We start from the raw sequence: 288,358 nt of genomic DNA on the forward strand, positions 1-288,358 counted from the left end.
GAGCAATAATCCTCTTCCAATGGCATTTTCTAAAGTCCACCACTGGAAGCAAAAGCATCACATATGCATTCACAATTGAGTTTACAATAGCAACTACCTTGACTCCTTCCCATTTCTTTATTTTGTCCAGAATCCTATCTATTGCCTAGTTAGCCAAATCCTTATCAATCACCCCAACCCCAAAGGGAGCCCCTAGGTGCCTGACAATCTGCCCCTTCCTTATAACCTCACACCCCCACCTTTCCATATCAAAGTCATCCTCTTCAGTCAAGCTAATAGATCTAGATTTGCGTATGTTACATCCAAAAGCATCAATAAACACTTGTACTATTTGCAAATCTTGTCTTACATTGTCATTATCAGCTTGTAGGAATAGCAATGAGTCGTCTGCAAAACACTGCACCACCAATTGCTCCCCATTTTTCATTTTTCAAATCTATCACCAATCCTTTCCCACATGCAACCTCTAGAGCCACTATCAATGGATGAGATACAATGGCAAATAACAATGGAGCTAAAGGGCACCCTTGTCTTGGACCTATTTATCTCAAATCCCCTACTAGTCTTCCATTCATCAACTTAGACTAAGCCCCTGCTCTACAGTTGGAGTATAGATGACTATGGTCATTTTTCTTCCAAATCCCAACTTCTCCATAGTTCTGGCTAGGAAGGACCAATGCACCCTATCCCACAGGCCTTTTCCAAATCCAGTTGTATTAACAAACACTTCTGTCCTGACCTCTGAGCCACTTCTTTGCCCATCATAGCAGCATAGATGTTATCATAAATAGATCTCCCTTTTATAAACCCATATTACCTTTTGGATATCACCAAATAGGGCTAATCCTCAAAGCTATGATCTTTGCTGCCAAGATTTTATTAATAATTGTGAGCAAAGTAATAGGTCTCCAGTGACTAAACCTATGGCAAGTTGCTTGTTTGGGTATTAGCTTCACAATCCCCTATTTCAAATCTTTGTCCATTATCCTTGTGGCAAATGCCTCCTTGCATGTAATTCTTTTAATGATGGCCAAAAAGCAATGAAAAACTCCACAAACAATCCATCCCACCCTGGGGATTTCTCCTTGCCCAAATTTTGTAAGGCTATCCAACATTCCTCCAACTCCAAGTCTCTCTCCATCCAATTAGCCCTATCAGGTTCCACCCCCTTATTAATCATTCTCATCATGGTCCCCTCTACCTAGAATCTTCTCTAAGAATTGTCTTCTTTCATACTCAAAGTAGCCTCAAGAAAACTCACCCACTTTTGAGCTATTTCTTTAATATCTCTAATTTGCCCCATTACCTCCTTGCCCCCTTTCTCCTTAGTCAATCTGAAGAGGTATTTAGTAGGTTTTCTCTTGTAATTGAAAGCTCTCCATCTATCCCCCCTTTCCCCTTCCCTAGCCATCCCATCATCTTCTTTCCCCAATTGAGCTTGGCACCAAGCATATTGATTAACTTCAGCATCAGACTAACCCCCCCCTCTGCCTCTTCCATTGCAACCACTCCATCAATTCTCCCAGATCCCTCCTTGCCTGCCTCTTCCCCTCCACTCTCAATTTCCCTACCCTCCAAATAATTGCTTGCATTTCATTAACAAACAATCTCCAAGATCAATTCTCCCTTCCCTTGCATCTCAACCTTTCAATTGCCTCCTCATTGAGAGTTACAAACAAATCATCCTTCAGTAACAGTGAATCCTTGCTCAACACTGTCTGATAAATATGCTAATTCTTATATGGACAACTATATCTGCCTTAATGACGATAGCATCCATACCTCTGAAATGGCATATTTAGATGGACTTTACTCCATAACACCCTTTGTGGGGTGGCCCAAATGGCATCCATATTATTTTAAATGATCTTGAAAGTTGAAGCTCTACCACGATAGTCATATATTAACCTAGTTAGATGTGCAAGATGCAAAGGGTGCTAAACTCACACTACAATGTCGTCATTGTGGAGGAAATGGCTGCCTCATAGTCAGCGCACTATAACCACCCCCCATGTATATGCCGGGTATATCTAGGAGACTACTTTGTCAAAACTAATCATTTGAGGTGGTAGAATGTGTAGACATGCCTCCTCCATGTTGATGAGGAGGACCAATAGGAGGTGGCAAGTATCTCAACAATAAATTCATGCTAGGCTACAACATAGATTTGGTCATACAGAGAGCTTGCCTTTGCTCCTTTATTTGTAATTTTGTAAGGGGAAGAGAAAGAGCCTTGGGTGGGTAATGATACTATAGGATCTCCAATCAACTTAAGGAGGAGTATAAGGTATGTGCATAGCATACCTATGCATAGCCTATCCGTAGTTAGGTAACCTATGCATAGGCCACTACACATAGCTATCCATTGTGACCCACTATATATATGGCCTATGCATAACCTATATATAGCCCATTTGTATGGCCACTAAGTATAGCCTAAGCATAACGCTATAGTGACCTTATGCATAGGTAGGCTATACATGGTGGTCTTATGCATAGAATATGCATAGCATCCTCATACATATGCACAACAATCTTTATACATTGGTTATGCATGGAACTTGTAAGAAACCCTATGTTAGCCTTACAAAATATATATAGCTAATGCTATCTATAACCTCTATGTATCCCATTCGTATGCCCACTAGGCATAGCCTATGGTGGCCATGCAAAGCATAACCTATATATATCCCATTTGCATGGCCATTATGATAGCCTAAGCATAACGCTATAGCAACTTTATGCATAGGTAGGCTATACATGGTGGTGTTATGCATAGGTAGGCTATACATGGTGGTGTTATGCATAGAATATGCATGGTGTCCTCACATATATGTATATAAATGTTTATGCATTGGCTATGCATAGTGTCCTCATGCATATGCATAGAAATCTTTATGTATTGGCTATGGAACTCACAAGCAACTCTCTCTCTCTCTCTCTCTCTCTCTCTCTCTCTCTCTCTCTCTCTCTCTCATGTTTAAAACGGTTATACAAAAACCTGCAACTATTCTTTGTTACACCAAAAATGAAGAGGAACCCCTTATTTATCTCACAAGCAACTCTCTCTCTCTCTCTCTCTCTCTCTCTCTCTCTCTCTCTCTCTCTCTCTCATGTTTAAAACGGTTATACAAAAACCTGCAACTATTCTTTGTTACACCAAAAATGAAGAGGAACCCCTTATTTATCTTAACCATCACATACCATAACTTGAAAGGGCGCTAGGTGCTATTATATTGGACATCAAAGGGAGATCACAACATTTAATAGGACAACTTATATGAGTTCTCAACATATGTAGCTCAAGTTACTTTTTTATAGATAAAGAAGGAAGGCAAGTAAGAAAACAAGGATTCCAAAAAGCGAGCAAACAAGAAAGAAAGGAAGGAAGGTACGCCAAAACGCAAGCAAGAAAGAAAGGAACAAAGGAAGGAAGCAAAGTAAGCAAACAAGGATGCCAAAATGCAACCAAGCAAGAAAGAAACGAAGGAAGCAAGGTACGTATAAACAAATTAGAGCAAACAGGATGCCAAAATGCAACCAAGCAAGAAAGAAATGAAGGAAGCAAGGTACGTATAAACAAATTAGAGCTCACCTTTTTGGCTCTTACTTATTTGTTTTCCTTATCCCCTTTATTAGTATAACAAGCATTTAAATTATTCTTCTTTCATTTTACTCTTCATTCATTTTTTAAGTTGGGTTTAAAATACTATTTTTTAGTTTTATGTGCAATAAAAATGAGAATAAGAAGTATAATAGTGCTTCTTCTTCTTCTTTTCTTTTGTGGAAGAAGAAGATAAAGTTAAAGATGAAGAAAAGGAAGAATAGCTCCTTACTCTTCTTCTTCCAAGATTTCTTCTTATGCTCTCTTGTTTTGATTATATTGTGTTGCTTCTATTGCTTATAGGTGATTCTCCAGTACAGCTTGCCAAAGACATCCACCATTGCTACTTGAGCGACTTGTGTAGCTTGGTTGTGTGCTAATGTATGCCATCATCTCTTCATCAATACAACCTTAATTTAAAATTTCGAAAAAATCTTCACCCCTAGGATAATGCCTCTTGAACAGATTATACTTAATTTCTAATGCACCTTCTGAAAATCTTTTTGAACTTTTGTTTCAGGGGAACTTATTATAATAAAAATGTAATAGATTTTGCAAGGCTTAGGCTAATAAGCATAGGTTGCATAACATCATTTTGCACCAATAATAAAATCACAGAAAGTGTCTTTCAGGCGACAAGTTTCTAGTGGGCGATTTTTAGATATCCCTCCCACTCTATCTGCACATACATGAATGCACACATAGATATATACATGACATGCATGCATACATATATACATACAAACATGCATTTATATATGCATACATATGCATGCATATATACATAAGAGCATGCATTTATACATGCATACACATGATACATATATACATATAAACATGATGCATATATACATACAAACATGCATATGTGTATATATACATACATATGCATGCATATATATAAATACAAACATGCATATATGTATATATACATACACATGCATGCATATATACATATAAACATGCATATGTGCATACATACATACACATGCATGCATGCATATATAAATACAAACATGCATATATGTATATATACATACACATGCATGCATATATATAAATACAAACATGCATATATGTATATATACATACACATGCATGCATATATACATATAAACATGCATATGTGCATACATACATACACATGCATGCATATATACATACAAACATGCATATATGTATGCTTGTATGAATACATATATATACACACATACATACATACATACAAACATGCATATGTGTGTGCATGCATACCTCTCTCTCTCTCTCTCTCTCTCTCTCTCTCTCTCTCGCACACATGCATGTGTGCACTCTCTCTCTCTCTCTCTCTCTCTCACACACACACACACACACATGTGCGTGCACACATGTGTGTGTGTGTGTGTGAGAGAGAGAGAGAGAGAGAGCACACACACACATATGTACCTCTCTCTCCCTCTCGCACACACGCATGTGTGTGCACACATGCAAGCGTGCATGAGAGAGAGAGAGAGAGCGCACACACACACACACACGTGTGTGTGTGTGTGTGTGCGTGAGAGAGAGAGAGAGAGAGAGAGAGAGACATTCTCTCTCTATCCCTATCTCTCTCTAGGGAGAGACACATTCTCTTTATCCCCTCTCTCTTAAACTCTCTCTCTCTCTCTCTACACATTCTCTCTCTTTATCCCCCCTCTCTTAAACTCTCTCTCTCTTTATCCCCCCTCTCTTAAACTCTCTCTCTCTCTCTCTCTCTCTCTCTCTCTCTCTCTCTCTCTCTCTCTCTCTCTCTCTCTGAATTCCTCTTTCTTTTCTCTCTCTCTTTGTAATAGAAGATATATTACCAAAAATTACTTTACAAATGGCCATGTGATGTACTTGCTTTCCCTCACTAATTACTTCGAACCACAGGGGTATCTCGAAGTATCCTCATCCAATATATAGCCATGTCATTCTCCACCAAATGAGTTGAACCACAAGGAAGAGACTTGCCACAATAGTATCCCTTCTATATGACATATGTGAGCTATAATATCCACTTTTGCATCAAATATTAAGGCAGTTAACCAGATATGCCCACCTGAAAAAATGAAAGAAAACTAAATGTTCTAGGTTATCCGGCCAATTTGGAATCTTGCCAAAAATCTAGTCTTTAACCTTTACGAGCCTATCTATCAATGGAATCCATACACGAGAAAGGGAATTCCACACCTTCTTTGCTACCCAACAAGAAATAAAAAAGATGTGGGCATGTTTCGAAGAATGTAGTACAAAACACATAATTACTAGAAGCAATCCGCCACTTTCGTAAAACTGGCCCCCTAATGGTAGTCCTCTAACTAGCATGCACCATAGCAACACCTTCCCTTGATATGGAATCTTAGACGACCATCCCTGTAAGATTAATTCCTTCCACCAGGCCCTACTTTTCTTGATTTTCCATATCCTATAATGCCTTCTCAGTGATCCAGCACTTATCTTCCACCATCATATGGTACACTTGATTTGTTGTACACTAAACAATGTCCTGAGGCTTTCTAAATGCCCAATCTAACCAAGGTTGCTAATCCTCCAACTGAGGAATATCACCAAACGGTGTAAGGCCTTTCCTCACCTTCTCCCATAACTGTGCATATCCACTAGAACCCGAAAATATTGATGGATTTTCTGAAAAGATAATAAGCGGCCTCCACGTGGCAACAAAGCATCCAAAATTCTCATTAGTCCCAATCAAGTCATTTTATTGAATTTTGGCCGCTCAACAAGTTTGTTAGGCCACTCCAGAAGTCGTGAAGTAGCCAACACCTCACCTGCCATAGAATTCAATTGCAATTGCTGATCTGAAGGCTTCCATTTAGTGTGTGCCAACACCTCCTTCAATGAGTTCATCAAATGAGAAAGGAGGGGTGAAGCCACCACTCAAACTTATTGGGAACCATTCACTACATCCCATCATCATGCACCATCAATCCTGGTATTACCATGCACATGTGCAACCTCCTCTATGAGGGCCTTAACTATTACCACCCATGGCTCTTGAGATACACACATCTCCTAGAGCGACCATAAGTTATCTGACATCTAATAGGGCTGCCCCTGCCTTGGCTTATTTCTCGCTCTTTTCCATAGCAAATCTAATTGGCTATTATATCTGATGCGCAAAGCTTTGCCCGTCCATGGCAATAAAGGCAAGAAAAAAGATATTATGTTAATCATAATGGATTGTGCCACTTTGAGCCGAACATGTATAGGCCAACCCTGAGATTTCCAATGCACAAACTTATTATTTATCCTTGTAGAAATCCATGCTAGCAAAGCCTGTGAATCAACATCAACTCCAAACGGATAACCCAAGTGGCATGTCATGCATCCCCTTTGTGTATGACTTGCCCATTCCATCCCAAACCAAGCAAATCACTCTCGGTACAGTTTATCAACGTAGATTTCTACATATTAATGTATAACCCTAAAGCAAGACCAAAAGTATCCCAAACAGCCATAGCCTTCTGAACATTATAACTTTGAGCCTTAAAGAACATGAAAGAATCATCCGCCAATGCCTAACCAACTATCTACTCTCTGCTTGGTTCACCGTCCTCCACTAGCTTATCTAATCGAGATAAGATTGGATGTGTAACAATTGCAAATAAGAGAGGGCTTAGTGGGCATCCCTGCCTAACCGATCTCGTCAAATGAATGGGCTCAGTCACCCATAAGCCTAGCCCTGCATGTTGGCTAATAGTATAAATCAAAGAAGACATGCGAGGGCCAAATCCCATAGCTTGCATAAGCTGTGAAAGAAAAGACCAACTAATGTGATCATAAGCCTTTTCAATATCCAGTTGAATCATAACCACCTCTTGCCTCGAAGCCCTTACATAATCAATTCCAATTTGTACATTCAGTATGTTATGCAAAATATTTTGACCTTTAATAAATCCATATTGCCTTGGATGAATCAAAGTAGGAAAAAATCATTGCAACTTGTTGGCCAAGACCTTTGCAAATATCTTATAAATGGCCCCCATTAATGTGATTGGTCTCCATTGACATAGATTAATTGGGGATGGAACTTTAGGCAATAAACGTACAAGCCTAATCTTCCAACTCGCAGGCATGATAAATGTATTTCACACCTCCTGAAAAATAGAAGTGAGAGGGACCTTCAACGCATCAACATACTTCGTGAAAAGCTCATTGGGGAGCCCATCCCATCCTAGACTTTTCCCTTTAGGAAAATGCTTCAACACATCTTCCACCTCATCCGTCTCGTCGGAGAAATATCTTTTTTCAATTCATTTGCAGAAACGTCTAATACCTGGTGACAAACCAAGTGAAACAAAGACTCCATAGCTGCAATGACATCAAGAGATATGACCTCATGTGGACCCAACAAATGGCTATAAAAGTCCATACACACATCTAGAACACAAGTAGGATCAGTAATCAATACTCCTTGCCTATCTTGCATCTTGACAATATTCTTCTGTGCATGCTTTTGTTGCAAACAAGCAAAGAATATATGTGACTGATAATTAGAATCCATTAGGGCATCCGTTCAAGCCATAAGCTTATATCTCACATATTGATTCTCATGCAATGCTGCAACCTGATGGGACAACCAATCAATAGTTATCTCAATGTTAGGGCAAGAACCATCCTCTTGAACCACCTGGTTTGAATCAACCAACAATGATTCTAGGTTCCGCAACTTCTCCCTAAAATATAATATATTATGAATCCCATACTGGTGAGAAAACTTTTGAATATTGAACATACAACACTCCCAAGTTGACACCCCAACAGAGACTACATGGCCTCAAAAGTTTTGTAACACCTGCAATATAAACTGATGGAAAATAGTATGCTCCAAGAAAGTCTGGTTAACCTTAAGAGGAGCCTTTCCCAATAATGGCCTATAAGCATCCACAGAATGGCTATGTATCTCCAATACCTAAGGGAAATGATCTGAAAAAATATGATTATATTCCACCTGCATGGATAATATCTCTGGCAGAAACAAATCATGCTGGCAAATATACATTCGGTCCAGACAAGATCTTGTACCCACATACTATTGAAAGGCATATGTAAATCCTCTCTCAATGCGGGTGTAGCCATGACCACATAACTTGATTGGCAAACACATTCCAACTGAGCCTCTCCGGCCCATCCATAATAGAGTGAGGTGTAGAAGCATGCTCCGAAAATTCGCATACATTAAAATTGCCCAACCCAAAGCCAGGCTTAGCGTTGCATAAACACAATAAATGGTCCCATAACTAACGATGTGGTGCAACACCATTAGAGGTGCATACAACCCCACAAGCCATAATGTTTCGTCCACTTCCACAACAATGAACCACACCTGGACATCTTGCATAACCAATGATAGCTTAAACTTAGATTTCACTGCAATCATGACCCTTGATTGTGTAGTGGGGTGCCCACTATAACACACACAAAATTCCTTGTAATCATACACTTGTCTAGCCATGGAATGTTGTTTATGCTCCACTACACAAAACATATCCCATTGACCTTGAAACACAGTATGCCACATGTGATAATTCTTGGACAATGAACACACATCTTTTACATTCCAAAGAGAAATCTTCATAATCCATTAAAGCAGAAAGCCAATCAATGAGAGGTACCACCATTGGCCTCTCTTTCCTTAAAATATTTCCTAGGATCCTCAATGTCTTCTCTCTCCATCTGTTCCCATACTCTTTGCAGCAAAACATCCACATGTTCCTTCTCACCTAAAGTACGGCTCGGGCATCATTAGGTGATGTATCCTGTCTCCACTTGACATCAGAATACTTCTTGTCCCAGGCTGAGACCATAGCCTCTTTTTTTAATCAAATAGAAGAGGAAAATTTACATGATTTTCTTTTGTAACTTGAGGTCTCATATTATACCGAGAGTGTGATACTCTCTCTCTCTCTCTCTCTCTCTCTCTCTCTCTCTCTCTCTCTCTCTCTCTCTCTCTCTCTCTCTCTCTCTCTCTACACACACACACACACAAATTCTACTTATTTACTTGATTATAGTCCCTACCTAAGGTTGTAAACCTTAGCATATGTTACATCCAATAAAAAATCACTTTTTTATCTACATATCAACTACACCTACTCTCTCTCTCTCTCTCTCTCTCTCTCTCTCTCTCTCTCTCTCTCTCTTTCTCAACCTACTACACCTATTTGACTCCTTTAAGTACCCTAATTAAAGCATTTTTTCATACATTCTCATTAAGTTGTTGAACCAAACCCGAACCAGATTGGCTTTTGGCTAAAACTATACAGATGGTCTAGGAGAGAAGTAGGGCATAGTCCACCCTCAGCAAGAAAGTGCTTCGAAAAATGATGCCAAGTCCATAGCACCATTCAATGCACTAAGACCTATTGGAGGAAAAATTTATGAGCATATGGCCATAAAAATTGATAACATGAGTGATAGCAAGGTTACTAGCTCAGGAGAAGCTCTTATGGTCAGGGAGAAAAAAGTGCAAGTCAACCTTACATGAAAAATGAGCCTTTGGAGGCCCACATATCAGAATCCCTTACAACCTCCTAAAAGAGGGTCTTGTTGTAAGGCTCATAGATTTCATTTTACAAGAGTTCCTCCCCTACAACCTTTCCCTTTCTAGTTAGTGGTGTGACTCTACTTACAGAATAGAGAAGATGGCTCAAAGAGGAGCTAGAAGAGAACCCATCTCGTGCTAGACCCTAGTGTATTAGGACTAAAGGGTGGGAGTGAAAACCCTCCAAGGGGGAAGATTTACTTTCTAAAACCATAATTAACCAATCCACTTTTGTGACTCTACAATGTAAGAAGCCTTTGGCTTGCCTAGCTGGGATGCCCTAGCCCTAGCCCCAAAACTGTCGACATAAGCCCATGAAGCCATAGTGCAGGAACCCTGGATTATTTGGGTGGGGAGATGAAGGAAATGCAGGAGCCTCATGCTTCACGCTCCATTCTTTTTGGTACAAGTACTTTTAGGAATGTCAAGGCAAAAGTCTCCACCAGTGTATTTGGATTTATGCCAATGCATCCCAAGGGGACCATACTATCCACCATAATATGACCCTAATATGTAGGGATAACCACCTCAATATTATAGCTAGCTCATTGGACATACGTTGTACCCACGACCACCATAGGGATAACTATCTCAATATTATAGCCAGCTCATTGGACATACGTTGTACCCACGACCACCATAGGTATACCCCTACTCCAATGCTTACCCACCTTAGCCACCATAGTTATACCCCTACCCCCATGCTTACCCACCTTAGCCACCATAGTTATACCCCTACCCCCATGCTTACCCACCTTAGTTGCAACCCATCCTCGCACCCCAAGTAGTAGGCTTAACCCCAGACATACTTAGGATAGCATTGGAAATAGGGAGGGGGGTTGCAAAAAAAGAGTCCCACCACTAGTTGCACCTATTGCATCACTAAGATAGCCCGACAAGGTCCTAGACATACATAGGATAGCATTGGAAATTGGGAGAGGGGTCGGTAGGAATCCCTTCTCCAACTCAAACCCTTCCATATTGCTAACCTTATGTCTATAATGATACCTTTTTTCGCATGTTCTCTCATGAGATGCTGATGGGGAGATTTTTGTAAGGGCCGCAAGACTCAACATCATTGCACCATGCCTCGTACTCGGAGAACCATGATGTCAAAGTGCAATCAACTTTGATGGACAACTTCTTATGAATTCTCTTTTGGGAACTCCTTGAAGGGAATCCATCAGAGGCCTACTTCATTCATAGGCTTCCTTTACTCTCAAATGCAAAGGAGCCATAGATCACACCACCAATCAAAGACCTCACCATAGTAACAGTGGAGAGTTGGGTTAAGAAGAGATTACACATGCCAACCACATCTTTACTCAAGATGCGAGTTGGTCTAGTGTTCAATTTACCATGCTAATCACACCAACACGTGCACATCTGCAATAGTCAGAAACCATGACATGACTCATTGCTATAAGAACTAGCCCCAAAGGTAGAAATTGCTAGCCTTATACCTGCATAGGTAGGACAACCCTTGTCCTTGCCAGGTCCAGCCAGGGCTACGATTGCTAATACTCCTCACCTAGGGCAACATGTGCCTCTAAAAGGAGGGTTCCTGACATGCCCATAGCACAATGACATGAGAGACTCCTGCTCAAAAGGGCCAATGCATATACTGTACATGCCCACATAGCTATAAAAGCGAGAGCTTCTATCCCCCCCTCTCCCCCTGCGAGACATTGCTGGTCTCTTCACCTTCCTCTCATCTCAAGTTAATCTCTTGATTTTCTCCTTGCTTCCAGATAGCCCAAGCTTATGGTGGAAATACTTGAAGGATTGGATGGACATAAGACTAAAAGAGAGCATGGAAAAGCAACCTCCATGGATGAGAAACCTCCTATGGACTCCTCAGATGATTCCAAGAATGAAGAACATGTAGGGGAACTGTGAGATTACTAGACTCTCCCCAAGGTGTTAGTGAACAACTAGGTGACTATTTTGAAAGTGATGACATGAATGTGACACTCTCCACGTGAAGATAGTTCACAACAATGTTGGATGCTGGGGTGGAAGTTAGCATCCTCATCAAGAAATCCTAGGAAAAATGGAGATAGCCAATGTTAGATCATACCAATATCTAATGGTGAAGCTAGCTAATGGAGCCACAACTAAGCCCATGGGCCTTTTGTGTAATGTTAAAATTAAGACTTTTGGCCTAAGTTTTAGCAGCCACTCATTTGTGGGTACAAATTTCACTTAGCAACCTAACTTGTACGATTGCCATACCCTATATGCAAGAAGTAAGACTTGATTGACACGGATCATACCTACATCCAAAAAAGTACCAGATGTTTAAGATGGAAAATTCATCCCATGACCAAAGACTCTTTTACCGACACGGCTAGAAGAACCACAAAAGTAAACACGTGCCTCACATGTCAGACATTAGAAGAAGAATATGAGAGCTTGGAGTTTTCTCCACTTCTTGAGCCCAAGAACTTTGACAATTGTGCCTGCTTATGCTTCCATCACTGTTATGTTTTACTTTGTACACCCACTTGCATCCAATGGCTTTCTTGCCTTCAGGCAATTGCACTAAATCCCAAGTCTCATTTCCATATAGTGCATCCATCTCCTCATCCATAGCTTTCTCCCAACACACATTTTCAACAGCCTCATCAATGCATGTGGGCTCTACAACCTGTACAACTTTTGCCATGTATGCATAGTGATGTGCCACATAACCATCATAGGTAGACCTCTGCACATGATTCTTCACTCTCCCAGATCTTCGTAGCTTTGCATTCATGGCTTCCATAGCCTTCTTTACACCAGGTGTTCTCATAGCTGGTATCCCAAGTTCCTCATCAAGGCTCATCTCCTTTGAGCCACTAGACTCTCCATCAACATGAGAATGCCCTGCAGAAATGCCAGGCATACTAAGGGGCTCAACCATTCTCTTTGCCTTTATGTGATGTACTAATCACATTTGCAGGATTGGTATTTTGACGTAGCCTGCCACTCCATGGTCTATCAACTGAACCACTAGATGAGGACTCTCCTGGTCCACTCAAAGACTGTGATTACTGACTTGCATTTTGTGCAACCACATTTCCACTCACATCAGCCCCAACAATAGCTTCTTTTTCAACAGCATACTAGCTGCTCATCTCATCAAAAACAACATCCCTGCTTACCCTCAACTCACGTGTAACAGGGTTATAACACCTGTATCCCTTTTGCTCAAGGGAATACCCAATAAACACACATTTTTTAGCTTTTGGATCCAGCTTAGTTCTCAGATAATCTGGCACATGCACATATGCAATGCATCATTCAATGTAAACATTCTACCCACTCTGTTGCCTTTTGCAACCAACTAGCACTTGTCTCTTTAAAGTCTTCAACATAACAACCACCATCAGGGTTAAACCGAACCTGCAAACCCTGCTCAATCATCTGGCCAACTGAAACCAGATTCTTTGTTATGTTCGGAACATGAAGTACATCTGCAAGGTACTTCACTTTGCCATCCTGCATAGACAATGGCACATCTCCAACATGGGCAATTGGATGAGCAGTGTCATCCCCTGTTTCCATAAAACCTGGTCTTTCAAGGTTTTTCATCTCCTTGATCACTCCCCCCACCATGACTTGTCATGTGGTTCGAAGCACCTGAATCAACATACCATACATCATCTTTATGTGCTGCTTCAACATTTTTAGACATGGCATTCACACGACATGCTCCATAACAAACAACCTTTCATTATCCTCATTGTTTCTGCTCGAGGATGCATAGTTGTTTTGCTGCAATTTCCCATTTTGCATGTCAGCCTGCTTCTTATAACAATCTGCCTGCACACACATGTCCAGGCTTACCATAATAAAAGCATCCACGTGTATCATTATGTTGCCTTTGCCAATTTCACGACCTCTTTGACTCCCCCTGCCTCTGAATTGGCCTCTTCCACCTGCGTGTTGTTGTTGTTGTGAATTCTGGGACTGTTGTTGCTGCTGCTACTGGCCATAATTCTGATTACCTGTTCGGCCACCTCCTTGGCCGCGTCCATGGCTTCCTCTACCTCCTCCTCTTCCTGAACTTGTGTAGAAGGCCTGTTGCTCTGAACTATTTTTTTTTTTGTGAAGGCTGTTGGTCTTCACCCAAGCTCTTCTCTTCTATAATCAACATAGACATTAAATCTGTGAAGTTGGGAATGTTTTCCCGAGTCTGAATAGACGTCTTAAATGCCTTGTATTGTGGCCCGAGACCATGTAGACAGACTTCCACCTTATCATCATCATCTATTGAAATGCCAATAGATGCAAGGGATTCCACAATACCCTTGATCTTCAATGCATAGTCATTCACAAGTATACTCTTTTTCTCCACAGTATGAAGTTCATTCTTCAACTATATCTTTCGTGCCTTGGTATTCGTTTCATAGAGTTTTACCAAGGTGTCCCACGCCTCCTTGGGGGACTTGGCATCCTGTATGTGCCCAATCATAGTGTCCTGTATACTGATAGAGAGCCAATACATAACTTTTGTGGCTCCTTGGTTCCAATCCTTGAACTCTTTCATATCTGCAGCAGTCGGCTCGGTATCTCCGGTGCCTCTTCATGCTCACCTTCTATGTAGTCCCAGTAACCCTTTCCCATCACGAAATTCGTCAACATGAACCTCCAAGCATGGAAGTTGTTCTTATCAAGCCTCTCAGCAACAATCTGGTTTATGCCATCATTTGACATCTTGCCAGACACACAGATTTACCAGAAACAGCACTCTGGTTTGTCCTACACAAACTGCTGTATTTTCTGCAACGGTACTGTAGTACACTCAAATGTCACAACCAGTGACCTTAATGTGCGTACATACACCCAATGGCAACTGTTGACCTCCTTGCAGCACACACAATGTTTGCACAACCAATCTGTCTTCCTGCAGTTCTTGAAACAGAGTTATGCAGAGAAAGCAGTGCTTGAAATCGCCTGCTTTCTGAAAAACGGAGATCGTAACGCGCTCGAAACGCGTTTTTGGCCGAAAAATTATAGTCTGATGGGACGGTATAATTGCCCTATAGCTTCACTCCCGCAAAGAAAGCTCCTCAATCAGAGATCGTTTGCCGGTGCCTCCTGTAGAGCTCCCGACAAGGGTGTAGTCGCCACAAAGAGAAGAGTAGTTGAAGCTCTTACCCTCGTACCGCTTCCTGTGCTTCTCTTGCTTGCAGCTCAGCCCTTAGCATGAACCAGGCTCTAATACCATGAAAAGATGCAGGGGAGAAGAGAGCTTGAGCTCTTGCAAGCACACACACACACTCACAAAACCCTAAAAGAGAACACACAAGGTGAGAGGCTGAAAATCTTCTTCTTTTTCATACAACACAACACACCATATACAAGGATAAGAGTACACACCATATGAAAAGATACTCAACCAAATACATACTAGGGTTCTCTATAGTGTGAACCCAACTAAATGAGCTGGCACTATAACTATGCCAGTCTCTAGAATGGTTGTCACCACACACAGCCTGTCATCCCACTGGCCGCATATCACCCATGATCTCACCAACCATGCCAGTGGTGTAAGTGTGGGGCCTATCCCCCAGGCGGGTCATCAGTGTCCACCGCCTCACTAGATGAGCTCGATATCTCAACAGCTTTGTGCATTGACATCTTGTGTGGACTCTCCTCATTACATTAGTGTGGGTGGCACACATTGGTTTAAGGGAGGGAAGATTCATAACTTGTGAGGCTATACTATGTGAAGAAATTTTGTGTGAAGTTGAGTTCTAGGTCTATGTGAGCTGCATTCCAAGAAGTAACAATCATGGTAGTTATAGAGCAAGCTTGAAATAGAGCCTGAAGGTGGACAAGAGAGCTCAAATACTCGATGGTTGAGCTCTCTCTACTGTGTGAAGGGAGGAGGTCAAAAAGCTCTCTGTATTTAGCTCAAAAAGGAGGTACTTAAGAGCAAGCAAAAAGAAGAGAAGAGAGAAGTTTATCTACTCAAGGTTTACATGAAGAGATTTGTGCACTCTTTTCTACTAATTTTTGATGAGTTCTCTGTGTGAGAAGAGGTCCTTATTATTGTCGAGGAAAGCTTAATCCTAAGCTAGCGAGTAGCGCAACTCTCTATGGGTGCTACATTTAGTCTGCAGAGTCTAGCTCTCCTGCAAACGGCAACATGTTTTTTTGGTTCTGATTATGTGAGTTAGCTCTGACTACTGCCACCCTACTGTGTGTAGCCCACACTAAGGAGCTGAGTGTTGAGCTCACATCACAACCTTTCCAGAACATCTCGAAACCTCTATACTGTAGCAACCCGAAGTGCCCTTTGTAGATCAGAGCTCTAGTGCAGTAGACGAGGTCTTCACAAACAAGTAGATGTAGCTTTTCGGGTTGTATCACAAGGCCTAAGTGAGCCGTGGCTCTCATCTTGGGGAGGAACTCTCTCTACAGTACCAAGGAGGAGACTATGTGTAGTTTCCCTATAGTAGCAACACCCCGCCGTGCTTGTCTCCAAACGGTGCATACGGACGAGTCCAAGCGTAGAAGGAGCCATTGATAGTAGGCGCACAATTTAAGAGTATTGTTTTCCATTTTTCCTCTCCTTGGAGAGAGGGATAATATCTCTTTTACATCCCTTTGAAAAACTCATTCCTTTTGTGTGTGTGTGTGTGTGTGTGTGTGTGTGTTTTGTTCCTTTGTGAGCACTAGAATTAAAACAACAAAATACAAAAAATATGTGTGGTGTGAGTCATCTAATGCCTTAGTGTTCATCCAACTTGAGGTGAAAATAACCTTTTGTAATGCCCTAGTGATATAAAGGGCTTTCCATTTCTTTGTGATTGGTATAAGGGCTTGTGTGAGTTTTATCCTTGTGAGCTTATATGACCTCATCTATGTGGCCATACATCTATGTGATGATCTCTTAGTGGTGGTTCTACTTTGTAAGTATCATGGTGGCTCTAGGCACTTCATGTGTGAGAGGGAAGTGGTTTTGTCATCACCATGTGAATACTTTGAACAATTTTGTAATGTCCTCATGTTATAAAGGACTTGGATCAAAATTTGTGATGATGCGTGTGATATTCTCCATGTGTGAGATGGAGATCACTTGCATACCTTGTGAGTTCTACTTGGTGGTTATCTTTGTGTTACCTTTGTGGTTCATTCTCTATATGAACACGTGTTATGCACATCTCCTTGGTTATGATCCTTGATGAAAATCCCTTATGGTCTCTATGTGAGATCATGGTCCTTTGTGATGGTGAACTTCATCTATTGCTTGATGGAGATCAAATCTTGATGGTGGTTCCATTCTTATATACTATATGGGACTTAGTTCATGATGACTACCTTGGTGGTACCTATATCGACTTGGTGACTTCTTTATGATGATTTTTTCTTGAATATGTCATGGGTGGCAACAAGATCATATTCTTAGTTCATGATGACTACCTTGGTGGTACCTATATCGACTTGGTGACTTCTTTATGATGATTTTTTCTTGAATATGTCATGGGTGGCAACAAGATCATATTCAAGACCTTTGTGGACTTCTTCATGAAATAAGGATGAGTGGCAGTGTTGGTAACATTACATTTGTATGACATTTATAGCCAGTGGGGCATTTTTTATCTTAGTGATCTTTATCTTACAGTGGTAAATTTAATCTAAGCACACCTTGCGTGGTATGGATTCTTGACCAAGGGAGGGTGTTACAAAATATGTGATCTAGCATTCATTCTTAGTGCAATATCCTTATTAGTGATACCTTAGAGTATCTTATATTCTAGAAAACAACCAATGTTTATTATAGGTATTTAGTCAAGTATAAAGGACACCCCACTAAAGATTCTCAATGGTTATCTGATTATACCCTTGTCGCCTATCCATCCTTGATTACATCTTACAGGGATACTAGCCTATGATTATTATTGATGATTTTGTGACAACTAAAGGACAGTTGCTTATCACCCCCGAGGCATGTTATGAGGATGAATTCATGTAATATTTTATATATTCCCATGTTGTGTAATTTATGGATTCTTAAAAGAATTCATGGAATATTTTTATTCCCAAGTTAATTAACTTATTAACTAATCAATTAATTTATTAATTGATTGGCTTAGTTGATGCAAGTGTAGATCATTGGACCAGATAATGGAGGCGAGCTGGTGCTGCTAAGGAAATATCTTGAGATGTCCAATTTTGAATATCGACAAATAATATTTGATTTTGTGAGTGATGACAAGTGCCATTAATTTATTTGGACACTTATCAACAATGTGTATATGTTAATTGGAACCTATGAAAGCTCCCTTTTGCATATTGTATTTTTCAAGACATTGTCACTTTTATACGGTTCAAGGCTCACACCTATTTTTAAAAGAAGCCTAACTTGCACGCTCTTAAATTTTTGATGCAACTAATTCCTAGTTGATGAGAGGACTCCTCTTAGGGCCCCGCATGCCCTTTTCCTAGCTTGTATGCTCAAGAAAGCTATTTTGAAGCAAGTTACTTTCGAAGAATACCATTCTTGAAGAAGTCGACATTTTTGTGAAGCGATACAAAGCATAATCATGATGGCCACTATAACGGTTTGATTATAATATAATATCATTGTAATTAAAAGACCAAAATGGTAGGCACATGCGCATCATCATTACCAACAAGATAGAAAGTTAGTAGTAGGTGCCTAACAGGTCTATGTTTGAGAGAGAAAATAGAAATCGAGATGGACTTTTTGAAAGCTTGTGAATCTGTATAGTCCACACAATCAAATGCATAAAAGTTGATAGAAGTTAAAACTCGACTTTAGTGGAAATGACGTTAGAATTATTAACGTACAATTGTAGATGACAAACGAGAAGCACCACCTTTGGATCACTGAGAGAGAAAAACCGTCTTTTAGTGTAATTTTCATGGCTCAAATTGAATAAAACCGGTGGTAATTTTTCATAGCCTTGAAATTTAAAGATACAAAATTTTAAAATTTTAGTTGTGGGCAAACCGCAGAATATTTTTCTTCTCGAATCAAAGAAAAACTTGCAATGTTAACATTTACAAGTTTTTCTTCAACATTTACAAGTTTTTTCATCAAAATATAACTAAAATGTTCGAAATTTTATCGATTTTTAGAATTGCAAAGTTATTTTAAACCTGGTGAATTTTGTAAGGGTTTCTGTGCGGTAGCTGCCTTTATCTCAACAAAGTGGTGGAAGGAGAAGGGCTTGGCGAACTTGAGGTGCCATGGCGTCTGTTAGCACCTGCAACCCTACGCGTGCGTCGTCTCTTCTCTCGTATGAATCTCCTTCTCTCTCTCTCTCTCTCTCTCTCTCAAGCTCTCCCAGGTCCTAATTCTCTGTCTCAAATTGTTTTTTTTTTTGTTTTTGTGGAGGACGGAGATCCCGCTGTGCATCCGAGCAGCCCCTCTTGCATGCTAAACGGTAGGAGATGCTGCAATCTCTGAGCAGGTAGAGGCTCCCATGGAAGCTTCGCAGCGCTCTCTGTGGGGGGGAACGCTGAGAGATGAAACCTCGCCCTTGTGTGTGCGCGTGTGGGCGCGCAGCAGGTTCTCTTCACTTGCTAACTTATGATGTGATGAGCCTTTGCTAAAGGAGCAAGCCTTATAATTCGATTTAGTGTGATGACTCCATTATAGATGTGTACCTACCTTTTTGTAAACAAGGAATTCATGTGTGTAAAGGAAAGGGGGGGGGGGGGGGTGCATAAAACCTCTCAATGTCGGCATGATAACACCATATAGATCACGGCTTGGCTTTGTTCGATCTGCTATAGGAGGTGAAAGGCATTTATGCTCAGGAACACAAAGATTGTTAGGCTAGACATGTGAATGAATAGTGTCAAATGCAACTTGGGAATAATTCAAGGCGAATTACACATGTAGAGCATTCATGTTATTTGTGGAAGAATAAATACAAAAAATGAACACAATAACCCCAAAGCAAAAACTTTGAAACATAGTTTTAAATTACAGAAACCTTGTGATTGTCACTGGATCTTTAAATACTTGATGTGAAGAATAACACAAAACTTAAATAACACAGAGAATATAACCATAGAATTAAATTCAAATAGACTAGATTGTGCATAAAATAAAATAGCAACAAGGGATAGAGTAGAAACCTTGCTACCCCCACGAGACCAATACTGGGTGCAATCTCCCTCGCAAGCGTGTAGCTCCCACTTCCACGACATGAGTATTTTTTAGAGTTGTATTCAATAAATCGCCCTAGAGGCTAATAATAGTGGTGCGTAAAATTTTGGACTTGCTTTACATATTAATAATCATATCAAAGTTTTTAAGGTTTATACATATCAAAACCTTTGCCCAAATATAAATACTAATTTGTCTTTACACATAAAATAACCTTGTGTACACTTACACATAAAATAACCTTGTGTACACTTACACATAAAATAACGTAGCCACATGAAAGGTTATAAATAACATAAAATATTCTAACCACATGAATGACTATAAATTCAATTGCGTAAATCTATGATGAGAGGATGGCTTCATGAGATTGGTGTGGAAAACTAGATCAACACATAATGCAAATATGTAATGAACCAATCAAATAAAGATATGTGAAATGAGTCTAAGTATCCCATACCACAAATGTGCATTCCACATCCACATATAACATGGTAAAAGATAGAACACATAAACATGTTTGGTGTAAGTACATGAAATGAATCTGATGTCGCATACCACCAGATTAATTCCACATATCACTCCTTCTCAGAATAGAAGTTTGAAATGGAGTGGCCAGCTCCCCTTGAAACTTAAATTCCAATACAAATTTTCTTTATCTTAAAAATTTACGTAAGTTATGGAATTTGAACTAATCTTAATGTTTAATCTATGGTTTACTAATAAAGTTCTTAGGTTGTAAAACTTAAATTCCAATACAAATTTTCTTTATCTTAAAAATTTACGTAAGTTACGGAATTTGAACTAATCGTAATGTTTAATCTATGGTTTACTAATAAGGTTCTTAGGTTGTAAAAATATTAGAGAAATGCTTAAAGAAATATATAACAAATGTGAAAAGTTTACAAAAAGAAGTGAATATACATACCTTCATCGTTTGATAGAATTTTGATGGTGATACCCTCTTGCTTGTTGAGATGTTTGTCGTCAGTTGTGTGTAGCTAAAAGCTTGTTCTTGTTTTTCGTCAGATAGTCTTTAGCATAATGTTCTTTTTTATGATATCTGTAACATATAAAGGCAGACTTCTTGCACTTTTTGTTATTAATGGAGCTATAGGTGTCTATTTTCTTGATTTTGTTAATTTTTGTGGTTTTTTTTTTCTTGTTCCTGCTTAGTCGTCTCTCAAAAATTTTTTCCGAAATTTCTCTCAAAGTTCCCATTCTTCATATAAGAATGCACGAAGAGAGTCAATCTGTTCTTGAATTATGGGACATTACGTTAAATCTGCCATAGTTGAAACTAAAGAAATAAAAAATATTTTTTTAAGAGAAAATTTGGTAGAGAATACATATCTTATTGTTGTAAGGTTATTGAAATTATCTGGCAAAAATAAATTTAACACTCCAAAGACATGTGAGTCTTTATGCTTTTCTATACATAGGAAATATAAACTTCTTAATTCAAAATGAATTTTTGAAAAATGAGTAAAAATAATAATTAAAGTTAGAACTAAAAACTTGCTATTGCACCAATACTCGAAACAACAATTGTAATAATACTTGACATCATAAAAGTAAACTATAAACTGGCATTATAAGTACAAATAAGAAAGCTTATGATAGAGAGAGATTAGACTTACATGATCGTATGGAATGTAAGCTTGACGTGTTTTCCTTCGTAAGACTCAAAAACATGTTGATTGTATATACTTCCAAAACGCAATAGACCTACATGTGAGCCTATGGAGAATTGAACCCCAAACTAACCATAATGGCTAGACTACCAAGAGGGTCCCCTACCCACGCCCCCAAGTTAGTCATATTTGAAGCAAAATTAAAGCATGAAAAGAAAAGCACATAAACTATAAAAGAATAGATCAAATCTATTACAAAATCAATGAGCAAATTCCTTGTGCAGAAAACAAATGGTGATGTGCCATTTTGGTCTAGAGCTCCATGCTATCGATGTACTCTGATTCACCCAATTTTTGAGGACCTTCTATAAACAATTTCATTAGTGCATCCAAGCTTTTGATTTCCAGACGATTGCATAAGTTACTCTTTATAACCGTTCGAGCACTAAATCCTCTCTCACATGTAGCTATACTACAACATTGGACAAGTGCAATCTGACATATGGTAAGCACATTTGGATAAGCATCCCTCCACATGTCATTACTAGCAAGTGCAGAAGTTACCTCAGGCAATGTGTAGCGCACTCAATCACGTGAAGCTTGATGCTTGAAATTTTTGAACTCCCTCTTAAACTCATCACCATCTATCAATGCATCAATGTCCTGGAAATTCAACTTCTTAGAGCAACCATAAAAAGATGTAAGTTGATCCACTTCAGATGCACCATAAGTGTTTAAAACCCGGTCTAAAGTTGGATGTTGCGCTGGTACGAGAATCTTCATGCAACTCAAAACGAAAGTATCTGCAAATCTAGATTTCAAATTAGAAATGATAGAATTAGAAAAAGCAACTTGGAATTGTATAGCTCTATTCAAATCTTCATCTATTTAAGAGAATGCTCATATAGCATGTTTCCATGTAAAGAACTTCTCAAACCATGCAAGTATCCCTTCTCGGGACCATAATCAAGAAGAATATCAAAACCATCCATAGTTTGAGCTAATGCATTCATGTCAGGACAGTCAACATAAAATTGCTTAATTAATTCTATCTCATTTCTATTTGTTGTCACATCCACAACTTTCTTTGGAACATCTGACTTAAGGTGGTTAGACCTCTTAATATGTCTGCCCTAAAATGAAGGCAATAAACACACTCAAAGATAGATATTTCATCTCATAAATGTGCAATGCATCTCACTTAGTAATAGAAAGTATTACATCTATTGACTTACAAACTCTACTTATAGCCCTATATCGACTAAACCATCTAATATCAAAAGTATGCTCCAAATGTAGAATAGGACAAGCTAAATCTTCTTGCATGGCTTGAAGACCTTTAAGCCTCTTTGCACTTCCATTGAAGTATGAAGCTATGACATTAACAAGCTATGACACCACCTTTGGATCACTGAGAGAAAAAAACTGTCCTTTAGTGTAATTTTCACGGCTCAAATTGAATAAAATCGATTGTAATTTTCCTAGCCTTTAATTTAAAGATGCAAAATTTTAAAATTTTAGTTGTAAGTAGGAGTCCAGTGTTCATGGAGAATATTTTTCTTCTCAAATAAAAAAACTTGTAATTTTAAAATTTACAAGTTTTTCTTCAACATTTACATGTTTTTTATTAAAAAAATAACTAAAATGTTTAAAATTTATCGATTTTTAAAATTGTAAATTTATTTTTTACAAGTGAGATCGTGAATTTTGTAAGGGTTTGTAGGTTTTCTATGCAGGACATGTTGTAGCTGCCTTATCTCAACAAATGAGAGCTTGGCGAACTTGAGGTGCCATGGCGTCTCTTAGCACTTGCAACCCTACGCTTCTTCTCGACATCCCTGCTTGTGCGTCATCTCTTCTCTCGTATGAGTCTCCCCTACCCCATAGAGTAAGGGGAAAAAAGGATCTAAAAGGGTAGACAGAATCATGGGCAAAACTTGCATATCAACATATGAAACTAACATGGGCGAACAAACAAGAAAGCATTGGCCCTTGTGTGCATATGAAGCAAAGATCTCAACAGACAAGACTAACATGGGCAAGCAAAACTCTAACATGGGCAAGCAAAACTCTAACACGGGCAAGAAAGTATTGGGCCTTGTTTGCCCTTGTGTGCATATGAAGCAAAGCTCTAAGCATTGGAGAAATTTACAAACTCTACAAGAAAAATAGCCTTAAATGTGAGGGAAAAATGAGCTTTGCATGAAAAGGGACCCAACAAAGGCTTTAACATGCCACAAATATTTTTTAGGTCTTTGGATAAATAGTTACCCTACACATTGAAAGCCAAACTTTGCAATTGGAAAAATGATAATCAAGCATTGTGGAAAAAATAACTTAAGATGATCTTTGCATGATCACTCCATGAACTATAAAAAACAATGCAATTTCTAATTTACATTACTTAAAGAGAGAGAAGGAGAAATATATTGAGGTATATTCAACAAGATATAGCATTTACGTAATACATAAAATGATGTGTGTGCGTGTGCTTAATAGAAGGTCCTAATGTAGTTTTCAATATTTAAAATCAAGTTTAAAGAAGAAGCTTTGATTAAAATTTGAAAGAAAATTGATAATATAAATGTTTGTGGTTTATATTGTTGTTATATTGTTTTCTTAATAACTAAGTAAAATTTAATGTTAATTGTTTAAATCATTCAGTACACAAGTAGTTATGTTGATATATGTTTTTATTTTATTTTTAAGTTGTGCAATTTTATTACATGAGGGTCTTGCATACCCTTTACACACACACACACACACACACACACCCCTACGGGTTCAAGAGTTACAAGGTAGCACCATGCAATGTAGGCAGCCATGGATCAAACCCATGATCTCGGGTTACAAGCCATCCACTTTAACCAACTAACCTACTGATTGCTGGTAATATATGTTTTTATTGAATTTTCTAATTAAAGATATAGTTAATATGAAATTTGATATACTTTTTATTTTTAGAATACACACACACACATTCATATATGCATGTATATATTTATATGAGTATTTAATTATTAGATCGAAAAGCTTGTATGTTATATTTTTTATTACTATATCGAATACATTATTTTTTATATTAATTGTAAAGAATTTTTTAATCTATCACACACATATAACATAACTTATGAACCACATAAATATAAGTATAATTTAAAAAAAAATCTTCATACTATGGGCATTCAGATGATATTTCATTTTTAAAAGAGGCCCAATTTTTTATATATATGAAGAATCAATTACATAGCCACTTACATTTTCGAATTGAGTTATAATTTTAAAGGGATCTTTAGGGGATATCAATTTTTTCAAAGGACATAAGAGTTCATATCTACTAATATTATATTAAAATTTTAGGTGTTATTGAATTAAATTATTTAAAAATTAAATTTTAAATAATTTATATTTTTATAATATATGTAAATTAAATTTTATTAATCTACTAATGCTTAATAATTCATCAACATGTGCAAGATATTATGATCATAAACTAAAAGCTTTCCTCAATCTTTTAAATATGACTATAATATTCTTGGCAATGTTACATAGTACTTTCAAAGTAGAGGTAGCCAAAATGACCATGGGTTAATATGGATAGCTAAATCACCTATACATCAAAAATCAAATATAGATGGCGTATTAAAATTTGTTAACAAAAGAATTAGTTGTGATGGATCTAAACACATGCATATATAAAAACATGCAAAAATATAAAAAAGAGATGTATAAGTTTCCCAATGTAAGAATCAATTATATTATAACCACTAATAACATCAATTGTTATAATTACTAATTAATTATAAAATAATATTTATACTACTATCACTGAAAGCTTTAAATGTAGATCAAACTACATCATGAGAAGAGTAGTGATCCTCCTTTAAATATTTCACAAGAAATCTATATTCAATTAGATCATTACTTGAGAAACCTACTTTATTTCTCAAAAGAGCTTTGAAAGATATTTATACAAATAAAATAAGTTATTTATGGGAAGCATACAACACGTATCAGACCCTTATGCTCCAACGTGCTATTATAAACCCTATTTTACCAAAATGGAACTATAAATGTTTTAAAGAAAGTTATAAATGATACTATGTTAAAAAAGCTATATTTGATAAATTTAGGACAATGAGTAATTACTTAGCACCATAAGGAATGAGCACTTTGTTAGCATCTTTTTTATTTTTAAGTGTACCATTATATATAAGAACCACATGTCCAAGACCATTTAATGCTTCGTAAATGAAAATATATTTTACAGAAGTTTCAATAAACATTACATGTAAATCTATAATAGAAAAATATTTAGAAAGATTGCACATTTTAAAGAAACTTAAGCTTAATGGAATGTGTAGCAAACTATACAATAGATACTTCTACTATAAAGAAAAAAAAGGAAAAATAGTATATAAGGTTTGTTAAATATAATAAATATAAATACCCAACAAGTTACTATAGAGAATATATACTATTGTATGTGACATTCAATTCAAATGTGCTAGAGCAACTTAACATTCAGTTTAAATGAGCTATAGCTACTTAAAATTAAGTTTAAATGACCTATACTTAACATTCATAATTCTTGGGAAGTAGCATATAAGTCAAATAAACATTCAATATCAGAGTCGTATAATAAATATAATGCAAATGATTCTATTAAAAAATTCATAGAAATCCAAGCCCATGGAATCATTACTATACAACAACTCAAACAATTACAGCTATTATGACATTTTAAATGATTTATAAAAAATAAAAAATCCACAAACAAAAGTACATGTCTAACACTATAGAAAAATACCTCTTTTAATGGAAGTACATTTATAACACTACCTCCTTAATGGAAGTACATTTCTAACATTACAATACAATATCTCCTTGATCAAATTACATTTCTAACACTACAATAAAATATCTCCTTCATGGAAGACAAGAAATATTACGAGCTTCTTCAACAATTGGACTACAAGAAAAGACTTCTTTTGTTCGATATGATGGATTAAAAACAAAAAATCCACACGAAAAAATTCATTTAGTTCTTATTGGAGGAGCAAGAACGTGAAAAACTTTTTTACTAATGCTTCTTACAAAAGGATTGGGAAGAGTTTACCAATATAACTTAAAACAAAACTTTGATACTTATTGACCCTTATTACTAAAAGTAGCATATACAAGCCGCTTTTAATATAGATGGAAGTGCAATTCATTCAACTTCAAATACTTCAATATAATAATAAATATTTAATTTATTTATCATGAATCTCTAGCAACACTATCATAGAAAGATTAATTGTATTTTTGATGAAATATCTTTGCTAGGAAAAAGAATCCTATATTTTGCAAACAAGCGTATGCAATCCTATATTTTGCAAACAAGCGTATGCAATCCTATATTTTATAAACAAGCGCATGCAATAAATAAAACATAATCACCAAGAATATTTTAGAGATATGTAATTATATGTGGAGATTTGTGTCAAGTAGACCCAGTTAAAGATTCTTAGGTTTTCAACCAAACAAGTGATGAAGAGATTACTTTAATCACTTCATATTGGATAAAAAACCATTTTGTTGCAAACTAACTTAGCCTATGAGGCAAACCAATTCAATTTTTTTACATCTTAAATAAATTAAGAGTTAGAAAACACACTTAATTAGACTTAATTAGATATAGCTATTTAAATTCCTAAAAAATAATATTTTTAAAACTCCTTATTTATACTACACTAATGATGACACCACAAGGAACCACACAATGACTATGTTTTTGACAGTATAGAATCTCCAAAAATATCTCTTAAAGCTATAGACAATGTGCCACTTGATTTTCCAAAATATTTTAACATCCCTAAAGATAGCAAAAAAAATGCAAGACTATTAAAAAGTATAAAAATAAAGAAATATATGATAGCAAAACTTTGTGCAGCCAACATAGATATTAGTGATGGATTAATGAATGGTGCTAATGGAGTATTTGAACATTAAACAAATGACAATAGTATTCCTATAGTATGGCTTGACTTTCACATTAAGAAAGTTGGAAATATAGCTCGATTTAAGAATAAATATGAGCAAGCTATGCCTTGATAGCATAGATGTTTTGATGGGCAAGGAGTGTTCTTTCCATATAAGAGCCCTTATATTGACAATATACATGAGAATAAGTTCTCTTTATATGGTCTAAGAGTAAGACTTCTTCTTATTTAGATTGTTCAATGCGTCTCATGATTATAGTCATGTTTGTTCTACTTTGGAAACAATGGAAATGTTTTGCAATGATGAATGTGATGCTTTGGAAACTATGGAAACGCGTTGTAATGATGAACATAATGTTTGACATGCAATTTTAATGATAGTGTTTGTTAATATTCGCTTAATGATAGTATTTGTGAATATTCACTTAAGAGTAAGCATTTCTAGATTCAAAAAGTTCATTCTTTGTTTTTCCATAACACGGAATTGATGCTATGCACATAGCACTAGCTACTACTAGGGTTATGATTTAGCTCTAAAAAAGGGGAGAAATGAGTGATTAGTTCTTCCTGAGATATTGGTTCTAAATAATTAGCAAAATGACAATGAGTAAATAATTAATAAAAGGACACAATGTGAGCATGGATCAAAAAGCAAATTTTTCATTAAATTAAGATACACCATTATTAACACACACTTATTAGTGACTAATCCTTCACCTAATCAAGCCCATAACTTGCTTCTACTAATGCTCCACCTTTTCCATGATTTTATAGTGGACTAGATGAGCTATTCTCTCCTTGATTCTTGCCTAGAGGTGGGCACCTTCTTTTGTAGGTTTCTACACATGTGAATGCACCTACTTGATGCCTTCATTGCATTTTCCAACCTTCTATTGCTTGGTGATTACCATAGCCTTTTCTTCATTGTTTTTCCTAAAGTTCTCAACCTTAGCACCCATCATCACTTGATTTTTAACAAACAATTGATGGGACTTGAGATCACATTACTTACATGGAAATGTTTGACCAAATGTGCAAAACTTATGGTTAGCTAGATGACCAAGTAAAGGGGGGTGCCTTTGGCCTCACTATGGAAGGAAAAGGAGAGTAGTGGTTTTGATCACTCATCACTGAAGCACCCAAGGATAAGGTGGAATCCAATGCCTTGAAGAATGCTTTCATAGTCAGATACTTGTAAATAAGAAACTCATTGGAATCCTTTGGATTAGCTATATCACATACAATAGCTAGAGAAAGAATCAATCCGTGATTACATTAATTGGGTGTGATACCTACACTCCCATTGTGCTAATGGAGCTAAGTTCTCTGATGACACAGATCGGAAGATTCATGGTGGAGAGACTCCAAGATGCATTGTTACACAATGTCTTGTACTCAGAAAGGTATAAGTCCTTTGAGTCATATGTCAAAACACAACTAACTTTGATGATAACTTTATGGGAACCCTCTCATGAGAGCTTCCCAAAAGAAACCCCCATCAAAGGCATCTTTTGGCACATTATACCATCAAAGGTGAGCTACCCCTTAAAGGAACCCCATTAGAGGCATATTTAGGCATAGTATACCATTAAAGGTGAGCACCAAAAGGAAAAGCCACTCACACCATCACTAATAAAAGAGATCACTTATGTAGCAAATGACCCACAATAGTTAGATTGCACCATCACTAATAGATAGATCACTTATGTAGCAAATGACCCACAATAGTTAGATTGGGAAGAGACAATTGCACCTATACCTTAGATGTGAGTTACTTTGGTGTCCAATCCATCTTAATCACCACACTAACACAACAGAATGCCCAATCTTGAGACCAAGGCTGTGGTACACTCATGTATGGAGAGTCGAGAGAAGCATGATATAACTATGTGCTATAAAAATCGACTAGCTACTTACCTTGCATGCCAATATGGGGTAGCCTTTGGCTTTGCCAATAGGCAAGGTCATTGATTACTTGTACACCTCTCAGTAGGGCTAGGGAGTGCCCCTAAGTTAATTACTTATACACCTCTCACTAGGGGCAAGGAGTGCCCCTAAGGGGAATTTTAAGGGGCCTTTGCGTTGGGGGAATTTGTCACATCCCCTCACAAATTTGGGTGCATTGCCAAACAATGTTGGCCACCCACCACCACAAAGCTGAGATGTCAAGCTCAACATGAGCTGACACTCACGAGGCGCCTGCAGCATGACTGTTCGACATTTACATCACTGGCGGGTTTGGTAGCTGGCACCGACATATCTTTGTCAAAGATTCTACAACTGGATAGTCCATATCTACCCACTCCTCTTAGCGTGTTCACATTATGGACCGCTTGTATATTTCTATTATGTGTGTTAGTCACTTTATCTTCTTTGTAGACCTCTTTTGTTGTGAGAAGAAGAAGAAGAATTTTCAGCCTCTCACCTTGTGTGTTCTCTTCTAGGGTTTGTGTGTGTGTGTGTGTGTGTGTGCTTGCAAGAGCTCAAGCTCTCTTCTGCCCTACATCTTTTCATGGTATCAGAGCCTGGTTTATGCTAAGGGTTGAGCAGCAAGCAAGAGAAGCATAGGAAGCAGTACGTGGGTAAGAGCTTCATCTACTCTTCCCCCTTTGTGTGGGCTACTACACCCTTGCTGGGAGCTCTTCAGGAGGCACCGGTAAACAAACTCCAATTGAGGAGCTTTCTTCGCGGGAGAAAAGCTACAGGGCAACTATATTGTCCTATTAGATAGTTTTTTCAGGCTGAAAATGCATTTTGGGCACGTCTGGACCTCCGGTTTTCAATTCGCATGGGCGTTCACCAGCACTGGCACGGGTAAGTTTTGATTCTCTGCATAACTCTATTTTTGGAACTGCAGGAAGGGTGATTGGTTATGCAAACACTGTGTGTGCTGCAAAGAGGTCTCAAAGTTGCCATTGGATGTATGTATGCAAAGTAAGGTCAGTGGTTGTGACATTTTGGGTGTAGTATAGTACCGCTGCAGAGAATACAACAGTTTGTGCAAGTCAAGCAAGAGTGCTGTTGTTGGTAAATTTGTGTTGCAAAGAAAAGATATCGAATGATGGAATAAACCAGATTATTGCAGAGAAGCCTAACAAGAACAACTTCCATGCTTGGAGGTTTAGATTGACAAATTTCCTAATGGGAAAAGGTTATTGGGACTACATTGAAGGTGAACATGAGGAGGCACTAGAGATATCGAAGACTAATCCAACTGCTGCACATATAAAAGAGTTAAAAGATTGGAATCAAGGAGCAAGGAAAGTCATGTATTGGCTTTCTATCAGCATACAGGACACTATGATTGGGCATATACAGGATGCCAAGTCACCTAAGGAGGCATGGGACACCTTGGTGAAGCTGTATGAAACCAACACCAAGATACGAAAAATTCAGTTCAAGAATGAGCTTCATACTGTGGAAAAGAAGAATATGTATGTGAATGATTATACTTTGAAGATCAAGGGCATTATGGAATCCCTTGCAGCAATTGGTGTTTTTGTTATGATGATGATAAGGTGGAAGTGTGTCTACATGGTCTCGGGCCACAATACAAGGCATTCAAGATGTCTATTCACACTCGGGAGAACATTCCCAACTTCACAGATTGGTGTCAATGCTGATCATTAAAGAGAAGAACTTGGGTGAAGATCAACAGTCTTCACAAAACATAAATAGTTCAAAGCAGCACAACAGGTAAAGGACGAGGTAGAGGTCGTGGATGTGGCCAAGGTGGTGGCCAAACAGGTAATCAAAATTATGGTTAGCAAAGCAGCAACAGTCCCAGGATTCACAACAACAACATACAAGTAAAGGACAAGGTACAGGTCGTGGATGTGGCCAAGGTGGTGGCCAAACAGGTAATCAGCAAAGCAGCAACAGTCCCAGGATTCACAACAACAACATACAGGTGGAAGAGGCCAGTTTAGAGGCAAGGGGAGCCAAAGAGGTCGTGGTAATTGGCAAAGGCAGCATAATGATACACGAGGCTATTTTTACTGTGGTAAGCTTGGGCATGTTCAGGCAGATTGCTATAAGAAGCAGAGTGATGCGAAATGGAAAAGTGCAGTAACAACTATGCATCCTCTAGCAAAAATAATGAGAATAATGAGAGGTTGTTTGTAATGTAACACGTGGTTAATGCTGTGTCTGAAAATAATGTAGTAGCATGTAAGGATGATGTATGATATGTTGATAGGACGATGTATGGTATGTTGATTTAGGTGCTTCAAACCACATAACAAGTCATGGTGGTGAGTGGTTCAAGGAAATGAAGTCTTGAAAGACCAGGTTTTGTTGAAACAGGGGATGACACTACTCATCTGATTTCCCATGTTTGGGGATGTGCCATTGTCTATGCAGGATGGTAAGGTGAAGTATCTTGCAGATGTACTTCATGTTCCAAACATTATAAAGAATTTGGTTTCTGTTGGCGAGATGATTGAGCAAGGTTTGCAGGTTTGGTTTAACCTTGATGGTTGTTATGTAAAAAACTTCAAAGATAAGTGTAGGTTGGTTACAAAAGGCAACAGAGTGGGCAGAATGTTTACATTGAATGTGAATATGCCTGAAGTGAGTGCTGCAATGTTTGCAAATGGTTCAGGAGTTGTTGTAGATATACAGACATTTGGCATAAGAGAATTGGGCATGTCAATGTGCAAAGAATGAAGTCTATGCAAAGTAAACAAATTGTGACAGGGTTGCTTAAGTTTAAAGTTGAAGGTATGCAAAAAAGTCTGTGAAGCATGTCAATTTGGAAAGCAAACAAAACATGTATTTCCACATGACAAAAATGTGAGCAGGAATGTACTAGATGTTGTGCATTCAGATGTATGGGGTCCTGCAAAGACTATGTCTATGGGTGGTTGCAGGTACTACGTAACATTCATTGATGACCACACGAGGAAAGTGTGGGTGTACTTCATGAAGGAGAAGAGTGAAGTGTTCACTCATTTTCAGAATTTCAGAGTTAGGGCTGAAAAACAGACATGAAAGCATGTGAAGTGCCTAAGGTAAGATGGAGGGGGAGAATACTTCTCCAATGAGTTCTTTGAATTCTTGCAAAAGAATGGCATTCAGAGACAATTTACATGTAGATACACTTTGCAGCAAAATGGAGTTGCTGAGCTGAAAAACAGGCACATTGCAGAGATAGCACAAGCATTGATGGGCTAAGAAGAATGTGCCACATAGCTATTGGGTTGAGGCTATGTCTACAATAGTTTATATTATGAACAGGACTCCTATTTGCAGCCATACATGATGTAACGCCAGAGGAGAAGTTTATATTATGAATAGGACTCCTATTGCATCCATACATGATGTAACGCCAGAGGAGAAGTTTACTGGCAAGAAACCTGATTTGTCTCACTTGAAAGTTTTTGGATGTATTGCATATGTGCATGTGCCAGATGAGTTACGTACCAATCTAGATCCAAAAGTAGAAAAATGTGTGTTTATTGGGTATTCCCTTGAGCAAAAGGGATATAGATGTTATAATCTTGCTACACGTGAATTGAGGGTAAGCAGGGATGTTGTATTTGATGAGATGAGTAGCTGCTGGTATGCTGTTGAAAAGGATGCTGGTATGCTGTTGAAAAGGATGCTGTTGGGGCTGATGCAAGTGGAAATGTGGTTGCACAAAATGCAAGTCAGCAATCACAGTCATTGAGTGGACCAGGAGAGTCCTCATCCAGTGGTTCTGTTGATAGACCATGGAGTGGTAGGTTGCATCATAATACCAGTCCATGAAAATGTAGTTGGTACATCACATAAAGGCAAAGAGAAAGTGGCTGAGTCCCTTGGTATGCCTGATATTTCTACAGGGCATTCTCTTGTTGATGGAGATTCTAGTGTCTCGGAGATGAGCCTTGATGAGGAGCTTGGGATTCTAGCAATGAGGACACCTGGTGTGAAGAAGGCTATGGAAGCCATGAATGCAAAGTTATGAACATCTGGAAGAGTCAAAAATCATGTGCAGAGGTTGACTTATGATGGTTATGTGGAACATCAAAATGCGTATATGGCAAAAATTATGCAGGTTATAGAATCCACATGCTTTGATGAGGCTATTGGAAATGTGTGTTGGGAGAAAGCTATGGATGAGGAGATGGATGCATTGTATGGAAATGAGACTTGGGATATTTGGTGCCATTGCCTAAAGGCAAGAAAGCTATTGGCTGTAAGTGGGCATAGCAATGATGGTAGCATAAGCAGGTACAAGGCTAGATTGGTAGCATAAGCAGGTACAAGGCTAGATTGGTAGCCAAAGGATGTGCGCAGACACATGGGATTGATTATGAGGAGACATTTGCCCTAGTTGCAAAGATGGCAAAACTGTGAGAGTTGTGATTGTAGTGGATGCAACTAAAGGCTGGTTTTTACATCAGATGGATGTCAAAAATGCGTTCTTGCATGGTGACTTGTTGCAAGAAGAGGTGTATATGGATCAGACACCAGGTTTTGAGGATACACGTCACCCAGAGTATGTATGTAAGCTTCGAAAGGCCTTGTATGGGCTGAAGCAAGCTCCACGAGCATGGCATGACAAGATTGCTGAGTATCTTGTCACTATTGGTTTTTATATGGCAGATGCAGATCACTCCTTGTATGTGCACAAGAGTGATAAGGGTATTGTGATCATCACTATATATGTAGATGATCTTATTGTTGGGAGTGAAAACTTGGATGAGATTGAGCATGTGAAAAGTCCTCAAACGGAAGTTTGAGATGAAGGATTTGGGAGATCTACACTATTTTTGGGGAATTGAGGTCATTCGCACACCTGAGGATATTTGGCTGTCACATGGAGATAGTATGCATTGAACATGTTGTCCAAGTATGGGATGGTTGATTGTAAGCCAATCTCGGTGCCATTAGATCAAAATGGAAAGCTTAGTGTGGATGCAGGTTATGTGTTGGAGGATCCCACTATGTACTGGAAGATTATGCGGAGTTTGAGCTATGTCACAATCAGTAGGCTAAATTTGAGCTACACTGTTGGCTTAGAGAGCCAGTTTATGCAGGTTCCACGCAAACCACATCTTGACAGTGTGCAACGCACACTTCGGTATTTGAGGGCCACTGTTGATTATGCATTGTTTTATGCAGCAAGTGTACCAATGGAGCTATATGGGTACATAGATACAAATTGGGTAGGTGGCAGGTAGCATCTCAGATAGGAGATCTACTAGTAGATTTATGTTTTCATTGGGGAGTGCTACTGTGACATGGAGCTATAAGAAGCAACCCACAGTTGCCTTATTGACTACAGAGGCAGAGTACAAAGGAGCTGTGGTGGCAGCATGTGAGGTAGCTTGGTTACGAAAGCTACTTATTGATTTGGGGTTACATGTGGAGAGAAAGATTGTCATATATTGTGACAATCTTAGTAGTATACAATTAGCCAAGAACCAAGTTTTTCATGCGCGGAGGACAAAACACATTGAGGTGCATTACCACTTCATGAGAGAGAAAGTCTTGGTAGAGGCGACATCAACTTGGCCTACGTCAGCACACAGGATCAGGTCGTTTGACATCTTCACGAAGGCCTTGGAAGCTTCGCCAATTACTCAGAGCTCAATGGTTCTTCCCTTCTAGTGGGGCCACTAATTTGATTAAAATGTGGGTAGTGTTAAGATCTATGTGCCATTGATGGTAGAAATATATATGGGAATTAATAGCTTCAACATAAATGAAGACAATATTCCTCATTCCCTCCATTCTTGAAGAGATATAAATTATTGTCGTTCTAATGTATTTTTATGCCCATGATGCCACTTGTTGATATCATAAATGTTTCCTTCGAACTCGGGTGCACCCTACATTGTTTCTCCATTGAGCATTTAAATAGAGGTGATCTCTTGGCCATTTAAAGTGCAATAACATGTTCACTAGTGGGAAGGATTTCCATGGTTGCAAGGATCCGATTGGTAGCCAAAGGATATGCACAGACATATGGCATTGATTATGAGAAAACTTTCAGCCCAGTTGCCAAGATGGCAACAATGAGAGTTGTGATAGCAGTGGCGGCGTCAAAGCAATGGTCTTTACATCAGATGGATGTAAAGAATGCATTCTTGCATGGGGATTTGCAGGAAGAGGTGTATATGTTCCAGCCACCTGGTTATGTGAGTCACCCCCGAGCATGTTTGCAGGTTGAAGAAAGCCTTGTATGGCTTAAAACAAGCACCAAGAGCATGGTATAACAAGATTCCTGAATATCTTGTCACTATTGGCTTTCATGTAGCCAATGCAGATTTCTCGCTGTATGTGACACAATGATAGAGGGGTTGTGCTTGTTGTCATCTATGTAGATGACCTGATCATTACGGGGGACCATGATGTAGAGATCTTTGATGTAAAGATCTTGCTTAGACAGAAGTTTAAGATGAAGGATCTAGGGGAGATCAGATATTTCTTGGGCATTGAGGTGATTAGGTCACCACATGGTATTGGATTACTGCAGAGACAGTATGGCTTGGACATGTTGTCCAAGTATGGTATGACAGGCTGTAAGCCTATCTCAGTGCCATTGGATCAAAATGGCAAGTTGAGTGTAGATTCAGGAGAGATTTTGGAGGATCCTAGTATGTATAGGTGCATAGTAGGAAGCTTGATCTACATGATGATCACTAGGCCAGATTTGAGCTATGCTGTTGGGTTGGTGAGTCAGTTTATGCAGGTTCCTTAGAAGCCGCATTTGGATGCATTGAGACGCATATTGAGGTATGTGAGGTCTACTTTGCATTGTGGACTATTTTATGAATCTTGGACATGTGTACATGGGTACAAAGATGCTGATTGGGCTGGTAGTATCTCAGATATAGAAGATCTACTAGTGGCTTCATGTTTTCTTTGGGCAGTGCTACTGTGACTTGGAGCAGCAAGAAGCAGCCGCCGACGGTTGCTCTATCCAGTACACAGAGGCCGAGTACAGAGGTGCTGCTATGGCAGCATGTGAGGTAGCTCGGTTGAGAAAGCTACGTTATAGATTTGGGTCTATCAGTGGATAGACAAGTTGTCATTTTCTGTGACAACATTAGCAGTATACAGTTGGCCAGGAATCCAGTTTTTCATGCTCGCACGAAGCATATAGAGGTCCACTATCATTTTGTCAGAGAGAAGGTTTTGGCAGGAGACATTGATCTTGTTTATGTCAGCACACAGGATCGGGTCGCTGACATCTTCACCAAAGCATCGGCGGGTACAGAGAAGCTACGTAGATTCAGGGCTTTGCTTGGTGTACATGAGATGGAGTTGAGATATCGAGCTCATCTAGTGAGGCAGTGGACATTGATGACCCGCCTGGGGGATAGGCCCCACACTTACACTACTGGCATGGTTGGTGAGATCATGGGTGATATGTGGCCAGTGGGATGACAGGCTGTGTGACAGCCATTCTAGAGAGACTGGCAAAGTTATAGCGCCAGCTCATTTAGTTGGGTTTACACTATAGAGAACCCTAGTATGTATTTGGTTGAGTACCTTTTCATATGGTGTGTACTCTTATCTTTGTATATGGTGTGTTGAGTGTTGTGTGAAAAAGAAGAAGATTTTCAGCCTCTCACCTTGTGTGTTCTCTTTTAGGGTTTTGCGAGTGTGTGTGTGCTTACAAGAGCTCAAGCTCTCTTCTCCCCTGCATCTTTTCAAAAGCAATGCTCACCAAGAAGCTGAGATTGATGAATTTTCTCCTAGTTCCAAATGCTACTTAATGAAGCAAGTCTACTCAATCAACCAAAGGATACAATGAACTCTACACAAGTATGATGCTAGTGAACTAATCACTCAAACACCCACTCAAACACCCACACACTCCTCACATAAAGGGAGCTCCCAAGAAGGGTAGCTATGATACCATGTTAAAAGACATGGTGTGAGCTTAATGATTGAGGGAATCAAACAAGGAAAATAATCATCACATAAGCAAACTCAAACCACTAGAGCAACACATGCCACCACTTAGATAATAATGAGGTAATCGATGTGAGCAATAGAGTGTACTCAAGGTCACCACAAGCATCACATATAAACACAAGCTAATGGAAAATGCAAAGAGTATTTCCACAAAGGACCACTTAGTATATTGATCACTAAGACATTTCACAAAGAATGGGCATTACACTCTCCACTTAGCTCTCTACTTAGCTCTTGATTGTGTAGTATAGCCTGTTTATATAAGCTCAGATAAAGGAGACACCTAGGGCCCATGAATCCCTCCACCTCCCTTAGATTTCTCACCACACTCACCTAAAAGGTGATGCCTCAATCATAGGAACGTATTTACTAGACCTACACGCACTTACTCTAGTAAATGAGCCTTCTAACCCTAGAACAAGATACTCTAAGGTATTACTAAAAAGATATCGCACTAAGAATGGATGCTAGATCACATATTTCCTAACACCCTCCCTTGATCAAGCATCCATACCACACGCAGGGTGTGCTTGGATCATATTTACCACTAAGATAAAAAATGCCCCATGGGCTATAAATGTCATACAAATGTAATGTCACCAACAAATGTAACATGCTAAACGTCTTGAATATGAGCTTGTTTCCACCCAGGCCATCTTCAAGAAAAAGTCATCACAAAGAAGTCACAAGGTCGATGTAGGCACCACCAAGGTAGTCATCATGAATTAAGTCCCATCTAGTATATAAGAATGAACCACCATCAAGATAAGCAGTCGATGAAGTTGACCATCACAAAGGACCATGATCTCACATAGAGACCATAAGGAAATATCACCAAGGATCATAACCAAAGAGATGTGCACAACACATGTGCTCACATAGAGAATGTCCCACAAAGGTAACACAAAGATAACCACCAAGTAGAACTCACAAGGTATGCACATGATCTCCATCTCACACATGGAGAATATCACACGCATCATCTCGAAGATTGATCCAAGTCCTTTATAACATGAGGGCATTACAAAATGTTGTTCAAAGAGTTCACATGGTGATGACAAAACCACCTCCCTCTCACACATGAAGTGCCTAGAGCCACCATGATACTCACAAAGTAGAACCACCACTAAGATATCGTCACATAGATGCATGGCCACATAGATGAGGTCGTATAAGCTCACATGGATAAAACTCACTCAAGCCCTTATACCAATCACAAAGAAATGGACATCCCTTTATATCACTAGGGCATTACAAAGGGTATTTTCACCTCAAGCTGGATGACCACTAAGGCAATAGATGACTTACACCACACATATTTTTGGTATCTTGTTGTTTTAATTCTAGTGCTCACACACACACACAAGGAATGAGTTTTTCGAAGGGCTGTGAATGAGATATTATCTCTCTTTTCAAGGAGAGAAAAAAATGGAAAAAGAATACCCTTGAATTGTGTGCCTCCTATCAATGGCTTCTTCTACGCCTCGAATCGTACACATGCACCGTTTGGAGGCAAGCACGATGACATGTTGCTACTGTAGGGGAACTACACAGAGCCTCCTCCTTGGTACTGTAGAGAGAGCTCCTCCAGGATAAGAGCCAAGGCTCACTTAGGCCTTGTGATACAACCCGAGAAGCTACGTCTACTTGTTTGTGGAGACCCCAGCTGCTGCACCAGAGCTATGAGTTACAAAGAGCGCATCTGGTTGCTACTGTAGAAGCACCGAGATGTTGCGAAAAGTCTGTGATGTGAGCTCAACACGCGTAAGGCCAAGATGCCTAGTTGTATGTTAGGTCAAGATGCCTATGATGTGTATCTCACATCTAGATGTGTCCTAGACCAAGGGGGGGTGTTGGAAATGTAATGCCTAGATGCACAAGGAGTATGTATCAAGGGAGGGGGTGTGAATGTGTGTGAGCAACCTCTAGTAGAGAGGAGATATTTGAGATATTGTGGAGTTGAGGTGGCATCACTAGTGTCCACTTGATTTGTAACCCTTTGGATATATTAGAGCCACTTTGGAATGAAGAAGATATCTCTTTTTTGGTTCACCAAGTCGTGATCACCTCATTACATACTTGTAGTATCATTAGTGTACTAATCACCTCTTCCTCATGCCCTAAACCATGGCTATCCTCATATTCCATCCACCATAGCCTCTTCTTTGCACATGCATTCATCTCCAAAGTCCTAATCTCAAGTATGCCATCTTCAAGAAAAAATCATCACAAAGAAGTCACCAAGTCGATGTAGTCATCATGAATTAAGTCCCATCTAGTATATAAGAATGGAATCACCATCAAGATTTGATCTCCATCAAGCAGTCGATGAAGTTCACCATCACAAAGGACCATGATTTCACATAGAGACCATAAGGAATTATCACTAAGGATCATAACCAAGGAGATGTGCACAACACATGTGCTCACATAGAGAATGTCCCACAAAGGTAACACAAAGGTAACCACCAAGTAGAACTCACAAGGTATGCACGTGATCTCCATCTCACACATGGAGAATATCACACGCATCATCACAAAGATTGATCCAAGTCCTTTATAACATGATGACATTACAAAATGTTGTTCAAAGATTTCACATGGTGATGACAAAACCACTTACCTCTCACACATGAAGTGCCTAGAGCCACCATGATACTCATAAAGTAGAACCACCACTAAGACATCGTCACATAGATCCATGGCAACAAAGATCAGGTCATATAAGCTCACACGGATAAAACTCACACAAGCCCTTATACCAATCACAAAGAAATGGAAAGCCCTTTATATCAATAGGGCATTACAAAGAGTATTTTCACCTCAAGCTGGATGAACACTAAAGTAATAGATGACTCACACCACATATTTTTGGTATTTTGTTGTTTTAATTCTAGTGCTCACAAAGGAATGAAACACACACACACACACACACACACAGAGGGGGATTTTTTTTACGAGTTTTTTTTGCCGAGCTTTTTGGAGTAATGAACAAGGAGTTCGAGCTTTGCAAAGGACCATGAACTTACTATGAGCTTTGTAAAGAACCAAGAACTTACTTACATATAAATAACAAGCTTTGAAAGATCAACAATATAAATTTCAGTCTTTTAAAGATCTAGTCCATAAAAATATTAATTACAAAGTCTTTTGATCCACATCATACTTATTGATATAATTACATATATTCATATACCTATCTAAATTCATGCACCTCATACATATACACATACAAAATATACATATACATACATATATACATGCAAGAGCTACCTACATACTAACATATATACATACATACATACATACATACTTTCTTACTTAAATATAAAAAACAATCCTTTAAAAATAAAAAATGTATATATCAATCTTTAAAGTTCCAAACCATGAAAATCTGGATTATAAAGTCTTTTGATCCACATCATACTTATTGATATAATTATATATATACATATATCTACCTAATTCATACACCTCGTACATATACATATACATACATACATACAAGAGCTACCTACACAGTACTAACATATATATATACATTACATACATACTTTCTTACTTACTTAAATATATAACACAATCTTTTAAAGATAAAAAATGTATATATCGATCTTTAAACTTCCAAACCATGACAATCTCGATTACAAAGTCTTTTGATCTACAAATTATAGCATTTTTCTATGTGTCATCCCGACCTAATGAGAAATCTCCCACACATGCTTTGGCTACCTCCATGTCATTCTCTATCCCCATATAGTGCCTTTTTAACTCTTGGCATATGCACGTCCCAAGCCTCCACATCCCGCAACAAAAACGTCCAAGACACCATCTCCTTCACTTGAGAAGGTCTCCACTAGCCACCTACACAATGAAATGCAATCATAAACGTGCATCTAAGTATTTTGAAAAAGTAGCTATGAAAATGAACAGAATGAAAATTGTCTCACCTAAAGAACATAGGAGATCTTTCTGCACCACCTCGAATGTAGTGCTCCAAGACCATCGTGCGTTGGAATGGATGCTTCTTATTCTTCTCAAAAATGAAATTTCGTTGAGCATTGAATAACTTCTTTGAAACATTTTGCCCAGCTTCACGATCAATACCATAACGAGAAAATATTATGTTTGGATATCCATATCACATAACATGTATACATAAAGGAAAATATTTGAGAGATTATGACTTATTCGTTCTCCATTCTCATACAAATAACTTGATTCCACATGAACAGACATTGTTCGATGCATGACCAATCCAACTTTCTTTCCCATGGAATATATTTTAATAAGTTGATCCATTAGACTCAAACACACAAACCAACCCTTATCAGCCCCACAAACAAACCAACAAAACTGAGTGTGGCACGTATCAATGATGAAGAGACTTGATTCCATGAGGGACACCCATCTGTATCTACATCAACAACCTGTAAACCTGTAGGAAAGTCAGCCCATACGAGGTGAACCACTGTATTTGAGGGAGCACCTCTATGAGATAGAGCCTTGGGAATCTTCATCAAGAATTCTTCCACACTACATAAAAGATTTATGATGTTTGGTTTTGGTAAAAATAACTTGGAAAACTAATTATATGGTGAAATTATTCTTTTTACCTATCTGCGCCCTCCAAAAGAGTGTGGACGTCTACCAACAATATGTGTGAAGAACATCTCTCACCTGCAAGTAAACAAGACAAAAAATGAGATGCATTTCGAAAGCACACACTTCTCAAAATAAATTTGTGATGGAAAGTACTCTTACTAGTCATGTCCATGATGTCACGTTTTCCTGACACCTCCCCCTCTTGAAGATGCTCTGGAGGGTCTCTCTCTTGATCTTCATTTGTGGGGTCTCCCTCTTGAACATCATGCATAATGTCAAGACATCTCTTTGTTCGCCTCTCACGTTGATGTATTCTCTTGGTGTGATTGTGGCACTTGTGTGACAGTGGTGTGGATGGTTTTGGGGCCACGCGCGAGGATCCAACTACTACTGGAGACTGGGTCAAGTTTGTTGGCTGCGGGGAATGTATTCTAGAGTCTTCTTGAGTTGGGGGCTCTCTTTCAAGCTCAGATTGGCAATTCTTAAATTCTTCAAGAAATAGATCAAGATAATTTAGTAAAAAGGTAGAAATCCCCAGACCTTTTTGTATATGTATATGTATGTAGATGTATATGTATATATACATGTATATGTATGTGTATATGCATATGTATATGTATATGTATGTAGGTATGTATCTATGTATATGTATGTAGGTATATGTATCTATTTATATGTATATGTATGTAGGTATGTATATATCAAAACTTAACAACGTTTCTTTAAAATCTGATATGCCAAACCTTAAATGTAACATGAACTATGTATGTACGTTGTGTGTAGTTTTTTGGGAACCTCAGACTCAACTTGTACATGTGTACATGAGTGCTGTTCGTGTTGTGGTAAAGTCATGGGAGCACCCATTGACTCGGTGTGGGTGTCGTGGATGCGGCAATCAAGCTAGGGGCCTTGATGGAAGTGTAGATGAAGGAAAATGTTGAGATTCTGGAAGCACAGCTTGTTTAGAGGGTTGGCTGGTGATGATAGTAGTTGCTTGGTCGTCTTGAAGTATGTGCACATCCAAGAAATAGGATGGGCATCGAAGCTGTGCTTGAAGGTGTATGGAGGCTTGGGCCATAAAATATTGGTATGGATAAGTGAGCATTGGTGTAAAAGGAAATAATATAGTGGCCATTTTTCAAAATTAAATAAAATAGAAAAATGAACGTGGCTGGTATACGTGGAGGTTTGAGAGGGCTGCCAGCGTGCGAATTCTCGAAGGCTGGCGAAGCATGGATGGCGGGCTTGTTGTTTTTGGGAGGGCGCAAGACAGAAGAGAAGGCCCCGCGTGTGTTTGTGAGGGCTAGCTGGGGAGCGCCGCCTGGGTGATAACAGGTGTAGAGCGGGGAGGGCTCTTGGGGTGCTACAGCAGGTGTTTCAGAGAAGAGCGCAGCTGCAAGTAAGAGCCACGGGGGGCTCTCTAGCACAGGTGAGGAGCGCAGTGTGGCAGCTGCAGAGAGGTGTGTTGCTGCGAAGGCTGCTGGGGAGCGCTGCCTGTGTGGATACGGCTGGGAGCAGACGGGGAGAGAGGGCCGCAGGTGTGCGAAGGTCACTGGGGTGCTGCAGCAGACAGACGAGCCAAGGGGGGGCCTCTTGGACGTGTGTAACCATAGGCGCAGAGTGTGGGAGACCTTGTGAAGTGAAGCAAAGCTGGTGAGTCAGCGCAACTGGAAGAAGAGACGACCTCTGTTTTTGCAGGGACAGTGGATTCGGCTGGGAGCCAACGGGGAAGAGAAGTCCCGTGTGTTTTTGTGTGATGTGTGCAGCCACCCACAGGCGTGAGAAGGCGCAGCTGTATGGGAGCCGCCTAGGAGTTGCTGGTAAAGACTGAGACGTCGCCCAGGTGCAGAGAAGGCTCCGTGTGAAGGTGAGTGGGGCCTCCAGTGTGAAGAGGCGAGTGCAGCTGGCGGGAAGCTGAGGAGCGCAGAGTTGAGCGCCTTGAGGGGTGGACAGGTTGCATGGGTTGGCGTATAGAGGCCACCTTGTAAAAGCTAGGCGGACAGAGCCGCTTTGGTTGCAGCAGAGAGAGGAGCCAAGAGAGTGAGCCGCCTAAGTGCACGTGTAAGGAGGGGTTTGCAGAGAAGCTGGAAGTCGTTATGGGCTGGCGTGTGGAGGTGCTGGCGGTTAAGGCAACGTGGTGAGTGGCCACCAAGGAGATGCTGGGCTGGTTGTGAGACAGGTGGGTAGCATAGAAGACGTCAAAACAACGAGTAGAAGCTGGTGAGCGTGGAGGGCATGTGTAAGAAAGAAGCAGAGGGCTGGTGACTATACAGGAGAGGCACAGCCGGAGAGGTGAAAGTAGTGTAGCAAAGAGATCTTCAGCTGAGGTGCAGTACAGAGAAGGGAAGAGGTCGGCTGGCTGCAGAGGAGCAAGGAGCGAAGGGATTTGGAGCGACCAGGAGCTGGAGAGGGCTGATTTGGAGTGGGTGCTGATAAAGCTGGTGTCTGGGATATTTTGGAATATCCACCTCTGTAAAGGTCAAGGTCCTTTCTGAAATATGAGTCTTGTTCATGCTCTTTGGTCTGGTGTTCTGGTGTGTTTGCATGCGTGTGTGGAAGTGTGGCATGCTATAAGGGCGTAGACAGCTCTACCGCTTCCGTGCCATCACTTTTTGGTGCCTCCACAGAGGAGCAGATTTCCTCTAGTTTGTGAAAGAGAACAGGGACTGTGTGAAGAAAGATTTGGAAAGATGGCTCAGGATTTTCCGGAGTATTGGGGATTGCCACAGGAGAATGCAACCAGGTTTGTGGAGAAGATGGAGTTTACAGCCTTGATGAAAGACAGGGCAACCCCGGAGATCCTTTCTCGGATTTTGGCTTATTGCTTGCAGGGTGATGCAAAAGTATGGCTACAGATGTTTGTGACTACACACAGGAACATTCATCAACAGGATCCTGAGTACCGTGTAGTCAGAGCTGCATTTTTGGCACAGTTTGTCCATGTGAAGAGTCCGAATGAAGTGTGGAAGGAGTTGTGTAACATTCAGCAGAAGGACGGTAAGGATGTGGATCAGTATCTGATAGAGTTTGGTAGACTGTGGAGTCTATGGTGTGAGGCTTTGATTCCTGAAGTACCCCCGCAGATGATAAAGAGGGAGCGGTTTGTGGCTGGTCTAGAGCCAACAATCCGTCTGAAGGTGGAGCTGAAGAACCTGGATAGCTTTGAGGAGGCTGTCAGAGTTGCTCGTGAGAAGGAGTGGAAGGTGAAGCGTCTGAGGCAGATGGGAATGCAGGAAGAGCCAAAGAGGTTTGTGAAGATGCCACAGATTGAGAGTATGCATCCTGGAAGAAAAGCTGCTGTTGTTCCTAAACAGGAGGATTCTTTGAAGAGGGAGGTTCATGAAGCAGTGGAGCTCATGAAGTCTTTAAGCGTGAATTGGATAGAGTCTGCAGGAAGAGGACGAGGCATAGGTGATATGGGAAGGAAGACTGATGCATCATCTGGTTCTGAAAGAAATTCAGCAGATATTGGAAGAGGGAGAGGGTATCCGTGTGATGTGCAATGCCGGAATTGTGGTGAGTGGGGTCATATTAGTCCGCAATGTGAGAGACCAGCCAAAGCTAATGGTGGTATATATCAATTGTCTTTGGGAATGAGTGATAGGGTGATTGGCCCTAATATGCAGGTGAAGGAAGCAATTCAGCCCAGTGTTTGTGAAGCCCATAAGGTCACATTTGGAGAGCAGGATATGGGACAGATTAGCCTGTTGGAAATGAAGAAAGATGAGGTTTCTGGAATCACCCCTGAAGAGCTTCCAGAAGGTGAAGAGGAGGAGGATGGGAGTGTTAATGACGCTGTGGATTGTGAAAGTGGTGTTAAAGCTGTGGAGCCTAATGAATTTGAGTATGGATATGACTTGAATGACCTCTTTAATTCAGAAAAGAGTAACGACTTGTAGGTGCCAATACTTCAGCCAGTCAAGGTAGAGAGTGATGATCAAGATATTACTAATGAAGATGCTGTGGATGGAGTATGTGTGGATGATCTGGGTGATGAGTTGGATATTGCAGCCTGTGGTGAGAGTGTGGATGATGAGCTGGACAGTGTACTTGATAGTGCACTGGATGATCTGTTGGAGTTGGCTTCCTTGGAGAAGACTATTTGCATGCCAGTTGTGCAGCAGGAAAGGAGTGGTGGTGTGACTGATGATGAGCTGGATGCTACTTTGGATGATGATGTGATGGATTCTGGATGTGCGGTTGCTGATCATAAGGTGTGTGTTCCTTGTCATGCCCAAGAGAATGAGTTGGTTGTGAGTGGTGAGGATGCATGTGAGACTATTGTTGTTGGTCAGGGGGACCAAGATGCTTTGCCTGGGAGTTTGGGGAGCTTGGACTTGGTAGGGATGCCTTTGCAAGATGTGGAGAATCTTGAAGGATCGCCAATGGTCTTGAAGCTGGAGAAACTGCAGGAAAGCGACAATGATGAGTCTACAGTGCATGAGGTTGCTATGTGTGATGTTGATGGGCTGAAAGGAAATGGGTGTATGGTGAACACACCACATGTGGATGCTCAGCATATGGATGAGCGGTTTGGTTATAGCTTGAGTCTGGCAGTTAGTCCAGAGGGAGAGTTGGAAGCCAATGATGTGGGTGGCAGATTGGATGACCGTGAAGTGGGAGTTGATCAGATGTGTGTTTTATCGGTACATGACTATGAGTGGGACTCAGATGTGTCAAAGGGGAGTAGAGGTGAGGAATGGTTGTTTCCCTCACAAGGTTATGTAAGCTGGTCTGGAGGAGGAAGTGCAACAGTAGATGGTGAGGATGCCGTATGTGCAGAAAAAAGGGGGTTGTTGAGAGTGGAAAGCCATGACAGGGTGTATCAACAGTCGTTTGATAGAAAATGCTGGAGGAATTGGAAGGTAGATACACCGAGGTTTCTGTTTGCTCCAGGAGGATAAATGGTTTCTGGTTGTACAGCTGCTGGACATAAATGTCTCAGCAGAAGTAAGGGGGTTGCTAAATATGTGTGTAGTTTTTTGGGAACCTCAGACTCAACTTGTACATGTATACATGAGTGCTGTTCGTGTTGTGGTAAAGTCATGGGAGCACCCATTGACTCGGTGTGGGTATCGTGGATGCGGCAATCAAGCTAGGGGCCTTGATGGAAGTGTAGATGAAGGAAAATGTTGAGATTCTGGAAGCACAGCTTGTTCAGAGGGTTAGCTGGTGATGATAGTAGTTGCTTGGTCATCTTGAAGTGTGTGCACATCCAAGAAATAGGATGGGCATCGAAGCTGTGCTTGAAGGTGTATGGAGGCTTGGGCCATAAAATATTGGTATGGATAAGTGAGCATTGGTGTAAAAGGAAATAATATAGTGGCCATTTTTTAAAATTAAATAAAATAGAAAAATGAATGTGGCTGGTATACGTGGAGGTTTGAGAGGGCTGCCAGCGTGCGAATTCTCGAAGGCTGGCGAAGCATGGATGGCGGGCTTGTTGTTTTTGGGAGGGCGCAAGACAAAAGAGAAGGCCCCGCGTGTGTTTGTGAGGGCTAGCTGGGGAGCGCCGCCTGGGTGATAACAGGTGTAGAGCGGGGAGGGCTCTTGGGGCGCTACAGCAGGTGTTTCAGAGAAGAGTGCAGCTGCAAGTAAGAGCCACGGGGAGCTCTCTAGCGCAGGTGAGGAGCGCAGTGTGGCAGCTGCAGAGAGGTGTGTTGCTGCGAAGGTTGCTGGGGAGCGCTGCCTGTGTGGATACGGTTGGGAGCAGACGGGGAGAGAGGGCCGCAGGTGTGCGAAGGTCACTGGGGTGCTGCAGCAGACAGACGAGCCAAGGGGGGGGCCTCTTGGACGTGTGTAACCACAGGCGCAGAGTGTGGGAGACCTTGTGAAGTGAAGCGAAGCTGGTGAGTCGGCGCAACTGGAAGAAGAGACGGTCTCTGTTGCAAGGACAGTGGATTCGGCTGGGAGCCAACGGGGAAGAGAAGTCCCGTGTGTTTTTGTGTGACGTGTGCAGCCACAGGCATGAGAAGGCGTAGCTGTATGGGAGCCGCCTAGGAGTTGCTGGTAAAGACTGAGACGTCGCCCAGGTGCAGAGAAGGCTCCGTGTGAAGGTGAGTGGGGCCTCCAGTGTGAAGAGGCGAGTGCAGCTGGCGGGAAGCTGAGGAGCGCAGAGTTGAGCGCCTTGAGGGGTGGACAGGTTGCATGGGTTGGCGTATAGAGGCCACCTTGTAAAAGCTAGGCGAACAGAGCCGCTTTGGTTGCAGCAGAGAGAGGAGCCAAGAGAGTGAGCCGCCTAAGTGCACGTGTAAGGAGGGGTTTGCAGAGAAGCTGGAAGTCGTTATGGGCTGGCGTGTGGAGGTGCTGGCGGTTAAGGCAACGTGGTGAGTGGCCACCAAGGAGATGCTGGGCTGACAAGTGGGTAGCATAGAAGACGTCAAAACAACGAGTAGAAGCTGGTGAACGTGGAGGGCATGTGTAAGAAAGAAGCAAAGGGCTGGTGACTATACAGGAGAGGCACAGTCGGAGAGGTGAAAGTAGTGTAGCAAAGAGATCTTCAGCTGAGGTGCAGTACAGAGAAGGGAAGAGGTCGGCTGCAGAGGAGCAAGGAGCGAAGGGATTTGGAGCGACCAGGAGCTGGAGAGGGCTGATTTGGAGTGGGTGCTGATAAAGCTGGTGTCTGGGATATTTTGGAATATCCACCTCTGTAAAGGTCAAGGTCCTTTCTGAAATATGAGTCTTGTTCATGCTCTTTGGTCTGGTGTTCTGGTGTGTTTGCATGCGTGTGTGGAAGTGTGGCATGCTATAAGGGCGTAGACAGCTCTACCGCTTCCGTGCCATCAACGTATGTACGTATGTAACATGAACTATGTATGTATGTATGTACAAATTTGTAAAAAATTTGGATAGCATCTCCTTTGTATTTTCTAAAAAATCCTAAAATAAACTTCAAAACTTAACAATGTTTCTTTAAAATCTAACATGCCAAATCTTAAATGTAACATGAACTTTGTATGTATGTAGAAATTTAGTATATAATTTAGTGTATGTATGTAGGTATGTATTTATGTATGCATATGTATATGTACATATATGTTTACATATGTATTTGTATATGTATATATCTGTATGTATATGTATCTAATATGTATATACATATGGATTGTTTATATATATTTATATGTATGTATAGGTATATATTTGTATAGGTAGGAAGGTTTACATATACATATACATATACATTTACATGCATATAATTCAGTAGAAAGCAAAAAAGTACCTTTTTCTAGGAGCTCCTCACTTGGAGGCACATGATTTAGAGGATAGTCCAACCACCAAGGACATCTCTTATATTCCCAATCAGAAACCCCTCTCTCAACCCATTCCTTCGGGTACATTGTTTTTGAGGAATTTGGATCTACCCATTCTTTGATTGCTTCCGTCTCTTCGTCCATTAGACCTTGGCCAATGAGTAGCTGCACCCACCTACATATCCAAAATAAAACAAACAGCACTAAAATATTTTTTTTAATGCGTATATGTATTTTCTGCAAAAATAGAATTGCATTAGAAGATATATACCTGTAGACAACCCTCTTTGCGGCATTCTCCACCTCAGGTTGCTTTTGGTCTTCCTTCACTTTTCCAATCTTTGCCCACACCTCATGAAAGACCCATGGTATGTGTTTCGATCGCTCCTCTTGCACCCATTGCATAAATGGTGGGACGTAGATAACATCATCATATACCAATAAACCCTCCAAAATAGAGTCCGCCTCCCCTATTAGCTCTTCCCAATACAGCTCTTTCTTCATATGTAGCAACATCTTTTTGTTATCCCCAAACATCTCCGAAATTACCTTGTCCTTTTTGCCCTCCCGGTCATAAGCATTTGAAGCAATTCCGTCTTCTTATTTCAGCATCATACCAAAGCCATAAGAGATTAGATGTTAAGGTTAGTTTATGTTAAGGGAGGTTTATTGACATGTGACATACCTTTGAGTTGAAATCTGAGATATGACGACTGTGTAGAGCTTTTCTTTGGTCAGAGCAACCAATCCCTTCTTAGACCAATCATAGTTATATACGAGTTGAAAGAATGCATCACCATTGGATGGGTTTACAATTATGAGCATCTTGTATGCTCTATCTCGAAATGTTTGCTCTATACCACGTATGGCTTTCTCACATTTTGTCTCATATTCTTGCAACCCCATGGCATGTCTATCAATGCATGATATAGCTTGCTTCACCGCAATTTCAAATGGTCTACGTATAATGAAAAGGACTCATTATCACTCACACGATTAAAAAACATTGATAATCCGTTTATTAATAAAAGATGGAAAATGCAAACACTACCTTCCACTGTGCCAAGATTGTAGCTGGAGCATTGTACCATTGCTCTCAACTTCGTCGCTCCAAACTAAGCTCCATTAAAGTCCACCTCCTTACATCTTCACCAAGGTAGTCCAATATGGATGATTTGTCCGTCATTCCAAATCGTTGAAACATGAAGATCTCATGTGACAATGTGGGTGTAACACTAGTGCGCACCAATCTGTTGTAAAGAGTCACAATGAGCCAAGAACTTAATAATGATTTCATAATGTCCGTAATTAAGTAGAGAGAGATCACTTACTCATTTTGAGATCGCAAAGCCAATAGAAATACCAAAAATTGACATTTGACCCGGACATGGCGTGAGGGGCTATGAGACCAAGCTAGAGAAAACAAAATAAAGATATTACGATATATTACTTTTAATGTTGCATAAAATCACTCTATGGCATTCAAAAGAACATACCTTCGCGCACTCGAGACATCCATGCATTCACACGATGATTGCCATCCCAAACAAGAAACTTCTTACCACTGAGATCCTCCCACTCAGTTCCTCTGATTTCATCCTCAAATCTGTCATGTTGTACCACCCAGTTTGGTCCCCATTCTTGCAAGTCTATTTGTGTGACCGCGAAATACATAGAGCTTCCGGGACGTGTAAGTGAAACTAGAAAAGGAGGAGATGCATCGACATAGCCATGGCAGTCAAAGGAATCACGAAACACCTCAAGTTGGCTAGAAACTGTACGGATGGCTTCATTTGGAATTAGCCTGCATAAAGGGACCAATGGGGTAGAGGAATTGTGTTGCACAAAAAACTTAGTGAATACATCACCAAGCAATCCCAATTCAATAGATTTTCCAAGAAGCCTTCTATGGGTCTCCCCTTGAGTGACCAGTACTAGATTCAGGCATCTTCGTGTGAGTTGGAGGAGGTGAGCTCATTTCGTTCTCCAACACAAGCGCTTCTTCCTCAATGAACAAGAGAATTATGCGCTTTTGTTTCCTCTCTAACAGGAGATACATGTGAGGACACAGGTGTCCGTGATTGAGCTTCCTCGCGCTAAGAGTCAAACAAACATGCCCAGATCTAAGTGAGTATCCCTTGTTGTCTGTAAGACACACACACCAAGCCCAAGTAAGCATATCTAAAAACATTAAAACACAATCTCAGTAGAATCTTGGCTATTCACATCATATACCTTTCTTAGTCTTTGCCTGTTGTTTTCTTGCTTTTCTTGGAGCCATCTCTCTCTCTTTTGCCCTGAATATGAGTAGCAAAAAGTTTGAGCTGAATGATAGATAGAGATGATCAACCTCACACATAAACCCTACTTCATGTCTATAGGAAAACATCAACCTCACACACAAACCTTACTACATGTCTACGAAAACATTCAGAATGGTGAAAGCTCTAGAGGCTAGCACACAACTTCAAAGAGTAGATCGTAAGCTCACAAGGTCGGATACCAAAACCAAGATCGGGCCGTAACTATAGGCCCTATTCAAAGAAACCTCTAGGAAAGAAACATTCACCCATCGTCAACTAATGGGCCCCACTCTGCTGGATCAACCATGTCCAAACCAGCCCCAATAGTGCTAGGCCCATCTAGTTTTTTGGAAACCATAGAATTGGATTGGACGTAGGGAGTATTAGATTACTTGAATAAATGCATGACAAATGTCCCCAAATAAATGTCCAAACTACAAATAATCATAAGGAAAAAAGATGTGGCATGTTCTTAGAGCACAAAGACACAAAAGAATTAAGGAGCTAGCAAGAACCACTATAGGAAGAACTGCACAATCTTGAGGAGAGCATAAGCCAATCAAGCTAACAGAGATCCAAGAGGCCAAGAAAGGGCTAGGACAAGAGGCCTCCTCCCCCTCACCATTGCCTCATCTCCATCCTCCACCTATAGTAGCCGAGGGATACTACCAAGGGAAGAGTCAAATATGGGTACCAAGGAAGGGGGGTGACATTCATTTTTAAAGGTATCCTTAAAAGCTTAAATAGGGGCCTGTTAGTAAATCCCTCGGAAAAAACAATACCTATCTCTGTACAAGTGCCATAGCAACAAACTTAAAATCATAACAGAGCTGAGCATTGTGCAATATACCCCTTGTCTGCAGTGCAAGACTATGCCCGAATAAGGTTGAAACATGTTTTACATACATTGTGAGGAGGTTAAGCTTCAATGTTAAAATAAAAGCCACACAAATAAACAAAACATTGTAAGTATGTTCAGCTTATAGTAAGAGCGCACATAATATCAACGTTGGCTTGTAGCATCTCTGATCAAACTATCAACCACAGTAACTATGAACAACAGATGTAAATAACCATGAAGTGCTTGACCAGTTTTCCATGCAAAAAACAAAGGCATATATCTTATATGTCCACCTCTTTAATCTCAACCATCCTCTCCAAGCACCACTTCATTTCTTGAAATGGGAGAGTCTTCGAAAAAGTGAAAAGATCCTCCATTCAGCGCCACTTCATTCATAAAATCCTCAAGCGCCACCGCCTTCTGCCTCCAGCTCCGCCGCGAGCGGGCTCTCAAAGTGCCACCTCCATCCATGCCTTGCCCCCGTTGCTCCGGCCTCTCTAGGCCCCCGGCAGAGCCGGGGGATGGTCTGCACAGAGCCAAGGGATGGTCTGCACAGACCATCCCTTGGCTCTACCGGGGGCCTGGAGAGGCCGGGGCAACGGGGGCAAGGGAGGCTTGGATCACTGGGGCCATCTTCTCCAGCGCCGCCAACTCCAACACCTTCTCCAGCGCCACCTCCAACACCTCCAACACCTCTGCCGCCACCTCCAAGCCTCCTCCAGCGACACTCGGGCCATCTTCTCCACTGCCGCCACCTCCAGTATAGCTGCGCGCCTGAGTTCCTTCTACTTCACAGGAGAGAGAATTGAAATCTATGCTGCCGCCTGAGTTCCTTCTACTTCACAGCAGAGAGAATTGAAATGAAAAAGAACATACTTCTTTTCCTTCGTTCCTGAGTTGAGAGTATCCACACCCTAACCTCTTTTCCTTCGCAGCAAAATACAAAAATGAAATGAAATACATGTACCCTAAAATATGTGTACCATATATGTGTGTGTGTGGCCTAAAATATATATAGCCTAAAGATAGATACATACATACACACATATATATGGCTAAAAATGTATTAAGCTATATGTATTTTATTACACACACACACACACACACACACATACACACACACACACAATTTCAATAACATAAATAATAGAAAAGTTTTAAAAAAGTATGCCACATATATTGAACCATTGAAAAACAATTTCAATAACATAAATAATAGAAAAGTTTTAAAAAAGTATGCCACATATTGAACCATTAAAAAATGTATGTGTGTGTGTGCGTGTAGCCTAATAGATATATAGTCTAATATATCTATATATCCTAAAATAGATAAAAGGCTAGTCTCTTTGTAAATACACACACACACACACTATAATGCATATATCCGAATAGATTCTTAGTCTAAAATATATATAATATAATATATAAATATAGACATGTGTGTGTGTATTTACAAAGAGACTAGTCTTTTATAAAAATAATACTTAGAACCAATAAATGTATATGTTTGTATATTTTTTATATATATTTATAGATACATATATATTTGTATATTTTTTATTAATTTTTTTTAAAAATTTTATCGTGACCATTCTCAATCGTGATTGCTCCACCTTGTTTTATCATTTCAACCGCCTTCATTCTCAATCGTGATTGCTCCACCTTGTTTTATCATTTCAACCGCCTTCATGCTCAATCGTGATTGCTCCACCTGTTCCTTTGTTTTTATCTTTTCATTTCACATTTTCGTCTCTCCTGTCATTTTCTGCATCTTCGTATTGCCTTTCCTATGGAGCACACTGTTACCTTTGAGTGGGAGCTTGATGGTGGCTGCAGCAAAAATCTCAAACTTTAATACTTCTCCACCAGACCACGCTTGTCAGTCATGGATATCTACAAGGGTTTCTGCCTTCATCACACGCCCTTTCTGGAGTGAAAGCTACTAGGACCAATGGAAGCCTACAGGAAATCATCGCTCATTATGATATGGAGGGCAATAAAAACTACCTCGTAGATATTACTCAAAGTAAAACATATATGCTACAATGTAGTCCTCTCTGTGCCACTGATAGTCTTGATTCTAGTGCTAATGACATTACCCAAGATGTCCGACATTTGGAGACTTCAATGGAGAAAGAATTAGGGACACAAAACACCCATGTTCATATCTCGAGCTCCTCCTCTGAGAGTGACTTGAATGGCTCAGCAACTGTTTTGCAACCAAGTGAAGGCACAAGCAATCCAAAAGGTTCAAAGCACAATATCTCTCTGAAGATGAATGTATTGCTTTTCAAAGAGTATACTTTCAGTTCTTCGTAAGAAGGAGCAACCTTGTCTTCTACGTTCATTGTTGGAAAAAGTTACTCGAGTCATCCAAGTCCAGGAGGTGCCAAGACATTATGATGGTGATTTCATCCAAGAGTTTCCACCAACATATGGCAAAATAGAAAAAATGGATGGAATGGAGCAAAAATATGATGGTCACCTATGGACACGTCTAGTAACATCAAACATGTTTGTAAGTTATACCGTGCGTATTAGCTATTGTGTTGGTACTTTGGAGTGCCATAGGCTCAGCTGTCCTTTTTACTTGAATAATAAAAGGTATAACAACACCTTCTTTCATGGACATCTGACAAAAAAGATTGCAGTTGGACTTCTGACAGAGGATGAGAAAACTAAAATAGTTTGTCACTTTTGTCGCAAAACTGCACACTGTGTGCAAGTGTGTAGATGTGTGTATTACGTAATGCCTCGTGACACAACTATTACAAGAATGATGCTCCACACTGGGCTGCATGAACATCCAATTCAGCCAGGAACTTCAAGGTCAATGTTGGAGCGCGTGAAAATGTTTGTTTCTCAAGTGTTGAAAGCCCAGAGAAGTGCAGGTCCTCGAAAAAATACAGATGGATATTGTGAAGGATATGCTGTTTTCCTCCATGATGATGAATCAAAATGATGAGCTACCTACAAGTATTGGGGATCATGAGCTCTGCAATTTTTTGGAGGAGTTGAGTACTCTTGTGGAAAACCAGAGGTGAGTATTCATTCTGTAACTTAATTATATTTAGATGTATTTTTCTAAATTCGGTCCTCTTTATTGTGAAATTATATTTTTTAGGTTTAGACGCATTGTATCCCAGGAGAAAAGAAAATTGATGCCGGCAGGAGAGGGCTTTGATAGCATCCTTCTTATACAGAGAAGATCTCGCTATTCATTTATACAAGGTAGCCGTTTCCCAGGACAAGGTGGCCCTGATGACAAATGTTATGTCTTTAAGATGTCTTTGCGAGGACCAACATTAGGCGTGGACTTGGTGAATTGCATGCGGTGTGATAGTGGAGGTGACTTGTCAAAGTTCTGGGTTTTGTTTGATCACACTCATCGAGTTTTTGGTTGATCAACAATGGCTTGTCATGTTTACGACCCAAGGTGAGACTACATACTTCAATTTTTTCCTTTCTTTCATTTACCTTGAATGATAGCTGACTGAAAAAAATTCTCTCCAAAATCCTATAGTGTTCAAGAGCTGTTGACAATTGCCACATGCGAAATGAAGGAGGATACAAAAAGCCAAGTACTATTTTGGAAAATGCTGAATAGCACAATGGAGCAATGTGGTTATGCACCCGCACACTTCTATGGGTTTATGAAGCAAGGTCAAATTGGTGTGTAGTTAGGACCGTTTTCAATGGGGATCCGCACAACATTATGGAGGACAGGGAACGAACGTGCTTATTCCATTGGAAACAAAGTTTGATGAAGCATGCTAAACAATGCGTGAAGGCAGAAAGTCGACAACACCATATTGACTTGTGTGAAGAATGGAGATTGGCAACCAATAAGGAGTCAGCTTTCTTAAAAAGTAGAGATTCGTGAGTGGTGGCGAAATGGACATGTTCATGAGGGAAAACTATCAGTGATGGATACGTGGATGAGTTGGTGGGAAGTACGAATAGCACATTGGGGCAACCTCATGTCAAGGGTGAGAAAATTTTTGGAGAAATGATATGTTGTATGGATGTATTTGCATTGGAGTCAATTTTGTGAATTCATGTATGAAACCTCTTGTGCGCAGGTGGTCTTAAGCTCGGTGGATTTAGCACAAACCCCTCGAACAAACTTATCTGAAAGTGTACATGGGAGTTGGCTTGCTGTTGGTGAAGGATACAAGAAAAAGGTTAGCTTGTATGATGCGTGCATTTCAGATATGGCAAACGCTTTACTACAAAGTGCAAAGCAATATGCATATCAGATGGGGAAGCAGGTGAGGGACCAAGCTTCAGTAAGTTGCTGGACAGGGTGGCAGCAAGGTCAAGACCGACACCACCACAAGTGGCTCGCATAGTCTATGAAACAGTAGCTAATACTCCTATGTATGAGGAATCAAGGCCTCTACATGGAGATAAGGAGACTATTCAACGGAAGAGGGTGAGGACAACGGAAGTAGACCAATGCTCACATCGTCCAGGTTATGTCATGCAGAGGAGACATTGTCAAAATCGGGGAACAACAAGAAGAGCAAGTTTTGGAGATAGATCTAGAACAAACAGTGCAGCAAGTCACACTTCAAGGGGAGGACCAAAAAGTCCAATGAGTGGAGGAAACAAAGATGTCGGACATGAAGAGCCTAAACAACATTATGGCACAATGAGCGGAGGACAAATGCATGTAAAGGAAGAGACCGTCGGACGCACAATATGGGCCATTAGATGAACCCCATTGAACTCAAAAATCAAATGTTTGGGAGGTATTGATGGAAGACTTAAGTGCGACTCATACATACAGGGAAGCTCTATTGGAGTTGTTGCCCCTGGCTTCTACTCAGAGCGATGACATCCTGGTCTAGGAGGACCAAAGGCTCAAATGATGTGGTTTTGTCCTTCAAATGTTTCACACACATGGCATGTAGATCCAAACATAATATACAAACTATCATACCCAGATATGTGGAAAGTGGATGTTGGGACCAACATAACCAGCCAAGAGGTAGAGAAATTAGTGAAGGCACGGTTCAAGTTAGATTCATGAAGAACCTTTTGTGTCAGGGGTGGGAGAAACGTTCACACAAGCAGCGGGCAACAAAGAAAGTGACAAGAGGCCACATGATGCTACACAGAATACAAAGAGATCAACCAAGTGGAGACATTGGATTTCCAAAGAAGCAGAAAAGAGGATTGGTAGTGCCGAGGCCATGACAACGACAGTTCTTAATGAGAGTGTAATGCAGCCGTCCTCTTACTCTATTTTTCATTTGGCATGTGAGTGGAGAGGACTATTTTATACACATCAAGGTACAACCTTGGTGAACATGTCCTGATTTCATGCAAAGAGAATCTAGAGGAAAGTCTTACGTTGCATGTAAGCATATCTATTTTGTCTTCTTGCGAGTTTTGGGATTACATAAGAATGAGGATATGGTAATGCATCAACCGACACTATCACCAGAGGAAGTGGGCAATATACTATCATGTCCTCAAAGCAAGGATGTTTGTGCCTATACTTAAGCTTTAATCAAGCCTCTCATGTTTGTGCCTACTTAAGCTTTAATCAAGCCTCATGTTTATGCCTACTTAAGCTTGTAAGGAAATGTGAAGTCAATCTTTTTGTAAGAAAATTTGAACCAATATTTTTGTCTTGCTTTGGGATGGAGTATACTGTCACGTACTCTAAAGTCTTATTGTAGGTAGCTTGCGACGCTATGGTAAAGGAGTTGTACCAACCATATATCTTCTTGTAAGGAAATGTGAACTCAATCTTTTTGCAAGAAAATATGAGCCAGATATACTTGTTTTTACTTGTGTTGAAATAAATATTGAAAGAAAGGTACATAGATAGGTATGTTTGTGCCTATATTTAAGTTTCTTTGACATAAAATGTGTGTTTATATGTGGGAAGGTAGGTAGGTAGGTATGTAGGTATGTATGTATGCATGCATGTATATGTTTGGGAGTATGCATGCATGCATGTATTGTACAAATGTGTGTATATATGTATGTATATATGTAGGAAGGTAGGTAGGTAGGTAGGTAGGTGTGTTTGAGAATATACATGTATATATATATGTATGTATGTGAATGTATTTATTTCTCTTTCATAAATACTTACTATATAAAAGCTCACCAAAATGTATCATTTTTCTTACAAGCTCGCATAAAACTATCTTATCTTCAAAAAGCTCACCAAATAAAGCTCGCAAAAAAAATCAAACCCACACACACACACAAAAGGAATGAGTTTTTTAAAGGGCTGTGAATGAGATATTATAGGAGAGAAAAAAATGGAAAAGAATACCCTTGAACTGTGCGTCTCCTATCAATGGCTTTTTCTACGCCTAGAATCGTGCACATGCACCGTTTGGAAGCAATCACGGCGACGTGTTTTGCTACTGTAGAGAAACTACATAGAGCCTCCTTCTTGGTACTGTAGAGAGATCCTCTAAGATGAGAGCCAAGGCTCACTTAGGCCTTGTGATACAACCTGAGAAGCTATGTCTACTTGTTTGTGAAGACCCCGCCTGCTGCACCAAAGCTCTGAGCTACAAAGAGTGCCTCCGGTTGCTATAGTAGAAGCCCCGAGATGTTGTGGAAAGGCTGTGATGTGAGCTCAACACTTAGCTCCTTGGTGTGGGCTACACACAGTAGGGTGGAAGTAGTGGGAGCTGCCTCACATAATCAAAACCATAAAAACATGTTGTTGTTGCAAGAGAGCTAGACTTTGTAGACTAAATGGAACACTCATAGAGAGTTGCGTTACTAGCTAGCTCAGGATTAAGCTTTCTTTGAAAATAATAATGACCTCCTCTTCTCACACTGAGAACTCATAAAAAATTAGTAGAACAGAGTGCACAAATCTCTTCATGTATAAACTTCTCTCTTCTCTTCTTTTCGTTTGCTCTGAAGTACCTCCTTTTTGAGCTAAATACAGAGAAGTTCTTGACCTCCTCCCTTCACACAGTAGAGAGAGCTCAATCATCGAATATTTGAGCTCTCTTGGCCACCTTGAGGCTCTATTTCAAGCTTGCTATAGCTCACAAGATTTTTGCTTCTTGAAATGGAGATCACATAGAGCTAGAACTCAACTTCACACAGAATTTCTTCACATAGTATAGCTTCACAAGTTATGGAGCTTCCCTACCCACACTAATGTAATGAGGAGAGTGCACACAAGATGTCAATGCACAAAGCAATACTCACCAGGAAGCTTAGATTGATGAATTTTCTCCTAGCTGCAAATGCTACTTAATGAAGCAAGGCTACTCAATCAACCAAAGGATATAATGAACTCCACACAAGTATAATGCTAGTGAACTAATCACTTAAACACCCACACACTCCCAAGAAGAGTAATAGAGGGAGCTCCCAAGAAGAGTAGCTATGGTACCATGGTAAAAGACATGGTGTGAGCTTAATGATTGAATGAATCAAACAATGGAAATGATTATCACATAAGCAAACTCACACCACTAGAGCAACACATGCGACCACTTACATAATAATGAGATGTAACCAATGAGCAATAGAGTGTACTCAAGGTCACCAAAAGCATCACATAAATACAAGCTAACGGAAGATGCAAAGAGGAGAGTATTTCCACAAAGGACCACTTAGTATATTGATTCTAATAAAGTACACAAAGCATGGGCATTATACTCTCCATTTAGCTCTCTACTTAGCTCTTGAGTGTGAGTAGTATACCCTGTTTAGATAGACTCAGGTAAAGGAGACGCCTAGGGCCCATGAATCTCTCCACCTCCGTTAGATTTCTCACCAGATTCACCTACAAGGTGATGCCTCAATCATAAGAAAGTATCTACTAGACCTACACTCAATTATAGTAAATGAGCCTTCTAACCTTAAAACAAGACACTCTAAGGCATCACTAAGGATATCAGATCACATATTCTCTAACAGCCTCTTTACGTTGTTCTGGAATGGTGCGTGTGAATCGAAAGTGACAAATTGACACTAACACACAAGATCACCTAGTCAAAGCTATCTCCCATGGGTTATTTTAGAGACATGCGACATCCCATAGAGTCCATAGGAGGCACCACCTTACGGTGGAAGATTAGAATTGTGGATATGTTTGTTGGACACATGGAGAGTGCACAATCAAGGTCCTTGAAAAATACATTTCTTTACCATATTTACTAGTACTTGCCAAGTGGCGTTTCTAGGAGTTGCTACGGTTAATGCCATTAGATCTTTTGTTTCTTTGTTACAATAGCATTCAAAGGATGCCTATTCCGAAACTTAAAGAAGGCGGTCGGAACTTAAGTCATAAACATGAGTTGACTTGGAGTTGAAGGGGCTTGGCATATCTGTTGACGTTCTCTTTTATGACTAATGAAGGATCTTCTTTACGCCCCAGTTTGGATTCTAATCGATAAATGATCCACATTAGGATTGTACTGTAGCAAGGCGGTCTTCGATCTCTTAACGCGATGGATGACCCATGTGGATTGTACTGTAGTAAAGCGGTCTTCTCCCTCAAGAAAACGGTGAAGAGACGCATTAGGCGTGTAGCTTGCAGGATGGGGGATTGGAGAAGGCCTGAAATAATTTGCAACCCTCCCTGCGACTTCAATTCCCCTTCGTTTGAAACCCTTTACTCAGAAAAATTCGCTATGGGTAGCCTTCTTTAGAAACTAAATTTTAAAGGTGGGTGAAACCCATTAGGGTTTACCTCATCTTGCTGCTATAAGGAGGCTATGGGTCAGGGTTTTCTGGGGCGAAGCCTGAGCAACTGGGAAGTTTGTGAACTTGAGTCGGTGATGCATTTATAGAGCTGGACGAAGCAAGAGCCAGGACTAAATCTCGAACAGAGGTGGGAGAATGTTGGCAGTGCTTCAATTGGGAGCGAACTGAGACGAAAATGTCAGGCGTGGTGTGTTTTAACGACTACTGAAGGGCACGCAATGTACATGCATGCATTATGTATGTATGTAGCATGCACTTATACACGCATGCGTAAGTGCACACCATGTACACAGATGCATTATATGTATAGCATGCACATATATGCATGTATACATATGTACATAAACAAACAATACATGCCTGCATGCATGCAATGTACATCGATGCATGCATGCATGCAGTACACATGTATATATGTCTGTTTGCATGTATATACATATAAATATGCATGAATATGTATAGATTGTACATACATGTGTGTCCATCAACATGGACTTGTACTACACCACATGAACCTTTTGTTAGAACACAATACATGACAAAGTAATCAGGACAAAGATAGGCCTTTTACAGAACAGGTAGGAAATCTGTGGCAACCACTTTAACCTAAAGGCATAGAAGGATGCGCGAGGGTGGTAAGAGGGGTTTTAAGTCAAGGTCTGACAATCTCTACCAATGCAGTGCTTAAAGATCCTGCAAAGCCCTCATTCAAATCAATACATAAAAATGAAGCCTGGCTTTGTACGCACCAGTAAACTTAAGGTGCTTTACAGACCTCAAAAGGATGAGTAAGGAAGACAAAGAAATGGACAGAGAGACTCCGAGTCCATGTGGGTGGCTTTCCTTTCTTGAGAGTTATATTACATGTTTGGTGTAAGCATCCAGCAGGTGTACTCTGGCAGGAATCAAACCCAGGTTCCTGCCCACCAAGTCTAATCCCTCCACTACTAGGCTAAACACCTGTGGACTGATATGGGCATGATTTGATTGGGAAATTCGAAACAAGGATGCGCATCTAGATTGAAATAACCACCTCTAGGCCTATGAGCCACAAAGCTTTGCATATTTACAAGATGTATTGAAGGGGAAACTTCCTTGGGACACCATAAAAGAAGAGACTCCTGAGCTAAAATTGAATTATCAAAGCTCTCAACATCTGCACAAGTACTCCTAACAAGAACCATACATATATACAGAATGGGTGGCTTCCCATTCATTCACAATATAGTCAATTCCTCACAGGCCCAGCTTTCCTTTTTGTTTTTCCGAGACAGATTAAATATATTTAATTGCCACTGTTCGTGCCATAAGCCACGCAAAGCCTGCATGGCTTATTGCACCTGAAAGCAAACTACACAGGCACAGCAACCCCCCCTTGAACTGAAGAGATCATATTGACTGCTGCATCAACAGGTACAATGTTAGAATTCCAAAACTAGAATCCCCACAGCCAAAAAAGAAAATTTACTGAGTATTCAAGGATATACACTCTCTTGGACTTCCAGTAGCCAGTGCTGCAGCCATTTCCGCTGCTGCTTCTGCAGCTTCCCACTCAGCTTCGGCAACTTCAGCCATCCTAGCAGCCTCTTCTGCTGCAGCTGCCGCTGCCTCTGCTTCAGCCACTGCTTGTGCAGCTGCCCTTGCTGCCTCATCTGCAGCCATTGTCTTGAACCTTGAAGCCTCTTCTGCATCCCATCCACTACCCTTCGATCAGTTTGTAATCTTACAAGATCTTCAAAAGTTCTCAAACAAAGCTTGGCATGTGCTTCTTGCCTTCACTTTCTTGGCATTTCGAATCTACAAGTTGTTGCTTCACCTCAGCATGTTGTTGTTGAGAATGCTGCTCTCCAGGATTTTCCTCAATTGGGAAGGTGTCATGAGTCGTGGTATAGTTCCGCCTCATCTGCAGTGTGTGAAATCACATGCCTTACAGGTTATTCAGAAAAGTACACAGAGCTAGAAGCATTCAAGATTTAAAATTCCAAATGCAAGCATGAAATAGAACCCCTTTTTTTTTTTAACCCAAGAAAACTTGCCTTGGTCAACTTCCCTTGCTGAGTGAGAAACTTCAGTTTTGTTGTGAGCAATCTTTTGAAGTTCGAAGGGACAGGATAATGATTCTGTATTTTGTTGAAATCTTAGTTCTCTCTCTCTCTCTCTCTCTCTCTATATATATATATATATATATATATATATATAATATCACTATATGACCACACATTGTCACCATGTAGCATCACATAGATACTTTTGCTTATCTAGCTAGTTTCGCACAGTTTGTCTCGTATTGCATAGATGAATCAAGCACCCAACGCCCACACTTTTTCCATTCTTTACACTGGTTACCAAAACATCAAAAGGCCACTCCCTTTTGTACCATTTTTTCAGGTGGTGATAAATTTAGAATGGACCGTCTTGTTGCTAAGCTTTGCAGATTTTGTCTCTCTCAGTAGAGCCTGCACATTCCATCTTCGCACAGAGCATTTTAGGGTTCTGAAGCCAAAGCTCCCCACGATTCAGAATCAGGGTATCACAAGACGAGCTTGAGACCTTCTTCGCCGAAATTGAGAAAGACTCCAAGAGGACACTCATTGGAAAAATCTTTGGTTCTCACCCCTCCCATATCCAGGCCCGTGAATGGGTACTAGCAGAGTTGCCCTCTAACTTTGCGCTCCATTTTAAAGATGTAAGGCTACTTGGGAGAGGATTCTTCCAAGTAGACTTTGGCACAGAGGAGGTGGCCTCGGAAGCGCTCAAGGCAGTCCTTTCCCTTTGGGCAAGGAAGATTTTCTTCCTGCCCTACACCAGCTACTTCAACCCTATCGAAGAAGACCTGAACCGTCAGATTACCAGGTCTTCCTCATGCTTATTGGCCATGGATGGAGGCCACTGGGGCAGCCTTCGGGGTGGTCCTACAGGTGCCCACCACTCCTGCTTTCTTACTTCTGCTGCCCATGTAGTCACTCCTCGGCCGATGCTGTTCCTAGGGTTATGGTGTTGGCTCGTGATAGTGAGTCATTTGAGGATTTTGTGCTACTTCCGGGACCTAATGGTCCCTTGAAGGGTAGACCTAACCACTGTCGGGTCTGTCATCAGATGGGTCACTTTGCATAGGATTGCCCTAGGGCTAGGGGTCGTAGGATGTGGCGCAAACGTGCTCCTCAAGCGACACAGCCTAATGCTCTGCCTTGGCCAGCCTTTCGCCACAAGAGTGACAGGTCGACTCTCATAGATGCCCTCCTAGTGGGAACGTTGGGGCACATGATAATGCGCCTTCCAAAGACAATGTATGGAGTGATGATGTATTGGGTCAGAGTGATGATTTTGTAGAGTCATCCTCGCAAAAGGATGTTGCATCAAGGCATAATGACTATGTTGAGTCCTCCTTGCTAGAGATGGATGATATGCAAGATGCACTAGGTGTGGATGCATAGGACACATTGCCATCTTATAAGGCCTTGTAGGATGTATGCCACGATGCCTTGCAAGGCACCCATGCATTGCACATGTATGTAGAGACCGTGCAGAGTCCACGACATAGTGAACATGCTGACATTGGACTTTGCTCCAAGGATTACCCCCTCCTCCAACATTATGGGTGGCGGTTTCAGACTCCGGACAAGCGGTTGCTCTAGTCCGGAGTCAAAACCCACTATCACTTTGTTACTTTGGCCAAGAAAGAAGAGGCTCTGGACAAGAAGCAAGCTATCAGACACAGGTTGGCTACGCTTCCATCTTGGCCTTGGAGAGGGCTAGCCAACACTATCACTTTGTTACTTTGGCCAAGAAAGAAGAGGCTCTGGACAAGAAGCAAGCTATCAGACACAGGTTGGCTATGCTTCAGAGGGAACATGAGAAGCATCTTGAGTCCCCTTGGATCCCAGATCTCATCCACTGTTCGAGCTGAGTTACACGTGGCCATGGATAGGCGGGTTGAGTTTGCATTTCATGCTAATCAAGCATTTTGGACATAGATGGGTGGCAGATGCAACAATCCATTTTTCTCACTGCATAGACCTGTACACAGTAGGCATAGTTGTCATGTACAAAATGAAAAGAAGGTACGAAAAAACAATCTGGTACGGGAACATGAGCACCTGAAAGCAAACATTTAAAAATTATAAGTCATGACTCATCATTCATGACATGTTATGAATCATGAATCGAACTTTGAACTCTGGAAATCTCTACCTGTTTGGAGATCTCTATGTCATGCATTTTCTCCACCATGCACATGTTAGCACGGCAATATACAAGCCGCTCTAACTGCATCGTGCTGAGGCGGTTCCGTATCTTTGTGTGTATGAGTGAGTAGGAACTCTAGTTCTTCTCACATATCCTTGAAGAGAAATCCTATGAGAAAATACTACTCTAAAGTATAAACTTTAAAGTTAAAAGTCTTGAATATTCAATAGTCACCTATGACAAGACTCTCAAAGCCACTTTTTGTACGTGAGCTATTTGATAACCAAATGACTCACACCAAAAAAGTGGTTGGACCATCGACTCCCTACTCGAGCAAAGTGGGTTCGTGAAAGCGGCTCCAACCTGATCATTGTACTGAATGAGCTCTTGGAGGAACTCTCTTTGCTCGTGGATGGAGAGTATCTTTGGCAAGTACGCATCCCGATCAGAAAGTAGCTCCTCATCGGGGAAGAGCCTTGGTACTTTGTAGGTGGGATGCAACAAGGCCGCAAGACCATGGATAGGTCTATGCATCCACCGCTACCTCCTCTCCACAAGTGCCACAAGCAAATCGCGTCGTGGCGTGGGTGGAGGCTCGGTGGGATCCCTAGAATTCAAAAAGGCCACTTTAAGGTTAAGGAAAGAGAAAGAGATTTGAAAACATGGGACTTGGGTTTACCTAATCCCCTCCATAGGAATGTCGGGGCCCTCCTCATTAAGCACGGTGGTCGCACAAATCTCGGCTAGGACCTCTTGTATGAACTATGAGTAGCCCCAATGTGGAGCCCTCAATGTCAGCCATGTGCAAAACCCTATACAAGGGAGTCACCGCAGTGACAATGGCACACATCTCGCACCAAAAGGACTCTCATGCATAGCCGTTGAATGGCTCAAGCCTCATCTGCACTAGTCACCATCTCTTCTCTTAGCCATGCGACAAATTCCGGGGAGACCACGTCATTTGGAGCTTCGGTTGCACGTTGTATAGCCGCTCCAAGAGAAGCCACATGTAGGTAAACCGCATGGAAGAGGCTTCTTAAGCTCCAAGTCGCTTTGCTCGCAAAACATAGCGAGCACCTTCACCTTCTTTGTGAAGAAATTCACAATTGACAGGCCTTGCGCAACCACCCTCTTCACGCACTCTAGCTTCCCCACATCCTCCATGAGTAGGTCTAGACAATGGGAGGCGCAAGGAGTCCATACAATGGATGGGAACTCCGTCTCTACCAAGCGTCCCATTTTGCGGCAATTGGAAGCATTGTCCGTGATGACTTGAATGACATTTTCATGCCCGACCTACATGTAACACAATGACAAATGCAATGAAATTCTTCGAAGCTTCAACATAGATACTAGAGACTTGAGAGTGAAAACTTAAATCGCAATAGAAATCTGACATGGTATCACACTAAACTAGAACATGGAGAGAAGTGCAAGAGGGATGAAGCAAACTGAGATAATCATTCATTGATGTGACCTCTAAATAAATAGGGCCAAGTACAAGGTACAGCATACTAGTCTATATGGGATAAATCTCTAGGTGCCACATGGCACACACACACAAAGCCTAAACTTATTCTACCATACTAGCCCGCTATAAGACTCCTAGTGGGACACTTATTTCCAACACCTTCCTTAAGTGGAACACTAGGAGGAAGACATAAGACAAGACTGAAAGACAGACAAGACAAGACCAAGACTGAAAGACAAGATAGAAAAGATCCCGAGACACCCCTCCTCAAGTGATATCCTCATATGGGTCCACAAGGGTAGGGACAAGATGGATCTAAAACAAGACACAGTCAGATTGATAGACAAATAGACAGACAGACAATAGTAGATAGACAGAAGACTGACTGTAGACAAACAGATAGACCTTGACCCACAGACACACCCTCCTCAAGGGCTATCCCTCCTGCTGGTCAAGGATAAATCTGGTGCTCATGGCCCAGTTTCTCATGCCATGTCAGGGGTTGCCACAGGGTAGGTGTAAAATAAAAGAGAGGTCCAGACAGACAAAAGGATGTGACTTCTCCCCTCAGATTGAATTCTTCATAAGGACATCTCCCAGAACAGATGGAGAAGCCTATAAGATCAGACAGATAGGGAAGGTAAGTCCAGAACAGGGTCCTCTTTGGCCTACATCATGTGGTGACCAAAGTAGGAGAGATAAAAAAGGTCTTTTTATGCAGAGAGCAAGGGCAGAGTACCCAAGAAGAGATGCCAAAGATAAATAAATGAGAGACAGCATCAGAAATGAGAAGGTCTTACCCCTATTTTGATGGGCAGTGTCTATTCTCAAAAATTCAGTTCTGAAAATTAATTTTTAAGAATAAAATAGAACTGAGAATATTGCAGCATACAAAGGATAATCCATTTTGGTTTTTACCTCAGGTCTTCCACCCTTTCAAGCCCATGTCACAGACGCGCTATCCAGGAGGTAACCCGAGAGAAAGGCAGCTGCAAACAGAGACTTCTTAGAGGAAATGTTGCTGCAGATAGAGAGAGAGGCATACGGCATAAGGTGCAGGTTGTCCTGCAGGTTTGAGATATCAGAGATAAGGGGGCATCAAATAGAGGTGGCGTGGCGGAGATGTACAGCAGAAGATCATCGTGAGCAGATTCAAAAGGGAAAACGGCAGCAACCACGACCACGGCCAAGTCTAGACAGCAGCTCCACGCAGACAGCTCTCAGACATCACGTCCTGGCTCCATGAACAGGCCGGTAAGCTCAAACAGAGAGGCGGCAGCACCACGATGAACCCCCACAGCATCACGAACTTGTCACAGCTCGAAATGAGGCAGCATCTCCACGGCAGGCTCTCCACGAACCGCAGCAGCAAGAGCTTGAGAAAATGAAGATAAAAGAGTGGACGAAGTAAAAGCTAGCGGCTGCAGCAGAAGCAAAGCCCGCCATGAAAGAAGCGAGTCGGGTTCTGAACATGTACATCATGAAAACGAGGCTCCAACAACAGCAGACCTTAAAAATTAATTTTCAGAGGAGGGAGGAGATGGCGGCTCCACGATAGGAGAGGAAAGTAGCTAGAGCTGGATCTAAGATCCCCGATGGGGCAAAGCTAAAAAAGGAAGCTAGACCTAGAGAAAATCTATGGCTAGATCTAGACTAAAGGGCTGAGGAGAAGAGGAATCTACATGGCTCTGATACCATGTTAGAAATCTGACATGGTATCACACTAAACTAGAACATGGAGAGAAGTGCAAGAGGGATGAAGCAAACTGAGATAATCATTCATTGATGTGACCCCTAAATACATAGGGCCAAGTACAAGGTACATCATACTAGTCTATATGGGATAAATCTCTAGGTGCCACATGGCACACACACACAAAGCCTAAACTTATTCTACCATACTAGCCCGCTATAAGACTCCTAGTGGGACACTTATTTCCAACAACTACATTCAAATTTTACCTCTATGATGGCTTGCCGAATATGACGATAGATAAAGTCTCATGATGTTCTTTGCCCCGCCTTTCCGGTATCCACGGCGCGTAAAAAGTATGTGCTGAGAGCGCAGAAACAAGGATATTCATGATATCCCTCTTCTTCCGATTACTCCATCCGTCGAAGAGGATAGAGCAACCATACTTCGCCCATCCTTCCCGCACGGTTGTGAGTTTTTTGTATCCTTTGCCTCTCATCATCAAGCGCGGTGGTGCGTATCTCATGGTAGGTGATACCATGCCATTCGCCATGGGATGGCCCCACCTCCGCAATGGCCTTCACCATTTTGTGCCATTGTGGGGCCTTGAGCACATGGAATAAGAGATTGCAATCGATGACAGTGCATGTAATCTCCTCATTCGCGACTTTCGACTTCGCCTTCACATATGAGGTTGTTTATGTTTACACCGATGGCGGTTTGCCTCATTGCCGGAGAGCTCTGCTCCCTTGGTCTCTTTGATTGGAAGTTGAAACCGGCCAAGGCAAAGCCGTAGCCGGATGGGACGGGGGAAGGCATGACGGATGCGGAGGTACTGGACATGGAAGCTCCCCCACGTCCACCTTTGCCTTGGCTGCAGATGAGCGAGTACTTCTTCACTATACCATCTGCAATTTCTTGAGGAATCTCCTTGCACGGCGCAACTTCCCCACCAAGCTTGAACATGTGCAAGGAGCCTCGTGGCGCTACTTGTGTAACCCTTCCCTCAAAAGTTGCACGTCCATTTCCATGACCCTGAATTACCGGGAGGTTTCTTGTCGATGGTGGTATATAAGGCAAAAGCCTTATGCTTTTCCTTTCCTCTGGACCTCATTGATGCTTTTCCTTTCCTCTAGACCTCATTGCCAAATTCTAAAGAGAGAGAGAGAGAGAGAGGCTAGAGCCTAGGCCCTAGAGGGCGGGCCTCGGGAGGGAGAGCTTGAGAAATGAAATGAAATGATATATTAACATCTCTAAGAGGCCATAGTGGCCAATGAGACCAAAACTGAGAGATCTGAAGTTGGTGTCTCATCAAAGAGAATAACTAAATGATACTAAAAAGTACAATAAACTGATTGTCCTACAGTTATAAGAACAGAACTGTAAGACTCCGAGATGATACTGAGTAGAAAATACTGGAAAATACTGAAAAATGTATATCAGGTAGATCCATGTATGCTGATCAGTTGAAGTGTTGCCCTCTCCTTAGATAAAGTATCTCTGCCATGGGGCTGTCTAGAATGGAGAGGTCGTAGAAGCGAGGTAGGCGCCTCCGATGCCGAGCAATAATGGCTCTGATGATGTGGTGATGGTGAGGATGCTGTGGTCGGGATCCTGGTGTGCGTGGCCGACGAGCACGACATAAGATAACTGCTCTATCAATGGTGACTCCCTGGGAGCGTGGTCGGTGCCCTGATGGCCCAATGGAGGAGGTATCAGGAGGTGTGTGGGCTGGGTTGCTGGTGCTGGTGCTGAAGAAATCTGTCCTCCGTCTAGGTACATCATGGCTCGGCCTCCTGTCTGCCAAGAGGGTCTCTCTGTGTCTCTTGAGCTCAAGTAGAAACAATCCTAGGCATCTCTGATCCTCAAACTCCATGACCCTGCGTAACGGCCCAAAACCCTCTCGAAAGAGGCAATGATATCTCCCTCGGATCTCATAATAGACTGTACATCGGCAAATGTAGTGTTTCTCTGTCTCTACCTCCTGATGCGGTCATCCAAGATCTGATGCACAACCAAATCTGTCCAATGGCACAACGTATCCCATGTGATAGGTGTACATCCATGTACGCCGGGCGGGTGATAAAATCATCCGGTGAGAGGTGTAGAAAATGGCTCTTGTAATGAGTCATTTTCGTGCCCAATGGCTCAAGGGGGCTAGTCCATGTCCTCTCTGTGTCCACTCTGATGATATCCATCCTGATCACGCGGTTTTGCTCTGAGCGGGTGAGATTGAAAAATGGACAATCCAAACTGTACTGAAAGGGTAGTAGTGCCTCTATCCGCAAACCATGTAGGTCAAACCATGATCTCATCTGAGCGTACCAACAATGAGTATCTCCATCCTCTGCCAACTGTATGGATGAGGTCAATGCCAATCGGGAGTACCTCTGCTGAGGGAGCACCCATAGCCGCTGTAAAAAGGTAACTGCCTGGAATAGGGCCTCGATTACTACTGGTGGGGCACCCAGCTCAACCCGAACAATCTCATGTGATACTGATGATTTGCTCTGAATCATGCGGGCAATCATCATAATCAGCAGTCTCTCCATTTGCCTCCATCCCTCATCTGTCCCTCTCTGAGATCTGTGATGTATACTGGGCCCCCAAATTGGAGCTCCGTGCAGGAGGGTCAGTGTGACAAGCGTATCAAATAGCCACAATTTGGTGCGTGGCTCCTGAAACTGTATGTGTGCACACTGCCTCTCAAGTGCCCCCAAGGCTGCATGCCCTCGAGCTAATCTAGCTACTGCTGCCTCCTTCAGGGAGAAACGCGATCCTGTAAAAGTAACTCCCAAGTAGATATATGACCTAACGTACTCTACCGGCTCCCCTCGGAAAGTGAACTGAGGCTCTGATCTCGTCACCCATGCCTGTGTGGTGTTAAACACCATAACCTTGGTTTTCCCAAGGTTCACTGTCAGATCTCTATCCGCACAGAAAGCCTGTAATGCATCCAGGCGTCTCTGTAATCCCTCCGGAGAGTCTGAGATTAGAACAATATCATCACCATATAACAAGATGGGTATCAACACCCTTGCCAGGCATGTCCCTGGGCCTCCCAATCTGTCTACATAATTAGAGACCGCATCAATGTACAGTCCAAAGAGGGTGGGCGATAGCGGGCATCCCTGCTTCACCCCTATCGTGCTGGTCACTTTATCAGATAGTCCGCCTGGAGCTCGGACTCTGCTTGTCACAGACTCATACAAAGCATATATCCCCCACTGCATATCCTCAGGTACCTCAATGTCATGCAATCTGTGCATAAGCCTGGCACGTGGTACAGTATCGAAGGCTTTGCGGAAGTCCACAAAGCAGCAGTATATCCTTCTCTTCTGTGCCCTACCCTCTTCAATAAGTGCCCGAAGTGTCAGTATGTGATCGAAGGTAGTAAATCCTCTCCTGAAGCCAGCCTGTCCATGTGCTCGATGACCATGCCTCTCTGCCCAGCGGCTCAGCTCCGACTCCAATATAGAGCCATATAATTTGGCCAAGTAATGACCAATCATGATCGTCCTGTAGTTGCCTAGTACCATGGGGGGTCCCCACTCTTAAAGAGTGGTACAATGATATGCTCTGTCCAGCTTGTCGGGAAACTCTCACAAATGGCACGATTAAGCACATGTACGATGAGCGGAGCCAAAGTGTCTCGTGCATATGAGAAGTGCTCTCCAACTAGCCTATCATGATCCTGTGCCTTTCCATTCTGTAACCTGTCTATCGCATCTAGCACCATCCGCATAGTAAAAAAGGTGCTGCTAGCCGGTCTAGCTCCCAGTGGAGGGGGGGTGGGGGGCTGTCCTGGTGCATCATATAGCTCTCTAGCATAAGTATGCCATGCCTCAGGTGCAGTAATCGGAGTACCAGGCTGTCTCTCTTGAAACATCTTCCATGCCCTCTTGCTGTCCTTCCCCAGGAAGAGTTGGTAGATCTCCTCCTCTAGCTTAGCCAGATAGGCTCGTTTCTTCCTCCGCACAAGGCACCGAAAGATCATCCTGGCCTGTCTATGCATGTGAGACCCAATGGCAATCTCACGCTGTAGCTGTGCTCGTGTCTCACGACACTCATCATCATACCAACTGTTCTGTGGGGCAGTGCTGCGGGGGTGGGTGGAAGGGATCATAGTGCAGGGAAATGCATATGAGGCGGATGCATGTAGTACACCTGCCAATCCTCTCATGATCTCGTCCAGAGGGCTATGCGGGTCTAAAGCGAACAAGCCATCAGATACTGCATCTCGATAAACCCCAACTGTCTCACATGTAAACTGATATCTCGGGTACCTAGGTAGATGAGTGGCTGGCCCTTCTCTCGGGGATCTACCTACTAGTGTGAAACTCAGGTATGCATGATCGGTTGCTATGCCAATGGGCCTACTGGAAATCGTGAAACCCCGCACATCAGGTATCAATGAAGGAGATCCCATCAAGTAGTCCACTGTGCTCGCTCCCCCTTTAGAGTTCCAGTGTGTGAGAGCATCTGATCCTTGCCATCTCGATAAGCCATTGTATATGACCAACCCATGTGCACTCCCGAGTGTGAGAAAATGCCTGCCATAATCTGTAATGTCCCCCTAATCCTGTGCTGATCTTTGCAACCCTACATCCTCTGCCATGATCTCCCGGTACATAGCCTTTTGAGTATCATACAACTCTGTCTGCTCTGTGCCTGTACGTGCATTAAAGTCTCCCAATAGTAATATGGCTCCCATGCTGCCAAACCTCATGATATCATCATATAGTGGTATATAGGGCGACTTTCCTGATGGTGGAAACCTGGAGTGGGCCGGGGGAAAGTAGCATACCGCCACACATAGCTCGCGGAGCCCCTCTCTGCATATTCGGACCCACATGTACCTCGCATCTGCATCTCTATGTACCCACATGTATTTTGTCACGAAGCTCCTCCCTGTAAAGTATTGCCACTCCTCCAAATCCTCTGGTACCTCCCACTGTGCGTGGCTGAGGGCGGAAAACTGATTCCCATCTATAACCCCAGACGTTAGGAAGCCTCTTGTTTGTGCACTGATGGGTCTCCGTATACATAGCAATATCACTGTGCCTGAAAGTATCCTCAAAGTATCCTGCATCTGTTCTAAGGGCTCCGTTGGAATTCCACACCGTGAATCGCAAGGTCTCATAGGCCGCGCACCGTCAAGCGGGCCTCCTCTCCGTAATGATGACTCGGCCATCTCTGAATACCGCCCCATTTTCCTCTTTCCTTGCCTCAAGCACACGTGGTATGTGTTCCTTCCAGTGTGCTATCTGTGCCGGTGTAAGGTCCTCATCCAAATAAATCTTTTCCCCCTTAAGGGCCATCCTTTTGGAGAGGAAGGCCTTCTTCTTCTCCAAGTCACCAAACCTGATGATCAATATCTTCACCCTGGTTTCATCTCTGCCTACTCGCCATGCTCCGGTAATGGGTACATTAGTGGCTCCAATTTTTGTTGCAAGAGCTTTTGCATCCTCTTGGGGATTTTCCTTATCTTCCCACCCAACTACACGTACATGTAAGGCACGTGCCCGTCTCTTGGCTTCCTCTTCCAATGTAGCATTCATCACCTCTACTTTATTGACTGGTGTATCCTTTTGTTTTTTTACTACTTCAATCCATGGGTTGACTTCCTCAATTTGTTTCTTTGTGGCACTGGCAATTTCAGCCCATGAATGCATTTCCTTCTCACCTGTAGCCACTTTTACCTTACACGATTCCAAAGTGTTTTGCATTTCTGTGATGTCTTTTTCACGGTCAGCCATACATGTCTTCAAAGTGCCTTCGTACGATGCAACTGTTGTGTCAATCTCTCGGAGCTTGTCATCCTTCCATTTCTGCATCTCTTTTTTCATTTCCGTGTGCATCAAGGCTTGGGCTAATTCCATCTCAACCCGTACTTGGGCTTGCATTTCTCCCTTCAAATGGACATATATCTCTTCCTTCAGTGTTTCGTATATCACTTTCCTTTGGGCATGCATTTGCTCGGTCCATTCCTTTTCAAGCTCCTGTCGCATGGTGTTCATCTCTGTCCTTATGTGAAGCTGTAGCTCCTCATAAAGGGCCTCATCTCGTCGGGCCATCTTCGTAATCCTTCATGAGCCAAGGGACATGATCCCTTCCCTCAGTCTTCTGCGGTAGGCATTTGGTGCCTTCGTGGGGGTGTGAAAGGTTGTCTCACCATCCTGCGAGAGGGAGAGAGGTAGGGGGGAGAGAGAGAGAGAGAGAGAGAGAGAGAGAGAGAGAGAGAGAAAGAAAGAAAGATTTTATTAACATCTTCCAAAAGACCGACCTCGGCCTATGAGACAAATCAGTGTACCTGTGTGGGGTATCCTCTGTTATCCCAACAAAATGAAAAAGTACTGAACTAAAAAGCTGAATCTGGGTGTGCAATAAGTACAATGAGTGGGGGAGGGGAGAGAGAGAGCACCATAGAGAGCTTGAGTCTTGAAATTTGAGACGAGAGATAGCTTGAGAGCTTGAGCCTTGAGCCTTGAGAGAGAGAGAGAGAGAGAGAGAGAGAGAGAGAGAGAGAGAGTGCTTGAGAGAACTTATACAAGAGAGCCTAAGGCCCATCTGCCCACGCCCTAAACGGCTACAATAAACAACAAAAAAACGATCGCCTTGAGCCGAGAGCGAGAGAGAGAGAGAGAGAGAGAAATGAAATGAAATGAAATGTTATATTAACGTCTTCAAAAGGCCATAATGACCTATGAGACCAAAAGTTACATCATGGTGGATCTGATACAATGTCTGGATAAAAAAACCCAGAAAATGAAAAATAAAGATGATACTACCGGCACCTAGAAAATGAAACTGGAACTGGAATATAGCGAGGGGGGGGGGGGGGGGGGGGTACGCTATGGAGGTGAGTGGAGTATAGTGAGGGGATACAATATCATGTGGGACGGAGGGGTACACTATGGAGGTGCCTCCATCTCATAATATGTGCCGCATCGGACACTGGCGGATCTCCTCAATATCCTCTGTGGTCAGCACCCTGACTGGGTGTCCCGCATGCCTCGCAAGAATAATCCGAATCTGCCGCTGCAACCTCCGTCTATGCTGGGATGCCCCCCTCCGTAGTCGTGGGCGTCTGGACCACCCAAGCTCAATCGCACGATCAATCAGTGTACCCCTGGTGTGGGCGGTATCCATGTCTTGCTGCTGCTGTGGTCCATCTGGCGCAGTGATGGCTGGACTAAAGAAATCTGTAATGTGCCTCTGAGTCTGGCTCTCTGTGCGCCTAAGCAGGCTATCTCTATGTCTCCGCAGCTCAAGCAAGAACAATCCCAAACACCTCTGGTCCTGGTACCCCATGACTCTGGAAAGTGGTCCAAAACCCTCTCTGAATAAACAGTGGAAACGACCACGTATCTCATAGTATGCAGTACAATGGCATATATAATGCAGCTCTGTCTCTGGCTCCCCATGGCATACTCGGCATATCCTGGCCTCAGCTGGTATACCTCTATATCGGCCCATCTCAATCTCAAGCTGGTGTGAGGATGTGCGAATCTGACCAATAGCACATCGTACTGCATGAGACAAGTGTACATCCATGTAACTGGGTCTGATCACAAAACCATCTGCTGTGAGCTGAAGAAAATGCTCTCTGTAGAAAGCCATCTTCATGCCCAGCTCCTCAGTCGGCTGTATCCATGTCCTCCTAATGTCCAGTTGAACTAAATCCTGACGGATGAGTTTGGTAATCTCTGTCCGTGTGAGAGTGAGAGAGGGTGCCTCCAGAGAATACTGGAAGGGAGGCAATCTGTCCATGCTAAAACCATGTGCCTGGAACCAAGATGTCATCTGTCCATACCAACAAGCCGTGTCTCCCTGTAAAGTTAACTGTCGGGAGGACTCAAGGGCGAGGCGTGCATATCTGTCTCGGGGGAGATCCCACAAGCCATGTATGTAGGAGACTGATCTCGTAAGAGCCTCAATCACCATAGGGGCAGCCGCCAGCTCTGCTCGAATAATCTCATGAGGTACCGAGGCCTTGGCCAAAGGCCTCTCCATACCTCTCCACCCGCCTGCGCTGTGATGGCCCACTGAGGTCCCCATATCTGCACTCCATAAAGCATAGCTGATGTCACTAGAGTGTCAAAAAGCCAAAGTTTCGTTCGAGGTTCCTGAAACTGAACCTGTGAACACATCCTCATCAAACCGAACAGGGCTGCATGTGCTCTAGTCAATCTAGTCTCTGCTGCTCTCCTCATCGAAAACACTGGCCCACTGAATACTACCCCAAGATATGTATATGCATCTTTATACTCCACCATCTCTTGCCCATATGTAAATGTGGGAGCTGATCGCCTAACCCACTGTGGCGTGGTGTTAACACCATAACCTTGGTTTTGCCAAGGTTGACAGACAATCCACTATCATGTGCAAACTCATGTAAAGCATCCAGATGACGCTGCATACCCTCAAGGGAGTTAGAGATCAACACAATATCATCAGCATATAACAATAGTGGGATCCATGTACCTGCTAGCTGGGCTCCTCTGTCCCCCAATCTCTCAATGTAGTCAGAAGCCTCATCCACATACATACCAAACAATGAAGGAGATAACGGGCAACCTTGCTTCACTCTTATAGTGGAGTGAACCAAAGTAGAGACCCCCTCTGGGGTGCGTACCAAAGTAGAGAGAGAGAGAGAGAGTGCTTGAGAGAGCTTATACAAGAGACCTAAGGCCCATCTGCCAACGCCCTAAACAGCTACAATAAACAACAAAAAAACGATATTAAAAAAAAAGGTTGGAAATGGGCATTTTTTTTCCAGGTCCGTTTTGCTTACGTACCATACTGTACGGTATGTACCGTTTCATACGAAACGCGAATCAACAAAAAAATGTTTCATATTCGTTTTGTGTGGATCGTTTCATCCCATCCCGTTTTTTACGTGCCGTTGGCGCGGTACGCATCCCGCAGACAACTATGACAGTAGGGACAGTTTGAGATGTTTAGAGGATTCTCAGGGAGAATTCACAGCCAAATAAGGTGAGGAGTATTGCCTCAGAGTTTTATCAGCCTCTTGCTCTTTGTAGAGGCCCACTCTTTGGATAGAGATGTTGCATAACACAGCTTGGGAGTGCATACCCAAGCTTATTATAAATGATGTGTGTGCCTCTTTCGATGTCCCCTTTTCGAAGGATGAGCTGAGACATGCTTTGCAGGCTCTCTCAAAAGACAAATGCCTAAGGGATGATAGTCTCTCTCTTCCTTTTTGCAGTTTTGGGATCGCATTGGTGATGAGGTTACTACTGCTTTGCAGAAGATGTGGCGTTCAAGTATGATGTCTCTTTTTCTCACGGAGAGTCTTATCCACCTTGTCCTGAAAAGTGGGAACAAGACCAATATTAGGCAATGGAGGTCCATAACTCTGCTTGGATCTGCTTACAAAATCTTAGCAAAGGCAATAAGTATGAGGCTTCGGCTTGTTCTTAAAAGGGTTATTCATGATACAGAGAATGGTTTCCTCCAAGGAAGGAGTATTTTTTATAATATCTTTTTATTTTGGGAAGCTGTGGAGTGGGCTAAATCTAGCCAACCCCCACTTGCCATTCTCTTGCTGGACTTTGAAAAAGCTTATGGCAGAGTGGATTGGGACATCTTGGAAGGCACGATGGTATGCATGGGTTTCTCCCAGGAGTGGATCAGAGGGGTCTCTTGCATGTGTAGGGAGGCCCATACCACAGTTTTGGCTTGCACGAAGCATGGTGAGCACTTTCAGATCTCCTATTCCGTGAGGCAAGGATGCCCCTTAGCTCCACTGCTTTACCTTATAGTAGCAGAGGCTATGAGCAAAGGTTTCTTCGGGTTACCCTAGGGGTTTCCGGCCTAAGGCGGCCTCTCCACACAGAGGACTCAGAGTTAGCAAATGATACTACTATGTTTTTGCAGGCCTCACAGGCACGCCTCATTGCTTTCTGCACTAGCTTGGAGACATTTTGTTTGGTAGTAGGCACCACCATCAATTGGCACAAATCAGCGGGATTTTGAATTACTGACTCTTCGCATGTTCGGGCTTGGGTGTGGGGTTTACTTGGATTAAGAGAGGATCCACTACCAAATACCTTGGCTGTCAGGTTGGGCATTGACATCTCACTTGCACAACAGTTCGCTCCTGTGCTCATGAGCATTAAAAGAGAACTTCAGCATTGGAGTAGCAAGAAGCTTGATTTGGCCTCTAGAGTCTAGAGTCTTGGCAGCTAACCAAATGTTGCTAGTGACTCCTTGGTTTGTCACGTCTTGCTAAGTTTTTCATAAGGGATGCATTAGCTAGCTTCGTCGGCTTATTCAAAACTTCCTTTGGTTTGGATTGGATGGCACTGTACACACCAGGGAGAGAGAGTAGCTTGGGATACGATTATTATGTTAAAATATGAGAAGAGCAACTAGCTATGGAGGTTCATAGAGGATAGCCATGGCTATGGTGTTGGAGCTGATAGTAATAGAGAGAGAAAGAGAGAGAGAGTGAGAAGTACAGGACTCAAGAATGATGTGATAGTTGCTTGATTAATTTTCAATAAAGTACATGTACCTTTTGTAAGTACAAAGGTTCTCCTCTTGACATCACTGCTTATGTCACATCACACACAAATATCTTGATATTATTTATACTCACACACAAATGCATGTGTGGGTGTTTACTCCTTTCCTAGAGGATGTTCAGGCTTACTAGCCTTTCACACACAGAACCAAGCTTAATAGCCTTACTCAGAAACACACTACCACACTTATATGAGTGGGTACACACACAAGTAAGACCTTGATTCCCAACAATCCCCCCTCAAACGATTACCTCATACTGTGTCAAGGATAAATCTAGGCTAGTTATGGGATCCCAAGGGTAGAGTACACACAAGATCAGGTCATAGACTCACAACAGAAAACAACACACAACTGAATAGAACACAACACATAACTTGGACTCCAAAAAGCCCTTGAACAAACACAGATATTTGGCATACACATGACCACACACTTCTACTCTATGGCACCACATTTATCATCACCACCCCTTGATACCAACTTGGCCTACTCATTTGGTAGCTCATAGGTTGAATCATTACATAAAACAGTTTTTTCATCTTATGCTCCAAAAAAATTAGAGGTTCCCAGAAATTAGGGTTTCTTGAATCTGATGCTTGATGTGTCCTCAATTTTGAAAAATGATGGAGGATGTAGGATTAATGCTCTGACTACGCTGGATTTGCAGAGAATTTGAAAAACCCAAATTTTACTTTATTGATGCTTTGATTTTCTCTGCAGATGCTTTGGCGATTTTTCTTCTGATATGCTGGTCAGCAGCAGGTGTACAGCGTGTCCTCTGATATGCTGGTCAGTAGTAGCAGCAACATAAGCAATGCGGGCGGCAGCTTATGGGGTTGATGGTGACCAGCTGACAACTGAGGTGATAGGCGCAGCAGCATCAGCAGCGTGCTAACAGCAGCAAGGCACAGCAGCGAAGGGGAAAGAGTCGGGTAGCACGTTTGCAAGATGGCATAGCCAATGTTAGGAATGGGACGACTCCAACTTGTTGAACACGGGCTGCAGGCGAGGTTGGCCTTGAGGACGGGGCTCCTCGGACGAGGCCTTAGCGCTAGCTGGTGAGACGGCGTTGCACGCACATTGGCCCGACGACCTTGAGATCCTTGCGACACCACTGAAGATGGCGACCGACTCAGCTGGTAATGGTGACTCAGTTGGTGAAGACCTCGTCGTAGTACAATGGAAGGAGAGAGCTAGGAGAGTAACCTGTTCTGATACCATGTTAAAATAAGAGAAGAGCAGCTGGCTATGGAGGCTCATAGATGACAACCATGGCTATGGTGTTGGAGCCGACAGCAATAGAGAGAGCTAGAGAGAGAGTTAGAAGTACATGACTCAAGAATGATGTGATAGTTGCTTGATTAAATTTCAATGAAGTACATGTACCTTTTATAAGTACAAAGGTTCTCCTCCTGACATCACTGCTTATGTAACATCACACACAAATATCTTGATATTATTTATACCCCTCTAAGAGGTGGTTCACTACCACCCCCCATCCTCCCCACTGGTTTCTTCCATTATCCATGCTTGAGCAGTATGCGGATATTTTTACATCATAGACCCCCAAGCTCGGTAGATTAGGTTGACAGGCAGCCCATTATGTGGAACGACCTTATCAGAGATGATCTTGGCAGACTCTTGGGTGCAATAGGGTATGTAAAGTGGCCACGCTGGGAGATGCACAACGATAGTAGTTGAATGGAAGAATTTTAAGTGTCTTCCAAATGATGAGAGAGGCATCTACCCAGCATCTCACAAGGAGTCATTGACGGATTGCACAGATTGATGCAGCTATGGGGAGAAAAAATCAAGCACCACAGCCTGGCTATAGATCATGATATCAAATGGCTCACCTAGACCCTAGACTCTCAGGGTCATTTGAAGACATTAAAATCTCTCTCTCTCTTTTCTTTTTTTTCGTAAAGGTAAGAACGTAATATTATGCAAAGGTAATGTACACAGGCCTCATGGCCAACAGCTGGGCTGGAACACAAACAAACTTAGGAAAAGGGGGGAGGGGGGACAGAAATAGTAGACAATCCAGACAACTGATAAATTTTCCCAAGCAGTGACGATGCCCTCGGGAAAAAACCCTCTATCAACTATGCATGCAATGGAACTGTGCGGATGTCAGATGATCCGAATCCAAGAAGTGGCCAACTCTTGGCCTATCACATGTGCGGAAGCCATGGCCGAAAGCTGCCACAACAGCATGCCCCGAATTCGTCCAATATGGCCCTGTATACCCGACTGGCCATCGAAGATGAATGCATTTCGGGTGAGCCATATGTGCCACAAGCCAATCCACCTAAAGAAATGAAACAAATGCACAAGTGCAGCCTCCACTATTGCACCCAGAAGATTGCCAAAAACCCAATCCCTGACCGAAACATGTGTGTGTGCAATGGACCACCAAGCTCTGGAAACAAAGTCCCAAAAATGTTTAGCAACCAAGCAATGCATAAATTAATGGCGGCTGTTCTCTGGGCAAGTGGTGCAGAGGCCTGTTGCAAGCGTCCTCCTACACAATTGATCCCCTGTAGGCAAACCTCCCACCAACACCCACCAAACAAAGACTTTCCCTTGAAAAGGGATCTTGGAACGCCAAACACCCATCAATGTATGCTTCCACCACGAGTGTCTTCAAGCTACCCGCCAGACTTTGTTGGCTTTTTCAATAACCCACCTCTTATCCTCAACCAACAAATGGTAGACTTGGTTAGCAGACACTAGCATAAGATCCCCAGGATTTTTAGCATCCAATCAGCCCATGGTGTGGCAGCCTCGAGGGCCGGAATATTCCCAAACGAATCTAATTTCTCCTTAATCACACTCCACAGTAAACCATAAGACTTGGGAACCCTGAAATGCCGACGAATCCGACGGAAAGATAAAACCTAGCCCTGCCTTGGTATCAATGCATCAGCCACCCACACCAAGCGCAACCTAGCCATACGGTTCAGCTGCTTGCGGGAATCATGCCTCCCTGGCCAAGTCACAACCCATGTGGTAACAAAAGGCTCTCTCTGCAAGGAGTTTGCATGAAGCCTATTCTGTGGTGGATTCCAATGAGTATGCGATAAGACTTCTTGCCAAGATATCAGCAAATGTGAAAGCAACTCAGAAGCAGGCACCCTGACCGTCTGTTCCCCATTCAAAATCTCCCACCATGATGCAGCAACTCTTGTCTTACCCTGATGAATACCCACTTCTACAATAAGTTTGTGGGCCATATATACCCAAGGCTGCATCTTGAAACAAGGACCAACGGCCAGCTAAAAGATGAATGCGCACATCCAACAGAGCTCCTCCCCCTAATCTCTTAGGCGTGGTAATATGCATCCAAGAGACCCAAGTCTGTCCAACCCTATCACCCTCCATTAACTCACCCAATGACTTCTTACTTCATGGTATCAAAGGAAGGAAAAAAGAGACCATTGGTATCATAATAGACTGGGCCACTTTAAGGCGGACATGTAGAGGCCACCCTTGGGACTTCCAGAACAAAAACTTGTCATGAATACGGGTGATCATCCAATTCAGCAATTCCCTGGTCGATACATCAACACCCACAGGGTAGCCCAAATGCTGCGTAATACAACCTCTAGGGACCAGTCTTCCTTGCCATCCCAAGGCAGCTAAATCCGATTCTGTGTAACTAAGCAAGGCAGACTTCTCAATGTTAATGCACAAAACCGAAGCGTGAGCAAACACATCCCAAGTCTCCATAGCGCAAGCAACATTCCTTTTGTCAGCCCTCGAGAACATGAAAGAGTCATCTGCAAGGGCCTGACCCACCAGCTGTTGACCAATCGACAGATGCAAAACCCACAATTTGGCAAGAAAGAAAGTATGGGGTGTGTGACAATAGCAAAAAACAGTGGACTATGAAGAGGGCATCCTTGCCGCAAAGACCGAGTCAATTCAACACCCTGAGTCACCCCACCATTTAGCAAAACACGGGCTTCCACCCCGCTACTAATCGTGTAAATCAGATTGGACATCCACCTCCCCCTCCGTAATCGGTGTCCAAATCAACTCCCAAATCGGGAGAGACCTGATTCCTAACTTGCTGAAACAACAAGTCCCGGGCTGCCATAACCTCAGCCGAATCCACCTGTGGGGGTCCCAAAAGGTCCCTATAGTAGTCCATACAAATGTCGACCACCCCAGCCACGTCAGTAATAATAACCCTTGCCGATCTTGTAAACGCACAATATTCTCCCTTGCATGTTTCTGATGCAAGCACACATAAAACTTATGGGTTTGGCAATTATTATCCAGCAAAGCATCAAGCCTTGCCAAGAGCTTGAATTTCACATACTGCATGTCTTGGATATCTTGCACCTCGTGACCCAACCAAGAGATCACACCATCAAGCTTGTCACTTCTCTGGCCAGACAGAGCCAAGGCATTCAAGAGAGCTTTCACCTCCTGCAAATAAGCACGCTGCGTTGAAGCATTGGCAATTCCATATTGTCATGCAAGCTTTTGCAAATTACCACAAAACACCAGCCAAGCCCCCATTCCATCTTCCCTGACCCTATCCGCAAAGTGTTGCACCACCTGCAACATAAACACATGAAAAACTTCATGATCCAAAAAGGATTGATTAAAACACAATGGTAGCTTTCCCAACATTCTCCTATAAGCAAGCATTCACAAAATGGTGCAACAATTCCAAAACCAGAAGGAAGTGATCTGGGAGCACATGTTGTCTCTCCACGATCATAGCGATAATTTTGGGCAAGAAAAGATCATGCTGCGACACATACATTCTATCCAGTCTGACCCAAGGCTAAACGTGCTGTTGAGAATGAAAAGTGTACCCTGAGTCATGAGGATGCAACCATGACCACATGTCCTATTTCAAAACTACCGTTGCAAATTCATCCCAAACCAACCTCTCGGGACCATCCATAACTGAGCGTGGCGAAGAAGCATGAGAAGGATGAACACATACATTGAAATCCCCCAATACAAGACTTGGCCTCAAGATGCACAAGTGAGTAAGCTCTTCCCAAAGGGCACGGATCCTTGAGCATAGGATTGAGAAATTTTAGGTAATGATTTTCTCCTGCATGATTTCAAGTAAACCCTCTGTATCACACCCCAATATGTTGGCAAAGTTTGGTGCAACACCCATTGAAGCGGATGCATCTTTCCAACATTTATACTTTTGGTAGACACAAACTAGCAAAGCAAGGTGTGGTATGCCAGGGTTTCCCAATGGTTCCTCTCACATGGGCTTCATATGTGTTGAAGCCGCAGAAGAAGCAATTTCATGTGATGGACATATGCATACTGGAAATGTTTATTATAATAATGGAGTCAATGAGTAACCTTAGAGCGAGGAATAATTAAAATATTTGTAATAGATCATTGGGTAGACCTTAGAGTGAGTGTAGAGAGTAAAATAAGGTGATTTGAGTGGGCCAAAATGGCTAGCCAAAGTTTATGGACAAACGAGTGGTAAATAATAAAAATATGAGAAAATAGTGAGAAAATGAGAAGAAACAAGTGTGGAGTTTGTGGGAGACCTTATAGAGTAAAGGATAAGATATTTTGAGTGCAAAATAGCTTAGCAATCATCAATGTAATATTTGGGTCCAAAATTTGTGTTTTCTACACACTCTCTCTGTACAAGCTATGTTTTCTCTATGTAAAGCCTCTGTCAGGATCTATGTGAGCTCTGCTAATGGCCTCTGTGGATCTTCTGCACTCAACGAGCTGTAGATCTCTGCGGTGTATACTCCATCAGTCTCTCTACAGAAGGTATATCTCGGGTGATAGGAGGACTGCCCAACCTGGTGGGTACTGTAGTGGAAATCCACCGTAAAGGAGAGAAGTGCATGATCCACCGTAACTCCGATGGGCTTGGGGCCAATCGCAAAATCCTGGATACTCGGGATGAAGGTTGGTGAGGCTAAAACATAATCCACTGTGCTGGCCCCATGTCTATGTGGAAAGCAAGTAAAGCCACTAGCAAGTGGATACCTCTCTAGGCCAACCCATGTGCAGTCCACATCTCCAAGAGGTATCTCCCATACTCAATACACTCCACCTCATCCTGTGATCTCCGAGTCAAACACATCTCCTCCACATCTATCTCTCTCAACATCTCCTCCAAAGTGTCAAAGTCCCCCAAGTATGATAACATCTCCCTCCCTGGAGAACTCCCATATGTCCTCATCTAGAATCATATATGGAGATTGCCCCTTGGGCACTGCATAATGAGATGTGCTGGGTGGAAAGTAACATATAGCAATGTATAGGGGTCTACCCTCATCTGCCCTCACTCTGACCCACATGTACCTCGCGCTCTCATCACGGCGCATAACATGGATGAGTGGCTGAAGCTCCTCTCTAAAAAGAACTGCAACTCCTCCAGATCCGCGACCACCATGCTTCGAACGGGCCTCCTGTCTACAAGTCGTCTCCCATCTGTATCCCACCACTCTCGGTAATGTGCTGCCTAGGGCCTGATGTGTCTCCGAGTAGAAGATGATGTCCCTATCTCTGAAGCTGTCCTCAAAGGCCCCCACATCCAGTCTCAATGCTCCGTTGCAGTTCCATACTGCAAGTCTCAGACTGGTCCCATAGGTCTCACACCGTCAGGTGGTGCGCCTCTCTAGTATCACCACTCTGCCTCCTCTGTAAAATGCTAGCTTCCCTTTTTCTCTGGCTGCCCTAATCTCCGGCATGCACTCCCTCATATGTGCTAGCTGTGCCAAGGTAAGGTCATCTCCTAAAAAGATGCCCGTTTTCTTAAGGGCGGAGCGCTTGGCCAAGAAATCCTTCTTGGCCTCCAAGGTGGGAAAGCGTAAAATGAGAGCTCTCTCCTCCATTCTTGTCTTTCTTGCCTACTCTCCAAGCCCCCGTGTGTGTAGGCCTCGAAATGACCATGTCTGTGTATAAATCTTTGGCTTCCTCCTCTACATTGTCACCGTCCTTAAGACCCGTGAGCCGCACATGAAGTTCCCTTGTCTTTCTTCTTTGTTCCTCCTCAATGGTTAGGTTGATGATCTTCGAGGTAGATGTGCTTTCGGCCTCCTTGTTCTTACCTTTCTTGACCACTTCTATCCATTTCTCCGTTTCACCTACTTGCTTTTGCGTCTTCGTGAGCACCTCCACCCACGAGGAGGTCTCCCGGGCCTTCTTTTCTTCTCCCTCTTGAAGTGTTCTCACTTGGGCGGCCTTGATGGTGTTCAGCTCCTCCATCATGATGGGCTGAATTTCACCTTCCTCGAGCTTATGTTGAGCACGTTCTTCTTCTATCTCCTTCTTGAGATTTGCGATCTCTGCATCTTGGGCTGCTATCCGCGCTTCGAGCTTCTTGACTTTGTCAAGAAGGCTCCAGTTGACCATATTAATTGCATTGTCCGTCTCTTTCTTGTGTTGTTGGATGGCTGCCTTGATCAGGTCTTCAATGTCGATCCTCTCCATCTTGTCTTGGGCTGAAAAAGGCTGGTTTCGGGTTAAAAATTAATTAACCCTTGGCCATAGGAAGAGCTCTGTGCGTGTCTGCAACGCTTCCCACAGAGAGAGAGAGAGGCCAGAGGGGGCTGCTGCGAAGAGAGAGAAAGATAGGCAGCAAGCGGGAGAGGGAAGCAAGTGGGGGAGAGAGAGAGAGAGAGAGAGAGAGAGAGAGAGAGAGTGGCGGGAGGGGGCTACGAGGAGAGAGAGAGAGATGGCCCAGTCCTTTTGGGGCGAGCACAACGAAGAGCATGTGGGAGCAGAGTGAGAGAAGCAAAGCGAAGAGAGAGAAGCGGGCGAACAGAGAGAAGCGGGCGAGAGAGAGGGAGTTGTCGACCAGCTGGGGGCGCACATTAATCGTGCAACAGTCGCACGGTGGGCAGCGAGCAGGAAGGGAGCGGCGGCTACACGGGAGGCGGAAGGGTCAGGTGAAGCGAAGGAGGGGTCAGCGAGGAGGGAGGCGGTGAAGGAGGGTTTACAGGTTTTAAATATATACAGGTTTTAAATATGACAGAAGTCACAAGCAATATGAGGAGTTTGCAACTTGGAGACGCAAATCTTACAACAATGGAGAAATTGGACAAAGGCAACTGCCACACATGGTGGTATAAAATGAATCTGTATTTGGAGTCGATGGACTTGTGGGACCTAATCGACGCAGATGATGTAGAACCAAGACCCTCAAGAGTTTCACACCCCCCACAGACACAAGAGCAAGTGTCTACTATGATGGCTACTTATCAGGCATCTCTCAAGCAATGGCAATTGAAGAATAAAAAGGTAATTTATCTTATAACTATGACTCTTTCTTCTTCAATTATTCCACATGTTGAGGATTATGCAACAGCCAAGGAACTATGGAATGGTTTAGCAAATTTGTATGAGAGTGCATCACGGAGAAGAAAGCTGCAGTTGAAAAAAAAGCTCAACAATGTGAAACAGAACAATATGAGCATTATGGATTATGTGGGTAACATCCGAAGTCTTGTAGACTCATTAGCCTTGATTGGTTGTGGTTGAAGAGGATGACAAAGTGAATGCATGATTGCAAGGTTTGGGTAGAGATTATAGAGTGTTTGCTACCAATATATGGACTAGAGATGAGTTGCCATTGTTTGAAGAGTTGGTGCCAAAGTTGATAATTGAAGAGAATCATCAAATGTAGGAGGATACTAGGAATCAGCCTACTCACAAGTAGAGGAGCTTCATCAAATGTAGGAGGATACTTGGAATCAACCTACTCACAAGTAGAGGGAGAAGTCAACAGAGAGGTAGAGGTCAAAGAGGTAGAATAGGAACTTAGAGAGAAAGAGAATATCAAGGAGAGAACCAACATGGGTCTTATTGGTTTCAAGGAAGAGGATGAGCAAGAGGGAGAGCAGATTTTAGAGGTAGAGAAGACTATGGAGAGTCTCATGGAAGAGGTGACTTTAGAGGTCGAGGATATGAAAGAGGGACTGCAAGAGGTCGAAGATCTCAAGAAGGCTATGGATTAGGTTGTGAAAGCAACTATCAAAGCGACTATCACAGTGGATATTAAAGAACATATGCAAATCAAGGAAAAAGCCGTAGTGTGAATCAAGATAGAACTGGAGTTATATGCCATTGTTGCGGGAAGACAGGAGACATGCTTCGAGAATGTTTTCATAAATTTAGGGATATGTGAGGAAGGCACAATCAAGTCATCTATTCCCAGTGAAGGAAGAGCGGAGAAAGAAGAGCACCAACTGTTTTGTATGAATCATGAGCACAAAAGCTTGAGTATGAATGTATGCGAAGACAAATGGTACATTGACTCAGGCTGTAATAATCATATGACCAGCCATGATGAACGGTTCAAAGCAAAGCGGGAAGTGGAAGTGCCTTCATATGTGATTACTGAGGATGACACAACCACCCTTACATAATGTATTATGTGTTCTAGGGATTAGCTATCAGTTGGACAAATGGTTGAGCAAGACATGAGAGTGATATTAGATCTCGTCTCTTCTGCCTCTTCTTGTGTTGTGTCCCGCTGTGCGTAGTGTCTCCCGTGTCGCACCGTGAGCATCGAGGACTCCGGACATATTGTCCAGAGAAGAGCCACCACAGTGTGCCGAGCAGCCAGCCCTACTACGGGTACACTAAAATTTGGCACGTGTCACCAATTGGCCGACAATTTGGTCCATCTCCAGTTTTTGTGTTTCGTTCACTTCGTTCACTTGAGGCCAGGCCGGTGTCTCATGTGAAGAGGCCAGTATTTTTGCTTGACATGGACGGAAGCCAGACTGGTGCCACCCGTGTGTTAGCAGGAAGGTGTTGTATGGACGTAGACTGGTGCCACCCGTGTATGACCTGGACTGTGTTCTATCCATGGGATTGTCACGCCATGGAAGAGCTAGGTTCATGCCGTGTCTTGCCTATGGGACTGTCACTCCATAGGGAGGCTTGTGCCGCCGACAGATATTTTGTACTTGTTCCATAACGGGAGATATGTCCATGATACTGCTTGCACATGCACTCATGTTTTGCATGTTTGAAACTGTTTTCGCATGACTTGTATTTTTGTGTTTGCCTGTTTGACGTGTCACTTACTGAGCGGGGATGCCTGCCAGTGAGTCGTGAAGTTTGCTCTGTCTTCTGACCAGTTTTGTTGCGTGTGAACAGGTGTTAAGTATATTGCACATGTTGGTTTAATACTTTATTCTCTAACCTTTCATTTTATAAGGTTGTATGTTCACATTCACTTAAAAGTGGGCACCCACTTCACACTTAACTTGTGTGTGTGTGGGGGTGGGTGCATGGTCACCTACCCACACCACCATGAAGCTGGCCGCCCACATGCAAACGTGGGGAGCCAGCCAACTGTAAGAGTTTAACTCCACTCCAACAACCACAAAATAGAGGCGACCACCCTTCGTGAAAGGAGGAAAACCAGCGATCGTTTCTACCAACTCTCAGGCGGCTGCACTTCTGCTCCATCTCAGGCTGCTGTGTTTCTGCATAACCAGGCGGCGACTGTACAAGAACTGCTACGTTGCCTCTTCGTACAGCCGACTGTGTGCTGCGCAGGCTGCGCTGCCTATTCTGCAGGCGGCTGTGTGTACTTCTCCAGCCAGGCAACCACATAGGCTGTGCGTGCCCACCTCCAGCAGACAACTGCACCTGCTCCACCTTCATAGCAAGGCTACACTGCCTCCCCTTTTGTAGGCGACTGTGTATCCTCTTCAGCAAAGCTGCGCCTCTGCTCTTAGGCGGCTGCACATCAGGCTGCGCCTGTCTACCGCAGGTGATTGGGGCGCCACCATCTCCTCTCCTACAGCTAGGCGACCGTGCGCTTCATCTCCAGTAGGCTGTGTGTTCTCCCCAGCAGGCTATACTCTGCAGCCAGGCAACTTCTCTTCAGAGTGGCGGCTACACCTCTTCCTCCTCCACAGCAGGCAGCTGTGTCCTGCACAGCGGATGGTTGTTTTTCCTTTGTAGGCGGTTGTGCCTCCTTTCCATAGGCAGCATCTCCCTTCTTCAAGTGGCTACATCTTCAACACAGGCAGCTCCTCCTCCTCCTCTTCGACAGGCTGCTGTGTCTTGGTGTCCTCCACTAGTAGCTGCACACACACAGACACATCCGGGTATTGGTCTTCCATCTGCAAGCTACAAGTAAGTGAATTTCAGATTTAAGTAAAGAACTTTGTGGTAAATCTGATTAGGGATTCTCTCTACGGCTAACACCCGTTCGGTGCTGGGTAGTCCAAGCTTTTGGAGAACCGCGGTCCAAAGGTGCCGAGATCGAGAGAGCCAGGTGTTAGTACGGGAGCGCCTGTTTGTGCGTGGTCCTGGAACACCAGTGGGGCGCTCTCCGCGGAGTCCAGTGAAGGCAAAGGACCGTAGAGACTGGACCACTCAAGTGGTCGCTCTACTTCAAACGTCGACTTCGAACCTCTTGTTTTGGTACTGTATTCATTTGTACGTGGACATCATCTGGTTCTTTGAACCCATGGAGCATTGTATTTGTTAAATACTCCCAATAATATATCATATATTGAGGGGGGGATCGGCGCGTTCCGGCCCCAGTGCTGGTGTCCATCTATTTCATTTCATTTCATTTCAAATTCCAGTTGTTATTAAGTTGTCCATTTCAAATTGTGATATTAAGTTGTGCTATTACGCGTGTGGGTGTCCAACGGAGTCTATTCCCACTTGACGGGATCGGTTTCATTGGTATCAGAGCACGGTTGTTTCCCTCTTCCTGGTGGGGAAACCAACCTGTGTATTGGACACCCCGCTTCTAGCACACTTAACACAATGGACAGCGAAGGCAACCCTTTGGAAGTGCCTAATTCTAGGGGCCCATCAAGTGCCTCGCGTGGTTCTGATGCTCTACGATGAAGGCACAAGCCCCTTGAAAGGGTGAATGATAGCGAATCAAAGGGTCAACTGTCTCGAGGAAAGACAGTCATGCTAGAAGAAGAGCGTGATGCAATGAGGGCTGAATTGGAGCATATGAGAAAGCTTTTGCAGGCACAAGAGCAAGAGCTAAAATTTTTGCATGAAGATCCCCATGTGCAAAGTGCCATTGAAGCAAGGAAAGCCGATGCAATGGTAGATGTGACTTTTGAGTCCATGGCACGGGAAGTGGGCAAGAAGCAAAGGGAGTTGGCACTTGCCTACCTCCTCTGCAAAGGTGACATCAAAGAGGGGGACGACGGAGAGCTGAAATTCAAAAATCCACCTCGCTTGAAGCATGGAGATCCCGCATCTCAAAGGTTGAGGTCTTTTATGCAAAAGGAAGAGGTGACAGTCACCTCTCGTCATGCATCTTCTCCAGAAGGCACAAAGCCTGACAAGTATATGTATGCTAGTGCTCATGGAGGGCATGAAGGTCACATGCATTCAAGACATGTATCCCATGGTAGGGGTGACAGGTCTGCAACTAGAAGAGCTTTGCCCACTGAATTGTCTCATGGAGAGACATTGCCTTATGCAGGAAAGTCACATGCATCTGATTCTCAAGTTCGTGGAGCACATGCCACCGTGCTTCATGAAACTTCCATGATGACCCATGGAGCCCATGCAGATAGGGCTGCCCTGTTGGATAAGGGGAAAAGAAAAAGAGAGGACCATGAGCCTCATGCCAAAAAGCTCAAGGAATTTAAAGCAGGTGACAAGTCTGTTAAGTTTGATGTTTTTCATGGAGAGCATGATGCTTCCAAAGTGTTAGCATTTATGGCAGGATTTGACATTGCTTTTAGCGATGAGGACTTCACTGAGAAGTCTAAAGTACGCCATGCTAGCATGTTTTTGAAAGGGACCGCTGCTCATTGGTGGATCACTGAAAAGATCACCAAGGACCCCATTTGCACCTGGAAGGAGTTTAAGGACAGATTCTATGCTCAGTTTTTGCCACCAAATGCGGAGCAAACTCTCACTCAAAAGTGGGACAGACTTGAGCAAAGAGATAATGAAAGCGTGCAACAGTATGTCACCAAGTTCTGGAAAGTGTTGCTGGAGGTAACTCCTTTTATGCAAATCACTGAGGATGAAAGAAAGAGGAAATTTCGCTCTGGATTGCAACCAGCTTATCGTTTGGGCATTGAATTGCACCCGAAACATACTTTGCAACAGCTCACAACTTCTGCTCTTGCTACGGAGCAATTGGTGCTCAAAATTAAGCAAGATCAAGGCGGTTCAAAAGGGAAAGACAAGGCTGTCCCAAATCTGCAAAAAGGTGGACAACCACCTAAAAAGAACTTCCGGGAGACCCACAAGGGAGGTAGAGCTGAAAATACCTCATCTAAAGATCAGAGCCCAAAGAAGAACAAATTCGGCTTGACCCCGGAGCAAAGAGAGCAATATGCCAAGGAGGAAAAATGTTTTTCTTGTGGTAGCAAAGACCACATGTTTCGACAGTGCCCTGACCGCAAACCAAAGCACGAGGACAAGCAGACCAAGGCTAATGTACATGCAGTTCCCGATGTGCAGGGAAACACTGAACATGATGCAAAAGAGCAAATGGTATGCAAGGCTCGGGGTCAAATCAAGGATCAGCCCGCCTTATTCGACGTCCTCCACCTGGGGCCATCCCTAACTTGGGAGGTCCTCAGCTTCAGGCCATCCCCAACTTGGGAGATCCTCCACTTCGGGACATCCTCAACTTGGGCTGTCCTCAACTTCGGACGTCCTCAACCTCGGACCATCCTTCACCTCGGACCTTCCTCAACTTGGGACGCGCTCAACTTCAAGCCTTCCTTAACTTGAGATATCCCCACCTTCGAGGCATCCTCAACTTGGGATGTCCTCAACTTCGGACATCCTCAACTTTAGACATCCTCGACTTCGGATGTCCTCAACTTCGAGCCATCCTCAACTTCGGATGTCAACTTCGGGCCATCCTCAACTTGGGATGTCCTCAACTTCAAACATCAACTTGGGACGTCCTTCACCTCGGACCTTCCTCAACTTGGGACGTCCCCAACTTCGAGCCTTCCTTAACTTGGGACGTTCCTACCTTCGGGACATCCTCAACTTCGGATGTCCTCAACTTGGGATGTTCTCAACTTCGAACGTCCTCCACTTCGGACGTCCTCCATGTTGGAAATAAGTGCTCACTAGGAGTACTTTTAGTCTTGGTCATCTCAGTGTATGCCACGTGGCACCTCTATAATTGTCCCATAAGTCACTCTACTCTATCTTGTACTTCTCACCTATATATCGTGGGTGTCACATCAATGAAAGCATCAATCTTGTGTCTTGTTTACACTCATCTCAAGGTAACTCTTTGTCTTTTATTTGTGTTCTTGTTTCATTTCTAGTCTGCTCTTGCTTTCATATTTGCAACATGGTATCAGAGCAGGCTGCTCTTGTCCTGTGTTGCCCGCCATAGCTTCAGGCCACCATCTCCCTAAGCTGCGCTCAGCTGTTAGGACGAGTCTACTCACATTCAATTCAGGCCGGGTCTGTTTAGTTGCCGTCCGGCCACTTTCTTGCTGCCGACCTGTTTTCCAGCAGCTGCTACGGAAGCCTGTACATGTTCAGGCTCATACACAGCTCCTGGCCGACCTGTTTTTGATGTTGCAGCCCGACTTGGACCTTCGTGGGCATTTGCTACAGCTGTCTATCTCTACAACAGTCTGCTCACGCCCTGATTACAGCTGCCGCCGCCGCCCCCTACAACAATCCTGAGTATATCACACAGCTCTTCACGATCTTGAGTTCGCATTTCCCCCCTTCAGGCCGCCTAACTATTCAGTTCTGCCATCGCTTCTTCTTGCAAAGTCTACAAGGTACTGTGCATTGTCTCCTTTTTGTTCATGCTCATATCTGCAAACTGCTGGTTCCTCATACCTCGATGGGCTGTCACATGCTATGGCCTTGACAAGTGGTGAGAGAGCCGGCTTCTAAAAACAATTTGAATCTCTTCATTTCTGCAATCTTGTAAGGGAATAGACACTGCCCTTGCATTTTAGCAAGAGGTAAGACCTTCCCACATGGCCTCTTCTGCTCATTCTCTCATGTCTATCGACAAATTCAATGGGTCCAACTTTCATACTTGGCAAATCAAAATCAAGTGCCATCTTATGAAAGAAAGTCTTTGGGACGTTGTTCACCATGCTGCTCCCGAAGATTCCGACATTGAGCAAGTTATCACTTATGCTCCCACTGCCAAGAATGACAAAGCCTATGCTATCATTTTGCTCGGTCTTGGAGATGATTACATTCATCACATTTCCGACATACAGTCTGCTTCTCGAGCATGGATCACTTTGGATACCCTTTTTGGACCCCGCTCTAAAAACTCTAAGATTGCACTTATGATCTCATTCTTTGATCTATATATGCAGGAAGGAGCTACTATAGCCTCTCATGTCAATTATTTTCGCAGTCTTATGGTTCAGCTTGCATCAGTGAAGTCCCCCATCTCCGAAGATATTGCTATTGCTGTGCTTCTCAAAAGCTTACCTGACACCTATGCTACTCTTGTCACTACCTTCAAGTATCACAATAATCCTACTCTTGAAGGTATCATCAATGCTCTCCAAGAAGAGGAAAGAACAAAACAACAAAAGGTAACTGACACTGCATTTTTAGCAAAGAAAGGAGGTTCTAAGGTAAGAAAGCCTTGCACCCATTGTGGAAAAACTAATCATATGGAGAAGGACTGCTTCAAGGCCCATCCATGCACCATTTGTGGCCGTGATAATCACCGGGAGAAGGACTGCTATTCTAAAACGTCTACATCAGCCCCTGCATCTACCTCAGCCCATGTTGCTGCAGCATCTACATCAGCAGATCTTGCTGTTCATTCCTATGATGAGGAGTGGGCTTTCTGATTACTTCATCTTTCTTGTCTACCACTTTGACCACCGATGATGTAGGTCAAGGGGTTCTATGTCTTACTCATTCTGCTTTAGGACCTCTCTCTTGTCCCTACTTGAGAGGCAGAGATTGCCCTTGAGGAGGGATGTCTTCAAGGTCCATCTGTTTGTCTACAATCAATCTTGTCTATCTAGTCTTGTCTGTCTGTCTATCTGTTGTCTGTCTATCTGTCTATCAATCTGACTGTGTCTTGTTTTAGATCCATCTTGTCCCTATCCTTGTGGACCCATATGAGGATATCACTTGAGGAGGGGTGTCTCAGGATCTTTGTCTGTCATGTCTTGTCTCTCAGTCTATAGGTCTTTATGTCTATCTTCTAGTCTTGTCTTTCTGTCTTTCTCCTAGTGTCCACTTAAGGAGGGTGTTGGAAATAAGTGCTCACTAGGAGTACTTTTAGTCTTGGTCATCTCAGTGTATGCCACGTGGCACCTCTATAATTGTCCCATAAGTCACTCTACTCTATCTTGTACTTCTCACCTATATATTGTGGGTGTCACATCAATGAAAGCATCAATCTTGTGTCTTGTCTACACTCATCTCAAGGTAACTCTTTGTCTTTTATTTGTGTTCTTGTTTCATTTCTAGTCTGCTCTTGCTTTCATATTTGCAACACTCCACTTCGGGCCATCCCCAAATTGGGACGTCCTCAACTTTGGGCCTTCCTCCCCTGGACTTCCTCGCTTCCGGACGTCCTCCATGCCCTCACTGGGGGATGTCCTCTCACCATCAAGGAGAGAGGACATCAACACACGCCTTTTGTCATACTGCTTCGTGGCTACGTCCCCGCAATATTGCGCCTTGACCTCCGGTGGCCTTCTCTTCTGCAACGTCCCCCACACCGCCTCCATCAATTGTCCACCCCCTCACTCCCTTTTCGCGGTCTTAGCGGCCATCCCTATCGGCCACTTCCTCTCCATTGCTCGCCCTCCCCCTCTCACCCTACGTGGCAGACCCCCTTTTCCCTGAACCCCCCTTTTTTTCCACCACCCTCTCCATCGCTCACCCTCCACCTCTCTTCGTAGTGGCCAGCGGACCCCCCCCCCCCCAACCTTCTCTCCCCAACCCTGATCACACGTGGCCCCCCCTATTCTCTTCCTCTCTCCCCATCCTCTCTTCACACGCAGCCACCCCACCCCCCCCCCCTTTCTTCTATCTTCGCCAGCCCCTCTTCTTCGCACACAGTCCCCCTTTCTCCATCTTTGCACGCATCTTACTTCTCTCTCCACAACAGCCCCCCTACACACACCTTCCCCTTTTTTTTCCCTTCTATCTTCACCAGCCTCCCCTTCTTCACACCCCCCCCCTCTTCTATCTTCACCAGCCCCCTTTTTTCTTCTATTTTTGCAGCCCTCCCTCCCTTTCTCCATCATCGCACGCAGACCCCCCCTCTTTCTTCTCTCACCACGCTTTGTGATCACAAGTTGTAACGCTTACGCCTTCGGGCGCTACCTCCAAGCGAGCACCAAAATTATGACTTCATGATCTATCCATGGGAAAAAAAAAAAGCCCTTGCTACTATGACCCTTGCATGCCTCTCTCGCCCACCTACTCCACAACCTCCTCGGCTACACACCACCCCCCCTTTCGCGCCAATCTCTCACCCTCCCCCCTCCCACCACAGTCAAGCCTTTCGCCCCCTTGCCACCTCTCGCCTCATCTTCTCCTGCGCCACAGCCTCCTTGCTTCGACTACCTTCCCCCCTTTGTGGCCACCTCTCCCAAAAACAGACTTAACACACACACACACACAAAAATATATATATATATATATATATATATATATCAAAAAGTCTTCCTTCATTCCTTCAGTTGTATATACCACCTTTTATGATGTTATTTTTGTCTGCACTTTTTTCATCATAATGTATGTGCTCTGCACTCTTTCATCATTGTAATACGCGTAATATAATCAGTGCCTACCTGCATTTGTGCATCGTGTCATAACCTCCTCCTGCATACTTTCCATATGTAACCCTCCTGGCAACTTCCTTTTATCTTCCTCACCGAGGACGGTGAGCACTCTAGTGGTGGGCGACCTGTAGCCACCAAGGGTGCCCACATGGTGGACCATCCACCACAACAGACCGTCCACTTCAACGGACCATCCACCACAACGTGATGTGGCAGTGACTGTCGCAATGAGTCAACGGAGGTCCCAACATTGGATCATCAAGTGGAGACTCACTACTGCAACGGACACAAGGAGGTGCATTGAAGGCTCCAACGGCACAGGCTGACACTCAACCGCATCTCCAGAGATAGGAGATTCCACCAAAGGCTACGCTGCCACCCAAGGCATCACCAAGGATAGGAGGTGCCACCGTCTCGACCTCGGGCATATATGGCCCTCGTCCCACCTTAGAGGACATCCTTATCCTGCAACCTTATCCCACTTGGAGGACATCCTCATCTTGCAGCCTTCATGCCACTTTGTACCTTTTGTTATATCAGCTTGTGTTGTGTCGTCCTCTTCATTGTGACCTCTGCTGAGTGTGCACGGTACAGTGAAGGACATGTATGAGTGTTCTCTGAGTAGTGCAAGTGTTTTCGTTCCTTCCACAGTCTCGTCTCTTCCACCTCTTCTTGTGTTGTGTCCCGCTGCGTAGTGTCTTCTGTGTCATGCCATGAGCATCGAGGACTCCGGACATACTGTCCAGAGAAGAGCCACCACGTAGTGTGCCTTGCAGCCAGCCTTGCTATAGGGAAGCATAGAGGATCTGCACCATGATAGCACACCTATTTAACATGATTAGTAAGGATGCCTATGTATCTTTTGGTGCTATCATTCGGTTGACTCAATCGGGCCCCGGCTTAGGGAAGATAGGAGTCACGCCATTTTGATCAGGCAAGGAGTTGCTCAGCAGGGTTGCCTTTAGGATTTGCCAGATTCAGGATACGCCCCGCCGGCACAGAGATTGGACAGTGCATGGGAGATTATTGCTAGTATTACAGCCCGGCAAATCTAGAAGGCTAGATGCGTTGAGGCCATAGAGGGCACTATTGTCTTGGACACACAGTGCCTTTGCAGGATTTGGAGTGATATTATCCATACCCTTATGGCAACTTGGGCCACAATCCAAGGATCTTTGAGGGCCACAGAGAGAAAGCACGGCCAGTTTATGAGAGAGTGGGATCATGGTCTATTCTTCATTTCCACACATACGGGACCTTGTTGGCAACACAAGGAAGATCTCCACCTAGTTTGGTTTGAAATCTCCCTTTTGTATATTTTTTCATACTTAATAGATGTCTCTTCTCTGGAAAAAAAAAATAAAGCCTTCCGGACACATAATCGGATGCAAAAGGAGATATATATAAGCCGAGATGCGAGGTTTGATTAAGGATTAGCATGGTATGCAAGACCGGTTGACAAACTAGTTGCAAGGTCAAGCTATGGTGAAAGCATGCTTGAAGAGGATGTGAATGATGTGGTACAGCCATACAGAGATGTAAAACATGATGCAAATGATGTATTTGATGCGGCCAAATATGGGAGGGTTCATGGTTTTGATGGCATAGCAAAACAAGCAAGACAAACCTCAGAAAAAGCTCAAAAACAGGGCAGTTTTGACAGCTTACAGGGCAGTTTTGGAGGGAGGTTTCTACATGCTCCGGAGGTCAAATCGAGTCAAATGAAAGCCATCAGGGCAACTTAATATAGTCACCATACTTGTGGAAGAGTACACGGATCAAGTATCCGGTAGAGCGACTTACATATGGGCATTATATGGCAAAGGTGAATGAATGCATTGACCCAAGGTGTATGAAGATGCAAACAAGAGTGAGGAGTGGAACATAGCTATGAAGCAAGAAATGGATGCATTGTACAAGAATCGGACATGGGAGCTAGTCCCACTTCCTACGGACAAGCCGGTCATGGGATGTAAATGGATATATCGCATCAAACATAATGCAGATGGAAGCATAAGTCGTTTCAAAGCTAGATTAGTTGCTACGGGCTATACACAAATATATGGCATAGACTATGATGAAACGTTTGCTCCAATAGCCAAGATGCCTACAACACGTAGTGTGATTGCCATAGCATGGAGTCAGAGATCGGCTCTACACCAATTGGATGTCAAGAATGCTTTCTTGAATGGATACTTGCAAGAAGAAGTGTATATGGTTCAGCCAGAGGGTTTTGTGGATAGTTCAAAGAAGACACATGTAGCAAGTTGAGGAAAACACTATATGGATAGTTCAAAGAAGACGCATGTATGCAAGTTGAGAAAAACACTATATGGACTAAAGCAAGCTCCAAGAGCTTGGTTTGAGCAATTGGCTATGTATTTGCAACAAATGGGGTTTCAGATCAGCCCTGCCGATCACTCTTTGTTTGTAAGAGAAGTGAATGGGAGTCTTACACTCATAATCATCTATGTAGATGATCTCATAGTTACTGGGAATAATGCAAGAGAAATAGAAATAGTGAAGAGACAGTTGCATGATGGATTTGAAATGAAAGATCTTGGTGAGTTGAAGTTCTTTCTGGGAATAGAGATTGTCGAGACAGGTTTATGTTCTTTCCAAAGTTTTTGTTTTTCTTTCACGCACCTCTCCATCTATTGCTGCATCATGTGCCTCATCATCTACACTTCCAAGGAGGGAACCAAGGAATCTACATTGTGACTCACGTGTTAAGGAGAAACGTCACCTTAAAGATCAAAAGTCGTGATGTGCTAGCAACATGAGCCAATTAACTAGAGAAACTAATAACTTCTTGCTTATTTAAATATCCCAAGCCTTTGAAGTCCTTAAAATACATAAATTCAAAATGTCAGACTTACAATAACACATGATTTATTGTTTTCTAGAACAAAGAACAAGGATGATGGAAAAGGAGACCTCTAAATAGCTGGCAATCTGACTTTTACTGCCTCCATTTGTTTCTTTAAGGCTCATTACAGCTTCCAAAATGAGGTGGTCAAATCTGCGACATATACAAAAAATGTATGGTGTAAATACATGTTTACTGAGCATATTTTATCTTTGCATCTCTCTCTCTCTCTCTCTCTCTCTCTCTCTCTCTTAGCCTCTACACACATTGCACATGGATCACACCCCTGGAGCTCCCCACGAAGATGCACTTTTACAGAGACCACTTCCTCACACTCAGTGAGGATGGATTCATCCAGCAGCCGGGCTACTTGAGTGTTTACATGTCCCATGCCATGCGGATTGCGATTGGCCAGATACGGGTTTCTTCCCACCGCCTCAGAGACAGGTAGAGCTGAGCGCATCTTCAGAGCTGGGAAGCTCGTACGGACACCCAGAGAGGAGAGGATCTGCCGACTATGCCACACAGAGGTTGAGACGGAGGAGCATTACATATGCCGCTGCCCAGTATACTATGAGATCCGTGGGAGGTTTCACTGTCTATTTCGTGAGGGATTCGGTCCACTCTCCAGGATCATTGACTTCCAGGACCAGCGTTGCCTGGCCCTCTTCCTGCTTGAGCTCCGTAGACATAGGGACACCTTCTTGAGACACAGGCCCCAACCACCCCCCGCCCCCTCCCTCGACAGCCAACCATCACCAGTTTCTTTTGGACCCAGGAGGTGGAGGACACCGACACAGTGGATCTTGTGGACCCTCCACGAGCTGCTCCGGACCTACCTCGCCCGAGAGGAGTTACCTCGGACCGAACCTCTACACTCTAGCGTGCCCAACGCCCTCGACCCCCCCGTCAGCCACGATCACCTCATTAGCTCTAAATCCAATACATGCTCCACCGCCATTGAGCTACCTTTCCACGTGACATAGCTGAGGGAGACCTCTCAGCCATACTCGTCAACCCCATGCTTGACATTTTGGAGAGTGGTATACCATCTACTCAGAGCCGAGGTTGCTCCCATATTTTTATGTTCTCACTATTCCATGATGAGTTTCCATGGACAGTTTTGTATCACCCCAGTGAGATAGCTATATTTATGTTTTCATTCTGTTTTATTTTCCATTCCATGATGAGATATGCCATGGACATTATTGTATCACTTTGGTTTCATAGGCCCATTGGGTCTTTAGTAGACGCTTAATATATCTTTCTTTCTCACAGGTCATTTTGGCCTTTTGTAGACGTTAATTCTCTCTCTCTCTCTCTCTCTCTCTCTCTCTCTCTCAGAGGTGGAGACTGAGGATCACTTTGTATGTAGATGTAGAGCCCACCAGGGGGTCAGAGATAGTTATGCAGGATTGTTTGAGGAGCACTCTTCACTACATTAGTTGATGGAGGCCTCGGACCAGCGACAGCTTGGCAGACTACTACTAGAGCTTCATAGTTCTCGAGAGAGACTCCTCCAGACACCCGCTCCCACTAGGGGTGGGAGATAGTCCCAGCTCACAGATTTTTTCCAGAGAGGTATGCCAGTGCTAGCTCATGTACCACGTGGGGTGACCGCACAGAGAGAAGAGGAATTGAGAGCCAGGAGGAGACCTAGACAGACTGGACACAGAGCACCCCGACTCCGTCACCGAGAGATAGCAGCTATCCGGATGAGACACCAGATGGAGACACAGGAGAGGCTAGCTCGCTTTCATTCAGACTCAGGGTACATGTTCACGCCACTCACAGCCTCAGCATCGGCGATGTATGATATCTTATATCCCTCTTATGGCACTGGATGGAGTTAGACATAGATCTGCATAGCATGCTTGTACTACCCCTTCAGCATATAGAGATGCATCTTGCCTTAGCACTCCATCCACATCCCCACCCCCCTTTATATTGTTTGTATATGGGCTCCGCCGATCCATGATGATTCACAGTTGTATCCAGACACATGCACACTTTTTCTTTTCTTTCTTTTCCTTTTCTTCAGATGACCGGAAGAACACAGTTGTATTATTTTTTGTCTCATAGGCCGACTTTGGCCTCTCGTAGACGTTAATATATCTTTCTTTCTTTCTTTCTTTCTTTCTTTCTCTCTCTTGCCGCCACCCTTCACTTAGCATTTCCTAAGAGTCACTAGGGATGGATTCATTAAGAGGCCCAGTTACGTTCAGAGACACATGTCACATGCCATGAGGATCACCACTGATCAGCTGAGGGTGACAGTCTCTTTTTTTTTTCACAAAGGAGACTTCTATTAAGTATGAAAAAAACTTACAAAATGGAGATTTCACACCAAGTAAGGTGGAGATCTCAACCAATCAGGAGCCCTGTGCTGCCAATAGGGTCCCGAATGAGAGGACGTGAAAAAGATACCAATGTCCCACTCGCTCATAAACTGGCCGCGCTTCCTCTCCGTAGCCCTCGAAGATCCCTGGATTCTGGCCCAGGTAGCGATGATGGTGTGAATAATATCACTCCAAATCCTGCAAAGACGCTGAGAAACAAGAACGGGAGTACCCTCAATGGCCTCAGTGCATCTAGCCTTCCAGATATTCCAGGTTGAGATGCTAGCAATAATCTCCCAAGAGCTCTCTAACCTCTGTGCCTGAGGGACAAAGTGTGAAAGTGGCAAATCCTGAAGACAACATTGTCGAGAAACTCCTTGCCTAACCATAATGGCCAAGCTCCTGTCAGTCCCCTCGAATCTCAACTGAGGCCCAGACTGTGTCAACCAAATGATAGAACCAAAAGAAATGATAGCATCCCTCTTAATCCTACCAAAGAGGTGTGCAATCGCAGACCAAACCCTCTGTGCTTCCCTGCATTCCCATAAACAATGTTAAACTGACTCCGAAACTCCTGCACATCTAGGGCATGCTGGGCAAGCACCAGTAACAGACCTCCACTGATTGGTGGCTAGACCACCATGAAGAGAAACCCAGATAAAGGAGGAAATCTGTGGCTTCCTATAAGAATGCCACAATCTCCGCCAAAAAACCCTCTGAATGTCGGCGAAATGCCGTAAGATTCCCAACGGGGTCTAAGAGTAGGGACACTCTGAATGTGTCCCAAGATAAGATGTCTGGCATTCCGCACCGTATAACTAAAAAAAGGCATGCTTTTCAAAGGGTTACAAGCATCCTTCCACTCCCACTCACCGGAGTCCCAATGCAAATGTCTGATAGGGTAGCCACCATACAACCAAAGGCTAACACTCTCTGTGATCATCCCTGAGAGGGGGGGGGGGGGTCAACAAAGACGTGCTTCCCTAACCTGCCAACAACTCTGACTGGACGAATCTGGGGGCCCTCAATAAGGTCCTGCACGTCACATCTCTCCAGCTGCCATCCATCCTGTACAGAAAAAAAGACCGGTACATCATCCTCCCTAGGCAAGGGGAGACCCATAACCTGAAGAGGAACACCTGTCCCAGAAAAAACCCCAAACCAAGAATGATGACGGTCTTCCAAGAAAGATCCAGTAATCCAGTGGTTGGGAATGGCTCCATCAATCTGTGAAATCCTCCAGCTAGAGCCTCTCAAATGCTGCGTGAAATCCAATCTCTGTACCTCGGTGAGGCTTTGAAACCTCTTCCAAGCCAGCACTGTGGGGCATAGGGTCTCCCAGCCAGCCCAAAGAACATGCATAGCTGCCCCAAGAGGCCTACCATGCACATCTAAGATCAAATCATTCCACAAAATGGGCTGCCGGTTAACTTCCTCCGTTGAACGCGGGGGGATGTGTACCAAAAAACTCCTCAAGCAGTCCCAGGCCCGTAGGAGGGACCTAACCAGGGGGGATGAAGGGGAGCGGTGAACTGCATCCGAAAAAATAAAGCGTGAGCTGAGAGTCCAGTCACCTCCGCGAACAAGGACACACTTCGTGATCTGCTGCATGAGAAAGTCCTTCCACGGCTCACTGCCTGGAAGAAAGCCCCTAACAACCAGCTTACAAAGCAAAGCCTTACATTGCACCTCAGGGTCAATGATATTCAATCCCCCTTCCTACTTAGGCTTGATAATGGTTTCCCAAACAACTCTAGCCCTCGTGTGTGCATTTCCATCAAGCCCTGACCAAAGAAAGTTCCGAATAAGGCGACGAAGCTGGCCAATGCAGCCCTTATGAAAAATCCAGCATGAAGCGATAAACCAAGTCGTGGCTAGCAAAACTTGGTTAACCACCAAAGCTCTAGAGGCCAAGTCGAGCTTCCTCCTACTCCAGTGATGAAGTTTGCTTTTAATGCTTAAGAGCACTGGAGCAAACTGTTGTGCAGGGGAGATGTCAACGCCCACCTATAACCAAGGTATCTGGCAGAGCATCCTCTCTCAATCCAAGTAAAACCAACATCTGTACCCCAATCTGCAAGAGGAGAATCACTGATCCAAAAACCAACTGACTTATGCCAATTGATAGTAGCTCCTGCTGCCAAACAAAAGGCCTCCAAGGCTGTCCGGAAAGAACATAAACAAGCATGTGAAGCCTCAAGGAACAACGCCGTATCATCTGCTAACTCAGAGTCCAAAAACTCTTCCTTCGTGCATAAAGGCAGCCTAAGACCCACAACACCAGGGGCAACCTAAAGAAACCTGCTCATAGCCTCAGCTACAATGAGGTACAGTAAAGGGGCGAGGGGACAACCCTGCCTCACTAAACAGGAAATCTGAAAACGCTCACCGCGCCCCCCATAGGCTAAAACAGTGCTATGAGCCTCCTTGTATAGGCAAGACACCCCTTTGATCCAGTTTTGGGAAAACCCCATGTGTGCCATAGTGCCCTCCAAAAAATCCCAATCCACTCTGTCATAAGCTTTTTCAAAATCAAGTAAAAGAATGGCAAGAGGCTTCTGACTAGACTTTGCCCACTCGACAGCTTCCCAGAAAGAAAAAATGTTATCAAATATACTCCTTCCTTGGAGGAAACCATTCTCAGTATCATGGATAGTCCTTTGGAGAATCGGCTGCAACCTTATACTCAAGGCTTTAGCTAAGATTTTATATGCAGATCCAAGGAGGGTGATGGGCCTCCATTGCTTGGTGTCAGTCTTGTCCCCACTCTTGGGGATAAGGTGAATCAGCCCCTCCGTGAGGTATGGAGGCATCATACCCGAAAACCACATTTCCTGAAGGGCAACAATGATAGCATCTCCAATATGATCCCAAAAGAGAATAAAGAAGGCGGGAGAAAGACCATCATCCCCTAGGCATGAACCACTAGAAAGAGCATGCAGTGCGTGAAGGAATTCATCCTTCGAGAAAGGGGCATCCAGGGAAGAACACATAGCATTTGTAATGAGCCTGGGCATGCACTCCCAAACTTTATGCCTCACATCTCTGTGAGGAGAGGGCACCTATACAGTCAACAAAGACCGATAAAATTATGAAGCAATACCCCTCACCTTATCAGGCTCAATCTGAACCTCACCCTGTGAGTCCTACAAGTACCTCACAAACTCTTCGTTGCATCTGCCACCCATCTGAGTCCAAAAGGCCTCGTTTGCATGAAAGGCGAACTCAACCCTCTTGTCCATGGCTAACTGTAGCTCTGCTCTAACTGTGGTCAAGAGGTCTGTAATCCAAGTCGCATGTGGATGCTTTTCATGTTCCCTCTGAAGAGCAGCAATCCTACGCCTAATAGCTCTCTCCTTGTCCAGAGCCTCCTCCTTAGACAAGGCAGTGCTATGATAATGATGGCTGGTCCTCTCAAGAGCTAGCGCAATATTATGACGAGGATCAGGACCGTCACAAGATCTCCATATCTCTCTGATCTCAAGGGAAATGTCAGCATCAAGATAAAGAGAGTCAGGGATACGGACACGGGGAGAGGCCAAGCGAGCCCCAGGCTCCCTGAGACACAAAACGACAGGGCAATGATCGGATTTGGTGGTGCCAGGCATAATAGCAATGGTGCCTCCTCTGTCCAAGGACCAATCACCACATAAAACCTCTCCAGACGTGCAAAGATGCTCTCATCCCCGCTCCTGCGGTTATGCCAAGAGAAAGATAAGGAATTTGGCCTTCTCTGGAAATCATTCTCAGTCCAGCAATCCCTGCCAAAAAAGGAAAGCGTGAACCTCTCCCATGAGGTTCGCTCCAAAGGGTGTAAACCCCCTTCGCGTCCACCCTTCTTGTTAGAAGGTTGCTCAACCATATTAAAATCTCCTCCCACTATCCAATGATCAACCTGGGGAATGACATTTGTAATGGTATCCCAAAAGGCCACCCTTTCACCTCTCACGTTAGGTGCATAGATATTCAAGATTCCCAATTTCTGACCCTCATGCATGATCAAGATCCACTTCGCTCTAGCAGGGATGATAACACCGTGCCCAATAACATGAGGCATAATAAATGCTCCCACTGAAATACAAACACCCCCTCTAGTCCCAACTACCGAGCACCAAAAGGTGTGGCCAGGAAGCATCTTACCAGTTTTGCCACACTGAGATCTATCCAATTTGTGTTCCTGCAACAAAAGCACATCCATAGACCCTCCTGTAACAACAGGGTGAAGCTGGTCCTTCAGAAGGCGCTTCCTACCACGGGTGGGAAGCCCTCCAAGGCCCTGAACATTCCATGAGACGATTCTCATGGAAGAGAAGAGGGTTTGACTCCAGATCTAAGAAGACAATGGGCAGCCTGAGGGTGCCTCTCATAATGCTCTCATAATGCTGGAGGACGGGAAAATCCACGGGGAAAAGTCCATTGACATGCCCTTGTCCGAGGCCCTGCACAATACCTGCATATGTACGAGAAACCTGTTCGCCCTGCGGGGCATCAAGGGCAATGGCATCATGCTGAAAATCTTGCAATACATGATCCCCACTGTGCTGAACATCCTGCATATCGCCCCCTCCAAGTAGAGAGGACTCAACAAAATCATCCTGATCTGAGATATCATCTCTCTGCAAAGATGCATCAGCTGACACATCCCTCTGACCAGAAACATCATCTATCTGTACATGATCCGAGGAGGCCTCCCATCAATCGCACCAGGGGGGCGGGCGTGAGAGACAGCTCGTCACACCTGGCGGACTGAAGGACGGGAAGGAACCAAGGGAGGTGGCGCCTGAGAAGCACGCTTACGAGGCCTCCTGCGACCTCGAGCCCGAGGACAATCTCAAGCAAAGTGATCCTGTTGGTGACAAACCTGGCACTGATCGGGTTTACTTGCAATCTCCATACGTTGCTTCAAAGGGCCACAAGGGCCCGGAAGCAAAACATAGTCCTCAAAGAGCTCAATGTCAGCTGGAGTAGGGAAGAAAGAATATCTTCCTCGGGCCCAATGGCAAAGGGCTGCCCTTCAAAACCTCTGAGGCTGCGTCCTCAGAATCAAAATCCACTTGGAAGAAACCTCTTCCAAGCAACCTGACATCTCGAAAGTGTAGAGCGAGGTCGGAGGCCGCTAGGACCCAATCCCGAGCCTGGAGACGGGACGGGTGAGATCCAAAGATTACTTGCTTCAGCAACAAAGAGAGGCACTCCCCATCTGATCACAGCAGATCTCAACCCAAAAGGGAGGGATAAGACCAATATAAGCCAATAATGGCCAATTACATTGCTGGGGATTGCACTGCACACTCCTATCCTGCTCTCGGAAAGCCTTAAGCCTACCCACACAAAAGACTGAAGAAAATTGTTGATCTCCTCGAGTGCCCTATCTAGGGCCGCTACAACAGCTCCAAGGCGAAAAGGGAACGACCCCAAGATCTCCTCAATGTGGCTGCACACCTCTGGGTCACGGATGAGAGCATCGGGAATCCTTGCTGACTACTAACAGTCCTGCTGCCGCAGATCGCTGAGGTTAATCAATAATCAGAGCATGGTCCAACAACGTGGTACAGCGGTGCCCACAATGCCACCCATGTCGCATGTGCCCACTCATCCACATACAAGCAGTCTAAGCAGGCCAGATTTGGCCCCTACAGATGCATGTCTGACCTGGAGGAAAGAAGCTTTGAGAAAGGCTGACGCTCTCTGGGTGCAATGCCTGGTGTGATCCTTCAGGGTCCCTATCATGTTAAAGCCTCCACCATGCAGCAAAAGTCTGCTGTAGTAAACCCTGGTGCACCTGTACCCAGAATTCTATGCGCTCTCTCACCCCATTGGGTGCATAAATGTGAAGGAGGCTGACATGGTCCTATGTGCTCTCTCGCCCCATTGGAGGCATAAATGTGGAGGCTGACATGGTCCTCCCCCAATGATAGCATAGCATCACCCACTGCAATCTGTGAGACACAATGGTGCCAGAATGCATCATCAGTGGGGAAAGATGACTGCCCATAGAAATGCATACACCACCCTCTTTGCCCAGGTGTCCATAAGCGGGAGACAAAAATGTGTGACAACAGCCATGGAGGATCTTGTTGCACTGTCTGGTCCTGCCTAATGTCAAATGATGTCCCTGAAGCATGAGAACATCGAGATCTCCCCCTACTAGAGCCCTCTGAAGCTCCTCGCACACCACCTTCTTATGCCATTTGCAGAAGGCACTGCACAATCCTGAGATGTTTCAAGAAGCAATCTTCATGGCTAGGTGAAGAGGCTGCAGGACCTAGAGGGCCTCCTTGGCTCATGAGGCTTTTGAAGGCACTTAGGAGGGAGAGTAGAGGCTGTTCACCCGAGGGCATAAGCACACTAAATGGATGTGAATCTCTCCTGCCAGAAACTCCCACTCAAAAGAGAAACGAGACCTAGCCTCTCTGGAGCAAAGGTCCTCGCTGTGAAGGTACGTGAAACACCCTCTCCCACCTGCAAAGCTGATGTTAAAGAAGACAAAGATGTGAACCTCCTGGGCTCATGGGGTTCACTGCTCCATGCATGCTGGGGACCGCAAAACAAGAACTTTTGACTAAAGCTGAGTAATATTTTACTATTAAAAAGACCAAAAGCATCCCTTTTTGGCAAAAAGCAAGGCTTCCCTAAGTATAAAAGAAGCATGAACCTCTTTTGGGCATCAAGTTGAAAAGGAACCTCTTCATCGCGTTGCCATCTTCGTTGAAGCATAGATATCATCTTCTTCATCATCATCTATGAACCAAATCATGGAGTTATTCATCGCTGCCCGCCACTAATTTTAGAGCGCCTCCATCAACTGCAGTGCCACGTCATCATCTTTCCGTACGACTATACGGATCCGTATAGTCGTACAGACAGAAAATTTCAAAAACCCTAAAAACTGTTTTTTGGAGGTTTTTATCGCCCGAAAACCATTAAAACAAGTTTTATATCAGTTTTCTTGCAAGAAAGAGCTTTTCCATGGTTTTCTTCATGGATAAGGCTATAGGAGTTGTGGAGATTACTCATGGGATGAGCGAGTGTTTCCTGGACTTGGACTTGGATCTAGACTTGGACTTGGACTTGGACTTGGATCTGCACTTGGACTTGGAATTGGATTTGGATTTGGATTCATTGGATTTGGATTTGGATATTAGATTTGGTACTAGCCCGATGAGAGATACTTGTGGATCATCCCCGTGGTGTGCTCCGCATCAGAGATCTCGTGCCTTGACATTGACATCAACTTGGATATCCTACATCGGCATATCTGTTTGTTTTGTATTCATTGATTGTATTGATCCTGGCAAGCGTGCTCGTGGATTGTTCCTGAATAAATTCCTAAAAGGAGGCAGGGCCTATTCCCCGCTCAATGTGGTGTACTATGCAAGATCCCTATTCCCTTCTATCTCTCCCCTCTCTCTCTATATCTTTATCTCTTGGACACATGATTGAGTCTGTCACTGCACGCCCCACTGGGCTTACAGTGGTATCAAAGCAGGATTTCTCTTGAAGAAACTTTCTTGAGGTGACAAAGCCATGCCGAGAAAAGAGGGAAACCAAGGGTCTAATGAAGGGAATAACTATTAGGCCGATCCACGATTTCAAGATAAGAACCAGGGTCATTACTCATGAGACCGCAGCCATGTCATCATAAGAGTACCATGACTTTCAGCAGTTCAGACAATTTCTCAGAGACGAAGAATTCCTTGCTTGGAGAACCAAGAGGAAACAGGACCAAAGAAGGGCTCAAATGTTTGAAGATTTCATCAACTATTGGGCCACCGAAGCCGAAGGAGTTGAAGCTCCTAAAGCTTATCTAAGAATGATATAGAGATATTTGGTCTATTTCTCGTGGAGGAGACGAGGAGGCTACTCGTAGGCCTTCTATCTCAGATGCCACTTCTTTGGAACCACAAGTAAGGGAAAGAAGGGACACTTGGCTGCAAATTGTCCCAACAAGCCAAAGTAAGAAACCAGGAAGATCGGAAGATCATCAGATTGACATCATGCCAAGAAGCTCAACAAGAGGAGATTATGAAGCAAAAGACCGAGCTATTGGAAAAGGATTTTATTAGACCTAGCTCATCATCTTTTTGATCCCCAATCTTATTGGTTCAGAAAAAGGATGGTTCTTGGCATATGTGTATTGATTACAGGGCTCTTAACAAGATCACTGTAAAGAACATGTTTCCTATTCCTAGGATTGATGATATCCTAGATAGATTGAATGAAGCCACTATCTTTAGCAGGATCGACTTGAAGAGTGGTTACCATCAAGTCAAGATTGTTCCAGAGGACATTCACAAGACCGCATTCAGGACTACTTTTGGACTCTGAGTATTTGGTGATGCCTTTTGGTCTTACCAATGCCCCGGCTACCTTCAACCGAATGATGGAAAGAATATTCCAAGCACATAGAAAGTTTACCGCTACTTTCTTTGATGACATTATTGTACATTTAAAGAACGAAGGAGAGCATCGAAAGCACTTGGATATGGTATTTCAAGAATTGTGGAAGCACAAGTTATATGGGAATGGCAAGAAGAGTGGTTCTTTTTGTCAGAGATTTAGTACTTGGGCCATATAGTATCCAAGGAAGGGGTGAGGATGGACCTAAATAAGGTCAAGGCTATTGTGGAATGGCCAGAGTTGACTAGTGTGCATGAAGTTCAAAGTTTCCTTGGCTTATGCTCTTATTACAGGAAGTTCATCAAATGGTTTGCTGTTGTAGCAAGTCCACTACATGATTTGGCAAAGAAAGCCGTAGCATTTCGGTGGCCAAAAGCTGAAAAAGAATCCTTTTATGCTAGCAAAGGACCGGTATTGATAAGTCCAGATTTATCAAAGCCATTCATGGTAAGAGTGTGATGCTTCAGAAGACTGCATTGGAGCAGTCTTGAACCAAGAGGGCCATGAAAAGACCGCACCCATATACGAGAAAGAATTGATGGCTGTCATTCACGCTTTAAAGATTTGGAAGCACTATCTTATGGGTGTTGAATTTGTTATCAAGACAGATCATCAAAGTCTTAGGTATTTTATGTCTCAACTAGGATATCAGAAAAGCATATAAGATGGGCTAGTTATTTGGCCCAATTTCATTTTCAGATTATGCATACCTATGGGAAAGACAACAAAGTCGCAGATGCTCTATCTCAAAGACCCATGACCCATGTAGTTTCTATGGGTTACCATATGGATTTCACTTTGATGAAGGATCCTTATGCTACCAAAGAGGATCTCAAAGATGTTTTGGAACAGATTATAGAATCGAGATTTGGTGACTTTTTATGTCATTAAGTAGGGTTTTCTTATGATGCAAACCCAGGAATTGAGGCCAAGGTAATGGAAGAGTGCCATGCTCCTTCTTACATGGGACATAGAGACACCTTGAATACACTTCAAGCTCTGGAGAACTATTTCTATTGGCCTACTATGAGGAAGCACATCAAACTTTATGATTCGAGAATGTTTGGTTTGTCAGAAGGTCACGTTTGATTGACAAACACCAGTAGAATTATTGCACCCATTGAATGTTCTATGGGAGAATATTGCTATGGGTTTTATCTTTGGATTGCCAAAGTCAAGGAATGATGGTATATGGACCTTTCTCAGGATACCAAGAAGATCAACCATGTTTTTTTTTAATCGATTGGACCTTTCAGATCATTGGGGGACACATAATGCCTTCCATGACAGTTTATTGAAACCATGTAAAGGTACCCTCAGAGGAGCCTGTTTTGGAGGATCCACCAAGGGTGGAAGAGCCAAAAGAGATTGTGTTTCATTCTATGAGAAAAAGAGGAAAGATAGTCGTTAGAAAGTCCCTCTTGGAATTCAAGAATTATTCACTATTGAATGCAAAATGGATACCAGAGAAGTACTTCTAGGACTATCCAGATATACTTCCAGCTTAGAAATACAAACACCACCCTTGGAAGTTGGTACCAACAGCTGGCGACCAAAAGGCGTGTCGTGAGAGAAGCTTGCCTGATCTCCCACACTGGCTAGCATCCAGTTTATGCTCTTGGAAGAGAAATACATCCATAGGTCCACCTGTGACTGCACAATGAAGTTGGGTTTTTACAATTTGTTTCTGCTGACATGGAAAAAAAAACCCCAAGACCCTGAATGTTCCAAGAGACAATCCTCATAAGGACTCAGAGTAGGAACGACTAGATCTCGTGGTCGACAAAGGACACCCTTTAGAGGCGGAAGTACGTCTCGCATAGGTAAGGGAGGGAAAATTTGACGATGTAAACCTTACCTCTCTCTCCCACTCCGAGGAAAAGCCAGGGCTAGTCCTCAAAACTGGAGAGGTACCATGACAATGCGAATGCGCAACATCATCCTCAAGGGTACAATCATCATGCAATTGTAATGTAGCATCCTCCTATGAAGGATCCAGATCATGTGCTTGCAAAGCCTTATCCTCCAAAGAGGGATCAACATCATGTGAGGCAAGAGCTGCACAAGGGTTAGGGTGCTCCACAAGGGGTGTGGATGAAGGGGCAAGTACGGGGGTCCGAGGGAGCCGGCCATCCCTAACCACAACCCAACGCTGTGTGGTCTACTGTGGCAAAGGAGCAACCGGAGTCTCGGCAACTGCAGAAGGCATCTAATGGGTAGGACCACGCCGCCTCCTAGCATGGCCCCTCGATCTGGGACAATCTCTAGCAATGTGGCCTTGTCGACGACAAATCCGACACTGGTCAGGTCTGCCTGCAATCTCCATCCTCTGGTGGAAATGAGGTCCATCAGGTCTCTAAAGCATAATATGATCATCAGTAATCGATGGATCAGGAACAAGCACAAGGACCCGCGGTACACCATGAAGAGTGGCGGTAACAGCCACGGAAGCTGAGGCAGGAGAGCTCGGAAGGACTGGTACCTCTAGAACCTGGGCAAAGGATGCCCCTATGGAAGCTAAAAGCTTCCAATAGGACCGAGGAAGAGCAGGGAACCGCAGTGAGACCGGGGTAAGGCGCTGATCCTCCGCCACTCGATCAAAGTCCACCTGGTACTGAAAGAAGAAATTTTTTCTAGGACCAAGAGGGAAGGGGCTGCCAACCAAAACCTGAGAAGTAGCTTCTGAAGCATGAAAGTCCACCTGGAAGAAGCCTCGACTAAGCAAACAGGTATCCTGGAAGTGCATAATCAGCTCCAAAGGGACAGCTGCCAGAAGCCATTCACGGGCCTGCGGGCGAACAAGAGGGGTGGGAACCATAAACTCTCGTAACAAGGGTGGTCTGGACCTCAAGGTTACTGAAGAGAGGTGAGCTCGTCTTGTGAAAAATTGATGATTCTCCTTGCCAGTGGGGGTGGCGAAAGATTGGCTGTGCCACAAGAAGCCATAAAGCCAATCGAGAAAGTGTGGGCGGCCGACTTGAATCCAAATAAAAATGCTACTGAAATAAAAGGGAAACGGGGGAGGACAAGGCGGGTGCCACAAGGCAAAAGCAAAATGCGGGAGCAACAAAGGCGGGTCCAGAAGAAGGGGGACAGAGGCGGGAGCAGATGGGCGGGAGCAGGCGGGGGTAGAAAAGGGGCAAGCGGAGAGGGGGCAGGCGGGGGCAGCAGAGGGGGCAGGCGAGGACAGCAGAGGGGCAGGCGAGGGCAGCAGAGGGGCAGGCGGGGGCAGGAAACAACAGCGCAAGCTCACCTCTCCAGTAGCTGTCGTTGTCGCATCCAAAACAAGAACTTTTGACTAAAGTTGAGCAATATTTTACTATTAAAAAAGACCAAAAGCAAAGTAAAAGGCAAAAGCATCACTTTTTGGCAAAAAGAAAGGCTTCCCCAAGTATAAAACAAGCATGAGCCTCTCTTGAGCATCAAGTTGAAGAAGAACCTCTTCATCGCGTTGCCATCTTCGTTGAAGCGTGGAGATCATCTTCTTCATCATCATCTATGAACCAAATCATGGAGTTATTCATCACTGCCCGCACTGATTTCACAGCGCCTCCATCAACTGTAGTGCCACATCATCGTCTTTCCATACGACTATACGGATCCGTACAGCCATACAAGACTGCACGGACATAAAATTTAAAAAACCCTAAAACTGCTCCAAAAACTGCTTTTTGGAGGTTTTTATCGCCCGAAAACCATTAAAAGAAGTTTTATATCAGTTCTCTTGCAAGAAAGAGCTTTTCCATGGTTTTCTTCATGGATAAGGCTATAGGAATTGTGGAGATTACTCATGGGAGGAGCGAGTGTTTCCTAGACTTGGACTTGGACTTGGACTTGGACTTGGACTTGGACTTGGACTTGGACTTGGACTTGGACTTGGATCTAGACTTGGACTTGGACTTGGACTTGGACTTGGATCTGGACTTGGATCTGGACTAGGACTTGGATTTAGACTTGGATTCATTGGATTTGGATTTGGATATTAGATTTGGTACTAGTTCGGTGAGAGATACTTGTAGGTCATCCCCGTGGTGTGTTTGGCATCAGAGATCTCGTGCCTTGACATCGACATCGACTTGGATATCCTACATCGGCATATATGTTTGTTTTGTATTCATTGATTGTATTGATCTTGGCCAGCGTGGCCATGAATTGTTCCTAAATAAATTCCTGAAAGGGGGCGGGCCCTGTTTCCCACTCAATGTGGTGTACTGTGCAAGATCCCTATTCCCTTATGTCTCTCCCCTCTCTCTCTATATCTTTATCTCTTGGACACATGGTTGAGTCTGTCACTGCACGCCCCGCTGGGCTTACAATACTGCTGTTGAAGTCATTGGATAGAGGCTAGAGACCGCATAATAGCTCTTTCCTCCTACATACTTCTTTTGCGTGCCTCTACCATCTCCTAACATATCCAGCTTGACTCGACCAAGGTTTGGTCCACCCTCTCACCACATCCTCTATATATGTACAATCTAGTAGTCTAATGGCCACCTTGACCTTCCCATACTGGAATAAACTATCAAGGATCCTACAAGGCCACCTTGGGCTGACACAGAGGGAGGGTCAAGCAGTAAATGAACTGGCGCATAATCTGACATAGTGGTCCCGGCTTGAATGTGAATGGAGCCACCTCTGGCAACAACCCAGTGATCAACATAGAACCTATCCAATCTGTCTAGGCCCTGCCGCCTAAAGCCCCAAGAGAAGGCTAGACTACCAGAAAGTCTGCACAAAAGGAGGTCTCATGCCAACTATCCAAACAATGTGCCGAGAACATCAACCAATCCCAACCTTCCTACTCAACCGTTGGAATCCCAACAAAAGAATCCATTGCCTGACTCCCTCCATGTAGATACTGCACCCTCAAGTCTTCCCGAGATTCAAGATTATTGAAATCTCCTCCAATAATCCAAGAATCCAAGGTAGGAAGGGACACAACAATAAAAAAACCAAAACTGCCCTCTAGCTCTCACATATGTAGGGGCATACACATTCAGACTTTGGTTGCTGGCAAAGCCATGTGGATTGCCCTGTAGATTGTAGGCTCCATTTTTGGATTAGTTGATATTATTTTTGAGTCATATAAACAAATGAATATGTTGGTTTTATTTATATGAATTTTTGGAACAAAAAATTTAGAAAAATACATTCGTTACTTTAAAAAAAAGTTAGGGAAAGAAAATAGTCTAGAAAGAGAAAGTTGTGAATAGAAAGTTGCGAGTTGGTTTCTAGACCCGTATATCAAAATGGATCACAATTTGGAGTTTATAAGAGTGAGTTTTTTAGAAAACAAGTTTTTTTATAAGAGAGTTTTTTAGAAAACAAGTTTGCGACGTCACCCAAAAAGTAAGCCGGGAAAGTGAAAAGTCAAAAAATGACCATCTAGAACCCCAATAGGACCATATAACCTCTCAATTTTTTATGCGCGAGAATTTTAAGAATTTTGGTTGCATTCGCACCATGAGAAATCACCCACATACAGTAGTAAACAATTATGCCCAAATTAAGCGCACAGTGCGCGTGCACCCTTGGAACACAAATGTCACTGAAGGTCATGTGTAAACCCAAGGCAAAATGAAAGTGATCCACATGAATAATAAGCAAAAGAAACCTTAAGCAAAGAAAACCTTAGCAAAAATCAAAAGGTTGAAACCTTAGCTTGATAAGTCTTTTGAAGCCTTTGTTTAAGATTAGAGTATTCTCATTTTAGTGTATTCTCAATTTTGCAAAAAAGTGAAGCTTTCTATAACATTGAAAACAATGAGAAGCTTTGGCCACCCTTCAAGCTTGTGAAGCTCATTCTTCACTCCAAACACCCAATGTAAGCTCCCAAATTGATATTCCATACATTGCTAAGCTTCTTATGCATTAACCATGGATTCAGACGCGTTTATTATGATTAATTGTTTCTCTCATAAATTCAGCATGAGGCTTGGAAAATCCATTCTCCGTAATCTATTGCTCTCAATGAGGTTTGTTTGCATTAATCCCTCCTTCTCAAGATTGCTAAGCTCATGAGTGATTAAAAATAGAGATTAAACTCAAGTTTTTGGTCTATGTTATTTGAAAATTTCTTTCAAAAATACCTTAGCAACATCCAGTGCCATGTAAGTCTTTTTGGTGGGAATCAGGTGTATCATTTTGGTCAATCTGTCCACCACTACGAAGATTGAGTCATAACCAAAACTTATTCGAGGTAGTTCCATGACAAAATCCATGCTTATACATTCCCAATTCATTTGGGAAATGTCCAAGGGATGCAGCTTTCCAGGCATTTTGACTCTCTCAGCTTTAACTCTTTGACACACTAAGCATTGGCATCGATTGGTCAATCAATTGGATAGGTTCTAGAGACCCCTCAGATGCCGCCTCTGTGATAGCCAGGACAGCATGGATTCCTACCATAGCCTCTCTAGAGAGGCCTTGTTCCAATTAATTGCACTCTCCAACCTTGAGGGCAACCCTATTATGCAGCGGGTTGAGAATTCACGCCTCCCCCGACAGTGTTTCATCTTCAAACAAATGAGCCACCTCACTAGAGCTTGCCCTCATCGTCAGGCCCGTAGAGGATGCTCTCCAGTCCCGCACCCAGACCAGCCCCGAGACTCTCTTAGAGAGAAGAAGACAAGCGGTCAGGCCTATCTCTCTCCCCAGCCAGGTGTGGGAGAGACGGGCCGGCTTGACCATGTGACCCACCATCCGTTGCCAGAGCAACAGAAGCAGCACAGTGAGGCCACCGGCCACTGGCAGCCTATCCGGCACAACTACTGCAAGACGTCTCTGCCTATAAACCCAAAATCTGTAATCAGCAATGGTACGTGTTTGCCACTCTGTGCGTTTAAGCTGCTTTGTTGTAAGGACACGCTGCTCATGATGAGCAGCACTGCTACTAGCACCATCACCCGAGGTGCCACTAGGACCAGCACCACCCACACGCTCGTATGCTGTCATCTGGCTCTCGTGAAGGTTTCTCTTGTATGCATCAAACTCATGTGCACTTCACTCAATCTTTGGAGGCACCTCAGGCTCCTGATCTCTGTCATCGACGGCATCAAGTCCCAAGTCAGTAGAGCTAAGGTAAAATCAAGAGGCTTGCCAGTCCTAGCATCTACTCGAGCGAAGCCTGAGTGAAGATTGTCAATGCCCAAAACTCTGTATGTCACTAGGTCGACGTGTGCATGGCAAGAGGAACATGCTGAGAAGCGTACTAGCTCCTGGGTGATGCAAGACAAATGGAAAAAATGTCCACATATCCCAGAGCATATCCACCAGTACTGTCAATGTCCTCGATACTACAGAGAGCGCAGCAAGCATCACGGAGGAATGGTGGTGCATCTTGAGGGAGAGGTGGTCGAAAAACCTCTGTAACATGCCGTGGATATAAAGGCAAGTAGGGCACTGTCACATCTGAGGATCTGCGAAACTCTCGAACATGCAGCATCAACTGCTCTGCCCTATGCTATGCAATCCGCTCCATAATCATGTGCTGCTGTGCCTCAGCTCTAGAACTCTCTACCTCAGTCCGAGAGCCTACACAAAAAGTAAAGCATAAAAATAATTAATTAGTCTCTCATTAGGTATTACATAAAGAAATTTATAACTTCACTTTCATATCCTAAGGGGGGCCTTCCATTAGGACTAAGTGGATATTCTTTTCCTTCAGGAACATCACCATTCAGCAAGGCATATCTGTAGATGCCGGAAGTCTTGCCCAGATGGAGTCACCTTCTGGTCACGGTCTTTTGGCCCAGAGGGGAACCATGGGGACGTGTGCATCTCAGTCAGTGTGAGTAGCTGCTCCCGTCATTACTGGATTCAAGAACCATTGTGCAGGGTAGAGCCCACTGGGTTATCATTAAGGTTGGGGAAGTCTTGCCCAGACGGATTCACCTTCTGGTCGCCGTCTTTTGGCCCAGAGGGGAACCATGGGGACGTGTGCATCTCAGTCAATGTGAGTAGCTGCTCCCATCATTACTGGATTCAAGAACCATTGTTAGAGCCCACTGGATTATCATTAAGGTTGGGGAAGACTGTGGGTTCCCTCAATCTTTACGCCCCCCAACAGGGTGGCTGAGTGGGCGGAGTTTTGGATACAGGTACAGCACGAGCTCCCACTAGCAGATTTCTGGAGTTTGGGTGGGGACTTCAACATGTTAGAGGTTCCACAGGACAGATAGGGAGGAGGGTTGGACACTATATCCGAAGCAGAGTGCTCCGCCTGGGGGGAGAAGTTGATTCTCACCATGAGAGGGCAGGACCTTGGCACCTTCCTGAGTTTGGTCGCACCCGTGGGAGTGGGAGTCTACGCTTTTCTAGATTCTATGTGGATGAGTGAACTTGCAATCGCAGGGACATGATTGGTATTCTTGCAGGCACCACTCTCTCAGAACACACCCCAGTTTTCCTACTCTTAGAGGATCCGAGCCCATGGCCGGAGTCCCAGATGAAAACAGCCCGCAGAGATCCGATCGATTGAGGAGAGCAGGGTGGAGTTTAGGTACGATGCTTGTGCCTCTTTCTTTGTTAATACTCACCCTTACTCTACAACATAAATTTGCCTACTCCACTCACCCCTATCAACACCTCTCTATTTTTACAAGAGAAAGCTTCTCTTCTCAGCCATGGGCTCCGTGCCAGAGAAATGTAGAAAATGGAAAAAGTAAGGTATGTGGAAATAGGTGATGATACTGTGCACCCCATTGCACATATTGGTAAAGTGCCCAAACACAACGTTCCATTCACAATCAGGTCAACCAAGAAATCCCCAAAAGGCCCTACCCCACAAAATGGATGGTAGGATGAGGAATGTAAGGCTTTACACAAAAAGAGGAATGAAGAACTTTGTGATCACCACATGAATGCCAGCCATACGTAGGAGTAGAGACGTCTTGTTAAATGGCAGAAACAAGAGTCCTTGCAAAAACGAGCAAGATATTATCTACAGCAATAACTCCAAAGAGGAGTATAGACGTCTTGTTAAACGGAAGAAACAAGAGTTCTTGCAAAAACGAGCAAGATATTATCATCAGCAATAACTCCAAAGACTCTTGGCACCAATTTCTGTAATAAAATGAAATTCACCCTCACTAACCCTGATATTTGGCAAGCCTACAAACACACACTACTCAAAGTGGCCAACCAACTGCCCATATACATCACATATACCCCAACCCACCAAGTCAAGTGTGCTCTTTTTACTACCACCCATGCTAACCTATCTTTTCCTAGCTTATATAGTTCTCCCGCAATCATTTGATAAGGTATAGCAAGCTTGATAAGCCGTCGCATTTTATCTTTGTTCTCAAAGGTATTGCCTGTGTGAAAAACCATAAGCTAGATACTTTGATATTTCCTCACTCCATTCGGGTACCATGTCCAACTTGAATAAACAAGCATCAAGGAGATCATCATCAACACTAGTTGCTGGTTCCCCATTTGGAATTCTTGACATGTGATCGGCTAACATATGCTATGTTCCCTTTCTTACCGTGACTTTAAAGTTGAATGCGAACTCCTCCCAGTGATAGGTGGTGCTATCGGGAGAGAGATGGAATCCCCCTCCACCGTCACTTCGGTTCTTGCTCGGGCGGCCATGATTCCATCCCTTCGTATCTGCACCTCCTCTCCAAAGACAGTGCCACATGCCATATCTCTTCCTTGCCTCCAGGGAACCCCTACTCTGCAAGGAGCTCTGTCCTCCCAGGCCAATGCTTCATATGCAGGCACATGGGACATCTCGCTAGAGCTTGTCCTTGCCGTCAGTCCAAGAGACCGCCTCCAGTGGTCCCCCTCCCCCGCACCCCCCCCCCCACCCCAACCCCCCACAGTCCCAGCTCAGATCCTCTTCAAAAGGGTGGGGGGGAAGCTACCCCCAGGGTAGCAGAGCACCAAGATTTGGTCACCGCCAATACTGATGCCGGAGAATGGCAGACCGTTGGCCCAAGGCGCAACTGCCAACCAACTTCCAGAGCTGATCGGCCCGCCGAGCACGCCAGGCTGGTAGAGCACAGGAGGATATGGTTTTGTCAAAGAACTGTTTCAAGTGTTTATCTCAGCACCCACCCGATGGTGACCCACCCCCCCCCCCCCCCCCCCCCCCCCCAAGTTACCTCAAGGAACCCACCTATGACCCCTCCTATTTGGAGGTTGTTACCTTGCCAAAACTCCTCTCTAGGTTCCCAAATCCCAATGACGCCCTCTAGCCCTACCAAGCTTTTGACCCTTCCTCTTAGGAGGATTCCTACCCTCCTCTTCCTTCTCCCACCCCTCAGCTACCCCGTCCCCCCCTCTCCTCACCCCCCCCCCTTCCCCTCCCCAACCTTCATCTTCAGCTCTCCCCTCAGCAGCTTGCTCTGACCCGACTCCTTTGGTCCCCCCTCCTCCCACCTCTCCGTAGCATTCCCACCGCCCTCCAGCCGCACCAAACCTGGAGCGGAGGTAGCCAACGAGTTCAGTCTGCCACTTGATTCGGAGCCGGTTGAGATGACCATCACCGCCTTTCCGGTAAGGGCTCTCCTGCCAGAGTCGCATGCGCCAGTTCTAGGGCAGCCAATGGATTACAATTTGTTTCCCCATCGAAGGAACTGGTATTTTCGAGGAGACCATGGCTCCCATTCGGTTTTGTGTGTTGTTTCATCACTCCAGGCCCTCCACACCAGAAAGTGGCAAGATGATCTTCTCCTTCCCCTTGAGTGCAACATCGAGGACAGAATGGGACACAGAGTCAATATCTGCCACCATCCAAGGGTAGACGTTCGAGCTCTCTCACATTTGCATGATTTGCGCATCACCGACGTGCTTACCCATCTTTGGCCCTTGGTTCGGATGCAGTTGGGAGGCTCGGGCCACGGGGAAGTGGTGTCCTCCAACTTGGAGGTGCTGCTTTTTGTTTTCCTTCATATCTCAGTAGCAGTACCCCTTCCCTCCCCCTATAGATACTTGCATTATGACAGGTGGAGCCCAAATTATGCTTATTCCCTGGCTCGGACAGAGTGGTGTCACATGGAGGGCAGGATCCGCACCCACCTAGGGCGTCTTCGTCCCAGGGCTAACTATGATTACTCCCCATCGAGACCCACGCCCAAGACTCTTCGAGTGGAGGGCAATTCCGATAATTCTGCTTCCCACAGAGATTAGATATGCGGATTGCCTCATGGAACATCCAGGGTTTGGGGGGGCCTCAGTGCTTTCAAAGGCGTGGCATCCTTAGAGGAGAGCTTCATAGAGCAGCAGTTGGGGGACCCATTGATATTATCTTCCTCCAAGAGCACCATCTTTCAAAGGGGCATACCTGCTGCTGCGGGGAGATTCTACCAGGCAAGAGTCACACTTTCTAGTCTCCCTCTTTTGGCCCCTCCGGGATGCAGGGGAGAAGTTTGTATTTCTGTCACTGAGTAGCTATTGCCAGCAGTAGTTGGCTCAGGCACCATTGACACTGGTCGGGCTTAGTGGGTGACCATCAGGATTGGAAAGGATTGCGTGGGCTTTTTAAATGTATATGCGCCAAACACTGTTGTAGGCAGAGCCACCTTCTAGAGTACAATTCGTCAATCCCTTCCACAGGCTGACTTTTGGTGTACGGGTGGGAACTTTAACATGATAGAGTCAGCAGAGGATAGACTTGGAGGAGGCATGACTATAGTTTCTGGCTAAGAGTACTATGCTTGAGAGGAGGTTATCCTAGCTCTTAGGGGGCAAGACCCTTAGCATTTACTAGAGTTTGGACGCAACCACCAGGAGTCTCTGCTTCTCGAGGTCTGACAAGAGGAGCACCAACCCCAATCTTTCCAGACTTGATAGATTCTATGCGGATGAGTGGGCTTGCAGTCATGCTCTGGTTATTTCTCTCTCACAGCCTCATCCGGAACTCTGAGATATGCAACAGGATAGAGCAAATATGGGAGGGGCTGTATTTTCTCTCAGGATCAGCCGCAGGCACCTTGGATGCAGGCCTACGTGAGATTAGCAGTTTACTGGAGGAGGCAGCACAGAGCCCGTGGATTGAGGGGAGTGTCAGTTGGATGCCGCCCGTACAAAGCTCAGATCCATAGAGGAGTAGAGGGTGGACTACAAGTAACATGCCACAGCTTCCTTTTGGACGTAGGTAGGAGATAGGGTCATTGGGGGTTTCTTTGAGATTGCAGACCCCCACAAACAGAGAGATGGTATCTGCAGGTTGCAAGGCCAGGATGGATTTATCATTTTTCAACTGTCTCCCCATCCATGCACAGGAGGAGTTGCTAGACTCAGAGTTCGTACATGACAGAGCAACATACTTATCAGGAGATGTGGGGAATCTTCAGAGATTTGCAGAGGCGATAGAGATCTTCTGTCGCGCATCAAGAGCACAAATCAATTGCACGTAGGGCACTAGATGGATCTTCACAAGGATGCAGGGCCCGGGGCTTTAGCCCAGCTTTTGAGGACAGATTTGTAGCCAGCCTATTACGAGCTTGGATTCACCTCAGGCTAGCCCTCCAGCGATCTGTTCCAGTAGCCTCTAAGGAGGGTCTCCCCACTAGCCCTTGATTTGGAACCCACTGATCCGTTTAGCTAGTCACCAGCCTGGACATTTCCAGGTGTGAAAGGGGTCTGGTGGACTCAAAGACGTCTAAATATTTGGAAAGTACAAGCTTTGGGAATGGGAGATTATCCTGGAATACAAAGGACCACACTCCTAAAATGTAGGAGAGTTGCTATTTTTGGCCCGACTCCGATGGAAATTCTATTCACGTCATTACATCTGAAATTGAGCAAATACCAAGAGTTGGCAAAGTGCCTATGACCGAATGTCTACCAGTTGGGATATTTTTAGAGATAAAGTTTATGGAAGGACGCATCTCTTAGATTGGAACATGTGGCAAGAAAGTGGACCAAAGTGAGCCAAGTGGCCTGACACTTGTTAGAAAGTGGATCAAAGTGAGACAAGTGGCCTCACACTTGTCACTTCAGCTTTTGTGTGGCTCTCCACTTGTCATCATAGCCTTCTCTTTCCATTTTCACTCATGGGAGCCCAAAATCTATAAATTGGAGCCCTCTCTCTTCATTAATGGAGGCTCTCTTGCTGCACACTAGTCTCTACTACCGTTACGGGCTGCCCTAATGATGGCTACTCTCTTTCTTGAAGGCTGCCCATGAAGAATACCAGCTGTTGGGGACTTTTTTTTTTTTTTTTCAGAAAGAGACTTCTATTAAGTATGAGAAAAACATACAACAATCATAGCTATAAGCCGGAAGAGAATAGAATCACCACAATATGTAAGGTGATTTCAACCACTGAGGAGCATCATGATGCCATGTAAGACCTGTGGTACTAGAGGAAAAGAAGATGCCATGGTCCCATTCCCGCATAAATATCACACGCTTCGCCTGCGCAGAACGAGAGGGCCCCTGAATGCGAGCCCAAGTAGCCATAAGAGTGTGGATGATATCACCCCATATAGTACTAATGCACTAAGACCCAAAAATCTGGACACCCTCAATAGCCTCCGTGCATCTAGCTCTCCAAATCTGCCATGCTGTAATACTGGCAATAATCTCCCAACTGGTGTTAATCCTCTGTCTAGGGGGTGTATAATCAGAGTGAGGAACATCCTGCATAAACCATGCTGGGCAATACCTCTACGAATGAAAAAAATAGAATCTGTACCACTGCCCTCATAAAAAAGTTGCGGACTGGACTAGGAGAGCCAAGCGACTGCCCCCCAAGTCACATGCATGGCTCGGCCACTCAATTTGCCCATAAGTTGGGCTACAGGATCCCAAATCTGTTGTGCAATGCTGCACCCCCATAGACAATGTTGCCGCACATCTAGGACAGGAAGGTGCTACACCGAAAACTGATCTCCACTGATTGGTGAGGCGACCACCATGTAAGAATAACCAAAAGAAATGAGAGATCTAGCTCCTTTTGTATGAGTGCCAAAGTCTATGCCAATATCTGCGCTGTATCACCGGAGAAATATCATAGCTCTCCCCATGAGGCCTGAGAGTAGGGATCTATGCATCTGTCGAGTGAGGAGAAGCCTGGCATTCCGAACAGTGAAACTGAAAAAAGGAAGGCTTTTCAAAGGATCGAAGGCATCAATCCACTCCCACTCTCCTGGATCCCACTGAAGATATCTGATAGGACTGCCACCATATAGCCACAAACACCAAGAGCCATGAGTCGCTATCTAAGGAGGAGGGTCAATGAACCAGTGCTTCCCCGAGCGACCAACAATCCTCACTGGACTAAGCCTAGTGTTTGGTATGATCTCCTCCATACTACATCTCCTCAATCTCCCACCAAGCATGATAGAATACATGAGGAAATCTGTATCCTCCTCGCCTGGCAGAGCAATAACCTGCAGAGGTATGCCTATCCTCGAAAAAACTCCCAGCCATCAGCAGCTCTCCTCAGTCTCCCCAGTCATAGGTGTCACCAGCCCGCAGTCCGCAACAGCATCAACCACTGTCATTCGCAGTCAACCAAACTTCAGTAAGACCTGAAGACCAGATTTCTCCCGCCCCAGTACATGACCGGTCTGAAAGATGAGTTCTATGGACTCAGACAGAACGGATCCCCAGTGCTTCAATTTTTCGTAAGGTTATTACTTTAGCACAGCAGTTAGGGCTATCTGCGCAGGCCAAGATGGAGCAATTCATTCGTGGATTGGATCCTAACATTCGGTTCACAGTTCGTAACTTTGAACCTAGTACATATGACCGGGCTCTGACTCTCATTCAGAATGAAGAAATGAAGATGAACGGAGGCAAGCCCAAGCAGTCATCTCAATCAAGTACCAAACCCCAACAGGGGAAGGGTAATTTGTCTTCTAAAGACACTAAGATAGACCCCTAAGGAAAAGGCTCAAGCACGCATCACTAGAGGCTATCTTCCTCCAGAGGAGCAAAGACAGTATCAGTCAGAAAATCGATGTTTTTTCTGTCATACCATTGGGCATGGTAAGAAGGATTGTCCAAAAAGGCAAGCGGAGCAAGCCTCCAAAGAGCCTTTTGCCACAGTTGTCACAGTATCCCCCACTCCTCCAGACCCGCCTGCTACCACCAATGCAGCTCAGAGATCCATCTCTGAGAGAAGCCCATATGACTAAGAGTACCCTCAAGAAAGTCCCAATCCACTCTATCATAGGCCTTCTCAAAATCCAAGAGCAGAATGGCTAAGGGCTGATTGCTCGCTTTAGCCCATTCGACGGCCTCCCAAAACGAGAAAATGTTATCAAAGATGCTCCTGCCGTGTAAGAATCCATTCTGGGGATCATGAATAACATCCTGCAAAATTGGCTACAATCTGATGCTCACTACCTTAGCAAGAATCTTATAGGCAGTCCCAAGTAAGGTGATAGGTCTCCACTAGCCAATCAATGTCTTATCCCCGCTCTTAGGAATAAGATAAATAAGCCCCTCAGTAAGAGAAGAAGGCATAGAACCTGTGTCCCATATCTCCTGCAAAGCCGATGTTATCTCAGCCCCAATCTCATCCCAAAAAGTAGTGAAAAAAACAGGGGAGAGGCCATCCTCCCCTGGACACTTACCATGAGGTAAGGCATGAAGAGCATGACTAAACTCCTCCATAGAAAAAGGGGCATCCAGAGCGGCACACATCTCCTCGGTGATCAAATGTGGCAATGCATTCCAAACCTTTCTCTGTGCCCTGTGTCTCAGATCAGAATACGGCTCAACACTAAGAAGCTGGCAGTAGAAATCGGTGGCAATCTGTCTAACCATGAGAGGATCTGAGTGAAGAGTGCCATGTGAATCGTGCAACTGTCTGACACTATCTCTGGCATGAGATGGGCCGTGAGAAGCAAAGAAATGTTTGTTACATCTGCCACCCATCTGTGTCCAAAAGGATTCCTAGGCATGGAAACGATACTCCGCGCGCTGCTCAAGAGAGTGATGAAGTTCTGCTCTAATAGTACATAAAGAATCTGCAACCCATTGAGCATGAGGATGTTTCTCGTGCTCTTTTTGCAAGGCAACCAATCTATGTCTTATAGCCCTTTCTAAGTCCAAGGCCTTTTGTGTCTTAGACAGGGCACGTGTGATAAAAGTCACTAATATCACAGAGAGCAGAGGCCAGGCTTTGAGAGGCCTGTAAGAAGTCATGAGATCTCCAAATATCAAGCATACAACGCGATAGTTCTGCATCTGAAAACAAATGATTAGGGATGCGTACATGGGGTGCTGATCCATGGCAATTCGGATCTCTAATACATAAAACCACTGGGCAATGATCCGATTTGGAGGTGCCTGTAGCAATCAAAGTATGTCCACCTCTGTCAAGCACCCAATCATCCACATAAAATCTGTCTAACCATGCATAGATACATCCTGCATCTCTTCTCCTGTTCGACCATGAATAAAGAAGAGTGGATGGACTCCTCAAAATGTCATCCTCATGCCAACAATCTCTACCATGAATGGAGAGTATAAACCTCTCCCAAGACGCTCTTTCAAGAGGATGCACCAAGTCCTCATGTCCACCTCTTTTATCCGTTGGCATCTCAACCATGTTAAAATCCCCACCAATAATCCAATGGTCGGCAAGAGGCATCAATGTAGTGAGAGATTTCCAAAAGGCAATCCTCTCACCTCTATGGTTAGGAGCATAGAGGTTGAGAATACCAATGCGTGTAGTACCCTACATAAGAGGGATCCACTGCGCTCTCGCAGGCAAAATGACACCATGTCCAATGATGCAAGGCAAGATCAAAGCTGAAACAGAGATACAAACACCACCCTTGGTACCAACAGCCGGTGACCAAAAGGTGTGTCCTGAGAGAAGCTTGCCTGATCTCCCACACTGACTAGCATCCAGTTTATGCTCTTGCAAGAGCAATATATCCATAGGTCCACCTGTGACTGCACAATGAAGCTGGGTTTTTACAATTTGTTTCCGTCAACGCGGAAAAAAACCCCCAAGACCCTGAATGTTCCAAGAGACAATCCTCATAAAGACTCAGAGTAGGAACGACCAGATCTCGTGGTCAATGAAGGATCCCCTTTAGAGGCGGAAGTACGTCTCGCATAGGTAAGGGAGGGAAAATCTGACGATGTAAACCTTACCTCTCTCTCCCACTCCGGGGAAAAGCCAGGGCTAGTCCTCAGAACTGGAGAGGTACCATGACAATGCGGATGTGCAACATCATCCTCAAGGGTGCAATCATCCTATAACTGTAATGTAGCATCCTCCTGTGAGGGATCCAGATCATGTGCCTGCAAGGCCTCATCCTCCAAAAAAGGATCAACATCCTGTGAGGCAAGAGCTGCATAGGGGTTAGGGTGCTCCACAGGGAGTGTGGGTGAAAGGGCAGGTAGAGGGGTCCGAGGGTGCCTGCCATCCCTAACCACAACCCAACGCTGTGTGGTCTGCTGTGGCAAAGGAGCAGCTGGAGTCTCGGCATCTGTATAAGGCCTCTGATGGGCAGGACCACACCGCCTCCTAGCATGGCCCCTCGATCTGGGACAATCTCTAGCAATGTGACCCTGTCGTCGACGACAAATCCGACACTGGCCAGGTCTACCTGTAATCTCCATCCTCTGGCGGAAATGAGATCTGTCAGGTCTCTGAAGCATAACATGATCATCAGTAATCGATGGATCAAGAACAAGCACAAGGACCCGGGGTACACCATCAAGAGTGGCGGTAACGGCCGCGGAAGCTGAGGCGAGAGAGCTCGGGAGGATTGGTACCTCTAGAACTATTTTGGAGGCTTCCATCGCGAAGAAATACTGAAGGCAAGGGTATTTAATCATTTTATTATGATTTCTAGCCACTATACTTGTTGTACCAGTCCTTGTACTTGCTGTACCTGCTTACTAACCACCGTACCGACTATACCAGCATTTGTACTTGCTGTACCAGCCACTACACTTGTACCAACCATTTTACCTGCTGTACCAGCCATTGTACTTGCTATACCTACTGTACCAGCCACTGTACTTGCTATACCAGCCACTGTACCAACTGTACCAAGCACTGTACCAGCCATTGTACTTGTACCGGCTGAATAGAGATTGTATTTGTTGTACTAGCTCTATTGCATGAAGACCCATGGTTTTTGGGGAAGAATCAATACCCACATGGAGGTATATGGATTATATTGTTGGCTCGGCATTTCTACAGCCTGTGTTCCGGCTTGGTACCCTCATGTTGGGCTGTGTTATGGCATTTGTATATGGATAATCCGGCATCTCCCGTGGGGAGAGTAAGGCTCTCAAAGCTTGTACATGATATTATTCTCCTTGGGTAATAAAATACTCCAAGGGGGGGGTCGGCCCATTCCGGCCTCTATGCGGTGTCACATGTGCAAGCTCCATTTTCACCATTTGTGGATGTGTTGTCCAGCTTTTATGTTTTATGCAAAGTGATGATGGATATGTGTTAAGGCTATGGCCATGTTTAAATGTTTTAATATGCATTGATGGTATCAACAAGTGTGTCAAAGGCCCGTGAGTTACACCTAGTGGTCACATGATAGGGGCTCGGCCTCATGTATCCTGGGGAGCTTTGAGCACAAGCCCTACTAGGTCCCTTGGAGATTGGCTTACATTCAAACAACTCTCCCCAATGGCTCAAGAGAAGGGCCTCACTGGGATCCACGAGACACGGATAGACTTAGCCTCAACATCAACTTTGCCTTTCCTCAAGAGTGGCTGACCCCGATCCCTAACCCTATTCCCCCGCAGTGGCTAGGAGTGTTCACTAGGCATGATATTCTCCTAGCAGTTCATGGCGCGGATGAGAGGTCCACCTTGCTCACCTTTTTGATTGGACCTCATGGAAAATTAGTGAGATCAGACCCCCCCTTGGAGGACTTCAAGGGATACACATTACAGAGGGTGAGGGTGATCGGATTCCATGCACACAAGTGGCACATTGACCCACCACCGGCCAAGGTGGCCAAGGAGAGACTCTGGCATTTATGGATTTGGGAGAGACAACCCATCACGTGCCTCCAAGGGGAGTGGACTTAGTGTGATCCTGCAAACAGGGAGGAGACTCCGGATACCCTGTTTTTTGCATACCCTGCACGGCTTGGCTGTAGGATCCAGATGCCCGAGGTCGAGGTCACTCCGGTAGCAGCAAGACACTGGCAGTCTTAGTCTCAGGGCCTCTCACCGCACACTCTCTCAGATATCTGGACTAGGCTCTGGAACAATTTTCGACCCCAGAAGATCATTCTCTTTTTGTGGCTACTAGCACATAGGAGTTTGGCAGTTGGCACATGGTTGGCCATTGGAGGTAGACCAACACCATGTTCGAGATGTGGCCTTCCCCAGGAGTCTCAGTGAAATTATCTTTGGGATTGCCCGCAAGCTCATCACGTTTGGCAACGGATTCTCTGCATCCTCACTATGGACAAGGCCTCTTCCCATACTATTACATGGGGCATTGTTGCTTGGGCCACTGAGGCCGATATTGTCATGGCTTATGAGGGGGAAGATGGGGAGCTGGCCTTCAAGTCTCTCACCTTCGCATCTCGATAGTGCCAGTCCCAACACCATCTACTGGTCACTAGACTCCTAGTTTGAGCTAGAGATGGGAGATTTGTGGCAGTATTGCTACATGGCACATCTAGAGAGCTCGATGCAACAAAGCCATAGAAGACACCCACATGCTGAGTCAAGACTCCAAAAACTAGCACTAGAAATTAGAATTGCCTTTGTCACGGGCATTATTTTGACAAATGGCACACAAAGCGTTGTCCTTGATGCCCTTCTATTCGAACTCTGCATTGCTCTGAAATGGGTCAAAGAGATTGCCCATTATTTAGCTAACGGTTTTCCCCAAGAGAGACCCCTCAATCGAGATAGAGCGCTATCCTGTCCAAGACAATGGAAGCCTCATGCAATGACTGGGAACGGAAGTTACCAGCTATTCTTTGGGCTTATAGAATTGCCTATAAGGTAGTCATTTACACAACAACTTTCAACTTGACACATGAAACAAAAGCCATCATGCCCATGAAATTCTTAGTACCAAGCTTAAGAATTGTCGCCGAGGAAAGGTTGACAGGAAATGTGCTGGGGACCACAAGAATTCTACCCTCTAGCCAAAAATAGAATCTTCAAGCATAGGATGGAAATATGTTGTTGAGAAGGCATCTCTAAGTTAGGGACAATCAACCAAGAGATGGGATATTTCATAAGACTGGAATACATCCAAGCTTACAAAGCTCGTGAATCTCTTTCTAAAGGCTACTCACAACAAGAAACCAATCCTGGAAAGCTGCATGAGAGATTCAACTCGGAAACAACGCAGTCTCACAGAGCAGCTATGCTATGGAATCTTGTAAAACAATGGGTCAAGGTTGCAGGCCTGCATGAGTTAACTCTAAGTCATACTCCGCATGGAAGTCGCCTTAGCCAAGGGATTGAATGTCAGACATGTGCCACCCCCCCAACCAATGAGGGTGGTCTGCAAGTTGTCTGCAGGTTGGTTGGCTTCCCAAGACTCTACAAACCAAAATGATAGGTTATAGCAGGGTAACCTGGCTTGAGAGGAACTGAAATTTACCTGATGAGAGACTGCAGTCCAGAGTATTCTTGGCCTGGAAAAGAAGATGAGGGGAACAAGGGGAAGGGATTTTTTTTTATTTTTTTGGGGGCAGGGTTAGGTTCCTTCCATGGACTTTTCCTGCCAATGACAACTGGAGATGTCAAAAAACATGTAACCACGATCACTGCCACCTGTAGCGACAAGATGGGAAGGAAAGGAAAAAAGGAAATGAAGGGGAGGAACTAATACAAGGAGCAAGAAGAGGAGGTAACCAAAAATAAACACGCAAAAAAGAGAAGGAAAATTGGGGACTGCAGTTTACGAAAGGGAAGCCAAGTGGGAAGGAGCAAAAAGAGTCAGGCTGTGCAGTGTGGTGCCCTGGGAGAGATGTGCATGGGTGGGTTTGGGGACCGCTGCTGTGGAGGTGGAGGGGGGGCGGGGGTGGGGGTGGGGGGGTTTGTTTGTGGGTACATTTTGAACAAATCCATTGGCCTTACATGAGATTGAAGGCTCTTTTATAGAGGATGACCCCCCTTTTTTCATCATCCACATGATCTTGTCCTCCAATCAGCTTTGGATATACAAAATAGCTCTCAACACTTTAAGCTTTGCACTTTATACTACGGTCATTATCTTAGCAATCCCCCAACACAGTGGGTGGACTGGACAGCATGCAAGGCGGCTTGGACATTACCCTATCTGCAAGCAAGGGTAGTGTGCAAGAGAGAGGTTGAGGAGGGGGGACAGGCACCCAGCCTGGGCAGTAAGAGTGTGGTGACTTCATCCCCCAATCTACTGGTGGTTTGGGTGCTAACGAATATGCATGCATGCATTTAGCTAATCTAAAAAGGATAACTAGAATGGCCATCATACCATCATGCTCACATAGCTTAGAGCTTCAAATATGTCTATTTTAGTACATGTTTGTGTATGTAAATATGCAAACCCACATGCAAAATGCAGACATCGTTATCTGGAGATACCCCAAACCAGTTAAAAGTTAGCTTTCCATGTGTCTGAGAGCTCACACATACCTAGATCCCAGGACTTTTTTGTCCTTTGCAGCATTGGTCAAAGAAAGGGCACTTGCCACCTTTGTTTCTAATCCCAACCCTCCATGCAATGGAGTTGCTCCAACTTGCTTCATCTTGGCTGCTAAAATCCTGGCTGCCTTTTCCCTTGAACCCAATCCATTCGCACTCACACTCATGTTCCGCCATTTGTCCTGTACAGGAAAAATAATAAAAGTTTGCACAGCACTACAGTCACCTTACAAAATATATAGACAGGTCACACCTCTAATTTTGTTCAACACAACCCAAAATTTAGAAAAAAAATATGTATATCTAATTTCATTCTAGTCATCTGGTTGACATGCATCCAGTCAGATGACCAGCTTGATAATATGCTTCAAGCGTCACCATGTACTGGTTATTACCTAGGCACCCGTGACCAGCGTGGTGCCTTCTGGCCGTTCTTCTGTTGTCTGCTCTTTCCCAGCTGGCTGGTCTCATCTGCCACCTAGCTCCTTGTGTTCAATGCCCCACATTCTCATAAAGAAGTTGGTTGCCTGAGGGTGGTGCATCCCACCCATGGCAGTGCATACCACCTTACCCTTATGCACTCCAACTCACACTCTGAAAGCCTCTTATCTCCCCCATATCAAGGATTGCACTTTTAGAAGATCTCAACTACCTTGCCCCTAGCCCAAATGCACAGAATAGCTGACCTTCGATTCCTGCATAGCCTGTTGCCCTGATGGTGCTCCCAGATGCCACAGAGGGTATGGAGGAGGTCTGTGCAGATAGGACCTACAGACTCTATAGGAATTGTGGCCCTTCACGACCTCAAGCAGGCCAGATCTCCCAGACTACTTGGCTACTGATCATCTCCTCACAGGATCTCATGACACAGACATCTAGCTGGCAAACATGACCATCATCTGCTGGTAGGATCCAATCTTGAGCCCACCTCCTCATAGTGGGCAGTGGGCTGTCTCCATCACCAAGGCAACAGCACACCAGAGTGAAGTGTTCACTTTGTTGCACCTAGATAAAAAGGCACTCCAAACCTGTAATACACCGTCAAAATTCCAGGCTGTAGTCTTGGAACTCCCATGGTGCACCACATTTAGAGGCCCCTACCTCAATGAGCTGTGAGCTAGAAGCAGCATGAAATCTTGCACAGGCAAAAGCTACTCCAAAAACCCTCCACATCTCTTAAAGGATGGGCCCACACCTGTCCTGGGCCAGCCAATGCTCCAGGAGGGCTGAGAGAAGAAACAGGGTGGAGCTGGTAGCCAATGATCTGAACCTGAATTAGGCTCTGAGATCATCCTCAATGGCATCTGGCAATGATCAAGCGCACCTCCTATCCAATTCGCAAAACCGATCCCAAGGAGAAGGTGAGGGTGTAACATGCGTGCGTAACATAGTAACAGGGAACGGCTGTTTCCCAGCCTGGAAACGCGGAAACCCCGTTTCCTGAGAGTCACCATTACCATTTCCGTTTCCGTTTCTTTGTTTCCTAATGTCCAATAAAAAATCACCCATTGATTTGTCTCATCTAGTGCTTGATTAGTGATTTTCTACAAGTTTTGCTCACTATTTATTTCAAATTATGATGGTGTACTCCTCAAACTTTTCCCTGGTTATTCATTTTCTCATTATATTTATATTATGTATCATACATCCACTATTTCCTAGCCGGTTCCGTTTCCTAGTTTTGAGCCGTTGCCGTTTCCATTTCATGCAACTATGGTGCGGAAGCAAATGATGATTAACACTAAGCAAAACTGATTACAAAAGATTAATGCTAACCACACATTGACCGAGGTTGCAAGGACACCTAGCAGAAGTCTAATAAGTGTCCTGATCACCTATATCATTATCATACGGCCAGTCGGATACAAAGACGATGCCAAACGGGCACAACAAGACTACGTGGGGCATGCACGACGCAACGGACCACCCTTGGCCGTACACCAGTGACAAGTCTCTGGACAAGGGCTCACAAAATGCTTGGTGTTTGGCCTTAGGTCTACACTTGTCCTGTACAACCATGTCCACACGGCATCCAACTATGGGATGCATGTGGCATTCCCTCCTGCTTAACTTGTTGACACGATCTGCATTGCCTCCAACAATGCCGGATATTTGGTAAAGAACTCCTCGTCAAGCCCATGCGTCTTCATCAACGTTTATCTTCTTCAAAACGAGAAAAGGACTAAAGCTTCAAAAAGATAGCTTTGGCATCCCTTACCAGCTTGCTTCAACCTCCAACTTCTGCACCAAGGGAAATACCCTAGACCAAGTTTATAGTAGGTTCACAGTTCAGCTCCACTTTCCCTTGCCCAATGACGACGTGCACAGACTGTCAAGGTGAGGCAGGTTCTCTTGAAGCAGAAGCGGTCCCCCAGCTAGCTTGCTGCTCTCCATGTGCACCACCTTAGTGCTGGCTTCTTCCGAGCATTGAATTTTATAATCCTTTTTGAGGCATGGCAAAGAAGTACTGGCCAGAGCAGAGGGGTGGAATGGGAATGGAAATAGGGACCAGGAGGTGAGGGTGGTGCAGGAGCAAGCGTGGCAGGTTGGAGAGGGCGAGCGTGGCCAGGTGAAAGAAGGTGGTTGATAAGTGCATGAAGGGGTAGTGATAAATGAAATGTTCAGCAGGCAATTGGGTGAGGAAGAGAAGGCAATAGGGTGAAACCATAGTTGTCAAAACAGCCCGTTGGAGGCAAGCAAACGACCTTCTCGCGTGTGGAGCCTGCACGCGCAGTTCAAAACGGCTTTCCAACGTGAAATTGCCAACTTGTCAACACGTGAAGGTCTTACATGTTCGCAAACGTCAAACATCACCCATACATGCTTTAAAAAAACAGGGGCCCAACCTTTATTAAAAAAATGTTGTTGACCGTTAAAAAATGGGCCCTTCTAAAAATGTGAGCGCCTTTAATAAACGCATCCGGCTGCCAGTTCGCAACTAAAAAGGGCTTCCACCTTACAGAAAAATGGGCTGTCATCTAAGCAATGCTTATTTTAATAAATTGTTGTATTTTCTCTGATAAAAAGAGAGCGTTTTGCCTTTTTTTTTAAGTTTTTTTTTTAACTTTAATAGCTCTTGTTTTTTGCAAGCTTTGCCTTTTTTTTTTAATGAGTTAATATCAACAGTTACGTTTCACACCCACACACACACACGAACATGCTTCGCTCTCTCTCTCTTCACGAGGTGGAGGACACCGACATAGTGGATCTTGTGGAACCTCCACGAGATGCTCTGGACCTACCTTGCCTGAGAGGAGTTACCTTGGACCGAGCCTCTGCACTCCAACGTGCCCGATGCCCTCGGCCACGATCACATCATCAGCTCCAGATCCAGGACATGCACCACCGCCATTGAGCTACCTTTCCACGTGACATAGTTGAGGGAGACCTCTTGGCCATACTCATTAGCCCCATGCTTGATATTTTGGAGAGTGGTATACCATCTACTCGGAGCTAACGTTGCTCTCATGTTTCTATGTTCTTAGTATTCCATGATCAGTTTCCATGGACAGTTTTGTATCACCCCAGTGAGATAGCTATGTTTATGTTTTCTTTCTGTTTTATTTTCCATTCCATGATGAGATATGCCATGGACATTTTTGTATCACTTTGGTCTCATAGGCCCATTGGGTCTTTAGTAGACGCTTAATATATCTTTCTTTCTTTCTTTCTCTTTTTCTCTCTCTCTCCCTCTCTCTCTTTCTCTCTGAGAAGTGCGCCTACTGAGATGACCTGTGCGCCTGCTGAGTTGACCTATGCGCCTCTGCTCTATGCGCACCCAACTGTGCGCCTGTTGAGTTGACCTGTGCGCCTATGCTCTATGCACACCCACATGCACGCCTCTGCCCGCCTCTCTGCTCTACTCTGTGCGCACCTCTATAGCCCGTCTTGTTGCTCTGTGCGCACCTCTCCTTGCCTCTCTGCTCTGATTTGTGCACAAGCAGGTGGCCCCTGTTTTTCCCACCCAACCTTGCTCAGGCCCTCAAGGCAGCAACTAGGGGAAAACATGTCTCAAGCCCTGGAGGGAGAACAAGATGGTGAGACAGCCTTTCACACCCCCACGAAGGCACCAAATGCCTACCGCAGAAGACTGAGGGAAGGGATCATGTCCCCTGGCTCACGAAGGCTTGCGAAGATGGCCCGACGAGATGAGGCCCTTTATGAGGAGATACAGCTTCACATAAGGACGGAGATGAACACCATGCAACAGGAGCTTGAAAAGGACTGGACCGAGCAGATGCATGCCCAAAGGAAAGTGATACGAAACGCTGAAGGAAGAGATATATGTCCAATTGAAGGGAGAAATGCAAGGCCAAGTACGGGTTGAGATGGAATTAGCCCAAGCCTTGATGCACACGGAAATGAAAAAAGAGATGCAGAAATGGAAGGATGACATGCTCCGGGAGATTAGTTGCATCGTACGAAGGCACTTTGAAGACATGTATGGCTGACCGCGAAAAAGACATCACAGAAATGCAAAACACTTTGGAATCATGTAAGGCAAAAGTGGCTGCAAATGAGAAGGAAATGCATTCATGGGCTGAAATTGCCAGTGCCACAAAGAAACAAATTGAGGAAGTCAACCCATGGATTGAAGTAGGAAAAAAGCAGAAGGATACACCAGTCAATAAAGTAGAGGTGATGAATGCTACATTGGAAGAGGAAGCCGGGAGACGGGCACGTGCCTTACATGTAGTCGTAGTTGGGTGGAAAGATAAGGGAAATCCCCAAGAGGATGCAAAAGCTCTTGCAACAAAAATTGGAGCCACTGATGTACCCATTACCGGAGCATGGCGAGTAGGCAGAGATGAAACCAGGGTGAAGATAATGATCATCAAGTTTGGTGACTTGGAGAAGAAGAAGGCCTTCCTCTCCAAAAGGATGGCCCTTAAGGGGGAAAAGATTTATTTGGATGAGGACCTTACACCGGCACAGATAGCACACCGGAAGGAACACATGCCGCGTGTGCTTGAGGCAAGGAAAGAGGGGAAATGGGCAGTATATAGAGATAGCCGAGTCATCATTACGGAGAGAAGGCCCGCTTGACGGCGCGTGGCTTATGAGACCTTGCGATTCACAGTGTGGAATTGCAACAGAGCCCTTAGAACAGATGCAGGATACTTTGAGGATACTTTCAGACACAGTGATATTGCTATTTATACGGAGACCCATCAATGCACAAACAAGAGGCTTCCTGACGTGCGGGGTTATAGATGGAAATCAGTTTTCCGCCCTCAGCCACGCACAGTGGGAGGTACTAGAGGACCTGGAGGAGTGGCAATACTTTTCAAGGAGGAGCTTCGTGACAAAATACATGTGGTACATAGAGATGCAGATGCGAGGTACGTGGGTCCGAATATGCAGAGGGGGGCTCCGCGAGCTATATGTGGCGGTATGCTACTTTCCCCCAGCCCACTCTAGGTTTGCACCATCAGGAGAGTCACCCTATACGCCACTATATGATGATATCATGAGGTTTGCCAGTATGGGAGACATATTACTATTGGGAGACTTCAATGCACGTCCAGGCACAAAGTAGACAGAGCTGTATGATACTCAAGAGGCTATGTACCAGGAGATCATGACAGAGGATGTAGGGTTGCAGAGATCAGCACAGGATGAGGGGGAGATTATAGATTATGGCAGGCATTTTCAGACACTTGGGAGGAGTGCACATGGGTTGGTCATATACAATGGCTTATCGAGATGGCAAGGATCAGATGTTCTCACACACTGGAACTCTAAAGGGGGAGCGAGCACAGTGGACTACTTGATGGGATCTCCTTCATTGATACCTGATGTGCAGGGTTTCACGATTTCCAGTCGGCCCATTGGCATAGCAGCCGATCATGCATGCTTGAGTTTCACACTAGTAGGTAGATCCCCGAGAGATGGGCCAGCCATTCATCTACCTAGGTACCCGAGATATCAGTTTACACGTGAGACAGTTGGGGTTTATCGAGATGCAGTATCTGATGGCTTGTTCGCTTTAGACCCGCATAGCCCTCCTCTGGACGCAATCACGAGAGGATTGGCAGGTGTACTACATGCATCCGCCTCATATGCGTTTCCCTGCACTATGATCCCTTCCACCCACCCCCGCAGCACTGCCCCACAGAATAGTCGGTATGATGATGAGTGTCGTGAGACACGAGCACAACTACAGCGTGAGATTGCCATTGGGATTCACATGCATAGACAGGCCAGGATGATCTTTCGGCGCCTTGTGGGGAGGAAGAAACGAGCCTATCTGGCTAAGCTAGAGGAGGAGATCTACCAACTCTTCCTGGGGAAGAGGGCATGGAAGATGTTTCAGGAGAGACAGCCTGGTACTCCAATTACTACACCTGAGGCATGGCATACTATGCTAGAGAGCTATATGATGCACCAGGACAACCCCCCACCCCCCCTCCACTGGGAGCTAGACCGACTAGCAGCATCTTTTTTACCATGCGGATGGTGCTGGATGCGATAGACAGGTTACAGAATGGAAAGGCACAGGATCATGATGGGCTAGTTTGAGAGCACTTCTCATATGCGCGCGACACTTTGGCTCCGCTCATCGTACATGTGTTTAATCGTGCCATTTGTGAGGGTTTCCCGGCAAGCTGGACAGAGCATATCATTGTACCACTCTTTAAGAGTGGGGACCCCATGGTACCAGGCAACTACAGGACGATCATGATTGGTCATTACTTGGCCAAACTATATGGCTCTATATTGGAGTCGGAGCTGAGCCGCTGGGCAGAGAGGCATGGTCATCGAGCACATGGATAGGCCGGCTTCAGGAGAGGATTTACTACCTTGGATCACATACTGACACTTCGGGCACTTATTGAAGAAGGCAGGGCACAGAAGAGAAGGATATACTGCTGCTTTGTGGACTTCCGCAAAGCCTTCGATACCGTACCACATGCCAGGCTTATGCACAGATTGCATGACATTGAGGTACCCGAGGATATGCAGTGGGGGATATATGCTTTGTATGAGTCTGTGATAGGCAGAGTCCGAGCTCCAGGCGGACTATCCGATAGGGTGACCAGCACGATAGGGGTGAAGCAGGGATGCCCGCTATCGCCCACCCTCTTTGCACTATACATTGATGCGGTCTCTGATTATGTAGACAGATTGGGAGGCCCAGGGGCATGCCTGGCAAGGGTGTTGATACCCCATCTTGTTATATGCTGATGATATTGTTCTAATCTCAGACTCTCCAGAGGGATTACAGAGACACCTGGATGCATTACAGGCTTTCTGTGCGGCTAGAGATCTGACAGTAACCTTGGGAAAACCAAGGTTATGGTGTTTAACACCACACAGGTATGGGTGACGAGATCAGAGCCTCAGTGCACTTTCCAAGGGGAGCCCGTAGAGTACGTCAGGTCATATGTCTACTTGGGAGTTACTTTCACAGGACCGCGTTTCTCCCTGAAGGAGTCAGCAACAGCTAGATTAGCTCGAGGGCATGCAACCTTGGGGACACTTGAGAGGCAGCGTGCACACATACAGTTTCAGGAGCCCCGCACCAAATTGTGGATATTTGATACGCTTGTCACACCGACCCTCCTATACGGAGCTCCAATTTGGGGGGCCAGTATACATCACAAATCTCAGAGAGGGACAGATGAGGGATGGAGGCAAATGGAGAGACCACTGATTATGATGATTGCCTGCATGATTCGGAGCAAATCATCAGTACCACATGAGATTGTTCAGGCTGAACTGGGTGCCCCACCAGTAGTAACCGAGGCCCTATTCCAGGCAGTTACCTTTTTACAGCGGCTATGAGAGCTCCCTCAGCAGAGATACTCCCGTTTGGCATTGACCTCATCCATACAGTTGGCAAAGGATGGAGATACTCATTGCTGGTACGCTCAGATGAGATCATGGTTTGACCTACATGGTTTGCGAATAGAGGCACTACCACCCTTTCAGTACAGTCTGGATTGTCCATTTTTGGATCTCACCCGCTCAGAGCAAAACCGCGTGATCAGGATGGATATCAACAGAGTGGACACAGAGAGGACATGGACTAGCCCCCTTGAGCCCTTGGGCACGAAAATGACTCATTACAAGAGCCATTTTCTACACCTCTCACCGGATGATTTTATCACCCGCCCGGCGTACATGGATGTACACCTATCACATGGGATACGTTGTGCCATTGGACAGATCCGGACCTCATCACATCAGCTGCGGATTGAGACAGGGCGATATGTGCATCAGATCTTGGATGACCGCATTTGTCAGCTATGCTACCAGGAGGCAGAGACAGAAGAGCACTACATTTGCCGATGTACAGTCTATTATGAGATCCGAGGGAGATATCACTGCCTCTTCCGAGAGAGTTTTGGGCCGTTACGCAGGGTCATGGAGTTTGAGGATCAGAGATGCCTGGGATTGTTCCTACTTGAGCTCAGGAGACACAGAGAGACCCTCTTGGCAGACAGGAGACCGAGCCATGATGTACCTAGACAGAGGACCCTGACAGATTTCTTCCGCACCAGCACCAGCAACCCAGCCCACACACCTCCTGATACCCCCTCCATTGGGCCATCAGAGCACCGACCACGCTCCCACGGAGTCACCACTGATAGAGCAGTTATCTTATGTCGTGCTCGTCGGCCACGCCCACCAGGATCTCGACCACGGCATCCTCACCATCGCCAGATCAGAGCCATTATTGTTCGGCATCGGAGGCGCCTACCTCGCTTCTACGACCTCTCCATTCTAGACAGCCCCATGGCAGAGATACTTGATCTAAGGAGAGAGCAACACTTCAACTGATCAGCATACATGGATCTACCTGATATACATTTTCCAGTATTTTCCAGTATTTTCTACTCAGTATCATCTCGGAGTCTTACAATTCTATTCTTATAACTGTAAGACAATCAGTTTATTGTACTTTTTAGTCTCATTTAGTTGTTCTCTTTGATGAGACACCAACTTCAGATGTACTCTCAGTTTTGGTCTCATAGGCCATTATGGCCTCTTAGAGACATTAATATATCATTTCATTTCTCTCTCTTTTTTTCGTGAAATGGTGTTTTATATTATATGTAAAATGTACATCAGCCACATGGCTCACACAGAACCTATGGCCCCAAACAAAACCCCCACAAAAGATCCTCTAAAGGATCGTGACCATGCAAACCTGTACACTAATAAGAAAGCCTCGTAGCCAAATAAGCATCCCAGATAGAAGCATCAAAGATGAGCCAGCCGAGCCGCCGTAGACCATAAGGAAATAACATCTGCATCCAGTAGCTGAGCTGAGAGAAGAGAAGAAAACTGCCAAAGCAGCAAACCACGGATACGTAGAATGTGCCCATGTATTCCAGACAAGGAATCAAAAATGAACCCATTCCGTGTAGTCCAAATATGCCAAAGTCCTGTCCATCTAAGGAAATGGAATATCACAAGGTGGCTGTCTGAAGTAATGACTTGAGGACAAATCCCAAATATCCACTGATGAGCCGAAACAGTAGACCTCTCTACTGCCTCCCAAACGCGAGAGACAAAAGACCAAATCTGACGGGCCACTGGACAACTCATGAACAGATGCATGACTGTTTCAGTGCATGTCGTGCAGAAGAAGCAAGAGGCCACTGTAATTTTACGACGGCTCAGCTGATCCCGTGTAGGTAACCCTCCCACCAACATCCTCCAAATGAAAACCTTACCTTGGTAAGGGAGTTTAGACTGCCAACCACGCATAAGAGTTTTCTGCCACCATGATTTAGACTTGTGCAATCCCCACACCTTATTGGCCTTGGCTGAAACCCAATCTTTCTCTGATACAAGCTTATGATAGACCTAGTTAGCTGAGAGTGATATCAAGTCACCAGATTTACATAGTGCCCAATCAAGCCAAGGCTGATCTGCAGATGGCCGAGGCAATGGAGTAAAAGGCTCAACTGCATGCATGATGTCAACCCATAGTGGCTGAAATGTCCGAGGAACCCTAAAGTGCTGCCGAATACGACGAAATGAATATGGCCTGTCACGACCAGGTATCACAGCATCTCGGATTCTAACCAAGCCTAGCCTGACCATGCGGTTGAGTCTTATGCGTGAAGCATCTCTGTCTGGCCAAACAATGACACGCGACTCCACAAATGTTTCGAACTGCAAAGAGTTCAAAAGTAGTCTTTCATGACCAGGATCCCACCGAGCCAACAGTAGAACTTCATGCCAAGAAAGGAGAATATGCGATAAAATGTGTGATGAGCGAATACGGACAGGATGAGCCGCATTCACAATGTCCCACCATGAAGCCTGCACACGTGTCCGCCCATGTGACAATCCCTCCAACTCAATCAAGTCACGAGCCATGAAAACCCAAGGCTGCTCTTGCAAACACATATCCTGAAAAAGCGCCCACCTACGCGCCACCATATGCAAGCGGACATCCAGTAAAGCAGCCCCACCCATTCTTTTGGGCGTCGTAATGTGATTCCAAGCTATCCATGTTTGACCCATAATATTTCCTTGCCTCTTCCACAGCATAAACCGAATGGGAGCAACCAAACGGATGAGAGATTTGTGCGTCCAAGGTAGCAAAGGTAAAAAATAGGAAATCATGCTGAGCATAATAACCTGAGCTACCTTAACCCTCACATGCATAGGCCACCCTTGAGCTTTCCAATACACAAATTTATCTGAGATCCGAGCAAAAATCCAAGCAAGAAGCGCTTGGGGGTCCACATCCACACCCACCGGATATCCAAGATGACGAACAATGTCTCCTGTATGCACCACACGGCCTTGCCACCCTAATGCCTCAAGATCAAATTCCGTGCATACAATGAGGGCTGATTTTGATGAATTTATTTTCAGCCCAGAAGCCAATGCAAAATTATTCCAAGCTTCCATTGCTCGATCTATATTGGCTTTTTCGGCCCTGAGAAACATAAAAGTATCATCCGCAAGGGCTTGAGCAACCAATTGCTTGCCATGAGGGAGATGCAAACCAACCACTTCACCATGCGATGCCATAGCATCTAGGCGAGATAACATAGGATGAGTGGCAATGGCAAAGAAAAGAGGGCTAAGAGGACAGCCCTGCCGGAGAGAACGGGTGAGAGAAATACCATCCGAAAGTCCTCCATTGAGCATAATCCGCGTGATAGAGCCAGAGCCAAGTAAATGCACCAAATTAGCCATTTTGGGACCAAAGCCCATGGCTGTCATTAACTGAGAAAGGAAAGACCAGCTGACATGATCAAAAGCTTTTTCAAGATCCAACTGCACCATCACAATCTCTTGCTTCTTTGCCTTGGCATAATCCACTCCAATTTGAACATTAAGAATATTATGCAAAATATTCCTGCCATGCACAAATCCATATTGATATGGATGAACAAGAGTAGGAAGCACCTTCTGCAAGCGATTGGCAAAAATCTTTGTAAAGATTTTATACATAATACCCATAAGTGAGATCGGGCGCCATTGAGCCAAAGAAGTAGGCGAAGGGACTTTGGGCAACAAACGAAGTATGCCCAACTTCCAATCGGCAGGCATATATCCCTCATCCCAAACCCTTTGACAAATAAGCGTCAAAGGCTCTGCAAGCTGATCAGCATATTTTCGGAAAAACTCATTTGTCAAACCATCCCAACCAGGGCTCTTTCCCATGGGAAGTTTGGAGAGAACAGCTTCCACTTCCCCTTGAGGAACAGGAGCATCAAGCTGAACCGCCACATCAGGGTCAACTTGATATCGTACTTCAGCAAACAATGACTCCCTTGCAGCCAGGACAGCCGGTGAGACATCCTCTCGAGGGGCAAGCAAATCTTCATAAAACCTGATGCAATGCTGAATAACCTCAGAAGGTTGAGTAACAAGGTTGCCTTTGGCATCCATCAGCCTAACAATATTCTCACGCATATGTTTTTGATGCAACTTATCATAGAAGCGATGAGATTGACAGTTAGCATCCCGCAAAGCATCAAGACGTGCAAGTAGTTTAAAGCGAACATATTGTGCTTCCTGCACCCTAGATAGCTCCTTTTTCAGCCATTCTATGGCATCCGCAACTTCAGCATCCATAGAGTCAGTAAACATGAACGCCTGCAAGCCCTTTAAAAGCGACTCAAGGAGGGCCACATGCTGTTTTTGTATAGAGGCATTAGCAAGACCATAATGCCGTGCTAATTTCCGAGTGTTGGTAAGGAACACTGGCCAAGCATGATAATCAACCATGGACACTCTTGTGGAGAAATGTCGTATCAACTGACGCATATAAACATCAAAAACTTCATGCTCCAAAAAAGTGTGATTTAAGCACAAAGGCAAGCGTCCCAACAAGCCTTTATATGCATCCACAGGATGATAGACCATTTCAAACACAAGCGGCCAATGATCTGACAAAACCTGTTGTTGATCAACCATCATAGTAAGAACCTCTGGCAAAAAGAGATCTTGATGTAAAATATACATCCTATCCAATCTAGCATAAGTGCCCCGAAACTGTTGTGAGGCATAAGTGTAACCCCTTTCATCTGAATGCAACCAAGACCACATGTCTTGTTTTAGCGACCTTGCTGCAAAAGCTTCCCACGCCTTTCTCTCCGGGCCATCCATTACAGAATGAGGCGACGTGGCTTGCTCCCTGGAGACACACATATTAAAGTCCCCCATCACAAAGCCAGGATGAGAGATTGAAAGAGCACACAAGTCATTCCACAGCAAACGGCGTGCACGAGCATTATTTGGAGCATACACCCCTAACAACCATAAAGGCGTATCATCCCAAACAATCTGTATCACTAGAAATCTTCCATGAACATCTTGAATCACAAGAGAAGGCTGAAACTGCGAACGAACAGCAAACATAACACCTGACTGCGAAGCAGGATGTCCGCTGTAGAAAACATGAAATCCCTTATATACATAGGCTTTGCCAGCCAACTTATGCTGCTTATGTTCAACTGCACACAAAACATCCCAACCATGACAAAAAGTTGTACGCCAAAGCCTGAACTGCTTTTGGCGCGAAGAAATACCCTTTACATTCCATTGTACAATTTTCATAAGCCTTCTCAGAAAAGGAATCAACAAGGCCGTGTACTAGGCCCAGGACAATCTGCCAAATCACGAACCTTTTGAAGCATTGCATTTTTAGACATGGTATTTGTGATCTCAGATTGCCCTTGGAGTTCCCGAGCACGTGTCAAAGGGTAATGACCATCCCATGGCGAGATAATCTCACCCTTCGAACCAAACACAAGAGGCAATTGTTGTTGTGCTTCTTTTGTTAGGCGATTTCTAATAGGATAGCGTTCTACTCTATCCACCCCAAGAGGCCCTGTACCCTGAGAAAGTTGGCCTCCCGGCCTCTCAATCCTGGTCTGTTGCTGGGCACCTGAACCCAAAGGGCGACGAGCATATGTATGTAAGGGCCCCTGATGAGTACGCAAAGGCCCTCGCCAAACAGCATCTGAGAAATCCCCCCGCGGGGCAACAAATCGTGTCTTTTTACCACGTACTTCCACCCATGGCTGCTCAACCTCATTCTGAACATCCACATGTACATCCATGTGTTGGGCATCATGTGAAGGAGCATCATGCTCATCTTCCACGGGCAACTGCCCATCAAGGATATCCTTTGTAGCAGCAACTTGTTCTTTCTTAGGACATTCTGAGACAAAGTGGCCCATCTCACCACATTTGAAACAGTGGCCAGCAAATGTATCCCACCTCAATTCATACATTAAAGGTTGCAGCCCAGCCATATTGACACGCAAATGTGTCGGCCTAGGTCTCCCAGTATTCCACAACATGCATAGACGATTTCGGTTTCTAGATGTCATTCGAGGCACCACCAAGACATCACCGATACCTCGCATGAGACTTGGTAAAACACGCCAAAACATTGGTGGGAATTGTTTCACTTCAACCCAAACTGGGCAAGCCTGGCGCAACATATCTTGGTACTCTGCCATAGGCTTCCACGGAACCACATGAACCAACTGGCCATCCAAAAAAAGTGGCACCTGCTCCAAGACTGCCCTACGGGCTTCCGAATTGCGAAAAAGTATTTCATAAAAGCCTCTCGGACCATCGTAAATCTCCTCAAGTGCCTCAGGCGACACCAAGCGACCCAGCCATGCTCTAAGACGAGGCAGCAATGGAATACGCCCAGTAAAGAAAAAGATAGCAGCACGATCATGAAAATCTGCTAGCTGTTGTAGCAACAAAGGAGTCTCCATGCATACATCAGCCACACCACTATTATCCACTGCAGCCATTTGCACGCTATTTGCCTTCACATATTCTTGCAGAAGCTCACCAGTGATCTGCAGCAAACGTGCAAACTCCGGAGAAGGTGCCTGAGAACTTTCCTCTGCATTCTCTCCAACATTCACCGGAGTATAGCTTGCATCAACATCAAGCCTTTGACGTTTTTGTTGCTCTGAGGCATCTGAAGCATAACCCACATCCTTCTCGTTCATCTCCTCAATAAGATCCATGTTAAGGCTATTGGCAGCCATGTCGCCAACAGCAGCAGCCGGGTCATCCAAATCCATGTACAAAAGCAAAGAAAACTCGTTCTCTCAAACCCAAATTCAGCACCTGCTGCAATGCTGGCTGGAAACTCTTCTGTACCTGCAGTACCTGCTGAAACCCTACTGTACTTGCAGTACTGACTGGAAACTCTTCTGTACCACCTGCTGAAACCCTACTGTACCTGCAAGTCACCTGCTAGAAACCCTACTGTACCTACAGTACCGGCAGCTGGAAACTCTTCTGTACCTGCAGTACTTGCGGAAACTATTGCACCTCCAAGAACCCCTACTGTACTGCAGCACCTGCTGGAAACCCTACTGAACCTGCAGTACTTGCTAGAAACCCTAGTGTACCTGCTGTATTTACAGTAATACCTCTTGTTGCAAGCAGCTCCACTGAAAACGAAAGGCGGTGTGTTGTCTTCTCTGCAAGGATGTCGATCACACAAAGGGCAAGCGTATCTCTGCTGAACGGCCTGTTGATGGCGACTATCTGCTGGGGGTGACGACTGCCTGCTGAAGGCGACTATCCGCACACACACACACTCTCTCTCTCTCTCTCTCTCTCACACACACACACACACACACACACACAGAGGGATGTACAGAGAAGAGGAGCCATTTCATTTCTCTCTCTCTCTCTCTCTCTCTCTCTCTCTCTCTCTCATACACACATACACACACATGAACATCCTTTGCCTTGTTTCTCTCTCTTTGGCATAGCTTTGAGTGGAAGCTCAATGTATGTGTAGAGGTTGTGTCTCCGAGAGAAGCTACATTCAAACAGCACATTCCCATCGCACACTTCTCCTGAAGGGCTCTTCAACCTAAGACGACGCTATTCGCAAAAGAGCCTTGAAGTGCAAGTGCTTGCCAATTTTGTTCTTGGAGGACTCAAGAGTGCTTATATCTTAGAGAGAGGCGGCCTTGGAGTAAGAGAACCCGGGCCCCAATTTGGAGACAAACTCAAGCACAGGCGCCACAAGCCTCAACATTGCCCGAGTAGTTTCATCTTAGCCATTCTTCGAATGGCACCTAGAGACAACTCGAGATGGTTGATGCCATTGTTGCCGTAGGACCAGGATATGATGCTATTCGGCACAGGTTGCTCGACGCAGAGAAGGCTGCATTGCAGGGATCTTTACAACATGTGAGACGAGTGGTCAGCGTTTGGTGTATCTCTAGTTGCAGATGGATGGTCTGATACCCACAAGCAAGGTGTACAAGGGATTCTGGGGTACTGCAGAGGCAAGACTTTCTTCATGAAGGCCATTGATACTTCGGAGGCAGGCAAGTCTGCTGCAGCATTGTTTGAGCTTTGGGATGCAGCGGTGCAGGTTGTAGGACCTGCCAATGTAGTGAAAATGGTGGCCGATGGAGAATCATCCAACAAAGACGCAAGAAGGCTACTTACAGGAAAGTATCGTCACATCTATTTCAATCCTTGCATGGCTCACTGTCTTAATAACCTTCTTAGGGACGTTGCAAAGTTAGCATGGATTGCGCCTCTCATAGAGAAGGGGAAAGACATTGTAGCCTTCTTAACGAACCATCACTATCTCCTTGCTATCTTTCGCAAGTTGTCTTGAAAAGACTTGCTTAAGTACTCAGACACCCGGTTTGCTTACATTTTTTTGATGTTGGAGCACTTGTACAAGGTGAGACATGCATTGAGACAATTGGTTGTCTGAGTGGCAGAAATCTCCGCTCACAAGAAGTGAGGCAGCTCAGGACATGTACATGCAGGTGTTCGATGATGATTTTTGGAAGCAGATAGACCGATATGTTGCGTTCACAGAGACCATAGTAGCCATGATGTGATTGGTTGATGGGGATGACCCTCCCTTGGAAAGGTCTACGAGGGGGGCGATAAGATGGTGGAGAGGATGCTTGAGCATGAGGTAGATGATGCAAGAAAAGAGGTGTTCAGAGAGAAGCGCAATCGATGTCACCAATTGGCCAACCATTTGGTCCATCTCCAGTTTTGTGTCTCGTTCACTTGAGGCCAGGCCGGTGTCTCATGTGAAGAGGCCAGTATTTTTGCTTAACATGGACGGGAGCCAGACTGGTGCCACCCGTGTGTTAGCAGGATGGTGTCGTATGGACGGGAGCCAGACTGGTGCCACCCGTGTATGACCTAGACTGTGTCCCATCCATGGGATTGTCACGCCATGGAAGGGCCAGTATTTGTGACGTGTCTTGCCTATGGGACTGTCACTCCATAGGGAGGCTCGTGCGTGGAACTATGTTTTACCTATGGGACTGTCACTCCATAGGAAGACCAGGATTTATGTTTTCTGTCATGCCGACAGATGTTTTGTACTTGTTCCATGAACGGGAGATATGTCCATGATACTATTTGCACATGCACTCATGTTTTGCATGTTTGAAACTATTTTCACATGACTTGTATTCTTGTGTTTGCTTGCTTGACGTGCCACTTACTGAGCGGGGACGCCTGCCAGTGAGTCGTGACGTTTGCTCTGTCTTCTGACGAGTTTTGTTGCGTGTGAACAGGTGGTAGGTGTATTGCACTTGTTGGTTTAATAGTTTTAATTCTAACCTTTCATTTTATAAGGTTGTAAGTTCACATTCACTTAAAAGTGGGCACCCACATATGGGCCAAGGTGGGGAGCCACACTTAACCCTTTATGTGTGTGGGGGTGGGTGCATGGCCAACTACCCCCACCACACTTAGAAGCTGGCCGCCCCCATGCAAGCTTGGGGAGCCGACCAGCTGTGGTCGTGTAACTCTTCTCCAATCTCTACAAAAGAGAGAGACCACCCCACTCGTAAAAGGACAGAACCGGCGATCGTCTCCTCCTCTTCAGGCTGCGCCACCTCCACCTCCTCAGCAGACGGCTGCTCCCTCTGTCCAGCAGGCTGCGCCTCCTCCTTTACAGGCGGCTGCATCCTCTCCAGCAGGCGGCTGCCTCCTCTGCATAGCGCTGTGCCTTCTGCAGGTGGCTGCGCGTGTTCTCCAGCAAGCTGCCCTCTACAATACACGCGGCTGCGCCACCTCACAGGCGGCTATGCAGCCAGGCGTTTCCTCTCCAAAGGCGGCTGCTCCCTCTGCCCAGCAGGCGGCTGTGCCACAACAGGCGGCTGCCTCTTCTCCTCTGCAGGCGGCCATAGCAGGCGACTTCTGCACCCCTCAAGCGATTACACTAGCTCTCCAGCAGGCCACGCTTGCTTTTCAGCTGGCGGCTGCACCTTCTCCTCTCCAAAGGCGATTGTTTCATCCTTTGCAGGTGGTTGCGCCTCCCTTCCACAGGCGGCATCTCCCTTCTTCAGGTGACTACACCTACACAGGCAGCTGTTCCATCTCCTCCTCGATAAGTTGCTGTGCCCTGGTGTCCACCTCTAGTAGCTGCACACAGACACCTTGGGTATTTGTCTTCCATTTGCAAGCTACAAGTAAGTGAATTCAGATTTAAGTAAACAACTCTGTTGTAAATCTGATAAAGGATTCTCTCTACCGCTAACACCCGTTCGGTGCCGGGTAGTCCAAGCTTTTGGAGAACCACGGTCCAAAGGTGCCGAGATCGGGAGAGCCAAGCGTTAGTACGAGTGCGCCTGTTTGTGCGTGGTCCTGGAACACCAGTGGGGCGCTCTCCGCGGATTCCAGTGAAGGCACAGGACCGTAGAGACTGGACCACTCCAGTGGTCGCTCTCCTTCGAACGTCTACTTCGAGTTTCTTGTGTGGTACTGTATTCATCTCAGTTGTACATGGACATCATCTGGTTCATTGAACCCATGGAGCATTGTATTTGTTAAATACTCCCAATAATATATCATATATTGAGGGGGGGGTCGGCCCGTTCCGGCCCCAGTGCTGGTGTCCATCTATCAACATTCCAATTTTCAGTTGTTATTAAGTTGTCCATTTCAAATTGTGATATTAAGTTGTGCTATTACGCGTGTGGGTGTCCAACGGAGTCTATTCCCACTTGACGGGATCGGTTTCAATCGACTTGCTTTTGAGAAGGCTGCTGTTTTAGTTGAGGTGAATGCGCATCTTCGTTTGTAGGAGAGCACACAAGGAGGATTCAAGGCGGAGGCATATGTTGGATGGGCTGAGACTAGAGAAGAGGAGGATGCACAATCTAGTTCTTCAGATGCAGGCTCGGTAGAAGACTTAGAATAGTTTGATTTGTTTGTTTGTATTGTCTCATAATTTCAAGTAAACTACAACTATGTGCAGTCCTTTTATTTAAAGCAATGTAACTTGTTCTTTGATTAATGGAAGACAGCCAAGGGTTTTTTGTGTCATATTTGGTTTAAAGAAGTCATGTTTATGCAAATATGACTTGATGACATGGCATTGGGATCCGTTCCCAACTCCAAACTTTCCTGTTGCGTTGCCGTTTGAGGGGATCAGAATCAAAAGGTGGAGAAAGATGAACTTCCTTCACGCGCTTATCACTTCCTTCATGCGATTATCACCCCCTTCTGCACAAATAGCTCTGTTTCACCCATAGTTGTCACAACAGCCCAACACAAAGAATCGAAAGGTGGAGAAAGATCCACTTCTCCTCCCCACTGACCGCAGAGGGTATGATGTCGAGCCAAATGCTCCTGATGGACTCCGCTGGCGGAGTGTGGTTACCCTCAATGGTTTCACTGCATCTACCAGGGTACCATCAACCTCTCGCATCTGAATCCTGTGGCCTAGCCGCGCTAGGTATGCAAAAAAGGAGGTATCCAAAGTCTCCTCTTGATCAGCAAGATCACACCAAGTCCACTCCCCCGGGTCCCATTGGAGGCACGTGAGGGGCCGGCTCTCCCAAATTCATAACCGCCAGAGTCTCTCCCTGGCCACCTTGGCCGGCGGGGGGGTCTATGTGCCACTCATGTTCCTGAAATCCAACCACCCTCACCCTTTGTTAAGGTGCAGCCAGTGAAATCCTCCAAAGGGGGCTCTGATCTCTCTAATCTGGATTCTGCCATTGGGATCAACAGAAAAAGTGAGTAAACCACAACCCTCATCTGCGCCATGGACTGCCAAGAGAATATCATGCCTAGCCACTATGGGGGGGGTTGGGTCTAGGATAGATGTCAGCCACTCCTGGGGAATAGCACAGTCGATGTCGAGGCTTAGTCTGCCTCTACCCCGGATCCCTACCTAGCCTCTCTCCTGAGCCTCCGGGGGAAACTGCCTATGTGCAAGCCAATCTCCAAGGGACCTGGCAGGTCCTATGCTCAACGCTCCCCATGATACATGAGGTCGGGCCCCCAACATTTGGACACTAGGTAAACGGATTAGGGGGTTTCAGATCAGGGGCTACCAAGGACGCTCCAAAGCTAACTGCGTACGGGCCGACCCTGAGGTGATCCCAAGCTCAGAGTAGGCTAGCTGCAAATTTGTCCTCAAAAGCTGGAATAAATCCACGGACCTGCATCTCTGTGAAAATCCATCTAGTGCTCTGCTACCAAGGGCCCCCTAGGCTCGAGGTACATATAGAAATCCAAGCCAAGAGGAAGTCCTTCCAAAGTTCACCACCGACAAGGAGTCCTCTAACAATCAGCTTGCCCAGCAAGGCACAACTCTAAATGGTGGGGTCAATGATGCCTAGGCCCCCTCTGCGTCATGGCTGAATGATCACTCTCCATGCCGCCTTGGCCCGAGCGGGCCTCCCATCACTGCCGGCCCACAAGAAGTTCCAGATCAACCATTGTACCTGACCAATGCATGCTCGCGAGAAGGCCCATGCTGTACAATCTCAGAATTTGCCGCACATCTTGATTCTCGGGCAAGTAGGTGCTACACTGAAAACCAATCTCCACTGATTGGTCGGGAGATCACCATGTAAAAACTACCAAAAGAAATGAGAGATCTCGCTCCTTCTGTATGAATGCCAAAGCCTATGCCAAATTCCAATATATACGTTGTATCACCGGAGTGATGTCATAACCCTCCCAATGAGGCTAAGTAGGGATCCTATGCATCTGTCAAATGATGAGAAGCTTGGCATTCCGGACAATGAAATTGAAAAAGGGATGGCTTTTCAATGGAACAGAGACATCAATCCACTGCCACTCGCGTGGATCCCATTGAAGATATCTAATAGGACAGCCACAAACTCCAAGAGCCATGAGTCACTATCTGAGGAGAAGGATCAATGTACCAGTGCTTCCACGAACAACCAACAATCCTCACTGGACTAAGCTTGGTGTCTGGGATGATTCCTTCCATGCTACATCTCCTCAATCTCCATCTAGACATGATAGAATAGATGATGCAATCTGTAGCCTCCTGGCCCGGGAGAGCAATGACCTGCAAAGGTGCACCTATCCTATCAAAAACTCCCAACCATCTCGGATGATAATCTCCATGAAAGATCCCAAAGAGCCACTCATGCAGTATAGTAGCATCAATCTGATCAATATGTATGCGAGAACCCCTAAGATGTTGAATGGATGCAACTCTCCGATCCACCAAAAGACTCTTGAAGGTCTTCCAAGCAAGAACTGTATATGCACCTCTTCCATCCTAGCCACTACATGTAACGAGATGCTCCAAGTGGTCGACCGGCCTCATCCCTAATGAACTCATTCCACATAATAGGTTGTTGGTCAGCCTCATCCAAAGACCTAGAAAGCCTCTGTCACAAGAAAGGTCTCATGCTTCTCCATGCTCTGACAATGGCTACAATAAGAGGGGAAGATGGTGCCCTAATATCTGCCTCCGTGAACAAAAACCGTGTGCTAGGCAGCCAATCTCTCCCAACACAGGGTGTACATTCGAAAATTTTAGCTAAGAAACTTCCAAGGCTCAATGCCTAGTAGGAAACCTCTAACCACAAGTTTGCAAAGCAAAGCCCTGCAGTGAACATTTGGATCAATAATAAATACCTGATTAGCCACCAATGCTCTAGAGGCTAAATCCAATCTCCTGGAGATCCAATGAAGAAGCTTCTTCCAAATACTCATAAGTACCTGAGCAAACTGCTGTGCGGGAGAATTATCAACCCCAACCTGGCATCCCAAGTATCTAGCAATGCATTCTCTATTGATCCAAGTAAAACCAAGCTCTGCACCCCAAGCAACTCTCAGCAAGTCACTAATCCAAAAACCGACAGATTTGTGCCAGTTAATGAGAGCCCCTGCTGCCAAACAAAACTCTTCCACTGCCACCCGGAAGAAACATAAAATCAAGCAGAGGTTTTATGTCCAATTCTTGCCTCCCAATGCAATAAATGAGATAACATTGAAGTGAGATGGTGAAGCAAAATGAAGGGGAAACGGTGAATGCATATGTGCACAAGTTTTGGAAAGTGCATATGGAAACATTACCTTCTTGGGGCTGATTTCACTGTGAAGACAAATCACCAAAGTTTGGGGTATTTTCTTACCCAAACTAAATTGTCAGAGAAGCATATGAGGATGGCCAATTTCTTCAAATTTTTTTCCGGAAAGAGACTACAACAATCACAGCTATAAGCCGGAATAGAATAGAATCACCCCAATATGTAAGCTGATTTCAACCACTAATGAGCATCATGATGCCATGAGAGACCTGTGGGACTAGAGAAAAAGAAAATGCCATCGTCCCACTCCTGCATAAATACAACGCGCTTTGCCTGTGCGGAACGAGAGGACCCCTGAATACAAGCCCAAGTAGCCATGAGAGTATGGATGATATCACCCCATATAGTACTAATGCACTAAGACCCAAAAATCTGGACATCCTTAATAGCCTCCATGCATCTAGCTCTCCAGATCTGCCATGCTCTGATACTGACAACAATCTCCCAACTGGTGTCAATCCTATGTCTGGGGGGGTGTATAATCGGAGTGAGGGACATCCTGCAATAAACCATGCTGGGCAATACCTCTCCGAATGAAAATAGCACATTCTATACCATTGCCCTCGTAGAAAAGCTTCGGAGCAGACTGGGAAAGCCAAGCAACTGCCTCCCAAGTCACATACATGGCGCGGCCACTCAATTTGCCCAAAGTTGGACTATAGAACCCCAAATATGTTGTGCAGTGATGCATCTCCATAAACAATGTTACACAGTCTCAGAATCTGCCGCACATCTCGAGCAAGTAGGTGCTACACCTAAAACCGATCTCCACTAATTGGTGGGGAGACCACCATGTAAAAATAACCAAAAGAAATGAGAGATCTGGCTCCTTCTGTATGAATGCCAATATCTGTGCTATATCACTGGAGAGATATCATAGCTCTCCCAATGAGGCCTGAGAGTGGGGATCCTATGCATCTATCGAGTGAGGAGAACCCTGGCATTCCAGACTGTGAAACTGAAAAAGGGAAGGCTTTTCAATGGATCGAAAGCATCAATCCACTCCGCATCAATTCACTCCCACTCTCATGGATCCCACTAAAGATACGTGATAAGACTGCCACCATATAACCACAAACACCAATAGCCCTGAGTCACTATCTGAGGAGAAGGATCAATGAACCAATACTTCCCCGAACGACCAACAATCCTCACTTGACTAAGCCTAGTATCTAGGATGATACCCTCCATCTTACGTCTCCTCAATCTCCCTCCAAGCATGATAGAGTAGATGATGCAATATGTAGCCTCTTGGCCTGGGAGAGCAATGACCTGCAGAGGTATGCCTATCCTCGAAAAGACTCCCAACCAACTCGGATGATAGTCTCCATGAAAGGTCCCAGAGAGCCACTCGTGCAGAATAGATGCATCAATCTGATCAATACTTATGCAAGAGCTCCTAAGATGCTGAATGGAAGAACTGTGTATGCACATCTCTCCCATCCTGACCACATGAAACGAGAAACACCAAGTGGCTGACCAGCCTCATCCCCCTAATGAACTCATTCCACATAATAGGTCTTCCAAGCAAGAACTGTGTATGCACAACTGCATGTAACGAGATGCACCAAGTGGCCGACCAGCCTCATCCCTAATGAACTCATTCCACATAATAGGTTGTCGTTCACCCTCATCCAAAGACCTAGGAAGCCTTTGTCGCAAAAAATGGTCTCATGCTTGTCCATGCTCTGACAATGGCTGCAAGAAGAGGGGAAGATGGTGTCCTGATATCAGCCTCTGTGAACAAAAACCGTGTGCTGGGCAACCAATCTCTCCCAACACGAGGTGTACAGCCGGAAATCTAAGACAAGAAAAAATCCAAGACTCAGTGCCTAGTAGGAAACCTCTGACCACAAGTTTGCACCACTGAACATCCGGATCAATAATATTCACCCCCCCTCTCATCTGGGCTAAATAACTATGAACCCAACTACCCTGCCATCCAAACCCGACCAAGAAAATTGCGGATCAATCTCCGCAATCGACCAATGCACGCATGAGAGAAGCACCAACAAGAGACAATAAACAAAGCCGAATACCTGATTAGCCACCAAAGCTCTAGAGGCTAAATCTAATCTCCTAGAGCTCCAATGAAGAAACTTCTTCCGGATGCTCATAAGAACCAGAGCAAACTGTTGTGTCAACCCCAACCTGGTATCCCAAATATCTAGCAGTGCATCCTCTACTGATCCAAGTAAAACCAAGCTCTACACCCGAAGCAACTCTCAGTGAGTCACTAATCCAAAAGCCAACAGATTTGTGCCAATTAATGAGTGCCCCTATTGCCAAACAAAACTCTTCCAGTGCTACCCAGAAGGAACATAAGCATATGTGTGAGGCCCCCAAGAACATGGCTGTGTCATCAGCTAATTCAGAGTCAACCAACTCCTCTTGACTACGAAGAGGCAACCTCAATCCAAAAATACCAGCAGTGGAACGAAGGAAAATGCTCATGGCCTCTGCAACTATGATGTCTAATAATGGGGTTAAAGAGAAACCTTGCCGTACTGAGCGAGAGATCTAAAACCTCTCTCCTCTATCACCGCAAGCGAGCACACTACGGTGGGCATCACGATACATGCATGAAACTCCCTTGATCCATCTCTGAGAGAAACCCATATGGCTAAGAGTATCCTCAAAGAATTCCCAATCCACTCTATCATAGGCCTTCTCAAAATCCAAGAGCATAATGGCTGAGGGCTAATTACTTGCTTTGGCCCATTCCACGGCCTCCCAAAACGAGAAAATGTTATCAAAGATGCTCCTTCCGTGTAAGAATCCATTCTAAGTATCATGAATGACATCCTGCAAAATTGGCTGCAATCTAATGCTCACTGCCTTAGCAAGAATCTTATATGCAGTCCCAAGTAAGGTGATAGGTCTCCACTGGCAAATCTTTGTCTTATCCCCACTCTTAGGGATAAGATAGATAAGTCCCTCAGTGAGAGAAGAAGGCAGAGAGCCTGTTTCCCACATCTCCTGGAAAGCCTATGTGATCTCAGCCCCAATCTCATCCCAAAAAGTAATGAAAAAAAAAACATTGGAGAGGCCATCCTCCCCTGGACACTTGAGATGAGGTAAGGCATGAAGAGCATGACTAAACTCCTGCATAGAAAAAGGGGCATCCAGAACGGCACACATCTTCTCAGTAATCAAATGTGGCAATGCATTCCAAACCTTCCTCTGTGACGTGTCTCAAGTCAGAGTGAGGCTCATCACTAAGAAGCTGGCGATAGAAATCAGTGGCAATCTATCTAACCATAAGAGGATCTAAATGAAGAGTGCCATGTGAATCTCGCAACTTCCCGACACTATCTCTAGCATGAGATGGACTGTGAGTAGCAAAGAAATGTTTGTTGCATCTTCCACCCATCTGGGTCCAAAAGGATTCTTGGGCATGGTAACGGTACTCTGCACACTGCTCAAGAGAGTGATGAAGCTTAACAATACATAAAGAATTTGCAACCCATTGAGCGTGAGAATGTTTCTCGTGCTCTTTCTGTAAGATAGCCAGTCTACATCTAATAGCCCTTTCTAAATCCAAGGCCTCTTGCCTCTTACAAAAGGCACATGTGTGATAAAAGTCACTAATATCATAGAGAGCAGAGGCCAGGCTTTGCGAGGCCTGCGAGAAATCATGAGATCTCCAAATATCAAGCATGCAACGTGATAGCTCTGCATCTGAGAACAAATGATCAAGGATGCGTACATGGGGTGATGATCCATGGCGACTCAAATCTCTAATGCATAAAACCACTGGGCAATGATCCGATTTAGAGGTGCCTGCATAAAATCAATCTAACCGTGCATAAATACATCCTGCATCCCTTCTCCTGTTAGACCATGAATAAAGAAGAGTGCATGGTCTCCTCGAAATGTCATCCTCATGCCAACAATCTCTACCATGAATGGAGAGTATAAACCTCTCCCAAGACGCTCTCTCAAGAGGATGCACAAAGCCCTCATGTCCACCTCTTTTATCCATTGGCATCTCAACCATGTTAAAATCCCCAATAATAATCCAATGGTCAGCATGAGGCATCAACGTAGTAAGAGATTCCAAAAGACAATCCTCTCACCTCCATGGTTAGAAGCATAGAGGTTGAGAATACCAATGCGTGTAGTACCTTGCATAAGAAGGATCCACTGTGCTCTCGCAAGTAAAATGACACCATGTCCAATGATGCAAGGCAAGACCAAAGCTGAAACAGAGATACAGACACCATCTTTGGTACCGATAGCTGGTGACCAAAAGGTGTGTCCCGAGAGAAGCTTGCCTGATCTCCCACACTGGCTAGCATACAATTTATGCTCTTGCAAGAGCAATACATCCATAGGTCCACCTGTAAAACTGCACAATAAAGCTGAGTTTTGATAATTGTTTCTGCCGACGTAGAAAAAAGCCCCCAAGACCTTGAATGTTCCATGAGACAATCCTCATAAGGACGAACAACCAGATCTCGTGGTCGACGAAGAACCCTCTTTAGAGACAGATGTACGTCTCGCATAGGTAAAGGGGGGGGGGGGAGGGATCTGACGATGAAAACCTTAACTCTCGTTCCCACTCCGGGAAAAAGCCAAGGCCAATCCTCAAAGCTCGAGAGGTACCATGACAGTGCAACTACACAACATCATCCTCAAGGGTGCAATCATCCTATAGCTGTAGTGCAACATCCTCCTGTGAGGGATCCAAATCCTGTGCCTGCAAGGCCTCATCCTCCAAAGAAGGATCAACATCCTATAGCTGTAATGCAACATCCTCCTGTGAGGGATCCAAATCATGTGCCTAGAAAGCCTCGTCCTCCAAAGAAGGATCAACATCCTGTGAGGCAAGAGCTGCATAAGGGTTGGGGTGCTCCACTAGGGTTGCGAATAGAGGGGCAAGTACGGGGGTTCGAGGGTGCCTACCATCTCGAACCACAACCCAACGTTGTGTGGTCTATTGGGGCATAGGGGCAACTAGAGTCTGGGCAACTGCAAAAGGCATCTAATGGGTAGGACCACGCCGCCTCCTAGCATGGCCTCTCGATCTGGGGCAATCTCTAGCAATGTGGCCCTGTCGCGATGACAAATCCAACACTAGTCAGGTCTACCTGTAATCTCCATCCTCTCGCGGAAACGAGAGCCGCTGGGTCTCTGAAGCATGATATGGTCGTCAGTAATCGATGGATCAGGAACAAGCACAAATGTCAAAGACCTGGGGCACACTATCAAAAGTGGTGGTAACAGCCACGGAAGCTAAGGTGGGAGAGCCCAGAAGGGCCGATACCTCTAAAACCTGGCCAAAGGATGCCCCTATGGAAGTTAAGAGCTTCCAATAAGACCGAGGAAGAGCAGGGAACCGTAGTGAGACTGGGGTAAGGTGTTGATCCTCCACCACTAGATCAAAGCCCACCTGGTAGTACTGAAAGAAGAAAATCTTCCTAGGGCCAAGAGGGAAGGGACGGCCAACCAAAACCTGAGAAGTGGCTTCTAGAGAATGAAAGTCCACCTGAAAGAAGCCTCGACCAGGCAAACGAGTATTCTAGAAGTGCACAATCAGCTCCGAAGGGAGAGCTGCTAGAAGCCATTCACGGGCTTGCGAACAAGAGGGGTGGGAGCCATAAACCCTCACAACAAGGGTGGTCTAGACCTCAATGTCAATGTCGTGCTCAAGAGAGGTGAGCTCGTCTTGCGAAAAATTGATGATTCTCCCGGCCTGTGGGGGTGACAAAAGATTGGTTGTGTCAGAAGCCATAGAGCCAATGGACAATGGGCGGCCGCCGACTTGAATCCAAATGAAAAAATGCTGCTGAAGGAAAGAGGTGGCCGGGGGGGGGGAGGGGGGGGAAGGGAGTAAGGCAGGTGCGGAGGCAGGGATGGAGGCACAGGACAAGGCAAATGCAACAAAGGCAGAAGCAGCAGCAAAGGCGGGTGCAGATGGTGGGGGACAGAGGCAGGAGCAGATGGGGGGGGGCAAGGCGAGAGCAGATGGGGCAGAGGTAGGACCAGAAGGGGCAGGCGGAAGCAAAAGGGGCAGAGGCGGGAGCAAAAGGGCCAGAAGCGAGAGCAACAAATGGCGGGAGCGGAAGGTGGAGGGTAGAGTGGGAGGAGCAACTGGGGCAGAGGCAGGAGCAGAAGGGGCAAAAGCGGGAGCAACAAACGACGGGATCAGAAGGTGGGGAGCAGAAGCAGGAGCAAGAACAGAGGCAGGAGCGGAAGGGATAGAGGCAGAGGCAAAGAAGGAGACGATAGTGGTTCAACAGCGCAAGCTCTCAGTCCCAGATACACTGAATGGCTTTTGTCCTATGTTTCATTTTTAGATCTTGCACACCCCAGGAAAGAAGAATGTAGTGGCAAATGCATTGTCATGAAAGCCGAATGTAGCATTCCAATGTTGCATTGCCTAGCATCTTTATGTACTTGACTGCAAATTGAATTTGCATGTTGTTTTCATGCTTGCTTGACCAATGTGTAGTTTTGGGTAAGTGGACGCCCACCCGTGAGCCGTGCGTGTGAAACTGTATGTTGAAACATGGTTGGTTATGTGGGATGTGACAGGTGGTAAGTATAACTCAAACCTAGCCTTAGGAATTAGCATTAATTTATAAGTGAATGTGTACACACTTTATTAAGCTTTGGGTGACCAAAACTCACTTTTAAATTATGACCAGCCTTGTTTTCGCACACTCATGTCCCGAGGTGGACAAAGCTCAATGTCCACTGCTAGACCTTATCCCTTTTGTTCAAAGAGAGCAACCAACCATGTGTCCATCCCCAACTCACTTTTCCTCTCTGCTTGACACCCAAGGTGGACATCTCATCATCTTTCTTCTTTCTCTCTCTAGAAGTTGCCGCCTCCCTTCACGAGGCCGTATGGCTATATTTTCTGCACTTTCTCCTTCACTACTCCATATCCAAGCTTGTAAGAGTGTCTTCCAAGCTCCGAAGAGTGATTCCAAGCCTCTCCTACACACTTCCAATCGCTGAAAACCTCATTTCAGCCTTCCTTTCTCAAACTGAACCATAGGGGAAGCTTTCCCAAGGTTCCCTGCATCCACTTGGAGACTCTTGAAACCGGCCTCTGGTAGAAACCAAAGTGCGGTAGACTAGCAGTCACCCTTCCACTTGTAGTCCAAATAAATAACAAAATTAACTGGAGCTAAAATGCCCCAAAACTGAAATGAAGTCGACACTTGTTGGCCCCAAAGCTTGGCGCCCCTTTCGGTATTTCTTTATTCAAATTCAATGAGATGTAAAACTGAGTACAACAAAGCCAACCAGGAGAATAAACCTGTATGTCCAATCTGGCAGCCCTCAAGACCTCTTAGCACAGAGGATTCACACACAGATCTGTGTCCCACAAAAGCAACACACTGTGCTTCCCTCTGATCAACCAAGACAATTCAGCAGGGCAGCCTTGAGCACACATCTAGCATATTCCATAAACATGGTTCCACAACTCAGTTCAAATATACATCCACTGTCCAGTCTCTGTTTCCACCCTCATACCCCTCCTCTCACAAGGGGCCAGATGACACAACTCTGCAGCAGACATAAGCCAGTGGAAAGAAAGAAAGATGGACAAGTTCCGAGCTTACCAATTCAATGCGTGGTTCTGCACCCATGGGACTGATCGTACCAGTCTGTACTTGACAAAGACTGTCTGTACTTTCCTCCCTGCAACCACCTGACTGATGCACCAACTATGCTCTGATAAAGCACCGCCTGCCTGGAGATGCGCTGCCTGTTACTGTTCAGGACGAACAGTACGGAAGCGGGCTGTACCTGTCCGTACAAGTTTATACATGCAGTTTCCGCCACCTGTACCTGCTGGGCAAGACAGTCCTTGACAGCCTGCACCTGTCCGTAGTATAGGTCTGCGCTATCTGTGTCGGCCTGTACCTATTCGTACAGGTCTGCGCTGTCCTGTCAACTGCACTTGTACCAGCAGCACAGCCGTCGCCAAAACCTGCAACACGGACTGTACTTGCTTCCAGTCCCTATCAGCGCCGCCTGAACCTGCAGCAACCGTACCACTGTACCTGCTGTCGTACAGCTCTGTACGGGCAGCCTCCACAGCGCTGTACGGCCTGTTCTATACGGCCTGCTCTTCACACACACAAAAACCAGCAGCTACCACCTCTATGCAGCCAGTCGACAGGGTTTCTCTCCTTCTCCACGCATGTGGCTTGCACGCTTCCCCCAAAAGCAAGAGAGAGAGAGAGATGAGAGATGAGAGAGGCGTGTAACTCTCAAAGTAGTTACCCCTCTCTCCAAAAATATCCTAAGCCCCTTTCTCAAGTTTATTTAACTTCTAAGGGTCACTTATGCCTAGGGGCCACCCATGGTTAGAACATTAAAAATATTAATGTTCTTAGTCCCCCTTCACACTTGAAGATGTCCACACATAACATTTGTCCGGGCACCCCAAATATGAATCATTTAATATTTGTCTTGCTGACCAACCACCATGCCCACACTTGTGCTGTTCCATTTTCACAGGGTCATGACATACCTCCCTCTTGAAAAATGGCAAGCGTCCTCGATTGCAATCTGGTGATACAGCAAAATATCCAATGTGAAATGTACAATATGGCAAGATCAGCGTCCCAATCTCTCTAAGCCATGCATATGTAACAACATTCACTGCAAACCAATGGCGTAGTAGTAGTCCAAGTTGTATACCACTGTGAACCATACACAACCACAACATCCAATGTGACTAGTACACATATATCATAGAAGTCCCATAAACAGATGTACTGTCAGCCATCAGTACCTTCGGGTGAGACAAAAACTGCACCAAGCGACCTCTAGATGTCATCAGAGCCTGTCTGTATCAAGGGAGTGGAGGTGCTACCCCCCTCTTGAGCATCAGGCAATGCTCCAGACCCGTGCTCTGCTGAACCTGAATGAGCCATAACAAGAGTCGGCTCCAACTCAAAGGCATCGAGATAAAGCTGCAAAACCTGAGGTGAATCTGTTAAGTCACCTTCCTCCATCCACTTCGCATCCATCGGTGAATAGTTCTTGAACTTCACAAGATAGCGACCGGAAACATTACCTCGTACCTTTCTTTCCTTATGTGCCAGTATCTGCTCTGGAATAAGAACCTCATCAAGTTCTTCAACTTCCGGCTGAGCCTCATCTGATACATCCTCAGGCACATCCCCACGGAAAGGTCTAAGGAGACTCACATGAAATGCATTGTGAATCCTCCAATGATCTTGTAGCTTCAAGCGATAGGCCACCTCACCAATCTTTTCCAATACTTGAAAAGGTCCATAATAGCGCATGCTCAACTTAGGGAATAAGCGCTCTTTACCCTTCATCTTCTTGAGCCTAGCTTTTTCAAATCGCAAAAGAACCCAATCACCCAATGCAAATTCTAATGCACGTTGTCGTGACGTGTGCGGTATAGCTAGGAAAGTACGAGACTTCTAGCTGTGAGAGTAGGTACCAAATCTAACAAGGAAACTCGCACGCAAAATTTCCCAAGGAGTATTGAACATCTCCGTTTTCAATGACATATACATGTGTCGATTCACCTCAATACATCCTTGAATTCATCCTGATGATTGCACAAAATTGCATACCAAGTGCTTGTTCCTTTACTCACTGACTCCTTTCTCCAAATCCTTTGAACCATTCACATGTAGGCATAACAAGACCTTCAATTTTTTCCAATATACAAGTGACCATTTACATTCTTTACATCCAGTGCCATCAAAACCATCATTTCAAGATGCTCTTTGTCACCTGAAAACCTGCCTTAATATTCTAACATCTCACAAGCAAAATAACATAGCATATGTACCACATAATCTTGTGATTTTTGAAAGTTCCCTATCTTGCATTCAAAAACCCAGCTAAATAGAATTTGAAATCCAAGCTTCAAGGTTCTCCAAAGTAATAATAAAAAAGACTTACACAAGACCTCATTCGAAAGCCTTTTGAGGGAAACCTTAGGATTTTGAAATTTGTAAGTGTAAAAAAAAAAGCATTCGCTTATCTTTTTAAAAGAAAAAGAAACGAATTTCAGATTTTGCTTCTTTTCTTTTATTCGCCACCTTGCTGTAGGCGTCAGATCGTTTTACATGTAGTATGAAGTTTTTTCTGAGAATCGTATCCTCTTATTACTCTTCATTTCCTCTTCAGTTTGAAATCCAGGACATCATGAACAGTCGCCGTCCTCAAGAAATTGCAAGCACTGGTCTTTTTCCTCCCTGGTTATGATTTCTGCACACACTGGTTTTTTTTTTTCCGCCCCACGCTCTGGTTATTTCCCCTCTTTTTCCCGCAAGAGATGCGGCGTTGCATCCCCTTTTGCAGCTTAAGAATCGGCCTTCCATTTTAAAAAAGGCTGCGCTCGTTTATTGCTTGTATTTCTTCGAGAGATTTCCCCAAGGTATTACACGTAAGCTGCCACCCGCCAGTAGGCCGACCATCTCCATGAGTACAAAAAAAATATCCCATCATACACAATTTGCATGCCTTTGAAAAAAAACGATGTCGGCCAAGGTGCAACTGGAGGGCATGCCTCTCATGCGTATAACGCCCGTGTATCCCATGTCGGTAGTTCCAGCAAATCCAGGTATTCCGGTGTTGATGATGCTTCCACTCCCAGTCCCATTAGCACTTCCTCGCCCAACCATACGCAATACACCCTACTGCTTGTCAGATGGATGTCCCTTAAAGACCTCTATGTAGCGGCTTCTCATATGCTGCCTCGCATGTGCCAAAAACAAGAGTCTATCACAATAAATGACAGTGTTGATTCTGTGGGCAATAGTAAGAACTGTGTACCATTGCAACTGCCCATTTATATAGTCAAAATCTGCCCATGCCAGCTCTGGACCAACAAGCTAAGAGAAGCTCTTTTTGATGGCTCAAGGGACTTGGATGAGTTCTCGCAACACTGGCTCCCACTGAATTTCTTTTAACTCATCTGGCATCAAACCTTTGCATTTCCATACATGTTAAGAAGGGTGTTCCCTACTACAAGGTCCACCATATGCATAAAACTCCATAATTCACACCACACTCATGTACAAAAACTCCTAGATCTGGCTCTGCCTCAACTCATCTTATTGAACCTCATTTACAATATGAACATATGTACATGGCATCATATAATGACTCGTCATGGCACTTAACTCATGCATCTGGATTTGTATTTGATGGCCTCACATGCATGGTTTCACACCATAGACGTGCCATGGCACGACATCCACCCCCTCTAAACCTGCACATCCTCTGGTATGTGCCAAATCATCATCAAGGTCCACATATAACTGGATGTCGTCTTCATCTTCTGCATTACCAGGAAGATCATTCTCTTCCTCTTCAACCATATCCATACTACCACTGTCAAGCCTCTCATCCTGAGTCTCTTGTGAATCAAAAGGATCACTTTCATGCCTTCTTTTAAATATCTTGATTCTTTTGCCTGCCACAAGATTCTTTATTTGTGTTCCATCAAGCTCACACAGAGTATACGTGGCATTTCCATGCACATGCTTGACAATGTAAGGGCCAAACCATCTTTTTGCAAATTTTCTTTGAACAGTGAATTGGTTGTCAAGGCTACTATCATACATTAGAACCCAATCACCTTCTTCAATAGGTTTTGGCCGGAGTTTGTGTCTTCTATCAAACCTTTCTTTATTTTTCAACCTTGCATCTTTTAAGCGAGCTTTAGCAAGCTCTACATCTCCAGGCCTCCTCTCCAACTGTCTTATTCGCAATGCAAGGAGGTCATCTCTGCTCAATCCTTCCACCCAGGGCAATACATTCCAAGTTAGAACTACTTCTTCAACTGGCATCACTGGCTTCTGACCATACATCAATTCTGCAGGCATGTATCCTGTCACTGAGCTATGAGTTGTACGGTCAGCCCACAAGGCATATGGTAGCGGCTTTGGCCACTCTCGCATTCTTTCTCTGCATGCCTTAGCCAAAGCTTTAATGATTGGAGGATGTCCTCGCTCACTTTTCCCATTGCCCTCAGGATTGTAAGCACATGTTAGGGACAGTTTGATACCAATTCTAGAGAAGAATTTCCTTGCTTCTTCAACATCTAGCTCACCCCTATCAGCTGTTATTTTCCCAACACAACCATACCGGCAGATCACATCTTCCAAGAGAAATTTGCATACTGTTTTCGTACTCTTTGTTCTAAGAGCACGCCCTTCTACCTGATTTGTCAAATCTTCTCTTGCAAGTGCTATATACCGCATCTGCCAAATTCCCAAAGGCATTGTAACTAGATCCACTACCCATTTATAGTGCATGGCAGGTGGGTAGGTCGGTTGCAAGCCATCACGATGCCGCACATTTGAGTACATTTGACATACCATGCATGTTTCCACATATTGGGAAATATCCTTGTACATTCCTTTCCACCAATATTTTTCCTTTATTTTGGTAAAGGTGGCCCACACACTTCTATGTCCAGCCCAGAGACTCTCATGGAATTCTTTCACAAGCTTTCCTTGAGTCTCTTTATCACATATGACTCTCTGTGGCATAGCATTCCTCTGCTTAGGATGCTTCCAGAGGTACCCATCCTTTAGGAAATAACCATATGCTTTTCTGCGGATCCTCTTAAATTCTGAGTCAGACCAATTTTCTTGCCTTGTTAGAGTACTCAAATATTGACCAATAAGCAACCAATCTCCTTTATATATTTCCTCAATAAAAGACTCAAGTGCATTTGATAGGCAAATATGGTCCCCCTTTGCATATGCTGTAGTATAGAACTTTGTACCCACATCATCAATGTCACTTATCATCTCTTTCTCATCTTCATACCTGGCTCTTGATAGCATATCTGCAACTGGATTATCTTTTCCCGCAATATGCTCAAACTCAGGATTTAGTGACTTGATATAAGCAATCCACCTAAGCATAGCAATATCTGGAGTGGTACAACTTGCTATCATCCCAAGAAGTGGCAAGCAATCTGTTTCCACAAGTACAGATGCCCCAATAAGATACTCTTTTTCACATTTTAGAGCAGTGACTATTCCCCATAACTCTCTCTTGATCTGTGGATACTTTCGTTGCCGAAAGCTTAATACCTTTGCTCCAAATCTAATTACATACCTATGATCATCCTCATCATCTTGTCCTACTGCCCATCCTATCCCAGTAGAACTAGTATCAACTGTAACAATCACAGGCCTGCCACATTCATAATCTGCCTTCCTCAGAGTGGGTGATGATTGGAGCAAACATTTCAGCTTCCGCATAGCTTTACTATGTACTGCACTCCACAGAAATTTTTGATTTTTCCTCAAAAGTTGATAAAGAGGATCTGCTACATGTGCATAATGTGGGATCCAAATAACATAAAAGACACATGCTCCAAGAAATCTCCTCAGCTCTGTAACATTAATGCATGTCTCTTTCATTCTTTGTATTGCATCTATCTTGGCTGGACAAGGTCGGCGTCCACTAGTACTACAAAGATGTCCCACTATTAGCACTTCACCAACTCCAAACACTGATTTCAGCCCAGATAAAGTAAGATTCACTTCTTCAAGCCTGGATAGAATCGTGTCACAATCCTTTATATGATTTGCCACAAACTTGCGGCACCCCTTTGAATCCAAATCCTCATCTTTGTCTTTCTCATCACAGCCCTTTATTGGCACATCATCCAAAAATGGCATAGTTTTTTGTGGTATGAAGTCTCGTAAGACTTTATTCATTCCATTCATCATATGTGCCACTGAGTTGGTGGCTCCCTGTGGTAAGGTACACATCCTTACTAATCCCAAAGGAGTTCTCATTGTGGTCAAGTCCCTGCTTTGTATATCCAGCTGGAACTGATCATATCCCGAATACAGATCACCCATAGAGTATATAGCTTTCCCTGCAAATGCTTCTGCAAACTCATCCACAATTGGACCTGCTCCCACATTCCTGATTGTGACTTTGTTTACAGGTTGCATGTCTTGAATAAAGCGCAATGTCCCATTTTTCTTTGGTACAGTAAACCATCTGTTGGAATATGGGGCACATGATGGCTCCAAGATTCCCATCCTGATCTTTTCTTTTAGTAATTCCATCAACTTTGGCAAGAGAGCCTTTGGTACTGGAATTGGCCGCAGGTTCCAGGGCACATGTGGAACAGTAAAGATCACCATTGGTGCTGTTACACTTGGATCAACACAGCCTATCTCATGCGGCTGAAAAGCAAAGGCTTTCCCATGTTTTACAAGCATCTCCTCAAAGCATTCCCTTTCAACTGGCAACAGAAAATCCTTCTCACCAATCTTCAGCTCTTTTAGAGTTTCTTGAGTAAATTTATGCCCAATTTTCTTCGGATCTCTAAGATTTGGTTGCATAGAAGCTTCATCTATCTTCTCCTTGCTTCCTGGTGGCAAGGGCAAGGCAACTGGTTTCACCTTCTTTGCAACAGTTTTGTACTTTGTATCAACGTGAGCATCCATCTCACAATTCATGTTTTTACATTCCACCCTCTCAAATTCCTGGATTATATCATACATCTCCACAGATGACACCTCTATCATTTCATTTCCACCCTGTAAGCATGCTCTTCCCATATCAAAAAGCACATCCATAGTATCTACAAATGACACCTCATCAAGCATCCCTGAAATAAACTCATTCTTCCCCAAAAGACCACACTGCTCAAAACTTTTTTGTTCATTTTGTATATGTTTTCGCATGCCACGCTTCAAATCCTTGCTTTTTACAAAAACCAGTGACCCATAGCTGGAAAATCCCTGAAAATTTGCTGAAAAACTATTTACATTGATTGAGTCCTGCGAGAACTCATTTTTCCTTGTACCATTGGAATCCCGCTTTACAATGGCACCTGGCCAAAATCCCTCATCTCCCTGTAATTCATGAACTCTCTGTTTATCTTTGGGAGTGACTGTGCCCGAAGAGACTCACGATTCCTTTCATGGTTAATGCAAACTGTCAAGAACTGAACAGCTTTTTTGCCATCCTTACTCCTTATTCTTGCATATGCCGAGCCATCATCCAAAACTTTTGTTTCCATCCTCACAGCTGTAATGTAGGGTTGCCCAAGGATAAGGGGATACGATGACATCTCCTGAACAAAGAAATTCTGATCATCTTTCACATCCCCTATAGTTACCCTTACATTTGGACATGCTGCATAAAGCTCTCCAGATGAGTTATTAGCTGCTTTAATCATCCACCCATGATCCACATCCATTGGCCACTTACATTTGTTGTAGAGATTTTTAGCCATAAGATTTATTTCAGACCCATGATCAATTAGAGCGACATATGGCTCTTCCAAATCACCTATCTTGACAAGGGTTTCAGTGGTTACTCTTGCCCAATGGCTCCTGGAGTAATGACTCTTTGTAAGAACTTCTTTTTCATCATCCTCTTCCACAAAGCGCACTTGTCGTGCCCCATCAGCAGAGTGATTACATTCCACTACATTTTCTCTCTCTTCCTTTTTCTGTACCTGTACTCCATGAGTCTTGGAAGTGCTTGCCTCCCCTTGTGATGGAATAGATTCAATTATGGACTGCCTTTTCCTTCGTATAATATCAATTATCTCATCATGAAATTCTTTCTTTGCAATCCCCAAGACTTCCCCTAGTGTGAATTCCACCCTGCTGTTTAGAATCCTCTCTTCAAGCACCTTTTTGAGATCTGTTGCAGCTTCAATATCAGATTGAAGCTTGTAGAGTGGACTTTTCCCTTTACCCTTCTCCTTCATTTTTACTGGCACTTCTTCCATTGAAACATCCTGTGGAGGTCTGCTATGCTGTGGAGGCATATGTGATGGCCCAGGATCCTTCTTTTCACTTCCACGTGTAACTCTTTTTGATGGCCCTCCTTCCTCATTTTCCCTTTTACGCTTCTCCTCTACCTGTGCCTCATTATTTTGGCATTTGGCAATATAGGCATGAATAGATAAAGAATCCACAGGCTCCTCCCAGCCAGTCTCAAGACGTATACAATCACCTGCCTCATGCAAAGCTTGCTTTGACACTTTCTTTGACGCAATTAATTCCATTGTTGATGGCCAAAAATCCTCATTCTCATAATCCTCATCATTCTCAAATCCCTGCTTTAATTGACCGACCTTTAATCCATAGGTTGCTGCCTCAACCATAGAAATGGCATGACTAGCAGCCATATCCTCTACCAGCTTTTTCATCCCTCCTTTCCCAAAGTTTGTACTCAATGGAAGACCAGTCTCTGTAAGATGGATTTTCCCATCTTTGAAAAACACAAGTTGATTTTTAAGAGCTTCTTTATAGCTAGCACAATCCTTCTTTGCATGTTCTGGGTCATCACACCATATGCATCTATATGTAAACCCTTCTTTGCTTTGAGGCCTTTGCATAGTAGCCTGCCCCAATGGTAGACCTTTTTCTTCAATCCTGGACATCTTCAATTTTAGGTCACGCATACCTTGATAAGCTCATCCATCGGCCCATCTACCTTTGGAATTGTAGCAGCTGGTTTGGGTAGATTCTCAGGGGTAACAGCAGTTATGGGGGTTGCAGAGCCCATCACCATTTTATCCCTCCTCCGCTGCCGCTTTGCTAACATAGTGACTGCATCCTCAACATCATTCCAATCACTCTTTAATCCCTGCTCTGTATCCTTATCCTCAAGGAGGATTTCCAATTTCTCCTGGAGATCTTTCCCAGCTGCTTGTAAGAAGAGCTCTGTTTTTTCTCTGTCCAAAGTTGTACGCTCTATCCTTGACAGCTGGGCATAGCGCTTCTCAAACTCTCTTAGCAATTCTGTGGCAGAAATTCCCATTTTAGGTTTTGTGACCCATTCCAAGAAAGTGCGTTTAGTCACTCGCTCAGAATCCTCCATGAAATATTCATCCTTTAAAGCAAGCTTGAACTCTTCCCAATTTCTGCCACCATGTGCTGTCTGCAATCCTCTTATGCGCTCTCTTATTTCAGGAACACATACCAGCTCGAAACTTCGAACCATATCCTCCTCAGTCACCCTGTTTAGCTCCATCTCCTTTATATAATTGCGCAGGTACTTTGTAATGTCCTTCCCATCAAATTGATCCATCTTTTTCACAATTGATTGTAATGCTTTGGTCGTGGAAATTTGTCCTCTTTCAGCAGCTTGTTGTTGTTGCATGTACATGGTAAACATCTGAAACATCTGCATAACTCCGGGGTCAAAATGAACCCCCTGACCCTCAGAATTCTCAGCCATAGCTTCCCTATATATTTCACCACACTCTCACCCCAGCAGTTTCACGTCGGGTTCACCAAAAGCCTGTCGTGACGTGTGCGGTATAGCTAGGAAAGTACGAGACTTCTAGCTGTGAGAGTAGGTACCAAATCTAACAAGGAAACTCGCACGCAAAATTTCCCAAGGAGTATTGAACATCTCCGTTTTCAATGACATATACATGTGTCGATTCACCTCAATACATCCTTGAATTCATCCTGATGATTGCACAAAATTGCATACCAAGTGCTTGTTCCTTTACTCACTGACTCCTTTCTCCAAATCCTTTGAACCATTCACATGTAGGCATAACAAGACCTTCAATTTTTTCCAATATACAAGTGACCATTTACATTCTTTACATCCAGTGCCATCAAAACCATCATTTCAAGATGCTCTTTGTCACCTGAAAACCTGCCTTAATATTCTAACATCTCACAAGCAAAATAACATAGCATATGTACCACATAATCTTGTGATTTTTGAAAGTTCCCTATCTTGCATTCAAAAACCCAGCTAAATAGAATTTGAAATCCAAGCTTCAAGGTTCTCCAAAGTAATAATAAAAAAGACTTACACAAGACCTCATTCGAAAGCCTTTTGAGGGAAACCTTAGGATTTTGAAATTTGTAAGTGTAAAAAAAAAAGCATTCGCTTATCTTTTTAAAAGAAAAAGAAACGAATTTCAGATTTCGCTTCTTTTCTTTTATTCGCCACCTTGCTGTAGGCGTCAGATCGTTTTACATGTAGTATGAAGTTTTTTCTGTACTCTTCATTTCCTCTTCAGTTTGAAATCCAGGACATCATGAACAGTCGCCGTCCTCAAGAAATTGCAAGCACTGGTCTTTTTCCTCCCTGGTTATGATTTCTGCACACACTGGTTTTTTTTTTTCCGCCCCACGCTCTGGTTATTTCCCCTCTTTTTCCCGCAAGAGATGCGGCGTTGCATCGCCTTTTGCAGCTTAAGAATCGGCCTTCCATTTTAAAAAAGGCTGCGCTCGTTTATTGCTTGTATTTCTTCGAGAGATTTCCCCAAGGTATTACACGTAAGCTGCCACCCGCCAGTAGGCCGACCATCTCCATGAGTACAAAAAAAATATCCCATCATACACAATTTGCATGCCTTTGAAAAAAAACGATGTCGGCCAAGGTGCAACTGGAGGGCATGCCTCTCATGCGTATAACGCCCGTGTATCCCATGTCGGTAGTTCCAGCAAATCCAGGTATTCCGGTGTTGATGATGCTTCCACTCCCAGTCCCATTAGCACTTCCTCGCCCAACCATACGCAATACACCCTACTGCTTGTCAGATGGATGTCCCTTAAAGACCTCTATGTAGCGGCTTCTCATATGCTGCCTCGCATGTGCCAAAAACAAGAGTCTATCACAATAAATGACAGTGTTGATTCTGTGGGCAATAGTAAGAACTGTGTACCATTGCAACTGCCCATTTATATAGTCAAAATCTGCCCATGCCAGCTCTGGACCAACAAGCTGAGAGAAGCTCTTTTTGATGGCTCAAGGGACTTGGATGAGTTCTCGCAACACTGGCTCCCACTGAATTTCTTTTAACTCATCTGGCATCAAACCTTTGCATTTCTATACATGTTAAGAAGGGTGTTCCCTACTACAAGGTCCACCATATGCATAAAACTCCATAATTCACACCACACTCATGTACAAAAACTCCTAGATCTGACTCTGCCTCAACTCATCTTATTGAACCTCATTTACAATATGAACATATGTACATGGCATCATATAATGACTCGTCATGGCACTTAACTCATGCATCTGGATTTGTATTTGATGGCCTCACATGCATGGTTTCACACCATAGACGTGCCATGGCACGACAACGTCTGTGACGGTCTGCTGCTTTCTTTTGCTTTTGCTGAGTTTTCTGGAGTGCCAACTTAACTCTCCGATAAGCTTCATCCATACTCTCCACATACTGATCAGCCTCGAAGATCTTATCCTTTGTGTGCAAAATGGGTGGTACCTTCTTCCCTCCTTCCACGATCTCAAAAGGCGCCTTGCCCGTCAAGGTATGGACAGTGTTGTTATATGCAAACTCCACCAAAGGAAGATACTTTTCCCATTGTTGCTTGTGCTCTAACACATAACACTTGAGAAGATCTAACACCGTAGAGTTAGCCTCTTCCGATTGACCATCTGTTTGTGGATGAAATGAAGATGAAAACTTGAGAGTTGTATCCATGTTGTCAAACAACCCTCTCCAGAATAAACTCGTCATCCGTGGATCACGGTCACTAATGATAGACGTAGGCAAGCCATGATACTTGAAGATGTTCGCCATGAACAACTTCACCATATGATCAACTTTGATCGTCTTACGCACGGGAATGAAATGAGCCTGCTTACTGAACCTGCATATGATAGTCCAAATGCCATCATTCTCCGTTTGTATCCGTGGAAGATCAAATATAAAATCCATGGCAATGCTCTCCCATGGTCTATCTGGAATAGGTAAAGGCTGTAGTAACCCTGGTGTCTTTTGACGGTCAAACTTTACCTTCTGACATACGATGCATTGCCTAACAAAAGCATCAACATCTCTTCTCAAGGTTGGCCAATAGAAGAAAGTTTCAACTGCTTTTACCGTGGCGTCAATTCCTCTATGACCTGCATACGGTAGGGCATGACTTTCAATCATAACCTTGAGTCGCAATGGCCTGGTAACACACAATTTACCATGCATCAACAAAAACCCATCTCTGAGAGTATAATGATCATGCCGCTCACCCTCAGACATCTGATCATACAACGTTTCAAAGTCCTCATCATGGGCATACTGCTCTTTCATTTCATCAAGCTCATGATGATAAGCAAGTGAAACTGCTGAGACCTGTGGCTTGCGTGACAAAGCATCGGCCACAACATTCTTTTTGCCTTCCACATGCACAATCTGGAAATGGAACATAGACAAAAAGTTTGCCCATCGCATATGCTTCTCTGAAAGCTTAGTTTGCGTGAGGAAATAACGCAAGGTCTGGTGATCTGTCTGCACAGTGAAATCAGGCCCAAGCAAATAGTGTTTCCATGTAGAAAGAGCATAAATTACAGCCAACATCTCTTTCTCATAAACCTGTAAATGCTTCTCGGCATTCTGCAATATTCGACTCTCATAGGCTATCACATGTCCTTCCTGCATGAGAACTGCCCCAATGCTATTTCCACATGCATCACACTAGACAACAAAAGCCTTTCGGAGGTCCGGTAATACCAATACTGGATCCGAAGTAAGCTTTTCTTTAAGCTTTTTAAAGGCTGTAATTTCCTGATCAGCCCATCTAAACGGAGTTGCCTTCTTTGTTAAGGCATGAAGAGGCGAAGCAATTTCAGCAAAATACCGTATGTACCGCCTGTAATAGGAACACAATCCCAAAAAGCTACGTACATCATGCATGGTCCTCAAATCTTGCCAATTAAGAATTGCTTCCACCTTCGATGGATCCATACGGACTCCATGCTTAGCACAATATGCCCCAAGAAGTGTATCTCTTGCAAGAAGAACTCACTCTTCTTGTCATTAATGACCAGCCTATGATTCCGGAGTTCTTCAAACACAATGACCAAATGCCTTCTATGCTCCTCAGTGTGTGAATGCACAATCATATCATCAAAGAATGTGCCCACAAACGCTCTATGAGGCCGGAAAATCCTAACCATCATTCTGTTAAATGTGGCAGGTACATTTGTCAAACCAAAGGGCATAACCAAGAACTCATATAACCCAAAAGTGGTTCGAAATGCTGTCTTATGCACATCCTCGGGTCTAATACGTATCTGATGATACCCGCTTTTCAAGTCAATCCGACTAAAGACTGTGGAGCCCTGTAAGCGGTCAAAAATGTCATCGATCCTTGGAATGGGGAATCGATTCTTGATGGTATTCTTGTTCAGCTCCCTGTAATCAATGCACATGCGCCAAGAACCATCTTTTTTTTGCACTAAGAGTACAGGTGAGCAAAAGGGTGATGAGCTAGGCTGTATCAACCCTTTATTCAAGAGCTCCTGTACCTGACTCATAATTTCTTCTTGTTGGGCTGCACTAACACGGTACGGCGGTCTATTTGGTGGAGTACTACCTGGAATTAGATCAATGGCATGATCTTCTGGCCTCTCCCGAGGAAGTTCTCCTAGCAATGACTCGGAAAAACAATCTTGGAACCCACATAAGAAATCAGTCCTGTCCTTATCTAACGTAGACAAATTAGACTTCGACTCATCATCTTTTGCATCCTTTACATAAATCAAGTACGCGGAAAGATGCTTTTTCATTACTGATGAAATTGCCGAAGCTGATACAATAGGAACAGATTCCCCTTTTAGCTTTACATCCAAAACATGTTCTTTCCCTCTATGAGTCAAAGTAATCTTCCTATTGTATGTATCCACCACCGCATATACTCTGTGGCACCATGGCATTCCCAACAAAACATCACATCCATCAAGTGGCATGATGAAAAACTCCTCGCTGTCCACATAACCCTGCAAATGAAGCCTGAGCTTCCCAATAATAGGAGTGACGGGTTCTCCATACCCAGGACAAGCCATGTTAGCCTCATATAAAGGCCCCATCTCCTCTACACGGATCCCCAATCGGCCAGCCAAATCCAGTGAAATAAAGTTGGCTCTAGCACCTGTGTCAAAGAAAATCAAGGCATTTTGATCTCTCACTTTGCCCCATGCCCTGCACAACTCAGCCTCTTCACCACCTGGCTGTTCCCCAACAAGATCAGGAACTAACCCTGCAGAAGGTTTTGGTTTCTTTGACTTGGGCTCTCCTTTGGTGTCAGAGTCCTTTTGGGACTTTCTCTTGGGACAATTAAAAGACATATGTCCCTCCTCTGTACAATAAAAACATTTCCGAGCATCCATCAAAGCCTGTCTCTCCTTAGGAGTTCTCTTGGGCATTGGTAACTTCTTATACTGCTTCTTTGTAAACCCTTTTGCATCACGCGAAGCATGCCCTGACTTTTCAGATTTCTTGCTTGAGCTTTTACTACCTTTAAATCTAGATGAGACCCGAGTAAGTAACGCATTTGCTGTCATAGCATTCTCTATCATCTGTGACATATTTGTTACTCGAGTCTTTATGCAATAGTCACGCACTTCCTTGGGCAGCCCACAACAATACTTCTCCACTTGCTTAGACAAAGGCACTGCACGATAAGAAGTAACTGGGAGTAAGGCTTCCCAAAACTTCTTATTATAATCTTCAAGATTTTCACACTTTGATGCATCCAACTTGTGCCATGCTGTCATTACATCCACCTCAAAAGTAGATGTGAGCCATACAGAAGAGAACACCTGTTTAAACTGTACCCAAGTAGATGGTGCTATGCCCTGCAAAAGAAGAGTGGACCACCACTGCAATGCATTGCCTTTGAGAAAAGTCACAGCTTTTCTCACCTTAGAGGACTCCGTGTAATTACCACCAGAAAGAACCGAGGGATTAGTCTCTTGTCCGGATATCCATGTGCGAGTCCCCGAGTGAGAGACTCTGCCCTGCGCAAGAAGTGCTACTTCCACTGCTAGCACCCCCGAATTCGTTATGCGGAGAGGGCAGGGATCTTCTAGCTGGTGTATCAGAGCAAATTGGCTAAAGTGGATCAACCGAGAAGCAAGAAATGTCAAAAATTTATGAAGTACCAGTAAAAGATTGTAATTGTGTGATGAAATTCATACAAATTGATATTCAAAATAAAGATTCATAAATTGGTAATTGGGTCTTCAGATGGAAGTAGCTCCCCCTTCCTTATAATCCTTCGCCTTACCCATAGACGTTAGATTATCGTAAGGAGGTGGCTTCACAAGATTGCTACCCCTAGCATTCATGCCCATCATAGGGTCAACATTACCAATTCCCACACCTGGCATGCCATACATTCCAGCCATGTTTCCAAACATACCATTATGCATACTGGGCTGCATGCCCCCATACATATTTCCTTGCATTCCAGGTTGCATGCCCCCAAACATGTTTCCTTGCATTCCGGACTGCATACCACCATACATATTCCCTTGCATACTAGGCTCCAAAAGTCCCTAGCATACCCATGCCTCCCTGAGGATAACCCCCAGTCATGGATTGGAACACAGAGCCACCACCAAAATAACCTGGATGCATAGACTGCTGAGGAATAGATGGCTGTCCGAAAAAGGAACTCTATGAGTTGGCACCAAAAGTATGTTGCATGTTCGGAAACTGTCCAAAAGATGGATCCTGTGGGAAGGCACCACTATGACCCTGAGGTAGGTTCTTAGAACGCACCTTCTTCTTCTTCTTTTCAGGCTCAGAACGGGATCTCATAAATTCAGCAAACTTCTCACTTTGTGTGAGCTGCATAAACACATCCATTACACCTGCCAAACGATTTTTAAACTGAGCATCATCTTCCTCTTTACTAGGCATATCTTCTGGCTGTGTTACATCCTCATCTTGTGCATCATCTGCAGTCTATTCTCCTGCAAGAATGTCCTCACATTCATTTCTCTCAAGAGAGGTCTCTTGCTCTTCCTCTTCATGATAAAAATATTCATCTTCTGTGTCTAACATGCTGCTGAATTTTTCAGCAATGACTTTCCTCGAGGCAACCACGAGCTCACCCCCTTAAGAAAGTTGATGATGGGTCCCGGCAACGGAACCTTGAAACTGGCCTCTGGTAGAAACCAAAGTGCGGTAGACTAGCAGTCACCCTTCCACTTGTAGTCCAAATAAATAACAAAATTAACTGGAGCTAGAATGCCCCAAAACTGAAATGAAGTCGACACCTGTTGGCCCCAAAGCTTGGCGCCCCTTTTGGTATTTCTTTATTCAAATTCAATGAGATGTAAAACTGAGTACAACAAAGCCAGCCAGGAGAATAAACCTGTATGTCCAATCTGGCAGCCCTCAAGACCTCTTAGCACAGAGGATTCACACACAGATCTGTGTCCCACAAAAGCAACACACTGTGCTTCCCTCTGATCAACCAAGACAATTCAGCATGGCAGCCTTGAGCACACATCTGGCATATTCCATAAACATGGTTCCACAACTTAGTTCAAATATACATCCACTGTCCAGTCTCTGTTTCCACCCTTCAAACTGCCATATCCCTCCTCTCACAAGGGGCCAGATGACACAACTCTGCAGCAGACATAAGCCAGTGGAAAGAAAGAAAGATGGACAAGTTCCGAGCTTACCAATTCAATGCGTGGTTCTGCACCCGTGGGATTGATCGTACCAATCTGTACTTGACAAAGACTGTCTGTACTTTCCTCCCTGCAACCACCTGACTGATGCACCAACTATGCTCTGATAAAGCACCTCCTGCAGCTGGAGATGCGCCGCCTGTTATTGTTCAAGACTGAACAGTACGGAAGCCGGCTGTACCTGTCCGTACAGGTTTATACGTGCAGCTTCCGCCACCTGTACCTACTAGACAGGACAGTCCTTGACAGCCTGCACCTTTCCGTACAGGTCTGCGCTGTCTGTGTCAGCCTGTACCTATCCGTACAGGTCTGTGCTGTCTTGTCAGCTGCACCTGTACCAGCAGCACAGCCGCCGCCAAAACCTACAGCACGGACTGTACCTGCTTTCAGTCCTTGTCAGCGCCGCCTGAACCTGCAGCAGCCGTACCACTGTACCTGTTGTCGTACAGCTCTGTACGGGCAGCCTCCACAGCGCTGTACGGCCTGCTCTTCACACACAAAAAAACCAACAGCTACTACCTCTGTGCAGCCAGTCGACAGGGTTTCTCTCCTTCTCCACGCATGTGGCTTGCACGCTTCCCCCAAAAGCAAGAGAGAGAGAGAGATGAGAGATGAGAGAGGCGTGTAACTCTCAAAGTAGTTACCCCTCTCTCCAAAAATATCCTAAGCCCCTTTCTCAAGTTTATTAAACTTCCAAGGGTCACTTATGCCTAGGGGCCACCCATGGTTAGAACATTAAAAATATTAATGTTCTTAGTCCCCCTTCACACTTGAAGATGTCCACACATCATAACATTTGTCCGAGCACCCCAAATATGAATCATTTAATATTTGTCTTGCTGACCAACCACCACGCCCACACTTGTGCTGTTCCATTTTCACAGGGTCATGACAACTCGTCACAAAGGATCACAACAAATTGAAGATTTGAACACTCCAGATGCTTCCATCGCAAAGACTTATGCTGACATCGACTCTACTTGCGATTAGTACGCTTTAATGCTCAATTATGGAAGCACGTAGCAGGAGGGAGGAGTAGGACTCCATGTGCACATACCCTGTGTAGTGTTCTCTTGTCCTACGTGCTCTCTTGCAGATTGTTTATACCATGTGTGGGTGAAACAATAGAGAGAAGATGGTAGGGAACATGGGCACTCGAGAGGGTAGTGTAAGTTGCAGATCTTCACCAACACCCATATTGATTAGCATTGTGTTTAAACAAGCATTCCACACCGACCAATGGAATTACAGCCCTCCCCGGTCTGCAGAGTTTCTACCTTTCTTGAGTTCCCCCCTTTCGAGTGAGGAGCTAAGTGATGCCCTTCCGACCTTGCCTCACGGCAAGTGCCTCGAAAAACGAACAATCCCTCTTCCTTCATCACTGGGACGTTATGGAGGATGGTTTTCGGGCCGCCTTCCATGAGATCATGATCGATGGCCACATGCCTGAGAGGCTCTCAGAGAGGCTCATTCACTTGATTCCCAAGGAGGGTGGCGACCGTTTGGAGGTATGTCAACAGCACCCCATCACCCTCCTCAGCCTCACCTCCCAGATCTGGTCCATGGCACATAGACAAGCTTCATCAAGGATAGGAGAATCCTGGATAACATCTTCACATTTTGGCAGGCAACCGCCACAGCCGGCTTCCGCAGACACAAGGATATGGCAGTGTTGCTACTGGACTTTGAGAAAGCTTACAACAACACAGAGGATTGGGCTTTCTTAGAAGATGGGATTCCCATCAGGATGGATCCAAGGAGTCTCTACACTTCATTCCGCCGCCCAGAGCTAGGTCCTTATTAGCGGGCAGAGGGGGCATATTTGTGATCGCCGGATCACTTCGGCACGGGTGTCCTCCCGGCCCCTTCCTCTTCCTCTTTGTTGTAGATGCAATGAGCAGCTTCTTGTCCACCCAAGATACGGGGCTACAAGGTCTTCGTCTCCCCATCGGATCTCAAGATGAGCTTCTAGACACAGAGCTTGTGGATGATACAGCCGCCTATCCCTCATGAGAGGAGGGGAATATTCAAAGATTTGCACAGGCAATCGAGGACTTCTGTTTGGCCTCAGGCACTCAAATCAACTAGCACAAGTCGTGCAATTTTTCAGTTGGATCCTCACCCACTCTGGCTTGGCGTCCAATTGAGTCTTTTCAATGGATACCTAGCGTCGCCTCGATCAAATATTTGGGATGTCAGGTGGGGATTGAGTCTTTTCAGAGGATGCCCAACGTCACCCCGATCAGATATTTGGGATGTCAGGTGGGGATTGATATCTCACTAGAACAGCAACTTGCCCCTCTACTTATGAGCATGTATTATTGGGATGTTAGGTGGGGATTGATATCTCACTAGAACAGCAACTTGCCCCTCTACTTATGAGCATGTATTATTGTGTCAAATAGAAACAATAAATTTACATGACCTTTTTAGTGTGCCTTGTTTGATAAGTTTGGTACTAAACTCATTTTTTCCAATGTTTTCACCCACAAACAGACAGCCAAACAAAGATCTATAACCAATTGGCATTCAAGGTGCTCAAGTGTTATGTTCATAATAGAAGATATGTTACTGGACTAGATTGTACTCCACCATTTCAAGCATGACTCGAGCCTTAGGAAGCATCAGTTCCTCACCAAGTTCTAAATCAAGGGATGCATTAAGGAATAGGGCTTGACGCAGAATTCTTCCAAAACTACCCGGCTTTATTGACGGACTATCTGGAGGCTATGCAACTTCTAAGCAGGAGGGGATGTCACATGCATCCCACACTTGGATTCCATAGACATGACTTTAACTCAAGTGCAAGACCCTGTCGTCAGACACCTAGCCCATTGTGAGCTTTGTGTGAGCCAATGTGCCACTACAAGTGTGTCAGTGTCAATCGTGCACATCCCACACACGTCACCCGTGCCCATCCCCCACACTAATGTAACACTCTTGATTGATGTAGTACTGCCAAAGCATCTCATACACTTATTAGGCTAGTTGGCCAGGTGAACGGGCACATGTCAAAGTCGAATGTGTGTCATCAAAATGAGTGCCTAGGTGTGTATGAACCCATATTTGCATGGTACTAGTGACACCGTTTAAGGAGGCATGACCTAACATTGCTTGGATGGTTGTGGGCAGCCTTTTGGCCACCCAAAAAAGGGGCCATGGCTGAGTTGGGAGTACCCAAGGCCAAGGGGGCTGGCCCATGTGTGGGGCGCCCACCTTGAACACCTTTCTAAGGTGGTTTAACCCCACGACTCAAGTTGGGTAGACCTACATGAGGGTCCACCTGCAGAAAACAACACGCACCCCTAATATAAAGGGCACTTCAGCCATGGACTTGAACATCTGACAATAGCGCAAGAACCCCGTCATCTCTCCATCTTTTCACGGGCTAAGCAAATGACAACTCTAGCTCGTGAGCACACAGAGTTTAAGGCTAAGAGAATTCTAGGCTCGGTTTACGGACAGCCTACAAAAAATCTTGCAAGCGATTATGTCTCAGAAGCAGGCACTATCGTGTCCTACTTTCAGCACAGGGACTTGGGAGGATCCTTCACTGCCATCAACAGAGTTGGCTAGTGAATTTTCAACAGCTTGGGTGGTTTCTTCAGCAGAGACGGCACCAAAGGGGAACATGTCAGACTTCAGTGGATGTGTCTTCATCACAGGAGGCCGTGGTAGTGGAGGAGGTTTTACTGGAGCCGTATTTGTCAGTAGCTAATCAGACTATAGGCTCCTCACAACAGCCACACCTGTGTATCCACCAGTACCTCTAGGCACTTGTATGCTCGTACCAACATCTCCCTGCTTGGTCCTCCCCATCAACACCTTTGTGATATGCAGCGGAAGTCTTTGTATTGGTTGATCCTGTCACACAAATGCTCACACCGTCTTCTGTATTCTGAGTTTCGTGAGTTTAGCAATCCACTTTAATACTTCAAACTTTAAAGAGATGAGAGAGAGAGATATGAGAACTGTACACCAGATTGGGTCCCGAATTACCCACTGAAGGGCCCCCTATCCCGATAACGAGATAGTATTTGCTTTATTACTTTAGAGAGAATGACTTTGGACTGTAGATAAGCCAAACGCAAGATCTCGGAGGATCGGAGAGCGGCTGATCTGTACACTGCTGTAGAAACACCTCGATGACTTGATCTCGAGCCTATGCACTCTTCCCAAGGGCATGAGGAAGGGCTGCACACCTGAGGCTGAGAGAAGAAGAAGGTGGACTGTTCTACACACTGTTAGAATGCTGAAAACACATATGAATGCTGTGTTACCTTCACCAGATGACTGCTGAATGTGTGGATGATGCACAGAATGCTGGACACTGATGCAAACAGCAGATTCAGGGCTGGAAACTGTTGTAGACTGAACCTTCAGGGCTGGAATCTGCTGTGGACAGAAATGCTGAAGTGTTGAGGATGCTGTGGACTGAAACGCATGAGAAACAGGGCTGCAAACTGCTGCTGTACTGAAACGCAGGGCTGCTGCTGTACGGCTGGGCAAAAACGCAGAGAAGAGGCACTGTTTGCTGGCGTAGAACTATGCTGAACTGTGGGCTGAACTGTGGGCCTGAACTGATGCTGAATTCAGGGCTGAATGATGCTGAAGGCAAGCGCCTAGGGCTGGGCTGAGGCTATGGTTCTCAAGGGCTGGAGAAGAAAGCTTATGGGCTCTAGGGCTGGATTAGTCTTGGGCTGAAAGCAAGAAGGAGGAGAGCTCTTAGCACAATGAAGACTAAATGAGGAAAAGAGGCTCTAGGCAAGCCTATTTATACTAACTGGAGGTTGGTCATTTAATAAAGTTAATATTTATAAATGCCCAATAATGCAAATAATGCTAAATAAATACTAATAAATATGGGAAAAATACCAGATAAATCTCAGTAAATTCCCTAAGGCTTTGGGGATGTTCTAAATGATGCACAGGCATATGAATGCATATTATGCAGGATGCAGAGTGCTTTCTGATGCAAACCCTAAGGCTTCTACTGACTCTACATGCATGAATGATTCTCTCCAAGTGGGTTAAGGGACTTAACTGACTGACTGACCCACTAAGGCTGAGGAATGACCTACGTAGCTCGTGCCTGACTTATCCTGGACTGAGGATGTACAATGGGGTCACGGCGTACGACAATTATCATCCTATTGGGTTCTAAAACTGTACAACTGATGCACTTTTGATGATGAGCCATCTTGTCACCATGCACTGAGTGCAGAGTGCATGTGACATTCCCTCCTGATTAGCTTGGCGGCAGGTTCATGGCTTCCAAGTGTTAGAAATCTAGCATGGTATCACACAAAACTAGAACATGGGAAAAGTGCAAGAGGGATGAAGCAAACTGAGATGATTCCATTGATGTGACCCCTTGAATATATAGGGGGAAAGTACAAGAGCTGAGCATGAGTGCATATGGGATAAATCCCTGAGTGCCACGTGGCATACACTGAGATGACCAAAAAGTACTCCTAGTGAGCACTTATTTCCAACACCCTCCTTAAGTGGACACTAGGAGGAAGACAAAAAGACAAGACTATGACATGACAAAAGATAAGACCAAGACAGAGAGACTAGACAAGGATTGAGAGACAAGCTAGAAGACAAGATGGACAAGACTAGAAGACAGACATAAAGACTGATCCACTGAGAGACAAGACATGAGAGACAAAAGATCCTGAGACACCCCTCCTCAAGTGATATCCTCATATGGGTCCACAAGGGTAGGGACAAGAGTGGATCATAGACAGACAGAGAGAGAGACTATCAGCCAGTAGAGTGGTCCCACAGAGAGAGACTTTCAGATAGACATGAGAGAGTCTGACAAATAGAAGATAAATGGGGACATAGACAAAATGCCAAAGACATGTGGGTAACTAATCCACAAAAGATAGGCATATAGACTGATAGACAGAGTGTCAGAGATATATGACTGTAAGATCACACAAGATAGACACATAGACAGAGAGACTGACTGACTGTAGATAGACAGAGAGATGGACCTTGATAGATAATCCCTCCTCAAGGTCAATCCTCCTGCTAGAGTGAGTAATGCAGGGGTGCCTCTTGGATAGGGACAAAGATAAGTCCATGTAGACATGACATTACCCCATGATCTACATCATTGGTGATCAATGGTGGTAGATAGCATGAAAGCATAGACAAATATGAGAGAGATGGGAAGGTAAGTCCAGAACAGGGTCCTCTTTGGCCTACATCATGTGGTGACCAAAGTAGGAGAGAGAAAAAAGGTCTTTTATGCAGAGAGCAAGGGCAGAGTACCCAAGAAGAGATGCCAAAGATAAATAAATGAGAGACAGCATCAGAAATGAGAAGGTCTTACCCCTATTTTGATGGGCAGTGTCTGTTCTCTTACAAGATAAAATTCAGTTCTGAAAAATAATTTTTAAGAATAAAATAGAACTGAGAATATTGCAGCATACAAAGGATAATCCATTTTAGTTTTTACCTGAGGTCTTCCACCCTTTCAAGCCCATGTCACAGACATGCTATCCAGGGGGTAACCCGAGAGAAGGGCAGCTGCAAACAGAGATTTCTTAGAGGAAATGTTGCTGCAGAGAGAGAGGCATACGGGCCTGTCAGAAGCAAAGGAGCACCAACTCATACCTTGTTTTGATATAGAAGTGGAGCAGCCAGTAGAGAATATATCTTGAACAGAGAATGGGGGCTGCCCATACTGAAAACGAGTTGTTGTTGCAGCACCAGCAGCAAGAAAGGTGTCGACAGAAGCGGCCTGCTGCTGTAGAATAATGAAGAAAATGGAGACCCCAGGGAAAGAGAGCAGGTCGGCCTGCTTGCTGAACAGAAGCGGTGGCACTCGGCACAGAAGAGAGACGAAGAGGAGAGCCCTCTGATTGAGCTTGGCGTGTGCGCTTGCGATAATGAAGAAAGTGGGTATGGCGTAGCGCTAGGAGAAGCCGTCGACGAAAGGTTGGGGGACCCTGCTACAGTTGGCGGGCCCGATGCTGTATCTGAAGGAGACGGCGCCGCAGGAGCTTACGGCAGAGGTGACAGCGCCATTGGGCTCAGGGATGGCCGAAATCGAAAAATCCAAACTATCTCTGGCTCTAAATAAGAAAAGCTTCACGAGCCTGAACAGAAAGGTTCACAGGCCAGCTATGGCTACTTCGACCTCTCCTCATCTTCCTTCGCTTGCGCTTGAGCCTGCGCATTCTCTTCTTCTTCCACTTGGCTCGCATGGCGATTGATGAGACTTCAGCAGCAGTAGTAAAAAGAAGACCAAAAAGAACGCTGCAGAGCTGGGTCTAAGACCCCCGATGGGACAAAGCTAAAAAGGAAGCTAGACCTAGAGAAAATCTATGGCTAGATCTAGACTAAAGGGCTGAGGAGAAGAGGAATCTACATGGCTCTGATACCATGTTAGAAATCTAGCATGGTATCACACAAAACTAGAACATGGGAAAAGTGCAAGAGGGATGAAGCAAACTGAGATGATTCCATTGATGTGACCCCTTGAATATATAGGGGGAAAGTACAAGAGCTGAGCATGAGTGCATATGGGATAAATCCCTGAGTGCCACGTGGCATACACTGAGATGACCAAAAAGTACTCCTAGTGAGCACTTATTTCCAACACCAAGTAGTCCGCCAATAACTGGGGGTACTCCTGGAAGAACTCCTCGTCGAGCCATACGGCTTCGTGGGTGCCTCGATCTCAGAACTTCGTATAGAACTGACGAATCCGTCGACCGGAACCATGCTTCCATCGATGAAGAAGGATCTGCTCAGGCTCAATAACTTCTGCCTCGTCTACCACGTCTGGCTGCTGTTCATCTGAAACATCAAACACTTCTGGACCAACATATGGTTTTAGCCAAGAAACATGGAAAACATCATGCATTGTCCAACTGGCAGGCAACTTTAACTTCATTGAGACATCACTTATCTTCTTAACTATTGGAAAAGGGCCAAAACTACGGAATGAAAGCTTGGGACAACGTTTACCCACTTGTTTCAATCTCTGCTTCATGATACGCAAATAGACCCAATCCCCTTCCTTGAAGTGGACATCTCGTCTAGACTTATTTGCCTGTCTGCTATATGCTTCCTGAGCTTTGGTCAAGCGGTCCTTGACTGACTCAATGATCTCGGAAAATGCTTCCGTGGTTTTATTAGCCTCTAAAGATGGAGACACCATTCTCGTCAAAAGAGAAGAAAAACGGCGACCAAAGGCTGCTTCATATGGAGTCCGTCCGACACTGGATGAATGAGTGTCGTTCAAGATAGCTTGGACCAACGGAAGATAGTGCTCCCATTTGGACTGCTGGTCATGACAGTATGACTTGAGGACATCAAAGGCCAACTGATTATAAATTTCTGTCTGGCCATCTGTCTGGGGATGGAATGCACTAGACAACTGCAACTTAGTTCCAAAGTTTTCAAATAATGCCCTCCAGAAATGCGAGGTAAACTTGGAATCTCTGTCTGATGTTATGGTGTTAGGCAAACCACAAATTGGATACCAATGCTTGAGAAACAAACGGGCTACGTCCTCGGCTGTGGCCGTATGCTTGCATGGGATGAGCATGCAGAACTTACTAAAGCGATCCACAATGGTAAAACACTGAGTGTTACGGGATCCAGTGGATGCTGGTAGAGGCCCTACAAAGTCCATAGATATGTCGATGAAAGGTCCGTCGGGGATAGGCAAAGGTTGAAGTAAACCTGCCTTCTTTGTATGGGGAACCTTGACTTTTTGACAAATCTTACAGGCTTGTACATGTGCATAGACATCACGCCTCATCTTTGGCCAATAAAAGGACCGTTCTTATTTCTCGAGGATACTGTTGATACCCCTATGTCCTCCAACTAAGGAGTCATGGGCATCGTGGAGAAGAGCGGAACGCTTTTCCCGAGTAACACAGAGACGGTTCTTGTAGAACAACCAACCGTTCTGTACTGAATAGTGCCCAGGCTCAGAAGTGAGGGCCAAACTATACTGAGTACCAAACTCAGGGGAGTCGACGTATTGGTCTTTCATACTGTCCAAGTCCTTCCCCGTGATTTCGAGAATGGTAGCTTCTTGGACTGCCTGGATGCTGGACTTTCGACTGAGAGCACCTGCTACTGGGTTATGCTTACCAGGGATGTATTCAATCATACCTCCAAACTGTTGGAAGATTTGACTCCACCTGGCCTGTCGATCACTCCACTGGGCACTTGGCATAGTCTGAAGCCACTTAAGTGCTTGGTGGTCTGTTTTCACTGTGAAAGCCTGTCCATAAAGAAAAGGCTTCCAATGTTTGAGCGCTGTGATCACACCCAAAAGCTCTTTGTCATATACCGAATAATTCTTTTCGGCAACATCCAACTTTCTGCTGTAATAAGCCACGAGTCTATTGTCCTACTGGAGGACTGCACCTATGGCTACATTGCTGGCATCGGTGATGACCTCGAAAGGTTCGTCCCATGATGCTAACTTTAATACACGTGCTTCTGAGACAGCTTTCTGGAGTGCACGGAATGCATCAAGTGCCTTACCTGTAACTGAGACTTTCTGCTTGCAAGTCTTCACCCCCTTGAGCAAGTCGGTAAGAGGTGCTGCAAGGTTGGAAAACTGATGGACGTGTGTGCTATAGGCCTGACAAAGACCTACGAATGAACGGATTTCTTGGGCGGTCTTAGGAATATCCCAATCTAAGATCTCTTGAACCTTTGAGGGGTCCAGTCTAATCCCATCGAAACCGATGATGTAGCCCAAATACTGAACTTCCTTAACACCAAAGATAGACTTTTTGGCGTTTATGTAGAGCTGATTATCTCGCAAAAGTTGCAAGACTTTCTCCACATCTTTCTCATGCTGCTCCGCAGTGGCTGAGAAGACTAGTATGTCAACAAGGAATATGAAAACACACTTCCCAATATGGACTGCGAAAATCCTAGACATCATCTTATTGAACATTGCGGGTGCATTTGTAAGCCCAAAAGGCATGACTACGAACTCGTAGTGACCACGCTCTGTCCTGAAAGCTGTTTTTGGAATGTCAGCTTCAAAAATGCGGACCTGATGGTAACCACTCTTGAGGTCGATCTTAGTGAAAAACTTAGCACCGTCTAAACGCTCCAAAATGTACTCTATCCTGGGCATAGGAAACTTATTCTTGATAGTGAGTTTGTTTAATGCCCTGTAGTCTACACAAAGGCGTGCAGACTTGTCCTTCTTTTGGACAAATAGGATAGGTGCAGCAAATGGGGAGGAAGAAGGCCGAATGAATCCGGCTCGGAGAAGCTCAGATAACTGCTTTTCCAACTCGCCCTCTAAAGTCTTGGAAAGACGATAGGGAAACCTGCTAGGAGGATCTGATCCAGGGACCAAATCAATGTGATGGTCCTCAAGGCGAGAGGGTGGGAGACTGGGTGGGAGATCGTCCCTAAGCATAATGTCCTGGTGTCTGGATAGGAGGTCTGCTAACTGAGGGACTGAAGATGTAAGGGATGCTACTAGTGAGGGAGGGGCTATTTGAGCACGAACATAAAGAAGTGCTCCTTCTGCTCCCTTGCGGATAGCTCGTCTGGCCTGGAGATGTGAAATCAATGGGATGCCAAGAATGCTTCTATCCCCACGAATCATGACAGGCTCAGGAAAACCTTTACAAATAGTAAAAGTGTCCTGCCCCCAATCGGGAATAGGCTCATACTGACGGAACCACTGAATTCCTAAGATCATGTCACACCCTAACAGAGGGGAGACGATGAAATCTCGTTGAAATGAGGCCTTCTAAACTTCAAAGGCAAACTGCTGTGCCTTCTGGGAAATGTGGGTGCGAAGACCAGGTGTAAACCCGTCCACATCCAGATGATATGGAACTAAAGTGCAGTTCATTTTATTAGCCAACTGGGGAGAGTTGGCGTCTTCAGAACTGCCCATATCGAAAAGGACTACAAACTGTCGGCCCTGGGCAGAGCCATAAGCTCGGATAAGGCTCTTCTGAGCAGCATCGCTCTCACCCTCCTGCTTAGCATCAAATACCACGGATGACATAGGATGCATGGAAGGTAAAAGTTGAACTGCATTTGAGGTAGTAGGCGGGGCTGGAGGAGCTGGGGAGGCTGTGGCAACTGTGGCAAAAGGAGCTTTGGCAGCTTGTGCCGCTTGCCATTTGTGGCAATCCTTCTTACCATGCCCTATAATGTGACAGAAAAAACATCTATTTTCTGACTGGTACTTCCTTTGCTCCTCTGGAGGAAGATAACCTCCAGTAATGCCTGCTTTAGCCTTTTCATCAGGGGTTTTCTTAGGTTCTTTATCCTTCTTACCCCCTGAACTGGAGCTATTACTGCTGTCCTTCTTAGCATCTTCAGAAGATGCGTTACCTTTCCCTGTCTGTGCAGCTGATTGCTGCTGCTGGGGTTTGGTACTGGACTGAGATGTCGGCTTGGGCTTGCCCCCGTTGAGCTTCATTTCTTCATTCTGAGCGAGAGTCAGAGCCCGGTCATATGTACTTGGTTCAAAGTTACGAACTGTAAACCGAATGTTAGAGTCCAATCCACAAATGAATTGCTCCATCTTGGCCTGCTCAGATAACCCTAACTGCTGTGCTAAAGTAATAACCTTACCGGAAAACTGAAGCACTGGGGAACCGTTCTGTCTGAGTCCATAGAACTCGTCTTTCAGACCGGTCATGTACTGGGGCGGGAGAAATATGGTCTTCAGGTCATGGACAAAGATGTCCCAGTCAAAGGCTGTGACACCTGTGGCCTGGTCAGTATGAATACTAGACCAATGCTGCCACCAAGTGACTCCCTCACCAGTGAGATGGGGAGCCGCTAAGTGGACTTTGTCTTGTGGGTCTGTGATCTTAGCTAATGGAAAATGAGCATTAAACTGATGAATAAATTGATTAACTGAAGAATGATCACACTTACCATCATACTTGCTAAAATTCGGTTGACTGCGAATGATGGTGGTTGCTGCTGCGGGATGCTGGCTGGTGACACCTATGACTGAGGAGACTAAGGAGAGCTGCTGATACCTCAAGTGTATGGCCTCCTTTTCCCGTTGGTGTTCGAGTAATATACGTTCTCGATCAAGCTCACGTTGGTGTTCCCGAGCGGCGAGTTCAGCCTGACGCCGGTCTTCGTCGATCCTGCGTTGGGCTTCCTCATAGTCCCATCTTTCTTCTTTTTCTCTTCTCCTTCAGGCCTCGTCCTCTCTCCTTTGTTGTTCCATCTGAAAGAAGAGGGAGATGTAGTCGGGTGCTGCTGGAGGTGTAGAAGGACGTGCTACTGCTGCCTCCAAGAGTTGGAGACGCTCCATGAGTAGCTGGTTCTGAGCTCTAAGAAGAGCTATGGTGTCTGCTGTAGGCGGAAGAACAAGGTCTCCTTCGGGGGAGACGTCTTCCGGCTGATGAGTACTCTCTCCTGTAGACATGATGCTGAAGTCGGTGGTCGTGCCGGAACGCAATCTAACCATCCAAGGATGCCCCCACGCTAGGATACGGTGTGTGGGGACTATCTGAATCTGATACCAATGTGATATGCAGCGGAAGTCTTTGTATTGGTTGATCCTGTCACACAAATGCTCACACCGTCTTCTGTATCCTGAGTTTCGTGAGTTTAGCAATCCACTTTAATACTTCAAACTTTAAAGAGATGAGAGAGAGAGATATGAGAACTGTACACCAGATTGGGTCCCGAATTACCCACTGAAGGGCCCCCTATCCCAATAACAAGATAGTATTTGCTTTATTACTTTAGAGAGAATGACTTTGGACTGTAGATAAGCCAAACGCAAGATCTCGGAGGATCGGAGAGCGGCTGATCTGTACACTGCTGTAGAAACACCTCGATGACTTGATCTCGAGCCTATGCACTCTTCCCAAGGGCATGAGGAAGGGCTGCACACCTGAGGCTGAGAGAAGAAGAAGGTGGACTGTTCTACACACTGTTAGAATGCTGAAAACACATATGAATGCTGTGTTACCTTCACCAGATGACTGCTGAATGTGTGGATGATGCACAAAATGCTGGACACTGATGCAAACAGCAGATTCAGGGCTGGAAACTGTTGTAGACTGAACCTTCAGGGCTGGAATCTGCTGTGGACAGAAACGCTGAAGTGTTGAGGATGCTGTGGACTGAAACGCATGAGAAACAGGGCTGCAAACTGTTGCTGTACTGAAACGCAAGACTGCTGCTGTACGGCTGGGCAAAAACGCAGAGAAGAGGCACTGTTTGCTGGCGTAGAACTATGCTGAACTGTGGGCCTGAACTGATGCTGAATTCAGGGCTGAATGATGCTGAAGGCAGGCGCCTAGGGCTGGGCTGAGGCTATGGTTCTCAAGGGCTGGAGAAGAAAGCTTATGGGCTCTAGGGCTGGATTAGTCTTGGGCTGAAAGCAAGAAGGAGGAGAGCTCTTAGCACAATGAAGACTGAATGAGGAAAAGAGGCTCTAGGCAAGCCTATTTATACTTACTGGAGGTTGGTCATTTAATAAAGTTAATATTTATAAATGCCCAATAATGCAAATAATGCTAAATAAATACTAATAAATATGGAAAAAATACCAGATAAATCCCAGTAAATTCCCTAAGGCTTTGGGGATGTTCTAAATGATGCACAGGCATATGAATGCATATTATGCACGATGCAGAGTGCTTTTTGATGCAAACCCTAAGGCTTCTACTGACTCTACATGCATGAATGATTCTCTCCAAGTGGGTTAAGGGACTTAACTGACTGACTGACCCACTAAGACTGAGGAATGACCTACGTAGCTCGTGCCTAACTTATCCTGGACTGAGGATGTACAATGGGGTCACGGCGTACAACAATTATCATCCTATTGGGTTCTAAAACTGTACAACTGATGCACTTTTGATGATGAGCCATCTTGTCACCATGCACTGAGTGCAGAGTGCATGTGACAACCTTTCTGTGGAACACACTCCAGATAGTACACCCTACAATACACCAAAGTAAACACTCTTTGTGTTCCCATTTGATTCATTCATCAGTAGGCATGTTTTGGGTTTTGTAAAACCAGGGTTGGTGATCCATATGCTGAGATGCACATGTTTCTGGAAAATTTTTTCAGGAGTGTTCTTCACAGGAGACAATTCTCTTATGGCTTGTGTACAAGGATACTCTTCACAAGTCGGCACTATTTTGATTTAGGGGGTGCTTGATCAAGAGATTTGTTGGGAGGTTTCTTTGCATGTTTTGGTGTTGATAAGGTGCAGCTTGATTGTTGGCTTAAAGAGCAACCGTAAAGTGAGTTCCCAGCTCTCGGGCCAGTCAGTACCTCTTGGAGGCGCTTCGACTAAAGTTTTTGCACTCGTCTGCATACCCCACAGCTGAGGGCAACTATGTTTTAGTGGGCGAGAATGTTATACACCTACTATCCCTACACATAGGGCCAACCAATTTTGCAGTGATTTGGGCAGCATTATGGCTGGCCAGGATGACCAGATGTGGGCATTAGGTGTGGGCTGGCTGGGCGGGGAGGTCGCGTGTCAAGAAGGCAGCCCATGTGTGAAACGATGGGTCTGGCCAAGCTGGTCATGGCCGACCTTATGTTCCAGGGCCTCTACCAAGGAAAACGTACATGGTGTGTTGGGGAGCTGGAAACCGATCTACAGCCAGCATTTTGTTCAGATATGGAGAGATCAACCAACTGGGGGTTCATTTCAGTGATTGTACAGCCAGCATTTGCAATCTGCGATGGAAGACACCAGGAGAAACCAGTGTCTGTGCTAGATCTGCAGGATCTACAGAAATTAGGGTTTACTCTCAAATTAGAACAACCTTTTGGGATTACCTTTTGTACAGAGGAAATATTCAGCTGTGTTTCTTTCCATTGTACATAATACAAAGAGTAGAGTAGGTTACTTGTAAATGCATGTGTGTTGTAAGTCTTCCGCTATTCATTCTATTTCTGTTCACATTTGCATTGCACCAGCAATCCTACATGCCAAGAAAACTTTTCCCTCTTTTGAGCTAGAACTCCCAGCAAACAAACTAATTATTAGTTAAAAAGTTAGCAAGATGCCGCTTAAGCTTCCCACTACAATCATCAATTAGTGTCTTGAAGTTGGAAGCACTATCCAGAACTTGAATTTCATCTTTCCACACACCTCGGAATCTACGAGCTCTAAAGGATTATGGGCCTCCATTTGGCCTTCATACGTTATACTAGTAGGTAACCACTAACCCCCCTCCATGCATGTTCGATAGTGTTGTGACACTAAGATGACCAAATTTCCATGCAAAAACCAGTTGGTTGCAGTCTCCCAGAGCCGTAAATCCGATAAGGTCATCATGCAAGCTTCATAAGTTATACTAGTAGGTTAACCACTAAGCCCATGCATTTTGGACAGAGTTGTCACACTAAATCCCCATGCAAAAATGTTGACTGCAATCTCCCAAAGCTGCAAATGTGGTAAGGTCGTCCGATTGTTTTGGACAATGCTCATGGCAAGTAGCTGTTGTCGGAGACGACAGACTTCTTTGCTGTTGTCGGAGACGACAGACTTCTTTTCAATACCTGTCACTCCCACTGTTGGCCACAACTAGCAAGAGATTCTTCCTGAGATTTGAGCATACGTGACATTTGCCAATGATTTGGTTAGACCTGATGGACGAGACACTTCTACTCCTTTGCTATTGTTTCCCACCACCACCTTGGTGTTATGGATCATCATCTGTTGATTCACAGGGCATTACTTGCAGCTTCAGCTTTCGTCTCTCCAATAAACAAATGTTCACCTTCCATGACCTTGTTAGACCCTTCTAATTCTGGGTCTTCAAAGTGTCATTCTTCCTATCTAATTGCTCCTTCATGCACACTTTAGTTTAATGGCCCTTCATGAACAATAGAAAAACATTCCGCCTTCTTTTTGGTGTGTGAACTAAGTCCTGCTATCTACCTTGCCAATTGTTTCCCTGTTGAAGCTCTACTAAAATCTCCCAACGCGAACCATGCAGGTTTAACCCGTGTGGTCACCCATCGTAATGTTTGCATGCACCCCCACCCCCAAGTTTAAACCCCCATGGTCACACATCATAACGTTTGCATGCAACCCCACCCCAAAATTCCTGGCACTTGTTAGGCGTTATCAGCCGTGCACATTGGGCACGTTTATTGCGCACCTGTGCCCGCCCTGTTGGTGCCCATTAGGCTGCCAACTTGAGCTGTCCATGCCCGGACGTTGCCCATCGGGAAGTTGTACATGATTGCAAAGGTATTGAATGCATTCAAATGCACTGCAACGCGGCTCAACTTGGTTGTCTAATGCAGAAAAGCCACTGCAGAAGATGGATATGATCTCGAGACACACACGCACACACGCACGCACGCACGCACGCACGCACAACACGTGCGAGATACCAGCGATTCACATGGTGGTCATCGACGAAAGGATGGAAGATGGAGCAGAAAAAGTACCTTCAAATCAACGTTTGATCGAGAAATGAGACAGAGGCCGTAGTTGGCATCTTTCTGGATGGCCCTCCATTTGCCAGCTCCGTACTTTTCCACGCCAGCACGAAGGGCTGCCTCCTCTTCGGGTGTCCACTTCTGCTTCACAACCCCCGACTTCATCTTGCCCCGGCAAACATCTTCGCGCCAGAATTCAGCGCTGCAGCATGAAATCTGCAAGACAGAGGCGTATTAACCCCACACAGACGATGGCATGCAGCATGCTCGGAGTGACAAGGATTCCCCTCTTTTTAGCTTCAGGTGAGATGAAGCTGCTCAGATATCAAGGAGAGTTCAGAGTTGATGACAAGACGCAGCGCAGGAGCTGATGGATCATATTGTCGGACTTGGGAAAAGCTGTCGGAAGAGGTCAGTCCGGAGTCCAAGACTCTAGTCTCACACACTTGTCCGGACACTGAGCGGTGCCATTCAATCTGGGCCCGACATAGGACAAAATTTTCCTCCCCACGAGCTCCATGTCTCTCTCACATACAATAAACCCACCAACCCCTGTCCACCTCTCTCTCTCTCTCTTCTCAAGAGACATTACATGTGGTGTCAAACATGTTATCTCACCTCTGGATCATTCATGGTCGAGTGGATTGGCAATGACGTTAAAAGAATCCTCTCTCTCTCTCTCTCTCTCTCTCTCTCTCTCTCTCTCTCTCTCTCTCTCAAACACATGTAATCTCACCTCTGGATCATTCATGGTCGAGTGGATTGGCAATGACGTTAAAAGAATCCTCTCTCTCTCTCTCTCTCTCTCTCTCTCTCTCTCTCTCTCTCACACACACACACACACACACACACATGTTATTTGAATCGTCCACAAGAACTATATATCTCTATGTCTGGTCACGTGGATCCTAAGTCCACTCTGAGAGCCCACCAAAGCTAAACTGAGATGCATTCACATTAGGCCTTCTATCCTAGTTTAGTAGCACTTGGTGTGCTAATGCATAACACTAGCGTGTGAAATGAAAGCAGTAAAGCTTAGAGATGGGAGATTACTACCCATAGTTTTTGTCGACAACTTGCTCATAGCTATTGGGTCTAGTCAACCACAATTGGAAAAGCAAGATGCCCCTCCAAAAAGGGGAACAATGTCACGGTACACAAAAGCATCAAGCCTCCTCCCAAAATATATGTGAGTAGGTACTAAGAAGTATGTGCTCTCTTACTTGATAATTGGACGGCCCATTTCAAATTATTAATGTCCATTTTGTACTAGGGCATGAAAATTTTGACATGTTGAATTTTTATTTTTGTACGATATGTAATCTTGTGACTTTACCATTGGCTTTATTTTGTCTTCTTTCACTAAGCCCGCCATCATAGTTGCTTTTTGATGGGCGTCACGTCCATTTTTGAGAATTTTGGACGTAAAATACTTGCAAAATATGCCCGTCAAAAATTACACTAAAATACAATATATTTCACCAAACCCATCAATTTTGAAGGGCAAGGGTGCCCGTAAAAAATCAAGCCTACCCACCATCATACATCAAGGTAAAAGGGTGATCACAATACACATTATCTTTATTTAAAGTTTGAGCTTTGATAACCACAATAAAGCAAGGGGGAACAAGAAGAACATTCCAACATTGCAACAACAAAGGTCAGTTTTACGACAATTTTGTTGCCAATGATGATTGACATGTACAAACTTACTTGGAGATTTTGTAATAAGAAAGTATTTCACAAACACTCCACTCTATTGGGGAGGGGGGGGGGGACATTGAAGGTTTCAATAGCCATTCCCTAATTGGCTCTCTACCCTAGATTAATTCTTCAAGCAATGTATCACCATCTTAGGAGATAGTTAATATACATGTAACGATTTAAGCATTATAGCTCTTGTATTAGGACATGTAAATGTGTGCAAGGTTGTATCTTAACATTTTATGATCACTCCAAACTCGAAGAAAATAGGTTGATGTAATTTGATACATTATTGACGAAGTTCTATGCTCTCAATAATTTAAAATCTTATCATTTTTTAACCTAAGATTTACATGAGAAGTCAAGACTAGACTTTGCACATGACATTTCATAAAAAGGTAAAGAGTACACTTTGCACATATATTGACTCCTTAATTGTCCTCAATGCATTCCTTCATCTTGCTTTTCACAAACATTTGATCATGCATACACAGAAGTATAATACACAAACTCAAAATTTTGAATATATTTTAGTGTGAATGTATACTATAAGGATTCAATTAATGTGAATGTATACTATAAGGATTCAGTTAGTGTGAATGGCTTTGCACCTACAAAGAAATCGATGAAGTTGAAATATATATAATGACCCTCACATCAAATTCAACATGGAGGTGGCTTCTTCACTACAAAAGAAAGCACTAGGACTTGTTGGATTATTGAAAATGCTATTAACATCTTTTTGAGAAGATTCTACTTTTTAGACTTATGGATATTTCAATGTACATATACACTTTCTGAAGCCAAAGAAGCATTTAAAAAGTGAGAGAAAAAACAACGTGACCATCTTAAATTGTAGAAAATACATTTACACACACACACATATGTAAATGGTTCATAAGGAAGGCTTTCCTCTTATCATGTCATGTTGATGTATGAGGAGTTTTATTTTATGAACCATAAAGAGATGCCTTCTCTAGTATAGGTCTATCATGTAGTATGAGCTTGACATAATTTAAATGGTAGTTCACTAATAAAAAATGACAATTCATCAAGTATGTTTCCCTTATGAAGAGGTGCCTTCTCCATTATAGGTTATAGGTCAACCATGTAGTATGAGTTTGACATAATTTAAATGGTATTTCACTAATAAAAATGATAATTCACCAAATACGTTTCTCTCATAAACAATGGGGATGTAATTAATTACTTTTATGGGAACATTGTTTTTTAGTATAGTTTCATTATAAATTAAAAGTCGTCTGGACAAAGGCTACATTGAAAGGAGCAAAGCATGGGTAAGAAGGTTTGGGTGTAAAGTTGACAAAGGATTGTGCATGAAGGTTGCATTCTACTAGCGAATTGTGCACAAGTGGGTGTGAAGTCAACTAATGGCAAGAAGGTAGCGTTTGGGACCATGTACAAATATAGGGATAAGGAGGTGATTTATATATTCTATGGGGAGAGGAGGTAATGTGTGTATGATTGGGGCGTTGTTTGATTGATTGATTTATTTTTGTTGCAAAGTGGTTGGGGGGGTTGTCAAGCTCGGGGGTTAAAGAGTAGGTGGTGGCTAAAGAGTAGGTGGTGGCTGGGGGATTGCAAAGTGTCACCAACCTTAGAGGAGCCTTAGGTGGGGTCATTAATTGATCATAGGTAGGGAATGATTCTATTTCTATTATAATCAGTTGTTTGAATAAATTTCCTATGGCCCCATTTTGTCCTCTTCAAAATATGCGTCTAGTCTTTGGCATGTAAAAAATCAAGAAAAAGAGTGCATATAGCACCAAGATTATATTAGGAACCTTTCTTCATAGTCATTTTCCTCGACATGCAAAGGTCACATACTGAGAAAATAAAAACTTTACAATAAATGAATTTCTTCATGAGATAACAACTACCTTACTAGCCCCATAAAGGGTGTTCACAAAAGTCGTCCAATTTTAAATTATGATGGACCACAAATGCCTTTTGTTTTTGGCAAAAGGTGATGGCCAACAAACGGGGATGACATTATGGAGCCATGAGGTGCAAAACATTGTAGATGAACTTAATGCCTAATGCATACCATGGGTAGCCTACCCCTCAATAGGTGCCCAGAGTGTTAAGGGTTCACTATCTTGGTGAGAACAAGCATAAAATACAAGTACATAGCTACCATTTATGTGTATGACCACCAAACTACCACAAATCCAGTACAAAAGATAGCCATCATCAACCACTAAGACATGAGAAGGTGGGGTCAAGCTTGTATCACCATAGACCAAATTGTCCCCCCCTACACCAGGGTGAGTCAAACCCTCCCCCCCTACACCAGGGTGAGTCAAACCCTCCCCCCCCCTTGGCTCCTATCTTATTGCACCATGCCACATAAGATCTTCTCAAACATAATGAATTGGATTTGGGATATATAACACATCCCACATATCTACATATCCCCTTGGCTTCTATCCTAATGCACCATGCCACACGTGGCTCGCAAGATCTTCTCAAACATAATGGATTGACTTTGGGATATATAATGCATCCCACAGATCTACATATCTTATACACATGAATGAAAAGCAATATAGAGGTTTGCATGGAAACACAACCAAGAGATGCATTCAAATACGAGCTAAGATGAGTAACAAGATTAGGATACTGATGATGAAGCCGTTATTGAATCTGGAACAAGGCCCCCTTAAGCTGATACTCTTGATAGAGTTAGATCATGTGTTATCATCATTGGCTACTTGAAGCAAGTGTATGCAATCCTTGTTTCATCTTGCAATGACTACAAGCATACATCAAAACATTATTTAGTAATGACTACCCATTTTCACATACACCCATTTTCATATACATAAAGAGATGGAGACTAAAAATAAGAACTTCAACAATACATCATTGTGGTTTTGTTAATGAAGGGTTATTTTCAACATAGTCCTAAGTTAACGAGAGTCAACAAAGTCAAAGGTCAACAAGGGAAGCAAACATCGGTGATGCCAAGGATGCAAGGAGAAGTCTCAGGATTATGTGTAAACTACAAAGCTTTGCCAAAAGAATTTAGCATCTAATTCATGGAAGTGTGCCCGAGATGGTTCTACATCATGGATAAAGACACCAATACAAACTATGATCATGGAGAAAGGGCTAAATGTGATCCTCCAAGGTCTATGTTGACCAAAGAAGGGTTTGTAACACTCACAAGGTCGTGGGGGTGCTTTGTGTGAGTAGTGAGTTGGGGGTGGTGCCACCAGTAAGGCTTGGGGCCCGGGAGGAGAGGATGTTAAGGTTACAAATGAGCTTTGGGTTGGCCTTCACGCGGTGGCCAAGTGTGTGGAGTAGCTTTTTTGCATGTTGTCATCGAGAAAGATCACCCATTTGTAGGCTTGATCAAAGATGGAGGGGTCCTTGACGAACATGTGATTGCGTAGCCTTGAATTGTGCAAGCCCAAGAGGAAACGGTCCATTAAGTTCTTGTCACTCAAATTTTCCCTCTCTTCATGATGCGAATCAAGGTACTTAATGTGTGTAATGTAGTTGTGTAATGTTTCCTTGGGTTTTTGTTCCAATTAGAATAGTTGGATGATTTGGCTCCATTTGGGCCCATAAGGTGAAAAGCCAAGTATGAAGGCCTCTATCGGGAAGTTGCACTTGCGGCTTGAAAGAACAACCCAATGACATTTGACTTGAAAGGCTAAGTAAGCTCTTAACTTGAACATATTCGACATAGCTCTGTTCTTCCATCAATTCCAAGCTATTGGGGTCACCCAATATTGTTCAGTGTTAATTAGGAGGTCGCATTCTGAAAGTCATATGGTTTTGAGGCTTTAAATGTGTTTAGTCTATTGTGTTTTATTTTGTTTTGAAGCTTGTTTGCATTAGGTTAGGTCATTATATTTGCATACATTGGATATTTCATTGGTCTTCTACATAATTTTGAAGCCCACAAGGCTTTAATTTTGTTACATTAAGCCAAGGAATAGCTTAGCATGTGTGATTCGGAGTGAAATCGACTCCAAAAACATAAGACTTGCACTGTACTTGGTGTGAATTAGAGTGAGGAAGTTGTGCTTTCATGCATTTAATATTTTTGGTTCATGCATAGTGACATTCGTAGCTTAGAGCATTTAAAATCAACTAAAAACAATACAAAAATTGTATTTTATCATTTTTGTTCATGCATAGTGAAATTAGTAGCTTAGAGCATGTAAAATCACCAAAAAATGATACATTAGGTACACAACCACCATTGATCGCTCCCATCAAGTTGAAAAAATCTCAAAAACATTCTTAAAACTAGGCCAAACTATCTCTTGAGTTGGGAGATGTGAGCCCATAGTCTTGCAAAAAAGAGATTTAAGTCAATAGACATGGCCCTAGAGACGTGAGCCTAGAGATGTGAGCCCACTCACAAAAAAGATGTAAGTCAATAGACATGAGCCTAGAGACGTGAGTCTAGAGGTAGGTATACCTAATATTGTACTAGCACAGTCAATTAAAATTGCCTTAAAGACTTGTAAGGACATACTTACGCATGTCCTATTAAGATTTTCCTATCATTACAATCAACTACAACTTCAAGGGAAAATTCTTGTCCTTTTTAATCATTAGAGTATTAAGTAAAATTATTACCCAATAATTATTAGAGTATTAAGTATGATTATTACCCACACCACAACCCTATCATAGGCTTGGAGCCCCATGCACTACTTGGAATTTGTGTCCAAGTAGGACTACTTCATAAAAATTAAAAATTGTGACCTTGTTTCATAAAAAAAAATATCTATGAGCCCAGAGCCATGAATCTACAAGGTGTGAACCTATAAGATACAAGCTAACAGACGTAAGCTTAGAGAGATGTGAGCCTACTAGGCATAAATCCAAAGCCATGAATCTATGAGCCCAAACCCATGAATCCATAAGGTGTGAACCTATAAGATATAAATAAGCCAACAGATGTAAGCCTAGAGAGACATGAGCCAACCAAGCATGATGTGAGTGGGTCTAGCTCACGAGAACTACGAGAACCTATTTCATATAAAAAATTCGTGAGCTTATCTTGACGTGACCCATGAGCCTATAAGGTATGAGGCTACAAGACGTGAGCCTATTGGCATCATGAGCCTAGAGACGTGAGGCCACAAGACATGAGCCTACTAGGCATGACATGAGTCTAGCTCACTAGACTTACATGAGCATATTTCATATTTTAGAAAAAAGGCATGAGTCCACTAGACGTAAGTCTAAAGGTGCGAGTCCAACAGATGTGAGCTAGAAAAAAGTTCTTAAAAAATCAGACTATTTAAAAAAAAAATTTGTAGCTTTGAGAAGAACACAAGTGTCTAATTCTAATCAGACCTACTTCAAGAATTTCTAGAGACTATTTCACTAGACTAAAACCCTTTAATACAAACTCAATGTGAACTAATTATTGGAAAACAATAACCTAGTCAAGTATGATATGCTAAACCACACCTCCTTATACCTACCTAGTCAACTCGATTGCTAGAAATGATAATCCAGTCGACTATAGTGCATCAAACCATACTTCCTCATACTACCCACCTAGCCTTGAGTTGAAAGCATGGATCGAGCTCTCCTAACTACACACCCTAATCACACACTAATCTACTCGAATGATATTTCTAATCTAAGGTGGATAGAAATGAAGAAGACTCATTGGTGAGTGTGTAGTAATTAAGATTAGACTCAAGTTTAGTTAGGTTACAAGATCGAAACTTGTACTCATAGAAAGACTTGAGATGTTGTGCAAGTGATATGATTTCATTGCTTGAAATGGCCCCCTTTTATATGAGGAGGTACACCCTTGGGCTTGTACATCAATGTGGGATAAATCCCTTTGCTCATGTGGCTTCATGCTAGGCTTTGCACTTTCTTGGCTTACTCAACTCCTTCCCTACCTCTTCCTTGTGCTCTTTGTCACCACATTTCTCAACAACCCCCCTTGGTGCCAAATCTTTAGGCTACTTAGGGTGGTTGGATGCGAGGTTTATAACATATTTTCACCCCCCTTGATGGTGACTTAACCTATCTTTGAGGCCTAGAGGTCATCTCTAAGAGTGAGGTCCCCCCCCTTTTGACCTATCTTTAAGGTCTAAAGGTCTCTTCTAAGAGTAGGGTTACAATAATCATTACCCCCCGTGGGTGCTCAATTGGTCAGTCTCAAGTGGCCACCAACTAGGTCAGTAAACAATGCCATAAACTTTGTGAAAATAAGGTATTAAATTATTCTACCTAGCCCCAGTGAAGGCAGAAGCATGACTAAGAACCTCAAGGTTTTCTCCCTCATGAAAGTGCTCAAACTTTTTTGGATGCCAAAATGTTTCAAATCTTTGGCACCGATCCTGAGTTAGGTTTGTCCCAAACTAGCCATGGCCAAACACTCCAGCAAGCATTCCACAGCACAACAAGCACACACAGTGTAGCTTTTATAGGAGTGCATTTATGTAAGCTAAGACACTGTAAAACAGTAAGTTCTATTGCCTCTCAATTTGGATGAGGAACAGAGAACATGGGGAAGGGTAAAGAGATAATGACTAGGACTACCTCCAACCCAAAGGATCCAAAAGTTAAATCACATAATGTGCCCTTAGCCCCCATAATCTTGCAACCTCACAGCCAGGTTAGTGTAGAAAAAGGACAAGTTCCGTTCTAGAAACCATATAACCTGGCCCCATGGGGCAAGAAAAACCAAATCTTGAGACATAGGGTTTTACACAAACATTTCCTTTTGTTCCACTACATGTGAATATGCAAAGGGCATGCTTAGGATGGTGTTTGAAATGGGAAGGGGGGTTGCCATAAACATAGCAACTAGAGGCTCAAATTTAGGCAAAATAAGCCAAAAGGTTGATGAACAATTTTGAAATTGGAAGGGGAGGTTACTACCAGAAATAGAGCACATAGAGACTTAGATTTGGGAAAACAAGCCAATCCACATCTCAAGGCTCATGAGAAAATTTGATGGAGCTGGAGATCCCATTCATCAAAATCTAGATACCTTTGGTCAAGTTTGCAAAGTGATGGGTAGGATTGATCTACTCATTTGGAACGTTACCTCGAAGGAAAACTAGGCCGGTTGCTTAGGGAACTAAATCCACTTGAAAAGGCTGCCTATGAGGTCTCAAGACACACCTTCACATTGACGGATTCTCACCTAATGTGGAGCTAGATGAAGCCACATTGCATAAATATATAACCTCAAACAAGAGGAAGAAGGAGAGACAACGCATGACTACATTAGTAGAACCAAGTATCTCCACATGAGAGACACAACCCCCACAAAAGATTGGCTAACTTATCGTTCATTGAGAGGTTTATGATTGGTCTTAAGAATAAGAGTCTTCATGACCTTCTCTGCAGTTCTAGACACTACATCTTGGATAAGTATTGTTGAGGTAAGAGAGAGGAATGTAGAAGTCATCCGCCGCCAAAATGAAGGAGACTAACCGACACTAGCAAGAGTATTAGTCAAGGACATGAGCATGGATGAGATGGAAAAAAATTGCTTAACAAGATAGGCCAGGAGTGGCAAGACAGCCCTAGTCAATTCCTCAAGCTAGACATCCACATTTATTCCCATAAAGAGATATGGTTTGGTGTGCAATTTGTTGCCAAAACCACTTGTGTACAAAGTTTCCATTGCTAAGGTCTAGACAACAACAATTTTGTGCTCATTGTTGTCGACACCACGAGAACCACAACACCATCCATTGTTGGTGCCAACCTAGCAGGGTGGATTCCATCACCATAACCTATGCTCCCAATACCAAAGCAACCACTAGCCTTCCTAGCCATTCTAAATACACCTCAACCAGCAAAAAGTCTGATGCCTTTTTATTAGAACCCCTTACCAAGAGGTATGTATAGATTTCCCACCAATGCCTTACCCACTTTTGGTATTACCACCCCAACCACCGATTCCTAGAACTACATAATAGTACTAGGTGATTTTGCAAGTTAGCTCCAAGAATCTAGAGAAGGAGAGCTATGAATTATATGAGTAATACAATTAATATATATACATATATATTGACATACACATACACATACACATACATACACATATATGTATATGTGTATAATGAAGTAGTAACTTTATTGGTTAAGTCTAGGGGCTATGGTCATGGGCTCAAGTATAAACCATTGGTATCTTTTTGGACATATTACTTTTGAAAAATCTTGGAGCCTTTGGTTTACACACATTTGTTTTATAGAAGGTTATTTCCATCCTCTTTGGTGAGAGGCTAAACCACTTAGGTAGGCATCATGGATTTGCATATGATTTCTACCTCATGCAAGCCATAATGGTGGTGATTGCTCTATTTTTTCTAATCTTAGCTTTAATATTTTTGCATAAGTAGTTCTCTATTACATTTGGTATCAAAGCTTTGATTTGATTACCGGATAAGAGAGAATGATAAAATTTGAGTGATTTTATATGTTTTTTCCATAATAAATCTATGCACACATTTTGTGGTTCTCTTGATTTAAAAAAATGTTGCACTATTTTCTTAAATTTTAGCCAAGATTGAGTATAATCTTACAATATATTGAGTGTCGGATTCAATTTGGGGAGAAAAGAAGTGTTATACTATGGTTGGAGCAAATTTTGAGAGAAACAAGAGAAGGAAAAACAAATTTTTTGTAGTTTTAGGGTCCTTTTTTCATAAAAACAAATGAGAAAAGTGGGTGTCCTGCTTTTTTCCCCTCTTCCCCCTTTGAAGATTTCATGGAAACCTTAAAAGTATGCTCTCTTCTACACATTATACCACCAACTTTTAGTTTGAACAGAAGACCTTGATTCAGTCCCAAATTTTCTGGACTGATGAACCTAAACCAATATTGTGGGCTTCTTCCTCATCAGAACACACCTTTCAAAAGATCCCTAGCTTGCCCAATTCTGACACTCCCACCTCACGTACCTCCATTTTAAAAAAACTATCCTATTATAGCCGATAAGCTTAAAGGAAGGTCGAGGAAGTTATCCATTGCAATGGAGAGAAGAGTTGAATGAGCATGGCACTATGGACACTATGGAGGATATTGAAGATCAAATGAATGTGGGAAGTGCTCATAAACATAATTCTTAATCCTTGGGTCAAGCCTCAAGAAGGGTTGAGATGAAGTGAATGTGGAAAGTGTTCACAAGCATACTCCTCAATGCTCATAAGCTATATCCAATGACACTCTCCTACAATTGCTTATGGAAAGACTTGATTTCAAACTCCTTATGGAGATGTTGGATACTATTAAAAATACCTTAAACTCAAGATTTGAATCCATGACTACAAGGATGGGAGCTATGGAGGATAATTTGGCTCAGCTCATGAGTCAGCACCATGAGTAGAGTCGACAACATGGAGATTCTATTGAAGAGAGAATTGGTGGTGTTCATGATGGCAAACAAGCTATGCATAAAGCTTCTCATGATGGTCATAGATAGGGCAAGAAAACTATGCAAGAGACTCCTATGAAGACTATGTAAGGGGCTTCTATGAGTAAGGGAGCGAGGAAAAACCCTACGATTAGTTCAAGCTATGCATAAAGCTTCTCATGATGGTCATAGATAGGGCAAGAAAACTATGCAAGAGACTCCTATGAAGACTATGTAAGGGGCTTCTATGAGTAAGGGAGCGAGGAAAAACCCTACGATTAGTTCAAGGGGGAGGTAATATAGGTGAATTACCACTCCAGAAGCTCTAGTTTTCAAGGGGGTTTTGAGGGGGGCATGCGCCACACTCACTCAATAATAATAAAAACGAAAAAGAATGGTAACTATCCTTGACCTCTAGGAGAGTCCCACTGTGATTGACCTCTAGGAGAGAGTCCCACACTGTGTGCCAAATTTTATTATTCTATCTATGTAGATGACTCCACCCAGCTAGTCGCCAACATCGTCGTTACTTGATCTCGACTCACATAGATATAGATGCAGGAAGATACAGGAGGGGCTTGGGGGTTAGGAAGTATACCTACTAAGGGCTAGTCGTCCCTCACTACCTAGACTTGTAAGCCTTCTTCTTAACACTATCTTCTATTGAGCTACCTGACTATCTTTGACTATGTAACCTATCAAGTTAGCCTCACTCAATCACACCACCTAATCTAGCAGTTTATAGAAAAAAGAGCCAAGAGACCAACCACACAATATTTATTAGACTATGTGTTTGTACAATGCATAAGCCAACTTCCTCTTAGCTCAAAGAGGAGAGTTCTTATTACATAGGTGCCTGCACAATACTCTCATTAGACTAACTATGTGTTTATACAATGCTTGTTCATGTTAAATAAACTTCTTATCCTCAAGGAATCATAGGATAGTGACAAAACTACTTATCTTTGGATCTTGGAAGTCCCAATAGGAGAGACAAAAGAGGAGTGTCAGTCCCTCTTGTTTGAACCATTCCTCTACTCTCAGTCTTCTATGTCAACCCTTCACAAGAGAAATGATTGATTCTCACCATTCATATTATTAATAGTGAAGAAAAAATCTGTGCATAAGAGAAATGCTTGATTCTCCCCATTCACATTATCAAAATTTATATATATACAAGGGGCTACCTAGCTGCCCAACTTAAGTGGGTGCCCATAGCCTATCTCTACTACATGCAAGACTTATGGCTGTGGGCACTTGTTAGATCAATGGGGCCCATGGCTATACATAATGTGAAATGCTATCAGGCTAGGGGCAGTGATTTCCAATGTACCAAAAGTGTGAACAATTGTCCATGAAAGTTTTGAGAAACGATCTTCATCGGTGGTGGCGTCTTTCAGCTTTCATCTTCATAAACAACCTTTGCATATGAAAGTGTTACATGGCCTTCAAGCATAAGAGTGGCTTACCATTATTGTGGGTGATCACAAAGTTATAGCCAGATAGGAACTAAGAGGTGAACATCACTTCAAAGGCTTGCAACCTGTAGGCTATTGGCTGTTTGGTGACATCATTCTCTGGCTACCATGTGTCATGAAAAGATCTACATAAAATTGCTAAGGTTGAAAAACCTTAGGAAGGGTGCACCATCATACATACCCTTGGCCCCCTCATCCCTCCACAAACCTTTGTGGATCTAATAGGATCGAGGGTGGGGGGCCCAACCTTGGTGCCTAGCCTCGTTGTTGGCCCCATTGACCATAATCACATGTTGTTCTATTACATGTCTGCCACTTTCAACATAGTATCAGAGCTATGCTCTACTTGGCTTTTTCATCTTTGATGAAGCTCCTGCCTTGTGTACAAGTTGCAAGGCCATGGTTAAGTCGTTGAGCCTAACCTTGGATATAACCTTTGAGCCAAGTCCACTATTTGCAGCCATGGCCAAGCCTTTGAGCTCTGGCTATAACCTCTAAGCCAAGTCCACTATTTGCAGCCATGGTCAAGCCTCTGAGCCTAAGCCTGTTGTTGAGTCTCTGAGCCAAGTCATCATTATTGTTAGCTAAAGCCTTTGTTTTGTTATATTTAGGGAGCTATGTTCGATGTCAGGGAGGGTGTTGGTGGTGATGCCATTCTCTGGCTACCGCATGTTATGAAAAGATCCCAAACTCTTTGAAATCTTGGAGACAAATTCTAATGATATCTAAGAACTTAATGGTGGATGCTTGGATTGTGACATAGGGGGAGGGGGGGCTTCTGATAAGAAGTGATAAACTAGGTAATATGCTCACACATCCAATCCTCCATTGGGATCATGTTGAATGATAGTGAATTGAACTCCAAAAAGTTAAGGAGCAGTTGTACTGGTTTTCTTTTTGGCTTCATACTCTTTTCACTACATGTGCTTATGTAGTGGCATATACATGGCGTTAATCCTTTGATTGGTGCAATACATGGCCCAACAATCCAGGTTCCTTAGGTAGCAGAGCCACAATCTTGGTTGGTTCTTCATTTTGGCACTATTGACTACTCTTTCATCAATTGGCCTTTTATATCCTTCTCTTTCTTCTATTGGAGTCTCATGTATACATTCCTCCTTGAAAGCTATTGAGGTTTGGTTCTCTGATCTAGTGTTGGTAGGACCTATCACCCTCTTTTTGTTATACGATTGTAGTGGCTTGCCAACAAATGGTTTGTTGAAGTTATGGGCTACCACACCTCCAAGAGGGAACTCAATGCATTCACCTAAAGGATGAGAAATAGATCACAACTGTCATAAGGCACTTACCAACGCTTCGAACTTGAGTCCCTTGAGGCCCTTGAGTCCCTTGAGTCCCTTGAGGCCTCCAAGCTCACTTGTTAAGCTCCAAACCTCCAAGCTGTCACCGTAGAGTCACTCGCACCGTCGCATAAGGCAATCACTCTCTCTCACTCTCCCACACAAGCATAGAAGAGAAACAATGCTAGAATGCTCTCTCTCTCTCTCGCTCTCTCTCAATCTCTCTCACACGGAAGAGATCTCTATAGCATAAGAGGGGATTGTGTCTTTTCATTATGAGAAAATGCCTTATATACATTTGGCCCTTATTCACACTTGGACGTCCAAAACTTACTTAAATAGGCCTTGGGTGGCCAATATCTCATAATGTATAACTTTTATAGTGCCGTTTCATGACACTTATTAATGTCCTCAATTGGAGGATCATGTTTGTTAATCTAAAATGGGATTAACATCCCCTCCTTCCTAATGTAGGTTTTGTCCGCAGTTACCGAGGTCTAAAGACCTGGACACCAAACTCATGTCGATAGAAATTTCTTTGTGACTAGAGCTTTATGAGTGTGCATCTGAACGCTGAGTGGGAGCGCCAAAATCTTATGTCCACCATGTCTTCGAACGTAACATGCATGTAGCTTGGAAGACATCTTAGACGATGGTAGTAGAGCATCATGCCCCTGTCGGATGGCCCTTGATACATGTTGAACTTCAATTGTTCAGCTCATAGCCATCATAGGGCTCCTTCGGTTGATCAATCGCACCACCAGCAATTTTAAAAATAGAATGCTTGCCATAATTGTTGGGTCCAAAATTCTTCGCCATGCCTGTATCCATGTGAGCATTTGCTTTCTTTTCTCCCGTATGTCTGCAAATGTTGTTGGCATGAAGATCGGAAAATTGTAGCAAACATGAGAGTCGTGCCTTTTGGCTTCCTGAAACTCCAGTGGCGTCCATCTTCTCTTAGCTGTCGAATGGCCCTTGATACATGTCGAACTTCAATTGTTCAGCTCATAGCCATCATAGGGCTCCTTTGGTTGATCAATCAGCACCACCAGTAATTTTAAAAATATAACGCTTGCCATAATTGTTGGGTCCGAAATTCTTCGCCATTCTTGTATCCATGTGAGCATTTGCTTTCTTTTCTCCCGTATGTCTGCAAATGTTGTTGGCATGAAGATCGAAAAGTTGTAGCAAACATGGGAGTCGCGCCTTTTGGCTTCTTGAAACTCCAGTAGCATCCATCTTCTCTTAACTGGCATGTATAATGGGTCAACCGCTGTGTTGGTGGCATGCACATATAGACCTGGCTGTACTCCAGAATTGTCAAGTACTCTTTTTGCCAGTCTGGTTGTATTCCAAAATCTTCCAATTTGGGTTGCACCTCATCGGTGACAATGGTGGCATAGCCGCCTCTTGTGTGTATAGGGTTTGCCTTCCTCCACCCGGAAGCAGTAGCTGATCATGAAGGTGACGATCCTTATTTCCAGAAGGTTAACTAATTGGGGGTTTGCCAACTTTGTGTGCTTTGCCACATTTGCCTATAACGTGCCCTCTCTAGCCAAGGGAATTAATTCTTCTAAATCAGGGTGAGGAGCTCGTAGAGGGTATGCCATATTGTGTTGCTTTGTTGGTGTGACATCGAAGTAGGCTTTTGGCATGGTCCGTCGAGTTGGCTCAAATGGAATGATTTGCATGAGGACCTTGAACATCAATTTTGGCTTTAAGAGAGGATTGCCAGCGCGAATGAAACCCTCGTACTCTGCACCAGACAATGATTCCAAAATTGTGTCATTAGTGAAGGCTTCAATATTATCATGTGGAATAGGATAGCGTACCTCTTGAGGGTGCCGTTTTGGAGACGGGTGAGGTGCCAGTATCTCCTCGTGGGGGAGAGAGGGTTAGTGGGAAAATCTATATGTTGAGGAATGAAGGTTGAGAAAATGTAGTCATCTTGAGATGTGTTAGGTGGCATATTAGGATAGGGTTAAGCAGCTTCCTAGCAACAATAGAATAGACAGGGTAAGTTGACTTTGAAGATGAGGATGAGGATTCTTCTTGACCCTGACCTGTGCTAGGGGGTGGGTGGCTAGGCTTGTGAGACTTTATAAATTCTTGTTAGTCAGGGATTTCCTCGGGATTTATAGTAGGATATTCAATGTGGGTAGCATCAAAATTGTATTGTACATTTGTTAACATGGCTTCTAAGTGTTTGTAGATATTAGAGTATAGCTTTAGAATTCCAAAAGGATGATACAAAGTAGACTCACATAACTTTAGATGTTGGGGTGAGTATTATATACTTCAAGCCACCCATGACTTATAATCCACTGGTAACTATGTGCTACCACCTCATAGTTGGCCGGTGTCTCGGCGGGAATGTCATCTGGGACAAACAGGTCTAATTTTTCAACACTGTTGTCCAGAATTTCAGAATTTTAGAGGACCCGACACCAACTACGAAGGTTTAACACTATAGGATGTAATGGGTAAAAGAAGATGTCTTGTGGATTACCTAATACTATGTTCCCCTGCAAAATTCCCATTATTTTGTAGGGTCAGCATCTCGTTCAATATTTTGTTTAATGAGGGTTAGTTCACCTAAGCCTATGTCTTCAGATAGATTTATATCATACTGAAGTAAAGAGAGGGTTAGTGTAGACAAAAACAAAGTGAGAGTTTGAGGAGAGGCCTGAGGAGTTATTGGCAAAACTGACCCAACTCCGAGGCACGCTCAAGGAGTAGGCGTAGGTCATCGGTAGGCTCTAACCCCATTGACTTCTGTCTTGGATCACCAACCGACGTTCTAACTCTTGTAAGCGAGAGTCAGTGTTGCTGAGGAGGTTTGAAATTGCAATTTCCCTAACCATCCTTGCAGTATCTAACTCCTCGAATCTTTGGGTTGCATCCTCTTGGGCACGTGTGGCCGTTGCTTCTCTTTCTTGAGCTTCGGTGATTTATTGGAGCCTTTCGGCCGCCAGCCTCTGAATGTTCTGTAGTTGCTATGTAAACTGTGCCATTGCTTCTTGGTTTGCCAATTCTTTCCTTTGTATTTCGACCTGGCTTGCACTTATAGTGTTGTTAAGTGTTCTTATTTTTTCTGCATGGGCCTTGTTTGTTGTTCTCTCTCTTACTGTAAGTGAGTTGCTCTCTCCTCTGCTGCTTTCAAATGTGAGGTTAGCTGTTGGATCTGGCTTTGCCGTTCTTCTTCTTTGGCCCTGGCATTGTGCTGGAGCTCCTGTACTTGGTGGGCATGAAGTGCTATGAGCTCATTGGTGTGGGTGACCTCCTTCTGAAGTTGCTCCTTAGCTTGTTCTAACTTTGCCTTGAGGTCTATATTTTCCTTGATTCTTTATACAATTGTTTGGTTGAGGACCATATTATTGCTTTCCAGGGCTTTATACTTGTTCTGTTACTCCTCCGTGGCCTTCAAGCTTTTCATTATGACATCTTTATGTGTGGCTTCAGCTCCTGCCAAGTGGTCTTTTAAGGTTTGCACTTGTGTGTATGAGTCGTTAACCTGCTTCCAAAGGGAAGCGTTATGATTGTGGAGCATGTGTGTTGTGAGGAGGTGACAACGCCGGACCTTTTATTCCTGCTCCCAGAGTGCACTTGTGCTTGCGCCTTCTTTGAGCCCAGCCTGTGGTTGGTTCAGCAGCTCATCTAGCCCTTCCATGGTCTCTTGCATGAATTGTTGATAGTCGACTTTTTGTAGGGAGGCCAGCTGGGGTATTCTTTCCTCATCTTCCAATCACCTTCTTTTGCTTGGGCTTGAGGACTTTGTGCTTCTTTGCCTTTTGCTTGCTTCATTGTGGGCTGTTGTTTCATGTACTTGAGCCGTTGTCGCCTCAACGCCTTGTGTTTCCTTAGCTTGTAGTACTGATGCTTCTTGTTCGAGCGCCTTGTGTTTCCTTAGCTTGTAGTACTGATGCTTCTTGTTCGAGCGCTGTCTCTGTTGGCGTGTCTGCCATAGCTAAATCTTTGAGTGGGGATAGATCCATGATGAATATCAGCTTTGTTGGGCTTGTCGGGGGAGTAACTTGCTGCATGGGCTCCTGTGTGGCTTGTTGATTGTGGTTTCTTGCAATGCTTCTTGGTATGTTTGGATTTCCTGTGCCACTTCTACCTCTAATCTTTACGATTCGGTAGCTATATCTGGGATGATTCCCCTCATTTTCTTCTCTGTCTTCTTTTTCCCCTTCTTGATTTCCTTCATTATTGCATTTGTCTTCATTAAGACAACTTGCCCCTCTTGTATGTCTTCAGCTGTTAGTGTGGCTGTTCTAGAAGCAGTGCCAGTTGCAAGTGCTGCGCTGGTTCGGGATCTGGGAGAGGCCTTTTTGCCACGTGATTAAGAACTTGGGTGAGCAGGTATAGGTTGCAAATCTTGGATTAGTGGGCCTTCAAATAGTTCTCCATCTCTCTATGGATATAGTAGGCCCAATCCTCCTCTTTCTCCTCATGTACCTTGGCGATTTTGTTTAAAGGCACCCTGTTATATCTGTCCACGGGCTTGACCTAAATCATTAATGCCATATCTCTGCAAGCTTTTTTTATAGCCTCATCACGGATGTTCTTGTAATCGGCCCCATTGGAGTTGTAAGAAATTTTCTTGAGCATTGCGTCTAGAGGCATTTTGTTAAATGCCCCACATGGACCTTGACTGTTTGGCGGGAGCTACAGAACATCCTGTATGAGCTCTTCTGTGATTAGGAGTTGCTCTCTAGTGCCGTCAGCCTTTGTGATAGTTCCCCGTTTCATGACCTTGTCGTAGGTCTTGATGTATTCGGTGAAACATGGTTTCGTGAAGTTAGGTTTCATGAACCGGTGAGGTTCCGTGAAATGATGAGGTTCCGTGAAACGGTGAGGTTCCATGAAACACGGTTTCGTGAAGTTATGTTTCGTGAATTGGTGAGGTTATGTGGAGGTTCCATGAAATGATAAGGTTCCGTGAAACCGGTGAGGTTCCATGAAACAGTGAGGTTCCATGAAACGGTGAGGTTTCGTGAAACGGTGAGGTTCTATAGAAACACGGTTTTGTGAAGTTAGGTTTCGTGAACTAGTGAGGTTCCGTGAAATGGTGAGGTTTTGTGAAACACGGTTTTGTGAAGTTAGGTTTCATGAACCGGTGAGGTTCTGTGAAACAGTGAGGTTCCGTGAAATAGTGAGGATCCATGAAACACGATTTCATGAAGTTATGTTTCGTGAACCGATGAGGTTCTGTGAAACAATGAGGTTTCGTGAACCTATAGTTTCACGAACCTGAGATTCCATGAAACTACAGGGTGATAATATCGTGAAACTTTAGTGAAGGTGCCGTTTGTTATGTTATGGTTTTTCATTTTTTCTTTCATTTGTTAAGGTGCCAACTATGCTTAATGCATGTGAGGATACCGTGAAGAAATCTTAGAATAATTATGATTCGGTAATTTATGTACAACAAGTATTGCCGAGACAATATATTGATCATGAAGATAAAAAAACAAAAAAGAAAAAGAAAACGAAAAGGGAATGGATTAAGCTCCCACCTCGATAGAAGACACTCGATTATAGCACAAAATCTGGGATGGAAGATACACAACGATCAGCAGTGGAAGCGCAATCGAAAAGCAAAGGTCACACAATGCAAAATAACGAGAAAGGAAAGAAATTTGATTTTATAATGTAGCCATCGGACAGGGCGGCTGCCTTAATGAAGAAAACCACGTGGCGTTGTTTGATTGGCCCGTGAGAAATGACCATTTCACGACGTGAACCTTTGAACCAGTTCATGGCATGAACGTTTTTGAATTGGTTCATAGTGTGAACTCTTTTTGAACTGGTTCATGGCGTGAACTCTTTTTGAATTGGTTCACAGCGTCATGAACTCTTTTTGAACTTGTTCACGGCCTGAACATGTTTGGATCATGAATGCACAAGATTGATACCTTCTATTTTTTTTTTTCATGCTCAAGCATTCAAACATGCGCATATTGAGTGAATGATACCGTGCTTATTTTGTACCCATTGTGCAACCATTACCTTCATTTTTTATTGCCCCACGAAAACCAAGGTGACACCTGTGCACTTCTAGGCATTTGTTGATGCAGTCGTTTTAGTTCTATGTGGGAATTTTTAATTCTTCCTTCCACCCTACTGAGCAATGTTACTGGGTCTTGTGGTGGAAGGCTTCTATCTGTGTCCCTTTGCTAAACTTCTTTGTTTCTACCTTTAGATTCCCTATTCAGTTTTGTAACCGAAGTGGCTACTGTCATTGTTTTGGCAATTCCCAACCCATTTTGTTGAGTTGTCTTGGCCGTGAGGACGCCAAGAAGATAGACCTGGCAGAACCAAGCGAAGAGCCACGTAACGTGTGGATTGCCACAGACTTAACCCAAGCTGAGGAAGAATTGCTAATCTCTACTCTGAGAGAGTATCGAGATATATTTGCTTGGAGTTACAAAGACCTTAAGGGGGTAGATCCAAAGATCTGCCAACATACAATTCCCATGCGAGAGGATGCCAAGCCATCCAAGCAGCGTCCTTATACGTATAACGATAATTTTGCCAAACAGATCAAAGAAGAGATTGACAAGCTGTTAGCGGCTGAATTTATTTATGAGATTGACAAGCTGTTAGCGGCTGAATTTATTTATGAGATTGAACATACAGAATGGGTTTCACCAATTGTGTTAGTACCTAAGAAGAGTGGAAAACTACGAGTATGTGTCAATCTAAAGAAAGTAATTGCTGCTACTATCCGGGACCACTATCCGCTTCCACTCACTGATCATGTATTGGAGAGGGTAGCTGGTAAGAAGGCATACAGTTTTCTTGATGGATTTTTGGGCTACAACCAGGTATTTATTGATCCCAAGGATCAACACAAAACCGCATTTGCTACAGAATGGGGTGTGTTTGCATATAGAGTCATGCCTTTTGGTTTGACTAACGCTCCAACCACCTTTCAGAGGTTGATGAGCCATGCGTTCAAAGAATACCTGCGATTATTTCTTGAAATATTCATGGATGACTTGTGTGTGCATTCCATAAACAGAGAAGAACACATAGAGTATCTCAAAAAAATCTTTGAGAAATGCAGAGTGTATCGCATATGCCTTAACCCTAATAAATGCAAGTTTATGGTTAGGCAAGGAAAGATTCTAGGCCACATTGTGTCTAGGAATGGTATATCCACGGATGCGAAAAAGATAGCTGTTATTGTTGAGCTACCTAGACCTTACAATGCAAAAGGGGTACAAGTTTTCATGGGTCATTGCGGCTACTATCGTAGATTTATCTACATGTACGCGGAAATAGCACGGCCATTGTACGCACTCTTTGTTGTATTTGAATGGACAGAGGATTGTGAAGAAGTCTTTGAAAAGCTAAAGAAAGCATTAGTGACGGCACCTATTCTCAGGTCGTCGGATTGGGATAATTTATTCCACGTACATATAGATGCTTCGGTTCGATTTAAATGGTAAGCTTCCGGTACGGTGGATGAGGGACCAAGGAAGCGGCCTATGAGTGAAGCGCTAGGTCACCTGCGAAGGATCCTAGAGGGTGCTGACCATACGGTGCTCGGGCTCTGGGTCGCCGAAGATACCCACACGTGCGTCGTGGAAGATATTGGAACAAGGAGTAAGAGTTGTTTTCTGAAACCGGGCATGGATCTGGTTGATTGACCTTGCTGGTCCTCAATGGATGAGTCCATGGCTCTTTTATATGGATCTATGGGTTGATCTTGCTGATCTTCCACGGAGATTCCATTCTATTATATGAATATATTGTCGGTTACTATGAGCTAGGAACTATGGAAAAGGCCCCTGAGAGAACAAGTGGTGAGCGTTCTGGTTGCCAATGATGCCATAAGTACACCGATGAAAGAATGACTGGAAATAAGGATTCAACCAGAGACTTTGAGGATTGTCATCAGTGACATAATTGTTTTATTAAAGGATTGTTTTAAAGCTAGTTGATGCTAAGAAAAAGGCAATTTCATATTGGGTGTGTAAGTGGTGTGACTAGTTTTATGTTTGCATGAACTTCTGGCTAGGGGGCCTTGGAACTCTTTTCCTTGGTACCCGGGACAAAACCTAACCAAATTCTTAATTGGATCCCATCACTACAGTGGTTGGGCGGTTGGCTAACCCATGGGACTGGATGGGTTAGGCTGGACTAATGGATCCGTAAATCGAGATTTAATTTCTATTATTACGATAGATGAAGTAAATCCCGGATAGAAATTGTTCTATGGATAGGAATCAACGGCTATGCCTCTTGATGAGGAAAAAAGCGTTGATCCCAATGATCCAAGTGCAAGTTTCTTCCTTGATTTGACCAAGTACCGTTAAAGGTGCAGTCAAATCAGTTTGATCAGTAATGATCTTGACTACGTTAGAGTAAAGAGTTATCCTGGTGGAATCGCCTATGCTTTCCGGGTAAAGGAAGTTTTTCCGGTTTCGGTTTTGGACAAACCGACGAATTAGTCTCTTGTCCGGATATCCGTGGGCGAGGCCCCGAGTGTGAGACCCCTACCCGCGCACGATGTGCTACTTCCGCTGCTAGTACCCCGAATCCGTTGCGCGGTGGAGATCGAGATCTTACAGTTGGTATCAGAGCAAAATTGAAAGCTAATAAAGATAATTAAATTCTTATCTGAAATTGGTAATAAGAATTCAGAAATAGCATTTTCATAATGTATTTTCATTCCATAAGCTTCTTTAATGAAGAAATTTTAATCAAAGAAATTATTTTTATAGATGGAAGTTCCCCATTTATCTGGTATTGCCGACCTCACCCAGTCTCAAGATATGATTGCATTTGCCTTCGAGCATCTCATCTCTTCCGCTTCAACTCGAACAAGCCGAGCGAGACTCGCACGCCATTTCGAGGAATTATATTTTCCTAACCTAGTGGAGAGACAACAGCATAAGTGGTTTGCAGGGCTATATATCCACGCCTCTTGCAACCGGCATGCAATGCTGAGGCAGAACCTCTCATTGGCCATGATTTTGATAAAGCTAAAAATGACGCGTGGTGTCATTCTATATCTTTCAACGCCTCAAAATTTCAGACTTGCTTGCCGAGTTTATAGACTCTTTAGTCGATTTATCCCTAAGGAGAAAATAATAGCTCCATTCGCAATTAGAGAAATTATGTAACAGGGCATGACTATGGCCCAGTACCATCGTCTTATGCGTCTCTCGAGGAGATTTTGAATTTTGGAGCCGAGCCACTCTATGTACTTATTGCAACTTGTATATAAATATACAAATGTTTTTTTTTATACGGACGATCGGATAAAGAAAAATCTGTTTATCAGACTTATGTCATAGATCTCCAATAAGATCAACTGAGGAGCCAATTATGTCAAAAGTTATCAAGACGCACAAAAAGGTTGTAATTGTGTGATATAATTCATACAAATTGTTAATTCAAATTGAAATTCGTAAATTAGTAATTGGGTCTTCAATTGGAAGTACCGCAATTGTGTGGAACCCTGACTTGCTTGAGGCCTAGACATGATGGTATTTACCTTATAGTTTCGAGTATCATGACTATCCGTATATACTGAGGGTATAACTGCAGCTCTTTACCGGTAGTATATACGAGTAAATCCAAGACTTGAAATTATAAGCATTAATGCTATCCAGATGATGAATTCGAATGTGGTTGATATGATTTTTTAATTCTGTTTGAGAACTGATGAGTTGATTTGGATTCTGATTGAAAAATGATGATCCCTGATAATGGATTGAAATGTAATAAACTGAGCGAAACCACAATGTGGATGATTGGGACGAGTCCTTGTGATGATATTCATAACTAGAATGATGATAATGAATTCAGCAAATCACTATGAGATTAGTGGATTGTGCTGTCAAATTGCTACTGTTAACACTTGTCTCACGGTAGATCAAGTTAAGGGATGACAAATTAATAACTTAACTGAAATTCCCGTGGAGGAATGTTCAGAAAGAATTTTTTCGGTCTAATGGACCATTATCGTAGGAATGATATGATCTAAATGAAATTGTTATGTAATGATGAGTTCTATTTAAGGGATAATTATCCCCGTATTCTGTTGGGTTGACCAGAATATAAGGAACCCCAGAATAAATTGGATCTTAAGAAAAAGAGTTGTCCTCTACTTTGCGAGATAAGGACATCTCACACTTTTTAAGTGGGGTAGAATGTAAGATTTCTCCTCCAGCCTTCGAGGTATACAAGAGTAAGAATATCCCTTTTTGATCTTATAATTTTTCCCTCTCTAAAAAAAAAGAAAGATTCTGTTTAAAAAAGGAAGACCCTTTCCCTAGAATACTTCTCAGGAGTCACGCATGTTTTAAGGATTCAGAACAATGAGTTTAGAAGTGAAAATCGGTGTTTTGGATACCAAGGTTTTGGTTTTCATTCGAGTACGGCCCAAAAGAATTCCTTTATCTCTTGGGAAGTATAAGAAGTTATCCCCCAGATATTGTGAGCCTTATATCTGAATTCAATGAAAGTAGGTGACTTAGCCTACAAGCTTCTTTTACCTCCTCATCTCAAAGTTCTTAATGTATTTCATAGAAATATGTGCCAAACCCAAATCATGGAAAGACGGTAAAACTTCAGTGACAAGATACCGTTGGCTTCTAAGTTACGCTAACTCCTTCCTTTATATAAGTCGTAACTTTTACCTGTCGCTCACAGTAATCTTACTTTCATCGATCTCCCTTCTTCTTAATCTTCTTCATGGCTTGGCAACAGGAATTAGTTTTATCCATGATGATTTCTCACCTTCAAGACGTAAGCGAGTCTGTGAAGAAAGATTTTATAGAACAGTATGAGCGCTCACTTTTTCCTCACTTGGGAACTTCTGTAGCTCAGACCAAATGGCGAACCTATCAAGACATAACTAGGGTAACACCCTGGGGTCAACAACACTTTCGTAACAATGTTTGCTTGGCCATGGTTATTGAAGCCTTGGGTTTGGGTCCCCGATACTACTGCGTCATGAGATCAAGACATCTTGGGTTTTCTGAGCGGGTCTTCTTACTGGCGTATTTTCTTCCTCATCAGAAGATATGCCTTTACCCCGTTTTTGGCTTGCCTCTCAGAGGTCCTTTTGTAAGATCACCTCATACCACTGAGATAGGTGCGGCAATAACCAATAGAATTATTCCCATAGATGAGTTACCTTATACGTGCGCAGCTTGTGAGTGCTGCTTTTGTGATCATATGATGGACGGGCTTATGGAAGTGTAAAGAGTTCTTCTATCTTTACTGTATATGTTCCAAGAATGAATAAAGTTTAAATCTTGTTCTTGTCTTGACCCTTACTCTCTTTGAGACTTTTTTAATTGGTGGTTAATCTTAATTAAAAATCTTCTCTCAGCCTCATACTTGTGCATCTTGCGAAATTACCCCCAGTTTGCGAGATGAGGGCATCTCGCATTTTTCAAGTGGGAGAGAATGTAAGATTCCTCCCCAGCCTCTCAAAATGTCCAGCATCTTCCCCTGTAAATCAATCCCTCTTCAAAAATATAAAAGACTTGTTTCTAACTGTTTTAACTTAGAGAGAGAAAATATTCTAGAGAGAGAATATTCAGATTTTTAATATTTTTGGATAGAAAATTATCTCATCTTATTAATATTTTTGGATAGAAAATTATCTCATCTTATTAAAATAAGTTTCTCTGAAACAGAAATTCAAAAAGAACTTTCTAATGTGCAATTGGAATTAATTGGAAATGGATATAAAGGACCTTAGCCTAAGGGTCTAGATTTTCAGAAATTTTTGGATTATGGTCCAATTAAGGTTCCTATGGGCCAATAGCATCAATCCATGTGTAGGGAGGAGATAAATCCAATTTTGTAAAAGAAGATACCCAAAAATGAGTAAATACTCACATAAGATGAAGAGTTGAAAATGTACAAGGTTTATTAGTAAAAAACTATGAGCAATATTAAAAATATGAGATATTTTGGGTATCCAAAAATGAGTAAATGCTCACATAAGATGAAGAGTTGAAAATGTACAAGGTTTATTAGTAAAAAACTATGAGCAATATTAAAAATATGAGATATTTTGGATATAATGATTCCATTTTGACACATATGTAAGGAAGGGGAGTTCTTTAAAGAAGGTGCATATTTTACATAAGATGAAGAGTTGAAAATGTACAAGGTTTATTAGTAAAAAACTATGAGCAATATTAAAAATATGAGATATTTTGGGTATAATGATTCCATTTTGACACATATGTAAGGAAGGGGAGTTCTTTAAAGGAGGTGCATATTTCACATGCTTGAATGAGTTTTAAACTCATAAAAATTGAGATATTTCATCTCTCCTCTCTCCTCATTCAAGTCTAGTTCCAAAAAGTTAGCTTAACTAACCTAAAAATGGTCAAATATTGACCAAACTGATTTAGAAAATTCTAGAATCAGTTTGTTTGGTTAGGAGCTCAATTTTTCCTATAAATAGAAGCCTCCCCCTTGTTGAAAAATATATAGTGTTTATGCATCGTTACTCTACTCCACCTAAGCCAAGAACTATGAATTCATTAATAATTCACTAGTTTTTAGAGCTTCCCTCTTTCTTCAATCCCCATTGGTGGCTCCATCAACATACTTAACCAATTGATTGGTTGGGGGCCTCTACCGTGAACAAAGAATCAAGCAATTTGTAAGGTAATTAGTGAATTTTGATCATTTTCTATAATTTCTCAATGTTTCTCTCTTCTCAACCCCTCTCAAGCTTGAGAAGCTTAATTGGAATGGTTTTTGAATGTTATTGAAGTTGAATGGTAGTGAAGAGTTACATAATTTGATGAATGCTATTGAAGTTAATTGATTAATGATAGTTAAGAATTACATAAATTTCTATTTATGCTTAATTCAAATGGTTTTTATGTAATTTCTCTCTCTCACTCAAGAAATGGTCATACTCATGACCCATTCTCAATCCAAATGAAGCTTTTCATAAAACTTTTCCTTAATCCAAGATTAATCTATACTTGAGGCCAAATTAATGGCTTTTTTCTATGCTTTTAGTTTATGTATTTCATGAATATTGATGATTCAATCCATTATGGATTATTGATCCAATTAGGGATCATTTTAATTATTTCTTAATGATAAGCTTTATCCCTTAGAAAAATTGAGATTTATCAGTCATAGCAGCGGAGCTATGGCAAAATTTTTATAAAAATTACGCATAAAATAATTTCATTCAAAGCATGAAAAGAGGACTTCCTACCATATTCTAGAAATTATCATCCTAGATTAATTGAAGATATTCATTGTAATCATAGAGAATTTGATTTTTATATTATGCATAATTGATTTTCATGCATAGAGGTATGCATAAAAGATTATTATTTTAACATAAAAGTGTTACTTTTATCATAATTAGAATTCATGCATAGAGGTATGCATAAAAGATGATTATTTTAATGTAAGAGTGTTACTTTTATCATATTTGAATTTCATGCATAGAGGTATGCATAAAAGATGATTATTTTATTATAAAAGTGTTACTTTTAGCATAATTGAATTTCATGCATAGAGGTATGCATAAAAGATGATTATTTTATTATAAAAGTGTTACTTTTAGCATAATTGAATTTCATGCATAGAGGTATGCATAAAAGATGATTATTTTATTATAAAAGTGTTACTTTTAGCATAATTGAATTTCATGCATAGATGTATGCATAAAAGATGATTATTTTATTGTAAAAGTGTTACTTTTATCATATTTGGATTTCATGCATAGAGGTATGCATAAAAGTTGATTATTTTATTATAAAAGTGTGACTTTTATCATATTTGAATTTCATGCATAGAGGTATGTATAAAAGTTGATTATTTTATTATAAAAGTGTGATATTTGGATTTCATGCATAGAGGTATGCATAAAAATTGATTATTTTATTATAAAAGTGTGACTTTTATCATATTTGGATTTCATGCATAGAGGTATGCATAAAAGTTGATTATTTTATTATAAAAGTGTGACTTTTATCATATTTGGATTTCATGCATAGAGGTATGCATAAAAGTTGATTATTTTATTATAAAAGTGTGACTTTTATCATATTTGGATTTCATGCATAGAGGTATGCATAAAAGTTGATTATTTTATTATAAAAGTGTGACTTTTATCATATTTGAATTTCATGCATAGAGGTATGCATAAAAGTTGATTATTTTATTGTAAAAGTGTTACTTTTATCATATTGGATTTCATGTATAGAGGTATGCATAAAAGATATTCTTTTTATACTAAAAGTGTGATTTTCATCATAAATGGATTTTATGCATAACTTAGATGCATAAGAGAAATTCTTTTATTTTAAAAGTGTAATTTCTACCAAATTGAATTTATGCATAAGAAGATGCATAAAAGATTGATTTTTAAATTCAAAGTGTCATTCTCATCTAAATTGAATTTATGCATAGGAAGATGCATAAAAAAATGGAATTTCAATTCAAAAGTGTTATTCTCATCCAAATTGAGTTTATGCATAGGAAGATGCATAAGAGATGGAATTTTAATTCAAAAGTGTCATTTTCATTTAAAATGAATTTATGCATAGGAAGATGCATAAAAGATTGATTTTTATTTCGAAAATGTTAGTCTCCTTAAATGGAATTTATGCATAAATAAATGTGTAGAGAAATCTTATATCAAATATAAGAGATCTCTTGTATTCTATAAAAAGATATGAAATGTGATAAGATGCGTATGGGAAGTGATAGGATGTGATAAGAGGTGTATGTATGTGGATGTGGATGTATGAATGAGGATGTGAAAATGGATGTATGTATGTAGATGTGGATGTATGGATGTGAATGTGAATGAAGATGTGGATGTGGATGTATGGATGTAGATTCAGATGTAGATGTATGTATGTGAATGTGGATGTATGAATGAGGATGTGAAAATAGATGTATGCATGTAGATGCATATGTATGAATGAGAAATTAGCTGTATGTATAATGTGGATGTATGAATGAGGATGTGAAAATAGATGTATGCATGTAGATGCGTATGTATGAATGTGAAATTGGATGTATGATGAGGACGTACGAACATGGATATGTATATAGAATAATGAATGTGAATGTGTATGTGAAATAATGTGTAGTCTATATGAGTGAATGGATGAGAATGAGTACACATTGAATGGAATAGGGAATAAGTAATGTGGTCCGAGAGTGGATAATGTGGAAAGACGAGAGTTCGTTATAGAAACTGTATTTTGTGACTGTTTGTAAATGACTATTTTATGTCAAGAATGCTGGGGAAGCATTTTGACCGTCTTGAGGATTAAGGTCATGAAGACCGAACTGATAAAGTTGCAACTGCTGACGGAGAGTCAAGGAGGACGTCTTGCGTAGCAAGGTCGACCGAGGTCTTAACCAGCCTCGGTTCGATTTAAATGGTGAGCTTCCGGTACGGTGGATGAGGGACCAAGGAAGCGGCCTATGAGTGAAGCGCTAGGTCACCTGCGAAGGATCCTAGAGGGTGCTGACCATACGGTGCTCGGGCTCTGGGTCACCGAAGATACCCACACGTGCGTCGTGGAAGATATTGGAACAAGGAGTAAGAGTTGTTTTCTGAAACCGGGCATGGATCTGGTTGATTGACCTTGCTGGTCCTCAATGGATGAGTCCATGGCTCTTTTATATGGATCTGTGGGTTGATCTTGCTGATCTTCCACGGAGATTCCATTCTATTATATGAATATATTGCCGGTTACTATGAGCTAGGAACTATGGAAAAGGCCCCTGAGAGAACAAGTGGTGAGCGTTCTGGTTGCCAATGATGCCATAAGTACACCGATGAAAGAATGACTGGAAATAAGGATTCAACCAGAGACTTTGAGGATTGTCATCAGTGACATAATTGTTTTATTAAAGGATTGTTTTAAAGCTAGTTGATGCTAAGAAAAAGGCAATTTCATATTGTTACAACGCTTATTTGATTATACTCGGAAAATTATCCTAATGATATTTTGGAATCAGATACTATATTGCCAGGCAACATCTGTGCATTTCATTTACTTATAGAAGGTGGCGATTGATCAACAACAACTGGGAAAGCATGGACCAAGATACAAGAGATGGCAGCCACTCTTGCTTGATAGATATAGTTATGATTCGACAGGGTCACCCATCTTTGACATTGGAAGTGGAAGAGAATTGGACTCTCGAATATGTTAGGAAGGAATTAGAAGTAGCTATTCAGAATCCTCCAGATCAATTTTGCTTCAAGCTCGATGGTCGGAAGCTAAGTAAAAGAAGAGAGCATCAGATCATTTGTAAAGATGTTGCAGCCCCACATGAATTGGAGGCACTAGAAGATATATGATGTGACCATGTATACGGTGACAATGTATTTTCCATATGTAATAAACTTATCTATTCAGAACATTGCTTTTGTAATGCTTTATTGTTTAAAACAATGTAATGAAGGCAAGAATTCCCCAATTGAATTTTTATGTACACAAAAAAGGCTTAAAGTAAGAAAGCAAGCAGTGAAGGAACACAGTAGCAAATTTGATCCTCTGATTTTCAAATGATAAGTGTATTTACAATTGATGTTCTCTCTCCAATACATGTATAGCTGCATATTTACAAACGTACATTTGTTGGAAGAAGGAAAAAACTATTTATTACTGGAACCCATAGGTATCGGCTTCAGGATGGAGCCAGGGCTCTTCTCCCAAGTATGGAGCCCATGTAAGAGGCTCAGGGGGGCCTATCCCCCCTCATGGATTGGGCGGGATGAAGTCCACTGGCCCGTCTGGAGGCATAATTTCAGCGACCTCGATCAATTTCGCAATCGTTTCCTCCCTAAACGTTTGGACGTCTAGGTCCACGTAGCGAGACATTGATGGAAACTGCCATCACAATTCATCAAGGCATAAATAAGATCAACATGACAATATATAAGAAGATAAACAAGAGCACAAATGCGTATGGGAGCTGAAAATGCTTACATCCTCTGAAGGGAGCTGAAAAATGCTTCGTAGCAGCAACATTGCATTAAGTGCAACCCTCCACCCACAGCTGTAGCCATCTTCTTGTTTGGGGACACTAACCCTTCGGATGGTCGATCGATCCAGGGTGTCGATGTCCATGCTGAGGCTCTCGTAAGCTGCCATTAGTTTCCTGACTCCACTGTAAACAGAGACCAATCATTATCCTGATCAATCCGAACTTCTAACTCAAACAATAATATGTATCTTAATGATTTTTACTTACAACAAAACATTTCCATGGACATCAGATGTCGAATTTGCAAGGTAAATGACATTTTCTTGCACGTCGACTAGTAGAAGACTCCAATGGGAACTGCACAATAGAATTCTATTAGTTTCAATCCAAAGGAAGCACTATATAACTCGTGTACGGTGATTCCTATAAGCATCATGCAAGAGAGAGAGAGAGAGAGAGAGAGAGGGAGAGAGAGAGAGAGAGAGAGAGAGAGACAAACTCACTTTTCATGATATGCCAAAAAAAATACTCGGGCATCGTCCAGCTGGACCTCCCGAAACCAGTTCAGCACATCGAGGTACGGAACTGACTCTACTAGCAACAGTGTTGAGACCAGTGAATCAATCTGGAACACTCGTTGCTGTACATCCTTGGGCAATAGCGAAATAACAAAACTTCACAAGGAAACATATCAAGAGTGAGGCATCAACTTTAAGAGCCAAGAATGAAAAATTGTGGGAGGACAGAGAAAAGAGTATACCTTAAAACACATCTGAGCACTTTGTCGTTGACTTCAGTTTTGGGATCAAACAAAATGTTGATTTCTTCAGCATGAATCGGGAAATAACATCTATGCCCTCTAATATTAAAGGGTACATAGAACTCCGGCAACAAAAATTGCAGCGCCTCCCGATTCATGGCGTGGAGTACGCGAACATTTTCCCTTTTTGTTTGCAATGCAAGCATTGCAGCTTGATGTTCCCTTTGAGCGCTTGTCATTAAATTTGCCCGAGTCTGATGCTCATGATCTGGACCTCCCTCGGTCACCTCTTCAATTCTCACTTTTTGTACAGGACGGACATCCAAAATTTGTAACATTCGTTCATCAGTAAACGTAACTGGTCTAAGTAATTTATCGTATCTGAAACGAAGGGCTACTAGGCTGAAAAAATCTTTGTTCATTACTGTCACCCTGTGTGCGTGGGCAGCAAGAACGTAACTATCCAAAAAAAATTCGATCATCCAATCTTCTGTGGCCTCTTGCAAGCAAAACAAGGCCGATGCCTTCCACCTAAACAAAATTCCATTCTGCTCACAAATTCTCCTGGCAAGCCTCTGGAAAGGCAATCTGGGAATAGCAGCTGTCGGGTGCTTCATAAACTTTTTGATTTCTCGCAGGGCTGCCGAATGCTCTGCGAAACGCCTTAGTCTAGGCTGCGTTTTGGACAATCGGGAAGGACTGCTTGATTTCCTTGATCTTGAGGCTTTCAGAACGCCCATCTTCTTCCCAGTAGATGAGGGAGCTGCATTGTCAATGGGTCTAGCTGTATGCCTTACACGAGCCATCTGAAAACGCAAGAAAAAGCAGAAAATTTTGCTATTCAGTAGTACACGATTAACAATTCACAATAATGCGAGAGAGGCGGGCCAAGAAAGCAATATGCACTTCCTCGCGTTATGGTGAATCCATTCACCATAACGAGAGATGAAGGCCCACAGAAACACAATAATCCTTCTCGTATTATGGTGAATTCATTGACACCAATAAGAGGCGGATTATCGTGCATTCTTTGAGCTTCGATCTTGTGTTATAGTGATTTGATTCACTATAACGCGAGACTAAGAGCCAGTCAAAGCAAAACAATCCTCCTCGCGTTATAGTGAATCGATCTACTACAACGGGAGGAAGGTTCTCCCGAATCTCTTACCATTCCGTCTTGCAGTTTGGTGATTCGATTCACCATAACACATAGAGCAGTATTGAGATTCTAATGACTCGTCGTCTGCTTTACGGTCAATCGAATCACCATGACAGAGGGCAAACAGTCGAAGAGAAAACAATGGCAGAGGGCAAACAGTCGAAGGAAAAACAAAACAATCAAGTATTATACAAGAAACTCACAAAACAATCAAGTAATACACTTTCATCACATTCTATGACTGGGAATGGATGGAGACTGTCGTGTAGGAGGTGATTTAATTGACACCAATAAGAGGTGGATTATCGTGAATCCTTTGCCCCTTGGTCATGCGTTATGGTGAATCGATTCACCATAACGCGAGTCTAAGGGCCAGTCAAAGCAAAACAATCCTCCTCGCGTTATAGTGAATCGATTTTCGCGAATCTCTTACGTTTGCCTTCTGCCATGGTGATTCGATCCACCATAAGACATGGAGCTTATTGAGATTCTAATGGCCCGTCGTGTGATTTAAGGTGAATCGAATTACCACAGCAGAAGGCAAACAGTCGAAGAAGAAACAATGGCACAGGGCAAACAGTCGAAGAAAAAACAAAACAAACAAGCAATATACAAGAAACTTACAAAACAATCAAGTAGTATACAAAAACTTACATTTCTTGCGTGCGAATGGATGGAGACTGTCGTGCAGGAGGTGGAAAGTCGGTTCAGTACTGTGGCGGTAGTCGGAAGTCACCTGGAGGCAAGTAGGAGGATGGACAAGGCAAAATCGATAAGAGGACGAAAAGGTGGCGTGATTAACGGCTTTGATTAGTCTTTAGAGCGAACACACGTGCTGGCGGGTTGCCAGGGCAACTAGGCGGCGCTGACGTGTCGCATAGTATTAAAAAGGGCTTTGATTAAACTTTATAGCTTGTACACGTGCTAGGTACACGGCGGGCTACCACGTGGCATTCATGGAATGGCCGGTGAAAACGCGGCGCTGACGTGTCGCGTAGCATTAAAAACGGATTTTCTAGGATACTCATCTCATTTATTGCCTCTCTTGGAGTTTGTATTCTCATTTATCTCCCCACCAACGGCCTTCATCTCCATCAACGACTGACTATCTCCTCCAACCCTCCTTCATCAATCATCCTCGTGCGACGATTGTATACATTCGTTTTCCTGGTATTTTTATCTCTTTTGTGCTTCCTTCTTCTTTTGTTATTTCGTTGTTTTGCTTTCAGTCGTGGAGAACTTCTTGCTTTGTCTTTTCATCGCGTTAAGGTGAATTGAAAACCTATGACTCCTCGCCTTATGGTGAATTGACTGCGAAGAAAGTATTTTAATTCGTTTGACACCTCCTCTCTCAGTATGGGTACTGGAGAACTATCTTTTTTTTTAATTCACCATAACGTTAGAGGCGTTGCCAAAGGATGATAAAGTCGTCATGTTGCGGTGAATCAATTCACCATAACGCGAGCGAAGGTCCCATAGGAAGCACAATATTCCTCCTCGCATTATGGTGAATCGATTCACCATAACGCAAGAAGAGGTCCTTGACTTAGCTGCAATTTTATTTGCATTAGGGAAAATAGATTCACTACAACGCGAGGAGGAATACCTGGATTCCTCTGGCATCTCCTCTCGCGTTATGTTGAATCCATTTACACCACACAGAGATTTGTTGTTTAAGATCGACTGTCTCTTGATTCATTGCCTGAACTAATATTTTCCATGTCTTATCTACAGACTTGAATTCAGCCATGGCGCAAGTTCAAGTCGAATTTGATGTGGACGAAGAGATTAAAGAAACACCTGCAACTCTATTATATGACTTCCTCTACAAATGTCGACATCATGATTTGCACCCTGCAATTTCGTTGATGTTCAATTGCGATTTTTCTCTAGAGGATACATTGTCTAGCCATCATGGATACTTCGAAGAGGCAAAGCAAGAGTTTGACGAGCTCACAAATGAAGAACCAATGATGATTGATGGGAAAAGTCACATTCATTTTAATCTCAAGGTGTCGCCGGAGAAGAAGCAGAGGTTAAACAGGGATTGGCACAAGGTGCCATGTGATAAGAAGAGAGCTTTGCTATGCCCTTTTCACAAAAGAAAATGCCGCTTGATGGAATACTCTTACGCCTTCTTATGCTTCTTGCACATGAATGTGCAATTAACAGATGAAGAATGTACAGAGCCGCATGCAACAAATGAAAGTGAAGACACGATTTCTCGTCAGGCTAGTCCCACCGTTGAGGATGTTGCTGAAGAGGAGGACACTCCTCATGTGATTGAGGAGTTCAATGTTGAAGAAGAGAGGAAGCTCAGTTCGGTGGTTGATATTGAGGCAGTTAGAGAACAAAACAGTGATGTAGGTCAGCTTGTGATTGAGTCAGATGACTCCTCCCCCATTCCAACGCCATTACTCCCCTCCTACCAAGTAGGAGATTCAGAGTATATATTGCTGACAGACATACAACACGTATTTAACTTAAGGGAGGACCATTGCATAGCTTTCATTGCCCAAAATCTGGAGGTCGATGACAATTTTGTAGATGATGATGGGATAGACAAGTACTTACTAGTGGATAGCCATGTGAAAGACACCGAGTTCCTATCTGCTGCAGCAACACTAAAGATGATCTATGCTGATGCCCTTAGATATGAAGGAAAAGATGCCACAGAGGAAGAGCTACAAGAAGCAAGGGACAGACTGAATATCACCAACATGGGAGGGTGTAGGGATGTGCCAAATAAGTCAGCGGAAACCGTTCCTAGTTCGAGCACTAATTTATGGCAAGACGCCTTGCTTGAAGCAGATGAGAACCAAGAGGTTAGTTTTTTTTTGTTGTGGATTTGGCTTTATCAACTTTGTCCTGAAATGTTTGGTGATGTTGTTTCTGGCTAATGCTCCTTTATTTTTTCAGTTGGAAATATATGAAGACACATTCCTCAAACGTGCTTCAGGCAAGCGTATGGCGGGATTGGGCCACGTTTCGACACTAGGAACATATATACACCGCCTAAAATTCCCTCAAATTGTGATATTTCACGCTAGCTTCTCCAAGGACAATGCCAGTTTTCCTCTGATGGTGATAAAGACTTTATCCAGGTATTTAGGTGGCTATCACTTAAGGATGAATGCAAACAAGGCAATACTTCTGGAGCGGCAAGCAGCTGTTCGAATTTTTGGAGAGGGACCTGGAGTATATTCGTTAAGATGTAAATATTATTTAACATATGCTGCTTACGGGTTGGCATGTGGAATCACAGATCCTAATCTGTTGAGTGATTGCGGGAAGAAGCATCTTCTTAGAACAGCAAGGCCAAAGGTCCCTGTTGTGCCATTGATAGAGGATGAAGAAGATGATGCAGAAACATCAACAAAAAAGGCTCGGCTGGGGGAAGTCTCTGCTCCAGATTAACAAATTTAGATTGTTCCAGTTGCTAAGAAGTTTTGTCATATTTCTCAATACTCTTCTTGTTTACCATTACAAACTATGAAATGTATGTATATTGGAAACATTTATATGGGACATAGATGAAAGCTCTTGTTCTTTTAAAATCTTTCACAGTTACATCATTGTTTTACAATATATATTTCAATGATCAATTTTCTTCCACACTCTGCTCTGTCTTTGTCGTTGTCTTAGCCATTCAGCATGATTCTGCTTTCCCTGTGAGGAGACATATATTGAACGTCTCCGTTCAGCCTGAACCTTTCTTATTGCACATGACACAGCTGATTCAGCATGTTTGATCTTCACACGAGCCCTCACTTGAATCCGCCTATACCACCACTGACATAGTTGCTTCATGGGATTACTTTTCTTTATTCCTCCTCCATGTTGAGTGGCCCTTTGTGATAGGCACAACGTGCTTGCCAATGAGATCTTTCCATGCCTTGGGTAGACCAAATCCCAAGGCTTCCAAACTCTTCCGCAAAAAAGGTTCCATGTGCATGCAAAATGTGCTACAAATGCTCAACAACAACAAGACATTTAGTATCATACAATATTTTTTGAACAACAAAAAATACTCAAAGCTGTAGGTTTTCAAGTAATAACCATGTATTGTGTCAAGTTTGTCGCACCCCATGCGTTTTCATAGCTAGTGTAGAACTCTGTCACAACTGCCTCAAATTTCTCAACATCCCCATCTTCAAACCTTGCTTTTTGCAACAAAGGTGCTAGGCGATCAAGTGCCAACCACGCTTTGGCCTTTGCCACCCTTGCTTGTCCTGAAGAGCCTCGATCAAGTACAGCTGCATGAAGCTTCCTCCACACCTCAAAATCTGTACCCAGATGACCTCTCTGGGTATGATTAGATAAGAACTTTCTGGCTTTTGCACCTCCAAAACATGGTTTGCTAGGAACATTTCCGGTCTTCCCTGATCTTCTCAAGTCCTTCTCAATCTTCACTTGACCACAATGTAAACCTGCATCTGAAAGCACTTGCTCTATTTTTTTAATAGTTCTTTCACTCTCTACCGCTGGTTTCATATTCCATGAAAATTCGATGTACATGTAGACTAGTTTCTCAATTATTCTAACCAGCGCATGCAAAACACAAATATGAACTCTGATCAAAGGGATAGGAAGAATTGGATCCCAATTAGGATCCACTCCTGGAGCATCACGATTTGGGGGTTCACGCCTATTACTGATTGCATTTAGGCATTTCCATTCTCTCTCTTTTCCTCCTTTGGAGACACCTCGTTCGGTCATACAATACAGGCAAGGATACTTGGCCATTGCTCCTTGGGAAATACCAAACATGCATTTCAAGGTTTTAAGATCTGCAGCCAGGTGCCATTCAACCTCATATTCACCATATCCTTCTACATAAAGCTTTTCGCCATTCGACTGCTGCTGGATAGTGGAAGGAAGCTCAGTCTGGTTGAAGTACCACTTCAGAATTTCATGGGTCTCTGTTGGAACCTGTTAACAACAACTGTTAGATTGTCTACAACATCATAACAAGAGGATAGCAACATAATATTCTTTATTTAAAAATGGATAGCACGTCACCTCAAATGCAGCCAGCCACCAAATCTCATTTTCGGATTGTACACTAAAGTGCTTCTCATCAGCATTACTGATACTTGCATCCAATGCTCTATTCATTAAAGTAATGCTAACCCTTTCCAGCTTCTGTCCTTTGATCACCTCACTCTCATCAAGTTTCAAAACAAATTTCAGCCTTCCATTGCACTCATGTACACTGATGTCATAAAATTTCACCATAGCCATTTGTAATTTCCGAACATCTATGATGAAATTGTTGAACTCTGTAAGCTCTATAATTTTCTGTTCCCCGCTCTTTTTAGTCACTATCAATGTGCTAGACACGTGACAAGGCTCTCCAACAAGTTCGACCATTCCCAAGTTGAGAATATTTCGAGCTTTGTTTACGTGAAATGGTTTTGGAATGGGAATTACTGTTTTTTTTCCAAGCTTGCAATTGAAACCCTCTTTAACTTTATTAAACAACATCCTGTAAGACTTTGTGCTTATACCAGCCATGTCACATATACCTTGTGCATCTCCAGGCGTGAATGCTTCACTCACCTCCTACAAGGATTGCTTTGCTATGTCTGATCGAAGTCTTGCAAACTTAGGATGCTGTATTGCTGACTCCACGATGTCTTTTGTCAGAACTTTGCCAAATATATCAGAACCTTGCTCTTTTGGACCCACAACATCTGTGACCATCCTGAAGCAACAACGATAGCTATTTCAGTCCACCATTCATCTAACTATACCACCCCCACCCCCAATCCCCCATCTCCAAAAAAGGAACTAAAGATGAAAATGAAAGTGAGTGCTCAAAGAAATTTAAGCTCAAAGAAATTATAGATCCCAATACCTGCAAGCTTTTACACGACGCTTCCATTGGCCACCTCCAACATTGAGTTCTTCCAATGGTTTGATCTGTCTCTTGCGTAATCGAGCACCCAATGGCGTGTCTTTCAAATATTGCAATTTTCTGTTGAACTTTTCAAGTTGTTTTCGAAGGTGTGCATTCTCACTCTCCAATGTGAAATTGTTGATTTCTCGAACTGCCAAAATTTCATTCTTCTCCTTAATAGTGTCCTGCATCTTACAAATAGTCTGCTGCAAATGATCAAACTCTTTTTGAACCCAGCACAAACTTTTGCTTTGTCCTCGTTTGAAGCTTGCAAAGCTGTTGTGATCGATGCCAAGTAAAAATTCGCACCTTCAAGCATTTTTATCCTAGCATCTCTATCACTCAAATGTCTTTCAAAGATACTTTGACATTGGCCAAACAGTCTTTTGCAATACCCAAGCAATCCATTTTCACCCTCACACACAAACTTGAAGAAACTTGTCAACCCAAAGAATGATGGAGATTGAGAGGAGGTTGGATCTGGTGGGTAAATACTACCATCCAACCAAAGGTCCATATTTTTCTTTCCTTCATTTCGAAGCTCAGTAATGCGGGCTTCGCATGCTGGCCTAGACCAATTTCTCTTACAGCAGGGAGCATAATCGGGTTCTACTTGGAAGTGGATGTCCACCTTTTTCCTCTTTTGCTGCACAGGTTCCATTGCATTGTTCTGTGCTTTAACAACACCAAAAAGCATCATGAACTCACACTTTAACAAAAAAAAACCAAAGATATTACACTTATCTCCCGTGAAGAAGATTGCTTCATTAAAACCAAAAGACAACATCACTAAATAATACCTCCTTGTCCATCAAACAAACTTGTTGGTATCCTGGATGAACCAAAATGTACAGAGTACTTGTAAGCACAACCCTCACTTGAAAAAGGTAAGAAATGGGATTGTTATTCATGCACAAGCAGGTATGGCGCATGAAGAACAAATACTTTTCCATCCTTTTTCAAAACTTGCCACCTTGAGAAGAAGAGAAAATCAAAAACCTCCCGCTCAAAAAAATTCGGATTTGGAGTGGTTGTGGTTGTGCAATCGGGAAGACAATGAGGGAGACAATGCAAGATGATGGGTTGCAGGGACGAAGTTCGGTTCAAGTTTGGTTAGCAGAGTTGGCTTCGTTACATTCAAAAGTGTAATGAAGAAAGAGAGTGGTGTCTTTTTTCAATAAAATAAGGCACCATAGTGGGAATAAAAAACTATACTCAAGATGCATTGTTTTGAATTAAAAAACACCCTACATGTCAGTTAATGGAATAAAGAACTCAAAAATGACGCACGTGTCCTCCAATATTATATGTGGATCTATTGGCTTGCTTTGTCCACATCACCATCCCAAGGGATCTCTTACAAGGCCCCTTTTTGAGTCCAAATTTTCCCTAATGGCCAAAGCTAAAAAAATTACTCCAGAAAAGATTGATACATGTCAACATGGCTTCCTTGACTCTCTTGGATGAAGAGGAACTAAACATTGAGCCAACATGACTCAAGGTAGGACTTACTACAGCTAAAGGCCATGCAACAACGAGCATTGCACTAATAGATACCGGATCAAGTCATAACTTGATCTCGTATGAAACCTGGGTAGCATTAGATAGACCATGCCTTAAACTCACCGATGTGCAAGTGTTGAGATATCAACAACTAGTGCTACGGCGGACATTGAGATGAACCGCCTGGGTGATAGCTTCCACATCTACACCATTGGCATGGTTGGTGAGATTGTGGGTGATATGTGGCCAGTGCGATGACAGGCTGTGTGACAACCATTTTGGATTACTAGAGACTGGCATAGTTATAGCGCCAGCTCATTTAGTCGGGTTCACATTATAGACCGACCCTTGTATTGTAGTAGTTGATTACTAACCCATATAGTGTGTACTCTTATATTTTTGTTATGTTGGTTGAGTAGAGAAGAAGAAGATAGAAGAAAATTCAGCTATCCATCTCTCTCTTATGTCTTGCTCTCTCTTGTGTCTTGCTCTCTCTTGTGTGTGTGTTTGCTTGCTAGGATTTGAAGCTCTCCCTCTCCCCCACATTCTCTTTATGGTATCAGAGCTTGGTTCATGTGAGAACTAAGGAGGCAAGCAAGAGGCAAGAACAAGCAAGGAAGGAAGTGATACTACACGGGTAAGAGCACCATCATCTCTTTTCCCTTCTTGGTTTAGGTACAACACCCCCTCAGTAGCTCTGGGAGCTACACATCTCCAATTGAGGAGTTGTCTTCTCGTGGGAGCAGAGCTACAGGGCAGGTATACTGGAAATTTTTTAGAAGTTCTAGTAGAGGACTGTTTCTGCTCGAAATCTGGTTATTGCAGTGCAACAGTGCATTTTGGAAGTGCAAACGGGGTTTACACATGTATTGTTGATACTGGGTGTATGTTTATGTACTCTGGTCACATTTGCTGACACAGGCTATACTGAAGTACCACTGCTACAGAAATTACAGGAGATACTACTGTATTACAGGTTGCATATAGACATTGTGTTTGTAGGTTATTTGATTGCTGTAGGAAAACATGTCTAACGGAATTAATCAGATTGTTAGTGAGAAGCTGTATAAGAATAACTTCCATGCCTGGAAGTCCAAAATGACCAATTTCCTTATGGGTAAAGTATTTTGGGATTATGTAGAAGGAGACAATAAGGAGCCTCCAGAGTTATCTGAGGAGAATCCCACTTCTGCAGATATAAAGGCATTCAAGGATTGGAATTAGGGTGCAAGAAAAGTCATGCACTGGCTTTCAATTAGTGTCACAGACACTATGATAGGACACATATAGGATGCAAACACTCTAGCAGTTACATGGCAGAATCTGGTCAGATGTTCCAGACTAACACAAAGGCAAGGAAGTTGCAGTTAAAGCAAGAGTTGCATACTGTGGGGAAAAGAAAAGCATGTCCATCAATGAATATGCCTTAAAAATCAAGGGCATTGTGGAATCCCTTGGGTCTATCATGTATCAATTGAGGATGATGATTTTGTGAGTGTCTCTCTGAATGGGCTTGGCAAAGAGTACAAGCCATTTAAGACCTCCATTGCAGCTAGGGAGAATATTCCCAACTTTCGGGACTTGATATCTATGTTGATCATAGAAGAAAAGGCTTTAGGTGAGGGCAAACATGGAGGTGACGACAGAAGTGAGTAGCTCTTTGTGATGCAACAAGGCAACTATGCATAGTTACAACAAGGCAACTATGCATCATCTAGCAAACATGGAGATGATGACAGAAGTGAGCAGCTCCTTGTGATGCAGCACATGCTTAGTTCCAAGGATGTGTCAGGATCTCAAGATATATGGTATGTGGACCATATGACCAGCCATGCTAAGTGGTTTAGAGATATGCAAAAAATGGAAAAGCCAGGTTATGTAGAAACAAGTGATGATACTGCGCATCCCATTGCACATGTCGGTAAAGTGTCATTGTCTATGCACGATGGCAAAATGAAGTACTTGGCTGATGTACTTCGTGTTCCGAATATTACAAAGAACCTCGATTCTGTTGGATAAATGGTTGAGCAGGGTCTCAAGTGAGGTTCAATCCTCAAGGATGTTTTGTGGAAGACTTCAAAAATAAGTGTCGCTTGGTTGCAAAGGGTAACAGAAATGGCAAGATGTTTACTTTGGATGTGAACATGCCTGAGATAAAGGCAGCCATGTTTGCGCATGGAACACGTGTCATTGCAGATATTAACATATGTCACAAGTGCATGCAGGCCCAAACTATTGTTTGCAGGTTTGCCAAAGTTTAAGGTTGACGGTATGCATAAGGTATGTGAAGCATGCCAACTTGGTAAGAAGGCCAAACATGCTTTCCCACATGAAAAGTATGTCAGTGCAAGGCCATTGGATGTCATACATTCATATGTATGGGGACCGACCAAGACTACAACAATTGCAGGTTGCACGTACTATGTTACATTCATTGATAACCACACTAGGAAAGTGTGGGTTTATTTCATGAAGGAGAAAAGTGAGGTGTTTGCTCACTTTCAGAGATTTAAATCCTTGGTCAAGAAGGAAAAAGGCATGCAAATAAAATACCTAAGATCAAATGGTGCGGGAGAATATTTCTCCAATGAGTTCAGTGATTTCCTGGGAAAGCAAGGAATCAAAAGGGAGTTTACGTGCAGGTACACTCCACAATAGAATGGTGTTACAAAAAGGAAAAATAAGCACATTGCATAAGTGGCATGCCACATTACTTTTGGGCAGAAGCAATAGCAACTAATGTGTACATTATGAATAGGACACCCACTGTAGTTGTTCATGGTATGACTCCTTTACAGGCATAAGACTGGATGTGTCTCACTTGAAAGTGTTTGGGTGTATTGCATATGTACATGTTCTTGATGAAGTCAGAACAAAGTTGGATCCAAAGGCAGAGAAATGCATCTTCATTGGTTATTACTTGGAGAAAAAAGGTTATAGATGCTATAACCCTACCACTTGTGAGATGCAAGAGTAAGGAGAGATGTTGCCTTCGATGAGATGAGTAGCTGGTATGCACCAGTAGTGAAGGCAATAGAAGATGCAGTTGTAAGCAGTGCTGATGTTGCACCACATGTAGAGCAACAATCACAGGTGCTGAGTGGACCCAGGGAGCCCTCGAGCAGTGGATCCAATGTTAGTCCATAGTCAAGCAAGTTGAGGAATGATGCAGGTACACATGTATCACGAAAAGGGAAGGAAAAGGTAGATCAACCTTTTGTGCCTGATCTGTCAGCAGGTCACTCATATGTGGATGGTGACTCTAGTGGCTCTGAGCAGAGCCTTGATGAGGAGCTTGGCATTGTGTGTGTAATTACTCCTAGTGTAAGGAGAACTAAGGCTGTTTTGAGGACACCTGGCAGTGATCCAGGTGTATTCAGGTCTATGAGGGTTAGATACCCTGTTGACAGGTTGAGATATGATGGATACACAGCCCATCATTATGCTTACATGGTAAACGCAATACAAGAGGTTGAGCCCACTTGTTTTGAGCAGGAAATTAGAAATAAGAAATGGGAAGATGCCAAGGATGAGGAGATGGCAGCATTGGATGCAAATGCAACATGTGAGTTAGTGCCTTTGCCTAAGGAAAAGAAGGCAATTGGATGTAAGTGGGTGTATAAAGAAGTCAAGAAAATGCAACATGTGAGTTAGTACCTTTGCCTAAGAAAAAGAAGGCAATTGGATGTAAGTGGGTGTATAAAGAAGTCAAGCACAATGCTGATGGTTCAGTGAGCAGGTACACGGCAAGATTGGTTGCCAAGGGTTATGTGCAGACTTATGGCATAGACTATGAGGAGTCATTCAGCCCAGTTGCAAGAATGGCAACCGTGAGAGATCTCATTGCTATGGTTGCAGCAAAGGGTTGGTCTTTACATCAAATGGATGTAAAGAATGCTTTCTTGCATGGTGATTTGCAAGAAGAAGTGTACATGATGCAGCCACCAGGTTATGAGAGTGATGCACATCTAGATTTTGTGTGCAGGTTACGCAAAGCCTTGTATGGCTTGAAGCAGGCACCCAGAGCATGGTCAAACACGATCGGGGAGTATCCGGCCTTGGTGAAATCCTTTGCCATCCACACTGCTTCGGCCATGGAAACTAGCTTGGCATTCTTCACTAGGATATTCAAAGGTTCGTTCACTCCTCGAATGAACCTGGCCATCAGTTGTTCTTTATCCAACGGTGGCGAGTACTCGAGGAGGAGAGCGAAAGCTTGGTGATACACTTCAATAGTTCTACTCCCCTTGGTTAACTCTAAGAATTCGTTCATCTTGGTTTCCAAAAAGCCGGGAGGACAGAATCTCTTCCTTAGGTAGATTTTGAGATCATTCCATGTCTGGGTGTTTCGATCCAGACGGTTTGTCTCGCAATGGTTTCTCCATGCCACTCTAGTTGTTTCTACTATCTTTAGTCTTGCAAGAGCCATTTTACTCTTCTCATTGTACTCAGTGACATCGAAGTATTCTTCCATTGCTTCGATCCACTTTTCCACAGCCTCGCCCAAGTTTTCCCCTTCACCCTTGAAAGGTCCAGGCTGCGATCTATGAAGAGTTTTACGAACATCCAAGTTGAGCTCTTCCTTATCGAGTTGGGGGTTATCATTCCTACCACGAGCGACGACCTCGATCCATGATCCTATCAATATAAAAATTCTTGTTAAGTCCCTTTATTTACAATTCAATTCCGACTTTAGATCCAACTGATTTTGGGGTTCTTTAGATTGGTCAGCCCCCCACAGAATCATGGGATAAAGATCCCTTCTACAAGAAGAACATACAGAACTCATTATCAGAGGATAATTCATTCATATTCTTAACACAGTAATGGTCCATCAGACCAAAAATTTCATCTGATCATTCCTCTACAGGAATTTTAGTTATGCAGGTTCTCAATTTGTCATCCCTTAATTAGATCTACTAGGTCAAAGGTTAATAGCAGCAATCTGTCAGCACAATCCACTAATCTCATAGTGATTTGTTAAAGTCATAATCGTCATTCCAGTTACTAATATCATCACTGGGATTTGTCCCGTTCATCCTCATTGTGGCTTTGTTCAACTTATCTCCTTTCAACCAGAATTCAGGAATCATCATCTTTCAATCAGAATCCAAATCAACTCATCAATTCTCAACCAGGATTCTAAAATCATATCAACCAGCATTCAAATTCATCATCTAGATAGCATTTTTGCTTATAATTTCAAGGTCTTAGATTTACTTGTATATATTGTCAGTAAAGAGCTATAGATATACCCACGGTATATATGGGTAGTCACGATCCTTGGAATTATAAGGTAAATACCATCATATCTAGGCCTCAAGCAAGTTACAGATTCCATACAATTACGGTACTTCCATCTGAAGACCCAATTACCAATTTATAAATTTTTATTTTGAATATCAATTTGTATGAATTTCATCACATAATTACAATCTTTTACTGGTACTTCATAAATTTTTGACATTCCTTGCTTATCAGTTGATCCACTTTAGCCGATTCGCTCTGCGCAATGAATTTGGGGGTGCTAGCAGTGAAAGTAGCACTTCTTGCATAGGGCAGAGCCTCTCTCTCGGGGCCTCGCCCACGGATATCTGCATAAGAGATTAATCCCTCGGTTCTTCCAAAACCGAACCCGGAAAAACTTCCCTCGCCTCCCTAGAAAGCACGGGCGATTTCTCCAAGATATTTTTATTCTAACGTAGTCAAGAGCCTTAACTAACCAAACTGATCCGACCGAGCCTGTAAGTCACATGGTCACATCAAGAAAAGACTTACACTTGGATCATAGAGACCAATGCTTTTTTCCTCATCGAGAGGCACAGTCGTTGATTCTTTTCTATAGAACAAGGACTATCCGGGATTTACTTCATCAATCGTACCATAACAAAATTGAGTCTCATTTTAGAGATCCATAAATCCAGTCAGTCCCATGGGTTAGCCAACCGCCAACCTCTGTAGTGATAGGATCCATTTAGGAGTTTGGTTATGTTTTGTCCACCGAGTACCAGTGAAAAGAGTTCCCAGGCCCCCTAGCCGACGCTTCAAGCAAACTTCAAGATAGTCACACCACTTACACACCCAATATGAAATTTCCTGTTTCACAGATTTAGTTGTCTTTAAAACAATCTTTTAATGAAGCCATAGTATCACTCATCATAATCCTCCAAAATATCTGGTTGAATTCTAATTTCCAATCAATGTACCTATGGCATCATTGGCAACCAGAATGCTCACCACCTGTTCACTCAGGGGACTTTTCAATAAATAGTACTCGAAAATATATTCACTTATAAAAATCCAGATGGGCTCTCCGTTGAAGATCAACAAGATCAACCAACAGATCCATATAAAAGAGCCACGGACTCATCCGTTGAGGATCAGCAAGGACAATCAACCAGATCCTCCATGCCCGAGTTCAGAAAACAACTCTAACTCCTTGTTCCATTTTCTTCCTTGACGCACGTGTGGATATCTTCGGCGACCCAGAGCCGAGCACCGTATGGTCAGCACTCTCTAGGCTCCTTCGCGCAGGTCACCTAGCGCTTCATCATAGGCGGCTTCCTTGGTCCCTCATCCACCGTATTCGGAAGCTCACCATTTAAATCGAACCGAGGCTGGTCAAGACCTCACTCGACCTTGCTACGCGAGACGTCCTCCGTTGACTCTCCATCAGCTGTTGCAACTTTATCACTTAGGTCTCCATGACCTCATTCATCACAAGATGGTCAAAATGCTTCCCCAGCATTCTTGACATAAAACAGTCATTTAAAAACAAGTCATAAATACAGTTTCTAAACGAACTCTTATCTTTCCACATTGTTCCACATCATTTCTCGTTATTCCACATTCTTCTACATCAATTCACATTGCTTAATCCACATCCAATCATATGTATTCCCATCGTCCTTCATCCATTCTGATCTACTCACATCCATTCTCATCTACTCACATCATATTACATCTCATCACATTTATCCTCATCACATCTCATCTACTCACATCCATTCTCATCTTCTCACATCATATTACATCTACTCACATTTATCCTCATTACATCTCATCTACTCACATCCATTCTCATCTACTCACATCATATTACATCTACTCACATTTATCCTCATTACATCTCATCTCATCACATCTCATCTACTCACATCCATTCTCATCTACTCACATCATATTACATCTACTCACATTTATCCTCATTACATCTCATCACATTTATCCTCATCACATCTCATCTACTCACATCCATTCTCATCTACTCACATCATATTACATCTACTCACATCATATTACATCTCATCACATTTATCCTCATCACATCTCATCCATTCACATCTATTCCCATCATATTTATCCTCATCACATCTCATCCATTCACATCTACTCACATCGTCCTTCATCCATTCTCATCTACTCACATCATATTACATCTCATCACATTTATCCTCATCACATCTCATCCATTCACATCTACCCATATCCATACCACATCACATCACATCCATTCACATCACATCTCATCCATTCACATCTATCTCGATTCACATCACATCCATTTCACATCACATCTCATCCATTAACATCTATCTCAATTCACATCACATCACATCTCATTCATTCACATCTATCCCGATTCACATCACATCCATTTCACATCACATCACATCCATTCACATCACATCTCATCCATTCACATCTATCTCGATTCACATCACATATATCCCGATTCACATCACATCCATTTCACATCACATCACATCCATTCACATCACATCTCATCCATTCACATCTATCTCGATTCACATCACATCAAATCACATCACATCTCATTCATTCACATCTATCCCGATTCACATTACATCACATTACATCCATTTCACATCACATCACATCACATCACATCTATTCACATCACATCTCATCCATTCACATCTATCTAGATTCACATCACATCACATCTCATTCATTCACATCTATCCCGATTCACATCACATCTCATCCATTCACATCTATCCCGATTCACATCACATCCATTCACATCACATCTCATCCATTCACCTCTTATCACATCGTATTCACATCTTATTCGCATCGTATTCACATCTATTCACATTTAGTAACATTTTCTACTTTCGATACCGATGGGACTTTTTCTGAATCTTTGCCAATTGCTTGGCCTAGTAAAAGGTACTTTTTTCTCGATGGATATTTTCATATTATTTCTCAAATTTCTCAAATGAAATATATTCAATATTCTTCTTTTGAGTAAAAGATTCATGGGATTTACAAAAATCAATTCTACCCATATTTTCCAATAAAATTAATAATGCTCAAAATTTCACTTTTGATAAATACTCATAATTTGAATTATGCTAAAAAATCCTCTTTTTCCATTTAATTTCTCAGATCTCAAATATCATGGAAATTCCTCTTTTTGCATTTAATTGATTGAATTCCAAATGTCATGGGAATTCCTCTTTTATCATAAAATCAATTTATCTAAAATTTCTCTTTTCTTTAATAAAAATATCCATTATTTCAAATATGTCAAGAATTCCACTTTTACCATTTAAATTAAATGATTGAATTCCAAATGTCATGGGAATTCCTCTTTTATCATTTAAAAATTTCTCATATATAAAATAAATTTATCTAAAATTTCTCTTTAAATTTAAATAAAAATATCCATTAATTCAAATATGCCAAGAATTCTACTTTTATCTTTTAAATGATTGAATTCCAAATGTCATGGAAATTCCTCTTTTATCATTTAAATTTTCTCATACATAAAGTAAATTTATCTAAAATTTCTCTTTAAATAAAAATATTCATGATTTTAATATATCAAAATTTATCTTTTTCCATTTAATTACATTTATCTCCATTATCATGGGAATTCCTCTTTTTGCATAAAAATAAAATTACCAAAAATTCCTCTTTTCTTTAATTAATTAATTATGCATAAATACTAAAAATTAGTTTTCCATGAATTTGATGAAAATCATTCTTTTAGCATAGGATGTCTAATCTCAAAATATAGTAGGAAGTCCTCTTTTCACATTATGCATAGAAATGAGCTATGTATTAATTTCTAAAAATTTTATCATAGCTTCGTTGTTATTACTTATAATTTTTAATATTTCTAGAAAGAATAAGACTTTGTAATACAATTATGATAGAAGAACTATCGTTGAACTTAAATCCAATTTATGGAATTAAATCATAAATTTATCATAATTTTATTAACATAAAAGCATAAAAAGCCATTTTCTTAACCTCTAGCTTAACAAGCTTAGAGATTGATTTTGAATTAAGAGTTTGTCAATGAGAAGCATTCATTTGCTTAAGAATTAGTCATAGGAATGACTATTCTTTTGGGGAGAGAGAGATATACATAAAAAGCATTCTAATTAAGCATAAAGATTAACTTTTTTGTGATTAATCTCATTAGAATTCTTATAGAAAGCTTGATTTGAAACTTCTCAAGCTTGAGAGGGGCTGAGAATTGAAATCTTTTGAAAATATTCATGAAAACCATGAAATTACTTCTTACCTCTAGATTTGGCTTACTTCTTTATCGTAGAAGGAAGCTCCCAACTAATCAATTGGTTTAGTATGTTGAGAAGAAATCTCCAAGAGTTGTTGAAGAGAGAGAGAGAATCTCCAAGTTTTCCAAAAGTAGAGGATTTTTAAGGGATAATAGAAAATATCATTATTTGAATGTAATACTGGCATGGTATAGTTCACATATTTTTTTACAAAAGACTAAGGATCTATTTATAGGTGAGGAAGGCCACTAACCAAGTCTAACTGGGTTCTAGAATTTTTCAGGTTTAGTTTGACTCAATTTGGACAAGATTTGGACCAGTTTGGCTCCCTTTTTTATTTGGTTTGATCATCTAGGAAAGAGGAGAGATAAAAAAATAAAGAGGCTAGAAGACTGTCCTCTCCCACCATTTGCCCCTTGGTAATGCCATCATAGCCTCTGCCAACTCCTCAGTTGTGAAAAGGGTCAAGAGGAAAGTCCTAACAGAGTAAGGGTAAGGGACCACCTCTATCGTGTGTCGGCACACACGCTCACGCACATCCATCACCTATGCAGAATGGGGACACCAGTGAGAAGAGTGCCGAAGAAATATGTGGTGATGGTTCTCACATGTGGGAGGTCGGAAACAATGGATCTATCTTGGCCTTGCAACTTGCGGATACCCTCTCTCCGTCTATGTGGGTCCAGTTAAGGTTCCAATGGGCCAATTGGATTAATCCAAGTGTTGGGATGAGATAAATCCAAAGAATAAAAGAAAATACCCAAAAATGAGTAAATGCTCACATAAGATGAAGAGTTGACTGAGTACAAGGTTTATTAGTTAAAAACTATGAGATATTACTAAAAAAATGAGATATTTTAGAATAATGATGCATTTTTGATACCTTGGTAATAAGGAGAGGGGGACTTTTGAGGTAGGTGCCTAATTCACACATGTGGATCTCGGGCAGGCGATGAGCCAACCCAAAATCCACAACTTGTGCCAGTACATCTATGCTCCGGATGCATGACAAAAAGTCTCAATTGCCTTTGGAGGTTCCCCTCGGCCCCCGACAAGTATGTTGCCATACCTCGGGCCCACTCCTCCAGGAAACCCATCATGCACATCATCCCCTTTGGAAAGCCCCAATCGACTCTTTCATAGGCTTTCTCGAAATCAACGAGGAGCACAATCAGATCCTGCTACTACTGCATCCTAGCCAACACAGTCACCTCCTAGAAGGTGAAGATGGGGTCCAGAATACTCCGATCCTGAATGAAACCTGTCTATGTAACCATGACTCAAGTTGGGAAGAAAGGGTTGCAATCTCTAGCTAATGGCCTTGGCCAAAATTTTGTAGGCAATCCCTAGGAGGATGATGGGTCTCCACTATCGGATCTCCAATCTGTCACTACCTCCTTGGGAATCAAGTGGATCAAACCCTCCAACAACCTCTCCAGCATGGCACCTATAACTATTATCTCATTGAATGTAGCCTTGAGGCAGCCTTCCATGAGATCCCAATGTCAGCCAGTATTATACTGAAATAATGATATTTTCTATTATCCTCTAAAATCCTCTATAAATTGAAGAGATTGGAGCTTCTCTCTCTCATCCAATGAAGTAAGATAAAAATTGGGATGCTAAAATAATGTATATTTTACTTAAAATTTTAAGAAAGATTTTAGTTAAATTTATCTTTTTGCATAGATAAATTTAAATGATGAAAGAGGAATTCCCACCATATTGGAATTTAACTATTTAGATGGGAAAAGAGAAATTCCTAGTGTATTGGAATTAATGAGTATTTTAATTAAATTCAAAGATAAAATTTTGATAAATTTATTTTATCTATGAGAAATATTTAAATGTTAAAAGAGGAATTCCTATGACATTTGGAATTCCATCATTTAGATGGGAAAAGAGAAATTCCTAGCATATTGAATTAATGGGTATTTTGTTTTAGACAAAATTACTTTATGAGAAATATTTGATGATAAAAGAGGAATACCCATGACATTGGAATGCAATTAATTAAATGTAAAAAGAGGAATTCCTATGGTATTTGAGATCCAAGAAATTAAATGAGAAGAAGAGAAATTTTTAGTATAATTCAATTTGTGATTAATTATCAAAAGTGAAAATATGGGTAGAATTGCATTCTGTAAATCCCATGAATTCTTTTATTCAAAAGAGGAATATTGAATATAATTCATTTGAGAAATTGAGAATGAATATGGAAATAGTCGTCCCTCCAGAAAAAGAACCTTTAATTAGGCCAAGCAATCGGCAGAAATTTAGAAAAAGTCCCATTATCAGGATCAACCTAGAAAAAGCTATTAAATGGGAATAGCATGTGAATGGATGAGATAAGGTGAAAATAGGATGCGATAAGATGTGTATGGGATGTGATAGGATGTGATAAGATGTAAACGGCATGTGATAGGATGAGAGTGGATGTGATAAGATGTGTATGGGATGTGATAGAATGTGAATGAATGTGATAAGATGTGTATGGAATGTGATAGGATGTGATAAGATGAAAATAGGATGTGATAAGATGTGATGTAATGAGAATGAATGTGGATGTGTATGTGGAAAAATGAATGTGGATGTGTATGTGGAAGAATGTATGTGGATGTGTATGTGAAAGAATGGATGTGGATGTGTATGTGGAAGAATGGATGTGGATGTGTATGTGAAAGAATGGATGTGGATGTGTATGCAGAAGAATGAATGTGGATGTGTATGTGGAAGAATGGATGTGGATAAGTATGTGGAAGAATGGATGTGGATGTGTATGTGGAAGAATAGATGTGGATGTGTATGTGGAAGGATGAATGCGGATGTGTATGTGGAAGAATGGATGTGGATGTGTATGTGAAAGGATGTGATATCGATGTGAGTGAATGAATGAGATGTGATGTGAATCGGGATGTGAATGAATGAGATGTGATGTTATACGAATCGGATGTAAATGTATGATATGGGATGTGAATGGATGGATGTGAATCCGGATAAGAATGAATGAGATGAGATGTGATATAAATTGAGATAGATGTGAAATGAATGAGGTGTGATGGGATGTGAATATGGGTTGATGCGAGTGGATGAGATGTGATGATATATAAATGAGGAAAGTTGTGATGAGATGGAAAATGATGTGATTGGATGAGAATGGGTATACATATGAATTGGATATGGACTAAGTAATGTGGATGGATGTGGAACAATGTGAAAGATGAGAGTTCATTATAGGAACTGTACTTATGACCTGTTTTTAAATGACTATTTTATGTCAAAAATGCTGGGGAAGCATTTTTGACCATCTTGTGAATGAGGTCGTGGTGACCTAACTGATAAAGTTGCAATAGCTGACGGAGAGTTAATGGAGGACGTCTCACGTAGCAAGGTCGGCCGAGGTCTTGACCAGCCTCAGTTCGATTTAAATGGTGAGCTTTCGGTACGGTGGATGAGGGACCAAGGAAGCGGCCTATGAGTGAAGCGCTAGGTCACCTGCGAGACGACGAAGGATCCTAGAGGGTGCTAACCATATGGTGCACGGGCTCTGGGTCGTCGAAGATACCCACACGTGCGTCAGGGAAGATATTGGAACAAGGAGTAAGAGTTGTTTTCTGAAACCGAGCATGGATCTGGTTGATTGACCTTGCTGGTCCTCAAACGGATGAGTCCATGGCTCTTTTATATAGATCTGTTGGTTGATCTTGCTGATCTTCAACGGAGATTCCATCTTGATTTTTATAAGTGAATATATTGTCGGGTACTATGAGCTAGGAACTATCGAAAAGGTCCCTGAGGGACAGGTGGTGAGCATTCTGGTTGCCAATGATGCCATAGGTATACCGTGAAGGAATGATTGGAAATTAGGATTCAACCGGATATTTTGGAGGATTATGATCAGTGACACTATGGTTCCACTAAGTGATTGTTTTAAAGATAGCCGAATCTGTGAAAAAGGCAATTTCATATTGGGTGTGTAAGTGGTGTGACTGGCGTTAAATTTGCATGAATATCTGGCTCGGGGGCTTGGGAACTCTTTTCCCTGGTACCCGGGACAAAACCTAACCAAATTCCTAATTGGATCCCATCACTACAGTGGTTGGGCGGTTGGCTAACCCATGGGACTGGGGTTAGGCTAGACTGATGGATCCGTAAAATGAGACTCAATTCTGTTATAGTACGATAGATGAAGTAAATCCTGGATAGTAATTGCTCCATGGAAAAAGAATCAACGGCTGTGCCTCTCGATGGGGAAAAAAGCATTGGTTTCTATGATCCAAGTGCAAGTTTCTTCCTTGATCTGACCAAGTGACTCGCAAGTTCGGTCAGATCAGTTTGGTCACAGTAATGACCAAACTGACTACGTTAGAGTACAAATATCCTAGAGGAATCGCCCGTGCTTTCCGGTAGGGGGAAGTTTTTCCGGGTTTAGTTTTTGGGAAGAACCAAGGGATTAGTCTCTTGACCGGATATCCCTGGCGAGGCCTCGAGTGAAGGATCCTAGCCCGTGCAAGAAGTGCTACTTCCGCTGCTAGCACCCCCGTTGCGCGGAGGGGGCATTCTTTTCAAGGAAAGTTCCAAGGCTAACATGTAATTCAAAAGGTAAGGTTGACAAAGGTAAGCTATGTAATTCAAAAGGTAAGGCTAACATGTAATTTAAAAGGTAAGGCTCTATCTGGCTTGGAGACAATAATGGAAGTAAGGGACCTTGGTGCCGGTATTTGTAAGCTAAGGTCTTTAAAATGGAATCTTTTCTTTACCTTTATCTTCTCCTCTCTAATTGCTCTGGGTCATTAGCTCTCCCATGCCTCCTTGAGGGTCCAACTTCATATGTTTGAGTTGGGGTAGGTTCTTTGTTACCTATTCTATGAGAGGAGCTTTTTCTGCTAAAGATTTTTTATCCTTGAAGGTTTTTCTTGTTGTTTCTCTTTCTCTAGTATCACTTCTTTGGATTTTTGATAGTCTTTTTTTTTCCTTCTTCTTTTGCCTTAGTCTTTGTTGGTAGTTCTCATTGTGGTGGTGGGGAGAGTACCTAGGGCTCTTCTAGGATTGTGGGCTATAGTGGCTCCTACAATAGCTTCTTTATAACTTCCACCATGGGCTAGACAAAATCTATATAAAACATTAAGGGCTTGTTGTGGTACCTATTTACGAAGCTTCGACAAGAAGTGTGGACCGAGGTTCAACGAAAGTGACATATTCAATTGCTATGTCTAGATCTACCATGGCAAAGAAAGTGGTTGGGCAAGGAGGTTGCCTTCTTGTACATACTCTTCTTATTTTGAAACTTCACTTCCCCACTTTGCGCTTCTCTTACGAGGGCATGGCCTTACAAGGTTCTTTTTAATCCTAGTTTCTTTCTTCTTCTTCTCTTCCATACCTTCCATAAAGCTTGCTATGAAAACATCCACCTCTTCTAGGTGCTCCATGAGATCCTCTTAGCTCATCTTGGTTTGTTCTACAATAACTTCCTCTTTGGTTAGTGGGTTAACTTAAAACTTTTGTGAGAAAGTATGGATTTACTACCTTGTTTTGTTTTTGTGTGGCAAGTATGCATAAAGCTTTGTGTTCATGTAATAGGCCTAATCATCCTTCAGATTCATGTGGATCTTTTGTAATTTGTGAAGGTCTTCTTACCTATATATGGGCTTAATCTACATTATCATTGATATGCCCTTCTAGTTAGTTCATCTGCCCTCTCCTTGACATTTGAACATTCTACCCCATGTTGTTAAAGACTTTTTTCTTAAGCAATATGTCAAATGGGAGATCCTTTTGCTCCACCCTCCTATGTGTGCATGTGCTCAAGGGTATTTGTGTGGCTTACCTCTTATGTCATCTTCTCGGATTATAACTCTCCTTGCATTGGGCAATGTGACCTTACTTGCATTTGTCCTCTTATCATAAGATGCACAAAGCTATGCATTGACCATAGGAAGCTGTTGTGCATACTAGTCTTACCCAATTGCCTTTAGTTTAGCCTTGACTTATGGCTATTCCAAGAAAAGTAGGCACTCTGGTGAATGATAGTGAAAAGAGTCCTTGCCTTAGTGGGTGGGTACATATTTGGTTATGGCCACCTTTCACATTTTTGAGATACAGCCCCAGTGAGTTTCTACACTTGGGACATATTTTTTCCTTTCTTCTTAGCTTATGTGGTTTAAAATCTCCAGATGTTTCTCGATCCGAGGATGCATAATGTGAGTCCTTGTGTAGGTCCCTCTCCCAAGCCATGTATGTATCTCTCTTAATATAGATTTCAATAAGGAAAGAGAGTGTACTTAGAGAAGAGTGAGACAATAAGGCTAGAAACATTAGGAAAGTGTTAGAATAAAAATATTAGCTCTAAAAATCCTAAAAGAAATAAGAAGAAAAGAATAGTTCTATTAAGAGATATGTATCTCCAAAAATAGAAATTCGAATTTAGGTGATAAGAGGTCATATTTAAAGTACTTTTACATATTAAGAGTCCATGCATACTAAAAATGTAGAAAAGCAACGTGTTTCTAAAGATTGCATGTTTGCAGCTATACACAGACGTTTTTGCCTATACCCGCAATGGGCTTGTAGACTAGATGGCTTCCGATTCTTTTGACTAGTTATATGACCATATTCTGAGTTCTTATCAGAGAGTTATGGCCGAAACAATTTACTGATTCTGTCAGGGTCTCTACACAAGGAAAACTGTAAGAAGGCAGCAAGTAACATCAAGGTAATCCTAGAGCTTGAGATGTATATATCCCTTCAATCTTATCTAATCTCTTAGAAGAGAAGGTTAGATTGCTATGGTCTTTCGGAGGAAGAGACCAAAAACTCCATAGCTTTTCTTTTAAAGAAAGAATAGTATGTCGTAGCCCTGCAAGAGAAGGCTATTTTGCCATAGACCTTCGAAAGAGAGAAAAGTCACAGTACCAGTAAGAGGAGATAAAGCTTGGGGATGATCGGATGATTTCAATCGTAAGAGAAGATATTAGAAGACTCTATTCGCATATGTCAAGTTCTAAAGCTGTTGTTAACGAGCAAAGGCAACGATAAATGATAAATTTCTATAAGGTGTATACATATTTTGTTTTTCAATTATATATCATTCTTAGGGGTTGAGGTATGGCCTCGGCTTCTCTATTAATTGTTAATAGTGATCTATTTGATTGATTTACTAGTTAAAGTTTATATTCTTTTAAACAACAGCATATGCCTTAATAAAGAATGTCTTATCACAATCTCAAGTTGAAATGCTAAAATCTTTGTGAAAAGGATTGTTTTCTTAAGAAGGTAACATGGATTCTAGTCCTATGGTTTAGTTGAGTAAATGGATTGTTATCTTGGTTAAATTAAGGTACAGGTACAACCCTCCCTACCTTGACGCTGCCCCGTTCTTGTGCTTGTATAGCCAGACGACGGAGACGTTACTAAGGCCCGGAGTTGGCCCATGGTATCTCTCGTACGATTGGGAGAATGAGGTTTGTGGATTGAGGCGAGTGATTATGATGCTACCTAGTTCTGAGGGCCCAGCTCTAGTGCAGTGAATTAGCCCACCCTAGTGCATAGACATCCCTCTGAGGGACGAGAGGATCGAGCGACGGAGCCTGAGAGGGCGATAGGCTGGCTTGAGTCCTCGCTATAGCGGTTGATGATGAGGTGTATGGTCCCGTAGGGTTTTGCCCAGCATGTAGAGGTTGGAAGGCCGGCTTGAGTCCTCGCTATAGCGATCGACGATGAGGTGTATGGTCCCGTAGGGTTTTGCCCAGCATGTAGAGGTTGGAAGGCCGGCTTGAGTCCTTGCTAGCGGCCAGATTGAGTCCTCGCTATAGCGGTGAGGTGTATGGTCCCGTAGGGTTTTGCCCAGCATGTAGAGGTTGGAAGGCCAAATTCTAGATCATCGACAGTATAAAGGAAAAGAATAAGAGAGCCAGTTTGGCTTGTATGAAATTGATTCATGTATAAACTTTTTTTATAAATCTTGTCTTTGGCATTATTGTACTATGGAAAAAGGTTATTTTAACTTGTGAAAAGAGCCTTAATTAAGGAACATGTTTATTTATGTCAAACAGTGTGGTAGGATTAATTAGAAAACAAATTGACACGTGAGTAGGGTGGAAAGTGGGAGGATGGAATGCCTCGACGGCACCATCCTACGGATGGGTGGACCCGATTAGTCGGGTAGCTTTCAAACATATAAGTGAAAGCCCTATGCTAGATAAACAGGTTCTCAGGCAATTCTATTCTAGAAGACTAGGCTAGCGGCTGTGCCTTACATGGATGAGTAAAAAAGCGTTGTCTCTAGGAATCAAGACTAGTAGTTGCCCAAATTATGAACAATTACCCTATGGATGATTTGATTTTTAGAAGACCACGCTCCCCTTGCGGGGGATAGAACTAGGTCTTACCTATGAATCGTATCCTTGAATCTTTGCATGGTCAAGGTGTCGATGAGTAGGAGATTTTCTCCAAGATAAGAATTAGTGGACTATCTTAAGTGTTTCTCCTATTTTGGAAGGGGGGAACCTTACAAGTGGTATCAGAGAGCCGATCTTAGTTCCTAGGATTTGTTTTTCAAAGGTTAACTATCAAGGGTTAAAACAAGTGATTGTTTATCATATGAGGATGAATCAATCATCTCTACTGGCCATAGAAGTCATTTGAATATCCTCACATGTTGAGACAATCATCCTATGAAATTGTGCTTGTATCTTGGGGGTACACACGCAAGATATTTGTACAATAAATTTGAGAAATAAGATTGGGGAGGAAACCTTTTGAGAGAAAAATATAGGGTGATCAAATTAAGAAACTAGTGAGAGACTGAGTGACTGGAAGGATAGACCAAAACTTTGTTTAGAGAAATTTTCAGGATATATCTCATTGCGACGGAGCTTGAGAGGCCGGCAAGAACTTCCATGAGGGCGGCAAGCAGAACCAGATAAGTCAGAAGGACAACACTGGCACACACTAAGTTGCGGGAGCTCCACCATGCTAGGCCATTGCAACCACTTCCACTTGCATAAACTAAGTTGCCACTTTCAAAAACAGCAGAAAAAATGACAATCCAGTTTTTGAAAATAAACAAAAAATCAGAGTCCCTCGTCACCTTGAAAAAAAGGAAAAAGGAAACTGATCCTACTGCCCTGATCCTTCCACCTTTTCTGACATCTCCCTTTAGCTCCCGTAGTTGCTGGGCTATTTCTTGCAGTAGTTTCAACTTCATGTTCTCTTTTCTCAAAGAATCTATTACCTGCTTCATAAAACCCCTTTCACCTTCAAGAGCCTGTAGTCTTATTTTAAGCTCATGTACATCTTCGTCTGCCACATTTGTATGGACACCTTTAACATCTAATGAGCTGATTTCAATTGACAATTTATCATCTATATCTGCATCACAACCTTCAGGCTCATCTAACAGTGGTGCATGTTTGCTGGGCACTGACATAGCTCCCTCCACTGATTCTTTTTCAGACCCCTGCAATGTGTTGGGGCATCAAAACATCTATGTTTCCAGTTCCACTCTTGTATCTTCCATGATCTGTTTGGCTAACCCAATCAGAATGAGGCACAAAAGAGCTCTTGGTTTCATACTGCACTTCATACACATCGTGTATACCTTCACCTGCATCATCTAGAAATACTTGGAATAGAGATTGGGGCAACCGTTCGTTGGGTAACCCACCATGAGGAAGGGCGAGGGTTCTTTCTAGTAGTTATAGGCCTGAGCTAGAAAGGTCTTCCATAGCAAGAAGAGGGTACGGGGACACTTCTCATGCTACTATGCGAGTGGATGACACAAATGACCCTTTGGCTAGCATTTCAGGCTTCCCAGTGACAGTTTGTTTCCCAGGCCTTAGGAAGGAGGTGATTGGTGGTTCCATCGGGAGAGGGTTTTTTCTAGTAGTTATAGGCCTGAGCTGGAAAGGTCTTCCATAGCAAGAAGAGGGTACGGGGACACTTCTCATGCTACTATGCGAGTGGATGACACAAATGACCCTTTGGCTAGCATTTCAGGCTTCCCAATCCTTTCCCCATTTCTCGTGCTGATCCTCACCAAGGGGCAGGGAGAGAGGCAGGCCCTCAGGCAATGGAGCACCATGCCCCGCCTACAGACAACCCAGCTGAGTGGCAAACAATTGCCCATGCTCAGACGACCACCAAAGCCAAGTGATGTTTCCACACGCGCTAAGCTAGAAATCTCAAGAGGATTCGGTTCAATCAGAGAACCTTTATGAACATTTATCTTAGTATGTTCCCATTGGTGACGTGCCCCCTCCCTCTAGTGTTCTGTGAGGCCAACTAACCTCTATGAGCCCCTAGTGGGCCCCTCCCCGCAGCCTTCCTCACCAATGGATCTCTCTTAGTAGCACCCCTCATTGGCCTCTCTGCCCCTCTGCCCTCCCTCACTGCTCCCCTCCTCTCCCATCCTTGACACTGACTCTACCTACACAGCAGTTCACTCTACCCTGCCCTCATCATATGAGCCCTCCCTCCCCCCCCATCTGCCTCTCCAGAGCACTCTCGTCGCCCCCCAATAGCCCCTAACCCGACGTGAAGGCAACCGGTGGGTTCCACCCGTCGCTTGATTCACCAATTTTTTGAGCCAGTGGGGATGACCATTACCGCCTCCCCAATGAGGACTCTCTCGCCTGAGACCCCGGGTGGGGCCCCCAAGATCTTGGGATAGCCTGTGGACTATAGTTTCTTTTGATGTCTACCATCATGATAAAAGGGATCGACATTTTTGAGGAGACAATAGCCCCTATTCGAGTGTGTGTGGTTTTTCACCACTCCAAGCCCTCTACACCAAATAACGGCATGATGATCTTTCTCTTGCCCCTTCAGGTGCAGCCCCAGGGATGATAGAGTGGGATCCTGAGTTGGTGGCTGCTACCATCCAGGGATAGGTAGTGGAGCTCTCCCACCATCTCCACAATCTTTGCATCATCGAAATTCTCACCCACTTTTGGCCTTTGGCTAGGATGGAGCTTGGAGGTTCAACCCATTGAGGCCAGGACGAGGAGATGGTAGTATCCAGCCTGGAGGTGTTACTTTTTGTATTCATGCATACCTCATCTCTTCCGCTACAACTCGAACAAGCCCGAGCTAGACTTGCAGGCCATTTCGAGGATCTATATTTCCCTGACCCAGCCCCCCTTCTTATAGAAGATACCTCCATTGTGATCGATGGAGTCCAAAGAATGCATATGTTGGCGCTCGGACAGAGTGGCGGCACATGGAGGATAGGATTAGTGTCCACCTGGTGCGCCTTCGTCCCTACACGAATTGTGACTATTCCCCTTCTAAACCCTCGCCCAAGACTCTTCAAGTGGAGGGCAGTTCTACTAGTGCCACATCACACAAAGATTGATATGCAGATTGTTTCATGGAACATTTAGGGTTTAGGGGGGCCTCAGAGCTTTTTCAGAGACGAGGTGAGCTTCAACGTAGTTGGGGGACCCATAGACATTTTATTCCTCCAAGAGCATCACCTTTCAGAGGGGTGCTCCCACTGATGCAAGAAGGCTCTTCCAAGCAAGAGACACTTTCTGGTCCCCATCCTTCGGCCCCTCTGAGCTGGAGCGAGGTATGTGTATTTCTGCTAGTGAGCAGCTTTTGCCAGCAGTGTGACTAGCTCATCATAGGAGTCATAGTCCCAGGGCATGCACAGTGGATTACCATTTTGATCGGAGAGGATAGTATTGGCTTCCTCAATGTTTATGCTCTGAACGCTGCTACAGGCAGATTGGAACACAATCCGGCAGGCCCTCCCTCAGGCTGATTTTTGGTGCTTGGGCGGTGACTTTAACATGATAGAGGCAGCAGAGGACAGACTTGGAGGTGGCATGGCCACAGTCTCAGGAGAAAAGTATTCCGCATGGGAAGAGATGATTCTCACACTCAAGGGACAAGACCCCTAGAATCTTCTGCATAGCCCTGGGAGCCTTTGCTTCTCGAGATCGGATAGGAGGAGCACTCGCCCCAACCTCTCTAGACTAGATAGGTTTTATGTTGATGAGTGGGCTACAATCGAGGGGGTATCTTGGCAAGCACTTCCTTTTCTGATCACACCCCGGTTATTCTGTCCTTAGAGGACCCCTGGAGGCATGACATGCATGTGAGCTCAAGGATTCTGGATAGCCTCATTAAGGACCCCAAGATATGCAGTAGGATAGAGTAGATATGGGCAGGTTTGGACTTTATTTTAGGTTCTGCTGTGTCGTGCACATTAGATGAGGGGTTAGGGGAGATCAGAAGTTTCTTGTAGGAGGCATCCCAGAGCCGAATTGAGGGCTTCCAAGAGCAAGAGAGGAGTGTGACGAGGAGTCTAGACTCTTTACACAACGACTTCAAGAGAGGTCCCTCGATAGCCAGTCAATCGAGAGTCAGCTTGCTGCCACTCGCACAGAGTTTAGATCCATCGAGGAGAGGAGGGTGGAGTACAAATATCACACTAGGGCCTCTTTTTGGACACAAGTTGGTGCAACAAAGTCACAAGGGATTCTTTGAGAATCCGGCCCCCACACCACAGGAGGAGAGACAGCATTCACAAGTTGCGTGTCCAAGATGGAGCTATTGCTTCAGATCCCCCCCATGTGAGATCCATCTCCACATACTTTTTTCGATCTCTCCTCACAGGTGCCCCAATATCTCCACAGGTGGTGGACGTGCACAAGAGGGTCTAGCGACACATGAGGGAGGTGGTTCTCCCTTCTCTTCAGTCATTCTTATTAATACCATTCACTTCTAAGGAGTTGGCGAAGGCGCTGACGACACTTCCTAGAGAAAAATGCCCGAGGGTGGACAGGCTTCCAGTCTCTTTCTTTCTTTGTCACTGGGACCTCATGGAAGGCAATCTTAGAGATGCCTTCAATGAGATTATGATCACAAGGGCCATGCCAGAGAGGCTCTCGGAGGGCTTGATTCACTTGATTCCCAACAAGAAGTGTGGTGATAGATTGGAGATCCAGCAGTGGGGAGACCCATCACTTCTAGGAACAACCTATAAGATCTTGGCTAAGGCTATCAGTAAGTAGCAGGAGACTTCAGACTTTTCTTCTAGACTTGATCCATGACACTTAGACTAGCATTGTTCAAGATCGGAGCATTCTGGACAATATCTTTACCTTATGAAGGTGATATCTTTGGCTAGGATGCGACAGTAGGACCTCATTGTGCTACTCCTCGACTTTGAGAAAGCTTATGATAGGGTGGATTGGAACTTTCTGGAGGGCACAATGAGCAATATGGGATTCCCCATGGAGTGGATTTGTGGAGTCTTAGGACTTTACTCAGCCTCACATAGCCAGGTTCTTATTCTCAGGGAGTCCATGGCGACAGATTTCCCCTTTCCCACTCGGTTAAACAGGGCTATCCTCTAGCACCATACCTCTTCCTATTCATCGACAAGGCCAAGAGTAGTTTTCTCTCCACCCAGGAGACCGAGCTTCAGGGATTGCATCTTCCCCTCCGCACATAGGAGGAGCTGCTGAACTAAGAGTTTGCAATTGACACAATAGCTTTCCTTGTAGGAGATGTGAGGAATCTCTAGAGATTTGTGGGGAATCTCTAGAGATTTGTGGAGGTGATCGAGAATTTCTATCGCACATCGGGAGCACACATCAATTGGCACAAGTCGTGTGGTTTTTGGGTGGGTTCAGCACCCGCCCCAACTTAGTGACCAATTAAGGCTTTCCAGTGGATCCTAAGGGGAACTCCAGTTCATTATCTCGATTGTTGTCAGGTTGGCATTGATATCTCTCCCAAGCAGTAGCTCGCCTTGCTTCTTCTGAGTATTCGGAAGAAGCTTCTATATTGGAGCTCGGCGAGGGTCTCCCTAGCAGCAGGCAGAGTAGTGGTGGTGGCAAACCAGGTACTTCTAGCCACCATGTGGTATATCACTTCATGTTGGGCCTTTTCTCGGGCATGTATTGGCCAGATACAACGATTGATCCAGAACTTCTTAAGTTTGTATTCTTTTAAATAACAGCATATGCCATAATAAAGAATGTCTTATCACAAATCTCAAGTTGAAATGCTAAAATCTTTGTGAAAAGGATTGTTTTCTTAAGAAGGTAACATGGATTCTAGTCCTATGGTTTAGTTGAGTAAATGGATTGTTATCTTGGTTAAATTAAGGTACAGGTACAATGCTCCGTGCCTTGACACTGCCCTATTCTTGTGCTTGTATAGCCAGACGGCGGAGACGTTAGTAAGGCCCGGAGTTGGCCCATGGTGTCCCTCATACCATTGGGAGAATGAGGTTCGCCGATTGAGGCGAGTGATTGTGATGCTGCCTAGTTGTGAGGGCCCAAGCTAGTGTAGTGAATTAGCCCACCCTAGTGCGTAGACATCCCTTTGAGGGATGGGAGGATCGAGTGATGGAGCCTGAGAGGGCGACAGGCCGGCTTGAGTCCTCGCCCCACCAGTGTGGCCGACGATGAGGTGTATGGTCCCGTAGGGTTTTGCTTAGTATGTGGAAGGCCAAATTCTAGATCATCGGCAGTATAAAGGAAAAGAATAAGAGAGCCAGTTTGGCTTGTATCAAATTGATTCTTGTATAATTTTTTTTTTATAAATCTTGTCTTTGGCATTATTGTACTGTGGAAAAAGGCTATTTTAACAAACCTTATGAAAAGAGCCTTAATTAAGGAACATGTTTATTTATGTCAAACAGTGTGGTAGGACTAATTAGAAAACAAATTGACATGTGAGTAGGGTGGAAAGTGGGACGATGGAATGCCCCGATGGCACCATCCTATGGACGGGTGGACCCGATTAGTCAGGTAGCTTTCCAACATATTAAGTGAAAGCCCTACATTACATAAACAGGTTCTCGGGCAATTCTATTCTAGAAGACTAGGCTAGCGGCTGTGCCTTGCATGGATGAGGAAAAAAGCGTTGTCTCTAGGACCCAAGACTAGAAGTTGCCCAAATTATGATCAATTACCCTATGGGTGATTTTAGAGGACCACGCTCCCCTTGCGGGGGATAGAACTAGGTCTTACCTATGAATCGTATCCTTGAATCTCTGCATGGTCAAGGTGTCGATGAGTAGGAAATTTTCTCCAAGATAAGAATTAGTGGACTATCTTAAGTGTTTCCCTTATTTTGGAAGGGGGGAACCTTACAAGTGGTATAAAAGCCGATCATAGTTCCTAGGATTTGTTTTTCAAAGGTTAACTGTCAAGGGATTAAAACAAGTGATTGTTTATCATATGAGGACGAATCAATCATCTCTACTGGCCATAGAAGCGATTTGAATATCCTCACATGTTGAGACAATCATCCTAAGAATTTGTGCTTGTATCTTGGGGGTGCACACGCAAGATATTTGTACAATAAATTTGAGAAATAAGATTGGGGAGGAAACCTTTTGAGAAAAAAACATAGGGTGATCAAATTAAGAAACTAGTGAGAGACTGAGTGACTAGAAGGATAGACCGAAACTTTGTTTAGAGAAATTTTTAGGATATATCTCATTAATTTGCATATTATAAATTATTAAGATTATAACTCCATTAAGGTTTGAATAGTTGATGTGTGAATGCCATCCATTGGATGCTTTACACTAGGACGATCATCCAAGATCTTGAACCCATCTAGACAAACATGGGTCTATCTTCGGATGTGGAATTCCCAGAGGATCATGCTCTTAGATGTGTTAATCCCAAGATACTAGATGTGTAATTTTCAGAAAACTAATCATCTCAGACGTGTTAATCCTGATAATCTTTGGATGTGTCAATCCCAAGGCACCAGATGTGTAATTCTCAAAAAATGAAGATCTCAGATATATTAATCCAGGTGCTATGATAAGTATTTGATCCAAGCACCTTTAGATGTGGCGCTATGATAAGTATTTGATCCAGGTGCCTTTAGATGTGACGCTATGATAAGTATTTGATCCACGTGCCTTTAGATGTGGCGCTATGATAAGTATTTGATCCAGGTGTCTTTAGATGTGGCGCTATGATAAGTATTTGATAGTTTTTGAACTTTTCATGGATACAATGAAAGAAGTAAGTTCACCCTTGCTCGTGTAAAAATCCTAAGAAATGTCAAATTAGTTGAAAGCACTGTTGTCAATCTAACCACGGGAATCAGAATCAGTAATGGGATGCCACGAAAGTACACCTTCGAGAAAGGTTTCGTCCTCCAGGATTTCGAGAGGATAAAATGAATGAATTTTTGGAGCTAACCCAAGAAAGGAAGACCCTAAAAGAATACCACCAAACTTTTTGCTCTAGAGATGGATGAGGTAACTCTTCTCCATCGATTAATTTGGAAGTTTAATCTACCACCTCGTTAAGAATGCAAAACCATCCTCTATTTCAGAAGCCATAACTATAGCCATAGACTATGATAATGTTTTTTTATATATAAAGTGTCGAGAAGGACATGAGTCCTTCAAGAGGAACGTCAAGCCCACCCTTGGCTACAAGGAATCATGAGCTAGAGAAAAATTAGGTTAAGAAATCAGGATAGTAGGGTTAAAGATAATCGAATTTAACTAGTATTTGTATGAGTAAATAGAAGAGGATTGGTGCAAGATTCATGTGAAGTAATGTGCATGATGAATAGAGCTATTCTACAAGACGATGTACTAAGATTATGAAATTGCTATCATGGGTTAGATTGCGTAAAGGATTGATTCCCTTACGTTTTTCCATGACAATTTGTTAAGTACCATATTACATGGGGGTATAGAATAAGGAATTGGAAGGTTCATATCATATGAGAGGTATATGGATGCATAAAATTAGGATAATAAGGCTAATTAACTTTAGAATAATAAAGACCTTTTGGAGGCACAACATAACGAGCCAAACACATGAAATAAGGGACTCTTTAATAAGATCAATGTTTAGATAAAAGAAGATTTCTACCTAGTGTGGAGACACCACTTTGAAAGAGACAAGAGGATTTACTTAGATACTACCCCAGCTCACGAGACGAGGACATCTCAAATCTTTTAAGTGGGGGAGATTGTAAGGTCCCTCCCAAGCCATGTATGTATCTCTTTTAATATAGATTTCAATAAGGAAAGAGAGTGTACTTAGAGAAGAGTGAGACAATAAGGCTAGAAACATTAGGAAAGTGTTAGAATAAAAATATTAGCTCCAAAAATCCTAAAAGAAATAAGAAGAAAAGAATAGTTCTATTAAGAGATAAGTATCTCCAAAAATAGAAATTTGAATTTAGGTGATAAGAGGTCATGTTTAGAGTACTTTTACATATTTAGAGTCCATGCATACAAAAAATGTGGAAAAGCAACGTGTTTCTAAAGATGGCATGTTTTTTCCTATTCTACTCTTCACGATGGCTTGTAGACTAGATGTCTTTCGGCTCTTTTGACTGGTTATACAACCATATTCTGAGTTCTCATCAGAGAGTTGTGGCCGAAACAATTTGCTCATTCTGTCAGGGTCTCTACACAGGGAAAACTGTAAGAAGGCAGCAAGTAGCATCAAGGTAATCCTAGAGCTTGAGATGTATATATCTCTTCATTCTTATCTGATCTCTTAGAAGAGAAGGTTAGATTTCTATGGTCTTTCGGAGGAAGAGACCAAAAACTCCATAGCTTTTCTAAAGAAAGAATAGTATGCCGTAGCCCTGCAAGAGAAGGCTATTTTGCCACCATAGACCTTTGCAAGAGAGAAAAGTCACAATACGAGTAAGAGGAGATAAAGCTTGGGGATGATCAGATGATTTTAATCGTAAGAGAAGGTATTAGAAGACTCTATTCTCATATGTCAAGTTCTAAAGCTCTTGTTAACAACAAAGGCAATGATAAATGATAAATTTCTATAAGGTATATACATATTTTATTTTTCAATTATATATCATTCTTAGGGGTTGAGGTATGGCCCCGGCTTCTCTATTCATTGTTAATAGTGATCTATTTGATTGATTTACTAGTAGTTAAAGTTTGTATTCTTTTAAACAACAGCATATGCCTTAATAAAGAATGTCTTATCACAATCTCAAGTTGAAATGCTAAAATCTTTGTGAAAAGGATTGTTTTCTTAAGAAGGTAACATGGATTCTAGTCCTATGGTTTAGTTGAGTAAATGGATTGTTATCTTGGTTAAATTAAGGTACAGTTACAACTCTCTGTGCCTTGACCCTGCCCTGTTCTTGTGCTTGTATAACCGTACGGCGGAGATGTTAGTAAGGCCCGAAGTTGGCCCATGGTATCCCTCATACCTTTGGGAGAATGAGGTTCACCGATTGAAGCGAGTGATTGTGATGCTACCTAGTTATGAGGACCCAGGATAGTGCAGTGAATTCGCCCACCCTAGTGTGTAGACATCCCTCTGAGGGATGGGAGGATCGAGTGATGGAGCCTGAGAGGACGACAGGCCGGCTTGAGTCCTCGCCAGCGGCAGCCAACGATGAGGTGTATGGTCCGGTAGGGTTTGTAGAGGCTGGAAGGCCGAATTCTAGATCATCGACAATATAAAGGAAAAGAATATGAGAGCTAGTTTAGCCTGTATGAAATTGATTCATGTATAAACTTTTTTTATAAATCGTCTTTGGCATTATTGTACTGTGGAAAAAGGCTGTTTTAACAAACCTTGTGAAAAGAGCCTTAATTAAGGAACATGTTTATTTATGTCAAACAATGTGGTGGGATTATTTTAGAAAACAAATTGACGCGTGAGTAGGGTTGAAAGTGGGAATGGAATGCCTCGACGGCACCATCCTACGGACGGGTGGACCCGATTAGTCGGGTAGCTTTCCAACATTTTAAGTGAAAGCCCTACTCTAGATAAACAGGTTCTCGGGCAATTCTATTCTAGAAGACTAGGCTAGCGGCTGTGCCTTGCATGGATGAGGAAAAAAGCATTGTCTCTAGGAATCAACACTAGTAGTTGCCCAAATTATGATCAATTACCCTATGGGTGATTTGCTTTTTAGAAGACCATGCTCCCCTTGCGGGGGATAGAACTAGTCTTACCTATGAATCGTATCCTTGAATCTCTGCATGGTCAAGGTGTCGATGAGTAGGAAATTTTCTCCAAGATAAGAATTACTGGATTATCTTAAGTGTTTTCCCTATTTTGGAAGGGGGGAACCTTACAAGTGGTATCAGAGCCGATCTTAGTTCCTAGGATTTATTTTTCAAAGAATAACTATTAAGGGATTAAAACAAGTGATTGTTTATCATATGAGGACGAATCAATCTCTAGTGGCCATAGAAGCGATTTGAATATCCTCACATGTTGAGACAATCATCCTATGAAATTGTGCTTGTATCTTGGGGGTGCACATGCAAGATATTTGTACAATAAATTTGAGAAATAAGATTGGGGAGGAAACCTTTTGAGAAAAAAACATAGGGTGATCAAATTAAGAAATTGGTGAGAGACTGAGAAACTAGAAGGATAGACCGAAACTTTGTGTAAGGTTCCTCCCCTAGCCCCTCAAGATGTCCAATCTCTCCCCCTGTAATCATTCCCCTTGTCAGAATATTAACAGATCTTGTTTCTACCTACTATTTTGGCTTAGAGAGAGAAAATATTCTAGAGAGAGATTATTTAATTTTTAGATATTTTTGGATGGAAAAATATCTCTTCTTATTAAAATTAATTCCCCCGAAACAGAAGTTCAAAAAGGATTTCAGAAGGTGCATTAGAAATAAATTATAATCTGTTCAAAGCCTAAGGGTCCAGATTTTCTGAAAATTTTAGATTAAGGTTCTGAGGGACCAATAAGATTAATCCAAATGTAGGGAGGAGATAAATTGAAGAAATAAAGAAAATCCCCCCAAAAATGAGTAAATACTCACATAAGATGAAGAGTTGACTAAGGACAAGGTTATTAGTTAAAAAAGAAGAGATATTTAGAGGAAATGATGTATTTTTGACACCTCAGTGTGGGGGAATTTCCCTCATGAAGAAGGTGCCTATTTCACATGTGTGGATGAGTTTTAAACTCACAAATAATGAGATATTTTCATCTCTCCTCTCTCGTGTTTCAACTAGAACAAAAAAAAAGCTAAACTGACCTAAAAATGGTCAAAAAGTGACCAAACTGATTTGGAAAATTCTAGAATCAGTTTGCTTGGTTAGAGACTCACTTTTTCCTATAAATAGAAGCCTCCCCTTTGTAAAAGCTTAATAGTATTTTATGCACTGTTATTCTACTCCACCCTAGAGCCAAAAACATGGAATTCATTATAATTCACTTGTTTTTGACTATCTCCTCTACAAAGAATTGGTGGCCACTCTTGATCCAAGCAAGAGTAGAACCCTCAATCCCTCAAGCCAAAGGTTAGCTCATAAAACTTCATGTAAGTTAGAAATTTTACTTTTTTCTAATTCTATTCTATGGTTTTTTGATTTCTTGCTTCTTTTAAAGTGAAATTGGATGTTATGCCTTGATGGAAAGGCTTCCCCCTTATCTTCATTGAATTCAGCCCTTCTTTATCCAAGATGTGTAATCAAATAAATAGAGTTAAACTTTTCGTATTGTTTTCTCTTTAAAAAAATGAGAATTGATTAATTTAGAGTGCTAAATTCATCTTGGGGTAAATTCTAAGTAGATTTAGAATGTAAAAATTGAGAAATGGTCAGCCATACAAAGGAGGTTATGTCAAAATTTTCTTAAATTTTGTGGAAATAAGTTTTATCTTTATGTTATTCAAAAAGAGTAATCACCTCCGTTTGTGTATTCTAAAAGTGTTATTTTCATTCTATGCATAGAAAGATGCATATTGAAAATATTTTTATTATAAAAGCGTTATTTTCATTAGAATTAATTTCTATGCATAGAAAGATGCATATTGGACGTATTTTTATTATAAAAGTGTTACTTTCACCAATATTGATTTTTATGCATAAAATGATGCGTAAAAGAATTTTTTTTATTATAAAAGTATTACTTTCATCAAAATTGATTTTATGCATAGAAAGATGCATAAAGAATTTATTTTTATTCCAGAAGTGTTATTCGCATTAATTTTGATTTTATGCATAGAAAGATGCATAGAGGAATTTATTTTTATTTCAAAAGAGTTATTCTCATTAATTTTGATTTTATGCATAGAAAGATGCATAAAGGAATTTATTTTTATTTCAAAAGAGTTATTCTCATTAATTTTGATTTTATGCATAGAAAGATGCATTAAGGAATTTATTTTTATTTCAAAAGAGTCATTCTCATTAAATTTTATTTTATGCATAGAAAGATGCATAAAGGATTTATTTTTATTTTGAAAGTGTTATTTTTCTTAAAATTGAATTTATGCATAAATAGATGTATAAAAGGATTTTTATAAAAGTGTTATTCCCACTGAAGTTGATTTTTATAAAAGCATGAATGGATGGATAGATGTGAGGTGAATCAGATAAATGTAAATGAATGGATGGATAGATGTGATGTGAATCAGATAAATGTGAATGGATGGATGGATAGATGTGATGTGAATAGAAGTGATGAGATGTCATGTGAATCAGGATGTAAATGAAGGATATAGGATGGATGTGGATGTATGTGAAAGGATGGATGTGGATGTATGTATGTGAAAGAATGGATGTAGATGTAGGTGAAAGGATAGATGTGGATGTGTATGTGATAAGTATGGATGTGGATGTATGTGGAAGAATATAGTGGATGTGAATGTGATGAATATGAACGAGAATAGAGGCGATGAGATGTAAAGTAAATTGGATAGATATGAATGATATGGGATGTGAATGAATGTGATGGCATGTGAGTTAGGATGTGAATGAATGATAAGGGATGTGAATGAATGTGATAGCCTGTGAATCAGGATGAGAATGAATGGTATGGGATGTGAATGAATGTGATGGCATGTGAGTCAAGATGTGAATGAATGATAAGGGATGTGAATGAATGTGATAGCTTGTGAATCGGGATGTGAATGAATGATAAGGGATGTGAATGAATGTGATGGCATGTGAATCGGGATGAGAATGAATGATAAGGGATGTGAATGGATGTGATCGGGATAGATGTGAATGAATGTGATGTGGTCTGAATGAGATGTGTTGTGAATGAATGTGATGTGGTCTGAATAAGATGTGATTTGAGTGAATGTGATGTGGTCTGAATGAGATGTGACGTGAGTGACTGTGATGTGGTCTGAATGAGATGTGATGTGAGTGAATGTGATGTGGTCTGAATGAGATGTGACGTGAGTGACTGTGATGTGGTCTGAATGAGATGTGATGTGAGTGAATGTGATGTGGTCTGAATGGATGAGATGTGAATGAATGTGATGTGATGAGATGTGGATATGGGTAAATGCGAGTGGATGAGATCTGATGAGGATAATTGAGGAAAGAAGTGATTGGATGAAAAATGATGTGATTGGATGAAAAATGATGTGATTGGATGAGAATAGGAATTTATATGAAATGAATGTAGATTAAGTAATGTTGATTAATGTCTTGTGAATGAGGTCGTGGAGACCTAGCTGATAAAGTTGCAACAGCTACTGACGGCGGAGAGTCAACGGAGGACGTCTCGCATAGCAAGGTCAGCCGAGGTCTTGACCAGCCTCGGTTTGAATTAAATGGTGACCTTATAGCAAGGTCAGCCGAGGTCTTGACCAGCCTCGGTTTGAATTAAATGGTGACCTTATGGTACGGTGGATGAGGGACCAAGGAAGCGGCCTATGAGTGAAGCGCTAGGTGACTTGCGAAGGATCCTAGAGGGTGCTGACCATACGGTGCTCGGGCTCTGGGTCACCAAAGATACCCACAAGTACGTCAGGGAAGATATTGAATAAGGAGTAAGAGTTATTTTCTGAATTCGGGCATGGATCTGGTTGATTGACCTTGCTGGTCCTCAATGGATGAGTTCATGGCTCTTTTAAATGGATCCATTGGTTGATCTTGCTAATCTTCAACGGAGATTCCATTTTGATATGTGAATATATTGCCGGTTACTAATGAGCCAAGAACTATCGAAAAGGCCCCTGAGTGGACAGGTGGTGAGCATTCTGGTTGCCAATGATGCCATAGGTACACCTGATGAAGGAATGATTGGAAATAAGGATTTAACCAAAGATTTTGAGGATTATGATGAGTGACACCATGGTTTTATTAAATGATTGTTTTTAAAGATAGCTGATTCTGTGAAAAAGGCAATTTCATATTGGGTGTGTAAGTGGTGTGACTAGTTTAAGTTTGCATGAATATCCGGCTAGGGAGCCTGGGAACTCTTTTCCCTGGTACCCGGGACAAAACCTAGCCAAATTCCTAATTGGATCCCATCACTATAGTGGTTGAGTGGTTGGCTAACCCTTGGGACTGGATAGGCTGACTCAATTTTGTTATGGTACGATAGATAAAGTAAATTCCGGACAAAAATTGTTCTATAGAAAAGAATCAACGGCTGTGCCTCTCAATGAGGAAAAAAGCATTGGTCTCTATGATCCAAGTGCAATCTTTTCCCTGATTTGACTATGGGACTTACGGGTTTGTTCAGATCAGTTCAGTTAGTTAAGGCTTTTGACTACATTAGAGAAAAGTTATCCTGGAGGAATCGCCTGTGCTTTCCGGGCAAGGAAAGTTTTTCTACATTCAGAACCAATGGATTAGTCTCTTGTCCGAATATCCGTGGGCGAGGCCCCGAGTGTGGGACCCTGCCCCATGCAAGAAGTGCTACTTCCACTGCTAGCACCCCTGAATTCATTGCGCGGTGGGGACAGGGACATGATCATTTGCCTTACAATAGTTGCACCTGGTCTTTTTCTTGCCTTTATCAAGAGCCTTCTCAGACTTATTGTTGCTACCTGTGGAAGGAGAAGAAGTTGTAGACCTACTAATAGGAGAAGAAACAGTGGAAGGGGCTGCCTTACCACTTCTTCTCTGCTACTGGGCAGCAATAAATGCTTGATCAACTGCACGCTGCCTGGCCCTGTTTTGCCTGGACTGCGCTTCTTGCAAGAGCTTGTTGACTAAAGTATCATACTTGACAGCATCAGGTCTGTCCTCATTAAGAAGTCTCCACGTGGAAGCAAAAGTCTGATATGTCTCAGGTAAAGCATCAAGAACAGTCTGCACAAGAGAATGATCACGAATAATCTCACCTGCAGAAATCAACTGTTCTTTGAGATCTTTAATCTCAGCTAGAAAAACATTCATGTCATCATCTTCTTGCATAATCTTCAATTCTAGCTCTTTACGCAGGTAAGCGATTTTTGCCTCGTTACGACCTGCATACAAACCAGCTAGAATATCCCAAGCCTGTTTTGCTGTTTTAGCTGAACAAATATGTGGGGTGATGTTACGTTTGACAGAAAGTGCAATCAAGGCATGAGCCTGCGCATCTTTACCATCCCAACGAGCTTGTTCAGCAGTGGGTAAAACAGCAGCAATAGTAGAGCTGCTAGAACCTGCAACATCCTCAACAGATCCTACATCCACAGAACCTGGACGTACATCCGTACCCTGCACAATGTTCCACACTCCTTTTGCAACCAAAACATGCTGCATCATGTATGCCCAAAGTGGGTAGTTGCTGTCTCCATCCAGTTTGTCTTCAGCAGACAACATGCGAAATACATCATTGCTGTTATCAGCCATGGCCACTGACTGAAACTGATGCAAAAACTGCCTGTAATGAAGCAAAGACTGAACAGAAAACAACTCGTGCTATGTAGCACGGTCCATAATAGAGTATGTATGCCTGTTTTGCAGAAAACTGCACTGTCGAAATTTCTGCAGAAAATGACGAAAACACCTGTGCAGAACTTGAAATGCAAAAACGGAGCCCGAAACGATCTCAAATGCAAATTCTGAGAATGCACAGCCCTATGGGCTAATTTGGAGTGTATAGGGACCTGCAAGCGCTCGTGAAAACTCACCTCAATCGGAGAACGTGAGTCGGAGGGTGCTGGCGGTGTAGCCCTGGGAGCCGATGCCTGCTCTGATACCAATTGTTGGAATTAGGGTTGCAGGAAAGCACACAAAGCTTGGAGAAGAAGAAGCAAGAATGCACACAACACAAAGTGTATTAGATTGTGTCAATGTACAAAGATAAGTTAGCCCTAGAAGGATGGGCGTATATACAAGCCGGGGGAAAAAACCTCCTAAAGAGGGAAAAAGTGCCCCGACGGTCCTAAGTGTGTTCACACACATCACTGCCTATATATATGGCAACAAAAATTGAGAAATGGTCAGCCATACAAAGGAGGTTATGGCAAAATTTTCTTAAATTTTGTGGAAATAATTTTTATCTTTATGTTATTCAAAAAGACTAATCACCTCCGTTTGTGTATTCTAAAAGTGTTATTTTCATTCTATGCATAGAAAGATGCATATTGGAAATATTTTTTATTATAAAAGCGTTATTTTCATTAGAATTAATTTCTATGCATAGAAAGATGCATATTGGACATATTTTTATTATAAAAGTGTTACTTTCACCAATATTGATTTTTATGCATAAAGTGATGCATAAAAGAATTTTTATTATTATAAAAGTGTTACTTTCACCAATATTTATTTTTATGCATAAAGTGATGCATAAAAGAATTTTTTTAATTATAAAAGTATTACTTTCATCAAAATTGATTTTATGCATAGAAAGATGCATAAAGAATTTATTTTTATTCTAAAAGTGTTATTCTCATTAACCTATGATTTTATGCATAGAAAGATGCATTAAGGAATTTATTTTTATTCCAAAAGAGTTATTCTCATAAAATTTTATTTTATGCATAGAAAGATGCATAAAGGATTTATTTTTATTTTGAAAGTTATTTTCCTTAAAATTGAATTTATGCATAAATAGATGTATAAAAGGACTTTTTATAAAAGTGTTATTCCCATTGAAGTTGATTTTTATAAAAGAACAGAATACTTGCATAAAAGTGACCAAACGTTCATAAAAGATCTCTTGAACCATTCTTTGAAATGTGGCCCCATATGAGCAGTCGGCCTGCTGAAAAAGGCACTCTACGACTGCATCAAGTCGGCCAGCAACATGCAGGCTGTCGGCCTAGCACTGAGGGTCCACGATTGGTCAAGTACAGTCGGCAAGCTCAAGTATACACATCCTGATGTAGTCGGCCAGCAAATGGATCCTCGTGCCACTCAGGGCTGCCTCCCAAGCCACAGAAAAAATGGGAAAAATAAGGGGAAAATGCGGAGAGGGGAAAAATGATAAAACACCTCATAAGGGCGGGCACACCCACAACAAAGGCCCTAGTGTATAAAACTAGACAGGAGATGACTTCTAACAGAAACATTAGGAAAGTGTTAGAATAAAAATATTAGCTCCAAATATCCTAAAAGAAATAAGAAGAAAAGAATAGTTCTATTAAGAGATAAGTATCTTCAAAAATAGAAATTTGAATTTAGGTGATAAGAGGTCATATTTAGAGTTCTTTTACATATTTAGAGTCCATGCATACAAAAAATGTGGAAAAGCAACGTGTTTTTTAAAGATGGCACGTTTGCAGCTATATACAGACGTTTTTGCCTATTCTACCCACGATTGCTTGTAGACTAGATGGCTTCCGGTTCTTTTGACTAGTTATACGACCATATTGTGAGTTCTCATCAGAGAGTTATGGCCGAAACAATTTGCTGATTCTGTCAGGGTCTCTACACAGGGAATACTGTAAGAAGGCAGCAAGTAGCATCAAGGTAGTCCTAGAGCTTGAGATGTATATATCCCTTCATTCTTATCTGATCTCTTATGATCTTTCGGAGGAAGAGACCAAAAACTCCATAGTTTTTCTTTTAAAGAAAGAATAGTATGCCGTAGCCCTGCAAGAGAAGGCTATTTTGCCATAGACCTTCGAAAGAGAGAAAAGCAACAGTACGAGTAAGAGGAGCTAAAGCTTGGGGATGATCGGATGATTTCAATCATGAGAGAAGGTATTAGAAGATTCTATACTTATATGTCAAGTTCTAAAGCTCTTGTTAGCAAAGGCAACGATAAATGATAAATTTCTATAAGATATATACATATTTTGTTTTTCAATTATATATCATTCTTTGGGGTTGAGGTATGGCCCTGGTTTCTCTATTAGTTGTTAATAGTGATCTATTTGATTGATTTACTAGGTAGGAATCAAGACTAGTAGTTGCCCAAATTATGATCAATTACCCTATGGGTGATTTGATCTTTAGAAGACCACGCTCCCCGTGCTAGAAGGAATCATGAGCTAGAGCAAAATTAGGTCAAGAAATAAGGATAGAAGGGTTAAAGATAATCAAATTCAACAAGTATTTGTTTGAGTAAATAAGGATAGAAGGGTTAAAGATAATCGAATTCAACAAGTATTTGTTTGAGTAAATAGAAGAGGATTGGTGCAAGATTCATGTGAAGTAATGTGCATGATGAATAGAACTATTCTACAAGATGATACTAAGATTATGAAATTGCTATCATAGGTTAGATTGCGTAAAGGATTGATTCCTGAGGTTTTTCCATGAAAATTTGTTAAGTACCATATTACATGGGGGTATAGATTAAGAAATTCAAAGGTTCATATCATATGAGAGGTATATGGATGCATGAAATTAGGATAATAAGGCCAATTAACTTTAGAATAATAAAGACCTTTTGGAGGCACAACAAAACAAGCCAAACACATGAAATAAGGGACTCTTTAAGAACAATGTTTAGATAAAAGAAGATTTCTAGCTCTAGTGGGGACACCACTTTGAAAGAGGTAGGAGGATTTACTTAGATACTACCCCAGCTCACGAGATGAGGACATCTCGAATCTTTTAAGTGGGGGAGATTGTAAGGTCCCTCCCAAGCCATGTATGTATCTCTTTAAATATAGATTTCAATAAGGAAAGAGAGTGTACTTAGAGAAGAGTGAGACAATAAGGCTTGAAACATTAGGAAAGTGTTAGAATAAAAATATTAGCTCCAAAAATCCTAAAAGAAATAAGAAGAAAAGAATAATTCTATTAAGAGATAAGTATCTCCAAAAATAGAAATTCAAATTTAGGTGATAAGAGGTCATATTTAGAGTACTTTTACATATTTAGAGTCCATGCATACAAAAAATGTAGAAAAGCATGAAAAGATGCAGGGGAGAAGAGAGCTTGAGCTCTTGCAAGCACACACACACACTCACAAAACTCTAAAAGAGAGCACACAAGGTGAGAGTCTGAAAATCTTCTTCTTCTTCTTCACTCCACACTCAACACACCATATACAAAGATAATAGTACACACAATATGAAAGAAGGTACTCAACCAAATACATACTAGGGTTCTCTATAGTGTGAACCCAACTAAATGAGCTGGTGCTATAACTATGCCAGTCTCTAGAATTGCTGTCACACAGCCTGTCATCTCATTGCTGCATATCACCCATGATCTCACCAACCATGCCAGTGGTGTAAGTGTGGGGCCTATCCCCCAAGTGGGTCATCAGTGTCCACCACCTCACTAGATGAGCTCGATATCTCAACACTCCCCCTTGAGCTCAACTCCATCTCATGTACACCAAGTGAAGCCCTGAATTTGCAGAGCTTCTCTGTACTATACCCAATGCTTTGGTGAAGATGTCAGCTACCTGATCCTGTGTGCTGACATAAACAAGGTCAACGTCTCCTACCAAGACTTTCTCTGTGTGACAAAATGGTAGTGGACCTCTATATGCTTCGTACGAGCATCAAAAAGTGGGTTCCTGGCCAGCTGTATACAAGTCACAAAAAATGACAACTTGTCTAGACCCAAATCTGCAAGTAGCTTTCTCAACCAAGCTACCTCACATGCTGCCATAGCAAAACCTCTGTACTAGATAGAGCAACCGTAGGTTTCTTCTTGCTACTCCAAGTCACAGCAGTACTCCCCAAAGAAAACATGAAGCCACTAGTAGATCTCCTATCTGAGATACTACTACCAGCCCAATCAGCATCTGTGTACCCATGTACACATATCTCTGTCCCAGTTTCATAAAATAGTCCACAATGCAAATTAGACCTCACATACCTCAGTATGCGTCTCAATGCATCCAAATACGGCTTCCGAGGAACCTGCATAAACTGACTCACCAACCCAACAGCATAGCTCAAATCTGGCCTGGTGATCGTCACGTAGATCAAGCTTCCTACTATGCGCCTATACATAGTAGGATCCTCCAAAATCTCTCTTGAATCTGCACTCAACTTGCCATTCTGATCAATGGCACTGAGATAGGCTTACAGCCTGTTATACCATACTTGGACAACATGTCCAAGCCATACTGTCTCTGCAGTAATCCAATACCATGTGGTGACCTAATCACCTCAATGCCCAAGAAATATTTGAGCTCCCCCAGATCCTTCATCTCAAACTTCTATCTAAGCAAGATCTTTACATCAAAGATCTCTGCATCATGGTCCCCTGTAATGATCAAATCATCTACATAGATGACAACAAGCACAACCCCTCTACCACTGTGTCTCACATACAGTGAGAAATCTGCATTGGCTACATGAAAGCCAATAGTGACAAGATATTCAAAAATCTTGTCAAACCATTCTCTTGGTGCTTATTTTAAGCCATACAAGACTTTGTTCAACCTGCAAACATGCTTGGGGTGACTCACATCCTCATGACCAGGTGACTGCAACATATACACCTCTTCATGCAAATCCCCATGCAAGAATGCATTCTTTACATCCATCTGATGTAAAGACCATTTCTTTGACGCAGCCCCACTGCTATCACAACTCTCACTGTTGCCATCTTGGTAACTAGGCTGAAAGTTTCCTCATAATCAATGCCATATGTCTGTGCATATCCTTTGGCTACCAATCTAGCCTTGTACCTACTTATGCTTCCATCACTGTTATGTTTTGTACACCCTCTTTTTTCAACTCACTTTTGTACCCCCAGCCAGTGGAGGAGTTCATTCTTTTTGCACACTTCAAAATAGGCCAAACCCTTCTAGCACAAGGTAGCTAACTCACTAATGCTCCAGCCAGTCGAATCGACGTAGCAAACCACCAAGAAACGCAGGAAAAATCGCGATTTTTGCTGGCGTCATTTTTCTGAGGAGTTTTTGACATTGTTGCTTCATCCAATCAAATTGGTCTAATTCCTCATAGCCCTGGGGGTTTTCAAGCATTCTCTACAAGCTGGTGAAGATAGAATTCAATTTGATCAAGTCTACAATGAGATCCAAGCTCTTCATCAAATCTGTAGGTGACTTTGGTAAAACAGAGATTAAGCATTCAATATTTGGTCAAATCTTGTGTTTATTGGCTTAATCCTCTACTAGACTCATTGCTATTAATGGCTTTGAAAGCATTTGAGCTCATTTGAAGTCTAAGACACCAGATCTGGACTCCCTGCATACTCTGTTTTTTGCACACAAAATAGTGGATTAATTTGTTAATCAGTGATTAATCAATACTAATCACTATATTTTGGTGTAATTGAGGGTTCAAATCAACCATTAGGTATCTGATACAGATCCCTATAACTTCAGATTGAAATCCAGAGTTGGTTTGATACTCCAACCATCCCATACAAATTGGTTACCCTTGATTTAATGTAATTTCTGGTAAAATTGTGCTGATAAAATTGTGATAATCATCGTTTTGCATTTAACCCTTGGTTAATGCCTGTAAATCTCACTCAAATTCAAGATTATTCACAACCAGAGTTGCATTTGGGAATGTGCATAAGAATGAATGCTATACGCATTATGTATTGGGCACATTGCATCAGTGTAAAAATGGGATCAGACACTGCCCTTGTCCAGAATAAGGCAAGAGGTAAGACCTCCCACATAGATTTGGGTTTGCATTGCATAATGACACAAGATAAACATCAAAAACCCAAAGGAACTGTCAGCAAAACATTTAAACATGCTGCTCACATGGAGCAAAAAGACCTGACGGACAAGCTCATGGCCCCAACCCATGAAAGAAGAAGAACATCTCCTTCCAAGAAGAAGATCCACACCAAGAAGATCTAAAGAAAGACATGGACATGAGAAGAGAAGCTGCCCCAAGAAGACTGAAAGAAGAGACGGACGCGTGGAGAGAAGCTGCCACGACAAGAAGACTGAAGACAAGAGAAGATGTGAGGCTCCAAAGAGTGAGGAGCCATGTGAAAATCTTTGAGAGAGAGAGAGAGACCCCACAACCCAATGTAACCTGCCCCAACAAAGTAAAACCACCTCTGAGCCACCGATGATGTAGGCCACGTGGTAGATAGATGTATGTGTGAGCACTTTAGTCAAGGTCACGGGCAACTATAGTAAGCCTTGGACACATAGAGAGAGAGAGAGTGTGTCAAGGACTATGAGTTTAGGGACTTGAGGCACTGGTCGCAGGCTATCAAGTAAGAGAGAAACTTGGTATAGGGTCCAGGTGTGCTAAGATAACTTGAGGGGAGGAGTGCTAGACACTGGTCGCGCGGACTATCAAGTAAGAGAGAAACTTGGTATAGGGTCCAGGTGTACTAGGAGTATTCACTTGAGGGGAGGTGTTGAAATATACAAGTGAATAGGGTGTGTGCGGGAACAAGCCCTTGGTTAGAGGCTGTAAAAGAGAATCTGTAAATGTGAGAGAACCGGTGAAAAGGTGAGAAGAATCTACTGGGAGAGAATAAAGGGTAGCATGAGAAGATTTAGGAAGTGTGGAGATATTCTGGGAAAAGTGAAGAGGTGGAGAGAATCAAGCAAAAGAGGTGGAGATATTCTGGGAGAGGTGGAGTGAATCAAGGAGAAATCAGTGGGATTTGATGCTTGGATGTAAACTCTATAAATTGAGGCATTGCCCTAATGAGAATTTGCTGGTTTTTGATTATCATGCCTACATTAAGCTATTTGCTAATTACTCACTAATTATATCTTAATTATTTACTAATTATATCTTAATTATTTGCTAATCACTTTGTTAATGATGTTGATTCTAGTGTTTGATCCACCATAGCTCATCACATTGCTCTAATTTCAACAGAGTGTACCTGCATGTAAACTATCTCCGAATACCAGTCTTCTTCAAAAATTCAGAGAACTCATTGGAGAAGTACTCTCCCCCTCCATCTGACCTTAGGCACTTTACATATTTCCCTGATTTCTTTTCAACCATAACTCTGAAATTGTGAAAATGAGTGAACACCTCACTCTTCTCCTTCATGAAGTATACCCACACTTTCCTTGTGTGGTCATCAATAAATGTCACATAATACCTACAGCCTCCCATAGACATGGTCTTCGTAGGACCCCATACATCTGAATGCACAACATCTAGTGCATTTCTGCTCACATTTCTGTTACGTGGAAATACATGCTTTGTTTGCTTTCCAAATTGGCATGCTTCACATATTCTTTGCATACCTTCAACTTTAAACTTTGGAAGCCCTGTCACAATTCCTTTAGTGTGCATAGACTTCATTCTCTGCACATTCACATGTCCAATTCTTTTATGCCAAATGTCTGTGTCTGCAACAATTCCTGAACCATTTGCAAACATTGCAGCACTCACTTCAGGCATGTTTACATTCAACGTAAACATTATGCCCACTCTGTTACCTTTTGCAACCAACCTGCACTTGTCTTTAAAGTCTTCAACATAACAACCATCAGGGTTAAACCGAACCTGTAAACCCTGCTCAATAATCTGGCCAACTGAAACCAGATTCTTTGTTATGTTCGTAACATGAAGTACATCTGCAAGGTACTTCTTTTTGCCATCCTGCATAGACAATGGCACATCTCCAAAATGGGCAATTGGATGAGCAGTGTCATCCCCTATTTCCACAAAACCTGGTCTTTCAAGGTTCTTCATCTCCTTGAACCACTCCTCATGACTTGTCATGTGGTTCGAAGCACATGAATCAACGTACCATACATCATCTTTATGTGCTGCTTCAACATTTTCAGACATGGCATTAACGACATGTTGCATAACAAACAACCTTTCATTATCCTCATTGTTTCTGCTCAAGGATGCATAGTTGTTTTGCTACAATTTTCCATTTTGCATGTCAGCCTGCTTCTTATAACAATCTGCCTGCACATGTCCAGGCTTACCACAATAAAAGCATCCACGTGTATCATTATACTGCCTTTGCCAATTTCCATGACCTCTTTGACTCCCCCTACCTCTAAATTGGCCTTTTCCTGCGTCTTGTTGTTATTGTTGTTGTGAATTCTGGGACTGTTGTTGTTGCTGGTGCTGGCCATAATTCTGATTACCTGTTCGGCCACCTCCTTGACCGCGTCCACGGCCTCCTCTACCTCGTCCTCTTCTTGAATTTGTGTAGAAGGCTTGTTGCTCTAAACTGTTTTTGTTTTGTGAAGACTGTTGGTCTTCACCCAAGCTCTTCTCTTCTATAATCAGCATAGACACCAAATCTGTAAAATTGGGAATGTTTTCCCTAGTCTGAATAGACATCTTGAACGCATTGTATTGTGGCCCGAGACCACGTAGACAGACTTCCACCTTATCATCATCATCTACTGAAACACCAATAGATGCAAGAGATTCCACAATACCATTTATCTTCAATGCATAATCATTCACAGACATACTCTTTTTCTCCACAGTATGAAGTTCATTCTTCAACTGTATCTTTCGTGCCTTGGTATTCGTTTCATAGAGTTTTACCAAGGTGTCCTACGCCTCCTTAGGGGACTTGGCAGTCTGTATGTGCCCAATCATGGTGTCCTACATAATACTGATAGAGAGCCAATACATAACTTTTATGGCTCCTTGGTTCCAATCCTTGAACTCTTTCACATCTGCAGCAGTCGGATTGATCTCCGGTATCTCCAGTGCCTCTTCATGCTCACCTTCTATGTAATCCCAACAATAACCCTTTCCCATCAGGAAAAACCTGAACCTCCAAGCATGGAAGTTGTTCTTATCAAGCTTCTCAACAACAATCTAGTTTATGCCATCATTTGACATCTTGCCAGACACAAATTTACCAGAAACAGCACTCTGGTTTGTCCTGCACAAACTGTTGTATTTTTTGCAGCAGCGGTACTGTAGTACTCTCAAATGTCATAACCAGTGACCTCAATGTGCATACATACACCCAATGGCAATTGTTGACCTCCTTGCAGCACATACAGTGTCTGCATAGCCAATCTGTCTTCCTGCAGTTCTTAAAACAGAGTTCTGCAGAAAATCGATGCCTTACCCGCAGTGCTCGAAATCGCCTGCTTTCTGAAAAACGGAGGTCCTGACGAGCCCAAAACGCGTTTTCGGCCCAAAAAATTATTGTCCGATAGGACAGTATAGTTTCCCTACAGCTTTACTCCCGCGAAGAAAGCTCCTCAATCATATATCGTTTGCCGGTGCCTCCCGTAGAGCTCCCGACAAGGGTGTAGTCGCCAACACAAATAGGGAAGAGTAGTTGAAGCTCTTACCCTCATACCGCTTCCTGTGCTTCTCTTGCTTGCAGCTCAGCCCTTAGCATGAACCAGGCTCTGATACCATGAAAAGATGCAGGGGAGAAGAGAGCTTGAGCTCTTGCAAGCACACACACACACTCACAAAACTCTAAAAGAGAGCACACAAGGTGAGAGGCTGAAAATCTTCTTCTTCTTCTTCACTCAACACTCAACACACCATATACAAAGATAAGAGTACACACAATATGAAAGGTACTCAAACAAATACATACTAGGGTTCTCTATAGTGTGAACCCAACTAAATGAGCTGGCGCTATAACTATGCCACTCTCTAGAATGGCTGTAACACAGCCTATCATCCCACTAGCCGCATATCACCCAATGATCTCACCAACCATGCCATTGGTGTAAGTGTGGGGCCTATCCCCTAGGCGGGTCATCCGTGTCTATCGCCTCACTAGATGAGCTTGATATCTCAACAAAGCAACATGTTTCTAAAGATGGCACGTTTGTAGCTATATACATATGTTTTTGCCTATTCTACCCGTGATGGCTTGTAGACTAGATGGCTTCTGGTTCTTTTGACTGGTTATATGACCATATTCTGAAATCTTATGAGAGAGTTTTGGCCGAAACAATTTGTTGATTGTGTCAGGGTCTCTACACAGGGAAAACTGTAAGAAGGCAGCAAGTAGCATCAAGGTAATCCTAGAGCTTGAGATGTATATATCCCTTCATTCTTATCTAATCTCTTAGAAGAGAAGGTTAGATTGCTATGGTCTTTCGGAGGAAGAGACCAAAAACTCCATAGCTTTTCTTTTAAAGAAAGAATAGTATGTCGTAGCCCTGCAAGAGAAGACTATTTTGCTATAGACCTTCAAAAGAGAGAAAAGTCACAGTACGAGTAAGAGGAGATAAATCTTGGGGATGATCGGATGATTTCAATCGTAAGAGAAGGTATTAGAAGACTCTATTCTCATATGTCAAGTTCTAAAGCTCTTATTAACGAGCAAAGGCAACGATAAACGATAAATTTCTATAAGGTGTATACATATTTATTTTTCAATTATATATCATTCTTAGGGGTTGAGATATGGCCTCGGCTTCTCTATTAATTGTTAATAGTAGTGATCTATTTGATTGATTTACTAGTTAAAGTTTGTATTCTTTTAAACAATAGCATATGCCTTAATAAAGAATGTCTTATCACAATCTCAAGTTGAAATGCTAAAATCTTTGTGAAAGGGATTGTTTTCTTAAGAAGGTAACATGGATTCTAGTCCTATGGTTTAGTTGAGTAAATGGATTGTTATCTTGGTTAAATTAAGGTACAAGTACAACTCTCCCTGCCTTGATGCTGCTGCGTTCTTGTGCTTGTATAGCCGGACGGCGGAGACGTTAGTAAGGCCCAGAGTTGGCCCATGGTATCCCTCATACCATTGGGAGAATGAGGTTTGCCGATTGAGGCGAGTGATTGTGATGCTGCCTAGTTCTGAGGGCCCATGCTAGTGCAGTGAATTAGCCCACCCTAGTGCGTAGACATCCCTCTAAGGGACGGGAGGAGCAAGCGACAGAGCCTGAGAGGGCGACAGGCCGGCTTGATTCCTCCCAAGCGGCCGATGATGAGGTGTATAGTCCCGTAGGGTTTTGCCCAACGTGTAGAGGCTGGAAGGCCGAATTCTAGGTCATTGACAGTATAAAGGAAAAGAATAAGAGAGCTAGTTTGGTTTGCATGAAATTGATTCATGTAGAAACGTTTTTTTATAAATCTTGTCTTTGGCATTATTGTACTGTGGAAAAAGGCTATTTTAACAAACCTAACAAACCTTGTGAAAAGAGCCTTAATTAAGGAACATGTTTATTTATGTCAAACAGTGTGGTAGGATTAATTAGAAAACAAATTGACGCGTGAGTAGGGTGGAAAGTGGGAGGATGGAATGCCCTGATGGCACCATCTTACGGACGGGTGGACCCGATTAGTCGGGTACTTTTCCAACATATTAAGTGAAAGCCCTATGCTAGATAAACAGGTTCTTGGGCAATTCTATTCTATAAGACTAGGCTAGTGGCTGTGCCTTGCATGGATGAGGAAAAAAGCGTTGTCTCTAGGAATCAAGACTAGTATTTTCCCAAATTATGATCAATACCCTATGGGTGATTTGTTAAAAGACCACGCTCCCCCTGCGGGATAAAACTAGGTCTTACCTATGATTCGTATCCGTGAATCTCTGCATGGTCAAGGTGTCGATGAGTAGGAAATTGTCTCCAAGATAAGACTTAGTGGACTATCTTAAGTGTTTTCCCTATTTTGGAAGGAGGGAACCTTACATCATCTATAACAATGAGAATCAGATCTATCATTTGTAAATTAAATGGTAGAAATATGCCTTATTGGCCTTATCTATTTTTTTTCTTTTTCTTTTAAAGGGTAGTTTGCTAATGTAATAATCTAAAATTAGTGAAGTTATTTGTACAATCAGTGATGCTTTGGACTAATTTTCTTTAGGTGTGAGAAACTAGAGTGGTTTTGTTGCCATGAATATCAAAGATATCCATGTCAAAAAATGAGAGTAATTTGAATCAAAATCAAGTTATAATAATTTATAAAAACAATGGGGTTAAGTATAATAGAACCATTTTGAATAACTTCTTCTGTAATAAAGTAGCAACTTCATTAGTTAGATTTAGGGATCGTGGTCATGGAATCAAGTATAAAAGGGGGCTCATGGGCCATTATTATATCTTTTGGATGTTTTATCATTTGGAAAATCTTGGAGCCTGTTAACCACATATTGGTTATCACATTCCTATGACAACTATGTCTGCACAGTTCTGTAATGGGCGCTGGCACTATATATTGTAAATCCGGTCATTTGATGAGGGAAATGCCCTAAAGAGGCTCCCAAGTATTGAGCTTCAAAGGACAAACAAGAGGATCTTGGGTCAGTTGGCCAATACATAAAGAAAAGCCTTGTAACTATGTTTTAGGTGCCCCGGGTGGGGCCCAGTTGGAACTATAAAAACCAATTTCTCTTGTTTGTAACTCATTCTCCCACATTCATTCACATCCCTTATCATTCATATCTATCCAATTTACATCACATCTCATCGCCTCTATTCTCGTTCGTATCCATCACATTCACATCCACATATATTCTTCCACATACATCCACATCCATACTTATCACATACACATACATCTTTCCTTTCACATACATCCACATCCATTCTTCACATGCATCCACATCCATTCTTCACATACATCCACATCCATTCTTCACATGCATTCGCATCCATCCTTCACATGCATACATCTACATCCATTCTTTCACATACATATATCTACATCCATTCTTTCACATCATCATATCTATTCATAGAATGCAAGGGAATTCTTATTTTTGATATAAGATTTCTTTACGCATCTATTTATGCATAAATTCTATTTTAAGGAGAATAACACTTTCGAAATAAAATCAAAATTGATGAAAATAACTCTTTTGAACTAAAAATAGACTTCTTTATGCATCATTCTATGCATAAAATCAAAATTGATGAAAATAACTCTTTTGAAATAAAAATAGATTTCTTTATGCATCTTTCTATGCATAAAATCAAAATTGATGAGAATAACACTTTTGGATTAAAATAAATTCTTTATGCATCTTTCCATGCATAAATCCAATTTAGTAGGAATTACACTTTTAGAATAAAAGAATTTCTCTTATGCATCTTCCCATGCATAAAAACTAAACCCAATGAAAAATAACTCTTTTAAAATAAAAACTTTCTTTTATGCATAAATTCAATTTTGATGAAAGTCACACTTTTATAATAAAACAATTTCTTTTATGCATCTAATTTATGCATAGAATCCATTTATGATGAAAATCACACTTTTAATATAAAAAATTCTTTTATGCATATGTTTATGCATACAAATCATTTATGATGAAAATCACTCTTTTAATATAAAAGAATTTCTTTTATGCATCCATTTATGCATAAAAATCATTTATGAGATGAAAATCACACTTTTAATTTAAAAAAATCTTTTATGCATAAGTTTATGCATACAAATCATTTATGATGAAAATATCAATACTCGGTATGGGCATTATGAATTCACTGTCATGCCGTTTGGATAGACAAATGCCCCAGCTACATTCAATCGCCTAGTAGTGCGCAGGACATTCTCAGAGAATACTTGGCTGATTTTGTTCTTGTTTTCTTTGATGATATTCTGATTTACTCAAAGAATGCAGCTGACCATGAAGCTCATGTCAGAAAAGTTCTTGAGATTCTAAGGAAGCACCAACTCTTTGCAAAAAAGAGCAAATGCACTTTCTCTGCCGACCATGTTGAATACTTGGGCTTTCTGGTATCCAAAGATGGAATTTCTCCAAATTTCGCAAAAATCTAAGCAGTCACAGATTAGCCTGAACCAAAAACAATGAAAGAAGTGAGGGGATTCTTGGGATTGACTGGTTGGTATAGAATTTTCATACCAAAGTATGCTCTCATAGCTTCCCCCGTGGCTAATCTTCTCAAGAAGAATACCCCGTTTCCATGGTCTGCCAGGTGCCAGAGTGCTTTTGATAAGCTGAAGACCGCCTTGGTAACCAATCTCGTTCTAAAGTTGCCAGATTTCTCTCTACCCTTTGAGGTAGTAATTGATGCCAGTGGTTTTGCCCTAGGAGGTGCACTCATGCAGGAAGGTCATGCAGTGGCCTATGAATCTCGAAAACTCAGAACGCATGAGAGAAATTATGCTGTCCACGACCTGGAACTACTTTCAGTAGTATATGCCCTGAAGTTGTGGGTGGAGACATTACCTACTGGGTCAAAGATTCACTTTGATGACAGATCATCAGAGCTTAAAGTGGATCTTCACTCAGAAGGATCTCAACATGCGCCAAAGAAGGTGGATGCAGGCCCTGCAGGAATTTGATTTTGAAATCAAGTACCGCCCACGTAAAGAAAATGTGGTAGCAGATACCCTCAGCAGAAAAGCCTCCTTGCTTGCAATTACTGTAGTGTCAAATCCCTTTATTATTGAAGCAAGAGAGAAGATCATGCAAGATAGATTCTTTGGCCCTATTGCTACCCTACTTATGCAGGAAAGCAAAACTCCACAGGAGAGAAGATCATGCAAGATAGATTCTTTGGCCCTATTGCTACCCTACTTATGCAGGAAAGCAAAACTCCACAGGAGTTGAACCGAGTTCAAGGGTACAGCCTGGATGATGGAATTATGTACTATAATCCCAGGCTATGCATTCCCAATGATGAGGGAACTAAGGGTCAAATTTTGAATGAAGCCCATGATAGCCTTATTGCAGGACATCCAAGTTTCATCTCAAAACCTACATGTCTGTGAAGAAAAGCTTCTTTTGGCCTGGTCTAAAAAAGGATGTGCTTAATCATGTACGTCAATGTCTGACCTATCAGAAAGTCAACACCGAGAGAGTTAAAATGCCTGGGAAGTTACATCCATTAGACATCCCCCAGATGAAGTGGGAATGTATCAGTATGGATTTTATTACTGTATTACCTTCAGTGCAATCAGGTTACAACTCCATCTTCGTGGTAGTTGATAGACTAACCAAAGTTGCCCATCTGATTCTAGTAAAAGAAACCTACACTGCAGTGGATGTCGCCAGAGTGTTCCTCAAGGAAATCTTCAGATTGCATGGCCTACCCAGAAGAATAGTAAGTAATCGAGACCCCAAATTCACGTCAAGATTCTGGACTGCATTTTTCGAAGCAGTTGGAACTTTCTTGGATCTCAGCACAGCTTACCACCCCGAGACCGATGATCAAACAGAAAGGGTAAACCAAGTAATCGAAGATATACTTTGGTCATGCTGTGGTGGCAGGGAACCCAAGAAGTGGCTAAGTTATCTGCACCTAGTCAAGTTCGCCTACAATGCTTCTTATCACCAAAGTATTAGGATGAGCCCTTTCAAAGCTCTGTATGGACAAGATTGCTTAACTCCATTAACTTGGTCCGACCCATTGATTAGGGTCGAGATGTCCAGACAGATGCTTGATAACATGGAGCAGCAGATGCAGTCAATTCACAAAGATATAAAAGCTGCCCAGGATAGATAGAAAAAAAATGCAGATAAGAAGAGGACAGACATAAAATTCGAAGAAGCAGAGATGGTCTTCATTCGAGTACGTCCCAAAAGAAGTTCTCTATCTCTTGGGAAGTACAAGAAGTTATCCCCCAGATATTGTGGACCATATCTGATTACAAAGAAAGTAGGTAACTTAGCCTACGAGTTTCTTCTGCGTCCTCATCTCAAAGTACATAATGCATTTCATGTCAGCCTTAAAAAGTATATACTATGTGCTTGATGAAATCTTAACTTCTTCAACCCAAGGGCAGATGGAACTCCAACCTGAAGAAATCGTTGATGTTCGAGAAAAGATTCTCAGGAATAGAATTTTGAGAGAATTATTGGTTAAGTGGAAGTTCTATCCTTTTGAAGATACCACCTAGGAGAAAGAAGCCAAACTGTTTTTGCAGGATTACTCCCAGTTTGCGAGATGAGGACATCTCGCGTTTTTTAAGTGGGAGAGAATGTAAGATTCCTCCCCAGCCTCTCAAGATGTCCAGTATCTTCGCTTGTAATCAATTCCCTCTTCAAAATAATAAAAGGTATTCTTTCTACCTATTTTGGCTTAGAGAGAAAATATTCTAGAGAGAGGTTATTCAGATTTTAGATATTTTTGGATGGAAAAATATCTCTTCTTATTAAAATAAATTCCCCCAAAAATAGAAGTTCAAAACGATTTTCAGAAGGTACATTAAAAATAAATTATAATATGTTCAAAAGGCCTTATCCTAAGGGTCCAGATTTTTTGAAAATTTTAAATTAAGGTTCTGAGGGGCCAATCAGATTCATCCAAATGTATGGAGGAGATAAATTGAAGAAATAAAGAAAATCCCCCCAAAAATGAGTAAATACTCACATAAGATGAAGAGTGGACTAAGGACCAAAGGAAATACTAAAAAAATGAATTTTTGACACCTCAAGAGTGGGGATTCCCCCTCATGAAGGAGGTGCCTATTTCACATGTGTGGTGGAGTTTTAAATTCTAAAATATTGAGATATTTCATCTCTCCTCTCTCCTAATTCAAGTCTAGTTCGAAAAAGTAAGCTAAACTGACCCAAGAACGGTCAAAAATTGACCAAACTGATCTGGAAAATTCTAGAATCAGTTTGCTTGGTTAGAAGCTCACTTTTTCCAATAAATATAAGCCTCCCCCTTTGTAGAAGCTTAATGGTGTTTTATGCACTGTTACTCTACTCCACCCCAAAGCCAAAAACAGTGAATTTATTGATAATTCATTAGTTTTTTGACCTTTCCCTCTTCAAAAGAATTAGTGGCCGCTCTTGTTGCAAACAAGAGTAGATTCCTCAAACCATCAAGCCAAAGGAAAGCTCACAGAAATTCAAGTAAGCTAGAAATCCTACTTTTTCTTTTTAATGGTTTTCTAATTTTTGTTTTCTTTAAAAAGGAAAAAAATATGTTATGCCTTGTTGGAAAGGCTTTCCCCCTCTCTTCATTTAAATTCTATGCATAGAAACATGCATATTGGAAATAATTTTGTTTATTGTAAAAGTGTTTCTTCCACCAATATTGATTCTTATGCATAAAATGATGCATAAAAGAATTTTTTTATTATAAAAGTGTTACTTTCACAAATATTTATTTTTATGCATAAAATGATGCATAAGAGAAATTTTTTTATTATAAAAGTGTTACTTTCATCAAAATTGATTTTTATGCATAAAAGAATTTTTTTTATTATAAAAGTGTTACTTTCACCAATATTGATTTTTATGCATAAAAGATTTTTTTAAAAAGTGTTACTTTCATCAAAATTGTTTTTTTTGCATAAATAGATGCATAAAAGTTTTTTTATTATAAAAGTGTTACTTTCATCAAAATTGATTTTTATGCATAAATAGATGCACAAAAGATTTTTTTTAATTATAAAAGTGTTACTTTCATCAAAATTGATTTTTATGCATAAATAGATGCATAAAAGAATTTTTTTATTATAAAAGTGTTACTTTCATCAAAATTGATTTTTATGCATAAACAGATGGATAAAAGAATTTTTTTTTAATTATAAAAGTGTTGCTTTCGTTTTTATGCATAAGTAGATGCATAAAAGGATTTTCTTTTATATAAAAGTGTTATTTCCATAGAAGTTGGATTTTATGCATAAATAGATGCATACAAATTTTTTTTATATCAAAATAAGAGTTCTCTTTATCCTATGTTTAAATCCCATGAATATTGGTAAATGAATACGTAAATACTCTGTGAGAGAAAATTTTACCGTTTCATATTCTCTAGGATGGTAATGAGAAAACTCAGAAAAACTATCGAAGTTAGAATTTTAGATAAATGATTAATTTATTCCTCATAGGAATTCGTGATTAGTTTTGAATTCAGTTAAGCAAATACTCAATGAATGAAATTCAATAAAGTAGTAATTGAAATATTACCCTTCGAGAAAGTTAGTTCAGGGAGAACCTTTCCAAACTCAAACCCTGAATCACAAGACATAACTCCTTCGTCAGTTTTAAGAAAAGACGATGTGACCAGTTCAGAAAAATTCACTCAAATCATCCACCGAATCTGAAATCAAGTTAAGACCCTTGATTCTGATCTGAGGATCAAGGTTACAGAATTCAAGAAATTCTGTTGGAATTTTAGACTTGTGATCTAGAAGTATTGGGATACGAATTTAAGATATAGTACCCATTGTATTCAAAAGAAAATCAAAATTGAAAACTTACATAGAAACCCTGTTTTCTTAAAGGACTGTCTTACGCCGGAATGCTGGAGGGAGCATTTGGTATATGTGTTTTTCTAATGGAAGTTCGGTTGCAACAGCAGCTGGCGGGGAGTGTTCAAAGGATGGCTCACGCGGCAAAAACCTGCCCAGGTCTTGACCAGTCTGGGTATGGTGAAAAATGGTGTGCTTCCGGTACGATGGGCGAGGGCCGACGAAGCGGTCCCTGAGTGAAGTGCCAGGACACCTAAGGAGGATCCTGGAGGGTTCTGACCAGGCGATGCATGGGCTTGCGGTGCTTAGGACATCCATGCGTATGTCGTGGAAGATATATATATGTATGATGACGAGAAAATTATTGTAATCTGTTCTAGATCTCGTTGCTGAACTGCTGGTCTCAATGGAGAGTCCAGAGTGATACTGTTTTGTGAGAAACAAGGATTGAATGGAAATTTTGAGTTATGACATCTGTAACCAATAATTGTTT

General features: G+C 42.9%; 2 protein-coding genes across 5 annotated transcripts; both read right to left on the minus strand.

Moving 5' to 3' along the window:
* Positions 1 to 47,943: 47,943 nt before the first annotated feature.
* On the minus strand, positions 47,944 to 50,251 carry LOC147638880 (uncharacterized). Its single transcript, XM_086784162.1, has 3 exons — positions 49,970 to 50,251; positions 49,756 to 49,873; positions 47,944 to 48,003 (listed from the first exon to the last, which is right to left on the minus strand). The coding sequence occupies exons 1-3, from the start codon at positions 50,233 to 50,235 to the stop codon at positions 47,944 to 47,946; spliced, it is 444 nt and encodes a 147-aa protein (XP_086640288.1). The 5' UTR covers positions 50,236 to 50,251.
* Positions 50,252 to 62,064: 11,813 nt separating this feature from the next.
* On the minus strand, positions 62,065 to 195,453 carry LOC147638881 (telomere repeat-binding factor 1-like). 4 transcript variants are annotated; one of them, XM_086785265.1, is made up of 7 exons: positions 195,044 to 195,453; positions 132,344 to 132,534; positions 100,130 to 100,214; positions 63,585 to 63,668; positions 63,322 to 63,451; positions 63,036 to 63,233; positions 62,065 to 62,949 (listed from the first exon to the last, which is right to left on the minus strand). In XM_086785265.1, the coding sequence occupies exons 1-7, from the start codon at positions 195,197 to 195,199 to the stop codon at positions 62,900 to 62,902; spliced, it is 894 nt and encodes a 297-aa protein (XP_086641391.1). In that variant the 5' UTR covers positions 195,200 to 195,453; the 3' UTR covers positions 62,065 to 62,899. The 4 variants fall into 4 exon arrangements, with proteins under 4 accessions (XP_086641391.1, XP_086641411.1, XP_086641420.1 ...); XM_086785285.1 differs by lacking the exon at positions 195,044 to 195,453 and adding an exon at positions 193,489 to 193,605; XM_086785294.1 differs by lacking the exon at positions 195,044 to 195,453 and adding an exon at positions 193,489 to 193,699 and having other exon boundaries at positions 62,595 to 62,946.
* Positions 195,454 to 288,358: the final 92,905 nt, after the last annotated feature.

The sequence above is a fragment of the Cibotium barometz genome, chromosome 4 (genome assembly GCF_041138505.1).
Source record: "Cibotium barometz isolate CiBa-2024 chromosome 4, ASM4113850v1, whole genome shotgun sequence".
Lineage (NCBI taxonomy): Eukaryota > Viridiplantae > Streptophyta > Polypodiopsida > Cyatheales > Cibotiaceae > Cibotium > Cibotium barometz.

Bases quoted from the DNA above. Each gene is read 5' to 3' on its own strand.
- LOC147638880 (XM_086784162.1), bottom strand. From the start codon at position 50,235: ATGTTTGGGGATAACAAAAAGATGTTGCTACATATGAAGAAAGAGCTG. The intron at 49,874-49,969 runs GTATATATCTTC...TTGGATATGTAG, and splicing joins GCAAAGAGGGTTGTCTACAG to GTGGGTGCAGCTACTCATTG. The intron at 48,004-49,755 runs GTTTCTGATTGG...CACCTGCTGTAG, and splicing joins AGGAATGGGTTGAGAGAGGG to CGCCCCAAGAGCCCTCCCCG.
- LOC147638881 (XM_086785265.1), bottom strand. From the start codon at position 195,199: ATGAAGTCGGGGGTTGTGAAGCAGAAGTGGACACCCGAAGAGGAGGCA. The intron at 63,669-100,129 runs GTCTCCTTTTCC...AACAAAATACAG, and splicing joins AGATTGCCAGCTATTTAGAG to AATCATTATCCTGTCCCTTC. The intron at 63,452-63,584 runs GCAAGTTTTCTT...CACACACTGCAG, and splicing joins AGCAAGGGAAGTTGACCAAG to ATGAGGCGGAACTATACCAC.